Here is a 288,358-nt window from a genome sequence, read left to right as displayed (position 1 = left end):
TTGGGGAGGCATCCAACCACTTTGGAGTTGCTATGAAATTATGAATAGCCTTTGGGTGTGACAATCTATACGTGTATATATCTACTCCAAAGTAATTACTTCTGGAAATATTCGATCATCTGATCAGACAAAGCACATTGAATTATTTGTTCTATTGTGCATTCTTTCATTTCGAGTTTTTTATGCAACCGTTGTTTGATTGGTTGAAGTTTTGGCTGGTGTTCTAGAAAAGAAGCTTGGCATTTCTTGGTTGGATGATGTTAGGACCATATTGCATTTTTATTTTGGTTGGCAATTCCATTGACAAAACACATTTTTTTTTGTATCCCATTCTTTATCAAGTTGTTATTTTTTTAATCTTTTCTAAGCATAGCAAGTCTGTATAGGATTTTAGAGTGGAAAGAATCTTTTTATGTAATTGAGAGTGAGGGTTTCGTATGGGTAGATCAAAAAGGAAAGAATTGTTCTAGGGAGAAAAGAAATTGGTGCTCATGGAAAGATTTGCATGGAAATTGATGCACTTCAAATTAAGCCACGGTGGGAAAACAGATTGGTTAGATTAAATTACCGATTGATCGGTAAGTGATCTATTGGACGGTTCAATTAAGCCACGGCATAGCTCCATGACCTAGAAGATTTTATCTATATAAGGACATGTGGACTAAGGCTATAGAAAGTGAGAGATGCTTCCATCCCTGGGTGTAACGGAAAAAATATAGAAAAGGAGGCAGCCATATTGTGTTACATGGAAGAGGTTTTTTTTGTTCATTTTGAACCTTGGAGTACAATGAAATTGATGGATCATTGAGTGTACAAGATATCTCCAAGAGATTTCAGTATCTTCTTCAACTTATTTGAGAAAAGCCCTAAGGAGGATTCCTAGGCAAGTTGAAGTCTTTTGGTGGATTTCCGGGAGGCAAACGGAAGGCTTGTGGATTCAAGGTAGCAACAGTTAAGCACTGGGTGTGGTGAACGTGGATTCGGCAAATAGGTCTTAGGCTCGATTGTGAGGATTCAAATCGTAGGGTAAGATTACTTGTAACCGCATAATGGTTTATAGTGTTTGATTCCTTCCCGTGGTTTTTTTCCGTTTAGAATTTTCCACGTATATCGTTGCGTTTGTCTTTTTATTGCTTCTCATTCATTTGATTAGCTTATTTATCGATTGGTGGATTGATTAATTAAAAAGATAATAAAATAGCAAATATTTATAAACCTAGGCGAGCTAGGATTTTTCAGAGGAGGTGAAGTGTGTTGTATTGTATTGATGACCTTCTTCAAAGAGGCCCAAGTGGACGTGTGCCACTCAGTTGTCCATGCAGTTTCAAATACTTTTTTTCCCTTTTTCCAATATCATTAGTGAATTTTTTTTCTACTTTTATGTCCTTTTAGAATTAGTTTTTCTTTTATTAGGGAGAAGTCTTTGATGTTGGACATACGGGGGACTTAGGTAGAAGTTCTATTATGTGTAGAAGATCCTAAACTATTATGTGTAGAAGATCCTTTAAATAATTTGGGCATTTTTTCTGTGCAACTGGTCGGCTGTGGGAAGACACAGTTGTTGGGAAATGCATGAGATATTTACCTAAACCAGTCTCCCCTAACATTATTTTGTGGATTCCGGCAACAGTTCCTGGGAGCAATTGTTGTATTACAAAAGGTGACAATGAATAGCACAGAGCTGACAACCTGAACATGGTGTCATCGCAGAATCTTTTGATGTTGTTGGTTAATGATATATATACGTGATGCATCTGCAAATCATGCCCTAAAAGGAATCATTTGTAGTTTTTTAGTTTTCATTTATTTCATTACATAATTTTTTCCTGTGCTATTTCGACTGATTTGGTTTCTTTAAATTTCCATGTCCCTCTCCTATTGGTATCTCACATTTTTTAATTCTCTTGCTCTGATTTCTAGAATCCAACCTGGAGGCTTTCCCCCTTCCTCCTGAACCTGCAGGTTTCAACTATGACCGGGATGCCCCAAATGATTTTCCACTTGACACAACTACGGTATGTGCAACTTCCGAAGTTGATAAAGACAAAAGGAGTATGCTACGAGTTTGTATTTCCCCACCTGCATTCTATCAATTTTTCTAATTTAATTGCTTTTGATTCGCCGGATTTGAAAAAGAGAGAGAGAGAGGGAGCTTCAAGCTAAGGAGGCTGAACTAAACAACAAGGAATACGTACTCCTGATGGAAATCTTGGCTTTATGAATACACAATCACTTAAAGGAATACAGACCTACATTGTTCCGTTGCCAATTTTCCCATCTTCCACACTTTTACTCCAAATGGATTGTTTTTCTCCTTTCACAAAGTTAAGGTGCTGTATCTAATAACTACAATAAAATATTATGGTCTCATGAGTGTTCGATTCAGAAGTACATATCAAATCTACAGAAATGAAGTTTTCTTCAATCTTGTTTTAAAAGTTAGTTTTGTATATTAGTTGTGTGCCTTCTTTATCATACAACAACCCTTACCATAGATTTATTGAGCTATGCAGGACGTAAAACGGAGAGAAGATGCAGCAGCATGAGGTTCTTTTTAATTTTTCCCACTCTTTCTTTCCACATTTTGGCATACTCCAGGTCAACGAGAAATAGCACTACGATTTGCTAATAACTGTTCAGGCATTCCAGTTGAATGCATTTGTTGATGTGTTGCTCAAGTTTCTGACCATATGCATCTAAATATCCTGTTATTCTGCCGAGAAGTTTGTGTAACATGGGTTATTTTCTCTTGCTTTGCAGCTGGTATTGTTCTTGAGGACAAAAAATGGCCACCATTTTTTTCCCAAATCATCCAAAATGATATACTAGTTCATCTACCAAGATTGGCTTATGTTGCATTTTCAACGTTGTTGGGTATGTCAACTTCCGATCGTTGTGTGACAGTTTTATCTTTTTATATTATTTTGTATCCCTGTGAACCTTTTTCGCTGATATAGTTTAGGTTGCAATATCTTGTTATTTGGATTGACGATCATTTGTGATGTTTCAATTTTATGCCCTGTAATCCCACGATTGCTATAGCCAGGGTCAGCCGTGCTATCTTGATGCATGGTTCTCAAAACATGGAGCACTCTACAAGCTTTTCCCTCTTCTTTTTCTTTGGGATAGAAAGAGTAGTTAGAGTCTTGAGAGAGCACCCATACACTTGAATCCTTCCAGTTTCAAAGGGAAAGCAAGATATCCGGAAGCTTGAGAGGGTACGTAACATCACATCCCCAGGACAGGACAGTAACCATGGCTATTTCCTGGACCCGAAGCTACAAATGAAGCGCAGTTGTGCATGCCACTTCGTCATGGCTCACGCCACAAAGGACAAGGCGTACGCTACATTGCTGATGCGGTTTGCTTATTTTCTGTATCTTTTGTTTAAAGTAGGCACGATGACCTGCCTCGTTTAGTATTTTGTATATCTCCAGAAAGTTGGAGCCATACGACACAATGGACTTGGCAATTCCTCTTGTCGAGACGAATCAATAATCCACAAAAGTTTGTCGCAAAATAAACAAACATGAAAAAAAAATTGAATAAAAACAAAATAAAAAAATCCCAAAAAACCTTAGCGGAACTTAGCTTCGATCACCAAAGTGAGCCTGAGGCCGACAAATGGGGTTAAACCAAAGTGTCTGGTGAGGATCAATCTTCTTGGCTAGAATCAGAAGATAATGACGGTGAGAAAAACTTAATTTTCGCTTTTAAATTATAGGACGGAAAAAATTCAACTTAATTGATGAGGATGCTACCATAATAAGGATAACTATTAAGGCACTAGTGGAATTTTCATTTTTTGGAGTGGGTACATGTGCCCCCAATTGCCTCGACGTAAGTCCACCACTACAGCCAACCCCAATCAATTGGGACACAAGGCTCTGGTTTGATTTACATCTTAAAAATAAGTGTGAACTTGATATCTATTTTCAAAATTACTAATATTTTAAAGAAATCCAAAGTCTGAAAATTTAGAAATGTGGAATTAAATATCATCAAAAGAAGGGATTACTAATTAAGAAAGTACATTGTTTTCACTTTAACATTGAACCACTGTTTTCACTTTAACATTGTACCACTGACTATTTTGTTTTCCATCTTGTAATGTGAATCATGCGTCCAAGTGATAGACACGCGTGTACTCTGGTGGGAAGCAATTAGAAGCAGAAGACCAAACATCCCATGGGCATCAAGTGGTATGGTCAAAACATATGGTCCTAAGTTGGGCCTTTGTGTTATGGTTAGCAGTTCAAACTAAGTTGAACACGAAAACAGATTGGTTAAATGGGGGATGCAGGTTGACGACATGTGTGTCCTATGCAATAATATTGATAAAGAGACTCACCACCATCTCTTTTTCTAGTGCTCTTACTCATCCACAATTTGGCAACATGTTATGGAGAGCTAAGTAGCACGGATACGGACACAGACACGGACACGGGAATTCTAAAAAAATCGAAATACGGACACGGCGGGGGACACGCCACGTGTATATATAATATTATATATATATATATATATATATATATATGATTTATTTATTTATATATTTTTTCTTTTCTCCAAGCTTACATTGCAATATGTAAATAATGAACAACTTAACAGTTAACATTCATATTTCGCCATAAATACTAACCATTAGTAGTTTTAACATAATAGATTAGATGCATACATCGTAACATCGGTCCATTAAAGCAAAACAAAACATCCATAGTCATAGATTTAATACAACCCAATCGAAAGAGAAAACATCCATAGTTCCATAAACTAAACAGCCACGTGTCCACAATAATTGCACTTCCATTTGAAATTTCCTCCTTTTCCACCAAATTTATCCAATTTAGTTACAAATTGCCAAAGTACTGATCCCTCCACAGTTTTGGGTGCACTACTAGCACCCGTTGAGGAAGACATGTCCTATATGATTAATGTATAAGATTATCATGGTTCAAATAAAAAAAAAAACAGTATGCAGGTCAGTTATACATATATATACACACACATAAATATACAGAGAGTCAGAGACACACATAGAGAGAGAGGAGAGAGGAAAGAGAGAGAGATAGAGACAGAGAGGAACGAGAGACAGAGAGGAACGAGAGAGAGAGAGACAGAGGGAGAGGGAGAGAGAGAGAGACATACCCGCGAGAGGAGAGGAGAGGAGTCGAGTCTGAGAGCTCCTCGTCAGTCTAGGGCTTGAAATTTGAAACAGATGAGAAAGTGAACCAGTCGATGTACGTAATATATAAGTTTTAAAGGTATAATTACAGTTTAACCCAAAAGTTTTGAATAATTTCATATTAACCTCTAATTTTTTTTAAAAATTCATTTTGACCCCAGCCGTGTCTCCGCCGTGTCCCCTGTCAAAAAATAATATAAAACATTGGACACGCCACGTGATAAGCACCTGATTATGCGAGAGAGGGTGCGCTAGTTATTTAGTTTTAGTTTATTTTATCGTTTAAACTTAGTTGTTTTGATTGCTTTCTGCTCACAAGGTGTATTGGTTTTATTTTGTAGGAAATCACCTAATAACAAAGTTTTAAGACCCGATGGCTAAGGCAAGGTGACCCGTTGGCTAAAGAATGGCCAAGGCAGAGAGCAAGAGGCAAATTCTAGAGCATAATCATCTCGACATGGTAGATATAGTTTTCTTCCATCGGTACCAGAGGGATTTAAACGGGAATCAGTCAAAGCAAGCTCGATATCGGTACTATTAAATAATTCCTATCGGTACCGAAGCTCCCAGCAACAGCCCCTCATCTACCTTGATATCGGTACCCTTAAAAAATCTCTATCGCTACCGAGTAAGCTCCATCAGCAGCATAAGGCCTTCGCGATCGATACCGAGGGACTTAGAGCAGATTTTCAGAGCATCTCTTGAGAATATTCCGTGCACGAACCTTGGAGTATAAAAGCCCGTGATGTCATTGTACAAACAAGTAGAATAGATTTGATTGCATCATTTTTAGGTCTAGATCTAGATTTTGAGTTGTTCTTCATTTTTCAGCTTTGAATCTTTATTTTTCAGTTTTAATTAGTTAGTTTTTGTTACTCTCGTCTTCATTAAAGTTGTAGCAAATCCCTCGATCTATCGTTTAATCTAATTTTCTTCTAGCGTTGTTATTTTAATTATGCTAAGTAGATTTTTGCTTGCTCTTATCTTAATAGATATGTGTGAGTAGTTTTCCAAGGTTAGGTCATGGGGTGATTAGCACCTCATGACTCGAGCAAAAATTACATCTTCTTTTCACCAATAAAGTTTGAACTTTTTGTTCGATTATCGATGTGGGGTTCGGGTTTATTTGTCAAATCGCTAAGGTGTTAATCTCATTGATCATGTGTAGGTAAGAGCATCGCCTACTTACCACACATGATGCTTGGAGCTCTGTCGCACGAGGCATTTGCTAAATAAGTTCTAAAACTAACTTGATAATCGAACCATCTTATTTTCCGGTTTGAGAACCTTAATTGTGTATCCTCAACCGCGTAATTGGGTGAGAAATGTAGTTTAACTCGAGTCGTGGGTGTTAGTAATTCCTAGACCTAACCTGCTTTTATCCTAGTTTATTCGCTTTTTAATTTAGCCCTTTTTACTTTCCACAGCAAACGTAAAACCAAGTTGGCTGCCTAAAAGCCGAAAACCCGTGCTTACATCTACAAATCCAGCAAAGCCGTATTAATTATTCCCGTGGGTACGATCCCGGTCTTCCGGATTATTATGCTTCAATTGGACGCTTATATCCTACGCTTGGGGTGATCTTATTTGATATATCGACGAACAAAGTACCACGTGGCGTGTCCCATACGTATTTAGGCGTGTCCCTGTGTCCCCGTGTCCAATACGTGGGTACGGCGTCCTTTTAGAGTGTCGGTGCTTCATAGATGGAGAGAACTTTGGTACCAGGTATTCCTAACGCTCTTATGGATATTGTAGACTGGTATGTCCAGCATGGGAAGTCTCAGGCTTTTCGGAATTTGATGTTACATAGTATTCTAACTGCTACTGTCTATGGCATTTGGATTGAAAGGAATGTTAGGGTGTTCCAAGGCCTGTATAAGCAGGTTGACCTTGTCTCCCTTACCATTGTTAACTTGATTAGAGATTTTTTGTGCTCACGCCGAGGTGTCAAGAACAAAACTGTGAATCGGGCTTTGGGTGCTAGGTGGAGGCTGCCAGATAGTATTTTTCATTGTAAATGGGAGTTTTTCTTTGTATAGTTGTTCGGTTAACCCAGCAACTGGGTTTGTTTTTTTGTAGTGGAGGAAGTTTTGTTTCATACTGGGGATGCCCCTTTTAGTCTAGTAATGGTTTGAGCTTTTTAATGAAATGTGCTTATCAATAATAAAAAAAAAAGTTTACAACAAGTGACTGGTTTCCTAATTTGAAATCAAAAGATCTAAAAACCACATCATTCCATATAAAATTCGCGTTTGCAGGATGTTAAGCCTGCCCCCAACCCCAGGTTTATCTTAATGAGCAGTGCTAGTGACACAGAAATCCGCCCATAGATGTAGTAGAATCAAAGTGTCCGGAGCCGTCTATTCATGTGGATACAAAGCGTTCATAGGACGCACGTCCATTGAACGGCTCCAGACACATTTACCTTCGAATCATGTCTGGATTTCTGTGTTCCAAGTATTATTGTACTTCAAGTTGTGGAGCGTACAGGTACAGACAATATGCAGACCCAATTGCTGGAGTCCAATGAGTTTAGTATACGTGATGGAGGAAGATAACAAGGGATTGTCTGAGGTGCAGTGTCCATGTCAAATTGCGGCCTGAAACTTCCCATTCCCCGTTCCCTTCTATTAGTTTGAAAAAAGATATATCTAAAAATAACCATGGATGATATTTATACTTTGAAACTTGAAAGTGCATGCATAGGAAGTGTACCAGGGCAGTTCCTTTGACGATGTTCCTACAGTTGTAACCATATTCCACACTACCTTTTGGAAATAAGGACAACACCACATCCATGAAGTCGCGTTCCTCTTTCACGAGGGCATTTTTCCTGCTCTGGACATATTCTTCCAGCCATCTGCTCATGAAATAGTCCGTCATTTTGGCAATTTGTTTCATCAACTTCACATGTCCTTGCAAATCCATCCACTCAATGAAAGGTATGACATCAGAATACTCGAAAGCTCCAATTAGAAACATAAACTGGCGCATGGCTCTGGTGAAAAGCCTAACCTCCCCATCTTTCTCATCCTCACCGAAGGCAAATCGGCTCCTCCCTACAATTAAGGACAGAGCTAGGAATTGGGTTAAGGGGGCAAAGATAATAATTACATAGCAATGAAATCAAGTTAGCCAAAAAGACTGTTCGACGACTTTAATGTCATGTTGACTTTTCCCATTGAGAGTGAGACCCAGAGACCCAACCCTCAGCTACTTTGGTTAGGGAGCCTCTACTTCTCAAACTGGGTTCATAACTAGAGCACTGTCGTCCTAAACGACCTTCAGTTTTTGTCACAGTGCAAGACTACATAAACTGATTTAGACCGCGCGCCGAACATACACGTCATGTGATCAAAATAATTTCAACTAATTCCCTTTCAAGTTGCAGGATGAGATGTAATCGAAAACCTTCACATATAATAATATATATGTGGTACTTTTTTTTTGATCCTATATGTGGTACTTTAAACCCTGAATTTAAGCAGAATTTTTTTTTTGTTAGATTCTTCTTTTTTTGGTTAGCCCAACAGAACCAATAAATTTTTGGGTAAACGCCTAATAAATTTCTTATCATCTTGTTTTGTTAATTGGAATAGATAACTTAAACGGTATGGTGTCATTCAACACCGCTAAAATGCCTGAACTAGTCGTCTTTGATCGTCGTCATATCGTAATCGTGTATGTATGGATCATCTAAGTTATCCAACTAGACAATAAAAGCAAGTGATAGTTCAAATAAGGTGACATTAAACAATTCTATATACAAAATACGGAGTAAGACTTTTTCGTAAAAGTTGTTTCCGCATTAGGATTTGGCATTGTGCTGAATATCAGTATCACCATCTCTTATGAAGAAGAGCTAGCGTATCTGATACTAGAAATTTATGAACTTTTTGGGACATAAAAGGTCCCCCATTATTTTTCGTATCATTCTCGTCCTTAACCTACGTATGACCGATGAAAGGTCTCTTGTCTGAACTAGTCGTCTTTGATCGTTGGACAAATCCTTATCATACATATAATTTTCACTTCATATTGTACTAATTCTATTCCTCCATAAATGTGCAAAACACTTTTCGGGAAAAGTTTTGCCTTTTCCTTGCTGAGGTGAAAACTTGACATGTGGTTACAAGTAACAAACTAGTAATCAGAACCAAATATTCACAAACAATTCCAATGGGTTGACTTATGACAAGATATAAGACTTTTGGTAGCTTAATTTGTAGTTTTTTTTTTTTTTTGGCAAAAGTACATAAACACCCCATAAATTATCACTTTTTTCCACAGAGATCCTCTCATATTTAAAATTGCTCATACAGACCCCCTCAACTACTGAAAATGAAAAAAATGGTAACTCCGTTAACAGAATGGAGGAAATGACTAAGATACCCTTTTTTTTATAAGGCAAAAGTATATAAACACTCCCTCAACTATCACTTTGTTCCACGGAGACCCCGTAATATTTATGTTATACCCTTATACTATCAGTCGTTGTTTTAATCTTTTTTTATTTTATATAATTTCTTTTTTTCTTACATCAATTATTTTAAAGAAAACCTTCTGTATATAATCCTAAAATTGCATCTTCACTTATTTCATCCACAAAAGATCAAATTTAAAAAAAAAAAAAAAAGGGCAAAAACCATGGTGCGACGGCGGCAGGTGCCGCGGTGGTTCTTTTGCTGAGAAGAAATGAGAAGGGAAGAAGATGAGGGAAATGAGAGAGGTGTGGAAAAAGAGAAGTGGAGGAGAATGGTGGTGGTAGTCGGCGGTGGCCATGGCGGCTGCTGCATTGCTTTTTTCATCTTCTTTTTTTGTAATTTGTTTGGGTTCTTTAGAGAGAGAGAGAGAGAGAGAGAGAGAGAGAGAGAGAGATACGGAGGAGAGAGAAAAGGTTATCGGAGGGGGATGAAACCAGTGGTTAGTCGGTGATGGTATAGAGAGAAAAATAGCTTAGATGGAGAGGGATAAATTACCTGTGATTGAGAGGGGGGAGGAGAGTACAATCCTTTAAAGTTTTAATTCAACCATTGATTTTAATGGTTGAGATTGTGTGGGTTTCGATTGGAGGCTATTTGTAGAGGGGAGAAAGAGAAGGGTTAGATGAGGTATATGTATGTAATGCAACAAGAGTATTTTTGTCCGATTTATGGATGAGGGGGTTCATCACAAATGGTTTTGAAACGGAAGGGTGTCACTTGGGTAGCGGAGATTAGTTGAGGGGTCTATATAGGCGATTTTAAATGTGAACGGAAGGGTGTCACTTGGGTAACGGAGATTAGTTGAGGGGTCTGTATAGGCGATTTTAAATGTGAGGGGTCTTCATAAGAAAAAATGATAGTTGAGGAGGTGTTTATGTACTTTCACCTTTTTTTTTTTTATCAACAAAAGTAATAATTTATTAAAAAAAACTTGATAAGGGTACATTAATTTGCAGCTTAAGAATAGGTAAAAATCTGATAGTAACGTGCCCTCTTCGCCGGAGTGATGAGCAGAAACTCATGTACAAATTGCCAATTGGTAGCTTTGGGAATACCCACATTATTGATCTCATAAAAGTACTCTATTCACAAGCCATCACATGCCATCCTACTCTACGTATGCTTTCCTTATTATACGTATTTCTTTTGATAATCCGGCAAGTCACACGCACATTGATTAATCCCTGAGGACCCAATCCAAGTGTCCATTGGTGGAGAGTGAAATTTAACGAAAAGTCCCCTACGGATTAGTTCCATAAGAATTGATAGCAAAACCAATAAACTTTCTTCCTCCAGACTTAACCATGTTCGTTTTGGGACTTTAAATCCAAACTTTTCTCTTTGCGCACAATTTCCAATATTTTTTTCCAATTATTATTCACATTTCCCTATCTTTCTCTACTCATTACCTCAAAAAACTCTCACAAAATCCAAAACGTTCATGGTTGATCCAGAATGCAAAACAATGGTAATACTGAAATGATCCAAATTACGGACCAGAAATAGAGACTAGGCCAAACAGGGTGCAACATTAATGGGAAGAAGAAAGGTTGAAGCGGAGAAATGGAATTGTGAATCCCCATGTAAGATTTTTTTGGAAGGTTTCAATCTAAAATTAATTGGCAATAAGTGGAGTAGCCTCTAAATTTTATTAACCAAGCTTGAATAGCTTAAATGAGCACTGTGGGACAAGTTAACACTCCCCCTCACGTGTAGCACGGATGCACGTGGAGGTAACAGACAAGGAGACCAGGAGCTGAGCAATTGACTCGAGTGACAGAGATGACATGGACTTTCCCACGAGAGGTGAGGCCACCCAATACCTAAATTTGATACCATGTTAAATTTCTTAGAAAGTTCCAACCTAAAACCAATTTGCTATAGGTAGAGTAACCTCTAGAATTTATTAACTAAATTTGGATAGCTTAGATGAGCGATATGAGATTAAGTCTAATACTCTCTTTCACATGCAGTCTGAATGCACGTGGAAGTACCAATTAAGGAAACTAGAAAATTTGACTCAAGAAACCAATTGGCTTACAGTTGAAGTCGTTGCACTGGTCGAGTTCCTGGGAAAGTGAAGCGAAAGGAGAGGGAATTGGCCTCTAGCCAATTGACGTGGAGAGACTACACACCAACGTCTAATTATTCAATTTTCTAAGGAAGTTTTCGGGTTCAGCTCACGCACAGCTCAGTTAATATTGGGGAATCATAAATTCACCGTCCACTAAAGGATGTCCCACTTAAAGTTGGAGCAAATGAGTTGATAGCACCTAAGAAGTTTTGAACCTAAGATCTTAAGAGGGAGAAAACAACCAAATCACAGGCCTTAACCCCTACGTCAACCCCTCTAGGTTCTCTAATTATTCAAATTCGTAAGAGTGAAATAACATAAGTCCAGTTTTGGAAGGATTTTTGATTGTTAGGTTAGTAGCTAGGTTAATTCTATTTTAGAGCATCCCCAGTTCTTACCTTAAGTCCAGTTTTGAAAGGTTTTTTGATTGCTAAGTTAGTAGGTTAATTTCCGTTTTAGAGCATCTTCAGTTCTTATCTTTTTTTTATACTCAAAATCAAACCTTGTTGGGGGAAAACTCCTGTCGCGAGGACTGATTCTCCCACTTCTACTGCGGGGCCGGTGCGAAGCGACGGATGTTAAGAGAGAAAAGATACTAATGTGCATGCATGCGTGCATAAGAAAAAAGAACGGCACAGAGATCATTACCCACGACTACGAGCCGGGGACCTCACCAGAGACGCAAAAAACCACTGCCCAACGGATAATCCTAACATCTTACACCTGGATGCCGGAGAGAGAACCAAAAGCCACCACGGCCGCAACCAAAAAACACAGTGGGTCTGAAACACAACGGTCACCTACCCAACAGAGGGAACACAAAACGTAGGAGGACCCAATCAGGCAATCACACATATCAGTCACAACTTATACAATGCATCTAAAACAAACACAGCAAGTCACTACACCGGCAAAGGCAGAAATAGGAATTGATTCTGTTCTAGGATAACCTAATTTTTTTTTTCGGTGGACCAAATTGTGATGGTGGACGTCAAGAATTAGTTAAGTTTTTTGAACAATGCTATTTATACAATAATCAAATACAATATTTTACACAAATTTTCATATACATGTAGAACCCATATATAATAGTGTGTATGGAGCACACATGTATGTAATAAGTTATGCTTGAATTATTGTATAAATAATAAAGTTTTTTTTGATGTGGCTTTCCAAATCATCAATTGATTTGATTAAAGGCTCTGTTTGGAACCTAGGGAAAGGAAAGGAAAAGAAAGGAAAATAAAAGAGAAGGAAAATGAGAGAAAAATAAAAGGAAAAATTTACTATTCACTATACTTAAATTCTTATTTTCTTCCTTTTTTCTCTTCAAACCAAACAATTCAAACCAAACAATAAAAAGATATTTTTTTTAATTTTTCTATCTTTTCCATAAATTCCAAACAGAGCCTAAAGTCAACTTGCAAACCGCGTGAAGGTGGAGGGGGCCGGTCACAGCCACTTCTAGTTGACCTCCTCACGTTGAACCTCATCAATTTCTTGACCATTCCCTTGTCAATTTCGTAAGTATTCTCTCCCTCCCCCTCTCTTTCCCTCTCTCCACTTATCACCCTCAACTTCGGTGAGAGGGCTCCTAAATACCATCGCCACAGCTCGTTTGGATTGAACGATTTCGGAAGAAAAGAAAGGGGAAGGAGGGAGAACTCAATCTCTCCTCCGATTGGATGATCCACAAGGCAGAGAGCTCAGAGAGGGTGAGGAAGGGCGGGAGACGAGAGGCCCTCAAAGCCCGTTTTTGTTTCTCGCCACTTGGCGCGATTCAGTGAGAAAGGAGAAGAGAGAGGCAACTTCTGGCAGCGCGTGCGGGCTACGACGGCGTCTTTTCGTCGTCAGACCAGTTGCTGTGCGGTCGCCGGAGAAGATAGAGGGGAGTTGCAGGTCGCCGGAGAAGAGACGCTCCGGAGAAGAGACCAGTCGCCGCCGGAGATGGGAGTTAGAGTTTGATTTCTCACGTGTATTTGGATGGGTTGGTGAGAAACCACACCCCTTTCTTTTCTTCTCTCACTAATAAGGGAGACCACTCCCCTTTCTTTCCCTTTCTCACCTGGGCAGCCAAAGGGGCTGTTATGTACTATCATGGCAGCTCAAGCGGAAGTCTCGTACAACGCAACCCGTAGTGGTGCAGTTCAATCAGATAGATTTTGTCGTCTCTTTTCGCTTGATGAGGTACTAACAGCCACTAACAACTTTGATGATGCATTAGTCATTGGGAACGGGGGGTTCGGTAAAGTATATAGAGGCTTGATTAATAATGACAATAATTGTACTGAAATTGTTGCTTTAAAACGGTTGAATGCTGAATCCAAGCAAGGCGCGGGAGAGTTTTGGACAGAGATCAAGATGCTTTCAAAGCTCCGGCATAATAATCTTGTTTCATTGATCGGCTACTGCAATGAACTTTTGGAGATGATCCTTGTTTACGAATATATAGATGGAGGGACCCTTGCCAATAATCTTTATAAGCTAAGTAGTATGAGTGTTTCCCCTCTCACGTGGGAGCAAAGGCTCAAAATTTGTATTGGTGCTGCCCGCGGACTAAACTACCTTCATGCTGGTACCAATCAAAGTTTCATACACCGTGATGTGAAGACCACAAATATTCTATTGAACGGTAATTGGGTAGCTAAGATTTGTGATTTCGGGTTGTCAAAAGGGACTATAAGTCATTCAATAACCCATGTTAGCACAGATGTGAAAGGGACGTTCGGGTATTTTGATCCAGAATATTTCCTAACCCAGAGACTAACCACGAAATCTGATGTGTATGCCTTTGGTGTGGTATTATTGGAAGTGCTATGTGGGAGGCCACCCGTGGATACTAGACTGGTTGAGGAGCAAATTGGTTTAGTTGAATGGGCTGAACATTGCATCAAAAAGGGAAAACTTGATGTAGTAATTGATCCCTCCCTCAGTGGACAAATAGCACCGCGTTCTCTGAAGTCTTTTGTTCAACTTGCTAGCAAATGTTTGCATAAAGGTCGAAAATCTCGGCCAACGATGGCTGAAGTGTTGGGCAGCCTCGAGCTCACATTAGTATCACAACAGAAAGGAGGAACAGAGGGTATAATCAGCAAGGCATTTCTACTAATGGATGGGTGGTTGAGGTTCAGGAAGGACGATGGTTCCTTAAAGGGACAATCAAAGGACATGACTCGAGAACCAGATGAAAACAATGATTCATACAGTCATTCTTCACTCATTGTGGAAGGATATCGGTTGGAGTCTACCTTTTCTCTATGCATTTGTTTTGCTGTTATTTTTATCCAACGCACAGGTTCCCAGCTTCATTTCACTTCATTTTTGTGTTTGGATGTTTGTTATCTAATACAGGATTGCATGTGAGGTAAAGGGTTGGAGAGTTTGACCTGCATTTTTTGAGCTTATAATGGGACCATTTAGTAATCCCTAAAATATTGAAAATACTGACAGGAATGGAGAAAAATGTTAGTAACAACGCCATTATCCACTATGCCTTGTCTCCGTTGGTTCATCTTTGAGATCAAGGAAACATTTGCTTCATATGTGGATGAGGGTCAAGCCCTTGTCGTGCTCCCTCCTTGGCTTCCGTTGGTCTTTTGCAACACCAACGATCAAGTCATTCTTCCGTTTGGGAACGAGCATACTTTGAGGAGGTAGAGCTACGATCTAATGGAGATATCCTTGGGGATAATTTAAAACGATTTTTCTTTGTGCATCTAAAGAGCTAACGGCTTCACTATTGAGGAATACGACATGATCTAGATAGAGTGTGAATTTAGAGAAAGTAGAGACTGGCGACATTAGTGAGGGTTGTGGAAGTAAGGAAAAAGACAAGGTAACTTGTGGTTAGATCGAAGGTCATAGCCGGCCATACAGTTGGGGGGGTAAGGCTATGTTGAGTCGATTTCTGATCTTGATGTTTCCATTATGATCAAGTTTCTATTACAGTAAACAAAGCCTGTGCTTATGCTTCTTGTAGATAAGAACAAAATAGTGGATATGCCTGAAAATATGGAGACCTTTTTTTTTGCTCGGCAAAAAATATGGAGACCTTCAAAAGAAGAAATTCTCAAAGAAGATGTTGCCATTGAATTATGGAAAGGATAAATAGTAGTATACTAGTGGTATTATTGGAGTGTTTAATATGCATTATTTGTCCCCTTTCCCAACAACGTAGGATTCTGGCGCTTCTAGGACAATTGGTAAGTGATAGCCAACCATAGTGTCTTCTTCAGGTTATTCCCCTCCGTGATTTGAACTTGGTGGTTGGCACTAACTCGACCTTGAGTCAAACTTTGTAAAGTATCTCAACTTTCCTGACTGGCCTAATAAGTTAGTGGTGTGGGGAATTGGATACTCATTCTCAATGGTAATTTTGTTGAGAGTCCTAAGACTCCTGATTTGCGTTCTTGAAAGGGCAGATCTGCCCCATATGATGCTTCATAAGGCCTGATAAACCGTGCATATCAACTTTGTAAGCTCTTCAACTCTTGCACCTTTGGAAGGATCTTGAATTGAGGACCCATTGGTGGCTTAGTGCCCTGCACTTAGCTAAATCACATGGTCCCTGACTATTGTGGATGGGTGATGCTTAGGGAGCTCCTTAAGCATCATACCATTGAACTCCTTAAAGACCTTCTTGATAGGCTTTGTGGTTAGCCTGACTTAGTCACTCTCTTCTATGAGTGCCATTGCTTCACCTCCTCCACGTTGCTGGTTACCCTATACCAGATTCGCACTTACATTCCTAGAGGGCTTGGTGACTACCTCACTGGCCAATCATTTGCCTACTACATTGACTTTTATGATGTGTGGCATAGAATCTTGCAGAAAAAATGGGTTATTAAACAAGAATGTTAACAATGATGAATAACGTTTGAATAAAAGATTGGTGAGACTTGGGTGCTGTTAAAGTATCCAACTTAAAACCATTTGTCAATGAGCGGAGAGGCTACCTTGGCTCATATTCTAGTTTTGGAGGTTTTAATTAACCAATGTGGGACAAGCTCTAACACTCCCCCGCACACGCAACCCTTGATCCGCATGTGGAGTGGCAAATAAGGATGCATAACATTGAGATCATAACGAAAAAGCCAAAAGGTGCATTTATGGCACAAACAACGGGGCTTTCAATCAAGAGAGTCTTGTCCAAAAGCCTCCTAAAGCTAGCTTTGATACCATGTTAAAGCATCCAACTCAAAACCAATTGGCAATGAGTGGGGAGGCCGCCCAGGCTCATGCACTTGTTTTGGAGGTTATAATTGACCGACAAGCTTTAACAGGTGCAATAGGTAAAAGTTAGATATGGCTGTGCTTTAAAATAAAGTAAATAACATCTATTGGGTTGCTATATATCAACTTGAATTTTGAGAATGATGTGTGATGCTTGCAGAGAAGTAGGATAAGAAATGTACTAATGCAAAAGTTAAGAAATGGTGATGCACGTGTACTTGAAGTTGAAGTGTTGAACGATTAACATTGGTTTGAGATGTGATAAACCAACTTAAATGCTTACAAGGAAAATGAATATGCTCCAAGTTGAGGATCTTTGTCTATGGTGATAAGGAAATGGGGAGCTGGGCAAAGGTGTGATGCTTTGTGGAGTAAGATAGGACATGGTTAAATTAGCCTCGATTTAGGGTTTTAATATAGTGAGCTAGGGGAACCTAGGGAAATACACTTGTACCTGATTTCTTTATAATTGGGACAAAGCGGAGTTATGGTTGTGAAGTTCTTGTTCTATCAAATAAAAGTAGTGAGGCAACAATCAACATTGACATTATGATATATTTTAGAGCTTTCTTGTCTAGATACAACCTTTCTTTCTGTAACAAAGAAATCTTTGGAAAGGAATCGGCTTATTTTTGTCAGTGAAGAAATAGATATAACAGCCTATCAAATCCTGCCGTGTCTAGCTGCAGCTAGCTGATATGTTTGCAATTAGGTAGAATTTGGAGTCTACACCAAAACGGTCAACGTGAGTGAAGTTTCCTGGTACGACAATATGCATGGTTTGCATTGATATGGTGGTAAATGAACAGCAATCTTATATAGATATGTGGTACTTGTAGTGAAAGTATGCTTTGGTCCTTTTCTCCCCCTTCCTTCGTTTATGTGTTTGTGTATTAAACGACTTGCAAATTTTTCTTATCTGTCGCAGAACCTCTCTCCTTCCATCCATTTGTTGGAATGTAAATTTCATTTTTGTGTTGATGATTTAAAGATTTTGATTTTCAGTAGTACATATGACTCGTACACTTACTGGTCCTGTGCTTTAGGAATACTGCATCCCAAGATGTACATGCACCGCTTTCTGTTAGCCAGCGTGATTTGCGTTCTACGTGTTACACTGAAGAAACAACCACTAAACAGGTGACATTTAGCGACCCATTCAGTAGTACTGAAGTGGATGATCTTCAAGTGGAGGGGCAGCAAAATGAGAGCGAGCCTAATGCTAATCGGGTTTCCAAAAACTCTACTTATTCAATATCAGTTGATGATCCCACCTCTTCGTATTCTCCTTATTTACCACCAGTACTCGAAGAACCTTCTTCGTCTGACTCTGAAGGTGATAATATCTTCTTATTTAATGTTTTTGTTCATTAGTTTAGGCATTCATATTGTTTGTCACACAGTAAACTCACTGCCATATCCAGCTGGAGAAGATGATCCACTACCTGGTATAGAGGACCTCCAAATTACAGGTGATGCTTTTCCTGGAAAGGAACTCCAAGCATGCGGAATCTCTATTAATGGAACCACCAGTTGCAACTTTAAGGTGCTTTTAGAATTCAGGCTTGCGCTTCTTTCTTGTGACTAAAGCTCCGTTTGTTTTGAATACATCAAATATTATTTATGAGGGAACAAGAAAATTTAACTTGATTTCCCCCAAAGTTTTTGGCATCAGCTCTTACACCAAAATGCTGATAAAAGAAAATCTGAATTTTGATGCTACCAAACCAAATGAGGATGAGTTGGTCCTTCATTGCACCCAACGACTCAGTTTTGATAATTCTTAGAGGAGATTGAGTAGTTTTCACTTTCACAACTAACGAGACTCGAGTCAGGCTTACTTCACTCATGTCTAGAAAGTTGTGTAGTTCCCAGTCATGACAGGTAGCCAGCACGGGACTGGAGTCATGTGGGTTGTAAATTAACTTACAGGAAGTCAATCTGTTAGATTGTTTCTGCTCCCTCGCGTAAAACATTTTACTCCAATTTCATTCTTGTATTTTTGGGTACATATTTTACGTAGAAACTAACGGAGCCTAAAAATCTTGGTTATGGTTTTTAATCTTGCTTTGATGCGCCTCAGATTGCCTATTTACATGCAATGACTTCGAATGCTAATTTTTGCTTTCTCTTCTGCTCTCTGCAGTGGGTACGCCATCAGGAAGATGGATCCATGGACTATATAGAGGGTATTTTCCCTATCTTCGATATTTTGTTTAAGTGGTTCCTGCCTTACTTTGAATAGTTTGATGATGTCGGAGGGGAAAAAAGAGAATAGATAGATTATGAGAAGGTGCTTTTGACAGGGGCAACGCATCCTAAGTATCTTGTTACTGCTGATGATATTGACACAGTTCTCGGTCTTGAAATCCAGCCTCTGGATGACAGGAAACGCAAGGTATTCTCCTTTATGTATACTTCTAGAATAACCAATCATATATATATGGCTATGCCACCACTTATGGCTGTGTTGCATGTTTTGTTCTTCGCACCTTTTGTCTTTGTTTTTGGGTTCGCATATACTAGCATAAGGTGTCCTAAGGCATTAAATGCTTAAGTGGCTCTATTATAGGTCAGCAAGTATCCACCGTGTGAATGAAAACACACATTCAGATGAGAACGCGGTTCAAAACTACAAGAAGTTTAAATAGCACGTCCGTTTGATTGGTAATGTCATGCGTTGGATTGAACAAGGGAAGAGGCGAAACTCAATTTTTTCTCCTTGAAACATTCCCATTCGCCAGGGATGCGTTTCAATGAGCATGGGTTTCCAAAACTCATTCCAAAAGTATTTGCATGTGAGGTTTTTGGAAGCTTTAAAAATAATGTTGTATGATTTTAAAATGTTTGAATAAAACCAAGTTACCAAAAGTTAATAAGCGTAGAAACAAGGGAAAATGACAGCCCAGGATGTGTTTTGATAATTAATACCCGCCAACGACATTTTCAGCATTAACAAATGTTCTTAGCATGTCCTTGGCGGGTATTAATTATCAAAACACGTCCTGGGCCGTCATTTTCCCTAGAAACAATACCTAAGGATGGCTAGCTTATTGTCCAAACAACTAAATCACCTTAGGCCAAAACAACAATTAAAAAGCCAACCATCTAACCTAGATAAAATGTTCTCTACGATATGCAAATGCTATAATGCACATTTTTACCTTTGTCAAGAAGTGAAATAACCGTTGTTGAAGCTATAAAACATTCTTCATGTTGAAACCCTACGTGGAACTCTCATTATCACCTAAACTACAAGCAAATTAAACACTCTTTAGGAATGAATTTTTACAAATGTACGATGACTACTCAAGGCAATGTTCTAAAAGTCTCTAGACGCTAGTTGGGCGGCTTACCACCTTCGAGCGATTAATCGGTGCATATTAATTAGTAATCAGTGATTAATGATTAATTCCTTGTTTTAGAACATTGACCCAAGGTACTAAAGGCAGGAGATCTAATAAAGTTTACTACTCCCTCCGTTTCCAATTTTTGGTCCCTTTTAGCACTTTTTGTTGTCCCAAAAAATTGTCCTTGTTCAAAAGTAGTGGGGAAAAGTTGTTTGAGTTTACTCTTTTACCCCTTACTTTTCAACTTAATTGCTACTAGTAATAAAAAAAGGCAATGATTATGTTTTTAAAAAATTTAGAGGGTAAAAAGTGAGTAAAAATATGACAAGTGCAATAATTGTGTCCCCTAAATAAGTTGGAATCCCCAAAAGCAACCAATAAATTGGGACGGAGGGAGTTACAGAGTACCTGGTGGATACCAAAGAGCATATGGTTGGAATGATCAGGAGTTGCTCTATTAGGGGAGTCCTTTGTGGTGGAAACAATCAGAGGAAAGAATGATTTCATGCTTGCACGAGGCTCTCACACCGCGGAGTCTGGAAATGGCTGCTGTTTGCAGCTTCCCCCGCATGTTGAGAAGCTGTTTTTCGTGTTCCAAACCTATGACGCCCAGGTCACAATGGGACAACCTTATCGTTGAGCCATGGCCCACCCTAAAGAATATAATTATGCTGTTGGTCTGAATAGGTGATAAGCTATGAAGCACGGGTACTTCGAAAATGTCGCCGTACTCGTACCCGTACCGGGTACTGGTACGGCAAGGGTACGGCAAGGGTACGTTTTAGCCCAAAATGAAATTTTTTCAAAATTTCTGGGATTTTTTTGTAAATAATTTTAAAATGTGGGCTTATTGTGTAATTTATTTGTCATTTATAAACACCCCTCTCTCTCTTTGTCCATCTCTCTCTTCGTCTCTCTGTATATTTTTTTATCGATCGGAATAGTCTCTCTCTTTGTATATATGTACAAATGTATGCATGTGTAATGTATATGTATATATGTATCTGAAATTCTGAATACTAATAGATATGCAGTAGATATGCATATTTGTACTGATTTTGCTTTTTGTTGGTAAAATGGGTTTATATTTCATTTTATGCAATAAAAAATAGAAAAACATTATATATATATATGCCGTACCCCCGCCGTACCCGTACCCTACTTTTTTGGGGTTTTGCCGTTTCCTGTACCCGTACCCGTATCGTACCCGTACCGCGTACCGGTACCCGTGCTCCATAGGTGATAAGGTTCTATATGTCTACTTTTTTTTTTTTGATCTGCATTCTATATGTCTACTTAGACTCTTTTTTTTACACCTGGATAATGAAACACATATCGCTTGAATACTTAATGTTAGTTATGGTCGAATATCGTTTCGAGTGCTTCTAAAACTAGTCAAATGCAGTTATGATATTGATTTGTTTACTTTTCTCCAGGGTGAAATTGTAAGAGTCTTCGCCAATGGGCATAGAAAGATCACCTGTGGTAAGTGTAGTTGGGACATGTACAAGTTTTTTTGATAAGTATCAAACTACACACGTAATTATGTTGCGCATCTGGTTGTAACAAAACGTTGTGAGTCGGAAATGACTTACCCATTCGTTACTGGCCTTTTTGCAATATTGTTGTTGTCAGTTATAGCTTTTCATCCACATAAAAAATACCTGTTCATTAATGTGTGCTTTGTGGATAGAAAAAGGGGAACAAAATCCTCTTCATGTATTGCGAGCTCTTCCCGCTCCCTCGGACTCTATACTTCATTGCATCCGTCGTCGTTCCGATTCCCTGATCGAATTTAACTGTTAGTTACCATCTGCCCCTTATGAAGAGGGGTTTTCCATGTCCCCTTACGTCCATCACTCCATGTAATATGTCGTTGATGGGTGATCTGTCCATGATCAATTGTTACTTCTTGCTTTTGCCCTACTAACTCTTCCCTGCATTTGTTTTTGTTCACTAAAGGCTGATTTTTTTTTTTTTTTTGGCAAGAAGACTCTGGTTGTGAATTTGTGCCCTTGCACATAAAGTGACCTATTGTTCATAAAGGTTGAACGAGTTGCTCGATTGAATTCATTAGAAATTCGTGCCATAGATGCAGATCTGCAGCATGTAAAACAACTGAACATAATAAAAAAATTCCCAAATAGTCAATGTAACTATACCATAGCGTTACAATATGCATAATTCTGAGAAAATGTATGTTGGAGAAAACATAGAGAAGAGCTCACTGGAAGTCAAGAGGAGGGAGAGACTCACTAGAATCAAACAAGAGCCTTCTTTGTATGATGACTGGCCTAACATAACTCAGAAGCATAAGAAGAGGGGGGGTGGGGTTGGAGAAGAGTCAGAATGTCACATGGAAGTGGGAGTCTAGTTGGAGAAGCAAATGATATATTTCTATTGTAATTGGCCCAGGGAACCTTACTGTCTCCCCCTGTCAGAATGACCAGTAAGAAGAAAAGTTTGCTGTCACCATCTTAAAGTGGAAAGAGATGGTGGGAAATCAACCCTACAAGCTTGGGTTGGAAGGGTCACTTTTGGGTTGGGGCCAGATTGCCTTCCCTATTTCTGGTTGATGTGCATCCTATTTTATGTGATGACTTGAGCTTAGTTGCACGAAGCGGGAGCGGGGGTGGGGGAGCGGATGATCATAAAAGTTGAGGAGCGCCGTCGGAAGCATTAAAGAAAAATTATAAATATTTTAGTGTTCTTTATATAGTTAAATGTCAAAAAGAAAATATTATTCTTGAAGTTGGTTACAAGGTACAAATAAAAAACTGCATAGAGAAACATAACTCTCCTTATTCAATGTCAGTTGATGATCCCACCTCTTCGTATTCTCCTTATTTACCACCAGTACTCGAAGAACCTTCTTCGTCTGACTCTGAAGGTGATAATATCTTCTTATTTAACGTTTTTGTTCATTAGTTTAGGCATTCATATTGTTTGTCACACAGTAAACTCACTGCCATATCCAGCTGGAGAAGATGATCCACTACCTGGTATAGAGGACCTCCAAATTACAGGTGATGCTTTTCCAGGAAAGGAACTCCAAGCATGCGGAATCTCTATTAATGGAACCACCAGTTGTAACTTTGAGGTGCTTGTAGAATTCAGGCTTGCGCTTCTTTCTTGTGACTAAAGCTCCGTTTGTTTCGAATACGTCAAATATTATTTATGAGGGAACATGAAAATTTAACTTGATTTCCCCCAAAGTTTTTGGCATCAGCTCTTACACCAAAATGCTGATAAAAGAAAATCTGAATTTTGATGCTACCAAACCAAATGAGGATGAGTTGGTCCTTCATTGCACCCAACGACTCAGTTTTGATAATTCTTAGAGGAGATTGAGTAGTTTTCACTTTCACAACTAACGAGACTCGAGTCAGGCTTACTTCACTCATGTCTAGAAAGTTGTGTAGTTCCCAGTCATGACAGGTAGCCAGCACGGGACTGGAGTCATGTGGGTTGTAAATTAACTTACAGGAAGTCAATCTGTTAGATTATTTCTGCTCCCTCGCGTAAAACATTTTACTCCAATTTCATTCTTGTATTTTTGGGTACATATTTTACGTAGAAACTAACGGAGCCTAAAAATCTTGGTTATGGTTTTTAATCTTGCTTTGATGCGCCTCAGATTGCCTATTTACATGCAATGACTTCGAATGCTAATTTTTGCTTTCTCTTCTGCTCTCTGCAGTGGGTACGCCATCAGGAAGATGGATCCATGAACTATATAGGGGGTATTTTCCCTATCTTCGATATTTTGTTTAAGTGGTTCCTGCCTTACTTTGAATAGTTTGATGATGTCGGAGGGGAAAAAAGAGAATAGATAGATTATGAGAAGGTGTTTTTGACAGGGGCAACGCAACCTAAGTATCTTGTTACTGCTGATGATATTGACACAGTCCTCGGTCTTGAAACCCAGCCTCTGGATGACAGGAAACGCAAGGTATTCTCCTTTATGTATACTTCTAGAATAACCAATCATATATATATGGCTATGCCACCACTTATGGCTGTGTTGCATGTTTTGTTCTTCGCGCTTTTTGTCTTTGTTTTTGGGTTCGCATATACTAGCATAAGGTGTGCTAAGGCATTAAATGCTTAAGTGGCTCTATTATAGGTCAGCAAGTATCCACTGTGTGAATGAAAACACACATTCAGATGAGAACGCGGTTCAAAACTACAAGAAGTTTAAATAGCACGTCCGTTTGATTGGTAATGTCATGCGTTGGATTGAACACGGGAAGAGGCGAAACTCAATTTTTTCTCCTTGAAACATTCCCATTCGCCAGGGATGCGTTTCAATGAGCATGGGTTTCCAAAACTCATTCCAAAAGTATTTGCATGTGAGGTTTTTGGAAGCTTTAAAAATAATGTTGTATGATTTTAAAATGTTTGAATAAAACCAAGTTACCAAAAGTTAATAGGCGTAGAAACAAGGGAAAATGACAGCCCAGGATGTGTTTTGATAATTAATACCCGCCAACGACATTTTCAGCATTAACAAATGTTCTTAGCATGTCCTTGGCGGGTATTAATTATCAAAACACGTCCGGGCCGTCATTTTCCCTAGAAACAATACCTAAGGATGGCTAGCTTATTGTCCAAACAACTAAATCACCTTAGGCCAAAACAACAATTAAAAAGCCAACCATCTAACCTAGATAAAATGTTCTCTACGATATGCAAATGCTATAATGCACATTTTTACCTTTGTCAAGAAGTGAAATAACCATTGTTGATGCTATAAAACATTCTTCATGTTGAAACCCTACGTGGAACTCTCATTATCACCTAAACTACAAGCAAATTAAACACTCTTTAGTAATGAATTTTTACAAATGTACGATGACTACTCAAGGCAATGTTCTAAAAGTCGCAACGCACTAGTTGGGCGGTTGACCACCTTCGAGCGATTAATCCAATTAATCGGTTTATATTAATTAGTAATTGGTGATTAATGATTAATTCCTTGTTTGAGAACACTTACCCAAGGTACTAAAGGCAGGAGATCTAATAAAGTTTACTACTCCCTCCGTCTCCAATTTTTGGTCCCTTTTAGCACTTTTTGTTGTCCCAAAAAATTGCCCTTGTTCAAAAGTAGTGGGGAAAAGTTGTTTGAGTTTACTCTCTTACTCCTTACTTTTCAACTTAATTGCTACTGGTAATAAGAAAAGGCAGTGATTATATTTTTAAAAAAATTATAGGGTAAAAAGTGAGTAAAAATATGACAAGTGCAATAATTGTGTCCCCTAAATAAGTTGGAATCCCCAAAAGGAACCATTAAATGGGGACGGAGGGAGTTACAGAGTACCTGGTGGATACCAGAGAGCATATGGTTGGAATGATCAAGAGTTGCTCTATTAGGGGAGTCCTTTGTGGTGGAAACAATCAGAGGAAAGAATGATTTCATGCTTACATGAGGCTCTCACACCGCAGAGTCTGGAAATGGCTGCTGTTTGCAGCTTCCCCCGCATGTTGAGAAGCTGTTTTTCGTGTTCCAAACCTATGACGCCCAGGTCACAATGGGACAACCTTATCGTTGAGCCATGGCCCACCCTAAAGAATATAATTATGCTGTTGGTCTGAATAGGTGATAAGGTTCTATATGTCTACTTTTTTTTTTTGGTATGCATTCTATGTGTCTACTTAGAGACTCTTTTTTTTACACCTGGATAACGAAACACATATCGCTTGCATACTTAATGTTAGTTATGGTCGAATATCGTTTCGAGTGCTTCTATAACTAGTCAAATACAGTTATGATGTTGATTTGTTTCCTTTTCTCCAGGGTGAAATTGTAAGAGTCTTCGCCAATGGGCATAGAAAGATCACCTGTGGTAAGTGTAGTTGGGACATGTACAAGTTTTTTTGATAAGTATCAAACTACACACGTAATTATGTTGCGCATCTGGTTGTAACAAAACGTTGTGAGTCGGAAATGACTTACCCATTCGTTACTGGCCTTTTTACAATATTGTTGTTGTCAGTTATAGCTTTTCATCCACATAAAAAATACCTGTTCATTAATGTGTGCTTTGTGGATAGGAAAAGGCGAAAAAAATCCTCTTCATGTATTGCGAGCTCTTCCCGCTCCCTCGGACTCTATACTTCATTGCATCCGTCTTTATTCCGATTCCCTGATCGAATTTAACTGTTAGTTACCATCTGCCCCTTATGAAGAGGGGTTTTCCATGTCCCCTTACGTCCATCGCTCCATATAATATGTTGTTGATGGGTGATCTGTCCATGATCAATGGTTACTTCTTGCTTTTGCTCTACTAACTCTTCCCTGCATTTGTTTTTGTTCACTAAAGGCTAATTTTTTTTTTTGGCAAGAAGACTCTGGTTGTGAATTTGTGCCCTTGCACATAAAGTGACCTATTGTTCATAAAGGTTGAACGAGTTGCTCGATTGAATTCATTAGAAATTCGTGCCATAGATGCAGATCTACAGCATGTGAAACAGCTGAACATAATAAAAAAATTTCCCAAATAGTCAATGTAACTATACCATAGCTTTACAATATGCATAATTCTGAGAAAATGTATGTTGGAGAAAACATAGAGAAGAGCTCACTGGAAGTCAAGACGAGGGAGAGGCTTACTAGAATCAAACAAGAGCCTTCTATGTATGATGACTGGCCTAACATAACTCAGAAGCAGAAGGGGGGGTGGCTGGGATGGTGTGAAATGGTCAGAATGTCGCATGGGAGTGGGAGTCCAGTAGAGGAAGCAAATGATATATTTCTATTGTAATTGGCCCCCGGGAACCTTACACTGTCAGAATGACCAGTAAGAAGAAAAGGGTCACGTTTGGGTTGGGGCCAGATTGCCTTCCCTATTTCTGGTTGATGTGCATCCTATTTTATGTGATGACTTGAGCTTAGTTGCATGAAGCGGGAGCGGGGGCGGGGGAGTGGATGATCATAAAATTTGAGGAGCGCTGTCGGAAGTGTTAAAGAAAAATTATAAATATTTTAATATTTTTTATATAGTTAAATGTCAAAAAGAAAATATTATTATTGAAGATGGTTAGAAGGTACAAATAAAAAATTGCATAGAGAATCAGAAACATAAATTTAACACATAAGGGGCAAACCCAGTGCACGAGGCTCCCGCCATTGCGGGGTCTTGGGAAGGGTTAATGTACGCAACCTTATGCTTGCAAGCAGAGAGACTGTTTCCGCGACTCGAACCTGTGACTTCCAGGTCACAATGGAGCAACTTTACAGTTGCGTCAGGCCCGCCCTTCAACACATAAGATGAAATGAAGTTTATTAATACCATGGAAGCAATTGGCTTTTACACTTCCCTATGAATCTACTGTATTAAATTACCCTCCCCTTCCAAGAAAGTGTTTTGTACTTTTGCATAGCACCTCTTCAACGAAATCCAGTAGAGGGCATCTACCAATCGCAGCTCGAATCGTAAGTCTGAATTGCTTTTTGGGTGTAAGTTCCCGTATAGGTTAGGAACGAGTTCCCGTCTCCGAAACGTTGGCTAGGGTCAAGTTTCCTGCAACTAAGGACTTGAGTACGATGAGTTGTTATTGTTGGATTGGTATATAGTTTAAAACTCGAAGTATAATTAACTAGTTCCACCCTGTTGGTCTATAAAAAAAACCCTATTATATCTAAAATCCCCTATTGAAGCAATCTGGCGGCACGAGGAAATGTCACAGCCTTCAAAGAACGTTAGCGAAATTCGGTGCGCTTTTTCTTGTCCACACCACATTAGTTTGTGGATAATGTGCAGAAAAGGTTTGATGTTTGTAATATTTTTAAAGGGTAAACTAGTATTACAAATATCATACTGCTTATTTTTTGTTTAGCATGTACTCCCTCCATCCCAAAAAGATTTATTTTGTTAGTGAGATCTATCAATCTTTGGATGTAGGCTGTATTTTGCATGTCAAAGATTGTCCCATATTGATTAATTGTTACCTCTCAAACTAGTATACAAGTCTGGGTGGCCTCTCCACTCATTTTCAATTGGTTTTGAGTATGATGATTTAACATGGTATCAAAGTTAGGCTTTTGGAGACTTCTGGACAATATTCAAGATTGCCTTGTTGTTTGTGTCTTATGTGTACCTTGGTTCCTTGTGATCCATATATTGTGGATCCTTTGTCTACCTCTCCACGTGCGAGTCTACGTGCGGCACGTGCATAGGAATGTTAGAGTTTGTCCCGACTCCCCACATTGATTTATTATCGAGTGAACTAGTATATGAACCTGGGTAGCCTTTCTACTCATTGTCAATTGGATTGAGTTGGATGCTTTCACAGTTCTCGGCGGCGAAAGTAGCGGCACCTAGCATAGTAAGTATACTAAAAATACCTTCATTACCTTGTCAGGTTGCAAAGAACAATTATTTTTTTGTATGAAAACAAAAAGGACCACTTTTAGAGGACTGGTTGAATGACGTTAATGGAGTCATGACTCGTGATTTTGTGCAGCCGGTGAAATGCACATCCAGGGCCTATCAAGGGTTTACTGTTGTTTGGTAATATAAGTGGGACATTATAGTTTTAATGTGGGCACCAAAAAACTTACAGTGCTTGGGACATAGTCGTTATGTGTGCACTATATTGCTTGATGAGTCCACCATTTTCTGGTGCTAGGATGCATAAAATTGGTTGCCAGACATACAGTGCACAAATAGTCTGCAGAACAATTGAAACTTCTTTCTGATGAAAGGAAAAGAGATAAAAAGGAACAAATTGAGCTTCCATTCTGTTGCTATTCTTATCCATACTAAAGAACCACCATCTTTTATTGTTTTTCCATTTAAAAATTCTTGGATTGTAATAATTTGTTGGTCCCAGCACATTGGAAAGTACTCTTATGACATTAAAACATGATTAGTTTCGTCTTTCTTTCTTATTTCAACATTTACTTCCCACATGGATCTTGCATATAGATAATGCTTTACAAGCTCAATTTTACTTCTTAATTTGCCTACAGATCCAAAAATGCAGAACTCCATAGTGAAGACACTTCACAATGGCCACGCTTCTTTCAGGGTATCCTTGTGGGTATGACTCATTCACTGTTTTGTGCCCTTCCTATTCATCTATCCTTCCATAGGACACATTGTAGAACTTGATTGCTTGTAGTGGGTAGAATCAGTGATTCAGTTTTCTCTTCGTGTTAATTATACAGACTAGGTATCTTGATATATGGGAGCTTGCTACCTTGACAATCAAGAGTGAAGGTTACAGTATCAAGGGTTCTGAACCTAATGGTGTTCTAGTCACTGAGAAGTTTTTGCCAACCACAAGGGTATGGTTCCTTAAATGCTTACTCCTTTAATGTGTTAATGCTTTAAGTGGTATAAGAAGTTAATTTCTAATTTGGATTCCTAGTCCTAGTGATATGAAGATATATTAGCATGTTACAATCAAGGGTCAATGCTCCCGAAATTTTTAGGACACATTGTTGGTGCATGCATAACCAGCATAGCCTCTTTGTATGGGGTCTCTCAGTGGGATTCCTAGTTGGTTCATTTTTCTTATTTTCTACCACTGGGGAATAAAAGTTGCTGTGGATTTTCAATTTGAAGTGGATGTTCAACTGTGCTTGTGTGTAACCTCTATTGTGGTATCTAACCCGATGCTATAAATCGATAATTAACCTCTCTTTTAATCTTCCTTACAATTGAACCATTGATACATCTTAGATGCCATAAATATGAGAATGCATCAGCCTCGCGCCTTGAAAACCTAGCCAATTCTAATCTCTTTTCATCTATGAACTCTCTACATTGTTCTCTACCTTAGAAATCATAAACCTTAAACTTTTAGGTAAACCTACCATGGAACTAATGTATGCAACATTATGCTTAGTACATAGTGTTCTTTGCTTTACTATTAGCAATTTCTAGTTTCGTCTACCTTGATCTTTGACACTGACAAAATTCCATGGGGAGATGGTCAGATGAGTTGTGAGTCTACCAAAGACTATTCATGTGATTTTAGGCCACTTCTTGGTACTATACAAATGCATATTCAAGGATAGAGATGCTATATAGATATGTCAATTGGTTGAATAGAAGTTGTTGGACCATGTACTCCCTCTGTCCCAATTCTATTGTCCTTCGTCCTATCCTAACTGGCTACAAAACTAATTATAACTTTTAATTGGTAATACCGATTATATGCAATATGGATCTTGTTTGATAGATCTCAATGAGCTCTTTTAAATTGTGTTTTTAAAATCACCTAAAACATTATAGATTGCAAGATATAATCAATTGAAATGTGGCACGGACTCCCAAAAGGGACAAAAGAATTGGGACACAGAGAGTATATGGAAGAAAAAGAAGGCAATTTGTAGGAACGAAATGGAAAAGAGAGGAGAGGTTTATGGGGGACCACTATTGGTTTAGTGGTAAAAGCCTCGGCTTACCAACCTCTAGGTTGGTGGTCGGGTATGAGGACAGCCACTTTGTGCATTTAGCGCCACGGGGAGAATAAAGAGGGTGAACATTACCCTCCCTGTGATTGGTGAAAATTGTGTAAGGTCCGCGAAAACACTACACTTTTTGCTAATAATGAGTTAGTTTGTGGTAGGACCCACACAATTTTCACCAATCACAAGGAAGGTAATGTTCACCCTTTTAAAAGGAGGGTGGACAAAATTATTCTTGGCCACGGGTTAGATTCGTAGCAATAGACCTCTCCCACTCCCACATTAATGGGCACCGACTAGCGGCACTATTTGACCATGAAGAGTATGATGACCTATGTACTAGAGAGAAAATGTACTGTTTTTCTATTTCTACTCAAGTGAAATGAATACAAGATATGGTCATATATGTATAAAACAAAGTTTTAGATAGAGACATAAAGTTGAAGATCTCTTATTCGAAGACGCAAGATGACGCACTTTTTAATATTGTAACTTATCACTGGCCCAATCAACATCCACATAAGCCCGAAGGGGTAGAGACAAATAAACACTGGAACATGGTCCGACGAACATACCAGTAAGGTACGAAGCAATGCATTTACCCAATGCGTAGACCAATGAACAAAAACAAACTGACTAACAACATGCACATCGTAGGCAATATCCGGTCGAGTGATAGTGAGATAAACGAGACAACCAAAAAGCTCACTATAAGCAAGAGGATCATCAAGAGGAACCCCATCTGAAATAGAGAACTTCGCATGTAGCTCAATAGGAGTATCAACAGTTTTCTCATCAGTGAGTTATGAAGAATGTCTGTCATATACTAAGTTTGGGACAGGAGATAACCTTAAAGGAGGAGGCAACTTCAATTCCAATTAAATACTAAAGGGCCCCCCAAATGCATTAGAATGATGGCGCTTCACCTCATTATTTGCAGAAGAGTTGGAACCAGTAATGATCATGTCGTCGAAATATAGTAAGAGAAGAACCAAACAATGAGAAGTCCGACGAACAAAGAAAGCAGAATCATGGGTGCTAGGTTGAAAACTAATCTGTAGAACCACATCGTGAAAGCGTGCATACCAAGCACAGAGAGATTGTTTAAGACCATAATAGGCGAGACATAGACGTCAAATAAGGCCAAAAGCATGAGAGAAACCCGGAGGAGGGCGTATATAAACTTCCTTAGACAGATAATTGTAAGGAAAACATTTTTAACATCCAACTGTAAGAGAGACCATTGATGCATAACAGCAATAGATATCAAAGTGCGGACCATGGTCATCTTTGCAACAAGAGCAAACGTCTCCTCAATCAATGCTAATATTCTAGCGCTCACTACTGAGACGAAAGAAAGGAGCAAGAGAGAGACCTTAGACAACTAAGTAGGCTTTATACCGCTCCAAAGAACCATCAAAATGAGTCTTAACTTTGAAAACCCATTCGCAGCGAATAAGATTCTTACCATCCAAAAGAGGAGTCAACTCCCAAGTTTGGGTTTTAGTAAGAGCAGTGAGCTCGTTATTCATGGCTTTCACCTAGTTAGGATCATTACAAGCTTCTTTATATGACTTGAGTTCAACATAAGTATGGATTCGAGAGAGAGAAGAGCGATAGGTAGAAGAGAAACAAGTATTAGTGTTTACACCCATTTTTGGCCAAATTTTAAAAAGAGGTTTATTCACGAGTTAATGTTTAAAAAAGCCATTATTTCTAGGCCTTAAGAAGAGTGTGTACAATGGGCCACTCATCATTGGGCCGGGTTAAATTAACTAGGCCATCAAGGGTGGAAAACCAGTAGGCCTCACCAAATATTTTGGAGCTCGGGCTGGGTTAATGTTCAAAATTTCATTAATAAGAACCTAGGTCGAATCTATTTTAGGCCTGATCTTACCCAGTTTTTGCGAAGGCCTACTATGGAATCCCTTAAAGTTTGGACCATTGGGCCAAGGGCCAAAAGCTTACTTTTCAGGCTTGGGCTTCCCTTTTGGGCTTTGTAGTAGGTACAAATCAGTTAAAAACTTTTGTGAAGGCCTGAACTCATGAAGGCCCGACTCTTGAAAGGCCTGACTCATGAAATAACCCATATTCCTTCCATGTTCTACCATATTCTAGAATGTACCCAACCTATAGGAGTGAGGTCTATGGGAATACGGTGGAATAGCGCATGGGAAGATTGTTTAAGGCCTGGGAGGGGCCCGCCACCTAGGGCCAAGAGTCACCGATTTCGGCCGTCAACTGATTGCCTTCTTAAGGAAGCATTAAAGCTGCTCACAAGCAACTCAATCAGGTCTGTGGAAGCTTCTCAGTCATGCTTATAAGCAGCTCAAGGCCTGCCCAACCATTATCCTTCAAGGTGAAGCAAAGCTTGGGACAGATGGCAGCCATGCATGAAGACAGCCCAAGCAGCTCAGGCCTGCACAAGCAGCTGCAAGCAGCTCAAAGGCCTAGAAGTTTCTCTCTAACAACACACAAGCAACTCAAACAGGCCTGATCGCTGAAGATACGTGAAGAGCAAGAAGTAGGACATAAGTTCCAACAAATTCCTTTTGCTTCATATCTCTATATATGGACACTTAAAATTGCAATTGGGCCCTCAAAAGGGGCTCAAGAGCCAATGAAATGGCTGAAAGGCCTGGTAAAATTTTGGCCTTTAACCTTGGTGGGCCCAAGATCTTCTATCCAGGCATTTAAGCAGCTTACAAGCAGCTCAAAAGGCCTAGAGTGCACAGCCAAAATTCCTTTTGCCCTTTTACAAGTTTTTATGCAGGAAATGAGAGTTTTTTCAGGCCTTTCAGGCCTCAGCTGATTTCTTGGAGTGAGGAGCAAGGCTTGGACATGTGGCAATCACTCATTGGAGGAAGTAGAAGCAGCTCAAGCCTATGCCTTTACCAGGAGGACACTTGGCAGCCATGCATGAAGGCCTGTGGAAGCAGCTCAAGGCCTGGAACTTTTGCCTATAAATACCAGAGTTGAAGGCCTTGGCAAAGGTCCACGACCATCAAAGCCCACGGTTTATCTTTCAATTACCTTTACTTTCCAGCAAAGTTTGTACTCAATCTAGCCAAGCCTAGATTTTATTTCATTTCCTTGTACCTATTTACTTTGTTAAACCATTAACAAAGTTCATTTACCTTATCGTTCAGTCCTATTTTCTTTTCTTTCTATTTTTTACATGGTTGGGAAATACAAAGTCCTTATTCCACAAAGGCAAACCACGAACCACATACGGCCTCACCCCTTAAGTCGTACGCAATCACTCTATACGAAGTCAGTTTGAGGCACGAAGGCCTTAGCACGATTTGGACTGCAATCCAGTCTTGGCATGCTCGCGGAAGGCCTAGAATTGTATGCATTACAATTCCTAGGCCTATTATTAATTTGGGACCAAACAATTAGTAAAACCAAGTCTTACAGTTACAGGTTGGCGATGTTCACGAGTAAAATACTGGGGATAAGACGGGGTCCAAAGTGGCAACTAGAGGGGCGGTAAAGTTTGGAGTCAGAGACGAAGAAGTAGCAGTGCAACAACAACAAAAAAAGGGCAGAAGGAGAGTAGACTGAGGGGGAGCAGAAGAAACCACAGGAAATTAAAAAACTTAGAGAGTAGTAATGTAACATCCCATGTAGACCACTGGCCCAGTACCTTGATTTTTATAGCTTACATGGTTCCTTATATACCCAAGATCACCCATGTAGGCTTCCGATGTGGGATGAGGTATCAAAATCTCCCCACCTTTATGGCCTCACGTCCTCGCGAGAGGTTTAGCACTCGAATTGCAGGGTATTTCACTGGTCGTTTCCCTAGTGACCAGACTCACCGCGATATTTCATAGGTCTTTTCCTTGGTGGCCACATGCACCCTGAGCCCAGAGTCACCACGTAATTTCACAAGTCTTTTCCCTGGCCCAAGCCCACACGGTTGTGTACAGAAGATGCTCTGACACCGTTTGTAACGCCCAATGCAAATCACTGACTCAGTACCTTGATTTTGATCCATAAGCCACACCACATGGCTCAAAATGCTTAAGCCCAAAGTACTAGTAGTAGCCCACATGGTTTGGTATATACCCAAGATTATCCATGTACACTACCGGTCCTGCGAAAAAATAGCTCAACTGGTCGTTATGATCATTAAAAAACTTGTTGAAGAGATGAAATGTAACAAAGGTTATATCTTTTTGATTAGAGGTTGAATCAACAACAACAACAACAACACCCATTGTAGTCTCTAATCGTTGGGGGAATGGGCGGGGGAAGATTCAACAAAGAGGTTGAATCAATCAAGCATGATAAATATTCTGAAATAGGCTATATTGATGAAGTCTACATGGATGATCTTGGGTACATAACAAACTATGTGGGCTATAGTGATGGCCATTTCGTCTGACCCATCTGTATTCGATTCGTTCCCGAACGGATGGGACATTCGGGGATCGGGTTAGGTATGGAGTTTATTTTTGGAAAAATTCGGGGATTGGGTAGAATTCGGGGGTAAGTCTATCACCGCCCCTATCCGCCATGAATTCATTCCCTGTCCGTTCCCCGCTCTAATCCGCCCTAAATCCCCTAGTATATATATACTTTTTAAGCTAATTATTAGGGTTTTAATCATTCAGTCGACTCATTGTCTCATTCCCATTCCCACCCCACATCAACAGGCACACCTCTCCTTATTGCTAATCTCTCTCCTGTGGATAATCTCTTCGGTAACACAACCAAAGCATAAGGAACTTTTTCTATCACTTCCTTGCTTTCTTGCCTAGTCATAAGGAAGCTTTCCTCGATCATATTAACAAGCGTTCCCTCTTCATTGACAACACAATACTCTTCTTCAAACTCGTCATCGATGGGAACATCTTCCGGTTCACCACTCTTAAAGACGAGATCATCTTCAAAATAACTTCTAATCTCGTAGGCATTATCAACCTTAAGATCTTCTCCAATCTCCAATATGGAGTCACCTTCAAGATCATTTCCAAGTTCCTCATTTGGGAACTCATCAAAGACAGGGAGGACTTCGAAACCACCATCTTTAAAATCAGCTCCAAGCTGTTCAAGTGAGAGTTTATCAAAGATAGGAATATCATGTGAGAACTCATCACAACAACATTGCTCCTCGTCCTTCTCAAATGCATCCGGGTTGAGGCTCATCTCTTCCTCTAGCACATCCGGTTTGAGATTTTCATAGGACTTGGAATCATAGTAACCATCAATATTCTTGAATGAAATAGACAAACGTTGCAACTTTTTCTCTAAATTAGCCACTTCTCTTTTCAATAACATTAGTTGCACCTTATCATACAAGGTAGCAACTTCTTCACTCAACTCTTTAATCTCATTCCTATGTTCATTTGAATTGCAATCAATTTCCCTTCCACATTGTGGAATAACGTTCAATCCTTCACCATTGTTCACCAAAAATCCTCTACCTCCACCTTCCCTTCTTCCTTTAACTCTATCCCTAAGTGTATGAGTCATTCCAATGGTAAAATCAGCCAACTCAATCACAAACCCAGTCAACTCAGTCCCAAAACCAGTCAACTCAGCATACAACTCAGCCAAAATTCTTAAAACCCAGTTTACTCAGTAACCAAATAGCCTCAAATTCACATCAAAACAACGGAAATTGACACTAATCGCAGCAAATCGTGACAAACTCAGGTGAAATCAAGCCTAAATTTTAGATTCGAGTGCCAAAGAGTAGTTCGGAGACCCTTACCATTGTTTTTGAGTGCCAAAAGAGAAGAACAGGGGTCCTTAACACGATTTCAAGCTCCAAAAAGAGTGCCAATCGACTGTTTCAACCCCAACTAAGGCTGTACGAGCTTATAAGAGTGATTCGAGTACTGTATGAGCACTTTGCAGGTAAGGGTCACAGTTTTGAGCTCCGAAATGGCTGAATTGCGTGTGAAATCACCTATTTGAGGTCCGAAGATCTGGCGTCGAATCACTGTTCCGAACACTGTAGAGGCATTTTGCAGCTATGGGTCACTGCTCCAAGCTCCCAAAGTGGCAGATCGAGTGCGAATAGAGTTGGGTCAGGTGCGAAACAGGGTTTTGATGTCTGAAACAGCAAGAATCGGCTGCGAAATGGTCTATTCTGTAAGATTAGGGGTCAAAATTGAGATGTAAGAGCTGGGTTTGAGCAGATCTGTTTGTTTTGAGTGGACTAGGGGCTTCGGCGAGGTTTTTCGGCGCCGTTTCAGGGTTCCGGCGAGATGAACGGTGGGGATCGAGCTTCTACTCTGGTGCCATTTTAGGGTTCCGACGAAGTTCAGGTTCCCGACGAGATGAACGGTGGGGATCGAGCCTAGAAGCTCTGATACTAAATGATGCAAACCAAATCAATGGATAGATTCATAAGAGAGATAAATTCCAAAATGGGATATAAGGAGCAAAAGCTCTCTATATTCTTTTATCAATACATCAAAAAAAACTAACTAATGAGGGCACAAGACACCTATTTATAGACTCAAAACCCTACACACACTAAACACACTAAAATGACAACAATACCCTTAAATCCTACTGCATCAGGCTACCAGGGGTTAGAGCTTACCACAGAGAACAGAGAGTAAACAAAGGTTATCGGAAGTAAAATAGAGGTTCAACCAAGTTGCCAAAGTCAGAAGAGTCTTCGAGAAAGTTGAAATCTGCTCTAGTTTGGATATCAGGGATCAATATTTTCAAACAAAGATGATCTGAATTCAAACGAAGGTCACTTGAGGTTGAGGAAGCTTGTCAGAGGTTGTCAGTGTGAAGCGAAGTCCCACATCGCTTGGATACCAAAGTAATAAGAAGAATATAAGCATGAGGGCAACCTCACTTCAAAAGCTAGCTCTTGGGGTTGAGTTCTACCCAAGACCGTGTAACAGTAAGATCAAACTACAGCCTGCTACGATGCAAAAAGGGGGCTGTTCAGTACTGTCGTGACAGGTTTGAGTGCTATCGGAGGTCGGCAATGGCCGGAAAACGCCCGACAGTGTGGGCAAGGACAATGGTTGTATTCGTTGGAGGTCACCAGTAGATCGGGAGTGAAATTCCTCAGCCTTGCAAAACCAATGAAGTTTGAGTGCTATTGAAGGTTGCCGGAAAACGTGCGACGGTGGTCGGCGACATTCACAATATCTTCGATTGGAGTCTTCCTCTCGTCTTTTTGTTTTTTTGTACGATTGTCTTATCTCTCAGAAGAGTAAGAAACACTATTATTGCTCACTCCACTATTGAAGCTGAATATCTTGCCAATTCATCTGTTACTTTTGCAATATTTTAGCTCCATTGGCTTCTGTTCAATATGGGTGTTTCTCCAACATTTCCCGAGCCTCTTTATTGTGATAACAGGAGTGGCATCCAAATTGCACACTCAAGCATGCAAAGCAAATCGAAATTGATTGTCATCAGTCATGTGGTTGCCACATAAGCTGGTACTCAAATACGTGCACAGATGTGATCACCATGACATTATTTCTACTCTATTGTAGACTTACAAAGACAAGATATCTGAATAACCATCATAATTGGCCAGAATTAGGACTCACAAGCAACTTGTACTGCCCAGTCCAGAAAAATGCAAAATTACAAACAACCCTTGTCGTCTAAATCCAAATAAAAACGTGAAGACTACAGTACTCGTAGGGGGTGTGTGAATCTAGTATTTTTGGTTTATAAGAATTTACCTGTATTAGGGTTTGTTTATGATTAGTAGGGTTATGATATAAAGCTTCATCATTCTTTTAATCTTATGTTTCAAATAATACAATCATTCTTTCTTCATTATAACAACATTATCTTCAACATCCCATCCAGATTTGAATAGTGGGAGACTCTCCGATGTATAGCAATGTGAAACACAAACAATGACAGGTTTGTGCGATACACATGGAGAAGAGTTGCAGGACAACAATCCAGCACTGCATCATCCTTTTCCCATGGGTGACCTGTCTGCCTAAGTCTTCACCATAGAATGGTGGGATAATCCACTTCACAGATAATTGTTTTAGTTTATCTTACCTATCCATACACAGAAGGCAACTTCAAAGTCTCAAAAGTAATTGGCTTCTAGTGCCAACTCTTGAGTGACGACTATGGCCTACTCCATCAAATTACGTAATAATCATTATTCCCTTTGATGATTAAAACCTAGTTAGACACATATACATACAAGTAGCCTGGTACATTGTAAAAACATAGAGTATGAGTTCAATTAACCCAAGTACGATTACATTAAATCATAAGTTTACTCCATGTGAAATAACGGGTATTCCTATTTATTCTTTCCATGCTCTCATCCTTTTCTTTTGGGTTTCTTTTCTATAGATCTACAATCATTAGGCTCTTTTATGATTTCGTTAGTAACTCCATGTGAGTGATTTAGGTATTCCTTAATCAAAGGCCAATAAGGAGGAACGGGGCTATGGTTGATTTTGGCACCATTTGATAGCACTTTTTTGGCTGAAAAAAAGTGCATCATCCTCGAAAGGGCTTAGAAGTTTGTGTCTCATAACTCAACTCCCTATCTGTGTGCTACCAGGGTTCACCTGTTCCTACAAGGACTCTGGCCCTAGAGAACCTGAAACTAGTAAACTTCTTACTAGTTACTACATCAATCCTATGATGCCCAAATTGGGTATCCCTGATTCCTTACATGGCTCATTGCACTTGCTATATGGGGACCATCAGTCATGTGGTTGCCGCATAAGCTGGTACTCAAATACGTGCGCAGATGTGGCCACCATTATTTTTACTCTATTGTAGACTTACAAAGACAAGATATCCGAATAACCATCATAATTGACCAAAATTAGGACTCAGGAGCAACTCGTACTGCCCATTCCAGAAAATCGCAAAATTACAAACAACCCTTGACGTCTAAATCCAAATAAAAACGTGAAGACTATAGTACTCGTAGCCTGTTTAAAAATATAGAGTGAATCCAAATTAAGGGTGAATACAACTACATAAAGCCCTGAGTTTACTTACTCGTTGTGAAGCTTCAGATTTCCTTTTTTTCTAAATCATGTTCGCTATCAACCTTTACTACAAAATGCCCATGGTCAACGAAATATGACCAATCCGCATTGAGCTGATAAAAAAATGTGAAATTCTTTGGAACCTTTGTCGAGTCTCCTTCATCTCCTACATTCTTTACCAGGTTTTGGGGTCTGCATTTGGAAACCCTTTTAGTTCTCCCAAAAGTTTAGTTTTACATTTTCATATACATGGTTTTAATTGAATATATCTCCACAATATATTTCACCAAATGGTTTCTTATATTTATAACTTGTTCTTTCTTGTTGTGTGATAATTTTCTAATTAGCTTTCTTTTTGTAGGTGACTATTGCATTCGGAAATGCAACAGGATTTTCTATAATACGTTCAGGTGGTGTTGAGCTTAGGTTACAAGAAGAAAATAATGCTGAAGATGAAGATGTTAGCTGGTAAGTTAAACGCTTACCAATGCATCTCTCATAGCCTGTTCGGGAGAACTCTAATTATAATTGAACATAATAGGACACTGATGTGTGAGAGTCGTTCTAGGGAGAATTTTAGAAAGAGCCAAACCAAACAAAATCGAACCGAGCATTAAGTCCTAATCAATTGGGGCTGGCTACATGAATCTATTATCTCCATTATGTCGAGGGCATCGTGTTCCATGATATTAAAAATTGAAGTCTTTTCGAACTACTACCTCCAAAGTCAATTTTGGTCTACCCGTCCCCTTTGTGCTACCATCTACTGCAACCAAGGTTTTCAAATTGTGGATCGAATCGTATATCAAAATGGCCTATTCCTGTATCATGAATCATAAAAGATTTGGTCATAAGATGATACCAAGGATTCATTATGAAAATCAAATTTTAGCCTTAATACTATAGAAGTTTGTTTTTGACAATGATTATGTAGCCTAGCAGGTACAAAACTTGCTTATATGGAAACATATGTAGGCTGATCTGAGGCTCTGAGCTGTGCCGCAATCTATGATTTAGAGGATACAAGAATTAAAGAGATCAATTTGTCCCCTTTTGCATTGATGTAGAATATTATAATCTTTAATATCCGCACTTACTAGTACAATAATTGTCTAAAAATTTAAATCATAACCTTTTAAAGACATGGAGCCCATCTATCGACTCATATGATAATAAACTATTTAAATTTCACCAAAAACTTTTTTCACAACTTGAAAGAACAATGATTTGTGAAAAAAATTTAAAATTTTTAACAAAAAATGCATATTTTTAGAGGCCTAGGTTTACGGTCCAGACATTTATAAAGGGACAGAGGGAGTAATAGATAATTTATGAGAAAAGGTATCTTAGACTTAAGAATATCTAGAATGTTTACTTTTTGCAAAAAAACAAGAAAAGGTTAATAGCATGCTTCTATTACGAAAACAAAATTCCAATCAACAAATTTCTTACGGGAATAATTTTTTTTCGAACTTCACACTCTGAAGTTGTATAATTGCTTTTTTTTTTTTTTAAAATGAAGGTGAAAGTGGTTACATATTGGCAAATTCAATAATTGCTATATTTGCATGAATCGAATTATGAATCAAATCGTAAATCGTACCTTCCCAATTTTATTTATATATTGATTCACTATAGATTTGTGTTTTCATATAAATCATGAATTGAATTGTGAATCGAGTGATTTTGACAACTATGACCGTAACCATGTTACTCCTAACTACTGCATCGGCCGAGCTACGATAGACATGTCCAGACCACCTTAATCTATTCTTTCTCGTCTTATCTTCTATCGTTGCTACCCCTACCGTTCCACGAAGTTTTTGATTTCTAATTCTGTCTTGCAAAGTTTTACCACACATCACTTAACATTCTCATTTCATCTACACTCATGTTACTCGCATATTGTGTCTTAGTAGCCTAACACTCCGTGCCATATAAAAAGGTAGGTCTTATAGCGCTAAGTTAGAATTACGCCTTCAACTTCGTGGGTATCCTACGGCCCATTCAACTTGACATGGTAGGTCTTAACACTCCTGAAACACCCTACCACTTGACCCATTCAACTTGTACTCTATGCGTCACATCCTCTGTTATCTCTCCGTGCTTGCAAACAATTGAGCCAAGATACTTAAACCTCACTTTTTGGTAATTCTTGATTTTCAAAATGGAAAGATGAACTTTGATTATCAGAGACATGTAATATCTTTGTATAGAGAGAAGACATGGACAATTTTACTCCCACTCAGGCCCACCTCTACCATTTCACAGCCACACTGGTACCACTGCCCACCACCACTACCGCCTTCAGCCATGATGTCAATCTTCATTACAAACAAATTAAACTCGCAAGTATACAAGTCATGTGTAGCGATAGTACATGCTACGAGATTGATCCCATGAAGATTGACTTAAAGTAACCAAATTTCATCATTTTAATTTCCTAATCCAACAAAGATAAACTGATCTTAAAGCGGTTAAAATTTTAAGATTTTAGCAGTTGAGAATTGAGATTATTAGATTAATATCAAGGTGTAGAGTCAACCTCTAATCATCACATTTTGAAATTTGAGTGCTAGTTCACAACTATTATATCCTATGGGTTTTCAAAACATCTATGTCCAGCGTTAAAATTTAAAAAAGTCATCTATGTCCTTGATAAGAAACAAGATGCTTTCACAAATTCAATTCAGGGACAATCTACCTTTGTTCATAAGAAGTAGAAAATAAACATCTTGATTCGCATTCTCAAAAACTTGATTTTGAAGTACCTGATTTTGATCAAACCGAAACACTTCATTCATCCAAACGATTAAAGTCAGATCTATGTTCAAGCGTTTAGATTCAAAGACATCGAAACATTCATTAATTTTGGAGAAAAAGGAATCCTAAATGAGTTCTGAATGTTAATGATTTGAAACAACTGGAAGCATCTTAGAAGTACTTGGATTAGGGCTTCTTGAAAGCCCTAGCAAAGAGATTAGATCCGCATTTCTTAATTGATTCACAAAGCCTGCCATCTTCTGTATGCTTGGGTCTTCTCTAGGTTTTGTGATCGCCAAAAACCGCTGTATCTGTGTTCGTTTTTTCTTTTTCTGAAAAAATGCTGATATAAACCTTGAAGAGTTCTGAGTATTGGGGCAACATGGAAGCAGAATTTCCAGATTTTAGGGCTCTTGTGAAACCTTAATGTTGGAATTGGATTTTTTTTTGTGAACTACACATACTTAGCCTGCAAATCAGCTTTAAAACCCAATTTCAATCATCTAAATTTGGAATTTCAAGCTGAGAGCTATGGCCAAAATACTAGGACTGGTGCAGACCTGATTCCATGCCAAATTGGAGATACAAACACGACATTATCTTTGAGCTCTTTTGGACTTTAAGATGGCATAGGATCCTTGATCAGGGTTCTGACATATCAAGTGTGGCTTCTCTTTTTGGTGGCTAAAATGGATCCAATTATCGTCTTGTAGACAATCACCATTTTCCTGCAAGAAGTTAAAAATGCTACAGCAGCAGCGAATAAAGCACAATTACCAATTAGGAAATATAATTTGGGGGATTAAGGCATATCAATTTTCCGTGACCATCTGGCCACCACCACTTCACATTCCTCTGTCTTCATTCTTTGTTGCAGTCCTTTTTCTGTTTGTTCGTCGTTGCCATCACCCCCAACCAAACATAACATCCTAGAAACTTCCATGGAAAATAACCACCACCCACCTCCATGGCCACCACCGCTGTTTACTTCCTCGCGTTTCCTGGCAATCCCATCCCCTCACTCTCTACCCCTGATGTAGGATGGTTTTACGAAACTTTCAGTCTCACCGATTACAATAGGAATCGTGGTGGGTTTTATGTAGGAAACAAGAATTGTACTTGAGTTATGTTCACAGATAAGATCAGGAAGAAGGAGAAGAAGAGAAGTGAGAAAGAGTGCTTCACCGTCGTAAGGGTTCCGTGCAAGGACTACATCCTCAATCACCATACCATGACCGCAACCTCGTTAGCTCAAATTTAATACTTCAACCTGTTAACTAAAATTTAGTAATCAACTCTATTGCATTGAAGATTTTCATATTTATAGACCATGCACAGGCTATTCTAATTCTTGGACGTCTGTATTGACTATAGTATGAACCTAAATGTGTTCCAATGAACCTAATACTACCTCCATCCCATTTTGGTTGTCCATTGAATTTTGAATGTCGCAAATTGTGTCCGTTTTAGAAAATGGAAGTACAATTTATATGATTTTACTCTTTACCGTTTTTGACTTTTTAATGTCCCAAGTTGTGTCCATTGTAGGATATGAAAGTACCATTTTACATGATTTTACTCTTTTACCCTTCTATAAAGAGTTGAAATGACAAGTCTAATTTGAAAGGAAGGGCATTTCTTGGAAAGTTCAAAATTTTAGTGCAATGATTGTGCTCCCTTATTAAGTTGGATTCCGCAAAATGGGAAAAAAAATTGAGATAGAGGGAGTAGTAAATTAGTACATGGAATACAACTTATTCATGAACCTAGTTATAAATGCATACACTGAATCTAACAATACTTGCTTGCATCAAACTAACATGTGTTTAATCTATCTAAATGCATATTTAGATTCATGATGACCCTTTAACGAACACTGTTGCTGAGGATCAAATCTTTTGAAATTACTAAAATACCCTCGTCTATATTTTATGCCACGACTAAGGCTTTGAAAAATTTCAATTCCCTGAGCATGATTACTGTTGGTGAAATTGAGTGAGTAGAATTTGAAACATATTGATTATGATGAAACCTAAGGGACTGTTGCTTGTGATTCTTTTAATAAGTTTGGACTGCCAAACATGGGAAGGAAAGTTCAGATATCAGGGCAACTAGTCTGTGCAAGTCATTGAAAGTATAGAGTCTACAACCCTAGCATCGTCAATTACTTTTAACTGGCTTGGGGAATGGACTTTTCCAGTCAAAAGTAAAAACTGAGTATATTTGCAGGAGGAATCCTCTGCCTCATTTATGAATAATTGCATGCATTGTAACAACCATCTAGCATTTTATTTTGTTTTGGTTTTGCATACATGTGTTGTATCGTACCTTTTCTTTAATTTTGCAGTTCAAGAGATGCAATTGTTCTCACCTTGAGATTATTCATTATGAAGGTATGGCCTCTTAATCTCTAGTTATTATTTTCTCAATCTTAATGTGTGAAACTCTCTGAGTTGTTTTTCAAATATTTAATCTACACCTTACAGTAAATCCTATTTAGCTTTCAAAAAATCCTTTTTTAAACATTTGCGATTATTGAAGGTTTGGGATTCTTATTTAAATGTTTAAATTAGACAAACATAGGCGTCTCCCTGCAGATTGTTATCACTGCTGTGTTTCTGTTCACTTAAAATAGTTCCAATAACAATAACTATTGCCCAGCTCCCACTTTGGTATAGAAAAGTAATTTCCCAGAGTTCCTCTCTCCACCTTAACATCCATTTGATGAATCTCAAGATTTTGTATTGCTGCAATTGCAATTATCATCCTAATGGATGTTATCTTGGAAAAGGAGAATACGTATCAAAGTAGTCTAGACCTTCCTTTTGTCTATAACCAATCACAAGTCTAGCCTCGCACTTATCACTTGATCTATCTGCCTTGCTCTTTCTATTGAAAACCAATTGTAGCCCAAAGGTCTCCATTCCAGAAACTCAAAAAAGTACTCTTTTTTTTTTTTTTGTTGCAATTTTCAAGCTTAAAAATAATAGGCTTACGAAAATTTAAAAATATGCAATATAGATCTTGTTTGAAAGATCTCATCGAGATCGTTAGAAAGATGCAAAAAAAATTGAAAAATTATTTCGTAAGCACATTATTTTTAAGTTTAAAAATTGAAAATAAGTACTTATTTTTTAAGAATGTTCAGTGGAATGGGGCCTTAGACCCCGGAGGTGTGACTTGACATATGGGAGAGTGAACTGAATTGTATTACTGAAGATTGAAAGTGTATGGTTACAATACTAACTCAAGCTTAAATAGAGAGAAGCCTAGAAATCCTTAGAAATCTATACCTAAAATAGAAGATTACAAAGAGATATGATTACGATATTATCACGATACGATTCTATGCCTAAAATACAAGATACGACGAGATCACGATGCATAATACTTTCATACCCTCCTTCAAACTCATGATGCGAGCCCGGAGAGTATCGTGAGTTTGCCAAGGAAGCAACAAAACCGAGCAGTGGTGTGCGTCTTGGTGCAATAGGGGCTGAAACATTGCTAAAATAGTCCTGTAGAGGTCCAAAACCGAGTGCCAAAACCTGCAAAACTGAGATTGTGTAGCTCCAAAGGAAGCAGACAGAATAGAACAAAGAAATCCATATTTCTAAAGTCACGAGCAAATTTCAGTACCAAATTCAGATAGGTTACGACAACTCAGAGGTCCCGACAATAGATTCAGATACAAAGTCAGACGCTTGACACACATCAAGCTAGATGCTCAACCTCAATTGAACAAGGAGCCTTAGAGGTGCATGCAGAAGATAGACAGAATACAGGTCCTCAGACAAAAGGCAGAAAAACAAGTCGTTGGACGGACAGATAATTCAGACAGAAGAACAGATGTAGACACACAGAAGAGCCGGATACAGAGGAGAGAGCTAGAATAGATACCGAAAGGGTAACCAGATAAACCAGAACAGAGTAGAGAGCTAGAAGATAACCATACCAAAACGAGAAAATCAGAGGTAGAGAAACAAAGTAAGAGTTAGAGGAAGGGAGACAGAAATGCAGGCAAAGTGAGTTACGAACACCCCCATGGTTAACCGATGGCCAAAAAGAGCAGAGAAACAAAGCACAAGAAGCTGACGGAGCTCCGGCGAGGGTTGGCGGAGGCTGAAAGAGCTTGGCGAGTGTTGATAGAGGTTGGAGAAGACTGTTTTCAGAGGTTTCGAGCACCTACGTAGCAGATTTGAGGATTTCGAGCTCCGACGAGGGTCGCCGGAGGCAAACGGAGGTCTAGCAAGGGTCGCCCAAGACAGAGGAAGCTCCGGCGAGGGTTGCCAGAGCTGTTACAGAGGTCGGAAAGCTGTCGGAGCAGAAATGAAGGTTGTCGAAGGTCTATGGAGGGCTGGCGGAGGTGCGTTAGAGGTCGGGAGGACTCGCCGGAAGTGCTACAGTGGTGGCGGGCAATGTTAGAAATAGAGGCAAAACAAATTGATGCAGAGTATGAAATGCTGCCAACAGTTGTAGAAGAAGATGGCAGACAAAGACTGATGCAGAGGATGGTGACAAAACATATACGTTCCCGGCGGACGGCGGCGAGGCACAAGCCACCCGCTGGAAAGCGAATATCCCACGGGCCTAGATCTTAGGCTCTAGTACCATGTGACATAACATATGGGAGAGAGAACTGTATTCTATTACTGAAGATTGAAAGTGTATGGTTACAATGCTAACACAAGCTTAAATAGAGAAATGCCTAGAAAATCCTAGAACATCTAGGCTCCGTTCAGTTGTCAGGAAAGTACAAGAAAGGATGGGAAAATCAACTTTCCCATGATTTTTGTAGTGTTCAGTTGGCAGGAAAGTAATGGGAAACATGTTTTTAAGTTTTCCTGCAGGAATTACTTTCCTGCAAAAGTGATCCTGCAAAAAACACAGGATTTTGCGTTGCGGGAAAAGGAAAATGAGTGAACACTCACAAAATTTTCCCGAACGTTTCTTTTTCCTGACAAATGAACAACTAAACCTTAATTATTCTTGCAAAATTCTTTTGTCAAATGAACACTCACAAGAAAATAATTTTCTTTTTCCTTTACTTCACTTTACTTGACTTTTCCTGAGAATAACTTTCCCGTACAATATTCCTGGCAACTGAACGGAGCCCTAGAGGCCATGAATCACATAAGGAGAAAAAAGAAGGGGGCCAAGGGGAAGGGAAACATGGAGCCACCACCCACCAACAAAACCTTTGGGTTTCTCAAGTCTTGACCATACTAAGGAAACTGCAGCTATCATATTTCATCAAAACAGTCTCAAAATAGACAGATGATTGAAGGATAAAAGGGGTTTAGAGAGGGAAGAAATGCTAGTTACTCTAGAGGCCATGAATTTAAGGAGAAAGAAAGGGAGGGAACATCCTAGGATATCCAGGGGCCTTGAATCGCACAAGGAGAAGAAGAGAAGGGTGAGACGGGAAAGGAAAACATGGAGCCGCAGCCCCAAACAAATGCTAGGATTTCTCGCATCTTGTCCCTCACTGACACGCTTGAGTCATACTTGTACCTTTTAAAACCTAGTCCAAATTAATAAAAACAGCCGTACTACTAACTACAATAAAGAAGTAACCACATTCTTTTGTCAATGAGGGGGTGCCTTGCAAAAGTGGCATTGCCTATTCTAAACGAGTAATAGGTCCGAAGACCGTGAGCTGCATAGTCATCGGCTATGCCAACAACAGTAGTGCATATCGTTTTCTTGTGCACAAATCTAAGACATCAAATTTTCACAAGAACATGATCATGGAATCTAGAAAAGCGATGTTTTTATCACGTATTTCCATATAGATTGGAAAAGGAGTCAAGTTCGGTTAAGCTAAGTTTGGATACTATTAGTGAAAACGGTCAAGACCAAAGAGAGTGTAGCGGAAATGAGAATGTTGAGGTGGATGTGTGGTAAGACTAGATGAGACAGGATTAGAAATGAAATGGTTCGTGAGATGATAGGTGTAGCACCCATAGAAGAGAAGTTGAGGGAAAATAGGCTAAGGTGGTTTAGGCATGTCTACCGTAGACCGGAAGATGTAGTAGTTAAGAGAGCGGATAGGATAGCTTTAGGTAGCAATGCTACGGGGAGGGGTAGACCTAAATTGACATTAGATGCTGTGGTGCGCAACGATATGAGTATAGTAGGTTTGAGTGAACAAGTGGCCCTTGACAGAGCTCAATTGAGAAAAAAGATTCATGTAGCCGATTCCAAGTGATTGAGACATAAGATTCGGTTTGGTTTGGTTTAGTCAAGACCAAAGAGAGGAAATTGATTATAAGCCTAGACGTAACAAAAGGGCTAAAACATCAACTTCCTTTGGTTCGCACTTTCTGTCAGAAAGTGAACCTCAAAGCTTCAAGGAAGCTATAAGCTCCCCTGAGGGTCTGGAAAGAAGCCATTAATAGTGAAATTGATTTCATGTTGCAAAATCACATTTGGGAACTGGGATCTTCCGTGAAAGTATTATGCATCGTGATCTCGTCGTATTTTGTATTTTAGGTGTAGAATCGTATCGTGATAATATCGTAATCATATATCTCTTTGTAATCTTCTATTTTAGGTATAGATTTCTAGGGATATGGTTTGAGTTTCTTTTGTATGGTTTGACTTTCTGGGTTTCGTCAATTAGCAACTCCCTCTTCTAACATTAAAGTTACAATTTGGAAGGTCATTTATGAATTCACTTATTGGCAGGCTGCTGAGAGAAAAAAAGGGAAGAGAAGGAATTTGAATTTGTTCTTTTAAGCTCGAAACCAATCAGTGATCGACTCGAAGAAGGCAGCCACTTCACGAAGGCGACCGTTTACTGCATCTTGCCTAGTGGTTTGTTGTGGAGGGTGATGTAAATTGAATGAGGAGTCGGTGAATTACTTAGATTTTTTCTGTTGTTTGCGTACGATGTATGTACCTTTCACAGCGGGCTCAAATTGGCTCGAGGGATGGTTAGTTACATGGGTTAGTTTTTGTTTGCAATTTTCTCTAAAAAAGAAAAAACAAAGCAGAACTTCCATATTTTTTGTGGGTTCTAAACAAAACTCTCTCATGAAGATGGAATTTTGGTGGTTTGGAAACATTTGCCTGACAATCACGGGGACATTTCATATGTATTTTTGTCAAAAGTTAGAACAATCTAAACTACCTTAATTTCAATCCAATCCACCTCCAGAGGAATCGAATCTACAATTTCAGTGCACCTAAGTGCTGCTCTACAACCGTCGGCTCTTTACCAAAAAATCTCATATTCCTATGGGTGGAGATTTAATACCTGATTTCCCAAATTTTTACCATTGGAAGGCCTAGTAAATGATTGAGAGAGAGCAAAATGCGAGAGATTATGAGAGCTGCTATTGGTACCGACCGGGCCATAGGGAAAATGCACCGACGGCCACCGGACGGCCGATCCAAGCCATCCAAAAATTTTAAAAAATAAAACCGAGTGGGCCTACGTGAGAATCAATGGCATCCGAGGTGTGTAGGGTACTTGATCCGAGCACCCTTTTTTCTTGTATATACACGTATATACAAATATACACGAAAAAGGGGTGCTCGGATCAAGTACCCTACACACCTCGGATGCCATTGATTCTCGCGTGGGCCCACTCGGTTTTATTTTTTAAAATTTTTGGACGGCTTGGATCGGCCGTTCGGTAGCCGGAGACGGCCGTCCCGTGGCCGTCGGTGCATTTTCCCTATGGGTCCAGTCGGTACCAATAGGATTTCTGGGAGATTATTACTGGTGCACAAGAGTACCTCTTACTCGATGGTAGCAACGTACGAATTGGCTTCTGGCAATAATACCCTGCCATCTACATGGACAACCATATATATACAGGAGGGAGTTTAATAAGTTTTTGGGCATTCACTGGGCTCACATCAATAGCTATTCAATTTTAAGAACTCGTCGGGAACATCAATTACACAAAAAATGACGTTGATCAAACATCGTTTGCCACGATTTTGAAGCACATTTATCATGAGCAATAAAGAACTACAACACTGAATCAAACGCCATTTATCTAATTCATCTCAAGATAAATGTGCTCTAAAATTATATCAACCTATATCAGATTAAGGTGATACATGGCAAAACTAATGCTTTTTACGAGTGCTAAAAACAAAAAGAGTTTAATCACTAAACCGGCCCCAGAAAAAAGCCCAAAAAATTGATTGAACTGGACCCTACATTCCATTTGCTAGACCGGAGAGAATTCAGATCCTATGCATACGTAAAATCCCATATTCTCATATACTGCTTCCTCCATCCCTTTTTAAGTGTACTGCTTTGTAACTCTAACTTATTAAAAGAGACATCATCATTACACATTTCACATAAACTTTTATCTTCACGTTTCCTACTTATCTTCTATGGAGACATCATCATTACACTTTTACTCATTAATTTTTTAAAATATAATTTACTTTTAGGGGTAAAATGGAAAATGCACCAACTTTTACCCACTAACTTTTCAAAATGGACACTTATTAAGGGACAGTCCAAAATGGAATACTGGACTCTAAAAAAGGGATGGAGGGAGTACCAGTTATCCCCTCATCCATACGATGTTGGCAGCATCTCAAGCACACGAATTTTGAGTCGCAATCGTGAGATTAGGAAGAGCATCCAGAGAAGGATAATGAAGGTTGGCCCAGCCACCATATCTGTTTTGTAGTTCAAAATGATTCAACAGCGGTCTCTTCTTGTTATCACTCTAAGACATGGAGGTCGAGAACCGAAAGGTTGAGATTGTTTGACCGGATTAACAGCGAAGGAAAATATATAATCTTACTAGACGTGTAAATATGTAGTTTCATGAAATAAACAGTGATGGGGATTAGTAAAACCACACCAACCATAGGTAGATGTTTAATCTGGTCTGTAAAAATGTTACCAAACAATCCAATGGTTATATCCAGACGTAGAAGCTACTCCATTAATAGTCGGCATAGCCCTTCTCTTCAGATATCAAGTAACTACAAGGGATGAAAAGTATGCGCATCAGCTAAAAGAACAAGCAGCACATGTAAAGGCAACGAAAATCGCACCTTTAATCGTTCATATTATCCCTGAAAAAGAAATGCCCGATCTGGAGACATATACTGAAAAGCATGCCTTTTGAATTCGAATGCAACGGGCCAAAAATTTTCAATAGAAAAATACACCGAATGCTCTATTTCATCACAAATGCAACGTTGCATTCGGTGCATTTTTCTGAAAGAAATTATGCATCCATAGACTAACATCTGTTACAAAAATTCATAAGCAGTGCAACATATTAAAATGCATGGACCACCATCGCAGTGCGTGTGAGAAGTAGTCAGGTCCTTTTTCTAGATGCTTTTCAACTCTTTCGGATGCTTTTTGCCATCGCAATTTAATGCGAATCATGGCTTGCCCTTCGAAGTTGAAGCCTGTGAATCAGGTTCACATGCTGCTGGATTTGGGTTTTTGATGGGCATGCCGTGGTTCTGTTTTCCCTCTTATGTCGTGACACAGGCCACTGGATCATCTGAAGTTCTTTCGACATGCTTGCGCACGTTGCACTTGAGATTGGTGCATCTGTAGTAACTTCTGCACGACCGTTAAGCCTTTGGTGAGACAGAGCTGATTGTCTATTGACATGTTAGCTACGGTTGCAATAGAAACAGGCAAACAATAATTGTTCCTAATTAGCAGCATTTTATGGAGGTGTACTATTCCTACAAGGCAAAATCACAATAATGCGAGACTTCCTTCTTTTTTTCTCGGCAAAAGTCAATCATAGTTAGTTGTAGTTAGTGAGATTTGAACCCCTGTCAAATGCATGTGAGTACATGATGTCTACTACTAGCAAGAGTAATGCTACAGTAAACAAACCCAAAAGGGCAAAATTAGCTAAACTTGGTTTTTATTTTCAAAAAATAACACTCCCTCGTTTTCTATTATTTGAGAACTATTTTGCACCAACTTACCTAGTAATAGTTGTGATGATAATGAAAATAGGTAGGGGTTCCATAGGCTTCAACTACTCTAAAACCTATGACAGATTCGTGTGATTTTCAGGAACAAAAATAATTCCAGTGGGAAGAATAATAAACGACAAAGAAAACCCATACTACTGAGGCACATCATGTACAAAGGGGCCCATCGGCCCAAGGCCAAAACATATCTACTGAGGCACATCCTCCCAATGGTCAAAAGGGGGCACGCAGGCCCAATGCTATTACTACTGCTCATGTCAAACGGGGCTTGGTGGCCTGCTCAAAAGTCTATCTACGTAGGCATGCAGGCCTAAATAAAAAAGGACAGTAAAGTAAATGAGGCTCAGTGGTAGCCCTCAGTCGTCAAACTCCTCATCGTTGTCGCCGTTGTCATCCTCTCTCTCTCGGGTTGCGCAAGTACCCGGGGTTGTCAGCGGAGTCATCGGAGTTGCTGCTGGTAGACGAGCACTCCTCGTCCTCGTTTCCCTCGTCCTCCTCCTCTTTGCTCTCGGCCTCAAGTACCAAAGGCGTCTCTCCTCTCCTCTTCTTCAGAGGAGGCTCTACCGGAGGTGACCGCCGACGCAGCTTCCACCGAAGTTACTCCTTTGTCTCCACGACACAAGCCGCACTCTTCGTAACTCTCTGCACACCTCCAGCCGCTGGTCGTGTGGTGCTCATATGTCTCTGAACTGTGGCTCGAGTGGCAGAGGTACTCTGTGAAGCTCTAGCAGGTGTGATTGTCTGAGGCAATGCTCATGTCATCTTCCTCCTAGGGGCCGCCCTACGTTACACCTGCATTTACAATTTGCACATTCATTTTAGTACATTATTGTTGCATATTGTATATATTGAATGTTGAAAGTAGGGGAAGCCTATCAAATATTGAAAGCAGGTCTATCTAGTATCTAAAGCAGGAAATGCACAAGTTTTGGGGTTATACCTGAGGTCTCGCCACATCTGGTGTTGGAATTGAAGCCGTTCTTTCAGGGTAGTGCAACAGAATCGGAGTATCGCTTGCCGCCTTTCGTATTTCTTTCTCCATGGCAAGTATCAAGCGCACGCCCACTCCACTGGTATCTGAAATATATTGTGGGATCATAATACAGTTCAAGAACAATGCAAAGGAATTCAAAGCTACAATTCACGCTAAATCTTACTGGGCCGTTGAACAGCTCAGGCTCTGCCCTGGCCGGGGTAAACTGAACTATGGCAGACTCGCCCTGCACGTCATGCACAGTCAGTGTCCAAGAAAGCTGAGGTGGGTCGCCTCTCATTACACCTCCAAGTCCCAGCCTAGGGCGGATGTTCTCTCATCTTTGTCTTCCTGTGACCACTCGTCACTCCTCACTTGCCATACGTACCTGGCTCTATACCTCTCTGAAGGTCAACACTCCAAGTGGCCTCGCCAAGTGTTTTCTTTGGTAGGTGGCGTAGTCACGCTCAGGCCTCAAGAAGTGCGTAAGTTCAACAGCCGATCTTGTGTACTCTCTCAGCTCAGCCAGCGTGTACTCACCTGTGTGTGAAGCTCGGGGCAGAAGTGGCCCCGCAACTTGGAAACTGGGCAAGCCAAGTGACTCTTGTGTCACATAGTTGCCTAAGTACCACTGCCAACCGAAGGTCGACTCCAACAGCACTCGGCTTGCTGTCACTGCTCTGTTCTTGGCCAAGTACTCTAGCTCTGGTGTCGCGCCACCCTACAGGTCCCACACCACCTGCAATCAAGTCAAACAAGAAGCAAGGACAAAATTGATCAGTGACAACATTAAAGCAATTCAAGAGTAAGTAACTAGCGGAGTTATGATTTACCTTCGTGCTCCTTAGATCATCCATGTACACTCGAAATGCATCAATGATCCCTCTTGCCTTTTTCTCCCGCCGGTACTATGGACTCCAAACAAGTGCGCATGGAAGAGTCCTCAAATCAGGGCACGTGTTCTCCGGAGGGTACATTTTCAGTTCCTCGTAGGCCCAAAGCTACAAAATTCAAACAATAAAAGCATCAGATATAGTCTATACAATCAAAGAAGTCAAGGGCGTACTGAATTTGAACTACAGGTTTAAATTCATACTTCCCACACTCTCCAATAGTCGCCGACGGCTCTCCTGGACCTCAAAGCGTCTCCAAGGAAGCCGCAAAGAGCACCTAGAGCTGCTCTGCCCCAGTCGAAATGCGAGGCCGTGATAAGGTCTCTCAAAGTCGGCAAGTAAGAAAGGTGCACCCAGCTGCGCCTGTTGAAAATAGGGACGCACCGAAAAGGTATAACAAGTAAGCCATCGCCATCTACGCCTCCTCCTCTGGTGAGCTCGAGGTTCCCACCAAGTACCCTCTGAATTGGTCGTACTCCACCATCTCCTCATCCCGGTGGGGCACCCTACCTAGAAACCACCTCAGGGCTGCCTTGTCCAATTGAATTCCCGTGTCAAATGGGATAGGCTCTCTTCCTACTCTCAGGCCAGTGATGGTCGCAAAGTCTAATGAGGTCACAGTTATTTCCACAGGCGGCAAGTGAAAGGTATTGGTAGTATCATGCCACCTCTCAGCAAGTGAAACAAGAACAGTGTGGTCATTCTTGGCCAACGTCAGTATTTGGATGAACTAACCAAACCCTGCCTCGTCCACCAACCTCTTAACCTGTCAGGAAGTCCTTGGTACAACGCGAGTGAGTTGCCTGCTCCTCCGTGTCCTCGTATTGTTCGGTTCCTTTTCTATTTCAAACAAGGAACAAACAACAATGAAATGCATCAGTACATGGAGGACAATTCAGGGTTCAGTAGTCGATGCGATCAATGGAAATTCAAGCTCAAGTTCAAGTGTTATGTCGATTCGAGTCAAGCGTCGAGTTCAATTCTAATTCTAAATTATGTGTCGAGATGGTTGGTTGAAGTTATGGGTTCGTATCGACATATGCTCAATTCAAGTCGGTATAAGTTCATGCAATGTGGTGCAAGCGCAAGTTCTGTCGATGCAGTTCTATTCAAGTTCAAACAGTTCAAATAGAAAGTAAAGCAGGCATTGAAAGTATACCTCTACCCAAGACATCAAACAGTGTGTGGTAGGGTCTCTCAGTATAAGCTCTGGGTCGTAGTCTTTCTCCCGTGGCTTGTAACTGTCAAACCTCGACGGAACAAACAGGTGTGGCGTCGGTGGGGTGTAAGCCTCTGCTACAAAAGGCACACACTGTAGTGCCCTCGCCTCATCAACGGCTGTCTACCATGGCAACTCTGCCTCTTGCTGGGCTCTCTAATTCGCCTCGGCCTCCTCCTCCTCGACCCTCGCCCTCTCAGCCTTTCCTCTTCCTGGGCCAACTCCACGACCCTCGCCTTCTCAGCCTCTCTTCCTCCTAGGCCAACTCCACGACCCTCTGCCTCTCCTCCTGGGATACTAGAATCGCCTTAACCACCGCTGATTTTTCCAGGAGCTTGATAGGTTGCTCTGCCTGTGCTACAAACTCCGCGAAGTCACCTTGTGTGATTGGCACGTGCCCTGAGGACCCCGCGGCCGGTGTAAACTCAACCGCCTTGGCTCGCACCTTTGTGGTCGTCCCCTCCACGATCTCTTGGTCCTTGCCTCGTATCGGGTCCCTCAGTGGAGGCACCTCACTCCCACCACCATTGCCACTGCCGCCAGCACCATCAAGGCCTACACTGGTGATCACGACACCCTCCATCGCCGTGCCAAAGTCCAGCTGTCGAACATGTGGGCCCCCTATCTCGAAACCCACTGGAGCTCGCCTCTCCTTAACCGGCGTGCACCGATCACCATCAACACCAACCTCTGGCACATTGTCTCGTTCGTTGTCGCCGCTCTATACCACGGTGGTCGTGGAGGCCCAAAAATGCTTGACGATTTTCTAGTACTAAATTAATGGGTTGCCCCAAGTGTAGGGCAAAGACCAACGTAGCACAATATCTGGTAAGACCGGAGTTGAATCCACAAAGACGATGATATGTGCTAACTAAAAAACCCGGGTTATTATAATTTAAATGGGCTCTTAGGAAGCCATCCCTTGTAGTTTGATATTGAGATTAACTAAAACTATGAAATTGTTTGGTTTTTTTAAATAATTAAAAAGGTGCGGTCGTAGAGTTTATAGCGCTCACTGCTTAGCTTCCGAACCTCGCCTTCGAATAAGGTTGAGAAAAACCCCAAGCGTAGGGCTAGGTCGTTGATAGCATAATAACCGAAAAGTCCGGGATCGTAGCCACAGAGAATCGAATATAGCTTAATCGGATTGTAGGTTTTATATGGTGGTTTCAGCGTTTAAGACGGCCAACTTGGTGATGCTTTGAAACGGTGAAAATTGCCAAGGCAAAAGACTAGGAAAAAGCTTAATTAACTTAAAAGAGGTAAGTCTAGGAATTTTCTAACCCTTGACAAAGGTTGTTACCGGTTCTCAATTTAACTCAGGCGAGAGTCACGACCGCATGCTCACGCCCGAAAGATTTAACTTTAACGACTACGTTTATCAAAAGATGTGATTAAACGGAATTAAACCAACCTATTTTTGCTAATGTATCTAACACGTGGGAGGCCACAAGCCCTCGGTATGCTGCTTGCCAAGACCGCTTGACTAAACTTCATATCAAGAAGTTAACACCCCTCGCTTAGACCAAAATGGCTAGGTTAATGAAATTCCGAAAACTATGATTTTATGCCCGAGGGTTCGAGAACCAAATAACACCCGAAGTCTTTAGGAAAGAGTAGCTCAAGACTTAGCCAAGAAACTACTCACACATATTGAAAAGGCTAGAAATTATACTAGGAAATGAAAACATGATTAACCGATAAAAACGAAAATAAACTTGATATTAGTAAGAATCTAATCCATACAAACAACTTTAATAAACGGAAAATTAACAAACGAGAAAGACTTACAAGTGTTCTTGAAAGATTTAACTAAGAAAGCTTGGAAGACATTAATGGAGAAAGACTAACCTAAACTTAACTACTTCTCTCCTTACAAGTGAGAGAGAGAGGAGTATTTATACAAAAAGACTCTCTCTCTCCTCCAAAATATCTAGAAACACACCAAAAGTAGAAAGTTGCCACTTATGAAAAGTTAAAAGCTGTCAAAAAGTAAGTCGGTAAGCCTCCTGTATCGATACTCCAAAGCCGTATCGATACTGAGCTGTTTTGCTCTGAAACCTAGGATTCCCCGTAGAGGAACCGTATCGATACAAAAGGAACCGTATCGATACTCCAAAATCCGTATCGATACACTGAAGCTTGACATGCTCTCTGTTTTAATGAAGTATTGATACTCTAATAACCGTATTGATACGGTTCTGTTATCCTTGCATCTTGGCCACAGCTTCAGAAGACAGCTCCCAACAGCTTCACAACTTCTCAGCATCTTATTTTCATTTTCATTCTCTAAACTTAAGTAAAGACTACATTTTAAACATTTCTTTTCCCTTTTCTTTACTTTTTCTTTACTTTAATTTATTTAATGAAAATAAGAAAGTACCCCCCATTTGGAAACAATGACATTACCAGAATTTCAAGATTCCAATTAAATCAAAATGTCAACCCCTCACTTTTAGTACAAAACTGAAAACTGCACATTTTTCACACGAAGAAATGGTTCAAAACATGACCTTGCTCTTCAAATAAAACCTTGCAACTTTGTAGTTACTCTTAGAAAAATTCAAAGATCAATTACCGCCATTTTTTATCTCGAAAATTGAAACTTTTTCAGAAAGTCATTTTTTCATACTTAGACAGATTTTAAGGGGCCGACAGGGTCTTCGGGTACTTGGAAGCACTTGGGTCATCCATGGGGTTGAAATGCACCTTATTTGCGCGTTTTATCTGAAAACACTAAAAACATACCTTACGTGCAATATTGCTATAAAGACTAAATAAAAGCAAGATAAAACAACATCAAACAGGACTAGTCGCATCAGATATCTATAATATTGGGTGCTCATCACTCACAACCAGTCTGGACTTATTTGCTCCATTCGTTGTTCTTGAAAACGTTCGACTATATAGAGAAAAAGATACCTCGAAAGATGCAAACCTTTATGGTCGCCTTTTACCCATGCGTAGCGAAGAATGAGTTTTGGTCCCCCATTTCCCGTTCACATGGGCTCCGACGATGCCCAGATTCGTCTAACGGATGTTCTTTATTAACCTAAAATTGCCCCTTTTTATTGTTTGAAAATAGGAGTAGTGCCCAAACTGGTCATGATGTGCTAATCACCTCGCGACCCTACTTAAAAAATTACTCACTCAGTGTCAAGCAAGAAACGGAAGAAACCCTAGTTTGAATTATGCTTCTATTACGTGAGATGAAAAATAAATAAGAGATAACAACTAATTGAATATCAACGAACAACTTAAATTAAGAATAGAAATTAAATCGAGTTACTGAAGTGCGAGTAATTGAACAAAATTTCGAAAACTTTAAGGGAAAAACAACTCTGAAAGTCTAAAACTACAAGAAAATAATCGGAACAATCCTCCAATCGGCAGCCCCGGTCTTCGTTCTGCCTCGGCAGCCCCGTTCTCTGTTCGTCAGCAGCCCCATTCTTCTTCTTTTTTCCTGTTTAAAAAAAGTGCCACTCAAAACCAAAAAACCTCCTTTTTTTTATCCTCCCCCGTGTAAAACCTTTTTTTTTTTTTTCCTTTTTTCCTAAGGCCAATTTCCCATCACCACTAATTATTCTTGGGCTTCAATTTCCAATCAATAAATGATTGGGCCCAATGGGTTTTGACCCAATTAAGATCAGTCAACGCCATATTCTCATCCATTGCCGCTTCAAACTTAAATTGATTTGACGACCAGTTTTATTTTGGCACAAAATAAACTTTGAGTTTGCGCTTTTAACTCCGAATGTTATTCATGTGCTCTTAGAGTCCTGAAATGCAATTAATAACTATCAAACCCTAAGTAGCACACCAAAGGACATAACAAGCTTAAGTTAGGGGGCGTAAATAGGCATATTTATGCACCTATCACCTCCGCCGTAGCCTGATCATCTATTGGTGGCCCCATGGCCGCTTCGCCCTCATCTCTCCGTCGATCACCATTGCTACCTTCATTCCCGTCGCCACCGCCGTTGCTAACCTCTGTCATTGTATGTGTGTATTGGGTTTTGTGGTTTCGTGGAAAGGATCGAAGGAGAAGAAGGGGATATTGGAGGAGAAGATGTCGCGGGAGAGAGAGAGAAAGAGAGAGGGGTTTGAAATTGTGGTTGTGTTGTTTCTCTCTCTTCCCCAGGAAGAAAAGGGGGAAAAAAGGGATTCGGCTGGGTCTGGGCCTGTGTTGAACTGAAGCCCACGATCTGGACTAGCGCACTAATGCCAAACTCACGCACGCATCAATTTAGGCCTAGGGCCCAGTCAACATGTTGACTGGCGCACGCAGATCATAAACGAGCGCGCATTTGTACGCTCCCCAGCTGTAGTCCATTTTACTACTATCTATGCTCTTTTCAAAAGTGTGTGCACTGCCACGGGTTAGCAGAACCTAATCTATTCAGTCCACAACGATAGTCCGTCCGTCTCAATATATTCAATCCACAATGACAGTTTGACCGTCCAACTCTATTTCAATCAATCAACGATGGCCTGTCCCATCCAAATCAACGATGGCCTATCCCATCCAAATCAACGATGGCCCGTCCCATCCAATTGCCACGATGGTGCACCTGTCCAAGCAACTTCAATGATGGTCTGCCCATCCAATCAATCCACAACGACGGTCCGTCCGTCCCGTTCTATTCAATCCTCAACGACGGGTTGTTTGTCCCATTCTATTCAATCCGCAATGACGGTCCGCCTGTCCCAGTCTAATCAATCTCCAATGATAGTCCGCCCATCCCGAACGGCTCTCTCTACTACAGTCTAGCCTTAAGCGCATCTTCCAGCAGCCTTATTGCTCTGTCTCAGATGGTATATTATAAGGAGATTGGCTTTGATTTCCAATGGATGGAATTTAACCTACCTAACACGACCCACCCGTGGTTGGTTGGAACTATCTGTGCCATGTCTAGTTGTATTCCTAGCAGCGACGGTTCACCCATCCTCATGTATTCAATCCGCAACGACAGTCGTCCGTCCTCGTCAATTCTTTGAACGGTATTCTATTTTGCTTTTGAATTTTGGGTAGCCTTTGCGGGGTGTCTAGAATCTTTGACGTTACTTGTACCAAATCAATGGTGCTCCAAGTTCTGTCAAAGAAAGGCTACTATAGACACTCCAATCTGGATTTCCAGATTAATTTACTTTTCTTTATAGTTTTTGATTCCCCAATGATGAAATAGATCGAGAACACCCCAGGAATGTCGAGTGGTTGAGCTCTGAGCGTTCCTTACCCTATCAAACCCATCTAGAAATCTTCTTGCACGCATTGGTTCAGACCTAGCTCGCACAGGTCAAAGAGCCAAGTGTTGGTCAACATTCAAAGTTTGATCATTGACCAACGCGGGGTTGCTTGGACCCGCGCGTGCCAATCCATAACTTGAGCGCGATGGTCAAATCTGTTCCATCAGCTTTCTATAGCCTGCAGAAGCCACGATCAGAGCTCTATTACACAATAGAAGCTTCTATTCTCCTGTACAACAGAGCTCCGGGCAGGGGATGTCTCACACCCCTCCCATCACCCTTTCCCCTCTCCTTTATGAGAGGGAAGACTTTGCAACCAAGCTAACCAGCCCTTACTTGGTTGGTTGAGCTTCCATCTCACCCACACAACCTCTATATATATCCCCATGCTCCTCCTTCAAAAAGGTTCCAAAACTTTGGTTACAAAAAAAAGAAAGAAAGATAGCTTTCTAGAAAATAGAGTAGACAGTTTTAATTTGATTATTCTATTGTTTTGATCCCGTGATTCTCTTTCATTTTTGTTTCAAAACTGCAGCTTTGCTAGAAAATAGAGTAGATAGTTTTCTAGAAAGATCTTTACATGGAAGTAGTGGCACTGGCACCAAAGGTATGCAATGTGCAACATGTGCTTGATATCTTCAAATCATTTCCTTCTCTTGAACAGTAATTTTAGACATGAAAGGAGATAGCAACGACTCAGAATATATTGTTTTTTTCCCCCAAGTTACATCGTGGTATGTAAAACGTTTTCCTTTTGCTTCATGCTTTATGCACGCATGTCCACCTCTTTATGGCATGTAAAACGTTTTCCTTTTGCTTTCGTGTCCTTTTTTCTTTTCAAAGATACTTTATTTTTTATTTTCCTTTGAAGAGTTAAAATCATACTGGTCCATTGGCCAGAATCACCTTATCTTTGGACTTGGGAGCAAATCTATCCACATGTGTGATTCAAGTGGTTATTTTGATCACACGTTGTGTATGTTCGGCTGTCTAAATCTGGTTTTGTAGTAACAAAAACTGAAGGTGATTTAGGACGAAAGTGCTCTAGTTATGGACTCAGTTTGAGAAGTAGAGGCTCCCGAACCAAAGTAGCTGAGGGTTGGGTCTCTCTCAGTCTCACTCTCAATGGGAAAAGTCAACATGACATTTATCGCGAACTGCTTTTCTGGTTAATTCTAGTGTTGCATTTTTTGCGTTCACGGCATGGACATGGCAGTCTGAATGCGGGTTCCTATTAGAATTTGAAATTAAAGGGCTTTAAAGGGTTCAGAAACCCCAGCCAGCCTTCTTGTCCTCTTCCCCAGCGCAATCATGTTAAAAGAAGTACATATATAGATGCATATGTTGTTCAGTTTAGAAGTGAACTACAGACTATAATCATTATTAACTCACCGACTCTCTCTCTCTCTTAAAATGGATTTTCTCCCTCTGCTTGAAGCGACTGGAATACTTCTAGCCTTACTTCTATTCTACAACCTGTGGTGGTCGAAAACATATACGAATAAGTATGCACCGGAGCCAAAAGGTGCCTGGCCGATCATAGGCCACCTCCATCTTCTAGGGGGAAAAACTCCGGTTTTCCGGACTCTTGCGGCCATGGCCGACAAACACGGGCCGATTTTCACAATCCGGCTCGGTTTGCGGTGTGCCCTAGTGGTGAGCAGCAAGGAAACCATCATGGAGTGCTTCACCACCAAAGATCGCGCCTTTCTGACACGCCCAAAATCTGCTGCATTGAAATACTTGGGGTACGATGGTGCCATGTCAGCGCTCGGTCCTCACGGGCCTTATTGGCGCGAGTTCCGTAAGGTGACGACTCTCGAGCTCCTATCCAACCGTCGCCTGGAGATTCTGAAGCAAGTGCGAGCCTTGGAAGTGGGCTCGTGCATCAAACACTTGTACTCGTTGTGGGTCAGACAACAAAGTAGTGTTTCCGAAAGAAGCGAGAATTTTTTTCGACCTGGTGCCATCAAGGTTGACATTTCTCAATGGTTTCGGCATGTGACTATGAACATGATACTCCGGCAAATTGTAGGCAAGGGCTTATCCATTTTATGAGCCGTCCTATGTTCCTTTTTGACGTCTACTTGTAGCCTTCTGTTCATGTGTAGTTTCTACAATATATACACTGCTATGTTTTTAGAAAATATTTGTTAGCCCTTTAACTCACCATTATTCTTTTGACATAGGCGGATGGTCCCCAGCTTTTTATTCCATCAATGTATCATAATCGATATTCTTGAACCTGCGAATGTTGTCTGGCTAATTCGACTCAAAGATCCTGGTTATAAAGCTCGAAAATTATGCAAAATAATTGAAGTCAGTATTGTCTGTTTTTTGGTTTAGGAAGATTATTTTCTTAATGCTAAGGTAAGAAATTATCTTTTTGCCCAACTTATTTGGCCTTTTCCATACATTTGGTTTTTATAGTTGATTGACTCTAAACCTAAATCATGGCTCTGTCCGTTATTGTAGGGGTGCGGTATGGCCTTGACGATGATGAGAAAGACGAGGAGGCTAGGCTTTTCACAAGAGCCATGGACCAGTTTATGTATCTAACTGGAGCTTTCGAGTTTTCTGATGTGATACCGGGCATTGAGTGGATGGATTTGCAAGGACATGTGAGGTTGATGAAGCAAAATGCTGAAGTGATGGACTCTTTCATGAGCAGATGGCTGGAAGAACATGTCCAGAGCAGGAAAAATGGCCTGATGAAAGAGGAACACGACTTCATGGACGTGTTGTTGTCTTTATTTCCAGAAGACGGCGTGGAATATGGGCACAAGTGTAGGAACATTGTCAAGGGAGTTTCCCAGGTACACGTCCTCCATTCATTTTCCTGCAGAAGTTCCTCTTCTTTGCTACTAAGTTTTTTTCATTTCACTTTTATGTTTTTGTAATAGTTCTTCCGAAACAATCAATGGAAGGCAAACGAGAATGGAAAACTGTAGATCGCTCTGGTGGATAAACAGGACATCGCGCCTGTTAACAAAGTGGCTCATCAATTAGGCAATATGTTGATTTAGTTGTAACCCAGTTGGATTCGAGCAATGGTTCCATCCAGATTCTATACTATAGTTCACGACAGATTCTATATACGTTCTTTCATTTGAAATAGCCCCTAGGATGGGAGAGCCAGGGATGGGCCCAATCCGATCTCTATGGGTTGGGTTGGGTCGGGTCAGTTCTTGAAGAAGTGCCATTTGATTCTTGGTCTAACATGGCTAACCTGATCGGGTTGGTTCGGTTCAGCTATCCTGCAGTAACAAACGATTGCCCTTCTACATCTACAAATTTTCTTCAGAATATTTTGGACCTTTTGCGTCAAATTGAAATATCCATCCCTCATTATGGCTTATTTTATTGTTTTGGTGACGTGAGTTTGAAGGTTTTTAACCGATTTGTCCTGGCCCTCCTGGGTACGTGTAATCCACCTGTCGCACATTGCCTAGTAGTTGTCAGGCATTGCCCTTGATTGATCCCAAGGAGATTAAGCTAGCAGCTCATGGGATTCAAACTCGTGACCTACTCACGAGGCAATTGTCGTAGCTAAACTTATCATGTGACTAACTTTTTTCGACGTAACGTGGTTCGTAATACTCCATCTGTCCCAAAATAAATGTTCATTTTAGAAATTCTAGAAAAATTAGAAGACACAACACCTGTTTCAAGTTATAGATTTCCAGGGATGCCCTTCAATCATTACTTCTTTTGTCATATTTTAATATATCTTAATTAGTTAGAGAAGGACAAAGGTGGAATGGAAAATAAGTGATTTTGTCCCTTCGACTTTTCAAAATGGACAACAAATTTGGGACAGCAGAAAGCGTTCATCCATCTTGGGATAGAGGGAGTATCAGTTATAGGGGGTGTTTGGGAATCTATTTTTTGGCTTTTCATTTTTAATTTTTTGGCTTCTTGGCTTTTTAGATTATGGTCAAAATATATTTTAGAGATTGAAGGAGTGTTTGGGAGATATGTACAGAATGTATTTTGGAACAGTAGTAGTTTTGGTAGATGAATGATGAAAATGAATTATGGATTATTTTTTACGAAATTGCCCTTGACCTTTATTATTGTCTTAAAAAGTGTACAAATTTTGTTTTCTTTTTGCCTTTGGCTGTTTCTACTGTGTTAAAATAAAACAAACCACAGTTAAATACACCCATTTTTTTTTTCGTTTTAAGAAAACAGAGACCAGTTCGGAAACAAAGCATCACAAATCTCAGTGAACACCTCAATGATAACCCTATGATGGTGATGAGAATTCACAGACAGAAAAGTCTCCAGCAAATCCTCCAGATCCCTCTGTTCAAAAAAAAAAAAAAATCCTCCAGATCCCTAGCACCGAAAATCTGCTTCTCCACAATCATCTCCACCATGGAAGTCGTGAAATCAGCGTACGAGTCACTCGATTGCTTCTCCACCACAAAGCAACCATCCTTCACTTTTCCGTCGACGACCACGTCACTTTTCCGTCGACGACCACGTCACTTTTCCGTCGACGACCACGACCCTTCTCCGAGTTTCTTCTCTTCTTTCGTTTCTCCTCTCTCTCTCTCTGGTGTGAAGTGTGAACAGATGAGGAAGAAATAAGTGGATAAGAGGAGGGGGCAAAACTGGTAAATGAAAGGGAGGTAAGTGGATTTGGTAATTGACCACAAAATGGAAAAATGTAAAAATGTGAATCCATTCTCCAAGACTGAAAAACAAAGAATCCATTCTCCAAGAATCCATTCTCATAATGCAATGCCAAACACCCAAAATAGAAAAATGAAAATGCAAAAATGGGAAAATGGGGTTCCCAAACACCCTCATAATGCTGTGAATTTCTATCATGAATAGTAGTGTTCTTACAATTTCCAAAATTTAGGCTATATATGGTTGCATTCATTATTTATTTGTAATATCACTGGATGATTTTGAAATCACATCCATCTTGCAGAGTCTTATCACGGGAGGCTCTGATACCACGACAGCTGCCATGACATGGGCACTTTCCCTACTCCTAAATCAAAAAAAATCTCTCGAACTTGTCCAACAAGAACTAGACACCCGCGTCGGAAGAGAAAGGTGGGTGGAGGAATCTGATATAAAAAACCTAGACTATCTCCGGGCCTCGGTCAAGGAAACATTGCGACTCTACCCTCCAGGCCCCCTATCAATTCCCCGTGAAGCAATGGAGGATTGCCACGTGGCTGGCTACTTCGTTCCTAAAGGGACTCGCCTGATCGTGAATCTGTGGAAATTACACCACGACTCTCGTGTTTGGACCGATCCTCATGAGTTCCGGCCAGAGAGGTTTCTTGATACCAACGGGGAAGAGGATCGAACGGGAAGGGAATTCGCGTTCTTGCCGTTTAGTGGGGGGAGAAGATCATGCCCCGGGATGACCGCGGCATATCAGCTGATGCACTTGACGCTTGGTCGTTTGCTTCAGGGATTCAATGTCGTGATGCGGATGGACGAGGCAGTGGACATGAGTGAGGGGTTGGGGCTCAGCCTGCCTAAAGCAACCCCGCTCGAAGTCCTGCTCTCCCCGCGCCTCAAATGCGAGCTTTATATGCAGTAGACATCAACGTTTGGGATATGTAACAATAACTTTTTATAATCCTGTTAGTCTCTTTCGTTGCTTTTCGAAATGGAACTCTATGTTTTAATTGTCCGGCTATATATTGTGCAAGAATAATAAAATTTCCATAAGGTTTTGCAATTCTTGTAGTAGTAATGTTGAGTTTTCAATTTACACGATAAAATTCTTTTTGTCTTAGTAAAGATGGTCTGAAGTTCACTGTTACAAAATTCAGTAAAATCAACATACAAACCTTACCAGATGAATGACACGCATCAATAATATGAGTCCTATGATATTTTTTGGCAACCCTGCCATGGACACCGACCCTGGCACACGGGGCTCACTCTTGGTGATTCGAACCCTTCAATGATTATGAAATAATTTTTCGAGTGGGATCCACAAAAAATTAATTCAATCCGATATGTGTAGGCATTTATCATCACACATTCATATGAGGTTTGTACACTTAGAACTAAGTCTCACGTAAATGTATCGTGATAGAGGCACCTGAAGCACTAGCTGCACTACGTGGCAATACTTCAAGAACAAGTAATTATTTTTTTGACCCGGTTAGATTGTGTTTAGATGCCCTTAATCTTCGATAGGAATAAGAATATGGTTACTCAGTCATTCGATTCGATGCCAGGAGGCAGGAGTAACTCTATTCTTCTATTCCTAATCTTATTTAGGAATGAGTTAATTCGGAAAAATTACTAGAGTCAACATCTTATTTTTTATGGATTGAGCTTGAAAGTAGGATTTTTATAGGGATGATGTCATTGTGAATCACATCCTTATTCCGGATAGTTTCAAACGTATAAATCATGAAAATATTGCGCATTTACATGATTAAGGTTACGGTCATTCAAACTGAACCTTAGGCTATGTTTAGAATTTAAGAAAAAGAAAGAAAATTTAAAAAAAATTCTCTTCTATTGTTTGGTTGGAAGAGAAAAAGAGAAGAAAATAAAAATTGAATAGTAAATTTTTCCTCTTATTTTCCTTCTCTTCTCTTATTTTACCTTTCTTTTCTAAGAGCTGATAATGCCAAAATCATTTTTGTTCCTATCAAAACTCAAAATGTACCTTTAATTACATGATTTGATTGCCTTTTACTACACCATTTGCTTTAAAAAATGCCCCACGAAATCCCTTTTCCTTCAGATGACTGTTCTCAAAACCCCAAAACCCGCTGGAGGTTCGCCGGAGGCACGGAGAAATCACGAAATCCCTTTTCTATTGGGTACTAATATTTCACTCCATTATGCGTATTCTCTCTCTCTCTCTCTCTCTCTCTCTCTCTCTCATCACTTCTCTTGCAATTCCCTCTCTCTCTCCACCTCTCTCATCCAAATGGCGGTTTCAAACACTAGTGCCTCTCTGGTTGCTCTGATGGCGGTGGCCTCAACCATCGTCACTCACATACGCATGTGCAATAAAGCTACAAAATGGGGAAAAAACAATAAACATTACGATTACAGACAAGAAATAAGTGTTCATTTGCTGAAACGTGTGAAATCAAATCCAGAGCAAAGAACGAAAGCACGCAATTATAATAACTAAAAAGAATATAGGTTTGCTGATATTGAACAGTTTAGGCAAAAATTGCTTGATTATATTCTGAACCTAGATCAGAAATCACACGCACGATATAAAAAATCAGTCAAAAGTAACAGCGAAAAGGAAATCAAAATAATAAGTCGCCGAAATACTTCACATTTGATAATACGCATGGCATATTAATTAAGATCAAAAAGGGAAAAAAGGAAGAAAATAAACCAAAAATACCTTGATGAAGTGCCTGATATCGGCGGCCATTTCTTTCCCCGATTTCTTTTTACAGCTTTATCGATCAAGTTTCTTTCCCCTAACCTACGTGTTATCAAAGGGCATTTCCGTAAAGTAATTGATATAGTGGAGGGCAATTAAGTTATGCAATAAAAGGTACACCTCGAGTTATGGCATAAAGGAGTTTTGGCAAGAATGAAAAGGATTTTGGCATTATCAATTCCCTCTTTTCTTTTCCTTTACTTATAATAAGTTCCAAACGGAGCCTTGCTGTATTTGGATGAGTTTTTGAGAAATTTTGTAAGGTTATGAGTGGAGAGAGTAATAATTGGAAGTAAAGGTAATGATTGGAGAGATATAAAAAAAATGAAAATAATGATTAAAGATATGAGTGAATAATAATTAAAAATAAGGGTAATAAGTGTTTTTTGAGTTGAGATTTTTTTTTCAAAAGGCAATCCAAACAAAACATAATAGATTTCTTTAAGGCGGGAACCCGAAAGTGAGTCCAAGTGGAGAATGCACTCAGGAGGGCATACAAAAGGTTGTTGCATAGTATAAACAGGGAGAGAGAGAGAGAGAGAGAGAGAGAGAGAGAGAGAGATATGGGTGTGGGCAAGTGAATCGCCAAACGTTTTTGTCCTCTTTATGGGTGAGGTTCATTAGGAAGGTGCTGTGCTGCTAAGTATGCTGTGAACGGCAAAGCGTCGCCACCCCAGTCTTGCTCTGAACTTTGGAAACATTCACTTCGTAGAGCTCGTCGAGTAAAATAAGTGTACCAAAAATTAGCTCGATCAGATATCATTAAGTGCCTCATCCGAACTTTATTATCTTGAAATTATTAAATATTCCCAAAAAAATAGTGAATTTTATCTAGTGTTTCGGATCTATTTGTTTCAACACTTTAGCCAACTGAATAAACGTGTTGGTTTGCAAAAGCCAAAACGTGATTTAGGTGGTGCACAATAATCATTCTACGACCACACTCATTCACATATCCATACTCACAATAAGGATGAATGTGTGAATGAGTATGTAAATGAGTGTGGTATTAGAATTTTCCGGAGCACAATTGCTGTCACTAGCTTGGACCATTTGGCTGGGCTAGTGGATAGAGTGAAGACAAAGGGTAGCCATAGCGACTTGGACTTTGCTCAAGTTATAGGCCCGTTTGTAGGGCCGGTAAACCTTTTCACCAGGAACATCTGATCGTTCCAGGTAGGGCTGCAAACGAGACGAGCCGAGCCGAGTTTTAGAGTGTTTGAGTTCGGCTCGAGCTCGTGACGAGCTGCAGAACTCCAGCTCGAGCTCGGCTCGAGAAGTATTTACAGAGCTCGAGCTCGGCTCGTTCAGCTCGTTTATGAAACAAATATATATAAATATATATATAAATAAATATAAATATGTAAAATATATATATATATAATATAATTGAGCTCGCGAGCCAATTCGAGCCGAGTTTCGACTAGCTCGAGCTCGGCTCGTTTACGAAACGAGCCCAGGACTCGAGCTCGAGCTCGTTCGTTTGTGTCTCGAATCGAGCCGAGTCAAGCCGTTGTCGAGCCGAGCTCCGAGCCGCTCGCGAGCGGCTCGGATCGTTTGCAGCCCTAGTTCCAGGGGTTCTTCCAGGCCGCCCCAATTTTATCTTCTTTATCTGTGTAAGTTCATCTTGTGTCAAACCTTACCCATTTAAGTCCCGTTTTAAGTGAAGTATCCAAAATACCCCACCTTTATTACTCCAAAAAGAGACGCACAGAAATATCCCTGCCTCCGACGATGTTCCCATCTCAACCCTCCCCGACAAGATGAAACTCAAACAAAAAAATAGGACCGACCAGAAATTTCCCCGTATGTTCAACAGAAAGTCTACACACACAGCAGATCTGTGCACAGATTGTGCACAGATTTTGTTGTGGGGCCCACCACGGGTCCCACACAAATCATCCGAGCCGTTCATTAAATGTAAAACATTTTTTCAAATGTCTCCGTAAAAAATAAGCTCAATCCAATACCTATAGGTGCTCGATCCAACCATATAACTTTTCATTATCCGAAAATCTGAATGAAAAGTTAAATGGTTGGATGAAGCATCTATTGGTATCGGATTGAGCTTATTTTTTACGAGGACCCTTGAAAAAATATTTTACATTTAATGAACGACTCGGATGATTTGTGTGAGACCCGTGGTGGGCCACACAATGAAATCTGTGCACAATCTGTGCACACATCTGCTGTGTATGTAGCAGGACTCTATGTTCGAAGTGAGTGTCCTAACACTTTAGCCAACTATAAACGTGTTGGTTTGCAAAAGCCAAAACGTGATTTAGGTGGTGCACAAATGGTCACTTGGACCATTTGGCAGGGCTAGTGGCCAGAGTGAAGACAAGGGTAGCCATAGCGAGTTTTGAGTTTTGTGATTTTATTTTTAATACCCAGTACTTGGGTTGTCACTAAGGTTTTAAATACCGTTTCGATCAAGGTATCGATTTTTTTACTTGTACGATACATACATCGGTACCGGTCAAATTTCGAGGACCGTTTTGGATTTACCGCATCTACAATTATATATGATTATAACTCAAAAAAATTTCCTATACTATGCAATTCATTCCATAATTAATATTCATAAATATTCATTTTCTTTGTTTTTTTTTTCTTTTTTTTACCAAACACATTATGAGTTGATTACAGGACATAAATATAGAACGAAGTCAAATAAATTGATAATAGGATAGTCTTAAAATATTTTCGATAATACTAAAATGAATCTAATTGAAAACAAATTGATTCCTGGAAAATAAAACAAAAAAGTAGTTCATAGATGAGTCTTGAATTTGAAGTCCTGTTTGCCAAAAAAAAAAAAAGAAAGTAATTTTGAAGTAATAGAAAAAGACTTTCTTTTTTACTAGTACTCCGTACGTTTTATCATACAAGACTTTTCCTTTTTTTTACTGTGTTCACGGGTTCTAGCTGTATTGCATATCAAGAGGTAAGAGTAAACGGTAGAATCAGGTGTGGCACACATAAAAAGAAAAGACAAATTTAAAGGTCAAAGAAGTATACTAAGGACAGGTGTCATATTATTGCTGAAACAAAAATTAAGTTGTGCCCACAGATAAAGACTTTTCCTTCAATAGGGTTTTTACTTTTTACGGTTCTGCTAATGGGTGCTATATAGCACCCCTCTCGTAAGAAGAGTAAGGACATTCATGCCCCACATGATGTACTCTCAGGCTTTCATTTTCTTTTCCTGTTGCCCAGACTGGCTCCGTAACTTTTCACTATGTTTTTTTTTTTTTTTTTTTTTTGCAATTTTTTTCAACATTGTAGGAATTTAGGAATAAAGGTGAGTTTTCAAAGAGTGGTAAAAGTACGAGTATTAAAATGACTTTAGAAAAAGCTTATGCTTTGTTTGGTTTGTGATTTGAGTAGTGTTTTTGGGTAATAAGTGGAGAGAAAAATGAAAGTAATGATTGAAGAGAGGTAAAAAGTGGAGAGAGATAAAGTGAGAAATGAAAGTAATTATTGAAAAGCTATAGAGAGAAATAAGAGTAATAATTGACTAGAAAAATATTTTTTGAGTTGAGTTGTGAAGTGAACAATGAATTAGTATTTTCCAAAATAAGTTTTTTTTTGTACGTGTGAGCTTCTTTTGGGAAACAAAATGGCTTTATTGGGTTGACTTATTTTGCGTAACAAAGTGACCTTTTGCACCCAAAATAACTCAGGCTCCGTTCCGATTTCTTTAAAAAGAAATTTTTAGAAAAAAAAGAAGAATGTAATTTCAAGTTTAATAATTATGTGTTTATGCAAATAATTTTCTATTAATATAGATCTTATTTGATAGATCTCATTGAGATCTTTTAAACGGTGCAAACAAATTAAAAATTATTTTTTATTTTCATTATTTAAGCTTGAAATTACATTCTTTTAGAAAAAGAATGTCAAAAAAAAAAAAAGCGGAATGACACATCTTAGTAAGGGGAGGGGGTAGAGGGTGGGACTTGAACCCCATACCTCATGAATGGGGCATAGGTGCTCTAACCAAATGATACATCGCCCATTGATTTGTTTCGATAATAGGATTCAAAAAAAGTAAAAATCTATGATCAAAATAAAAAAAAAAAATTGAATAAAGACAAAATAAAAAGAGAAATTTGTCTTTTTGGCTTATTTTTTTTTATTAAAAAAAATTACATTTTGATCATAATTTTTTACTTTCCCGTTTTCTTTCACCAAGAAAAACAAAAAAATTCACAAAAAATTAATGCAAACCTAATTTGAATAAAGACAAATAAATATACCGAAGGGAGAAATAAGTCCAGATAAATTGATTAGGAGAGAGAGAGGAGAGAGGGATTAAAACAGAAAGTCTAGCCACACTGCACACATGTGGAGCCGATTTCTGGTCCAACAAAAATAAAAAAAAAATGTCTCTATTCATATGGACGATAAAAATCTGCCTCATAAAAAATACAATTTTAAAATTTATGAACATGTTTCTATATTTTTTAAGATTTAGAGTGGAGCCCACACGCATACGGCTTGGGTTAAAAAGTGGAAGAACAGTCATTATAAATGGAAGCTGCAGACGGCAATCAGTACGGAAGAAAGGAAGTCACAGTCAGTAATTATTGTCAAATTGGGCCCAATTAATGGGTGCAATATGGCACCGGTTAGCTTTTGCGTACTTTATAATTTTATACAGTATTGTCGTCGTCTCTCCAAGTCGAGAACGACCACCATAAAAATAGAAACAAAAAACGTAGAGATGATTCACCGACGACGATGATCCACTTTTTTTTTCGATCACTCCCAGCCACGGTCGATCCTAGGATAAGCTGGAGAAGACCACGAGGAGCCACTTTTTTTTTTCCGATCTCCCCTTTTTTTTTTTGCCCTTCTATTTCTCCATTTTCTCCACTGCCTGGTGCGAAATGGTCCTATTTTGCAAAATACCAGCCGAAATCGCTGGTAACATCATCTGGCTGAATTCCCCATTTTCCAATTGGAATGACCATCTTAATTATGGCCTTACTGTAACTAATTAGACTTTTTTGGTCCAGTTTAGTTTCATAAGTGTGGCTAAATTCCACAGAACCTGTTTCAGAGAGCATTGCCTCATATTGGTATCTGAATTTCCCATTGGGAACCGGATAACTTATTGTATCCAAATAGCGGAACTTAATTTCCCACGGATTACTGCAATATTGTTCATCCTGTGATTCCAGGATTAATATTATTTCTCTGGTTTCCAGCAATTTGAAAACCTCTTCTGTTTGTACCACCTCCGCCATTGAAAGTGATGATGATGCTGAAGCAGCATCCTGTAAAGATGGATGTTGTAATTTGTGAGCCTTTAAGTAGGCTTCAACTTCTGCTTGCGTGACCCTTGATTTGCCACGCCCTCTAGTATTATGGCCGCGACCTCGTCCTCGATCAGGAGGTCTATTCATCTGCAAAATTAAGTAGTAGACAAAATTGTTAACTTCATTTGAAGTCTTTGTATTGACAACTGGAGACATTCAACATCCCAGTCTTGATCTTCATCAGTTCTATATTGTTGATAATGCCGAAGCAGTGCTTCTCTTGCATGTATCCAACGTATTAAATTGTGACGAGTTTGAGGCCACTTAAATATTATCATTTCAATATGAGTATTGAAAACAGCTCTCTTTAATTGCAACCATTGTTGAAATATTGTTCTTTGTTGAACAAAATTATTATGATTCATCCCTGCAAAAATTCACGAGTGAGGAAATCAGGTAGAGAATTATTTTCTCCCTTAATATATTCAATATTAAAATCGAAAGCAGATAATTCGGACTGCCATCTAGCAAAAATTTGCTTTGAAACAAAGTTTTTAATATCCTGCTTTAAAACCTGCTTGGCAGCACTACAATCAACTCTTAATAAAAATTATTGATTTAGTAGGTCATCTTGAAATTTATTTATACATTTGATGATAGAAAGAATTTCTTTCTTGATAGTACTATAATTAGCTTGAGCATTTTTGAAGAGTCCAGAAGTAAATCTTACTAACTTTTCTTTTCTCGAATTTGGGTTATATTGTTTTAAGATGCCACCATAACCAATATCAGAGGCATCAGTTTCCACAAATTTCTTCCATTCCGGATTAGTAATGGCAAGACATGGAAGTTGCTTAGCTTTCAATTTAATTTTTTGGACAGCTTTAGTATGTATTTATGTCCAAGGAGGAGGATTCTTCTTAAGTCTTTCATATAATGGAGCCGAATCCTGAGCTAACTCTTTATAATAATCTCCTATATAATTAAGACTCCCAAGAAATCTTTGCAATTGAGTCTTATCCCTTAATTCATCAGGGAATTTAGAAGCAAACTCTATGCTTCTATCAATTGGAATAATTTTCCCTTGATAAATATTATGTCCCAAAAATCGAACATTAGTTTGGAATAGTTTCATCTTTGGGGCAGAAACCACCAAACCATTTTTCTTAATAACATCTTTAAAAATCCTAAGATGCTTAATATGTTGATCGATGTTTTGTGAAAATATTAAAACATCATCAATATAACAAATTGCGAAATCTGCATAAGGATAAAAAATATCATTCATAATATTTTGAAATTCTGAAGGTGCATTCTTCAGACCAAACGGCATAACATTCCATTCAAAATGTCCAAATGGAACTGTGAATGTTGTTTTATATCGATCAGATTCATTAATTTGAATCTGCCAATAACCAAATTTTAAATCAAATTTAGAAAAGATGACTGCCTTATTAAGTCGATCCAATAAATTCTTTTTATTTGGAATGAGATATCTTATCCACATTAAAACCTCATTGAGGGGTTTATAATTGATAACTAATCTAGGAACACCTCTCTCCTTTTCAGCATTTTTGTTAACATAAAAAGCTGTACAACTCCAAGGAGAATAGCTTTTCCTGATTAATTGCTTTTTCAAAAGATTGGCAATTTCATCTTGGCACATAATCAAATATTCTTGTTTCATTTGAGAAGGTCTGGCTTTAGTAGGAATCTTTCTTTCATCAAAACCTTTCTCATAAGGAAGTGAAACAATGTATTTTTTCCTATCCCAAAAAGCATTAGGGATATCACTGCAAATTTTTTTTTGAAAATCTTTTTCTATATTTGAGAAATTTTCTCTTTCAAAATAGGTTTTTGTAAAGTTTCTTCAATTCCCATTGATCTTATTTCTTTTTGAAGAAAATTTATTTGTTTATTTTTATTGGAGATTTTTCTCATAATATCATTTATTTCCTTGTATACAGGAGGAGAAACAAATTCAAAGAAGATATCATGTCCATCAACATGTGCAGTTATACCAGCGGTACTAGTCTGCATTGGCATTAACATAGTCAAGAAAGGAGTTCCCAGTATTAACTCCTGTTGGAGATTTCTTATACATAGAAACGATGTTTCCAAGCAAATTCCTTTATTGCAAATGTAAACATTATTGAGTTTATATTTAATGATCATCTTAGATCCACTTGCATTAGTGAGACTTTGAGAAGTTTTCTCAAAATATTGGGTTGGAACTATACCCTCTTGGATACAATTCATATCTGCACCACTATCAACAAGAGCAATAATATTATTAATAGTGTATTCCTTATGTATTACCAGATTTACTCGAACATGCCATTTTTGATAAATCATATTATTAATATTATGAAGATAAGTAGAGTCATCAGTTTGACTCTTTTCTCCTTCATCTAAAGGATTCAATTTTTTGTTAACATCACAAAGCTCTTGAGTGGCTTTGGCTTGAAAAGATTTTAACAGTTTGATTTCTGTTTTCAGAATATTAATTTCGCCCTGAAGATCAAGAATAGTAACTAGTTTGGTTCTATCAATCTGTTCTATCCTATCTAGAACATTTTTAAGACTATAAGTCTTATTGGGCATGAGAGGTTGTTCTCTCTCTTCTTCGATATTAGAAGAAATGCAAGTCTCAATAATTTTTATTTTTAACTAAGGATCCTCAATCTGATCAATAATATCTAATAAGCCTTGTTGCTTATTGGTAAGAACATTGATACTAAGGCTGTTCATTTCAACAATAGCCTTCCAATAATTATCAGAGGTTGAGCATTCAATTCCTAGAAACCATGGAAGTAATATTAATCCTGGAATCACAGGATGAACAATATTGCAGTAATCCGTGGGAAATTAAGTCCCGCTATTTGGATACAATGAGTTATCCGGTTCCCAATGGGAAATTCAGATACCAATATGAGGCAATGCTCTCTGAAACAGGTTCTGTGGAATTTAGCCACACTTATGAAACTAAACTGGACCAAAAAAGTCCAATTAGTTACAGTAAGGCCATAATTAAGATGGTCATTCAAATTGGAAAATGGGGAATTCACCCACTTCAAACTAAAACCTTGTTAATAAAAGGTGAAAATGGAATTCCAATACATTTCAATTATTGGAGTGGGAAACCATCATGGAATGCTTCACCACCAACGACCGAGCCTTTGTTTCGCGCCCGAAGTCTGCCGCCGTGAAGTACATGGGGTACGATGGTGCCATTTCGGCGCTCGGTCCCCACGGACCCTACTGGCGCGAGCTTCGTAAGGTGATGACTCTCGAGCTCCTGTCGAACGGTCGCCTAGAGCTTATGAAGAACATGCGGGCCTCGGAGGTGGGCTTGTGCATCAATGACTTGTACTCACTGTATGACAAGCGATTGAACGGTGTTTCTGAAAGACTAGATAATTGTCATGAACCTGGTGCTACAAAGGTAGACATGACTCAATGGTTTGGGCTAGTAACTATGAACCTAATGCTCCGCGCAATTGCAGGCAAGTACATAACTATGTTATAAGGCCCCCATTTTTTTCCTTTCTATTTTTTAACTTCTGCTAATAATACTCTGTTTATGACAATATTATTACTATTTACTATGTCAATACTTCACAATATTATTAGCCTTCCAACGTCGTCAGTCTTAATACAGTGTATTTGAGGTGGCGGATGGACCCCAGCCTTTTTTTTAATATCACCAATATCTTCTATATATTTTCAATAATTGAAATTTTAATATGTTTTTTGTAAATATAAAAATTAGAAACATGGGTTTTTTTATTATCTACGTCTATCAGTCAATAAAGCGCATTAGAAATCACGGTCTTATAGATTATACATTAAGATCCTAATTACATATCCCAAAATTGTAGGGAGGCGATTTGCCTTGGGTGAGGATGAGAAAGATGGGGAGGTTAGGCTTTTCACCAGAGCCATGCACCAGTTTATGTTTCTAATTGGAGCTTTCGAGTATTCTGATGTCATACCTTTCATTGAGTGGATGGATTTGCAAGGACATGTGAAGTTGATGAAGCAAATTGCCAAACTGATGGACTATTTCATGAGCAGATGGCTTGAAGAACATGTCCAGAGCAGGAAAAATGCCCCCGTAAAAGAGGAACGCGACTTCATGGATGTGTTGTTGTCCTTATTTCCAGAAGGTGGTGTGGAATATGGTCACAACTGTAGGAACATCGTCAAGGGAACTGCCCTGGTACACTTCCTCTGCTTGCATTTTCAAGTTTCAAAGTATATATATATCATCCAGTTCTCATTATTTTCAGATGTATCTTTTTTCAAAACTAACAGAAGCGAACGGGGAATGGGAAGTTTCAAGCCGCAATTTGAGAAATAAACATGGACACCGCACCTCAGACAATCCCTTGCTATCTTCCTCCATCTCATATACTAAAATCATTGGACTTCAGCAACAGTAAGTCTGTTCACAGAGACTTTTAGCACATAGATCGTGCAGAGATTGTTATGTGGGGCCCACTACAGGTCTCACACAAATGATCCAAGCCGTTCATTAAATGTAAAATATTTTTTCAAGGGCCTTCGAAAAAAATCAGCTCAATCCGATACTTATAGGTGCTTGATTCAATCATCTAACTTTTCATTATCCTTAAATCCGAATGAAAAGTTAGATGATTAAATCGAGCACCTATAAGTATCGGATTGAGTTGATTTTTCGCAAAGACCCTTGAAAAAATGCTTTACATTTAATGAAAGGCTCGGATCGTTTGTGTGGGATCTGTAGTGGGCCCTATACGACAATCTGTGCGCGATCTGTGTGGAATTCTTTGTGTGGGTAGCACGGCAATTGGGTCTGCATATTGTCTGTACGCTCCACAACTTGAAGTACAATAGTACTTGGGACACAGACATCTAGACACGATGCGAACGTAGATGTGTCCGGAGCTGTTCAGTGGACATGCGTCCTATGAACGCATCGTATATTCGTATCCACATGAATAGATGCCTCCGGACACTTTGATTCTGCATCTGTGGGCGGATTTCTGCGTCACTAGCACTGCTCATTAAGATAAACCTGGGGTTGGGGGTAGGCTTAACGTCCTACGAACGCGAATCTTATATGGAATGATGTGGTTTTTAGACCTTTTGATTTCAAGACAGGAAACAGTCACTTGTTGTAAATTTGTAACTCATAATTTAAAAGGTGTATGTAATCTTGGTATTGTTGATATAAACCATAATTTCTCGAGAAAAACTTCTTTATGGAGGGTACCGTAAAGAAGTTTTATAGAGGTGCATTGCAACCATTAATGAAAATTTTCTCGATCGGGAAGAGTTTATATCTAGACCATCCCAAATATTTTGAACGGTCGCGATTCATTTACTCTGTAGAGAACTTATTCACGGCCATGGAACCTTTTCAATAGACATGGAGAGCTTTTCTAATTGTGTTTATATTTGCAGAGTATGATTCTGGCGGGCTCTGATACCACAACAGCTGCCATGATATGGGCACTCTCCCTCCTCCTAAACCACAACAAATGCCTCAAACTTGTCCAACAAGAACTAGACATGCACGTTGGCAGGGAAAGGTGGGTGGAAGAATCTGATATCAAAGACCTAATCTATCTCCAAGCCGTCTGTGGGGCTCCTATTTGGGTGGTTCGTCCCTTTTGAATGGTGGTTCGGGGTTAGCTCTTATCTCCTTCGCCCAGTCCTGCAAAACGAAGCACGACTAAGAGACCACACCGGAGGTTCTCCGGGATGGCCCTCCGGTGCAAGAGTCAGTTTGCTTGCAAGGAAGAGTTAGAGATTGGGAGCTAGGGTTTTCTTTATGCGTACCTTTTCAAGAAGGCATAATGGGATATTTATAGGAAACCCTTCGCTTGGTCTCCAAGATTGCACCAACGCTCGACACGCGTCGGTTGATGTCACTGTTGCATCACGTTTAGGGTTTTGCAACCGTTTTCATGATGAGCTGGCATCTTCACGTGCCACCATCATTGTTCCCATAACCGTTCGGATGACGTCACGACCATCATCATAACCATGGTTGCTGTTCTGATGCGGATTAGTTGGACCGTCGGCCAAGCCATGCTCGGCACCGAGCATGTTGTGGGACCTTCGGCGGCTATCGAAACGATCGTATCCTCCTTCCCGAGCAGGTGTAGGGAATGGAGCATTAAAGGAGGTGTAATTAGAGAAAACCGTCAGCAACAGGGACCCTCGGCCACGGTTGCTGATCCTCGGCCACGGTTACTAGATCACGCTCGGAATGGAACGAGCCATTCTGCTCGGCCTGCTACAATAGCCCCTCAACCCATGCCGAAGCTTTTCACTCGGTATGGGTTGATTCAAAACTTGGCCGAGCTTGAACCTTCGGCAGAAAATCCGAGCCCCATATTGGGTAACAGCTGTCGAGTATTCGAACGGGTGTGTCAGTTGAAAGGACATCAAGGCAGACGAGGAGACGGCTGGCATGGGCAAGGGCTTCAGTCGCCATGTGTCACGTAGAGGTTGGCGAGGGGTTCGGCTGTGAAATGATGGGCGGGAAATTCGAAAAGGCCTGCTCTGTTTATAAATACCGGTGAAGGAGGAGAGAGAAAGTTCTTCTGCACTTTCTCTCTCTAGCGCTTGGACCTTCTCTCTCTTCATTTCCGTTCCAGAGCTCAGCTTGAATCCAGATCCTCAACTTCAAGCCCCAAATCAACTGAAATCTTCAGGTATGTCATCGATCCTTGTCGTTTTAGTCTTTCCCTCGCTTTTTATGCTTATTTTCTGGGTTTTTGGGATGATTTTTTGGGTTTTTTGTACTGTATGAATAGCGGATTTCTGGGGTGAACGATGATGTTCATCCCTGAACTCAACCTGTTCTTCCGAGCCCCCAAAGGATGTCTGGGGCTCAGCCGAACGATTTATTTGTAGGGGGAAATTTCCGAACGTTCCCCACCCCCTCTTATTTTGCCGAACGTGGGTTGTCTTTATAGAAGTACCGAGCCCAATATAGGTTAGCATGTGACTCGTGAGCCGATAAGAAAAACCGAACTTCCAAACGATCTTCTTTGCCGACGCATATTTTAATAGCTTAATACCCCTTTGTTCTTTTCCTAGGTCTGGCTCACGAGGTCATCGACGTGTCTTCAGACTCGGATTGCTCGGAAACCGAATCCGATCGTCAATTCATCAGCGAGCTTCTCGAGTGGCGTAGGTTGAGGAATAGCCGAGCGATTAATTCTGCTTCAACGAGAATGTCGGCGACCTCCCCTGTGTCCGACGATTCTAACGCCGAGCGAGACTATGAGTATGCTGCCGACGACTTCCTTACGGAGCCCGAGATAAGCTTTTCCCCAGAAACCCAATCCGAAAACGAGCCCCAAGTGGGTCAAGAAGCCAAGTCAAGGCTTATGTCAGGAGCCGAAGCTTCGACATCGGTTGTAAGCGATGCCGACCTTTTTGACAAGGGCTTGCTATGTCCCTACGCTCATTATTTCAGCGGCAGCCCTGGAGAGTACGCAGCCTTCCGAACGAAATACAACATTCCAGAGGATGTTCTGATTCATAGAGTCAGAAGCACAGACATAAAAGACCATAGGGATCACCGTCCCGAACACATAACCGTGCCTTTAATGGCCATTTGTGAGGCCGGGCTTCGGTTCCCAATTCACCCCTTCCTTAGGGAAATTCTTTGGAAATTTAGTTTAGCACCCCACCAACTTGCGATCAACAGTTACCGAATCATTATGTCGGTAATTGCCTTGATCGAGAGTCAAAATTTAGACTTTACCCCGACGGACCTCTTTTTCACATATACCATGTCCAGACACGGGAAATCTGGCCGTCGGTATTTGTCGACGCGTCCCAAAAAGCAGCCTCTGATAGACGGTCTCTCGGACACCGACAAATGGGCTGACTTTTACCTTGAGGTGCATGGAAACTTTGAGTTCGGCGACGGTCTTCGTCGGTTCGCCGTTCCAAAAGTGGCTGATACAAGAGGTAATTAGACCGAACGTGCTTAAGTTATCTATTACGCTTTACTTTCTCTTCTCTTCTGCTTTGGGTATTTCTTGAATTGCTACGTTTTTTGCAGAGCTCGGCCCTATTTCCAAGGTACTCAACACCAACTCTCGGGAGAAGGAAAACGAGACGCTGCTTGCCCAGGTTTGCCGACACGCTCCAACCCTTCTCGACTACAAACCTTCATACAAAGGTGTGCTGAGAAGGAAAGAGAAAGAGAAAGAGGTAGCTCAAGGCAAGCAAAAGACGTCCAGTGCTCCGGCTGACGAGGTTGTACAAAAGAAGAAAGGAAACAGCCTTTCCGTCGGACTCCGAAAGAAGAGGCAACAGGGGGGAGTCAAGTTGCCGAGGATTGGATTCACAGCAGAGGAGTGGCTTACTCCGTTTGATTCTGCCGAGCTTCTCCAGTCCTCTTTTGAAGATATGTCGAGAAGGAATATTCCAAGGCCCGTGATCCCAACGAAGACAGCAAACCCTGCTCGCGGCCGAGGCTCTACTGAACAGCAGACACAGCAAAAGGAGAAAAGACAGAAGACATCCGAGGATGTTTTGCCACAGAATATTGCTCAGTCTGCCCCATCGAGTGTTGCTCGGGCCTCCCTGCCTAAGGAGCAAAGGAACATTTCCGAACCTCATATCGACCTTACTGATCCAGCCACCGAGGCCGCTGTCCTTCGCCAATTTAGCCCTTCATACACTATGCCTGATGGCAGGGTTCTGCTTCACAATGACTCGGTTAAGGAGGAGCCGAACCTTGCTATCACTCTTCTGAGAGGGCTGGCTTTGCCGAGGGATTACGATCAAGTTCCAACCGACCTTCTTCCAGGTCTTGGTGAGATGTGTTCTCATCTGGTGCAGGTATCATTTGCATTCTGTTTTGTTTATTGTCAACTAACAGTGGAACCTCTTAGTGAAAGTCTTTTCTTCTGTATTTTTCCCAGGCTGGGCAAGCTGCCTTGAAAGCATACGACAAGGCCACCAAAGTTACTGCCGAGCGAGAACGATACAGGTCTGATCGAGATTCCTACCGAACCAAGTGGAGGATCTCTGATCAGCAATCAAAGGATGCTGAAGCAGAGGTGGAAAAGCTGAAGAAGGAGCTTGCCGACGTTAAGGCAGCTGCCGAGGCCAATGTTGCTAGGATGAGGACAGAAGAAAAAGAGAAGCTCAAAGCTGCTGACGCCAAGGGCTATGAGGCCGGAATAAACCGAGCCGCACTTGAGTACACCCAGATAGCACATAAGATGGTGAATGACGAGCTTGAGGCTCGGCTTCCCGACTTCTTCAAGCTGGGTTATGTTGCAGGAGCCGAGGCGATGGCTGCTGTAATGGCCATTCAGGCCGACTCTGGCTTTCTAAAGCAACTTCCGGAGCCGACCGTGCCTGATTTGGAGCTTCCGTATACCGAAGATGAGTGCCTACCGTTACCTCCTGAAGATGACGATGAAGAGATGGCTGAAGCGGCTGTGGCAAATCCTCAGGAGAAGGCTGGAGGAGATGAGAGCCATGCCGAGGCTCAAGACAAGGCTGCTCAAGATACCCCAGTTTAGGATTTCCCTTAGGCTTTTATTTTGTTTCAAAGTATTTTGAACTTTGCTTTTGGACTGGATGGCACCGAACATTTTGGGATTTTGCCATGCCAGATGTAATAGTTTAAAGGGGGTCGGCATCGAACGTTTTACCAAACCGAGCCCTCTTGGTAGGAGATTCTGAATTTCAAGTTTGTGTTTGAATGACTTAGAAAAAAATTTCAACTTTTGTTATTGCACTGAATATTTCTTCATGCCTTAGAAATATTTTCTGATTTTGGCTGCCGAGGGTTAAGCAACCTTGGCTTGCTTTGAAAGTTTTGATAGTTGCTCATGATAGCCCCTACTTTGGTTTAAGGCTCGGCTCAAAATGCCAGTCTTATGCCAAGGTAATAAGTAGAGTAATTGTTTGATGTGGCCATTTAGTTCAAGTCAAATTATGAACATAGCCGTACTGAGGATAAACTTTCAAGTTCATATATTGCTTTCTGTTTGGACTTTAAGTTGTCCGAGTTGTCTATGATTTACTCGAAACAGCCCCAATGCTGGTATAAGGCTCGGCTCAAAATGCCAGCCTTGTACCAAGGCAATATGTTAAGTAAATGTTCTAAGGGTGGACATTGCCGAACCAATTTGTTTAATCGAGTTGTGGCTGGAAATCAAATTGTCCGAGCCATAATCGTGTTTGCAGTAAAGAAATCCGAACGTAGCTGTAACTGTTTAGAATACCGAGCTTATACTGATTGATACTTTGAATCAATGTAATCAAATACAAAGAACACTGATGCTTCAGAAGTAGGAGATACTTTTCATTAAAAAGATTGCCAAGACAAGTACAACACTTTGGTAAGAGAAAAGTAATAGACTTGATAGGTGGTGTGATAGAGTGCGACCGACGAGAGAGTTCAAAGGTAGGCCTTCCTGAGGTTCAGAGCATTCCAAGGATTTTCAATTTCCCTTCCTTCTTTGTCTTCTAACTTGTACGAGCCATTGCCGACCTCTTTAATCACCCTGTAGGGTCCTTCCCAATTTGGTTTGAATTTTGTCTTTTGATTGGCTCGGACAACCTTCCTCCAGACCCAGTCATCGGTTCTGAACTTCTTAAGCCTTACGCTTCGATTGTAGCCCCGAGCGACTTCTTGCTGATAGTTGGCTAACTTGAGCTGAGCATCGTCTCGCTTTTCTTCGGCTAAGATTAGCTCGGTTGCCACTGCATCATTGTTAGATTCTAGATCAAAAGTTTCGGTGCGCAGGGTCGGGAACTTTGATTCCAGTGGTATGACAGCCTCCATGCCGAAGGCCATTGCAAAGGGAGTTTGGCCGGTAGAGCGTCTGGGAGTGGAGCGGTAGGCCCAAAGGACCCTGGGAAGTTCTTCGGCCCATTTTCCTCGTTTAGAGTCCAGCCGACGTTTGATGCCAGCGCAAACAGTCTTGTTAGTGGCTTCGGCCTGGCCGTTGCCCTGGGGGTAGGATGGGGTTGAATTGAAGAATCTAATTCCGAACTCAGCACAGAGTCCAGTTAATTCCTTACGGACGAATTGTGAGCCGTTATCCGATACAATAGCATAAGGCACGCCGAACCTTGTGACGATGTTCCTCCAAACGAATCGCCGAACGTCAGTTTCAGTTGTTGTGACTAACGGTTCGGCTTCCACCCATTTTGAGAAGTAATCCGTTGCAGTGATCAAGAACTTGAAGCCCCCAGGGGCAGTTGGAAGTTTGCCTACTATATCCAAGCCCCACTGAGCAAAGGGCCATGGACTAGTGATAGGTTTGAGAGACTGAGCGGGCTGCCTTGGTATGGGGGAGAAAAGTTGGCAAGGCTTGCACTTTCTGACCACTTCTTCACAATCCTTCTTCATTCCTTTCCAAAAGTATCCCTGACTGAGAGCTCTTTGACATAGGGAACGGCCGCCAGAGTGACAACCGCAGCTGCCAGAGTGGAGCTTGGTTAAAATAATCGGGACCTCGGTTGGGTGAACAACCCGAAGATATGGCCCAGTGAAGCTTTTTCTGTAGAGTTGGCCGAGCTCAGAGATCCAGTAGTAGGCTGCTTTGCTGCGTACACGGTGGGCCTCCTTTTTGTCAGAGGGAAGAGTATCATCTTTGAGAAATGAGAAGATTTCATCCATCCAACTTGGGCCGAGGGAAATGTTGTATACTTCTTCCGATACTTCAAAGCTCGGCTCGTGGATCTCGCCGAGGCTGATATGTCGGTATTCAGATGCTTTGCTTGCCGAGGCCAAACTTGCAAGAGCATCGGCATGAGCGTTGTTCTCTCTGTTGATCTGTTCGATTTGGAATCCTTTGAACCCTCGGATTAGCTCTAGAGCTGTAGCTTGATACTTAATCATTCTTGGGTCCCGAGCTTCATAATCACCTGTTACTTGGTTGACGATCAGCTGAGAGTCGCAGAACACTTGTAGATCTTCAACTTGTAAACTTGCCGCGGCTCGAAGACCAGCAAGCAGAGCTTCATATTCGGCTTCGTTGTTTGTGGCTTGGAAGTTGATTGTGATAGCACTTTCATGAAGGACGCCACAAGGGTTTACAAGAACGACCCCTGCGCCCGAGCCGTTGCTGTTTGATGCCCCGTCGACGTGCCACTTCCAAACGTCTCCGCTAAATAAGTTCCAAACTTTCCGAGCCTCTTGTTGTTCCAGCATCCCGTAATTAGGCTTTACCAGTGTTTCCTCGTCCGGGCTTCCAGGGGTGAATTCAGCAATAAAGTCTGCCAATACTTGTGCCTTGATTGCAGTTCGAGGCTCAAAGTGGATATCAAAATTTGCTAATTCGACCGCCCATTGAGATACTCTGCTAGATAGATCAGCCTTCCTCAAGAGGTTCTTAAGTGGAAACTCCGTGAGAACTATGATGGGGTGCTCTTGAAAATAAGGGAGCAATTTCCGAGCTGCTGTAACCAATGCTAGAAGAAGCTTCTCCAATGGCAGATATCTAGTCTGTGCTGGGAGCAAGGTTCGGCTAGAAAAGTAGATTGGTTGGTCTTCAAGACCTTCCCGTCGGACAAGAGCCGAGCTCACGGCGTGTGGAGAGACAGCTAGATAGAGATGAAGAGTTTCGAAAGCTACTGGTTTGACAAGGAGTGGGGCCGAACTGAGATAAGATTTTAGCTCCGCCAGGGCTGCATCACAATCTTCCGTCCATTTGAAACTTCGTCGGCTTTGTTTCTTGAGAGTTTGGAAGAAGACATGGCATTTATCCGACGAGCGGCTAATAAACCTGTTGAGAGCCGCAGCCATCCCCGTTAGCTTCTGAATTTCCCGAGGAGTGGATGGTGGTTTTAATTGCTGAATAGCTGAGATCTGGTTCGGATCTGCCTCGATACCGCGCCGGGTAACCAAGTAGCCGAGGAACTTCCCTGAGCTAACTCCGAAGGCGCACTTGTCGGCGTTAAGCCGTAGCTTGTGCTTTTTCAAGATTGCAAAGACTTCGGCAAGATGAGAGAGGTGATTCTCAGCCTTGAGACTTTTCACCACCATATCGTCGATATAAGCCTCCATGATTTCTCCGATGAGAATTCCGAACAACAGGTATACCATTCTTTGGAATGTGGCACCAGCATTCTTAAGGCCGAACGGCATAACCAGGTAGCTGAAGAGGCCTCTGGGTGTGATGAAAGCCGTCTTTTCCATATCATCGGGATCCATGGCTATCTGGTGATAGCCTCGGTAGGCATCCAAGAAACTCAGCCGAGCATGACCCGCCGTTGCATCTACCAATTGATCGATCTTTGGAAGGGGAAGACAGTCTTTCGGACAAGCATCATTCAAGTTGGTGTAGTCCACGCAAACTCTCCATTTTCCATTCTTCTTTTTCACCACCACAGGGTTCGCGAGCCAAGTGGGGTATTGTACTTCTTTGATGGCGCCAGCCTCGAGGAGTTTGCCGACTTCCTCATTAACTGCGTCGGCGTGAATGCTGGCTGACCGCCGAGGCTTCTGAATTACAGGCTTTGCTGATTTTGAAACTTTGAGGGAGTGCTGGATAAGCTTTGGGTCAATGCCTGGCATTTCGTACGGTGTCCATGCAAAAACTCCGGTGTTACTTTTTAGGAACTGCAAGGTTTCTTCACTTTCGGCTTGGGATAGGCCAGCGCCGAGCATGAAATAACGTGATGCATCTTCGTTAAGAGGGAATTTGATAAGATCCTCAACTGATTTCTCTTCAGGAAGAGATCCGACGTCTTCAAGAACTGGTTTGTCAGGGACTTCAACCCAATGTACTCTCCTGGTGCATGATGACTTTCCAATGGCCGAGACGTAACACTGTCTGGCTTGTAACTGATCTCCAAGTAGGTCTTCTTGTCTGCCGTTGGCGCCGATGTACCTGACCACCTGGTGGTAGGTTGAGGCGACGGCTTTTATTGAATGAAGCCAATTTCGGCCGAGGATCGCGTTGTATGGGCTCGGGGCGTCCACAACGACAAACTCCAAATTAGAAGCAACCGAGCCTGTAACAACAGGGAGGGTAATCCGTCCAAGAGGCCAAATGGGAGTGCCACTGAATCCGATCAGAGGGACTTCAGCGGGGAGAAGGCACGATTCAGGAATTTTGAGTTCCTTAAAGAGAGACAGGTACATTACTTCTGCCGAGCTTCCTTGATCAATCAACACCCTTTTGACAGAGTGAGTTGAGATTTGGATTGTGACCACCAGAGCGTCGCTATGGGGTGTTTGGACACGTTGTAAATCTTGCTCGGTGAAGGTTATTGACCAAGGACGCTCAAGCATTTTGACTCTTTTTGGAGCACGATTGATGGAAAAAATTTGGGTAACTTTCTCAGCTTTGACAAGCTCTTGACGAAGCTGTCTTGCTGCCTCCTTTGTTGTTGACCCATGAATAACATTGATTACTCCGACTGGACGCGGAATAAGGTTTTGTCCGACAGCGTTCGGCTGTCTCCTCGGCGTTTTTGTCCAATCGATATGATCATCAAGAAGTCCTTGTGCCGCTAGATTTTCCAAAAGTGCCTTATAGGGAGCGCAAGCAGTGGTGTAATGCCCGAGCTCATTATGGTACGAGCATCTCTTCCGATTGTTGTTTTTACCTTCTTCGGTGTTCAATTTGGGAGGGTTCGGCCAGACAAAGAACGGTTCCCTCTCTATCGTACGGAGGAGGAAATAAATTGGCTCTTTGAATACTGTGGTTTCAGCTACATAGTCATGAGCTTTCGGCCCCTTTTTGTCTGCCACCTTGACTGTGTTGACCTGCTTCTTCGGCTGGACAGCGACCACAGGCTTCGGTGGTGCGATTTGGGGCGTGGGGACATGAAGGCTTTGAGGTATAATTGAGTTTTGTCCTCCTTGAAGTTCTCGCTCGGCAAGGAACTCTTCATAGGAACAGAATTGTTCTACCGTCCTCATTAGCTCATTCATTCCATGAGGCGCCCTTATTGCCAGCTCATCCAAGATCTTGCTTCCAGTTTCCAAACCATTCTTAAAATTCCTTGCCGCCCAGTATTGATCAACACCGGGTATCTCGTTAAATAGTTGCCAGTAACGTTCGGCATACTTCCGAAGCGTCTCGCCGGGCCTCTTTCTCATCTGAGCTAAGGCATCTTCTTCCTTGGCTTGCTTGTTGCTAGTGATGAACCGATAGTTAAAAGCTCTTTCAAGCTCTTTGAAACTATGGATCGATCCAGCCTCTAATTGGTTGAACCAAAGCAAGCCGAGGCGCCCAAGACTTGAGGGGAATGCTTTGCACATGATGGCATCGTCGTCGGTGACGCATGAGATGGTGCTTCTGTAGCTGATGAGATGGGTGTATGCCTCGGTTGTGCTGGGATCGAACTTCTGGAATTTTGGAAGATGTAGACCTAGCTTTGGCAAAGTGGCTTGGATCTTGGCCGAAAAGGGTGATTCTGTTAGCTTTTTCAATTGGTACTCGTGGGTTGGCCGAGGGGGAAGACCTTCCCGAGGGTTTCGAGACTTCTTTGAAGCTCGGCATTCCTGTTCCCTTTGTTTTCCTTCGTTATCTTCCTGCCGACGTTGGAATCCCCTCTCCCTCTTCTCTATGGGGACCTTTCCGTAGTCTTCTTCTGGAAGATTTTCGGTATGGTAAACCCTTCGTTGGCTAGGGCGATCGTCTTGCCGAACGACGACACTTACACTTCTTTCACGGTTTAGCCTCCGAGCGCTAACTGAATTCGTTGCTCGTCCTTCACGGGCCTTTTGGACTTCATCATGTTCGATCCGATGGCTCTGGGGACCTTTCCCGTTTCTTCTCGGCGTTCGGCTTCTTTGCCGTTCGGATTTGTATGGGATGAGAGCCTGATCGTTGTCTTGGAACTCCACGGTATCGTAGCTTTGGGAGCCCTGGGAGTATTCGTCTCCAGCCGATGAACTGGAGAAAACAGTATGCGGGCTCCCCTCTCGTCGTACTTCTCTGCCTCTATGTCCCGTACAATTGCCGAGACGTTTATGAACTGGTGAGAGCTGCTGCCTAAGGCGAGCGCTATCCCCAGTTCGATGGTCTGTCAATGGTGGGTCCAGGCGGTCGTGAACTGAGATTCTTTTTGGCTGTGCATCAATACCCAAAGGCGGAGGGGGCGGCAAATTTCCTCTCCGGCGCTGACCCTGAGATCCAGAGTGGGAAACCGTTGGAAATTCTTTGGCCTTAATTTTTTCGATCTCCATTCGTAGGACGGCTACATCAGCGTTGGTCTGTTCTTGTTGCTGCTCTAGCAGTTGAACGTATGCTAGAGCATCTTCGCTCAGACCCACTGGACGTTGGATGGAAGAGCTTACGCCTGGAGGAGTAAATCCAGGAGGGTGAGATGGGGAGGCAGCGTTGATACCGGTCTCAGAGGTGATGTGCAAAGAGGAGCTGAGGGGTTGAAAGAGAGGAGGTGGTGGTGGTGCTCCGCCCATTTTTCTTTGGAGGAGACTGGTGGAGATCTCGAGGGGTGAGGTTTTTAGGTACGAACGAGGCGGTCGAGGTGGAGGAGCCGCCGTGGATCTGAAAATCAAGTTTCACGTCGGGTTCACCAAATTGTGGGGCTCCTATTTGGGTGGTTCGTCCCTTTTGAATGGTGGTTCGGGGTTAGCTCTTATCTCCTTCGCCCAGTCCTGCAAAACGAAGCACGACTAAGAGACCACACCGGAGGTTCTCCGGGATGGCCCTCCGGTGCAAGAGTCAGTTTGCTTGCAAGGAAGAGTTAGAGATTGGGAGCTAGGGTTTTCTTTATGCGTACCTTTTCAAGAAGGCATAATGGGATATTTATAGGAAACCCTTCGCTTGGTCTCCAAGATTGCACCAACGCTCGACACGCGTCGGCTGATGTCACTGTTGCATCACGTTTAGGGTTTTGCAACCGTTTTCATGATGAGCTGGCATCTTCACGTGCCACCATCATTGTTCCCATAACCGTTCGGATGACGTCACGACCATCATCATAACCATGGTTGCTGTTCTGATGCGGATTAGTTGGACCGTCGGCCAAGCCATGCTCGGCACTGAGCATGTTGTGGGACCTTCGGCGGCTATCGAAACGATCGTATCCTCCTTCCCGAGCAGGTGTAGGGAATGGAGCATTAAAGGAGGTGTAATTAGAGAAAACCGTCGGCAACAGGGACCCTCGGCCACGGTTGCTGATCCTCGGCCACGGTTACTAGATCACGCTCGGAATGGAACGAGCCATTTTGCTCGGCCTGCTACACCGTCGTCAAGGAAACATTGCGACTCTACCCTTCGGGCCCTTTGTCGATCCCCCGCGAATCAATAGAAGATTGTCACGTGGCTGGGTACTTTGTTCCTAAAGGGACTCGCTTGATAGTGAACGTATGGAAGTTGCATCGCGATCCTCGTGTTTGGACCCATCCTTGTGAGTTTCAGCCTGAGAGGTTTCTTGACAGGAATGCAAAAGCTGGTGAAAGAGGGCGCGAATTCGAGTTCGAGTATTTACCGTTCGGTTCGGGGAGGAGATCGTGCCCAGGAGTTAGGGCAGCACATCTGATGATGCACTTGACGCTTGCTCGTTTGCTTCAGGGATTCGACGTCGCGGCTCCGATGGATGGAATGGTGGACATGAGTGAGGGGTCGGGGCTAGTCCTGCCCAAAGCAACTACGCTTGAGGTCGTGGTTTCCCCACGCCTTAAACGAGAGCTTTATCTGCAGCAGAGCAGACACTAGTATGTGAAGTGATAAAAGATGATAACAAAAGGGGTGTCAATAACGTGGAAAATAATGTGATTATGGGAGAGGTCTTGTTTGAAAGTGAAGTGTTGAGGTGAGATTTATATAGGTAAGAGGTGGATGTAGCATGTGTGTCTTGATTGTGCTATTATGAAGCTATAAATGGGTGTTTTGTGAATGGAATAATTTAAATAGACGTTACTTCTCACCATGATGCTGCTATGGTGTTTCCCCCTTGTTAGAGGGACACAGTATCCTCCTATAATATAACCACTTGAAAACATAATATTAACCAGTCGAAGGCATAATACTTTTCAACATGGCATAATATGTACTCCCTTCATCCGGATTAATAGTCCTTTTTGAGAGTTCGTATCACTTTTCAATCAATTATATTTTGTAATTTATAATATTTTATGTAATTTTGAAAACATTTTCTTATAGAACTAATGAATATCTATCAAACAAAATTCATATTGGATATAAAATTCATTACTAATTTAAAAATATAGCTCATTTTTTATCCGATTAGAATTGAACTAAGGACTATTAAATTCGGATGGAGATCTAGAGTATTATTATTAGTATTATTAATAAGCCATAACACTTTTTAAAAATAATATAATATAACCACTCGAAGGCATAACTTTGCTCTCATAGTGCAGTGGTAGAATAGTAGTTGTCATGTCTTCCACACATGATGTACTCATTTTTGTCAAAATGAAAGGTCCATGAAGGAGTGCACCTCAGTCTTCATTTCTTTGGAGCAATTATTCCATAAATTGGGGTGTCAAACAAAATCCGGTTGGCCTCTTGTAGCCACGGTTATCACATTGTAAACTGTGCTTAATGTCTTATTTGTGCTTTTAGGCCTCTTAAGTACTGGGCTTTCTTTCTTGGGGTATCCCCTTGGTTGGCATCTTGTCAATCAATGATTTGGGTCTCGGATTGTTACTTGTTGTCTTTCTCCTTACTTTTTTTAGTCTTTGTTTTCATTTCAAAGATTAATAAAATTTCATTTTTAGCCGTTTAACAAAAAAAGACGAGGTGAATTGCAATGTAAGGGCTAAGGATGTGTTCCACAAACTAAAATAAATACTCCATCCATCTCGATTTATTTGTCCATTTTCACTATTTGAGACCTCTTACAAAATTGTCTATATATTTCAATTTATAATATTTTTTATATGCAATATGGATCTTGTTTGATAATCTCAATTAGATCTAAAATATGATGTTTTTGAAATTATGTAAAATATTATAGATTGTGAGATATAGACAATTTTTTAAAAGCACGTATGTCGAAATTGGACAAACAAACTGGGACGGAAGGAGTACTTATTTTTTGAATTAAATGTAATGTATTGCGAGATAATGAAAAAAGAGCAAGGGCATCACACCACACGTAGCAGTATCTGAAGTGCATTGATCCCATGTTGGTCTACAGTAATAATTTCAGGTGCCAGCGTCAATACCCGAACGATTAGGGTTTCTTAAGGCGGGAACCCGAAAGTAAGTTCATGAAGTTGTTGCATATAAACACACACAGAGAGAGAGAGAGAGAGAGAGAGAGAGAGGAACAAGCTCCACAGCGAGAAGGGTCTGCGCAAGTCAATTGCCAACTTATTGAAGCTCATAACAGTATAACATGCATCCATCTAGAGGTAACGAACTAATCCACGACTAAACACCTACCGGAACTCCATATTCTTTGTGTTTTCAGCCCAATTTAATGTTGGGCAGATAAAACGGGCATACTTGAGTTATGATAACATACTCTGTTCTCTTACCAATTTGGCAGGAGCTGACTATTCAATTTAGTTTTGCGCAGTATGTGTTGTGAATTTGCGATTACTAGAATTTCGAGTGTCCACCTTATCAAACTAGTATAAGTATTTATCTTGGTATTAGAGAGTAGTTTGTGTATGTATTGTTTTCCATATAAAGCATAGGCATTGTTGACTGCATTTATAATCCTATCTATGACAATTTCCTCGACTTTTTTTGGACAGCATTGAAATTTAATCGTGATTTATGCGGCTGGGTTATGGCATAGTGATGCCGCGGCCCCATTCTTGATTAGCGATTTTACATCACTTACATCACATGTTGTGTACAATTCAACGCATGGAGCCATACAATTCATCACTTACATCACATGTTTGTCTTCAACGATTCTGGGCATTGGAGTTTAATTTACCCTTCTCCTTGGAGTGTAGATTTTGCCAGTCTATAGGAAGGGGCGCGAGTTTCTAGTTTATGGGTGAGGTTGTGTCCTAGTTATCTTAGAAAAGGAAGTAAGAAATAGAGAGGGAAAAAAACAGACACGTAAATTATTCTTTGATACCAAAAAGGAAGAAAAGAAAAAGGGCATGAAAATTTCTGATACATTTGGGTAACTTGGAAAGAAGGGAATTGGAATTTCATAGGTGCCAAGTAGTTCTTTTTAGGAGCGTTCAAGATAACCGTTTCGAACCGTAAAACCGATCCGATCAGGACCGAACTGTTTTATTTGGTCCGGTTTTGCGATTCTGCATGCCAGGTTATGATTCCAAAAAAATAAGAATCATTAATTTTGGTTCAGTTACTGATTCTCAATTAAAGAACCATGGTTAGAACCGGACCGGACCGCTTAGAACTAATATATATAATTATATAAAAATAAATATATGTGTGTAATTTGGTAGGTTAATCTCTTTCTTGCTAAACTTACTTTATTTAGAGATGAATTTCATTTGTTAGGAAAGTTTTTATTTTCTTCCTTCCTTTTCTATTAGAGTAGTAGATTACCTTCCTATTCTTTCAATTATTTGCAACCTTATTTTACAGATTAGTCTTTATAATTTCAGTCTCACGTCTCTCTTTCTCACACATCGGTGATAGGTTTCTGTTTCATCAAATTTCATCCCGTAAGTAAAGAGATAGTGATTTAATAAACTTTCAATAACTATTATACGTTATATTCTATAACCTCTTATATGTGCTATTTTTTGTGAACATGGAAGAAATTAGTGTTGTTTATTTAAGTGATGTTTTGGGCATTGGAGTTGATGTTCTTTACTTCAGGACGTGCTGCTATATTTTATAGTTTATGATATAGGTTTAATTTTAGTCCTAAATATAATGGGTCATTAATATTTTTCTGTTGCTGAATTTAATTATTCCATAAGTGGTTTTGGCTAATTTATTGGTGATTTTTGTCAATGTTTTTCGGTTGTGTGTCAAGTATTTCGTGAACCATATTAGATTTTGATTCTTAATAAAATGTCTATTATTATTTTATGAGTTATTTGATGCTTTAAATTTTTAATTTTATGAGTTTATATTTTGTGAATAAGTGTTTGGATGCTAATTGGATAGAATCGGAACCGAACGAAAACCGAACCGAATTTGGGATTTGGTTTTGGTTAGGTTCCACGCATATATTGGTTAGGTTCTGGTTCTGGTTTCCAATTTCCTAGAGCCATTTGAAATGGTCCTATTATTGATTTTCTAGAGAACCGGACCAATCCGGACCATGTACACCCCTAATTCGATATCTGGAGATATGCATATGAGTTGGTGAAGGTATAGATAAATGGGTATATAGTGCTATCCGTACCGACAGATAGCATATCAAAACTATACCGACGGCCGCGCCGGGCCAGCTCCGGCCACCGTACGGCCAATCCGAGCCGTCTAAAAATTTTAAAAAAAAAAATGAGGGGGCCCATTCGCGAGAATCAACGGTATCCAATGTGTGTAGGGTACTTGATCCAAATACACGAAAAATATGGTGTTTGGATCAAGCACCCTACATACATCGGATGCCGTTGATTCCCGCATAGCGCCCCCTCATTTTTTTTAATAGAATTTTTGGACGGCTTGGATCGGCCGTCCGGTGGCTGGAACTGACCCGGCGCAGCTATCGGTACAGTTTCGATTTGGGGACCGTCGGTCTCTATAGCTTTATTGTAGATAAATATAGTTTCCCCACCCTCTAAGAGCATCTCCAACAGCATAAGTTTATTTTTTTTATTCCATTTTGGTTAGGAATTAGAGTTTAGCTAACCACCAAACAGGTGGAACACCCAACAGTCTAGCCATTTGGCTCTACATCCTTAACTCCCTAAACTGAAAAAACCCACAAATCAGAAACCTTAAACTAAAAAAACCCACAAATCGAAAACCCACCAATTCCCACCATCACTGAAATCATCGTTGTCGTCGTTGTTCAAACCCACCAGAAAATGATTTTGGCAAAAATCACAAAACACACATCTGGAAAATCTAATTACGAAAATCAAAAAAATCACAAACCCAACTCCGTCGAGTATGGACGGTGGCGATGCAAGGTAGCGAGATGGAAGACGCCGGTGGCGCCGTGGACGGCGGCAAGTATGGAGTTGTAGTCGAGGAGATCGATTTGGAAGAGACGGGGTAGAGAGAGAGAGAGAGAGAGTCGAGGCGCAAGCAAGCTCAAAAAGATCGCCACACCCAATGAAGGGCTGGAGCTCAGGCTAAAATGGCAGGTGGATGTCGTGAGTCCGTGACTGCTGGGCGTGGTTTTGGACAGAAATCCTCGCCAGTTTGCCGGAATTCTCCTTTTGCCATGGCTGATGGAGATGCTCTAACAACTTAAACTTTTAGATGAGTTGGTGGTTAAAAATCTGCTATGTTATTAAAGCAGGTAACAGATCATGCATTCGAACCTCACCGCCTACCTAATGTTACACATGTTTAGTCCGCTAATAGAGGAGAGCCTGGCTACATGTGAGGGGGCTTGTTGAAGGTATAAATAATAAAGTTATCCCTCTCTCTAACAGCTTAAGCTTTTAGATGAGTTGGTTAAAAATTTCTAATATAAGTACTCCATTTGGTGCAAACTGTGCTGAAGGACAAGTCGCATTTAAGGAAATTCGTGGTTTTTTTTTTTTTGATCCGCAGGAAATTCGTGGTTTGATCGTTGGAAACTCCATTCAGTTTTCTTGCACTGGCTTTGAATCTGCCTTTCTCAGGTTGACAGAAATCAGAATAATAGTTTCCCAGAAACAGTTCACATGGACGGAAGGGCACAAGAGGTATGCGATACCTTATCCATCACTGAGCTCAAAATTAAATTTAGTTTGCCCCCTTAACCTAAATAGGCTCGGTTACGTTACTGAATGACTTTTTTGCCCCACAAATATCATGTCCACAAGTTAAAACTGCACTCACTCCCCCCCCTCTCTCTTTCTTTCTCTAAATAACTCCAAGCAACACCACCCCTCTCTCTCTCTTTCTCTCTCTAAATAACTCCAAGCAACACCACCGACATCTCTCTCTGTTTCTCTCCCTCCCTCCACCGATGGAGCAACTCCGACCACTGCCACCACTGCCGTCTCCTCTCCTACAATGTCGTTGTCACGCCATTACCGCTGCGCCCAGTCCTTCGCCCCATCATCGGCGGAGGTCGACGAGACCATGATCGGCAACTAAAGCTCTCCGAGTCAAGATATGAATTCGCTGTCGCTACAGAGACGACGATCTGAATCTGCCACCAATCACAACGGCCAGAGTGTTGAAAGCTTCGCCGGCATTTGGAAAACTCGATTTTGATAAATATTTATCAAATCTCCTTGCTCCTCGACACTACAAGAAAGTTGGGATACGCCTTTCAAAAGTGTTGGTAAAGGTTTACGAAAGTGATGCTATAGACCTGCTTGGTCTATACCAGCACTTGGGCAATGCGCTGGAGTAGACGCGCTACTATAGGTCTATACCAACGCTTTTTATGGGCGTTGGTATAGATTGATGTTTACCAGCGTTTTTTTTCCCAGCGTTTACAGGCACTGGTATAGCATAGTTTTTACCAGTGGTTTGGTTGCAAGCGCTGAAGTTGGTGTAGACTCTCTCTTTACAAAAAAATATCAACGCATATGAGTGCCCATTTTCTTCAATTACCGTGTTCCGAACTCTTCACCAACTACACCAGGTATTGTTTTCGTTAAATATGTGAGAATGTTTAATATATAACATATGTTTAAGATTTATTTTTTGTTAAATATTAGGTAGATTATCATAAAAGGTGAATCACTGCTCCCATGAGAATTATTTTTATATTTTATGCTCTATTCTTGTTCCAGTAACATGTCAAAAGCTTTATTTTCATAGTTTTATATTTATATTTTACAAGATCTTCTTCAAACACTATCACCATAACCCTGAAGAATGCATCTAATGAGAATATTTACTTATTTCGACTGAGGCAAAATTTAGATGCATCCCGACCCCCACTAGAATCTTTATTTTTTGATCTGAACTGTCTATATCTTTTACATATTACAGAGTTCATCATTTCTACCAAGAATGAAGTTAATCGGGTATCACTATACACTTGATCGAATAGAAAAAACCCATTTTTTTAAATGAAATTGTCTCTTGATAAAGTGCTTTCTAAACCCGTTCAAGACATTGTTTTACGAGAATGATATAATTAACAAAAAAACAAAATCAATGGTCTGGATCGTCGTAGTTGTGTCACAGTTGAATGACTATAGTATGTTCAAGTATAGCACAAGACTTAGTTTGTTAATAATTACATTGAACATATAAAATTAAAAGGTCATTACCAACTCAATTTTTACAGTGGTCAATCTAAACCATTAGGATTTCACGTCTCATTGATACCATCGTTGTCACTGAAATCAGAGATCATCGAATATCGGTGATCGCATGATCGGACAACATTTGATGCATCTCGAGGTGTTAAAGTATGAGATCGCAAGATTCAACCCCCACCAGAGTCTTTATTTTTTGAACTGAACTGTCTATCTTTTACATATTACGGAGTTCATCAATTGAAACAAGAATAAAGTTGATTGGGTATCGCTACACATTTGATTAGACGATAACTATCATCTAAAAAATAAATTGTTTCCCAATCAAGGAGCTTTCTAAACCTCATCAGATTAATTTTTTACAATAATAATTTAACCAATATGCACAACAAAATCAACGACCTCGACTATAAAAATAGTTGTTTTATTGACATGCGCTAAATAATCATACCGAAGATTATTAGCACATGTATAACATATAATATAATTAGAAATTATTCCATCGGTGGTTTTTTTTTTTGGATCTGTTTCGGCGCTTTTCCTAGGTTGGGAAATGGGGGCCTATTCCAGCGCTTTTTATGGGCACTGGTAAATGGGGGGCCTATTCTAACGCTTTTGCTTGGGCGCTGGGAAATAGTTGACCTATTCCAGCGCTTTTGCTTTGGGCGCTGGAAAATCCCCATTCTAGCAGTAGTTAGAAAAAACGCTGCTATAGACCTCTTATTGTAGCACTTTTTTCAAACACTGGTAAAAAAAGCGCTGGTATTGTTCAAATTTCTTGTAGTGCGATCAAATTTTTGCAAAAATCATAATCGAACATGTGATTCCTTTCAAAGAAGTCGGCCAACTGATAATGTAAAATTTGGACCACATTTGGCTGGCAAAAAAACCAAGGAGAATAATGTAAAATTTGGACCACTTTGTGATTGGGTAATCTGTCCATATCGTGGTTGTCCTGGATTTAGCGCTGTCTTGATTTTCTGCAGATTTGTCAACCAATTAGCTACAAAGTAACTACGTACCAGATGGGTAACTTTTTACTTCCAACATCAATATTTACCCATATATTGGCCGATACTCTCAAATATGATCCGATATGTAACCCAAAACTTATATGGGAAATAATATTGACATTCCAAAATTAATGCAGGTACTCCAAAATAAGTATAACTTCAAAGTCAATTTCTTTTGTTTTTTGGAGTATCTGCATCAATTTTTAGAGTGTCAATATCATTTCCCAATTTATATTTGTAACATTAGTTGTATAACCTCTTCAATGGATTTGGTGCTGAATTGTTCATGCCAGACTTCCACAGGCATGAATTATTATAGCGGTCTTGTTATTGTCAGCCACTGGGTTGACAATAAGCACATTAGAAGACAAGAAAAAAATATATTTCTGTGTATTTTTTGCACCCTTTAATAGACATTTATATACTTACTATTGTTAGCCTGTGACAGCCTACTCGCCGGTTGAGGGGGGGCAGGTCACAATTTATAAGGAATGATTCATCCTACTTGTACAAGGTTTTTTAAAGCCGTGAGGGCGGGCCAAAGAACGTAAGAACTTCACAGTTAAGCGTACTCATCCTGGGGTAGCCAGGGATGGGTGATCCTACTGGGAAGTCTACGGTCTTTGGGCGTCTAAAGCGGACAATATTGTACAAAGATGGATGGGATCGTCGTGGACACGTGGCCGCACCAGCTCGGACCCGCATAAGGCACCGTGCGCGGGGCGAGGCGTGACACAGCCCATTGAGCTGATTTTAGAATTTTCCTTATTATAGGGCTAGATCCTACTTTGGTGAACTGGCCCCATGGGCATTCTTCATGTGGCTTAACTTCTCTCTTGCCTAGTACTCTGTGAGTATATGGTCGCATTTTCACCATTTTCACGCAGTTTGGGAAAATTACCCACAGGTGGCGTGAGCAAGATAAATCACCACTTTCATGGTGTCAAGTCTCCAAATTACCAAGACATGATACCTGCAAATAATATCACCAATACATGGCATGAGGTAATAAGCATGATGAGACTGGACAAATTTGTCCTTTGTCCAAAACAACACTCTCTTTGCGCCCCCCCCCCCCCGGCCGACCCCACCCCTAGACCAAACTACCCCCGGCAATAATACCCACTCAATCCACGGCAATTTCTTATTTTTTATTTATTTACTTAATAACTTTTATATCTTTTTTCATTTTTATTTATTTAATATTATTTAAGTGTTCCAATTTTCAATCCGGTCGAATCGATGCAAAGATCTTGTTTTTTTTTATCATTTTGTCTTCAATGATCATAATGAATTTTTGGCTCGAAGGCCTTTCAACAAGTACCCTAAGACTTATTATTTAGTTTCAGGTCTCTCTTAGGGTGCTCATTGAAAGGCCTTAGAGCCAAAAATTCATTACGACCATTTAGGATGAAATGATAAGAAAAATAAGATCTTCGCACCGGTTCAAACGAATTAAAAATCGGAACACTTATTTTTTTAATCTTTATATGTATTTTTAAATTATTTAATATTATACCCTGGCAATAATTAAACCCACGACAATTTCTTATTTCTTATTTATTTACTTAATAACTTTTATATCTTTTTTCATTTTTATTTATTTAATATTATTTAAGTGTTCCAATTTTCAATCCGGTCGAATCGATACAAAGATCTTGTTTTTTTTTATCATTTTGTCTTCAATGATCATAATGAATTTTTGGCTCGAAGGCCTTTCAACAAGTATCCTAAGACTTATTATTTAGTTTCAGGTCTCTCTTAGGGTGCTCATTGAAAGGCCTTAGAGCCAAAAATTCATTACGACCATTTAGAATGAAATGATAAGAAAAATAAGATCTTCGTACCGGTTCAAACGAATTAAAAATCGAAACACTTATTTTTTTAATCTTTATATGTATTTTTAAATTATTTAATATTATACCCTGACAATAATTAAACCCACGGCAATTTCTTATTTCTTATTTATTTACTTAATAACTTTTATATCTTTTTTCATTTTTATTTATTTAATATTATTTAAGTGTTCCAATTTTCAATCCGGTCGAATCGATACAAAGATCTTGTTTTTTTTTATCATTTTGTCTTCAATGATCATAATGAATTTTTGGCTCGAATGCCTTTCAACAAGTATCCTAAGACTTATTATTTAGTTTCAGGTCTCTCTTAGGGTGCTCATTGAAAGGCCTTAGAGCCAAAAATTCATTACGACCATTTAGAATGAAATGATAAGAAAAATAAGATCTTCGTACCGGTTCAAACGAATTAAAAATCGAAACACTTATTTTTTTAATCTTTATATGTATTTTTAAATTATTTAATATTATACCCTGACAATAATTAAACCCACGGCAATTTCTTATTTCTTATTTATTTACTTAATAACTTTTATATCTTTTTTCATTTTTATTTATTTAATATTATTTAAGTGTTCCAATTTTCAATCCGGTCGAATCGATACAAAGATCTTGTTTTTTTTTATCATTTTGTCTTCAATGATCATAATGAATTTTTGGCTCGAAGGCCTTTCAACAAGTATCCTAAGACTTATTATTTAGTTTCAGGTCTCTCTTAGGGTGCTCATTGAAAGGCCTTAGAGCCAAAAATTCATTACGACCATTTAGAATGAAATGATAAGAAAAATAAGATTTTCGCACCGGTTCAAACGAATTAAAAATCGGAACACTTATTTTTTTACTCTTTATATGTATTTTTAAATTATTTAATATTATATACGTGAGTAAATTTCTTTATGTTATTGAAATTTTACTCTTATTTTTTTACTCACTTTGTGCAACTTTTACTCACTTCCCATTGAGATCCCCTCCAGTTCCAGCCCAAGAGCGCATTGAAATAGCTATTGCCCGTGTTGGAAACAATCACTTTGTGCAACTTTTCTTGCAGCCTCATTACCCTGTACCACCCTTCCCAACACGGGTCTACAAACTTCCTAAAATAATTAGGCAATAAAAACAGGATTAGAGTGTAGTCTTTTTGCAATATGGACTTGGTCTTGGTCTTGAAAGAACCACCACCTAACTTTTTACTTATCACTTGCCAAAAAATATGATTTGCTCTTTATACAATAAACATGTGGTCCGGCAGACATAGAGTATAGTCTTTGAACAATATGGACTTGGTCTTGAAAGAATCACCACCTGTCTTGAAAGAATCACCACTTAACTTTTTACTTATCACTTGCCAAAAAATATGATTTGCTCTTTATACAATAAACATGTGGTTCACAGAGACATAAAGTGTAGTCTTTGGGCAATATGGACTTGGTCTTAATATTGAAAGAACTACCACCTAACTTTTTACTTATCACTTGCTAAAAAATATGACTTGCTCTTTATACAATAAATATGCGGTCCACACAGACATAAAGTGTAGTCTTTAGGCAATATAGACTTGGTCTTGATCTTGAAAGAACTACTACCTACCTTTTCACTTATCCCTTGCAAAAAAACTTGACTTACTCTTTATACAATAAACATGTGGTCCACACAGACATAGAGTTTAGCCTTTTGGCAATATGGACTTGGTCTCGAGTAAGTTAAAAATTTGATAGGATACCGTGCGACGTCAGGGTTGATTTCTCCTACTTCGAAACGTTAAACAACAATGCATAAACACTTATTATACTTAGGAGAAGGTAGGATATAGATTATAATACCTTTAATCCGGACAAGGCGATTCGGTGGAGTCCGGTGGGTTTTCGTTTGGTGGCGAAAGATTGATATTCTAGCAGCAACTTAGAGCTGGAATAACTTGACCAAACATCTGCCGTTTTGGATGATTCTTATGCCTCTCGCGAAGATCTTGAAACGCTCTACGACTTTCATGAAAAAGTCTAAGCCCGAAAACCACTCTAAGTAGTAGAAAAATGGAAGTTTAGAAGGATCGCTAAATCTGCCTGGAAATCAGAATCCAAGAATTTTACCTAATTTTGAATGGCGATAACTCTATCAAATTCTTGATCGTTTTGGGCAATTCTTGGGTCGAAATCAAAGTTCTCGACGCCCTCTACAACTTTCGTGAAGAAACTTAAGCCTAAAAACGACAGCAACTAGGAGGAAACAAGCCGTGAATAGAGGGACGTGATATGGACAAAAATTGAAAGGGTGTGATCCCTCTTTTCTTGTTTTTTTTTGTTTTTGTAGAGGACTAGGAGTGTTGTATTGTGAGAGAGGAGAGAGGCATTTATAGAGGAGAAGTATAGAGGTGGTGGAATTCGGGAGGAGAGAGAGATATAGTTTCAATAGAATTCTAATTAGCATTTAGATACGAAGGATAAGAGATGAATGTATATCTCTAAAGTATAATATGTTTCGAATACGATTTTTTTTTAGTAATATCAAATATACACATAATAATATAATTTAATTAATAAATCTAACTAATTATTGAATTAGTTTTAACATTTCAAATTTGTATTAAAAAAAAAAAGGGCAAAAATCCGGGTCATTACAATTACAGACGGATGATTGAGTGGTTCCCCAATCTTGATCAGTTTCGTTAACGAGTGACAAAGAGAAAGGCCCAAGAACACCGTTTATTCTGGCGTGGCTTTAAACTTGCATTTGTGTGGGTTCGAATACGTGTTTAGGTTGGTAACTTGAGTCCCCTTCATGCCTCTTTGTACGCTCAATTTTCGTCCACATCTTTGGCTCAAACATATTTTTGATAGAAATTATAAGACCCACGATTCTGTTCACATAAATCAAACCCACAATTAATACACACGATTTTTGAAGAGTTTTTGATGTACATATTGGAAGACAATGCTACAGTTCCACCGCATATGCCCACCTCATGCATGTGGTGCCCACTCCGAGACCTAAAAAAATAGAGTACTCATAAATTTAAAAATAATTTTTTATGAGGTCTTATAAAAAATCAACTTTAACGGATATCAGTAAGTATTTTTTTTGAATTTACGAAGGCGAAACTAAGCAGTTAAACAATTTTACTCTACGAATTCAGAAAAAATACTTACCGATATCCGTTGGAATTTCTTTTTTTTACAAGGCCCCATAACAAATTATTTTTAAATTTATGAATATTTTTTTGTATTTTTATGAGACTCGGAATGGATCCCACATGCGTATGGTGGACATATATGGTGAACCTAGACTTTCTGTTAAAAGAGGAGAGAGACGTACAAGGTAGTAAAGGAAGAGAGAGAATAATAAAGTTGTTGGCTGTTAAAGAAAAGGGTAAAATCGTAAGCGTGCAAAGCCTTACCATGCTTTGGTCAATATTCTTGGGCATACCATGGCTCTTGTAATTTCAGAACTCGGTACCATCAAGCGGTCATTATTTCCACTGCACACCACTGACCCGTGATTTTCCCCAAGATAATCCTCATCGATAGAGTACTGGATGGGTCGCATCGGGGTTTGGAGTTTAGGTCTCTACCAAATGGTGGGTTATGGTACAGTTCCATTTGGGAATGGGCCAAGTCCTCTGCCAGCCTTATTGAAGTGAGCAAATATAGAGGGTGTTTGGCAGGTGGATTTTCCCATTCTCATTTCTGCATTATGGGTGTTTGGCACCTCATTCCAGAATGGATTTTGTCAAAATAGAATTATTGATTTTAACTAAAGAAAACAGAATGCAAAATGAGGCCCGAAGGAGCTTTTCTCATTTTTGCATTTTCTCATTTTCGGTTCGGAGGAGCTTTTCCCAGTTTTGCCCTCCAATTTTTGGTTATAGGGCTCTTTTAGGGTGGTCGTTGAAAGTCATAGAGCCAAAAATTTATTATGACCACTTAGGATAAAATGATCAGAAAAATAAGATTTTCGCACTGGTTCAAACGGATTGAAAATTGGAACACTTAATTTTTGAATCATGTTTTTTAATATATAAACAGTGTAAAAAATTAAGTGCTCTAATTTTCAATCCGTTTGAACCAGTGCGAAGATTTTATTTTTCTAATCATTTTATTCTAAATGGTAATAATAAATTTTTAGCTCTAGAGTTTTCAACGAGCGCCCTAGGAGAACTCTATAACCAAATAAAGAGGAGAGATATAAACAATATATACTTATATGCTAGTGATCGATAAGAATATGAACCACCTGAAAATCTTAATAAAAGTGAGAAATAACTTTTTACACATTTTTAACACAATAATAAAGGCCAAGGGCAACTTGGTAAAAAATCAACCCATAATTCATTTTCAACATTCACTCACCAAACACAACTACAGTTTCAAAATACATTCTGCGCATATCTCCCAAACATTTTCACCATACTCAAAATACTTTTTAGCCATAATTCAAAATGTCGAAAAACTGAAAATGAAAAGCCAAAAAATAAGTTCCTAAAACACCCCATAGTCTAGCCCTTAGTCTTTATATCTCCCTCTCCCTCTCCCTCTCCCTCTCCCTCTCTCCCTTGTTTCCAAAATGGATCGTCAACTTCTTCTTGAAGCAACAGGAACGCTTTTAGCCTTCCTTGTACTCTATTGCCTGTGGAAGTCGAAAGCCAGTACGGGTATTAATGCGCCGGAGCCAAAAGGTGCGTGGCCGATTATAGGCCACCTCCATCTTCTAGGTGGAAAAACTCCGGTTTTCCGGACTCTCGCAGCCATGGCCGACAAACATGGGCCCATTTTCACTATCCAAATTGGTATGCGGCGGGCCCTAGTGGTGAGCGGCAAGGAAACCATCATGGAATGCTTCACCACCAATGACTGCGCTTTTGTTTCACGCCCGAAGTCTGCCGCCGTGAAATACATGGGGTATGATGGTGCCATTTCAGCGCTCGGTCCTCATGGTCCCTACTGGCGTGAGCTTCGTAAGGTGATGACTCTTGAGCTCTTATCGAACCGTCGCCTGGAGCTTTTGAAGCACATGCGGGCCTCGGAGGTGGGCTTGTGTATCAATGACTTGTACTCACTGTGCGTCAAACAATTGAATGGTGTTTCTGAAGGAGGAGATAACTGTCATAAACCTGGTGCTACAAAGGTAGACATGACTCATTGGTTTCGGCTAGTAACTATGAACCTAATGCTCCGGGCAATTGCAGGCAAGGACATAACTATGTTACAAGACCCACAGTTTTTTTTCAATTTATTTTGGAACTTCTGTTGATAGCATGATATTTTTGATAGACCAAAATTATACTAGGAAACAATTGAAATGTATCAATGATTATCTAATATAGATTCTTTTGGCTCTAAATAGGTTTTTCTTAATGCTTCTGGAAGAAATTGTGTTTTAACTTAATTTTTTTTGCTATCCTCTTATCTTGATCCCCTTGAACCTTAGTCCTGGCTCTGACCCTTATTGCAGGGAGACGATATGGCCTCAGTGAGGATGAGAAAGACGGGGAGGCTAGGCTTTTCACCAGAGCCATGGACCAGTTTATGTTTCTTACTGGATCTTTCGAGTGCTCTGATGTGATACCATTCATCGGGTGGATGGATTTGCAAGGACATTTGACATTGATGAAGCAAAATGCCAAAGTGATGGACTGTTTCATGAGCAGATGGCTGGAAGAACATGTCCAGAGCCGGAAAAACGGCCAGGTGAAACAGGAACAGGACTTTATGGACGTGTTGTTGTCTATATTTCCGGAAGATGGCATGGAACATGGTCACACTAACAAGAGCATCATCAAGGGAACTGCCCTGGTACACTTCCTATAGTTGCATTGTTTTTTTTTTTTTTCAAGTATAACTTTCATGGAGTTCTTTTGTTTTAACATGTATTTTCCTTCACTACCAACAGCAGGGAACGAGGGCCAGTTCCCCTACAAAAAGAAATAGTAGGGAGGATTGCACCTCCAAATAGCAGTTGAGCTTTTCCAGACATCTGCAATTCGTGTCTAATTATACAACAAAACGGGGAATGGGATGTTGTAGGCTGCAATTGTGAAATAAACACCGACATCATCGCGCCTAACAATGAAGTGATTCGTTAGTGAGACACTCAGACGCTCCCATGTTATCTTCCTCTGTCTAAATAATACTACCGTCATTGGACTTCGGCAATTATGTTTACAGATTATAGGCTTAAACGTCTACAAACACATATCCTGTATAGAATGAGGAGGCTTTTTAAGTCATTTGAATTCAAGTTGGAAAAACACTATCACTTATTGTGACTCATAGTTTAAAAGGTCTGTAAACGACTATACTATACTTTGCTGATTGTAAATGGTAGTTACTGGAACCTTTTCAATTAATTGAGATTGAGAACTTTTCTATCTCTGGTTAAATTTGCAGAGTCTTATCCTAGGAGGCTCTGATACCACAACAGCTGCCATGATATGGGCACTCTCCCTCCTCCTAAACCACAACAAATACCTCAAACTTGTCCGACAAGAACTAGACATGCACGTTGGCAGAGAAAGGTGGGTGGAGGAATCTGATATCAAAGACCTAATCTACCTCCAGGCCGTCGTCAAGGAAACATTGCGACTCTACCCTCCGGGCCCCTTGTCGATCCCCCGCGAATCAATAGAAGATTGTCATGTGGCCGGGTACTTTGTTCCTAAAGGGACTCGCCTGATAGTGAACGTATGGAAGTTGCATCGCGATCCTCGTGTTTGGACTGATCCTTGTGAGTTTCGGCCTGAGAGGTTTCTTGATAGTAATGCAAAAGCTGGTGAAAGAGGGCGCGAATATGAGTTCGAGTATTTACCGTTCGGTTCAGGGAGAAGATCGTGCCCAGGAGCTAGGGCAGCGCATCTGATGATGCACTTGACGCTTGCTTGTTTGCTTCAGGGATTCGACATCGCAACGCCGACAAATGAGGCTGTGGACATGAGTGAGGGATTGGGGCTAACCTTGCCTAAAGCAACTCCGCTTGAGGTCGTGGTCTCCCCACGCCTTAAACGTGAGCTTTACCTGCAGTAGAGCAGACATAGTACGTGGAGTAAGGGGTGTCTGTAACATGGAAAATAAAGTGGAAAATTACTTTGTGATATGAGGGAGAGGTCTTGTTGTTTGAAAGGGAAATGATTGGGTGAGATTTATGAAGGGTAAGGGGTGGGGTAGGTGTACATTAGCATGTATGTGAATCAAATTAGGCCTGTCAATAGATCGGATTTGATCCTAAAAATTCGATCCGAATCCGATAATGTCGACCTAATAATCTGAATCCGGTAATTCAAATACGGATCGGATTAAATCCGTTATCAATTCGATCCGAAATTTTATTTTTAATTTTTAAAAAGAAAACTGTAAATTTTTTATTTTGAAAAAATATATGTTTTAAGAAGGTGTATTTTTTTTAATTTCTTTTTTTGGAAAATATTTTTTTTTGAAAAAAAAAATTTTGCTAAAATTTTTGAACTAAAAAAGTTTTCAGATCGGATCCGGATTACTACTATCAGATTCGAGTCTTATCGGATTCAGATTTGTCAAATTTGGCCCATTGACAGGCCTAAATCAACTAAACAATCTACTATATAACATGGTCTTGATTTTTGTTTTATTTTATTTATTATGACTCAGGAAGGTTACAACCCCCCGATCATATGGGGGCAAATTCTTACGTCTCATGCGAGTCATGCCCAAGCCAACCCCTAGGTCGGCAAAAGTGAATAATTTTTCTTTTGAAATATTTGCTAAAGTGTTGGAGAGTTCCGAGCCAAATTTGTGAATAGCCACGAACATATTGGGGAATAGGCATCCAATACCTTAACCAAAATGCTAAAAGCCATTAATATAGGGAATTGATTTAAGCACATCCATTTTGTCTAAGTCACTAAGTGCACTTCCTTTTTTTTGTCTTTATTTATACGAACTTATAAAAATGTCCTCCATGCTTTCTTTTCTTCAAACATGAAATGATGAAAAGTGCAATTGTGTAATTTCACCTGAATGCAAACAAAAAGATGAGTGCATTTGGATAAAATTGGAGTCTAAAAATTAACTCCCATATAATTAACTTCCTTTTCCAATGTACGACAATGACATAAACAAACCATCAAGAATATGATACGAACACTTAATTTAGGCTAAGTTTGGCTTACCGTTTTTTATTTCATCTTATCTTAAGTATTTTTCTATGAACTTTTTGTCAATTATATGTGGATAATTTATATGTCTTGATGATAAGAGTTCACAAGTAAAAGTTTTGTGTGAAGAACTTAAAAACATTTACTAATGCTAAAAAATAATCTAAAGTGGGCATAATTTTCGAAGTCCTTTTTATCCTTTTCTGTTTTTATCTAAATTTAACTAACATTTTTTTCCTTTCTAACTCCTCCCATTCAGCCTAATAAATAATCTAAAAAACTTTTATACAAAATTAGCATAAATATTGTACAGAAGACAAAAGTAACCCAACGCCAAACCCCTTAACTTTTAGGCCCCATTTGATTTGATAAACGGATTGGAAGTTGGGATTGGATTAGTAAGGTGATGGTATTAGTAATTCTTTGTTTGGTATCCAAAATTGGTCCGGATTGGTAGTCCCATGGGATGAACAATCCGGTCCCTAGGGGGTATTAGCAATACCCCGTGGGACTTGGTATTCGTAGTCCAATTCCAACCTCTTCTCATTACCAATCCCTTCTCATGACCAATTTCTTCTATCAATCCAATCTCATCTCAAACAAACATGATATTAATAATCTCATCATCTAATCTCATCCCAAACAAACTATTATCAAACCCTTCTCATTAATAATCCCTTCTCATTACCAATCACAATCCTAATCCCATCTCCTTTCGAATCTCATCCATCTATCACTATTATCAAACGGGGCCTTAAACCTCATCGTATCCTCCTTTTAAAAAGCTAAACAAACCATGTAACTATTAGGCCCCGTTCCAGATTTTCAAATATTCCGTAGCATGTACTTAAAAAATAAGGACCTATTTTAAAACTTAAAAATAATAGGCTTACGAAAATAATTTTTCAATTTTTTTGCAAGGTTTGATGGATATCATCGAAATCTATCAAACAATATCCATATTACATATATTTTTTATTTTTATAAACTTATTATTTTTAAATTTGAAAATTACAAATAAGTATTTATTTTTCAATGAAAGAAAGCGGAACACAAACCACTTCTAAAATAATTCTTCCACTTAGGGCAACAGCACCAGATTCTGTATATTAGGTAAAGTGGAGAATCAAGTGTTGAAAACACCCCTATAGCAGCCTAGGGATCAGCTTAGGTATTATACATTTGCCAAAAAACCTTGGTGCTTTCAGCGAGCTACTGTTCCAAAGGTAAAGAATAAAGAATTCCTGGAGTACTTTATTCCCTCTCTAAACATGCACCCCTCCTCTCTCTCCTCCACACAAGTGGCAACTTTTTGGAGTAGTAATATTTTTATCAAATAGAGGTAAAATACCTACGTTTGCTGTAGAGATGAGGAAAAAAGTGATTGGCTAAAATACAAAAGATGACATTTTGATAGCCATTTTACATTTTATTGGTGTACATGCTCTTATATCAATGTACTCCTCTTTATCCTCCTCTTGAAATAACTGTTAAAAGTATAAATAATAAAATTGTATTTCCCTCTAACAGCTCAAGTTTTAAGATAAGTTGGTGATCTAATATGGTATTAGATTCTGTTATTTACACATGTTTAGTCCATTTACGAAGAAAAGTCTTACTACACGTGAGAGGGCGCGTTAAATATATAAATAGTAATAAAATTGCCCCTCTCTCTCTGAGGCCTAATGAGTTGGTGGTAACAATCTACTAATAACCACGTTCTTCTCCCTAATAATAGATGAGCGCAAAAGGGGTGTATTTTCTAGGGTTTGCTTCTTTCTCCCATTTGAAACAGAACCGTTAGTTGATACCCTGTAAAAAAAAAAAACCGTTAGGGTTTCCATACGGCGGGAACACGAAAGTGGAACGAGTATCAGGGTATGGTAGAGTATACAACGTTTGTACATAGGCATACAGAGAGAGAGAGATATGGCGAACAAGCTCCTCAGTGAGATGGGTCTGCCCAAATCAATTGCCAACGTTTTCGCAGCTCGTTACTTATTGACAGCTAAGGTAACTTATCCACGCCTAAGAGCACCAATTGAACTCCGTTCTCTTCGTACTTTTGTCTCAATTCGATCAGCATTATCAGCAATTTTTTCCTATGGTTCAGCCTTGCTTATTGTTTTCCGACATTGACGATGCAGTTTGAGTACACGGGCTTAATCTTGTGTAGACTAGTGACTTTTTGCATTTCAATTCGTAATTGACAATAGAAATCCAGTAAGTACAGCGATCGTTGACAATTGATTTGGACCACTTTTGGCTGGCAGAAAAACCAAGGGAGAATAATTTAAAATTTGGACCACTTTGTGACTGGGTAATCTGTCCATATCAACATGAATTATTATAGCGGTCTTGCTATTGTCAGTTCACTGGGCTGACGATAAACACACTAGAAGGCAAGAAAAACACATATTTTTGTGCACTTTTTACATCATTTAATACACATTCATATACTTACTATTGTCAGCCCATTGGGCTGATTTTAAAATTTCCCGTATTATAGGGCTAGATCCTACGTTGGTGAACTGGCCCCATGGGCATTCTTCATGTGGCTTAACTTCTCTCTTGCCTAGTACTCCGTGAGTATATGGTCACATTTTCACGCAGTTAGATAATCCTCATCGATAGAGTACTAGATGGGTCGCATCGGGGTTTGGAGTTTAGGTCTCTACCAAATGGTGCGTTACAGTACAGTTCCATTTGGGATTGGGCCAAGTCCTCTGCCAGCCTTCTTGTCCCCCTGCCGACCACAATCCTGCCAGCCTTATTGAAGTGAGCAAATATAGTCTAGTTCTTAGTCTTTATATCTCCCTCTCCCTCTCTCCCTTGTTTCCAAAATGGATCGTCAACTTCTTCTTGAAGCAACAGGAACGCTTCTAGCCTTCCTTGTACTCTATTGCCTGTGGAAGTCGAAAGCCAGTAAGGGTATTAATGCGCCGGAGCCAAAAGGTGCGTGGCCAATTATTGGCCACCTCCATCTTCTAGGTGGAAAAACTCCGGTTTTCCGGACTCTCGCAGCCATGGCCGTCAAACATGGGCCCATTTTCACAATCCAAATTGGTATGCGGCGGGCCCTAGTGGTGAGCGGCAAGGAAACTATCATGGAATGCTTCACCACCAATGACTGTGCTTTTGTTTCTCGCCCAAAGTCTGCCGCCGTGAAATACATGGGGTATGATGGTGCCATGTCAGCGCTCGGTCCTCATGGTCCCTACTGGCGCGAGCTTCGTAAGGTGATGACTCTTGAGTTCTTATCGAACCGTCACCTGGAGCTTATGAAGCACATGCGGGCCTCGGAGGTGGGCTTGTGTATCAATGACTTGTACTCACTGTGCGTCAAACAATTGAATGGTATTTCTGAAGGAGGAGATAACTGTCATAAACCTGGTGCTACAGAGGTAGACATGACTCATTGGTTTCAGATAGTAACTATGAACCTAATGCTCCGGGCAATTGCAGGCAAGGACATAACTATGTTACAAGACCCGCAGTTTTTTTTCAATTTATTTTGGAACTTCTGTTGATAGCATGCTATTTTTGACAGCCCAAAATTATAGATTCTTTTGGAAACAATTGAAATGTATCAATGATTATCTAATATAGATTCTTTTGGCTCTAAATAGGTTTTTCTTAATGCTTCTGGAAGAAATTGTGTTTTCTTGGTTAACTTTATTTTTTTTGCTATCCTCTTATCTTGATCCCCTTGAACCTTAGTCCTGGCTCTTACCCTTACCGCAGGGATACGATACGGCCTCAGTGAGGATGAGAAAGACGGGGAGGCTAGGCTTTTCACCAGAGCCATGGACCAGTTTATGTTTCTTACTGGAGCTTTCGAGTGGATGGATTTGCAAGGACATGTGAGATTGATGAAGCAAAATGCCAAAGTGATGGACTGTTTCATGAGCAGATGGCTGGAAGAACATGTCCAGAACCGGAAAAACGGCCAGGTGAAACAGGAACAGGACCTTATGGACGTGTTGTTGTCTATATTTCCGGAAGATGGCATGGAACATGGTCACACGAATAGGAGCATCATCAAGGGAACTGCCCTGGTACACTTCCTATAGTTGCATTTTTTTTTTTCAAGTATAATGTTCTTGTAGTTCTTTTGTTTTAAGATATATTTTCCTTCACTACCAATAGCAGGGAACGAGGGCCACTTCTCCCCTACAAAAAGAAATAGTAGGGAGGATTGCACCTCCAAATAGCAGTTGAGCTTTTCCAGACATCTACAATTTGTGTCTAATTATACAACAAAACGGGGAATGGGATGTTGTAGGCTGCAATTGTGAAATAAACACTGACATCATCGCACCTAATAACGAAGTGGTTCATTAGTGAGACACTCAGACGCTCCCGTGTCATCTTCCTCTGTCTAAATAATGCTACCGTCATTGGACTCCAGCAATTATGTTCACAGATGATAGGCTTAAACTTCTACAAACACATATACTGTATAGAATGAGGAGGCTTTTTAAGTCATTTGAATTCAAGTTGGAAAAACACTTATCACTTATTGTGACTCGTAGTTTAAAAAGTCTGTAAACGACTATACTTTGCTGATTGTAAATGGTAGTTACTGGAACCTTTTAAATTGAGATTGAGAACTTTTCTATCTCTGATTAAATTTGCAGAGTCTTATCCTGGGAGGCTCTGATACCACAACAGCTGCCATGATATGGGCACTCTCCCTCCTCCTAAACCACAAAAAATCTCTCAAACTTGTCCAACAAGAACTAGACACCCACGTCGGAAGAGAAAGGTGGGTCGTGGAATCTGATGTCGAAGACCTAATCTACCTCCAAGCCTCCGTCAAGGAAACATTGCGACTCTACCCTTCAGGCCCCTTGTTGATCCCCCGCGAAGCAATCCAAGATTGCCATGTGGCCGGGTACTTTGTCCCTAAAGGGACTCGCTTGATAGTAAATGCATGGAAGTTGCACCACGATCCTCGTGTTTGGACTGATCCTCATGAGTTTCAGCCAGAGAGGTTTCTTCATGGGGATGTAAAAGCTGGTGAAAGACGGCACGAATTTGAGTATTTACCGTTCAGTTCAGGGAGAAGATCGTGCCCCGGAGCTAGGGCGGCATATCTGATGATGCACTTGACGCTTGCTCGTTTGCTTCAGGGATTCAATGTCGCGACGCCGATGAATGAGGCTGTGGACATGAGTGAGGGATTGGGGCTAGCCCTGCCTAAAGCAACTCCGCTTGAGGTCGTGGTCTCCCCACGCCTTAAACGTGAGCTTTATCTGCAGTACTGTAAACACCAGTATGTGGAATTACATAAGATGACAAGAAATGGGGTGACAAATAAAGTGGAAAATTACTATGTGATATGAGGGAGAGGCCTTGTTGTTTGAAAGTGAAATGATTGGGTGAGATTTATGAAGGGTAAGGGGTGGGGTAGGCAGGGCCGGCCCAACCCCAAGGCCCAAGAGGCCTGGGCCTTGGGCATCCCAAAAAGGCCAAATTTTAGGGGCACTTCTCTAATTTTTTGATTTGGGCTTGAGTAGAAGTCTTTTTTGGACCTATAGAAGGAAAAAAAAAGGCCCATTCCAATAAAAACCTGCTGCAGCCCACATGATCCAGTAAGAGCCCAAAAAACTCGGTGGCCTTTTTGTAATTAAGAGATCTAAATGGTCTTTTTTTCAAACCCTTTCTCAGTTTCTAACAGTCTCACTGTCAAACGAAAAAAAAAATATAAACGAAGGAAAAAGGGAAAAAACGAAGAACGAACGGACGAAGACGATCGTCGATTCTTTCACGTTTTGCTGAAGACGATCGTCGATCAATTCTCTCACGATCGATTGATGATATCACTTTTTCACCAAAGTCCAAACGAAGGGGGAACTACTGATTGCCGAACTGGGATTTTGGGAAGGGGCCGACTGTGCCACTGTGTTCGAGTCTTCGAGGTATATTTAATCAGCCACTGTGGCACTGCCTTTCAAGAAATAAGAAACCAACTATCCTTTCAAGTTTCAATTAGACAATGTCAATGGCTGTGCTTTTTGGAGAGAGAGAGAGGGTTTCTCTTTTGTTTTCTGGGTCCATTTGAAAGAAAGGAAAAAGTAAATAAGGACAAAACTTAGAAGGAAGCTAGGCAGCCAAACGAGCCAACGAGGCTAAGCACTAATGAAAGAAATATTTTTCAAATGGCTATGTTTAAACAAATTAAACTCACTTTAATGGATTTTTTTTTTTATCCGCAACTTTAATGGATGTTCAAATCATGTAAATATCTAGTCGAGCTAGGTGGGAAAAATTAGGGATTTTTTTATTCTCCACTTGATTTGAGCTTATTGAAAATTAAAATGCAGGACCAGTATATGCTAGTATAATATACACTGTGGAGTCTTAGAGTATATCTCCCATTCGCTTGCGACTTGCGAGGCTTCAAATCGGTAAGTATTCTCTTATTATGCAAAGCCCTGGCTGGTGGTGCTTAGATTTGTAAGTATGTTGTTAAATGCAGAGCCCTGGCTGGTGGTGCTTAGATTAGTAGAACTTTGCTTCTAGAAATGCAAGACGAGTAATATTCAAGTGACACTCATGCGTTCTTGAGAAAATATGTATTTGTCTATTTGGAGACTTTCTATTTTGTGTTCGTATGTAATAATTAGTAGAACTTTATATTGGTTTGGCTTTTGTGTATTGTGATTGTTGCTATAAAAATTGTTAAGTATTATTTTTTTAAGGGCACACTTTTTTTTATTGGCCTTGGGCATCTAAAACCCTTGGGCCGGCCCTGGGGGTAGGTGTACGTTAGCATGTTTGTTTATGTCATTGTCGTCACTAAGGCTCCGTTCCGAAAATCTTCTTAAAAAATAAGTACTTATTTTGTCACTTCTTATTCAAAAAAATAAGAAAGGTCATTCCACAAAATTCAAATAAAAAGTTCCTTTCACATTTTCAAACTCAAAAATAATGTAAATGAAAAAAAAAATTCAATTTTTTTTGCACCGTATTAAAGATCTCAATGAGATCTATCAAACAAGATCCATAGTGATAGAAAAATTATTTGCGTAAACACATGATTTTTGAGATTGAAGTTGCCTTATATAAAAAATAAGACTGTTGCTATGATAATGGGCGCCGGGGGAGGGAAATCGTACCGGTGGCCGTTCCGGGCCGTCTCCGGCCACCGGATGACCGATCCGAGCCGTCCAAAAATTCTATAAAAAAAAATCGATGGGGCTACCGCGGGAATCAACGGCATCCGAGGTGTGTAGGGTGCTTGATCGGAGCACCCCTTTTCTGTGTGGATCAAGCACCCTACACACCTCAGATGCCGTTGATTCCCGCGAAGGCCCCCTCGATTTTTTTTTTTAGAATTTTTGGACGGCTCGGATCGGCCATCCGGTGGCCGGAGACGGCCCGGCACGGCCACCGGTATGATTTCCCTCCCGGCGCCCATTGGTACCTATATAAATTCTTCCAAAATAAATAGAACCCTTCTTATTTTCCGGAACAACCCTTCTTATTCAACAAAAAATAAGTTCTTGACTTGTTTCTGGAACCCAGCCTAAGTGCACTTCCTTTTTTTGTCTTTATTTATACGAACTTATAAAAATATCCTCCATGCATTCTTGGAAAAGTCTTCAATACATACCATTTTAAGATGTGTACCTATTGTGTGGTTCATATTGTGCCACCTCATAAAAAAATTACTTGTAGGACCGGTCATTCATAACATTTTATTTCGTATCGTAACTTTTACACTAAAAATTCGTAACTTTTCATCAATATGATTCGCAACTTTTTAGCAATAGATTCATAACATTTTGGGAATCATAACATTTTGGTGTGTTGCAATGAGGGTGCATATGATACACACCCAAATAAAAGGTGTGTATTACAGCCCTTCCCTGCATTCTTTTCCTCAAACATGAAATGATGAAAAGTACAATTGTGTAATTTCACCTGAATGCAAACAAAAAGATGAGTGCATTTGGATAAAATTGGAGTCTAAAAATTAACTCCCATATAACTTCCTTTTGCAATGTACGACAATGACATAAACAAACCATCAAGAATATGATACGAACACTTAATTTAGGCTAAGTTTGGCTTACCGTTTTTTATTTCATCTTATCTTAAGTATTTTCAATTTCTATGAACTTTTTATCAATTATATGTGGATAATTTATATGTCTTGATGATAAGAGTTCACAAGTAAAAGTTTATGTGAAGAACAGTTAAAAAAAAAAGTTAGCAATGTTGATTATCCATTTAGAGGTTGATAAAGTTAGCAATGTTAAGTCCCACATTGGTTATTTTTTGCCCATAATCAAAATCAATGTGCCCTCCAAACTTTTTCCATTCATTTCACGCATATTTTTTGAAAAAAACGGTTTTTGAAGGGGAAAAAAAAATAGTTTGTTAGAAACAGTTAAAAAAAAAACACTTTGTTCACTTAAAAACTGTAAATACAATTTTGAGAAATTTTGAAAGAATTATATTTACACAAATAGCTTTTGAAATTTTAAAAACTATAAATACAGTTTTTTAAAAACAGATTTTGTGTAAAAAACAGTTTTCTATAAAAGAGTTTTGAAAAACACACTTTATTTACTTATAGTTATTTACAATTTTTGAAAAAATTATTTTTTGTAAAAAAAAAGTTTCTGAAAAAAACTGAAAAAAAAATCTAAAAGTTACAATTTTTTAAAATTATTTTTTGAAAATATTGTTGAGAGAGAGAGAGATTGGAAGATATAATGTTTTTGTGTAATGTTGGTGTACTTAATTGAGAGATAAAATTTGATTATTGACAAAATATTGCTAACTTTGATTATTGAAGAGCCAAAATTTGATGAGTTATTAAGATGTTGCTAGGTTTGGTTATTCTAATATGAGCACTTTTTTGTTCCAACATTGCTAACTTTAACAATTTTTTATTTTGTTTATTCCACTGTGGATGCTCTTAGAGCATCCGCAATGGGAATAATCAAAATCAATAACCAAAATGTGCCACGTCAGCATTTGATTATCCATTTAGTTCATAATCAAACTTAACAATCTTTACCTCCACATTCGTTATTTTTGCATCTCTATAAAAAAAAAAACCCCATAATACGCAAATGCACCTATGTCCAATAGCAAACGAGTTCCAATTACGCATCTGATCACACCAAATTATTCGTCTCGATGAGACGATTCTAATGTAAGGTATTTTTTAGTTATTGAGTTTTGAGTTTAGTAATTGGGTTTGGTTATTGAGTTTTGATTATTGGTAAAAGTTGTTATAAGTTTGGTTATGAAATGAGTGGAATTTGATTATTTGCTAAAAGACTTGTAATTTAGTTTATTACAATGTGAGGTGTTTTTTTAGTATTATTGTTAAGTTTACTTATTCATATCAATTTAATTATTACAATGGAGATGCTCTTATATTATATCAATGTACTCCTCATTATCCTCCTCTTGAAATAACTGTTAAAAGTATAAATAATAAAATTGTATTTTCCTTTAACAGCTTAAGCGTTTAGATGAATTGGTGATCTAATATGATATTAGATCCTGTTATTTATACATGTTTATTCCATTTACGGAGGAAAGTCTTGCTACACGTGAGAGAACGTGTTAAATATATAAATAGTAATAAAATTGCCCTTCTCTTTGACATCTAAACTTTTAGAAGAGCTGGTGGTAACAGTCTACTAATAACCACGTTCTTCTCCCTAATAATAAATGAGCGTAAAAGGGGTGTATTTTCTAGGGTTTGCTTCTTTCTCCCATTTGAAACAGAACCGTTAGCTGTTACCCTGTTAAAAAAAAAAACAGAACCGGTTAGGGTTTCCATACGGCGGGAACGCGAAAGTGGAATGAGTATCAGGGTATGGTAGAGTATACAACGCTTGTACATAGGCATACAGAGAGAGAGAGAGAGATGGCGAACAAGCTCCTCAGTGAGATGGGTCTGCCCAAATCAATTGCCAACGTTTTCGCAGCTCGTAACTTATTGACAGCTAAGGTAACTTATCCACGCCTAAGAGCACCAATTGAACTCCGTTCTCTTCGTACTTTTGTCTCAATTCGATCAGCATTATCAGCAACTTTTTCCTATGGTTCAGCCTTGCTTATTGTTTTCCGACATTGACGATGCAGTTTGAGTACACGGGCTTAATCTTGTGTAGACTAGTGACTTTTTGCATTTCAATTCGTAATTGACAATAGAAATCCAGTAAGTACAGCGATCGGTGACGTTGATCACAATAGTGGTTGTAGAAAGGCGGGCTAGTTTGATTATTAACTCTAGCTGATGTTGATAAGCTGTAAGAATTCGTTCTATTTGTGTTGTGTGATCGTAGAAATTGTAGAAAGGATCAAAGGATGATTGATTTAATTACTAGTTAGGCCGATGTTACTTTTTGAGGGTTTCCATGGGTAAACTTTTGTTATTATTATTATTATTATTATTATTATTATCTCTTGGGACCACATCGATTCATCCTCCGTGGAAGTTCTTGCACAGTCATCTGTCATCGCAAGTGCTGGATACAAAGCGAAGGACAAGAGTCCGAGGTTGAATGCCTTAATGGCTTTCGTATACGTACCTGTGGGATGCTTGGGGAATGTTGCAATTAATTACGTCTATTTCGCTTACCTTGCAGGGCACGTCTTACCCTGTTGGTAATTAACCTCAGATTTTGAAGCATCAAGTCCTTTTGTTGCATTGTGTAGACAAGATTTCATAGTACCATCACATCCATGTGGTAAATTTTGAGTCTCAATTGTAACCCATCTAAATTTTGATGTCTGGAAATATGCCTTTCCTTCAATTTGTGCACATCAACCATTTGAAATTTTGATTTGGTTTCGCAAATACACTGAACAGTTTCAATACTTAGTTTATCAGTGGGAAATAGTCTTTTCAACCTGTTATGTAAATATTCTCTGAATAGATTGGGAGGAGTTTGACTCCTCAAGTTAGTTTTCTTCCAGGATGTGTTATCATTAACTGAATTCGAGTTGATGGAGGTGTTAGATGTGGGGCTTGCAGAAGTTACATCTGCAGTAGCGCAAGTCAGTGAAATTGCATGTCCACCTTATCAAACTGTAAGGGTACCAGATTGGTATTAGAGATAAGTTTGTAGTTGCCAGGACTAAAGTGGAGGAGATAATTAAGTCATTATTTTCATTTCACTTTTGCGTCTAGGTATTATTCTTACTGGAGCAGCGGATCAAAAATGAATTCTATTCTGGCCATCTCCCCACACGTCTAAAAGGATTGGACGAGGTCTTATGTGGTGGCATACCTTTTGGCGTTTTGACAGAGTTGGTCGGTCCTGCCGGAATTGGCAAAACACAGGTATGAAATTAGTCGATGTTTCCGTGAATTTTTGGATTCCTTTCATTAAATGCTCCAATGGTTACTTGAAATGAGAAGGCCACCATTTCTAAAGTATATGACGGCGGGATTGGTTTGGAAATTCTGCCTAAACCGCTGGAGTTGTAAAATTGTATACTAAGTCCAGCAATTACATTGATTAGTGTTTGCCACTTCGCATGATTGTATTTTCATTCGAGTGAGATAATTATATGTGGTTCTATAGCCTAGCCATCCTTAAAGGCTATGGATGATGCGATGTTAGAGATCTTCCTATTTGGGGATGTTGATATATCAAATTATCTAGTCATAGGACTCATATTTGTTTTAAAATGCAGTTCTGCATGAAGCTTTCATTACTGGCTTCCTTGCCTGCTAAGTTTGGCGGTTTGGATGGCCGTGTAATTTATGTCGATGTGGAATCCAAATTTAGTTCAAGAAGGTATCCAAGGCATGCCTTTTTGGTATATCTTCTTTCAGGTTTGTGATTTTTGTTGTACTTCATCAATTTAGTTAGACATGCAATTACCCAACCTATAAAATCTGCCTGTCTCAGGTTGATAGAAATCGGAGTCAATAGTTTCCCAGAACTATTTCACATGGAAGGAATGGCACAGGAGGTATGCAGCATGCTTATCCAGTTCTTCATTTTTTAAATCATATCTTACCGTCGAATGTTTTTCATCTAATGAGTAACTTCCATTTATTCTGCAGATGGCTGGTAGGATCCTAGTTTTGAAGCCGGCATCACTGGCTGAATTTACTGAGAGGTTTGAATAGAGTTACACTTCTTAGCAGTATTAGGCTTGTAGGCTTTACTCATAGCATCATAAAAATGTTGGCACTAGAATTTTCTATGGTTTTGGTAACAATTCTTGAGCATCTTTCTGACAGTAAAAACTAATGAAGAAATTGGACGAACAGGATAAAAAGTACTGGCTATGAGTTATGACAATGAAACTGATTTTGGACTAGTATATTTGAAATGGCACTGAAAGTGGACCTCTGTTCTGCTAGGAATTGATACATTGCCTTTCTCTCTTAAACCTAAGCATCTATTTTGCACCTAATGCAGCTTGTTTTCTTTTTTCCTTTACTAATTGAAAAGTTATTGCTGTCTGTAATTGAATTCTGCAAATTGGAAGGTAGGTAATGTTGGTTATGGTGTAAGTTCTCTCTTAGTTCTGCCTAAATTATCTGAAATATCTAGAAGCCCATTGTCTTTCTGCCTTACTTCCTATACTTGGACTTACCAGGTGAGGATAAGAACTACCTAGTACAATTTTCTAGTTTATATGTTTTGTTCTTTTTACCAGCTTGCAGCAGATCAAGGTTTCACTTCTCCAGCATGAAGTGAAGTTGCTTGTCATTGATAGCATGACAGCTCTTGTCTCAGGGTAAGTTCAAGTTGTGTTTGTTTATCATATTAAGCTGAAGTTTTATTTGTTCTCCCCCGACGTTAAGGTTGTGTAGAATACCTTCCATCGCCTGTCTGCGGGACTCGAACCAATAAGCAGTATTTAATACAATAGTAAGAAGGCTTGGACTCTTTCTTTTAGACCACCGGGAATGAATAAAGCACGCAAAGACTTAAGGGGCTGCGGATAGAAACTACTATAATAATGAAATACAGTAAATGGTAAATTCCAAGAACGATGGGCTTGATTGCAAGTCAATGACATCAGGTGTAGTTGTAATATTAAGTAGCTACTCTGCCCATGTGACCATGTTTCTCGAAATATTACTAAAAACTGGTTATTTGATATTCAGTTATAGTATATTGCTAAATGTCTTGAAACTCTTGCATCTTTTGGCAGAGTTATCCCGTTGTATTCCACTGCTAAGTACTTTAGGAAGATAATATTCCATGTACTTAAACCCTAAGCTTAAAAGTTTAGTTAAATGCTAGAGGATTCATGTACCTTGGTATTGAAGCCTAATTTCATTTTTGAACTATTGTTCAACTTTGTCGTTGCTCTCCCATTTCATGCGACAAAGATGCATTTTACTCGAATCTTTTACCTGAAGTTGTTACACGTGATAGGAGTAGAGACCGAGCAGTATTAAGAAGGTGACAATGTTTTCTTTCAGCTTTACCATTTTGGGTAGGAGTGTCAGTGCAAGACGATTAGTGGATAGTCCCAAGCGAATCTAGGAATTTATGAAACTCTGAGAGTGAATATTCCCCACCCAAGTCAGACCGAAGAATTTTAACCGATGTAGAAAACTGATTTTGAACCATGGTATGGAAATTCTTATAAATCGTAAAGAACTCAGATTTGTGTGTCATTAAGTAAACCCAAGTATACCGACTAAAATCATCCACAAAAGAGACATAATAGACAAAACCACCTTTAGTAGCAACCGGAGAAGGGCCCCATAAATCAGTGTGAACAAGCTGAAAAGGTGAAGTAGAAACAGAGGTACTTTTATTAAAAGGTAAAGCTGACATTTTTGCAAACTTACAACCACTGCATTCTGAAATATTACTGACTGAAATATGACCCAAATGACCTGATTTAACTAAAAGTTTTAGACGTTCACTAGACAGATGTCCTAATCTAGAATGCCAAAGATAAAATGGAGATGACTTATGATCTAAACAAAAAGATGACGCAGCAGTGGAAGAAGGTTTTTATTGGGAGATGCAAGTGCTCCAAAAGATAGAGATCACCAACTCTACGGCCTGCCCTAATCTACTTCTTGGAATCCCGATCCTGCACAACACAACCAGAGGAAGAGAAAACAACATCAAAACTAGAGTCGGATAATTGGCTGATTGAAAGTAGGCTCAAAGATAACTAAGGAACATAAAAGACATTAGGAATAGATAGTGAAGGTGCAGTAGAAGATAGAATGGAACCAATAGAAGTAACATGCATGGGAGAACCATTGGCTGTGGCAATACTAATAGGAAAAACAGGTGGCACACAATTACTAAGAAGAGACATATCAGGAGTCATATGATGAGAAGAGCCAGAATCAAAGATCCAAGTGGTGGGTTGGATACCTGAGGTGGGAGAACCACGCAAACCTGAGTGAGTGGTAGTCATGGCAGAAGCTTGGGGGGAACCCCCTCGAATGGCTTCCATGTAAGCCTGAAACTGCTGAAATTGCTCATAATCAAACTCTGGAGGTGCACTACTGGAGGCCGGTGCTGCCAAGGCTGCAGGAGGGCGAGAATGCTGTTGTGGTGCCCGAGACTGATGCGGGGCATGAAGACCAGTCGACTAAGTAACATTTCGTCCCTTTGGCTTGGGACAGTTAGGGCATTGATGCTTCCAATGACCCTTCTGATGGCAATAGTTACACTCATCTTCAGGAATTTGAGGTCTTGGCTTGGCCGCAATTTGGACAGGATGAGATGCTGGAGTGGGCGAGTGATGTGTCGGATATTGGCCAGATGGAGCAAATGGAGCAGCAAAGACAGACTGTGAGGGAGGTGCAAGATTAGCCACTTTGAACCGCGTTTCCTCAGCAATAAACTCAGAATAGCACCATCTACTGAGGGCAATGGAGACCGATGCAAGATAGCCTTACGAAAAGGCTCAAACTGAGGCCGAAGGGCCATGAGAAACTGAACAAGTCGTAGCTCCTCACGAAATCTGACATAACTATCAAGTAGCTGCAAATCTGAAGGTTCCCTGACCAATAAGTAGTCATTTCGTTATAAAATTCTTGAATCGATTTATTGTTTTGGGTGGTATTTCGGATGGACATTTCAAGCTCATATCGTTTAGCAAAATTTGATTCAAGATACAGAGCTTGTAGATAATCCCAAACTTTCTTTGCTGTGTTATATTTCGAAAAAATCATGCCAATACTTGGTTCTACGGAGTTGTGAAACCAAGTCAAAATCTGTGCATTCCCTGTGTTCCATTTTCCCAAGGCAGTGGCATACCCTGGGTTTTTTGGATCAGAAGGAGGTAGCGTAGAACCGTCTACATATCCCCACATTTCTTTACCAACAACAAAAATTTTCATCACATGAGCCCAGTAGGAGTAGTTGTTACCGGTCAAACGAACACTAATAGCCTGATTTTTATCGCCAGACATGATGCTAACAGAGAAACGCAGTCAAAAAAGAAAACAGAATACCAGAGTACCAATCTGCCTTAGACTGGTTAGTCGGAGCTGTAACAGAGGTTGCCGGAGCTACTGCCGTGCCGGCAAGTGCTGCTGGAGGTTGTCGGAGTGTGGGTAGGTCACCGGCGGTTGGAGAGGGATGGGTGTCGATTGCTGTGTGTATTTCTTGTGATTTGGGTTGTTGAAAAACAAAGAGAGAGGGAACGATAGTAGCTGACAGAGGGAGAGAGATCTGAGGATAGAAGACTGATTGGAAAGCAGGTTAGAGTTTCGGAACCCGCTTTGATACCATGATAGAAAACAGAGAAACAGAGACGGAAAATACTGATGTTATTTCTGAATGAATTACAATGAGGGGAGTACACCTTTAAATAGAGTAAAGCTATGCTTAAGAAAGGAAGATTACAAGATTTTATTACGATATGATTATCCTATGATTACGCTATGATATGATTACGATATGATTATGCTATGATTTGATTACGATACATGTCCTAAAATAGCATATTACAAGAAGATACAGAATATATATTCACAACACGATCTTGGGTAGAACTCAACCACAAAAGCTAGCTCTTGAAGTGAGGGTGCCCTCACTTTTATATTCTTCATATTACTTTGGTACCCAAGCGACGTGGGACTTTACTTCACACCTTCCCTCACGCGCAGCGTGCTCACTCTGTAGCACGCGTGTAGGCTAGAGACACACACCCTACCCATCTTTGGTACCTAACTTTGATACCATGTTACACAATCTTAGGTAGAACTCAACCCCAAAAACTTGCTCTTGAAGTGAGAGTGCCCTCACTCTTATATTCTTCATATTACTTAGGTATCCAGGCAATGTGGGACTTCGCTTCACAGTTGTCATGGAACATGTCATTTCCTCTGGCTTGTGTTGCTGTTTAAGAATTTTTTTCATGATTCTTTGGTTAGGGAATTCGAGCAAGGACCTCCTAAACAACATCTATTGGGTTGGCATATTTCGTTCATCAAGTGAGAACTGTATTTGAACCCTCATCTGCTTATTTGTCGAACTTCTTCGCTATGGATGATTGTCTTTGTTTCTCAAATGATCATCTTTTTCTGCTGTGTTCAGGTCACTTGCAGAATTTTCTCAAATTCCTGTAGTGGTTACAAACCAAGTTAGATCTCAAAGCCGTAATGAAGTCTCCCAGTATTGTTTCCAAGGTAGAATGGCATAGTTGGCTTATGAGAGATTTTGCTCCTCTCCTTAAACACCATTGATTCATCTGTGCAGCTCAAAGCAGGGATGACATTCTAGAGGGTCCTGCGACATTCGATTCTCATCTTGTTCCTGCTTTAGGGATTCATTGGGCTCATGCTGTCACTATACGTCTTGTGCTTGAAGCTAAATCAGGTTTGTATATGCTTTTATGTGGTTTGATGGATGTCTTATTTTAGAGTGTGCACTCTATGAGTTTGTTTCTATTCAAGTGAGGTTGTAAAAGAGATGTTCCGGTTGAATTTGACCAAGTATTTGATACGGCAGACCCAGTGATAGTTTGGGGCCTTGAAGCGGTGAATAGGCCAAAATTGGAATCAGTTTTTGCAGTATATTATTTGGAATTTGTATTATCACCCACCTTTGTGTTTCTTGCTAATTCAGGATATTTTTTCTCTAATTTTGGCACCCATACACTTCTGGAGATCCTTGTATTTATCCTTACGGCCCTTTAGTAAGGATCATTTAAGGACCAAATAACACACCTCTCACAACAAATAGCATACGTGGCTAGTGATTTGTGCAAAAAATAAGTGGAGATAATGAATTCATATTTTGATTACTTCTAAGGACTGCGTTTCCCACATATTAGGAAAGTTATGTAACAAAATCATCTCATCCTGTTGTAGGTTACAGCATATGATACTATTTTATTAGTTTCAGTCATCTAGCTACCTTATCTTTTAATCAAAATCTTTTTATTTTCAGGTGAGAGGTTTATGAAGGTGGCAAAATCTCCAATTTCTCCCCCTCTGGTATTCCCTTTCAACATAACTTCATCCGGTATTTCATTGCTGACTGATGCTGGAGTAGAAATGACAGGGCCACAAATAAACACAATACGAAATCAAGGTCTGTTCCTGACTTTTCTGACCGCATCAATACTTTCATGGGTTGTTTTCATGCATTAGCTGTTAATTATATATCAGCACATGGTGGCTCTAAGCTTACCATGTGCATAAATTTGTCCATATCTATAATACCTGGAACGCTGATTGGCTGCATTATCCAAAATGTGCTGCAATATGGTCTACGTCAATGTATAGTTATAAGGATGTACTTCTTTCAGGCTAGACACATGAATGAAACAGAGTACTATTTTTCAGATTATTCAGTCATAACACATTTCTGGGAGTATTGTTACCACATTTTTATGTTGATAAGACTCTGAATTTTAGTTCAGTACATTTTGTTTTGTTTTCTCCAAAAGAAATTATCAAGGAAATAAATAGGACAACTTGGAGGGATCGCTCATGTGAAAGTCGTCATTTGAAACGAAGGTGTACAGTGTTTCTGGAAGTGTGTTCCAGAACATAAATCCTTGGGATATTTGCAATTTCTGGTAATGCAGTCTTTTATTTATTGGGTGCTCTTTTCTTTCCTGGTGTATAATTTATCAATTGTTTTAACGTCTATTGTTACTTTGTTTACTCTTTACTCTTCTTCCTGTTTGATATAAGAATATAATTTCGTATTTTAGAGTACAGATGTGTAAAAGCCTTAAGAGCAAGAATATGTTTTTCGTATTTTAGAGTAGAGTACAGAGGTGTGAAAGCCTTGAGAGGAAGATTATATTTTGTGTTTATACTTCATATTTTGCTCTCATATGATTGAAGGCAGGCAACAATGACATCATTAATCTCCACGGTGAAAGGTCATGATTATCGATCAGCTTGGCAAGATGTAGGTATGTGAAAGACTCTTCTAAAGTTCTATACATATGGTTCCACTGTGAATTTCTACTTGAATTTGTGAGGAAACAATTGTTGTTAATTGACTTATACTGGGGAGTTCCATCTGGAGCCACGCTCGAGTATTTTGTGCTTTGTTTGATTTGTGATTTAAGTAGTGTTTTTGGATAATGAGTAGAGAGAGAAATGAGAGTAATGATTGAAGAGAGAGGTAAAAAGTGGAGAGAGATAGAGTGAGAAATGAGAGTAATGATTGAAAGGTTAAAGAGAGTAATGATTGAATTGAGAAATACTTTTTGAGTAGAGTAGTGAAGTGAACAAGACAGGTTTCTTATCGGTTGACCCCAAAACATTATTAACAAGCTTGAAAATATGTTGTAGTTTGGGTTGTTTGTGAGACGGGACGATCTCAAACGAGTTTTGAACGAGTCAAACACAAATCGAGTTCGAATAGTCCAGTTCCTTTTACAGACCTAAGCTATCGGTAAATGGGCAGCTTGCGTCTGTCAATGCAACACAAATGATACTGAGCATATGATGATGCCCTTGAACTTTTGGAAGCTACAGATTTTTAGATATAAGGTGGAGTCTAGCTCACGTGGTAAAAAGAGTGTTAATGAGGTTGAGTTTCCAAAAACAGCCAACTTGGCTCCTTATATTTTTGTCTTTATTCAATTTGTTCTCGAAATTTTGTGGATTATTGTTTTGTCTCGACGAGAGGGGTTGTAGAAGTAAAAAATTATGACTGAGACCCAATATTAAGCAAGATTTTGCAAAACTTACAAACATGAAAAGAAATTGAATAAAGACCAAAAAGAAAAGAAAAAAAAGAGCTAAGTTAGATTTTTTAGGGAAACTCAGCTTCATGTTAGGAGTTTGACTCTTCCTAATCCCATCTAATTTCGTACAGATACCGTATGATTTTCTTACTTAGAAAAAAAAGGTTTTAAATAATCTTTGTTGCGTATCATGTTTCTTTGAGACAGGAATACCTTAACATGCACTTCTTCAAGATTCAGGTCAACTTCTTCTCATTTTATTGATTCTTTTTCAGAACCAATCTAGAACCAGATTGTGACCTACTATTATAAATATGAGGAGATCAAGTTATCTGCAACCTTCTAGTGTGTGTGTATACATTAATGAGGATAAAAAAAAAGGCCTCTTGGCTCTTTAGGGTTGTTCCTCCCTCTCATTGGCTTTCAAGTTTCATTTCTTATCTCAACACGCGCGCGCGCACAAACACACTATAGTGTGCATGTAGGTGGGGGGGTGTGCCTGTGCACGCACGCATATTTTATTTTTTGAACTGATCTCATACACCCACACGGGGAAGTGATTTTATGAATCATCCACTGAGCCAGCAGCCTTAATTTGACATACAGACCATATAAAATTGGATTTTTAGACACTGTTTTACAAGTATCTATGAACCTGGTCCTTTTAGGCACAAAATGCATTCGGATCTGATCTGATTGTGAATTTGGCTCTTTGCTCTTGTTTATTTTATATTGTACTCGTATTTAACATCTTGAATTCTTAACCATACATATTCTAGTACATAGTATTTGTTAGTGACATGGTAACATGTGGCCATGATAAGCGATTTGACATTATCCAAAATCTATCTGTGCTATTGCCAATTTATTTACTTTATTTCCTGTTTTTCCAAAGTGTACCTTGCTTTTGGAGCTAGTGTCGTACACGGAGGGAGGGGGGCTGCTGCATCCCATTTTGGGGCTCACCCCGGTCTCACTCCGATGATCTGAATCGTTCACTTTGTAGAGCTCGTCGAGTAAAACAACTATGCAAAAAATCAGCTTAATTGGATATCATTAAGTACCTCATCGGAACCTTTTTATCTTAAAAAGAATGGATCCGAAACACTGTATCAAATCCATTGTAACCCATGGACTGAGAGTTATATGGGCTCCGATCAGGTATTTAATGATATCCAATTAAGCTGATTTTTTGCATAGTTGTTCTACTCGACGAGCTCTACAAAGTGAACGATTCAGATCATCGGAGCGAGACCGGGGTGAGCCCCAAAATTGGGACAGCAGCCCCCGCGTCCATCGTACACTAGTACTCTGTACGTAGATTTCTTCAAACTTTACATGATTAGGTATTGACATGCTTTTGTATGATATGTTTTGAATATGGCAGTGTCTATAACAAATCTTGCTCAAGAAAATATCAGAATCTTCAATTTTACTTGTCCAGACTACATGATTACCTCTTCAAAAAAAAAAAATTATCCTGCTGTACGTTTGTGTGTCAGCTGTCTTTTATTTATTTACTAGGGTACAACGCGTTTTGAACACAACTTAAATGAATTACAAAACTATTGATCACCCTCACAAATGATATTGATTTATGCGGGAAGATTTTTTTCTAGGAAACATGTAAAGGTATGAAAATTAGGTTTAAATATTAGGCAGAAAGTATTTAAAACTCTTTCGAAAACTTGTTGATTGGTATTAAGCAGTAAAAAGAAACCTGATGCTTGGGTAGTAAAGTTTCAGCCCTAAAATTTATGTGTATAGATTTTAATGGTTAAGATTTATAGATGGACTAGTGCATGTACGTGCCTTCATACGCTTTCTAAACACAATCTAAATGAAATATCAAACACCGGTTGTTTTTTGGATAAAAAAAAACACTTTTTCAATTTTTTTTGAATACAACGGTTGTTTTTAACTCCATCTCATATGGGGTGAATTCTGTGTATATGTATGTCTCATCTCATATGAGAGGACGTTACAAATAACAGTTAAATGAAAACCTTTGATCTGGTTTCTCTCTTTGTAACATTCAAAATTTAAAAATAGCACAGAGAATGTGGAAGGTTGGTCTTCTTCTTTTCTTTTTTTTCTTTTTTTTTTTTTGGGGGGGGGGGGGGGGGGGGGGGGGGGAGAGAGAGAGAGAGAGAGAGGAAATCACAGACAACTACAATGTAAATAAATTTGAAATTAAAACAAAATTGCAAAATCAAACATTGACCCAAAGTTAAACAATCCCGTGATAGATTGGACAATGGTGGGAGCTTTGCAATCGAAATAGCCATTTAAATTGAGAAAAAAAATGGAGTCAAGCTGGTTTCAAATCAGCTGCGATTGCAGTGTGTATAGAGAGAGAGGAGGAGTCATTGATCTACCCTTGAATTTGTGACCAAAACTGATTTAGAATGAGTATTCATTCTCGAAGAAAATCAAAGGGAGTGGAGAGCAAAAAGGGAAAGTAGAAGAGGAGAGAGAGAGAGAGAGAGAGAGAGAGAGAGAGAGAGATCGATCTCAATTTTGAACGTTAGATCTGATTAGTGGCAATTGTGCAATTATCACTCTTTGAGAGAAAGAGAGTGAGAGCCGTAGGATTCATGTGGCAAATTAATGATTAGGATTTATGTAGGACATAAGATTCAAAAATCGTTCTCTCTTATTATGTAGATATATGTAGGATTCAAATAATAAGAGTGTAAATTCCATCCACCTTAGGTGGTTTTCCACCACCATCAATTATGGGCCTCACCGTGCGTATATTATAGTAATCTGAATCGTTCATCTTATAGGGCTTGCAATGTAATACATCTTCTCAAAAAAATCAGATTTATCGGACATGGATAGGTATATAAAAAATTGAAGTTTGGTTTAAAAAAATTGACGCTAAATAAGTTTAAGTTAAACTTTCTATAGCCGTCTATTTTATAAACTAAGATTTACGAAGTAATTTTTAATATACCTATCGATAACTGATAAATATGTTTTTTGTGTGAATGTACTGCTATGCGGGTCTTACAAGATGAATGATTCAGATTACTGAAAAAAATACACGACGGGGCCCACAATGTGTGGTGGAAAGAATTTTTTCTCTTCAAATAATGATACAAGTAAATTTATCTGGGAAACAATTTGCATGGATAGATATAAGTACATAGATTTGGACACAATTCTCTCACAAGTCATTGGCGTTGGTTGGCTCTTTCTCTAGGCCTCCTAATGATATGTTTGAACAGTTTTGCTTATCTCAGCTCATTGAGCATCCGCAATGGTAATAATCAAAATCAATAATCAAAATGTGTCACGTCAGCATTTGATTATCCATTTAGTTCATAATCAAACTTAATAACCTCTACCTCCACATTGGTTATTTTTGCATCTCTAACCAAAAAACCCCCCACAATACAAAATGCACATTTGTCCAATCACAAACGAATTTCAATTACGCACCCGACCACACCAAATTATTCGTCTCGATGAAACGATTTCAATGTGGGGTGTTTTTGAGTTTTTGAGTTTTGAGTTTGGTTATTAAGTTTGGTTATTGATAAAAGTTGTTAAGTTTGATTATAGAATGAGTGAAATTTGATTATTTACTAAAAAACTTGTAACTTTGCTTATTACAATGTGGGGGTGTTTTTTGAAACATTGTTGTTAAGTTTGATTATCCAAACTCATTTACTTATTACAATGTGGATGCTCTTAGGCAGTAAATAATCCTCCTTAATACCAAATAAATTATTAGAGTTTTTTTGGCTTTCTACATATATCAATGCATTTTCTTAGATATTTATACATATTTCACAGATATCAATTTACTTTTTGCACATTAGCAACTGGTCGCTAGGCCGAGGTTAGCATTTTTCATGTTAAATTACATGAAAAGTGAGCCTTTCAAAAAAAAAAAAAAAAACTTACACGAAAAGTGGTTTACCAAACAAAAAAATTTACATGAAAAGTAGGATGTGAAGGTTGAATGGATATTATTTGGGCCAAAACGATGCACCTTGTTAGCCTTGCATTGCATGCCCCCAAAGTCGAAAATGGCTTCTTTTTTTTCCCAAGGGGTGCCTTTGAAGTTTGGGCAAGGTTTTGTTCTCTTTTAGAAATGAAAATGATAGTACTTTGGAGTACTTGTTCTCTCTCTCTCTCTCTCTCTCTCTCTCTCTCTCTCTCTCCATGGACATGGTCATGGCCGGTTGCAGTAGCTTCTGATTGTATGGCGTGAATCTTGTGATTTCGACTCTTTTTAGTAGTAGTATTGTAGTAACAAGGAAATTAAATCTTAAACAACGTGACTTGGTCTTTTCTTTTTCTTTTTTAGTAATAATGAAAAATAAATCTTAAACAACTCATGACTCTTCCCTCTGCTTGTATATGGTTATTGGTGTTGGCCTAATGGCCTCATATATTACTAATTGGACCAAGTGTTCCCGTAGCGAAAAAGTATTAAGAGAATTTTATTGTAAATGATTCGAGTCGAGCCGAATACTTAATTTTAACAAGGTCTATAATGGTTTATTGCTTGAATCCCAATCTAGTTGTTTATAGGCGCAGCTCGAGTAACTTCATTTTTTAGATAATCTCAGAGCACATAGAAATCTAGAGCACTTAGTTTACAAGGAGTAGTAACATATTGCTTCAATATAGACTTACATTTGGAACACGTGGCCCGTTTTTTAATTTCTTTTCCCCAAAACTTAAATCCCACTTCTTTTCAGCAGGATTGAAATGTTAATTTTTTTTGATTCGGCAAAAGAATTGAAATGTAAATTGAAATTTTTTTCGATCGGCAAGAAAAATCCCTCTCCCCTCTCTCTCATCTCGATGTACCCTTTGTCAGTATTGAAATGTAAATTGTATAGTTTACAACTCACATGATCTAATCGTATTGGTCTTGTAGAAAAAGAAACGGTACATTTTTTAACGAGAAAATGATATTGGGTACCGACGGTTTGCATAGGAAAACCGTACCGATCGCCGTGCCGGACCTTCTCCTGCCTTCGGACAGCTGATATACACGAAAAATAGGGTATTTAGATCAATCACCTTACACATATCGGATACCGTTGATTTTAGCGCAGGCCCTCTCGGTTTTTTTTTTTAATAGAATTTTTGAACAGCTCGGATCGACCGTCCGGTGGCCAGAGATGACCCGGCACAGCTGTCGGTATGGTTTCTCTACGGAAACCGTCGGTAGCAATACTCATTTTTTAATCACCCTTACCTTTTATGTTATTATATAATATAAAAAAAGGAAGTACAACTTGGTTATTTGTTTTTTGGCATATTTTAACCTGCAGAGGCATGAAAAATGCTTCATGAACCATGTCATCGAGGTGGGGCTCACAACATCTCGCTTTCATAAATTTTTTTTATTTTTCTATTGCAAAGTGACGAATAAAAATAAAACAAAAAGGTTAGTGTCGGATTAAATGGGATTCTGATCCCCTCGGTCCTTAATTTAGACTAGGATCGCGACATCGCGTATTGCTACAGTCAATGGTTGGTAAGCGTTCCTAAGCAAATTCAAATCATCAATTATATCCATGCATGGACTAAGTTGAAATTGTTTCATTCGGTCCCAAACTTAGATCGAAAAGAATTCGGACCCATTTAAAATATGTATAGTATGAAAATGGAGTGCGCGCATGAAGAAAGGTAGGGGATATGACTTTCCTACGAGTGGAGGTGAAACCATCCACGTCGCCTAACTTAGTTTCGTCACAAACCTCGTACAGAGCCTTGCCGACAATGAATTAATCCTGTAAAATGCTCGTGACAAAATTATTTCCAATGTCTTTTAATTAATTTTTTACAGTACTTATTTATTTTGACAGGTAAAATTTAAAAACAAAGCGATTACGATTAAACATAAAAAAAAAAATAAGGAAGATGGTATAAGTTTGAAAAAGTTGTGTGCTTTTTTTTTTTTAATGATTTTTTCAACTTTGATCAATGTTAGTAATATATTTATTTCGATTATTCTTGTATAGACGAATGATTAATCTCTCATTTTAATGGAAAGCTAAAAAAAAATCACTAAATACCAATCACACTAGGTGTCTTAGAATAATTTATTTAGCCTATTAATTCAAGTTGATTATACCGAAAAATTGCTTGACATGATAACTTTTTTTTTTTTGGTCATATTTTATAGTTAGTGGAGGTTAGTAGGAAGTTAGTCAACAAGGGGCTCAAAGGCTATCTATATCCCTAAATTCCAAACCCCAGTCCTTGTGGGACTCGAACTTCGTCTCCATGGAGGGAGAGACATGAGCAAACCATCTCACCAAGCATGGTTTCTTGACATGATAATGGTTGAAAGCACCTTTTTATTGGGTTTTGAGGGAAGTTTTTGAGAGTAGTGCTTGGAGAGACAGAAAAAAATTAATTAAAAATTATGCACAAGAATTTTGAAACCCAAAACGAACAAGCCTACATGCGCTAATCAAATCTATTCGGTGTATGGGCCGCTCATATCATATGAAATACAATCGCTGTCGTTACACATTTGAGTATTTGACTTCAACAAATTAACGATTTTTAAGAAAATCATACTTGTCGGCATGGATACGATATACTCCCACCGTTTCAAAATCTTTGGACTTTTTCGATATTAGTGACGTTCTTTAAACTTTTATATCTTCCGGAATCTCAAAAAATATGCAATACGGATTTTGTTTGAGAGTTTTCGATTAAATTTATAATATATAGTTTTCAAAATTATGAAAAATATCATAAATTGGGAGATATAAAAATTTAAAGAACAAGACCAAAGATTTTGGGACGGAGGGAGTATTTCGGAGTAGATCTACACATAGTGGTGACTCCAGAATTTTGAAAACGTGGGATAATTAATAAGTATAAATTCTTTTATCAATTACAAACAAAAAAATTAATAATATTGACAATTAATAACCTAGTTCAACAAAAAAACACATCAAAAGCTCAATCAACATTTCAACCAAAAAATAAAAGATAACAAAAAGTATGTACTATTAATCTTTTTTTCAGTTTCAAAAAAAAATTAATTCAAAAACTTCTACAATTGCATTTGACGGAGTTTTGCCAAGTGATGTTCCAACACCTTTCAATACCACACATTTTTATTGGATTCATACACTTAGCGGTAGACTCCACAAAAATATATGTTAGTATTTAGTTTAATAAATTTTAGGTTAACCCATGGCTGATTAGATTTCTAGTTTCGCTATCGGCCGGGTCCACTTATTTATTTTTCATGTGGCAGCCTTACACGGATGTACGTTGAAAAAGGGTGTAGACACATGTGGCGGTGCCCAAATATCAGTAATTTTCCATGAAAAAAGATATGCAAGCCGTCGGAAGGGTTTTGGGTTTGATGGAGGAGTGGTACGGTTCACGATACTCGGCGCATGAACGGAAATCTTAATCGCGATAAAAATTTGCAGGAAATCATGAAAGAAAAATTTTGTTTGGATTCATTTTGAATTTCAGGAAAATCTAGAAAAAATTTCATAAATTTTTTAATATTATTTTATAAAGCTCTATAGAAAATCAATTCCAATAGACATCAATAAATGATATTACTTTTAAATTCGTAGAAACGAATTTCAAAATGGACCTAAACGAAATTTTCCTTCCTCGGTTGTCTTCAAAACTTCCTTTGCGTATGCTAGCTTCCTTGGCCGTGTGTGAAAAAGAGAGCGCTTTCGGTAGCCAAGCCTAGATTTGGAAAGAAGATAGTAGTAGTACGTGGCAAGTCGGGATTGGTGGGACGACAGTGGCGAAGATAGTGTCGGTGATACGGTTGTGACGACCGGCTACAGCCGGTTGCGGAGAGATCGGTAGCTTCTTAAAGTTGCGCAACCCAAATTTGATGAAAGCCTATTTCAAGAGCGCTACGCATATAACACTTGTGTAAAACATAATATACAATCAATTTCTATTTTCGTTCGCAAAGTAGTAGAAAAATTTGATGAAAGCCTATTTTGGTGTGCAAAAATGCTACGTACACAACCGTTGTGTTGTTTGCGCGCCTAATTCTGACCGTCCAGATGTATTTGGATGATCTAGATTTTAAAAAAAACTCTTCCAGGAAAAAGTTTAATTTTTCCAGAAAAGAGTTTGAGCGAATCCTGGCTATTATTTCAGCAATGGACTAATAGAGATTGATTACGAATTGTGTTTTATACAACCATTGTGTATGCAGCACTCTTGTTTGAGCAAAAAAAAATTGATGAAAGCAGATTAATTTGATTTGATGTAAGGTTAGGAGTTAGGACCATACCGTAAAAGGAGTGTCTAACGAAAAGCGCGTCCTCTCTCTCTCTCTCTCTCTCTCTCTAAACGAAAATTTTTTACAAGAAGACCTGCATTGGATCATATCATGAAAGATAGAGAAATTTCTGTTTCTTTTGAAATGGAATCAAGTTGTTCGAGTTCATATTTGGCTCATTAAAATTTTGCCGAGATCAGTTTTATTAAGTAATTAAAACAAGTTTGATCATTTTTTTTTTTTAAATTTTCTTAAGCTTAAATAAGTACTACTCGACTATGTCCAACTTGTAATATTTGAAAGATGCCTTGTTGGGATGGTGATTTGAAAATTTTTTGGTCTGATTTTTGGAGTAATGAGTGGAAAGAGAAATTAGAGTAATAATTGAAAATATGGTAATGAGTTGAGAGAGATAGAGAGAAATGAGAATAACGATGAAAATAGGGATAATGAATAGGGATAACGAGTGAAGCAAAAAATGAGAGTAATGATTGAAAGAAGAGGTAATGAGTGTTTTTGGGGTTAATTTTTTTTTCCCCAAAACTCCATCCAAACAAGGAATTAAGGTACTCCTGATTGACTCAATTTAAAACTCGTTTAAAATCAACTCGCATGATAAACAAGTCAATCTTAAATTTATTGTTAAAGCTCGTTAAGTTTTCAAATCCAACTTGAACAATTCCGTGATTTGATTTGCGCTCGGATTATTTACAATCCATTGCTAATTTACGCGCAATATTAAAGGATCTATTACTTTTTTTTATGGAGTTATGCATGATTTCAATTAGTTGAAGACGCTATTGGAATCATCATTTTCTTTTTAATATTGAAAAGAACTTCCTCTACCCTACTCCAAAACTATTTCCTACGTTATTCCATTCTAATCCATCAAAATAGAAGTTTGAATGAATTTTCGAGCTCTCCTTAAATGTCAAAGAGGGGCGCAGCGTGGACGCGTGAATTCAAGTCATTTGAAAATGGCTAGGCTAGACTGTTATCAATTGCGAACAGAAAAAAAAAAATTTCATGGAACATCATATGGTAAACATGAATTATTTCAAATTGGTTTTCATTTGAAATGAGTAGGAAGGATTAGATGGACACACTCCTTTTAATAGCTCACCTTGATTTGAATTGAGAACCATCAAAGAAGGAGTGCAGTCCTCAAATCATACCTAAAGTTCTAAGAAAGAAAAATAGATGCAAGCAAATTGAGTACTTCTATATATATGATTGCTGAAAATTTTCATATCTGAAAAGGTCTTGAAGCAAGGCTTGAATTATTATTCCAAATATTGCAAGAAACATATAGGCAAAGTAAAGAATTATAATTAGGTTCCGTTCTCGAACGCCAAATAAGTACTTATTTTTTAATAAGAAAATTTCAAGCTCAAAAATGATAGGTTTATTTAAATCTAAAAATATGCAATACGGATCTTGTTTGAAAGATCCTTAATACGGTGTAAAAAAAATTGAAAATTTATTTTTCATTTGAGTTTGAAAATGTAAAATAAGTACTTATTTTTTAAGAAGGTGTTCTGGAACGGCTCGGCCCCGTTCCGCTTTCTCCCAAAACCTTATTTTTCAAAAAGAAGGTAATTTCAAACTCAAATATAACAAAAATGAAAAATGATTTTTCAATTTTTTTTTGCACCGTATTAAAAATTTCAATGAGATCTATCAAACAAGATCTATATTGATAGAAAAATTATCTACGTAAACACATGATTTTTTATCTTGAAATTACCTTCTTTTTCTTAAACTTCCTTTTTTGATCTTGAAATTACCAAACACTAACTTAAACAGTCGTCTTTTTTTTTAAATCAAGAGTCACGAAAAAACGATTAGCACATAATTTATCTCAGTATGAAAGATTCTTAATCAGCTGTACTTGTTATTCAATGGACTTTTGTGTCTGCAAATTAATATCATTGAAAGAGACGCGCGCCAACCCGAGACCTCCAGACACGCTTCTACCACACGCGGATTTACAAAATCACATGGTAAAAACATAGGACGAATCGACACTCGACAAACGACTTTTTTATACTAGATAATCTACGGAAACAGAATCAGCGCGATATATAAACTTTTGTGGAAAGTCGGTACGTTTAAACTATGCTTAATGGGTCTTAATCGCCCTCTCTTTTTATTTTTTCTTAATCTTATCCAAGGTCGGCTTTCTTACCGCAATTTTTGGGAAAACACTTGGAATCTACCAATAGCCAAAAAAAGGTGAAAGCAACATTGTCCAAGGAATTCTGATCAAAAAAAAAAACATTGTCCAAGGAATTGGTCTGGCCACTTTTAAAGGTAGATTGTTGAAATGGTCTAGAATTTGATGATTTCTAGGAAAAGGAGTGGGGGGAAACCTTATTAATCACATCAGATTTTTTTATGGTCAAGAAAACGAACAAAGTCAAAAGTTGGGACGGGATTATGATTACGTTAGGAATGGGACAATCCCGTCACTCCCACCGTTCTCATTCTTTTGTCTCTCGTTTTATTGTAACCGGATAAATAATTGATTATAATTTTTAATTGATAGTACTGTTTATATGTAATAATTGATTTTGAGCTCTTTTAAACGATGTTTTCAAAATCACGTAAAAGGTTATAAATTGCAAAATATAATCAATTAAAAAGTGACACGAACTTCCAAAATGAACTAAAGAATTGGGAAGGAAGGAGTATTAGAGTAACCTGGGGGTTTCTCGTCCTAGGAACAAAGTAGCTTTTAAAATTTGATTAAGGGAATGGGCGGCACACTTTAAAATTTTGATCTGAACCGTTTTTGTGTGACTAGAATTTATTATGTTAATGTGAAGAGAATAAATTCTTTACACTATCGGTATAAGTAAAAGTCTATTTTTTTTAACACCATCATTGTGGTGTGCTAGCTATTGATTTCAAGCGTTCATCTTGTAGGATCCACGGTGTAGTACATCTATGCGAAAAATTAGTTTCTTCGGATATTAATAGATATATTAATTTTTAATTTTTGTTCTATAAAATGGACGGTCATGCATGGATAGTTTTTTTTTTTTTAATCCGCTGCATGGATTCTTTAACTTTAAAATTATTAATAACGGGGAAACTTAAGCGGAAATAAAAGAGTAGGGCGAGGGAAAAAGGGGAAGCCACTAAATGGAATTAAACTATCCATGTTATGAACCAATATTCAAATTTTGAAATAACTATCGATGCTCAAATAAATTGATTTTTGCCTAAAATAAGTAATTCTGCGAACCCTACAAGATGAATGGTTCATATTACAACAATACAAGCACGGTGAGATCCACAATGCGCAGCGATGAAATAGTGGGCTTTTACGCCGGCGGTATAAAGAATTTTTTCTCCAACGCGAGACTATGTTTTATACCTAAAAAGAAGCTAGCGGTGGGACAACTTATCTACTAATATCCAGTCTAAATTTTTTTTTCTTCAAATGCCGGGTTATCTCAGGATTATTTTTATTCCAAAAATAAAATTGTTTTTGCTTGGCATTATCAAATATCCGAAATTAATTACTGTTCTTATACAATCAATATTGATGACGTTGGATTGGATTCATAGGGCTCGTGCGTATGACATTTTGAAATCTATTGGAACTTTATACTATATATCTAGATATATACAAATTAGACGACGTATGCATTTGGAACGGTCCGTATGTGTTACGTCTCGCATGCATGCATCTTGTAAGGGACACCTTCGTTTTCTTTTTCTTTTTTTAAAGGGTGCTGGTTCATCAAACAATTTTAAATACATCTAAGACTGAATATGTATCAGAATGATCTGTATGTTCGTCATTGATAGATCGACAATGGCGATCGAGAGATACGACGCTATAAGTATAAAATTAGATTTGTTCCTATTATATGTGTATCACATTTTATATTTGTTTAAAATCTATAGGTACGACTATATACTATACTAGGTATATATATAGCCAAAAGCAAACGTAGCCAATGATATATACTATACTAGGTATACATCTAGGACTTGTGCTTAAGCTATTTAAGGATTGGTTTGACTACGTGGAAATAAAGAATTACTAGAAAAAGATAGAAAGGAAAAAAAAAAAAATTGGTGTATGCGTTAACAATTGGCGTATGCATATGACACTGGTGAGATTTGTTAGGAACGTGTATGAAAGATTGTGTCGCACATCAACTAAATATAAAAGAAAAGTGATTTTGACACTTCACATTTAACCATTGGCATTCTTGTTTTTTTTTTTTTTTTTGTCTTTATTCGTGTTCATCCACTTTTAAAGGGTATCGGTGTCTTTATCCTCCTCTTATTATATCCCCTTCTCCCCTCAAAACATATCCTGTTGTCAAACGAGCCGTTAGTTTATGTTTATAAATGGATGTTTAACAAATACTCCTAGAATATATTCTACATCCTAACCTGATCATTGGCAGATCGAATGCGTCCAATTTAAAGAAAGTTCACTGAATTATAAATACATTTGTTTTGGCTTAATTATTTAGGTATTCAGTGCACCTCTCAAATGTGATGTATACATTGTCAATTTTACATTTCTCTCGTGGAGACACATTCGATGTATTAATAAAGCTAGAACGTAAAATAATTTATTCTTTTACCATTTATTTATCTTTCGACTCCGTTCAGTTGTCGAGAATGTTCTGTGAGAAATTGGTTCTTAGAAAAAGTGAAGTGAGGTTAAGTAAATAAAAATGAAATTTATATTCCCGTGCGTGTTCTGTTGACAAAATTTTTTACAGGAAAACAAGAATTCTTTCATTTTGGCAATACCTATTTTGCAGGAAAGTGTTTCTCTGTGGGAAAGTAGTTGAAGTTGTAGGTCCTACAACTTTCCTGATAACTGAACACACAGAAAATTACAAGAAAGTTGATTTTTCCGTCTTTTCTCGTCATTTCCGTACAACTGAACGGAGCCTGAAGAATTTCGTCTCTTAAACATGACATTGGCTCTTTTATTAAGAAGAAATTATGAAGGTTGATGTTCATTTTGAGCTCGTGTCATGTACAAACTCAGCACGCTTGAGTACATCTTAAGCAATGTCGTGTCAGTCACACATGTAACTGTATCGTGTCTCAATTTTGCTCCCTCTCTCTCTCTCCCTCAAAAACCCTAACCGACTTCTCCCTTCTTTCCCTCTCACGCCCTAGGGTTTCCATCACCCTAATGCGGTCGCAGGAGGGAAGGGCTTTACCCTTGATAAGTGTTTTTCTTCCTCCACTGTGATGATTTTTTTGTTGTCAATAATCTCTTCTTGCCAGTGATGGTTTTTCTCTCTCGATCTCAGATCTGAGAGTTTCTCCTTCTTTTTTTTCTTCTTTTTTTTCTTTTTCCCCTTTCTCTTGGCTTCTCATTTATCATCGAGATGCCGTATCAAGTTATGTAGTGATGGTCCTTTGATGAAGCAAGGCAGAGGCAGTGGTGGTTCGATCAGATCGGTTGGATTTACTTACCATCAGTGAGTGGTCTTGTCCTACAGAAATGAGAGTTATCATCGAAGATATTCGCTATGAGGTTGATCGGTTAGGAGTCATGATTTTCTTTTTATTCATAGATTGGCGAATTCAGTTGCATACACTTTGATAACTTCGCATTTGTAAGGTTCTGGTATTCGTACTTGGTAAGTAAGACTCCATTATTGGTTATCGGATTATCTGTAGAACAGTAATTGCCTTGTTTGATGTACTGCTATGCGTTATTTGTTGTCAATGAAAGTTTCTTACCATGTTTAGAAAAACAAAAATGTATCATGTCTTGTTAGCCAAACCCACATTATATCACGTGAGGAATAGCGTCTAGGCAATATTCTGTAGTCTACGCATTGGGCCAAACTTGTCATTCCACTTGCCTAACAAATACGGAGTATGGTTAATAATATGGTTTGCAAGAGAAGCTAGAGATGTGCCAGAAAGGGAAACCATCAATGGAGTATTAATGAACTCAAACCCACCAAATAAAAGTGGAACATTATTTTGCTGTGAAACAACTTCCATTCCTACGCTTCGTTTAGGTTAGGTTTTATCTGGGGTTAGGGTATCCACAATGCTATAATTAAAAATTGATAACCAAAAGTTGTCACATCAGCTTCTGATTATTCATTTAAGAGATTGCTAAGGTTAGCAATATAAATACCTACAATGATATGATCAAAATTGGATAATCAAAACTTGTTACATTATCTTTTCAAACTACAAAGAACTAAAAACCGTGAACAGGAGGAAATAGTTTTTCTAAAAATAGTTTTGAAACTATTAAAAACTACTGTAGTATTTACTAGAAATAGAAAATAGTTTTTGAAACTTTTTTGGAAAAAAAACTATTTTTAAAAAACTGTTTTCCAAAATTCGAAAATATTGTTCGAAAAGAAAGAGAGAGGGAAAGGGAAGAGAGATAGAACATTTTTGTATAATGATTAGTGTATTTGATTGAGAATATATAAGGTCGATTATACTTGGATATTGTCAAAAAATTGCTAGTTTTGGTTATTCAAAGCCCAAAATTTGATTATTTTTAAGAAGGTTGGTAAATTTGATTATACCATTGTGAGCCATATTTTGCATCAACATTGTTAACTTTAAAAACTTTTTACTTTTGATTATTTTGATTATAGCATTGTGGATACTCTAAGGTTTGGTTGGTTTTAAGTATTTTAGGTCTGGTTTTTTCCTCTGGTCCTGTTATTTGGTTGCCGTCTTGACTTCCTCGCCTTTTGGGTTCTTAGGTGGCGCTTATTAATGTGCTATTGGTCCATTTAATCTTGGTTTTCCTCTTCCAAAGATCAATAAATTTCTTTTGCCGAGAAAAAAAAAGAAGTCCAATAGTTGCCCTAATTCTATGGTGTTACTCAATGTTGACCTTAAGATGGGATCATATGTGTAGGCTCCTCCTGCCCCTATTGAGAGGGAGATGAGGATGTGTATATAGTCATGATTGCATGTGACTTCAAATTTGCCCAACCCTTTAGCTCCGAGGACCACAATACTGGAGTACTAAATTCAATAGCATGACTCTGAAGTTTCAAAATTATCATAATGGTCCAGAAACAAAATGGTCCCTACACATTAAAATTTGATTAAGACAATTGCCTAGCTGAACTGATTGTTTTAGTTACCTCTTCTTTCCTTATCATCCCCAAAACAGTTTTACTTTTAAATCTGCAAGGGTTGTATCCCAAAATTGCATGGGTTGATTAAGACAATTTTCCATCCGAAAATTGAAACCCCCTACATTTTCCTTTGGACACCTCCCAAGCCCTAGATATGGAATTGAGGATAGCTAGCTCACCACAAAATTCAATTTAATTATCTGGATTGCGCAATTTATTAACCTCATGTGCATATAGATCATTCATGCAATAAACTAACCTAATAAATTTCCAGCCTACTCCATTTTTAACCTAGAAAGACACAAAATATATTTCGTCTATAACTTAGGGGAGTTATTTTGGGACTCCCCTTTTCTCTAACGGCACTCTCATTTGTGTCTCTATTAGGTGATTTGTTTTGTAAGAGAAAGAGAGTACTATTAGAGAAAAGGGGAGTGCCAAAATCACCTCCCATAACTTATTGCAAAAAATATAATTGTCTCTCTCCTACGGTAAACCTTTTTTCACATCTATTCTACTTTTGACCTCTCCCCTCCATTTCTTCTATAGCATCTTTTAGTTATAATTTAGTGAAAACAACTTACAAAGTACTCCAAGAAATAGTAACTTTCAGCTTAGTGAAAACGCGTGTGAGGTAATTATAACTTTTTATGTCTCCTTAAGAACATGGAAGTCCATAAAACAAACATTTCACAAAGTTTGGGACAAAAGAGTTAAATGGAAGTATGCTTTTTATACGACTTTGTAGGTGAATTCCAAGTTGAATAGCTGAATTTTAAGAACATACAGAAATGGAATTAGCGTGAACTGCTTTTCCATCATATCTTCTAAAACCAATTATAGCTTAATAAATCTCGATTTGAGAGTGATCGAAGGGAGCAACATTGTTAGTTGGGCAACCATGCACTATTGCTAAAGATAGGCCAAAAAGGAAGATTCGGCCTCCTAAAAGATATTCGGCTTATTCTGAGATGGTGGTCTATACTTTATCAATTACTGAGACAATTGAGTATGAGGAGCCTTCCAGCTATACGGAAGTTGTTTCGAGCGTTGAGTTTGCACAGTGATCTGTTGCTATGAATGAGGAAATTGAGTCTCTTTAGAAGAATCAGACATGGGAGGGTAGAATTGCTGAAAGAGAAGAGGATTGTTGAGTGTAAGTGGGTCTTTAAGCGCAAACTAGATATTCCAGGGGTAGAAGGCGCTCGGTTCAAAACTCGGCTAGTGGCGAAATGATACAGTCAAAAGGAGGGTGTTGACTACAATGAGATATTTTTATCAGTTGTAAAACGCAGTTCTATTAGTACTTTACTTGCTATTGTTGCATGTTATGATCTTAAGTTGAAGCAACTTGATGTCAAAACTGCATTTTTGCATAGAGAGCTTGAAGAATAGATTTATATGCGTTAACCTGAGGGATTTGTTATTTTTGGTAAGGAGGATCATGTTTGTTTACTTCGTAAATCTTTGTATGGCCTCAAACAATCTCCTAGGCAATGGTATAAACGGTTTGAAACTTTTATAATAAGTCAGTCATATTCTAGGAGTGAGTATGACAGTTATGTGTATTTTTGAAAACTTCTAGATGGTTTATTTGTTTATCTACTGTTGTATGTTAATGATATGTTTTTCGCTGCCAAGAGTATATCAGAAATCAAAAGGTTGAAACAACAGTTAGGCGGTAAATTTGAGATGAAAGATTTGAGTGCAGCAAAACGTATTTTGAGTATGGAGATTTGCAGAGATCGAGTTACTTGTAAATTATTTTTGAATCAGAAGTCTTATATTCTCAAAATACTTGAGCACTTTGCTATTCAAAACTCGAAGCCGATCAGTACCCCTTTGACAGCACACTTTCGGCTTTCAACTGAGTTGTCACCACAGTCGGAGGATGAGGAGAAGTATATGTCTCAGGTTCCATATTCGTGTGCAGCTAGGAGCTTGGATGCAGAGAGGGATTAAGGCCCAATGTACGGTTCACACATGAGAGGAAGATTTGTTAGAACATGTGTGAACGTTGAGTCACACATCGGATAAACAGAAAAAGAGTTAGACTTTAATATACAATTGGATATCTCACCACTTACAAGACTTAGCCTTTAAGTGGATATGAATCATTCAATGTATATTGGGCCCAAGTAATGTGGTGGATTTTTTACCGTTACTCCCACACAAATTGGGCCTTGAGCACCCAGTGGCGGGTCGATGCATCAAACAAACTCCAACATAACCAAATTCGCGTGCAATGGACACTCTGAGCCCACCAAAAAGCATTACATCTTAATACTCCCTCCGTCCGGACTTAGTAGTCCCTAGTTCAATTCTAACCGAATAAAAATGAGTTATATATTTAAATTAGTAATGAATTTTATATCTAATATGGATCTTGTTTGATAGATCTCAATTAATTTTATAAGACAATGTTTTCAAAATTACATAAAACATTTGTAACGATCCGGATTTTTGACCCAATTTTTTTTCTAAATATAATATTATTAGAATTATTTTTCTTAATACAATTTTTTTTAAATACAATTATGCATACAATATATACATGCATTCTTTGAAAATTTTCCTACACATACATGCGTACATGCACACTCCTTCTCCTCCCTCACCTCAAACTCTTTCCGTTTCTCCGTCTCCTACTCAGTCTTTACTTCCTCCCTAACCCTAAAACCAAGCCAAATTCGTCCATTCCAAATCCCATGAACCCAACCCTATTAAATTCACTCTTATTCTCTTCCACCAAAATTTTTTTATAAATACCCCACCCCATTGACCCACGAAATTTACACCACAATATTCCCCACGCCCCACCAGTCCAAAAGAGAGAGAGAAAAATCAGAGAAAACCAAGTTTCAATCCATGGAGTTTTAGAAAGAGAAAGAAAGAGAGAGAAAAGTGGGTTTCATAGCCACGACCAACCGAGACCCGAATTGATCATTCCAATCACTTCCCTCAACCCCAAGCATCATTCAATTCGAGCCCAAGATCCCCCGATCGCCAAAACCGAAGTTGTCTTCTTCCTCAAAATTCAAGATTCGTTTTTAAATCAATTCGATCCGATTAAAGATACTATAATCCTATCCAACCTCTTCTCTAAGTATATTAAGTGTTTATATGCTTAACCCTATGTCCCGAACGAAAAAAATATAGTTTACCGCGCGTTTTCTGCCGTATTCACCAATTTGATATTATTTTTGAGTCCGACACTTTATTTGTAATTATTTGCAAAGAAGATGACCTCTCTGATATTTATTTTACAATCCGTCTGATATTAATATTATAAAAAATTATTGATATGATATTATTTTCTTACAATGTAAGATCAACTTATAAAAACGTATTAATTATATCAGTTTAATTTATCTGGTAGATTTAGTTGTTTTTAAATGTTTCGAAATGACTTTTCGACCTTTGGAACATTGTTTTTGACCCCCGAACTATTTTTTTTAGACTTTTCACACCTGAAAGATCATAACTTGTTAAGATCATATTTTTTTATTTAATTATCTATTTATTGAATTATTTATTAGTTATCTAACAAGTTTACTAACGAAAAATCTTTGCGACCTTCCAAACAACGTTTTAACACCCAAACTAATTTTTCTTAGACTCCTTGCATTTCAAAGATGATATCTTGTTAAATTAATATATTTTTATATTTAATTTACCATTTATTGTTATTTCTATAGCGTTTCCAATCAAAAATTCCTTACGACCTTATAAACCTTATTATTAATGCCCGAGTAATTTTATTTAGACTCCCTACATTCAGAAGATGAGACTTTGTTAATCTCAACATATTTTAATTAGTAAATTATTTATTATCTATTTACTTCACTTTCGGCCACTTTATTTAACGTCTTTATTTAAAATAATCTCGCGACCCTCCGAACCCAACTTTTGATACTCAACTGGTTGCATAGGACCTCTCGGACTCTTAATCAGGTCACGTTAATTATTTTAATATTTTTATCTAATTAATGTATTTAATTATTTTTTAATTAATCTAATTACTTAGAAATAATTAATGAAAGCCTAGAAATTTTTTTTTTTTAAATTCTTTTAAAAAGATCTTACTCTTATTATCGTCTTGGCCATACGAGATTAAAGGCAATGGTCCATCCATAAAAAGTTGTATGATTTCATTATTTATTAATTGTTTAATTATTATTGATTAATTGCATATTGTGCCGATACTTGATTTAAATGCTAGATTGGACCCTAGAGACATGGGTGGTATTGCGAAATAGAATTCATCTAGACGATGCTAGATAATGGATAAACTGAAAAGTTTTTATTTTTAGATTGCCTGCAGGCGTGATTTTGAGATGTTATGAAAATGAAACTGGCGGGTGTCCAGTGATAAATACACCCGTGATAAATTGTGTGATGAAAATAAAACTGGCGGGTGTCCAGTGATGATTGTGAAGAGAATTATGAGGGCAGCCTGATGGACCCAGAATTGTGAGAGTGGCCAAGCATGACCTCAAGGGTAGCCTGGCAGGACCTCAGGTATTGAGGGTAGCCTAGCAGGACCTTGAGGGCAGCCTGATGGACCTAGAATTGTGAGAGTGGCCAAGCAGGACCTCAGGGGTAGCCTGGCAGGACCTCAGGTATTGAGGGTAGCCTGGCAGGACCTTGAGGGCAACCTGATGGATCTAGAATTGTGAGGGTGGCCAAGCAGGACCTCAGGTATTGAGGGTAGCCTAGCAGGACTTTGAGGGCAGTCTGATGGACCAAGAATTGTGTGGATAGTCTAATAATACCCCGTGATATTGAAGGTAGCAGAACGTTTGAAATATGTTCAACGGAATTTTGAGTTTGAAAAAGTGATGGATACTATGGTGCACGTATGATTATGAAATGTGAGATTCAAAAGAAATTAAATTAAAGGCTTGCTAATGGATTTTTTTTATTTAATGCTTGTCGTTCTATTATGAAATTTTCATATGAATTGTGATAGGACTGCTTAGCTGTAAAGTAAGAGGGGTAGTTGGGTTGGATTATTCTACTGGGTGATTTATCACTCACGGATACGTCTGTATCCTGGCAAATCGTTTGCTTCGGCGATCAATTTGTCAGTGGACGCAGGATTCAATGGAGAGGATTTAAAGATGTTGCAGTTCAACACGAAAAGAATATCAGGAACGAAAATCGAGTATGTTTCGGATTTGTAACAAGCCTAGAGTCAGCTCTGAAATTATTGTATTTTGAATCAACAAATTTATCTTGTGACTGTAATAGCTAAATTTTATTTTGAAAAATTATATTTATTTAGCAAATTTTCTTAGAATTTTATTTTATTTTGCTTCCGAAAAGTCGGGGTGTTACAACATTATAAAATATAATCGATTGAAAAGTGACACGAACTCTCAAAAAATGACTATTAAATCCGGACGGAGGGAGTATTGTAAATCTCGATTTATATAGCTTTTGAAACAAGATTTTGGATGGCTTGTCGACGATACACTATCCATTTGTTATTTTAAAAATTACTCCAAATAATTGAAAGCTACTTGCATTAGTTTGCTAATGTGTCTCTCCAGTGGTGGCCAGTGTCCGAGTCCCACGAAGAGCAAATTTGGGATTCATGGCTATGGATAGCCTCTAAACCCCACTGACTAACATACTAACACCTCGTTAATCCCTCGCTGATGTATAAACTATGGCAAAAAATAAAAATAAAAATTGAAAGCTACTCCTGCAAGATACTCCAACCAATACTACTGACTTTTGCATAACCAAAGAAAGAAAGTTTACCGGATACTCCCGCGAAAATGGAAGATAAAAATAACCTAACAACGTCGAATATCAGTATAATCTATCAAAATCTTGGTAAATTCTAGGAATTTTCGCTTCGTTTTCGACCCAACTTCAGTATTAAAGTTTCGTTGTTTTAGTCGTATAAAACTAGTGTATTTTTCTACTCTCTCCGTCCCATAATATTTGTCTGGTCCGCAAAATGGAGACGTAAAAATAATACTATTTTTGTAAGAAAAGTTAAAAAAAAATCAACAATTTACTAGATCTCGATGAGTTCTTTTAACTTATGAAAAAAATTTAAATTTTTTTTCAAAAGAAATGCATTATTTTGTAGTCTTCGTTTCGCGAACCGAACAAATATTATAGGACGGAGGGAGTATCTAAATACTGTAAATGGAAAAGGAAAATGAAGGAGACTGGCATCGACCCTGGATACATACATTCATACACATACGGATACAAGGGAAAAAATTTCAGTGCCGCGTGGGTACCATATGGTGTCCGTTCGGCACATGGTGCACGGACAGCTTGAATTTGGAGAGAGAAACGGGAGAAAGAAAGTGTTGGGATGAATGGAGAAAAAATATTGTAATACATACTGTCTAAAAATGTATTAAACGGTCCGCATGTGCCGAGCGGGTGGGTACCCACTCGGTAACACGGTTGTAGACGGCTGTTGTCGTCCGGGTCCTAGGAGACCAGACCAAACCAATTGTTCGTTGTGTGGAGAGAGAGAGAGAGAGAGAGAGAATATCAAGATATCAAGAACCGGATACCGAAAAAAGCCGGTTTCCACCAGGCACGGACCAAAATGTTTCCTCTTAAAACGGGCCTGAATTGTTCCTTCAGACGTCCCATCTCCCTCCTCTCTCTCTCTCTCTCTCTCTCTCCAATGGCACCGGACAGTCTCAGATAATGCAACTTCACTTTCATCCCCTCACTCTCTAAAGCCTCAATTCATCTTCTCCGGATATATCCCCGGTGACTTCTCGTTCATTTCTTTCTCTCTCTCTCTCTCTCTCTCTCTCTCTCTCAACAATTCTGTGCCGATCGTCTCTACTTACCGGAATTCCTGATCCGACCGGTTGTACTCGGAGTTCGATTCTGTTGAGTTTTTTTTTTTTTCTGATCAGTTACTTTAGTGAGAACTGTTAATCGGTGATTCACGTGCTCAATAAGAACTACTCCGAAGCTCAACCGTGTAAACCAATTTACGCACACAAAAACGGAGAAGAATTAAACATGTTGGATCTCAATCTGAGCGCTGTATACGATGGAGTCTCAATGGAGAGGCTTCCGGAAGGTTGTGGAAGGCAAATGGACGTGGAGTCGGGGACTTCGAACTCCTCGCTGCTGAACGCGGACGCATCCAGCAGCGCCGGCGACGACGACTCGTGCTCGACGACGCGTGACGCCTTCGCCTTCAATTTCGGCATCCTGAAGGTCGGAGGAGGCGAGTTCAACGAGAATCGGGGGACTCGGTCCGAGTTCGTGACTCGGCAGCTGTTCCCCGTGACCGGGGATGGCGGCGAGTTAACTCAGGGGCAGAGCTCGGTGAGGCCTAACTGGGTAGATCTCTCGGTCGATCGAGCGAGACATGGTGGAGTACCGGAGGTGAGTAGATTGATGGAGAAGCAGCAGGTGAAGAAGAGTAGAAGGGGGCCGAGGTCGAGGAGCTCGCAGTACAGAGGAGTCACGTTCTACAGACGGACTGGAAGATGGGAATCTCATATATGGTATGGTTAACATCATAAGTACACTCGGAGCTCTTAATTATCGCTCTCGCTAATTCTAGTAGTATGATATACAAGAATGGGATCAGGGTCTAGTGGCGGCGACCGTCACAACAAGAATTTTAGAAAATGTAATTATTATATGAAAAAAAAATTTATACCCAACTTATACAGTCTCACAACCATTAAATTTTTTTAGTATACATATTGAAACACGCGCTTGCGCTGACTTAGCGCAGGCGTGTTGTGACTTAAGCATTTAGAGCATCTCCGGCCCGTACTCATATTTTTACGTAACTCCGGGGATGGCGGCAAGTTAACTCGGGGGCCGAGGTCGACCATCCGCTCCCGCTTTCAATCATCCTCGCTCCACACTCGGCATTCTTATTAGTCTCGCTGTCGCGAATTTTAGTAGTGTGAAATGTTTTTGAACATGCGCAGCGTGCGCTCGTTTTGTGAATTAGGCTAGCATATTAGAGCATCTCCAGCCCGTACTCATACTACTTAGTTTTGAGGAAAAACTTGAATAAGAATTGTACTCTTGGTACGAGCTACAAAGCACTCCAACGGTACGACTGTAAATTCGAGATATAGCCTTCAATGTGAGATGGGGTTGAGTAGAAATTTGGGGTACTCGGGTTAAAATTTGAGTAAAACTCAATGTGAGATGGGTTTGAGTCAAGGACCAGTATGAATTAATTTAGATTTTGGTTCTGAAGAAAAAAAAGGGTTTGGGCTGGAGATGCTCTTATTGCATATCAACTTGTGGATTTGAAATGATCGTATGTGATAGTAATCATCCTCGGAGAATAGCTCTAACATGGAAATGATAGTTAACCTTGTGAATTTGAAGAGATTAGTCACGAAGAATTTGAAATAATTAAGTAGCTATTCCCTATCATTGTTAAGGGTTCTTCTTCTATGGTTTCTCTAGCCACCCATAATAGCTTACTCTCCAATTGCCGTGTAAATTTTTTCTCAAATCCCTTGATATGAAATCCATCCATTCAAACGGCGCCTTAATGTTGTTTTAGTAATTTCAGTAATCCTCTCATTGTATTCCTAGTTTGAGCTTTTGTTCATGACAATTTATGTTTCTCTAACTTCTTTGCAGGGACTGCGGGAAACAAGTATATTTGGGTAGGAATATGATAACACGGTTACCTTCTGTCATTGGTTTTCATTTGTTAAGTTATAAGATGCAAATAGTTGTGTTTTTCTTCTTTTTATTTTTTGCTTTTTTTATTTTGATGATTTTTGGTGTTGGTGGATGTGGTAGGTGGTTTTGACACTGCTCATGCTGCGGCTAGGTAATAACTGGCTAGAAAGAACATTAGTTCTCTCCAGTTTGTCTTTTTCCCACTAAGTTGTATTGATTAATCTCTTGGTGTCCTTGTATCAGAGCGTATGATCGAGCTGCAATCAAGTTCCGTGGCGTTGATGCTGACATCAACTTTAATCTCAGCGATTATGAAGATGATCTGAAACAGGTTGGGAAATGCACTTGTTGACAGTGATACTAGACATGTTTTTACTTTTGTTGATTTGTGGTTGGTTAGTTTTGCTTCTTTTGAATATATGCAGATGAAGAATCTCACCAAAGAAGAGTTTGTGCACATACTCCGTCGCCAGAGCACTGGTTTCTCGAGGGGGAGCTCAAAATACAGAGGGGTAACTCTGCACAAATGCGGCCGATGGGAGGCTCGAATGGGGCAGTTCCTAGGCAAAAAGTGAGGAACTACATAGTTAAATTGCATTTCCAGATGGTTGTTACATTAGAGGAGTAGCCTTGTAGCTATTAGATTTTGGTACGTACAGTGGAAGTGCCTATACTGTGATGGGGCAATTGGTTTCCGATAATTCTCGACAGGATTAAAAGCCTTCTCATCAAAACAAAAAAATCATGTATTGGTAAAACATACACCGATGTATGTATGTATGTACATCTAACATGCCTATTCGAAATAAGAAAATTTAGGAACCCAGTTTTGACCATGGGAATGATTGTGGCTGTGTTGCAGGTATGTATATCTTGGGCTATTTGACTCTGAAGAAGAAGCTGCAAGGTACTTATGACCGTAAATCTTAACCTCCTTTGATATTGAATTTGTTAGAATTCAGAGGCTGTCATCTAACATTTTATCTCCCTTGTCGCTTTTGGGAAATTAGAGCATATGACAAAGCGGCTATCAAGTGTAATGGAAGGGAAGCAGTCACCAACTTTGAGCCAAATACATATGAAGGAGAGATGATCGATGAGGTCAATGATGGAGGTATTGATTGTTTGCTTTTAGACTATAAACTTTGGTAACTTATTTCAATGGCTTTTTAGTTTTGTTTACCTTATTCTTGTGTAAGTGCACATGAGGTTTTCAATGCAGGTAGCGACCACAATCTTGATCTAAACTTGGGGGTTTCAACCCCTTTTGTAGATGGTTCAAAGACTAACGGAAGTTTGGGGCATTTGCAGTTTCACCCCTACGATGTCCATGATGGAAGGAGACCAAATGTAATACTTCAAATTCTACTTCACAGTTTCCCTTTTCTGGCCATTCTAATTGTGCCAGAAATCCCCATGTTTAATGGCTTTCTGCTCTGTTTGACTATGGAAACTGCTAAACCTATTGCATATAGAAAGCCTAGCTGATGTTCAATCTGTTTGCCCAACAATAAATATATTCTAGTCCTTTCTATGCCACGAAATTGCAACTTAGTTATCATATGCTGCCCTCTAACTTGAGCATTCTGCTATTACAGATGGAGAACCCTGCGACAACTACAGCTGGCAATCGAACTCTTGAGGGACTACCAATGACCTCAGAGCGTCCTCTCTCGCGGGCTGGCGTATATCTCAACTTCTTTCCCGATTATGAGGTAAACTATATTACCTTAGTTTCACATTGTGATATCATGTTACGTGCACCAAAAAACCAAAAGTGAGCATTAAATATTGTTGGCTTCACACATCGATCTAGCTGAACAACATTTTCTTCTAAGTAAAACCAGGATCATAATTTCAGTAATCTGTAATTTATTTACCCAAATTGCCTTAATAGCTAAAACTACCTGGAAATAAAACAACTTATTTGCCTATAAAACAATTCATGCAGAAGATCAGTATTTCTTCTCCTCTGAGGTGTGGAAATTTTGAGAACAACAAACATGAAAAACTTTGTAGTAGGGAGACTCATTTCTGATGGTTTATCTACGTGTTCAAATACAATCGTTGTGTGTAGAGTACCTGCCAAAAAGAAAAATCTGTGTGGGGAGCCCATCCTGAACGATGTAGTAGTTTCCTTTTTCAAATTATCAGCCACAATGGTGGTTGTTTCGGTTTGAAATGGAGGGTAAAAGTACCTTGTCATTCCTTCTAAGGATTTCGTACAATCGCTTGTGTTTGTATCGTGCTGCCCATTGCAAAACTTGCAATATGTTGGCTTCCAAAAGCTTTGTGGTGGAACATCACACCGTTAAGTTATGTTTGTTTGGCAGGAAAGAGCAGCAACTAAAGGAATTGAGGGGGTTTCCTCTTCACAACGATCACCAAACTGGGTGTGGCAAATGCATACTGCAGCATCATCAGGATTCTCATCTGCGGCTACTTCTGCTTTCTCGGCTTCTCTTCATCAACCAAAACTCCCCAATCTAGGTTATTCTTCATCTACTGCGGCAAGCACAAACTCGCAATACTACTGCCAAACAAGGCCGCTGCAAGCACCACCATACTAGTCTTTTCTTCTACATTTAATGTGGATCGCAGGCGTAACAGGGTCTTTCATTCATTTGTGTTGCAAACGTTGATTGATATATAGTAATATACAAGACCAGGCTTATCACCTTTGTAAAACCATCGCCATACTATTATTGCTCTTTTAGTACTATACAAGACCAGGTTGACACATAAAGCAACTACAAACTACTATCTCGTTCGATTCTTGTTAACAACGCATCAATGCAATGTCTCAGCCCATACGCAAATCTTGCAGGTGGTTTTGCAAGTTTACCATGTTTGGAGCAGGTTCCATGCGTCCCTAGCAAGGGCGCTGGTAATCGTTTCTGTGAAAAGGGAAATGCTAATTCCTTTTGTCTGTAGGACATTACATGTTGGTATGTTCAATTTTGAGCTTTTGCTTATTGTCTAGCCTTTGTTCCATGCTTGACTTTATCTGAAGAATTTCCATCTATGATCCGTCAATCTAGATGATTTAACAAAGTGGTGGGACCATACCCACTATGTTGTTCTTTATTTGAAAGGTACAAAGAAAAAGAGATGCCATTGAGGAAAATCTTTTGTTTGTTGTGCCAAATTTGCAGTTTTCTGTGGATGGTGTTCTTTACAAACAAGTACTCCTATGTTTATAGGGCAAAAGGTCTTGTGTTATTGGGGGTAGGTGTCATGCTCAAGAAGAGTTTGGGACAAAATACTTGTTATTGGTCCACCCATTGAGAGTTTGAGATTCGAACACTTGTGACCTTGAGGGAATCATATGACCTCACCAACGGCATGATTTTTACATAATTCTCTAATTGTGTAATTGAGTAGATTCACGATTCAAACCAGTTTTTACTATGTAATGAATTACAATTCAAGTTACATCAGCTGCGTGTAACAAGTAGTATTCACGACTTCATGATCAATTACTGCCATATTATCCATGGACTCATGGACACAGTTCTAGAACTCGTGGGACTAACCAGAAAGACGAAATTCCGAAGAGTCAATGAAGCGCGAACTTAATCGAATCAAACTTCACAGAACACAAAGTAGATTGGAACTCCCCGTCCACTCTCGAACCTACTAAGTAATGATAAACTCTTAGTAAAACACAATATTAGTATCCTTGTTCGTTTTGGAGTCTAAAAAATTTCTGTGCACTATCTCTAAAAAATTTCTGTATTTATCTATTTCCATTCATTATTCTGAAAAACCTTCCTGAAAACCTAAACCGAACAAGGTTTTTAAGCCCTTCCTACTGTATTAGTACTGTACTGCACAAGTGAAAATACTCTTTTATCAAGTAGAGTGGTAGGACGACAAGAAAAGGTTACTGTGTTGGGATGGTGATGGGATAGTAAACCTGTGCAGGTTTTTGATTGGATCGCACACAAAAACCCCAGTAGCAGTAGTATATAGGAGTAGCACAGGGCCTGTTGAGGAATACTTCATTTTCGAGGGGGCCAGGCTGGAATTTATTACTCCACCAATCCCTAAATTAAGAGGGTATTGACACGTCACTCGATATGTCATTTTCCTCTCCAAAAATGCAACACTACTTTTTCGATTTCTCTACACTTTGGGTGGAGGAGGAACAGAAGAAAAATCTGATGTTACTGTTCATGGGCACAAATGTTGTCATCGTACCATCAAATCAATTCCAAAACACTCTCTCTCTCTTTCTCTCTCTCTCTCTCTCAACGCTCGTTTGTTCATAGCCGCTGCTTTCTTTAACTGGGTGGGTTTTGGGGTAGCTGGCAATGAGCCGGATTCATTACGTTTATGTTCGGTTTGAGTTTTGAATGAGAAGTTTTTAGAGTAATAAGTGAAAAAAGAGAAATAAAGAAAATTTATTAGAAATTGTGTCCAGTGATACTTTTGAGGCCCGAAAACAATGAATTCCTCCCATTTCGGCGTGATAATTTGCCTTTGCTTAGATTGGGAAGGAATATAGTCGGAATGCATATAAATTGGTCCGGACACTCTTACCGCCGAACCAAAAAGAAGGAAAGGCAGATGACTTCAAATTCTTTTATTACTCTATTGGAATTGGATCATAAATTTGGTGAGAGATTTTTAATAAGAAGAAAAAGACATATCAATCTCTGTCATCTATCATTACACATTCAAGGTGAATTGCCTTAAAAGTCTGCCAAAAAAATGCCTGTGTTTTCCTCCCCTGATGACAGTTAAGTAGGAGTAATTTTTTTACCATCCTACATGGGCAGTCCATTTAGAACATTGCACGGACCGAATATTTGTACATAGTGACATAGGTAAATGTAGATCCGTTAGAGCATCTCCACTCCATTTCGCTTGATTCCTGAGTAAAGCCCTAAAATTCCAGTCCCAACAACCCCGCTTCCCACCTCGCTAAGGCCAGCGAGCCACAGAAACCTCGCCCAAGCCAGCAAGGTACGAACCCCTCGCCCCAGAGTATTTTACCCTTTTCTAATTTGCCGGACTGCCGGGGCTTTCGTCGGGAGGGAATTCATCTCGTCAGACAATTAATTACGAAATCGGCGGAAGCAATTTCAGAGCTTTTCATTGGTTTCAGTTGGAGAGAAGATTTCACAAAAAAGGAATTTGTGGGTTTTCAGTTTGGGAGAAGAGGATTTGTGGGTTTTGGTTCCAGATCCGGTTGTGTGTGTGTGTGTGTGTGTGTGTGTGTGAGAGAGAGAGAGAGAGAGAGAGAGAGAGAGAGAGAGAGGTGGGTTTCACTTCCATGTAGAACACAGAATTCGGTGCCGGAGAAGGCGGAATTGTGGTGGCGGTGAGAGTGGATCTGTTTGGGAATTGTACGATTATATACATATATATGATGCGTATATATGTTTATGCTTATGTTTATATATATAAAATAATGTTAATGGGGTTTGAATAGCTTAAAAAAGCTAGGTTGTTGGGTAGTGCAAAAAAGTAGGGGCTAGCTAAAGGAGATAAATGTACTTTTTCTAGCTAATTTGCTTAAAATTTTATTGAGGCTATTGGAGATGCTCTTATATTCAAACATAATAGTAAGCACTAAACTTGGACTCATAAGTTTACCATCCTATTCAGGACTTCAACTGTGAGAGGGAACAATACTCCTCAATTTTGTCTAGCATTTCTTGATGCACCAATGTTCAACAGCAGAGAAGGTTGTGCTGTTCAATTTGAATTATTCATTTTGAAAATCATTATATCCAAACATAATAGTAAGCACTAAACTTGGACTCATAAGTTTACCATCCTACTCAGAACTTCAACTGTGAGAGGGAACAATACTCCTCAATTTTGTCTAGCATTTCTTGATGCACCAATGTTCAACTGCAGAGAAGGTTGTGCGGTTCAATCTGAATCATTCATTTTGAAATCATTATATCCAAACATAATAGTAAACACTAAACTTGAACTCATAAGTTTACCATCCTACAGGACTTCAACTGTGAGAGGGAACAATACTCCTTAATTTTGTCTAGCATTTCTTGATGCACCAATGTTCAACTGCAGAGAAGGTTGTGCGGTTCAATCTGAATCATTCATTTTGAAAATCAATGGTTCAAATTTGTTGAATCTATTACCGATAAAAGTCTTTTATTAATGGTAGAAGATTGAAAACAAATATGGACTATTAAAAACACTATCAGACGGTTGCGATAGCCGCATGGTCCGCACCTCTGCAATCCAAAACAGGACTACAGACAAGCCAAATTCTTTTCTTTGCTCCATTTTTGTTTCCATATGTTCTTTTGTTCCTCCTAAAATGAATAATTCCTAAAATAAATTTTCCATATAATTGAAATCTTCTAAATTCTTGTCCTACATCAGTCTCATTTTATTCAAAAGAACTCGACCTCGAGTTCTCGATGGGAATCTGTCATCTTCCATGCCAAAGAAATAGATACTCCCTTCGTCTCTTTTTTAGAGTCCGGTATTCCATTTTGGATTATCTCTTTGTAAGTGTCCTTGTAAAGTTGGTGCATTTTTTATTTTGCCCCTAAAAGTATATTCCATTTTAAAAAGTTAGTAAGTAAAAGTGTAATGATGATGTTTCCAAAGAGGGTAAGTAGGAAAAGTAGAGATAAAAGTTGATATGAAATGTGTAATAATGATGTCTCATTAATAAGTTAGAGTTCCGAAGCAGAACACTTAAAAATGGGGACGGATGGAGTACTTAGAATACTTCAACCGCTTGATTTTCTTCCAAAAAAAGTTCAAAGAAAAGTGTTCACGCAATGATCTTTTCTCTTCATGCTTCAACTTGTTGACAAGATTCAAGACGAATGTTGGGAACCCAATCAAATTGTTGCATTCGAAGAAATTTGACAACTAGAATCTTATGCTGAAGTTGCTGGTTCTCAAGACTTTGATGATTTATTATAGAATTGTTTGTGCAACAATATGCAGAAAGTCTCCTTTATTCGTTTTTGAACTTTCCTCGTTATTGATTCCTTCCTCAAGTAGCCACAAGAAATTTTCTACTTGATTGCAAATCCTCTCATCAACTTCTATCGCACTTCCATCAAGATTTGATCTTCTATCGCACTTCCATCAAGATTTGATTGTCTTTCAAGTATTGGGGCACTCAAAATTTCTTCTTTAATAGAAATTTGATTTTCGGCAACAAATATACTTTCTTGTAGTGTTGCAGTCAATTTCATTGTGGGTGACTCACCAAGTCCAAACGCACAAACCTCCAATGCAATATTCTTTTGGTCCTTCGCAACCGCATCCGAAACAATTTCAATATTTTCTTGCACACAGCATCAATGTCAATTTCGTCTTGATCTTCAACTTCAATTTTGACCTCTCCCACGGCTTCTACAATGATTTGTTCTGCATGATACTCTTTTGGCCTATATTTTTCCTCCAACAATTGCTCATAATTCCTTGATAAAAATCTTCCCATCATACGTTTTTTAATTCTCCACTATGCATGAATTTGACGCTTGCCCAATCGATCTATTAGAAATTGCATATCTATCCACCATTGTAACGCTGGACTCATAAGCTTCACTAACAAATACCTCCAAATTTGTACAGTCAGAATTTCCGCATACTCGAAGGAATCTTCAATGTCTAGAATCCAATCCAAAAGATCTTCAAAAAATTCAAGACCACTAGATTTTGGCAAATTACCATAATACCTGAAATTTGGTGGTTTATCGACTGATAATCATCATGGTTTTGAATAGCTCGCCTTTAAATTTATTCATAGTATCGTAGTGATAATAAGAATATATTCTAGAGACATTTTGATTAATAGGTTGGTTGCGGGTAAATCCCTCAACACGGTTCCTATCAATTTTGCGTTTCACAGATTGACCATGGGCAAATCCCTTGGTGCGAGTCTTGTTAAATCCTTCCCCATGACCAACGTCAATGGGTGTGTGTCTTCAACTTTGTTTGGTGCCATCGAACCAGGAAAAGTGTGGCTCCGATACCACTTGACGCAGTAGAACTCACGAGAGACTAGTTAACGTACTAATCCAAATGAGATAAACAACTCGTAGTTACGAGCAAATCTTGCACACAAGAAAAAGAGAGAGAAACTCTAATATAATATTGATAAAAGCTAATAATTGAATAACTTACACCCCTATTTATACTAGTAGAAGTCCTAATAATAAGGTAACTACTTAGAGTGGAGACCAAGTAAAACAATACTTGGAAACCAAGACTAACAAAATTGAAAGACTGATAGGAATATGCTTAAACAAGCGGCATTAAAAGAGGAATTTCTAAAATGAATAATTGCTAAAATAAAGTTTCCATATAATTAAAATCTCCTAAATTCTCCTTGCACATGGTAGGTCCAAACACCGACTCTCTTTATGCTTTCAAGAGAAAATTACACTTTGCATTCTTAAAAAGCTTCTGATTTTGTCACTCCCTTTTTTGTTAACGCCACTCTCCTGCACCCTTTTTTGTTAATGTCACTCCCCTGCTGGTGTATTTTTGGTGCAAAATACATTTGCAGAGGAGTGGCGTTAACAAAAAAGGGAGTGGCAAAATCATTTCCCTCTTAAAATTTATATTGGGTTTTCACTTCAGTGCCTCTATTTGAATATTGTGTCAGCCTACTATTAAGTCATTTGTCAATGCGAGCTTTCTGTTAGGTTGCTATTCAATTAAGTAGTAGTAAGAGCATCCGCAATGGTAATAATCAAAATTAATAACCAAAATGTGTCGCGTCAGCATTTGATTATCCATTTAGTCCATAATCAAACTTAACAACCTCTACCTTAACATTGGTTATTTTTGCATCCCTAACCAAAAAAAACCTCCACAATACACAATGCACAATGCACATTTGTCCAATAGCAAACGAGTTCCAATCACACACCTGGCTATGCCAAATTACTCGATGAGACGATTCCAATATGAGGTGTTTTTGAGTTATTGAGTTATGAGTTTGATTATTGAATTTTGGTTATTGGTAAAAGTTATTAAGTTTGGTTATGGAATTGGTGGAATTTGATTATATGCTAAAAGACTTGTAACTTTGCTTATTATAATACGGGGTAGTTTTTGAGCATTGTTGTTAAATTTGTTTATCCACACCTATTTGCTTATTACAATGGGATGCTCTAAGAGCCAGCATGATCATCATGAAAAGAGGTCATTTTTGTCATGCAATCGGACAGAAAGTTGACGGAAACACAATATATTGTCACTTGAATTAAATTGGGGAATGTAAAAGTTTGAAATGGAGGCACCCAAGTGCAGTTCAATACAAAGAATAGGAGTATAAAAGTATAATGTACAAGTTTGAAATGGAGGCACCCAAGTGCAGTTCAATACAAAGAATAGGAGTATAAAGTATAATTTATCGGAATTGGGAATTCTGTGGTGCACTTCCCTGTTGTGTACCCTGCATGACAAATCTGGACCGTCTATCTCGGCAATTAATGGATCAGATATGTTTGTTAATCTATATCTAAACTATTAATTGTTGAAATAGATGGTCCAGATTTATCCTACAGGATCCTCGGATCCTAATTTATCCTTGTGTGTTCGACTAAGGGCTTTGTTAGGTTTGGGTTGTGGAGTCATTGATCATCTAGATCTTTTTGTAACAAAATATAAATATGTGGGGTGGGGTTCATCTAGATTAAATTAACATTAAATGTGTGGTACTAAAATAATACACCCAGTTGGTGGGGAAGTTTGAGGTTGAGGGATTTGGAGTGTTCCCCCATTTGTTCCGATCTAGTAGCTGGTAATGGTGGGAGATCAGGTCTCTTTTCAAGGCCCCACACCAACAAATGATTCAACTGTTGGGGCAAAGAAAGAGTGGAAGTGATCTTTTTAAGGAGACAAAAAGCCAGACATGATAGAGTTAAATAATTCAAAATCACTTCTTTGAGTATTGAGTATTAAAAACACCTCCGGAATAGATTGGCGCATTAGATCCCCTTGTCTGGGGAATCATTCCTTGTCTGGAGAATTATATGAACAGAAATCCTATTGGTACCGACGGGTACCATAGGGAAAATGTACCGACGGCCGCCGGACGGCCGTCTCCGGCCACCGGACGGCCGATCCGAGCCGTCCAAAAATTTTAAAAAATAAAATCGAGTGGGCCTACTCGAGAATCAATGGCATCCGAGGTGTGTAGGGTACTTGATCCGAGCACCCATTTTTCGTGTATATTTGTATATACGTGTATATACACGAAAAAGGGGTGCTCGGATCAAGTACTCTACACACCTCGGATGCCATTGATTCCCGCGCAGGCCCACTCGGTTTTATTTTTTAAAATTTTTGGACGGCTCGGATCGGCCGTCCGGTGGCCGGAGACGGCCGTCCGGTGGCCGTCGGTACATTTTCCCTATGGTACCGTCGGTACCAATAGCACTACTCTTATATGAAAGGATCCCAATGACCAAAATTGATGTTCAAGGCTTTATGCTGCACAATCTATTGAGGGGACAAGGGGACTTGCAATAAACTATACGAGTTTAAGGCACCTTGATATAGTATTATCGTGATTTGAACCATTCAACTTATAGAGTGCGTTGAGCATATCTTCGAGAAAAAAAAATAAATTAATCAAATATCATTAATATCTTGGTCAAAAGACCTTTGTTATACAATAATGAATGGTCGTTGCAATTCAAAAAATGTATTCTAAAGAGAAATCTTTTATTGTTGTTCATTTGATGATCCGAGGAGTTAACATTCAAAATGGTGAAGAATCTTCATAATTCTAATTATCCGTTTCTTTGAAGACAAACGTGATTTGTTGAGATGGTTATTTGATTCCTCTCTATCCTGAATTTTGCACTAATGATTTGCGTAACAATACCTATAATGTTTATTTGATTTCTCACTATCCTGATTTTTGCACAAAAAATGATTTGCTTAACAAACTATAACACAGAAGCCCACAAAGCTTGTCCTTCTTTTCGTCCATCCCCAACTAGATTCTTACAAAATTAGTTGCTCAGATCATCAAAATAGGATCGTTACAGCTCTCATTCTCTTTCAACTATCACATAAGATGAGACATGAGAAAAGTCAAACGAAAGAACCCCATTTCATGCTTTTCTTTGGCCACATTCTTTACTTGCAAATCCAAAATCCAAGCATCGCATGTCCCGAAACAAATAGCCATAAGCCACAGTGTAACAAAAGCCATATTGTACACAGATGCTAGTTTTTGAACGGGTATTTATCAGATAGTCCACATCAAGATCATGGGCTTGTCATGTGGCATATCTTGATGACCAGCCACGCATCTAGCCCGCATAACATTCATGAAATAAACAAACAAACAAATAAATACCCCCCAAAAAAATACCAAATTGCGTTTATATACATTCCAAATGCTCATCTATGCAATTGTTTCTTATTTTTTTTCGTGTGTATAGTAGTGTTAAAATTGAACAAACCTTAAACCTGTTTTAGTTTAGATTGTATTGTTCTTTGTCCAGGAGCGGAATAGATATGGTACCGCATGTCTCACAATTAAGACAATCTTTTTTCTAAATAGTATATTGAACTCTTTGGACTCTCGTCCTTACTTGGGCCCGAATCGAGCATATGGGCTCGACCCATATGCTTTGCCCAAGCCCCCTGTGCTGTTTCTACATCGTGGACCAACCCATGGGTGAGACGGGTTCGGCCCACCACAATCTAGGTAGTTAATCACCTCTCAATCCCACGGAATGTGAACCAAATTTAAAAAGGTGTGAGAGGAAACGGGAAGAGAGAAGCAAACAGAACAACAAACACAAAGGTGAGAGAAAATTACGGCCCATGACGTGTTTTAATAATTAATACCCGTCAAGAATCTTGGCAGGTATTAATTATCAAAACGCGTCATGAGCCTGTCATTTTCTCTAACACAAAAAAATAAAAAACGTATACAGAAAAACAATGGAAAACTTGGGGTTAATGATAACTAGGTGCAGGATCATAGGAGTTATAAAATACTGACCCTAACACCCAACAAAAACCTTTTCCTCAACAGGAATGCTACGTACACACCTACGTGGTTGGTAAGCGTGTACTTATCATTTGTGTTTCCCCGCCTACATAATTTCTTTTACATTAATTCACATGTTTTTGCTAGAAAGACAGCCACAAGTAAATATAAATATCTAAAGAAGAATAACATCACTCAATACTCTATAATTAATTACTAATTTATACTCTATACAAATGTGTCCGTTCCTACCAAGCCTCCAAATCCCCAATTCAAAATTCCTAAAATTATTTTATTTTATAAAATTGTGAAATTAGGAAAGAGAGTGGAAAGTTATGTGGAGAGAATTGGTAAGCTGGTTATCTGGGGGAGTGGAGAAGTTGGTTGGGAGTGTGTGACAAGTAAAATGCAAAAGAAAAATAATAAAAAATAAAAAACCGAACAACTAAAAAAAATTCAATTTGAAATAAAAGTGCCACACGGGGAGCTACCTCCTTTTTAATTTCTATCCCTTTCTTTTTCTCTATCTTTTATGTTATCCGTGTATTGAACGCGCACAAAGCTAGTTCTACAGAACAATAGAGGTACTATATGTAATTAGAATCTCTAGTTGGATTTCCCGCCATTAAATAAAACAAACTAAATTGTCATGTACAAATGCTGCCCAAGCGTCTCTTGACCTCCTCAACAAATCCATCTCTAGGAATAATTTCATCTTCTTTTGCAGCCTCAACATATTTCAATTTCACGACCCCTTTTTTCAGTTCATCCTCACCCACTCTCACCATCAGAGGGATCCTTGACTTTTTTGCATGCTCGAAGTGCTTCGACCGTCTTGTAATTGCAGAGAATTCTGCGTTCAGTTTAGCAGCCCACAATTCACTTGCCAATTCGACAGCAAGAGGCAAGTCATCCATCGAAACAGCCACTAGGACTTGAGTTTCGGTATCTCGGGTAGCCTATAAAGAAGGAAAAAAAGAGCAAGAATATCAATGCCTCAACCATGAACCAACATGAAAGGGTGACGGCATCTTAAGTTTCCTGTGAAGTCCAATATAATTAATCAATCAGAAATAACCTTGCTCCACTACATACGGTTTTGGATCACAGTTTTCAAATCATGACCGGTTTGCTTTTTTTAACACAGGCATCGGAGCAGAAGAGATCACGTGCAGGGTGCCCAATGATGGGTAAAATCAACTTAATGGTCTTCGATGCCAAGTGGAAGACTACAAAAGATCAATAAAAAAAAACGCACCAGCACCATCTCATCATTTATCCAGATATTAGGACACAGAAAGGGGAGTGTCTTAACGCATGTGCATGCCCAACACGTGTCAGACATACATGTTTCCCAAGACGAGACGACATGTCAATGCCCCATAGTACACTATGATTTCATTTCTTGTTATTCTTCTCTCCTGTCTAGTTGTTGTGGATAATGAAATTACTAGTGACGGCCAACTTTCTTAGTGAAAGATTGCATGAACTGCATTGACCACCGAAAGGATGTCACTGTTTGGAATTTACTTCATAAGCCTATTCAGATTCAATATGATGTGCTCAAGTTATTTATGCACGGAAAATGGATTTCATTGATCAAGGGTCTAAAACAATGCGAGTAACTAGCACCTGATTCTTGTCTTTATTCTTCTCCATTATAGCAAATACCCATTCAATTCCAAGACCGCAACCGACTGCAGGAACCTTGTATTTAGTGAACATCCCTATAAGGTCGTCGTAACGTCCACCAGAAGCAACAGAACCAACCTGAAGAAACAAATAAGTTGGATTAGCTAATACACATTACAATTCATACATAACCATGTGCAGGGGACGAAGGAGGGGGGAACATATGGATTGTCTTTATTGCTTCTCATAGAATTCCATTTGCTTTCTAAAAATCCAATAGGAAAATTGGGCAACAACCTGAACATTTGACATATGACATGTTGAACATAATCAATTAATGACAAACTAGGCTTAACACGTTATATGGCTGGAGAGGGTGGGGGAGGAAAGTACAGGGGAAAAAAAACAGCTCTAAATTCACAGTAAAAAGGAGAAACCATGATTACCACTTCATCATGATGATTCACCATACATAAATGATTAAACACACCAAATGCAGCCCACAATCAACCATAAAATTTAGGAGCTAAAGAAACTAGCAAGAAGAGGTTCTCAAGTTCCCAGATGTAACATCATCGAATCCAAATGATGGACATAACATTGAAAGTTGTTGAACTTGTTCTGAAGTCAACAAGGTGAAGAACACAAAGAAGATCTACAAGCTAAAAATCAAAAGTATACCTGTTCTTCTTCCCCTTTAAAAACAGCTTCAAATATGACTCCAGTATAGTAATCAAGACCTCTAGCAAGACTCAAATCGAAAACCACTTTGTCAATACACTTCGACCTCTCCAGCAATTTCAACAAAATTTCCAACTCATTCAGAGCTTTAAGAGATTCCTCATTTTCTAGGAACTTGCTTCCTTCTTGTTTAAGCTTAGATAAAAGTTCCAAAGGGGCCCCTCCTTAAGTTGACAAAAGTGCCAATTACATCTCAAACATCACAAAATGAAACAACAAAACTACAACTAAATACTTTGATACTAACAACTCAATATGATCAAGAAAGTAGACTAAGGGGTGGTTCCAGTGCATGGAAGGGACCCTCCCTAACTGGGTCAAATGCCCAAGTTCAATACTCATGCATGCAGCTTTCTCTAACAGTACTTACCTATTAACGGTGAAGAGGACATCAACTAGAAATAAAAAGTGAACAAACGAACTTATGCATCAAACAACATTTCATATTAAGAAATTTTCAGAACGGCATCTTACAATGCAAAATCTTATATCCTCCAAACAAAGTTCACCCATTGACTCCTTACATGCATACTTGTCAAACATGCTTGTAAATTTGGAAAAGAACACATTAATATTTATTACCGGTCTGTCCCACTTTTGTTTATCCAATTTGGGGATTCCAACATATTAAAGGGATACTATTTTTACAATTTATAAACTTCACCTTCCAAAAATGCCCTTCATTCCTTTCTACTTGGATAATTTATCAAGGTGAACTTGTTAGCGCGTCAATTCAAGAGAGAAGGGAAAAGGGGAAAACCCATAAAATTTCAGTCTTCAACTTTTCAAATGGACAGACATTTGGCGACATTAAAAAGAACAGGTCGTTTAGGGTGGTGGTGGTGAATGGTGATGTGAGCACCACTTGGGTGGGAGAGCACCCAAGTGGATAGAGGCCTCCAAGTTAGTGTTGCAAGGTGTATACAAAAAGTGTGTGTGAGATACACCGTGTGAGTGAGGTGTGTTTGAGCTCCAAAGTTGTGTGCGCGCAAAGTGAGTGCACAAGTGTGATATCAAGTGTGAGCGGGTGTCCTAGTGTAAGGAGTTCTAAATTGTGGCTTTGTGTACTTTTGTTGTGCGTACAAGTGAGCATCTAATAAAAATGTACTTTGTTTTGGGTCCACCAAACTCAACAGTTTCTTCTTTGTTTTCGTCAAATGGAATAGTTTCAATACTGGAGGAGGATGCCAAAATCCAAGTACGCAATCCATAGTTGTTAATCCCGTTCCGTACCGGCCGGTACGTACCGGTTTTGAAGAAAACCGGTACCCTAACACCCCAATACCGTTCCGGACCAAATACCGGTCGATACCGGTCGGTACCGGCCGTTTCGGGAAATACCGGCCGGAAAACGCTTGCCGGCAATTCCGTCCGGAATTTTGCAGAGTTTTTTTTTTTTTTTTTTTTTTTTTTTTTTTTTTTTGGAACGCTTAAAAAAATATTTTTGTTCTTTTTTTTTGTTCTCTGGACTTGAGAAAAAAAAAATAAAAATAAAAAGTTGCCGGTTTCAGAATTTTAGCAAAACGTGGGCTAACCATAGTACGTGCGCGAGGCTTAAATTCCGGATTTGCACCCCCCCTGCGCACGAATAACCCGTGACGCGCACCCGGTTAATTGGTTTCCGAATCAGTTTTTCCAAATTGCCTTCGGCCACGGCACATTTTCCCGAGCGCGCGAGACCTCTTATTGGGTTCTCATTCACAAGATCACCAGTGTGCAAAGTCATTTAAAGTGGAAAAGAGTTTTGTAACTAAGCAATGTGGGACTAGAGAATCTCTAGTAGAGATATTTTATGATGAATTGTATGATATGGAGGATTTTTTTGAATTATAATTATATATAATTATTATATATATTGTAGTTGCGGTAAATCCGAAACGGTACCCGGTACCTGACCGGTACCGGTACGTACCGTACCAGTAGAAAAACCGGTACCCTGTCCGAAACGGTATTCAGAACTATGACGCAATCAATTTCACTTTAAAATGTCCTAGCCAATATCATTCAGGATTTAGGAAAAGAGGGGAGATTCTTTATACTTAAAACTGAAAACTCAACTAAGATGGGCCGCTGGACCTCATTTCAGGTAACAGTAACACACAGTCTATAGCCTTCCGAATGAAGTGCCTTAAGCAGAGAGCATAAGTGTATAACTGAAGATAAAAATTAGGATGAATGTTCACCATTTCTTCTCTAATCTGCTTGAATGTTTGCTTGTCCAACTTGTCAATAAGTGAACATATTGTTCTGAAGTTTCAGCTGGCACTCCACATTCCCAACATGCCATCCAGCAGCTTCCGATGATTCAGTTTAACCTGTGAAAATATATACTTCAATCAATAACCGGGAGAGCACTTTACAGAAATTCAACCGAACAAAAAGGAGACAAAAGCGGAGCTGTCTTTACGAGAAACAGCATGGCACTGATCCAAGTGCCCAACTAGCTTGACGCCAAGAGCGGTACCAAGCACAAACTTAACGACATATATTGATTCTGCACCATACTTAATAAGCTAATTTCATACAATCATATTCACGATTTTATTATACTTATACTTCCATTTCAATAGCAAAAATGCCACATGCTAAAACCATGACCGTAAACATCAGATATCGATATCAAAAGGGTACTTGTTGATCTCAGAGCAAATATAAGTTACATAAAGGCCATGAAACTCTTAAGTAAAGTAGTAAAATAAATCTTATTCAAACATTATGCGCACAAACATAATTAAAGGCAATACAGTCCATAAGATGATCGGGTAAATTAAGTACCTCATAATCACCAATATTAAGCTCATCCAGCAGTTCCGTCATAACCTTTATGACCTCAAAGTCTCCCTTCATTGTCTCATATTGACTAGCAATATCAAAGTCACATTGATAGAATTCACGGAATCGTCCCATAGATGGGTTATCCCTTTTATAAACCTTCCCTATTTGATACCTTTTACATGATCTCAGGCTATTCGTAGCATATATCTAGCAAACGGAACAGTTAAGTCAAACCGTAGTGAGCAACGCTCTCCACCCTGTCCAAAAGTCCAACAAAAAGGAGGGGTAAAGTTAGCTTATTCAATACCAACTCCATTTTTCCACTTAAAATTGTGACTATGCTAATAACAGTCCAGGCCAGCACGAGTTTTCAAACTCTTTTTTGGATAGGTAAGCATATAAATGATGTTTCCATCAACGTGACATTTGATGAAGCTCTGTTTTTTCTTGCTTTTTTTTATAAGCAACCCTTAATGGTCAAAACCAATTAGCCATGGGTAGAGAGATTTTGGAGGTGAAAAATAAGCAATGTGGGACGAGCTCTAACCCAAATCCCTTTAACCTTTAGAAATTCCAAACAAATCGACCAATTGAACTAACTTAGTTTACCTGGTCAGCAAGATCATAAATCAACTTTGAATCTTCCCCGAGTTTCCCCAACAGAGTTTCTCTCAATTCAAAGGCGGGAGTATCCAAGGCCATGGCACCATGACGCTTGAAAACGTCCTTAACAATTGAGAATACCTTCTCCCTTGTGACCATATCACCTTTTCCAAAATCACGAGTACCCTGATATGTAACAAGACAACAGTCAATATAAAAATGGTTCAATCTCCTATGGTCTGAAAACAATAGAACTACTTTCTATCAGGGGGCAACAAGATAAAGAGCAACTAAAATGAATCACAACATACACATAGGAAATAGAAATTCAGACAAATTCATTCATAAGATAAACATCACTAGACAACAGAAAATAACTAGTCAACGTATACACATGCATTCATGCCATTGCCAACTCAGTTTTCAACATGACAAATCTTTTTCAATGACTAACAGGAATGTAAAAGAGGATAACATATTCTACAAGAAGAGACCATTGCAAAGGCACATGCACTAAGATATAGCTAGAAAGTGATGGGTAAAACATGCTCCATAAAGATCTAACCGCTCCCTCCTGTGAGGGGCTATGGTTCATACAAAAAAGTAGCTGTCACCATTGCACTCCAACACAACCAAGAAAAGTAGACACTATTCTCCCACTGGGCCATTGCAAGTTTGAAATCTACTTCATCCTATGCTGACACAGACCCATCCCTTAAATACTTTCACAGGCGCATCCAACCTTATTCCACAATGTTTCTTAGGCCAATACTTTTGGAATATGTATCGCAAAAGGTGTGAATTTTGTCATATAGGAAGGAAGAGTAAAGCAAAAGGCACAAAATATAAAAATGTAATAACATGTTTGTCTCCATTTATTTTCCAGGAACTCCCATAAGGCAAGCATTTGGAAAGTCAGCATTTCAGCAAACGTCTCAAACCTATATATTGATTAAGTACAACCTAAGAATTGCGTGAATCACGATTGCCAATATTCAAAGCTTTATGCCAAAAATAAAAGGTAACTTGTGTCTGAAATAAAAGTGCAAAATTTTCATCACTCTATATAAATCGTTAATCTAATTCGCACCATTCAGTTGAAAACAAACCAGAAAACATGATCCCAAGCCGTAAACATGCAAAATAACAAGAATTCTCGGCTTCGCACCATTACAACTCTACCTTCAAGAACAATATGCAACGCTAATACTCAACTTTGTTACGGTAAACAAAATTCAAACAAAGATAACTTTGAAATATATTCCATAATGTTTTTTCCCTCATTACCTTTGGAGGCTTGGGAACTCTTCTACTTTCATTGCTTTCCAGGATCTCTTTCACTTTCTCCAAAAGCGTGCCAAAGCCTGAGTTCTTCGGGTCCAAGAATGCAAGAAGATCCCACGACCATTTCTCCAGCACGGCACGCAAAGAAGGGTCACCTTGCAAACTATCCTTAATAGACTGCACCAGAACACCAGTTCCTTTTCCTAAAACCTTCTTTCCCTTTTCCACAAGTCCACTCCCCTCGAGCGAACAAGCCGTGATTGCCTCCCAAGATACAATCTTCCTCACCGTCTCGGAAAAGCCATTAAGCCGTTGATGCAAAAATATTTACCTTGAAAATATTTTCCTCATATTTCTAGCCAAAACAACGGAAAACGTGTAAAATATTTTACAAAAAAAAATTTACGTCCTAACAAACGGAGCCCATAAAAAAACAAACACGTAAAATAGTGTCCTATTGAACGGGCACAAGACCACAAATTTCCCAACACACCTCATAAATTGTGCTCATGATTCAAGTTATCCAACCCATGCAGCAAACACCAATGAGCCCTTCACTCAGATGGTACTCCTCCCTCAGTGGAGATATGGTTCGAGCCCGTGAGAGGCGGTTTAGGGTTCAGAACTATAGCTTGCCTTGGAACCCTCTGTGGACTAACATACTGTATTTATTTGGTAGTAAAAGTAATTTAACAGGAAAAACAATAAACAAAATTAGGTTGACAAAATTCAAAATGGGATCTTGGCAACTATCATTCTCTATTTACTATCAAATAAGATGATCACAAGAAAATCACACGAGAGAATCCGACTTCATGCTTGTGGCCATGTTTTTTACCGACAAATCCAAAATCCAAGCATAGCATTATCCCGATCATATCAACTTTCAACTCTTGGCAACGAAATTGAGAGGCAAAAAAAATCATCAACAGAAGGTCCAAATTTACCCAACTACAATTGATATATCAACCAAAGAGCCACCAGTACAGCTTATTTTATTTCACTCCTCCACATGATATAACAGCCAACTAATTAGAACACACGCGATCATAGGTTAAGTTAAAAGCCAAAAAAGAAAGGCCAAATATCAGCTACGACGTTCGTAAAGGTCTACCCAGTGCTAGAGCCTAGATGTAGAGGCGCAAAAATAAAATTTACTTGAACCATTAACACAATTGATCTTATTGCCACTTGCAGTACAGCCCATAGTCGTCGCCCGAAAGATAAAACAAAAACAAAATTATTTCAAGTTTTATCTGTTAATTACTTCATCCCCCTGATTATCTTTTTCCTTAAGCAGGAGCAAGACGCTCAACGTCTGGAGAGGACAACCAGCTAATCTGACTGTAGACATCACTTGTGTATCAACCATTTGCAGCAAAAACCTGGACCTCAGCTTACTCCTGCAACCAACAGAAAAAAGAATGAAGCAAAAACTGATGTAAAGAGAAGAAGCAGCTTTATCTCTGCAACACCAAAAATCCAGACTGACATAACTAATAGTGAATGGCCTTAGCATGACAAAGATGGAGAGGCAAAGATTTGCAACTCCATTCATCGAATTGACCTAATCGGCACCATGCCATTCACCACTCACATAAACACGGCGAACGAGTTCCTTATGACGTTCACGACATGCATAAAAACAGGGAAAAAAGGGGTTCAAGCATAGTAGCATACCTGCAGGTTTCTGGCAACCAGTTTTCAGACGATTTCATGCCTTTACCAATCTGCAATCCCTGAAGTCAGAACGACTAGGAGACAGTTTCTTCTCTCTCAAGCCAGGACATCGATTTCCACATGTATGTTCTGTTCCTCAGTTTAGCACCGATATAAGCCAAGGCAAATAAGTCCACAGCACATCAACTCCCATATGGTCTGTTGTATAGATCACCTGAACTGGGCATCCGGAACTTTGAATCCTCATAACCAGTGTGGATCTTGTTAAGTCCTAATACCTCAGTTCTTAGGAGTTCTGCCATACCCAGATCATTCCCATTCTGAACCTCATTCCAACGACCCCATTGACCATTCACCATCGGTGCAGTTCTAGACTGTTGAAGAGGGTGTTGTGCAAATGGGGATAAGGTGTTGGTTTGTGTTTGCTCCATAATCCGTGAAGGGCTTCTGTATGCATCACTAAGTGGAGAAAAACCATTCCCCATGTCAGAAAATCTCTGGTTCTGTAGCGGAGGAAAAGACCTTGGAATCAAGAACTGTGAACTAGCCTCATTTCCAAAGGCATTTAACTGTGAAGCATAGTTTGGTCTCGCTTCTAAGCCCGCAGCACTATTAAGCCCAGGTGGAAGTCTCCCCTTACCTACTGCCAAAATAGCAGGATCCATAAACTCTAGATCCCCGGTAATATTTTCTGTTGTCGGTACCTGATATGGGTTTCTCAATAAAGAGGATGGATCTAGAAAATGATTTCCTGCAAAATAGGGTTTTTAATAAAAGGGTCTCAATATAACAAAATATGTGGTCAAAACACGAAAGAAAGGGAATTAATACGAAATAACTAACCAGACATTGCATCAAAAGTTGGTTCCATTCTCTCAGTAAATCCTGGGGGTGGTGCTCTGCTGGGTCCAGAAAATCCAGGAGGGGCAGAAATTTGAGCTCTTGAAACTATTACAAAACATCCGGGAGGAGCAAGATCAGGGGTGTGTCAGAAAGAATAACCACGTAACAGAAAAGGAGGCACAAACAAATAATATTGGAGTAAAAAGAGAACAAAGGAGGTGAACAGCCACAGTAGAATAATCCATACATATCTGAATCATGCATTTCAGAACAGCTCTACTATAATAAACTACAGACAAATAGACAATCAAATACATGAAGTATGAACATTAGTTGCTTAGAGACCTGTGACCAACTTTTTAGGATCAGAGAATACTGTATAAGCTGAAATCAATCGTAACTCACCAAAAAGCTTGTTGGAAGATATATGAGAGTGACTGCTAGCAAAATTATCCGATTCCTCAATGTTACATGTAGAGGAACCATTATGATCACCATGCTTGGGAAAATCATGGCTTAATGGACGGTCCTTCAGCACTAGCCCAATGTTACTGGAAGATGGTTCAACATCGGACACTTGATTTCTTCCTTCCTCTAGTCTCGCAAAAGAGAACCTAGATTGATTGCTGTTTTGTACTTTCCAGCAACTTGACAATTTAAGAGATCCTAGATGTCTATCATCTTCACCCAACAACTTAGCCAAATTCTGAGGAGATGTTAACGACTCTTCCCATGAATCGAAGTCCATGGACAAAATATTGGAGATTATGCTGCTCTCTCCCATACCCGTAGCGGTGTTTTGGTCAGCATTGACTGCTTCGCCTTCAAATCTCCCAACATGCTTCTTTTTTGGTTCAAGTGGAAGCCAATAGGAATCGTCAACTGTCCTCTCCGGATCAAGAGAACTACTAATTATATCCTCAGGGAATCTATTAAGTGCTATTGGAACATCAGATGTGTGCAGCAGCGAACCTTTGTCATTTTTGTCATCTGAAATTTGAGGATCTACTTTGAAACTCGTTGAGCCATAAGAGTCCTTTTGCTGAGAAGAATAAGACCTGGAATGATTAGAGAGACAAGAGGAGGGAGATGAATTACTTAAGTATCTTGTGCGACTTAAAACCTCTGGGTCCTTGAATCTCTGATCATCAAAGTACCGTGAATCCCCTAGCACTTCAGGAGATACAAATTGTGAATGTATGTCTGCTACCTGAGCATGGGAATCTGATCTCCAATCAGACTCTTCTCTGGTAACAGGATTTAATATCCGATCTGAGTGTTCCCTCGCAACAGAAATATGAGGAGACTTCGGCAGTGCACTAACCAAAGTATTATCAGAATGTGAACAGTTAGGCCTGGTATCCCCAGAATGATGACAGCTGTGACGATTACCAACGTTTAATTGTTCGATACGTGACAATGAGTTCTGAATATTTCCATTAGAGAAAACATTATGGTCTTTATCTGCAACATGGCCATTTGACCTCCCAGAACGGTCAAACAAATTCGTAACATAGGGTGCTGTGCCAATGCATCCATCTTTGTCCTCTGATGCTGGAAGAGAATGTAACTGACCATTCAAAGTTGAAGTAACAGGCAGTCCCTCTGAAGCAGTTGTTGGAGCTATACCCAACTGTCTATCAGGTTCCAGAGCTTCCTTTTTACCACTATGCAGAATCTTTTGGCGTTCTTCGTGAGAAATAAGCTTCTTTCTAGCATCATCATTCAATAGAGGAACCTGAGTTGAGCTTGCAACTGCGGTTGAACCACTGTATGCTTCAGGCTTCTGTTTTGAAGGTCCATTTGCACAAACTAAAATTGAAGGTGGCTGGTGGCAATTAGACGCACGCGGTCCCCTGGAAGAATATAACATAATCGTAAGTTACGGACTCGTCCTAAATTACAGAAGATGCTGCAGTTCAGTTAGTCGGCATACCATGAGGCTGCGGAAGGAAGAGGAGCAGATTGGCCGGAGCTACTATTCGGTGGAGAACCTCTAACACTGCTTGCTGGATTCTGGAGCCACATGCAACCATTAGACTCAAAATGGCTCCCAAATTACTGAAACAATTACTATTCACAACACATTTGTCCAAAACCAACCACAACAAGATTGGATAGTGTGGCAAATGCATTATTCTCAACTCTAAAGAAATGCTATCACAATAAAATAAAAAGTTCCTAAAAGCTGGTCTCGTCTTGCTTCACAAGTGTAACACACAGCTTAGACAAAAGAAACTAGTCAAAGACTTCATGGCAAACTATTAATGCCTTGTTTAAAGAAACAAAAAGGTGAACATGAAAGTCTTACATTTGAAGCACTTTTAGTAATAGGTTTTTCTGAGGTAGCGGAGCCATTAATGTAGTACTCATCTGCCGGGGGTGGTAAAACATTCCCTGAACGCCGTTGCATGTTAATTGTGGCACCAGTAATTTGTTGTACTCTACTCCTTTAAAACCACTATGCAAGTTAATTAGCTATCCAAAACACTGAAAATACTTGATACAAAAGCAAAACAAAGTATTCTTGATTCGGGGCAAGGCACAAGACAGCCAACCTTTTAATTGATAAAGACCAAAACAAAGAGAATTTAAAACTGGACAGGTGGCGACAAGACTAAACATATTATTGCCATATGATTTGAATATAGAACTAGAACTTCAACCTAAAGCACAGTGGAATAAGCGGTAGTTTCAAAACCTCGACATTATGCACACTTCAGACCCCACTAACATTTCCAATAATTCAAAGCTTACAAGCGCTTTCCCAAACAACAACCAATACATAAAGCCAGAGTAGCTTCCCAAGAATCCAAATGTGCATTTGGTCAACTTTTCATACAAAAATATACCAGGATGGAGGGGAAACAAAGAAGACGGCCTGAGAGTTCTATGCATACATATATTTCATCTCAATTCAAAGCCAATTCGACAGTAGGATTTTTAATCATTGCAGCGGTAAGGTTGCCCCATGTGACCTGGGGGTCACGGGATCGAGTCACGGAAACAACCTTTCTACTTGTGGGGGCAAGCATACATCCAACTGTTCATCCTGCAGTAGCAATAGCTTCGTGCACTGGGTAACCCTTTTCAATTGAGATGCCAGGATCCCAATCTAAGTTACCTGGTGCGCAGATGATACCCTTACGATGAACTGGGAGTGGGAATGTGGTAAGCCATATGGCCTATATTGTGACAAGATAGGATAGGCTTGTGCATACTACAAAATTTAACATGTACTTTCTCCATGCTTCAATAAATATCTAGAAAAACAAGTGCTAGTTTTCAAATTGATCATGCAAAGAATTTTCGAGGAGCATAATGACCAAAATTCAACATTTTTTTCTCCCAAAAATCCACTCTCTAGAATTTTACTTTACAAACCGGGGACTGGACTTGGGTTGTTGGGTATTTGCCAATACTGATAAGGTATATTTTTATTAGAAGTTAAAAAGAGGTTGAACTCGAGATCAGGATGTTCGTAGCCTTCTTAGGAAAAATATCAAAGAAAACAATCTTAAATTTTCAACATTCCCTGACAAACCGATCTCAGACAAGTCCATAAAAGGCCGAATTTTATTTAAATGAAAGCAAATCAAGAAGGGAACATTGGACATATCACTATATGAAGATACCTTGTGTACGCCGATATTATTTCATCCTTGGTGAAACTATCCTCTTGTGTGCCAATCTCGTGCAAATATAAACAATCAGGATTGCTGCAAGGCTACACCAACAAAACTCCAAAACTCAATTAAACCAATTTAAGGAAGCATGATAACTAAAACACCAATTTCCAATAGAAATTTACCATCATACCATATTTCTCAGCCAAGCATGACAATACTTAGTGGTTCCAAAACATGCCCTGCCAAGTGATATTCAAACATATATGTAAAAGAAACACAAAATACAAGATAAGTCTTGGAAGTGAATGTGTGCCTACCTCAAACAACTACCATCCAAGACAAACCCATGTACTGATTGAATACAACAAACCGCTTCCTCCTCCTTTGAGTAAGTAATATAACTGGGATAGAAATGACAAAAGAATTATGTCACTTCTAAAGGGAGTTAAACACTAACAATAACTCCACTTGAACTTACACACTACAAGTATTGTTTGCAAATTGTTGGATAGATCCAGCTGCTGTCCGAGATATAGACACCTTCAGCACCTTTCCATACTGACCAAAATACTCTCTCCCCTGGAGGAGCTGCATGCAAAATGATAAAGCTATTAATACAAAGGTGTGTACCCCTGCTGTGTTGGGTGGTGTGGGAATGGGGGGACTGAGAGAGAGAGAGAGAGAGTACACACATCTTCATCTACCAGATCAAGAGGTAATCCCACAATGTAGACGAGATTCCGTTGAATCACTCGCACATTGCTAAGATGCTTTCTTCCGTCCAATGTTTTACTTTTAGTCTTTTGCGACTTCACTTTCTTCTCCATATTCATTTCAGCAACCAACCTGCTAGGTGTTTCAGGATGAATACGATGGTAATAATAAATACACTCACAATAATGCCTTCACAAATGAGGGGGGCATATTTTCCTTGTTGCCAACAAATTCCAGATCATAACCTTTCACAATTTGATGTCATCCCCACAATCTTTTCCTTGTTATAGGGAATGCGGCACGCTGGGCACCGCCCTTCTGTCTCATCCTTTTCAGCCATGTCCATCAGGTGATGCCAGCACCAAACACAGATCTGCCAAAAAGTTACAGTTACGACACTCTAAATAGAACAACGCGCTAGCGGAGAATTGAACAAAGAACCAAGAAAAGAAAAAACATTGATCTCAATTCCATGCTGTTAACAATACTGATAAATAATGGATTTTTGTCGGTTGTTATTGTTTCTGAATTGTTGTCTTTATCTTTTCCAATACGTATCGCATTCTTAATCTTTTAGTTAGAAACTTAGAGCTGGTTTGAATGACAAAGGTAGAGCAACACATCGCATTCTTATTCTTTTAGTTAGAGCTGGTATGAATGACAGGTAACATTCTTTTAGTTAGAGATGTAGAAAAGGGCATAGTTTCCTTTGACATAACTGGGGATATGCTTTTAATGAAGCCTATGAAAGGGGAAAAAATCCTTCTACAACAAGAAATTGGACCAAAGATTGGTAAATTACAAAGAACAAAGAGGATGCGAAGGTGGAAGACGAAGAATAATGCTCTATAAATCGCTCTAGGTCACTCTTTAGGATCACCCTCAGGTCAACTCTCCTCATACAAATCCGTAGCTCTAAAATTCACCGAAATGAACTCTATTGAGCTTAAGGAAGAGGAAATATACATCCTAGTAGCACTTCAGCTACCTTTAGGCATCAACCTTCAAGTTGGAGTTGCTTCACATAGAACCAAAGAAAACTAAATTACCAAGAGCTTATGAATTGATCACATTACTCATTAGCCATTATGAACATGCAGCGATTGATGTTACTAACATACCAATTTAAGAACACATGGAGTGACCTAAACTGAAGGACTCGCTCTCTGTCTTCTCCGTCTTTTCTCCAACTATATCACAAGGGCTCCTATAAATTTCTGAATCTCCGATGTTGAAAACTCGGACACCTTGTGTATGGAGTGTGTCTGGCATGTCCAGTTGAGCAAGCACCCAACAAGTTATGACTCTTATAATCCCTCGTAAGGAGGGAAATAATAAAAACTGAGAAACAAAATGCCTTACGATCCCCTACTTGCATCGATCTAAAAGTAGACAGGTAAAAACAAAAAGGAAGGGGAGTTAGTGATAATAGAAGATGCCCATCACTTTATAACAAGTGGTCCCGTCCTTGGCTCTCTCACACTCTCACTCGCATACTAGAACTTAGATTCCTTTTCCGACTCCCTTCCCAAATCAAGAAGGAAGTATAACACAATATTTTCTCTATTTCCTCGTATAGAGTATCCAAACAAGATGTTGGGATACCACTATTCTTTCTTTTCTTCAATTTCCTATTCTTTCCTAGATTCCCACTCATTGCTGTCAAGACACATTAAATCTCATGACCGAGTACGCCCGCCCCTTCTTTCAAGTAGGCCACTTTTCCAGAACGCAATCCGGGATAACCGTAACCGTGTATAACAGAAATTTATCTTTGATGCGGTCATTTCGAAATGCCCACCAGCTGACTTGCACTGATAGACCCCTAATTTATTGGCAACTTGGAATTAGGCACTCTTCTTTTGATTGTTGTCAACTAATCTCTTCAATATTCCATCATACTCTGTGTTAGAACATATCTAGCCTCTCTTGCCACAGCCTAATCATTTCTCGGAGAAATAGAACTGAGCGAAACTTCATACATTCCTAAAAGAAAGTGTTTTGACCTTAGTCTAAAACCGATAAGTGTACCGAGTCACTTCATGCTGGAGTCACTTCATGCTGGAGTCGGTCCGCTGGCACACAACTGGTTCAATTTTTTCTGGTGCTTGTATTTTGCGTATTTAGATATATTTTTTCTCTATAAATACATTAGATAAAATACCAAGAATAGAACATCAGAATTTATATATATTTTTTAAGTGTATTGATACTGTATTGAATTAGCTTATAAAAATACATAGAAGCCCATCTTACAAGCTTAACTAGGGCCTAGCATTACCCTAATTATTTCTCTTTTGCAACACTTCGTAGAGGTAGAGCATTAAAAGACAACAGAAAGATTCACACGTAACAACAGATACAATTGACAAACTTGACAAAGAAAAGGTTAATCAAACATTCGAACCTCATAACCACATTTGCACGGCTTCAATTGCTGATCGGTCAAATCCATCTCCTCCGCGCAAAGAGGACAAGTCTTCTCTCCCTCGCTAGTCATGTTTGCCTGCAATATAAATACCGTTGATACTTAGAAATATTCTAACAAAGAACTCAACATTGCAATCAATTCCACAGATGCACATATAGTACTAAGACTATTGAATACATACTCAAAAGCCAAAAGGCTAATAACCAACCAAAAAAAAAACATAAAGCCAAACTGAAAAGTGACTGAAACTGAAAACATTCAAAAATTATGTCCCGGGTTTTTTGTAATAAGTTTATTTTGGCCTAGTGGAGAGCTGTGAAATTGAAGCCCCTACCTTTATGATAAAATTACTATCTATCTATGAGTGCTCCTACTGACTGAAAGTTTTGCATGTTTTAATCCACGTACACAAAAAAGAATGGTAACTCATCCATGGTAGAGAAATTCGGTATGGTGCTCACTACACCTCCATAATATCTAACAAGTACTACGTCGATCATATAGAACACCAACACATAGAAAGCAGAACTTCCACCACATCATGCACCATGTAAACATAAGTAACCCATTTTCTTAACTGATCGACATTCACAATACAAAAGAATCGCAAAATGCCTAAAAGAACTTAAATCAAATTCAGGGCTTCCCTCTCTTAAGTAATTCTGGGGTTTCTAAATAACAAACTCCACTAGCAAAACCCCAAGAAACAACTAACAGGGAGCTGAAATCCAATTCATTTTTACTAAACCCCAAAAACTCCCTGTTTAAGTCCGGGAAATTCCTAAGGGGTTGGCCCAGTGGTCAAGACTTGGGACTTAGGGATTTGCTCCATCCTAAGGTCTCATGTTTGAAACCTCCTAGGTGCTATCAACTCTTTGGGGCCAGTCCATACTGAGCTTAAACTAGCCCGGACACTTGAGTTACCAAGAAAATAAAAGGGAAATTCACGACTGTGTTTAACGAACGGATTGGCAACATAATCACTCAAATCAAACCAATGAAAACATCAAATCAACGTAGTGAGTCAATTAAAAACTCGAGCTATCAGCCTATCAAGAGCAAGTCACGTGACATGAAATTCAAATCAACAATCGAAATCAGAACTTCATCGAGAACTAAATTAACTAATCCCGGTAAAATCTCCAAAATAAAAACAAACGATATGAATTACGGATCTTGACCTTGATGATTGAAATAAGGATCTGATAAGATGATGGAGAAATAAAATTAGGGCTTGAACCAGACTGGAAGACTTACAGTGGTAGTTGGAGGGCGGCCGGTCGAGAAGAGGAAGAATCGGAAAGGATGAGGTTGTAGAGTGAGATAAAGGAAGAGCGAGGGAGGGAGGGAGGAAGATCGTCTTTATAGCTTGATGGATTTTCCCAGCTGTTGCTTTCTCAGCGTCGTTGTCAAGTCATATCGAATGGTTCGTTCATGGTTTTAGATTTTAAATTCTAATTATTATTTTTTATTTTTTCTTTTCAATTATTATTCGTGCCTTTAATCAATACTCTATTTATCTCTATACTTATTATCTAGAATCCCAAAACAAATAGGTCTTAACGCAGTGTTTGGATGGAAAATTAGGGGACATCTCTTCTTAACGTTAAGTTATGACTACTAGTTCATAAACGTCAAATTATTTCTGATAAATTATAAATTGTAAAAAATGTGTTATATATTGGTAGAAAAAAATGTGTCAGATGTTTTTGATTTAGTGGAGACAAGCTAACTTTTGACAAAAAGTAATAGTATCGCAAAAATAACTTTGTTAAATGCAAGAAGTTGTAAATAAAAAATGTTAGTGAAAACATCCCTAAGCATTATTGTTTGGGAAACTGAGAATTTCATACTTAATAGTTAATATTTAAATTATTTACACTATTTTTTCACTTTGAGTCGTGAATATATAAAATAAGTTCCTTTATATGTGTCAAAATTAAAGAGAGAGAGAGAGAGAGAGATGATTTTTTGATTAGTGTGAGTATGTTTCATATCGTACATTTTTTTTGGATGGTTGATTTGACATATAATAAAGTTTTAATTGAACCGTTCATTTGCTGCAATCAATAATTTGGTTATATTTTTACACTTTTACCGATAAGAATATATTATTACCGGTAAAAGTATACAAATAAATTTGAGTCACTGAATCCACCAATGAACGGTTCCGACCTGAATTGTCTCGTCCAATCAAAATTGAACCAGAGAGGAGCCGGACAAGACAATAGAAATTTGTGAATATAAGGATAAAACTAAATACATCTTACTCAATGAAAACGCTTCAAAGAGGAATGGGTAGGAGGGAAGTAAAAAGAGGCGAAGAAATATCAAAATTATTGTACCTAATAAATTAACCTGTTTATTTTTTCTAAATAAAGTTGCGTATCAATCTTGAATTGAAAGGTTGACAAGGAAAATACTTAATTGCCTTACCATATAAAGAATAAACATGAGATGTTTTTCTTCTTTTGTTTGGGCCAAGTATAGAACTTTTCTTTTCGTGCTTGTTTGTTTCTTCTTTATTATACTTTTCGTATTTTTTGTGCAAATGCGTGTCAGTACTTTTAATTTTGAAGGCACGGTAATATTATTTTAGACCTATTCAATTCTATTTAGTTTCACAAGTAATTCGCCACACAACGTAATGCTTTTTAAACATATTCGAAATGAAGTATTAAATCTCATTTCTTTGAAGTTTTTTTTTATACAACGGTTGTTTTTAACGTCATTTCACCTAAGGTGAATCTCAGATATGAGTATGATCCCACCTCATGCGAGATAAGCATTACAACTAATGGTGAATTAAAAATCCCAACAAAATATACTTCTCAGAAATTTTCATTTTAAGAATAAGCTTCAAATATGGTTCATCTAACCAAGTTCATTGGCCCCGTTCCAGTTTATCTTCCTTTTGTAAAAGTTAATTTTTCCAATTTTCAAACACAAAATAATGAAAATGAAAAATAAATTATTTTGTTTGCACGGTATAAAAGATCTCAATGGGATCTATCAAACAAAATTCATATTGGTAAAATATTTATATGCGTAAACATATGATTTTTGAGCTTGAAATTACCCTATTTTTCAAAAAATACTTTTTCCACAATCCGGAACACCCCATTTAATAGTCTAACACAACAAATGTCACCAAATTTGTTTAATTTCGTTAGTTGCATTTAGGAATGACATCAGAGATATTAAGAGCAAGTACACCAGCATAAGTGAAATGCTTTTTTAGCTACTTTTGAGAGGAAAAACTCAAAAAACATAACTACACTATATTAGATAAAAGGGTAGGTAAAATGCATTTATGAACAATACTTTCTACTTTTACGGAGTACATTATAGCACTGTTCACACTATTTTTTTTCCTTTTTATTGTTTCATTCTCTCTCTCCTCCCTCCTTTTTCCTCTGTTTTGGGTAGTATATGTAATATTTGAAAAAGAGAAAACAACATTTTAATAGATGATAGATAAAATGAATAATATTGGTGCAGTGTTGAAAATGATGAATAACAAAATGTGCAATATTCATTAGCATTTTTAGCTCAAATTTTACCTTTGTTGGTGTACATGCTCTAAGAATGTATAATCATACAGGTTTCAACTTGAATTCAATTTTCTGAACGTCTATTAATTCAAAAGTGACATTTCTATCGCATTTGTTTCTTCAACCGATCGAGAAAAATAGAAAAGCAAAATAGTTCAAAAGATTACATGTAACCAAATAAGGAGAAGTGTTTGAGATCTGTCTACCCAAAATGCTTAAACAAAAAACCTACGATCTTCAATTCCATACAGATCATGAAACCCAAAATCATCTACCAACAGTTCAAGTTGTATTGAACAAAAAAAATCTAACGCGAATAATTACTATTAACCGCAAAGAATTACCTCTGGCCACAAAGAATTACTCTTGACCTCGAAAAATTGCTGTGCAGAATTACATCTGTCCGCTATGAATTAGTTGTGGCCTCGAAAAATTATCATTGACCGCCAAGAATTAGTCAGTACTTCTGGCCTTCTAGCCGCAAATAATTACGCACTTGGCTGCGAAGAATGACCTTGCTGCCACGTGTGCCAGTTAAAACAACCCTTGCACGTTGTCGAATTTGCTGTTAACGTCTTCTTCCCAGCAATTTGGGCCCGAATACTGTCGATTTGCGCTCCGAAATCTCCTCCCGAATCCTGCGCCACTGTACTCTCTCTCCCTCTCTCTCTAACTATACATGTACTATGTGCGTATTTTGTCAAGGTATGCATTATTTCAATTCTGTAAATAGGCCGTTCTTTATCTCATCCCCGGATTTTCGAAACGTTGTGATAGAGAGACGATCTATCCACTCTTTCGTCCGATGTGGCTAAAAAAGCCACTGAATTCAACGAGAGAAATTGGGTCGGAATTACCTCCCACCCAGAGCGTGGGGACCGAGCATGCAAGTCTTGCAAGATTACCCTTCGCGCGTACACGAAGTAGGATTGGCGTGGTAAGTGGGATCATCATCAGTCTCTGGTGTGCTAGCGCGGTTTAAGGAAGGGGAGGAGTAAGATGAGTGAAGCGAACGAAGGAACGGTGCTAGAAAGGAGGGTTGTGTGGGTGGGCTTGGGGCACGTCGAACAGTCAGTTTGGGCGAACCACGAGAGCTCGAAAATCGCGACAGAAGCGCGGGGAGGTAGACCACTCGTAGTGCCTCCGCCCTGTAACGCTGTTGCGTTAGCTGACATTGGTGGTTCAGCGAAAGACAATGAAGGGCGTTTCCACTAAAAATTGAACGCATTTTATTATCTCGATTTCACAAATAATTTTTTTTTAAAAATTTTACTATTTCGTTTTCACTAATAAAAAAATTATTAACAATATTTTTTGTTATAATAATTTTATTCACAAATTTATCGATAATTTATTTACTACCGTATATTGCTGAAAATATCTAACAATTTTTCGATCATAAATAAAAAATTTACAAATTTATATTTATCTACAAAATATTCATTACCGAAAATATCAAATAATTTTCCAACCATAAACAAATTTTTCACTAACGAAAACACACCACACCGTAGACGGGTCCCTTCTTCACCATGCGAAAGATACTCCCAGCGAATTTACATACGTCAAAGAAACAATGGCGCCTGAAAGAATCAAACCCAGAAGCCATCGGAGCGAAGAGCTACGCTTATTCGGGAGGCCCGGGACAAACCCACCACTATCACAAAGGTTTGGAAATCGTTCCCTTATTTCTTGTTCTTATTATGATTCATCTTACTCCGCTTTTTTGTTTTGTTTTATTTCCCAATAGAAGGCCATATGTCGTTCTTTTTCCTCAAACCGAGTACGAGTATGCATGAAAGCAATTTACTAGCCAAACTGGAATGTAAGCATAAATTTGAGCAAAAGATTATTTGTAGCATGCATAAATTTGAGTAAAAGATTCATTTGTGCCATAGTTGTGAAATTAAAAGATACAAAATAGCTTTAGTTCTTAAAATAGTTCTTTTTGAGTAAAGACTTTACCTTTCTCGATTTCAGTTGAAGTTTGAGCAAACTCAACTTGATATAACGGGTGGAGTAAGTTTTAGGATGCGAGTTTGGGTGGAAACTTAAGCAAGGGCTAAAGATGCTCTAAGATAACCTCCAATCTTGAGTAACGGCATATCTAATACTACAAATAACTCACTGGCAGCCTCAGGTTTTTTTCTTTAATATTTCTTTGGGAAAAAAGAATAAAGTTGATTTATTTCGTTGGGTGCATCATTTTGGAGAGTTGGTGTTTTTCCCCCTATTCAATTTGGTTTTAGTTGAAATGGTGTTTACTTCAGGTTTGACTATTGAAGTTTTGATTTGATTTTATTGTGTTTCGCAACTGCCATAGAAAATCATAGCAATGAATAATGATCAAGAATGGATCTTTCTAAGGAGGATTGGGAATGTCATATTAACTAAGTTTTTTTTTGTGCTTCTTTGGTTAATAGGATTCAAGAGTTCTGATGGCATTAAACAAATTATCATCATCATCGAAGATGCTTGGTCCTAAACCCATATTGCTGAGGTATGTGCTTCAACTCCTATATGCATGTGTATATGTAGGATTTTTTTTTATCCTCATAAAAAGTCAAAAGGCTACAATCCCTCAGACAGGCAGGGCATGAACAGAAAGACAAACAAGAAAATCCCCTACAGATAACAAAATCCGAGAAGGGGGCAAAAAGTTATTGTTAATGGCTGTAATAACCAAATTTGCAGCTTCATTTGCTTTACTCCGAAGGCATAGCTCTATTATCATTGATTATAGATGCACAGTCCCAAGGAGGATCGTCTTTTGAAGTGCATAACAGAATTTCCTGGTCATCCTGAACCTCATTCCTTTCAAGTTCCTAGTCTTACCAAGAACACAAGCATAACGAATAACCTTTCTTTCCGCTTGTAAAACTGAAGAAGCTTGAATATTTTTTGCAAAACCGCAAATGAGACTTCCCTTCCAGCCATGATTTATCACTGCTATAGACGCTGTGGAACTGTATCTTTTCATGGACGAATCACAGTCTATTGTCAGAGCTCCTTTTTTGGGTTTTTTCATTGGATAGTTTAAAGTTTTTGCAGAATGACTTTAAATCGACATTTGAGCAAGATTCATGTTTAGGCCTCATTTATAGTTTACTATAGATGATTTCGGTGTCAAGGGTTTTGGTTGATGCAATCACTGTCGCGTTTTGGCAACTAGTTTACAATATAAGTGTAGGTAAAGAAATGGAAGAGTTGAATGCTATATCAGAATCTCTTTCCCGAGATCTCAGTGGTTTGATGATTGGATAAGTCATGTTATCTGGTGCACCAATTGTAGCTCCTTTATTTATACCCAAGTTCAGCCGGTCTTATTTTCTACTTAGTTAATAGCTATTGATGCCTTGGGAAACGCACATCTGCACGTCTATATATTGTATCTTCAAACTATGATAAAGCAACTGAGACTGGTCAGGGAGATCTTAACTTGAAACAAGGAAGCAACTTTCTCATAGAGCATCCTTGATTTGTACTTATGAACAAGAATTTATGCAGGATTCTTAATCTTAAGTTGAGGGTTCACTGCTCAAGCAGTCCATTTTTTTAAACTGCTATTACGAATATGTGTGCAATATTAATGCTCTATGTTTTGCTATACTGCACAAGCTTAACTTGTTTGGCATCGGGCAAGCTATGGTGGAGTATAGGCAATTTTTTCTTTGTGCTGAACTGCTGATATTTGAGCATTGCTGTAGCCCAACTAGCTTATGGATCCCAATATACGTATGATCTCTACGGACCTTGTGTCAGCGAGTGTCTCCTACGCTTAGCTGCAAGGGCTGGGATGACAATTTGCTTCAATTTTCCAGGGATCCAATTAGCCTTTACGCTGTGGGTTGAGGAAAAGCCAGTAGACAGAAGGTTAGTGAGTGTTTGGGACAGGGGCGGTGAGGGTTTTCTCTCTTCGGGGTTGGGTAGGGAGGCGGTGTTACCCGAAGTAGGATAAGATGCATGCAAAAACATAATAGGGACATGCAAAATCAGGTGGTGAATATGAATCAACTGGAATTTTAGAATTCTCAGTTAATTTCTCGAGTTTGCACTTTCAGTTTAGCTTTTCTAGCACTTAACATGTGCACTTTATGTATGTCTTCCTGACCTTATCTACTAATGTACTAATTTTCAATTAGTGGGGCCTTACCCGATCCTTCATCTTTAATGTCACGTGTGAGTTTTACTTCTGTGAACCATCAGATGACTTGAACGTTGAATGGTCATGAAACGTAGAACCATTTCTAGATATCTTTGGTGGTGTCTGGTGTGTCTTTTGTGTCTTGTTTGGGTTTCATAGTGGTGTGGTTTGGTTGTGTGGTGTTTGTTTTGCTGTGTTTGTGTCTGGGTAGTGTTTGGTCATCAGGGGTTTTCTGGAGTATGGGGACTAGGTCAGCCTGGATTTTTTGTGTTCAGACATGTGATTGCTGCTGTTATCAAAGAATGCTCTATCAGTCCTAAGTATATCATTTGGGAGCTGAAATTGGTGTTACTAAAGGTGGCATGATGTTGTGAATGGTTTGGACCACAACCACCAGTACTACTTGTGATGTTGTGCTGCTGCTGCTGTCTTACTGGTGCTCTGCTAAGGTTTGATCTTTTCAGCTGTGGTGGGACAATAAGAAACTCAGGTGGCATTTTAATCATGTTTTGGGACAGTCTTATTTTGGGCAATTCCAGTTTTGTTGGTGATACCTTGTGACTCTTTGCCTAACCATATTGGGGTTATGGCTTGGATTTTGTTCTCTGTTTTTGTCTGCCTTTAGTTTTGGTTGTCTTCTCATCAACTGTGTGTCCTTCATGGGCTTGAGTGGCATATGATAGTCGCGTGGGTAGGGTGCCAACCTTGGGATGTCATCCGTATGCTGTGATGCCATCTTGTGCTCTTGTCCATTTAATCTCTGTAACTCTTACATTTGATTAATAAAATTCTCCTCCTTTCGTTTCTGTTAAAAAAAACAAAACAACAATTCTAGGCAAGTTGAGACCCACCCAGTAAAGCTTCTTGTATAAGTAAATAAATGTGACATACCTTGTTCTTTAAAATTTTGTGCTCGTTCTTACCCAAATTCTGTGTTTCCTACATGTATCAGTGTGTGAAATGCACATGGAATAACAATCGTGGATCCTGTCATTGAATGGCTTCTCATCATAACCCGGGTCAGACCTCCTGAGATTACCGGAATTTTGAAACTATTCATCAGAATAGGCTGCATTGGGAAAATTAAATCAATTTTGAACTTCTGCAGAAGCAAATATGAGGTAATTTTCATCTCTCTCCACAGAAGGTTTCCCTATGGGTATAATTACATTTGTTATACCTTGAGCAAGGGGAACAATTAGATATCCCATTTTTCTAAAATTGAATTTTCTTATTTTCTTTCTTTCTATTTTTTGTTAGCTTTGCTTTAAATGTTTTGAAAACATAAATTTACATAATAAATAATATGATTTAAAACTTAAAATTTAAACTAAATACGAAAGTTGAAAATATAATTTTAGTGTTTTTTTAAATATTTTACTTTTGTCAATTTTTCTATTTTTTTTATTCTTCTCTTCAAGACAAATGCTTAAATTTATATAATTTATTAAAATAATTATTTAACTGCGACAACTATCTTAAAGCATTGTTAGCTTCCCACTAGCTAATCCTTCTTTGCCTTTTTGAATACGCTTTGTCCGAAAACTTTAATTTGAACGACCGCTGACATTTCTCTAACTTCATTGCCGAAGTTGTTTTTGATAAGAAAGTGAACTTCCTAGCTAAAGTGTCCAAAAATGATATCCCAACTTCAAATATTTGATGGGGTACAAATGCACCATCTTTTGCTGACCATTTGATAGTCTCTTTACTGACCACCCCCATATATACTATATTAGTTCAAAACACACAGGCCATTACAACCGTATTGTACCACATAAGGAAAATTAAGTACAGAAAGATAAAAGTACAAGCTTGCAGGAAAGACAATTGCCTTTAGCACATGCAATAAGCCTTTTAAACCTATACCCAATCCATAGAGGACGAGTGAAGTCTCGTGAGGGTTTATAGATATGATACCCATTAATATAGTTATGGTTCTTCTATAACGTCAGGAATCTAGTTTCCAACTCGTACACCACCTCCGAAAATCGTATTGATACACCATCTTCGATATTCGTATTGATGCCATCATTGGATACATCACCTCCGATATTCATATTTGATGTCATCTTCGGATACACCACCTCAGGTATTCGTAGTTTTGTCATCAACGGTTGGGTACTTGGGTGGCAACGATTCCCAATCGATGGCAATTAGGCCCGCTTTTTTGGTGGTGGTGTGTGGTGATTTTCCTGCAGTTAAACAGTTTAGGTATAAGCTTGTGTTTTCCCCAAGCTGGGAGTGTTGTAATTCGATGCCATTATCATCCTTCTTGGCATCATAACAGGGCCAGAACAACGTACACGACCATTTCGATAAGTCTTCCTCTGCCTTGTCAGCGTTTGCAACAATCCAATGGTCATCCTCCGAAAGCCTTCTCCAGTATTTGCCAGTGCAACAACACCTTATGTGGACCAGTCCATCTCCACGCTTTGCTATCATGACTTCATGCTTTGAGTATGGGCTCATAGCATCCTTTCCGTTGAATCTGAGAAGGTTTGGCTCATCCTCATCACAACACAAGTATTTGTTGTTATGTGCTGATTTGAACACTACAAACCTTGGCAAGGTCCTCATTTTCCTTTCCCCAACAGATACAATTACTTGGATATCAGCGTCTTTGAGCAATTTGATCATCAAAGATACCCAATCAACTGCTATGAAGTGGAGGCCCACCCCGCTAACCTGTAGATGTTCTCCCACTCTAAAGTAACCATCGCTATTACGGTATAAGAATGACCATTCCCCACAGTGGAAGTATTGTAATAGGACAACATTAACACCATCCTTGGTATAGGGGGAGGGCTTGAACAACGTACAATACCATTTGGATTGGTCTTCCTCTGGGTCGTCAGCCACCACAACAAGAGAAGTGCTTCCTTCACTGTACCTTCTCAAGTATTTGTCGGTCCTACAACGCCTTATGTGGACAAGTCCACCTCCACACTTTGCCATCACAACTTCGTGCTTTACATCGAAGCTCAAATCCTCCGCCTCAATGAAACGGAGGTCACCTTGCCTTTCGTTAGTGCAACGTAAGTATGTGTTATTCTCGAGTGATTTGAACAGCACAAACTTGGGCAACTCCATTTCCTCCCCCTCCCCCTCCCCCTCCCCTCCCCCTCCCCTCTCCGTATGCATATATATATACTATGACTTTAATTTGATGAGTGCTGTCTCAGTATAGATCAAGCTCCAACCCCGCTACGCTATATTTATTTTATAAGCAAGATGGTTTTAAGAGCACCAATTCCTATTCTTATTCTTTTATTATATCATAGTTAATATAACGGGTGCCCCTCCACCTAAATAATGTAAGCTTCTAGGTTGTATGTAAAGTTATTTTATGAGATAAATAAAAAAACCCAACTCAAATATCTTACCAATCTTTTTTTAAAAAAAAAAAACTGTCTGTTGATGCGAGTTTCTAAATCCAACCAAGGCATGTGACCATTACTTCACATGTTTTTAGAGAAAACAATGACTCCATAAATTACTCAAATCATTATTTTTTTGATCGGCAATAACTTAAATTATTATTACAATTGTTCAACTTGCATTCCAATTTGAAATAGAAACCAAAAAAGTTCGAGTATTGGTCAGATCACAAAATTAATAGCAATCAAAGACTTTAGTATGCAAGTGGCAGTTATATTCAATTGTCCAATAAAAAAAAACAAGTGCCCCACTTGCTTTCATTGCTGTAAAGGCCGGCTGCAATAATAATAACAAGTGACTTACTTGGTCAACTTGTTTTATGTAAGTCCAGATTGTAGCTTATAGTATCTTATGCTAGCAACCGGTGCAAGCGCGATGCGTGTGCAAATTTATTGCGAATGTTTTAATTATACTTTAGCACTCTCTAAGCGTAATCACAATGAAAGAAGATGATGTAGCATGATTATTTGTGTCTTGTTTGTGGTACAATCGTATGCCAGTATAATCACATCCTGTCTATAGAGTTTACAATATAAGTTAAGGTTATAAACTGATCACAGTTTTACCGTACTAATTTTACAAGTGTGACCCCCCGTGTCTTCATTTTCACTTACATTTTTTTTTTTTTGGGCATTGGTGGGATTAGCGAAAATTGTGGTAAATCTTGATAAAGACCCGTCAGTAGTGGTCTTGTTGGGATGCATGGTTCATTTATTTAGTTTGTTGGAGAAAAAACAAAATTGAAAATATGGCGAGGGTAAGAAAAAAAAAAACCTTAGCATGGCTCTCATGTTCCTTTTATTTTTTGAGTTAGTTGGCCGGGAGCCTGCTATTTCTTCTCCAAATTGCCCGAGGTACGAATGATGCATAATTATTTTCGTATTGAAGGAATAGCTGCGGATCTACCTCATGGCTGGATAGATAAATGTTTGGATTTTTGCAATTATTTTTTAAGAGGGGTTGCTGAATATCAAAAGCTTATCACACGGAATCTTATTTTTTTAGAACAAGTTGAAGTCATTATCTATTTGTTTTTTAAATAGCATTCTCTTTATAAAAAGAAGTAGGAAAAAAAAAAAAAAACTAAGCTCGTTTTTCGTTCAGCTCTTCTAAACCAATCTAAAAACTTTGCGCAACACGGAGTTTTTGCATCCTGAAGATGCTATCATTAAAAGAAGGCGCGTGCTCTGCCTTTAATTGGATACTAATCGAAGATGTTGGAATAGACTAATTTATTCCTATTCTTTTTTTTTTTGTCGACCTTTATAATAATTTATATAAAGAAAAAGCATAAAAAGATAGATCACTATCTATTCCATACCTCTATTTCCCATTTGATCGATCAGTGTAGATAATTCAATACGTGACAGTTATTGACCCTACGTTACTTCATTGAGAAATTTGTTCAGTGTCGGAGTCTTGGAGTTGATATGACTAAACTCAGCTTGTCAATTAATTTTGAGGGGAGTGTCATTTCCCCCCCTCATTGGATGGATATATAATTCTTTCCTTCGTTTTTTGTTTGGTAAATTCTTTCAACTGCCTTTGGCTGCTTTGAAAATTCGTATTGATTTCATTGTCTATAGAAAACCCGTATTGTTTAGATTGTCATGTAGGTATTGGCGATATTGATCAAACAATGGGAAATGTCGTGAGCAATCTGAATGAATGCCGTCCATATTGGATGATAGTAGTTCTTACCTCCTTACATCGAAATATAAATTTGTCCTCCTATTGAACAATTTTTTTGAGCAAGGGAAATAATTAAATATCCCATTTGTCTTAAATTAAAATTGCTTCTTTTTTCCCCTAACTTTTGTTAGTTTTGCTTTAAATGTTTTGAAAATATAAATTTACATAATGAAAATATGATCAAAAGTGTAAAAATTTACTAAACCCGAAAGCAAAAAAAGACGAGTGTTTGTAGTTTTTAAGAAAATTTTACCTTCGTCTTTTGTTGTACTGTTTTATTCTTCTCATCGAGTTTAACCTTAAATGATTTTCTAAAAAAGTTTACTAACCACAACAACTGTCTCAAAGAATTGTGAGCTTTCATACTAGTTTATCACTCTTTGCCTTTTATAATACACTTAATCCAAAAACTTTAATTTTAACTGCCCTCGACATTTCTCTAACTTCATTTCCAAAGTGTACTTGTAAGAAAGTGAACGTCATAGTTAAAGTCCAAAAATGATATCCCAGCTTCAAATATTTGATGGAGTACAAATACACCATCGTTTGCTAACCATTTGGTTGTAAATTTGCGGACCAAGCACCATATATACTATATTAGTTCAAAACACTCAAGCTATTACAATGTTATTGCACCGCATTGCCAGTGAAAAAAAAAAAACTTGGTTGTACAACATAAGCAAAAGTAAGCACAAAAAGATAGAAGTAAAAATTTACAGGAATTACGACTGCATTTAGCACATGCAATAAGTCTTTTAAACCTTATGTGCAATCCATTACGGACGAGTGAAGTCTTGTGAGGGTCCATAGATGCGATACTCTCTAACATCGTTATGGTTCTTCTATCACAGCTTTACTTTGCCGGCTTTGTATTGAACATCCAGAACCTAGTTTCCAAATCATATGCCACCTCCGAAAATCGTAGTGATACACCACCACCAACATTCGTATTGATGCCATCATCGGATACACCACCTCTGATATTCGTACTGATGTCATCATCGGATATACCACCTCTAATATATGTATTTTCTTCATAAACAGATGGGTACTGTATAGATTTGGGCGCCAACGATTCCCAGTCGAAGGCAATTAGGCCCACTTTTTCGGTGGTGGTGTGTGGTGATTTTCCTGCCGTTAAGCAATTTTGGTATAAGCTTGTGTTTTCCCCAAGCTGGGAGTGTTGTAATTGGACGCTATTACCATACTCTTTGCCATCGTAGCAGGGCCAAAACAACGTACACGACCATTTCGATAAGTCTTCCTCTGCTTCGTCAGCTTCGGCAACAATCCAATGGTCATCCTCTGAAAGCCTTCTCCAGAATTTTCCGGTGCAACAACACCTTATGTGGACCAGTCCATCTCCACGCTTTGCCATCACAACTTCGTGCTTTGAGTATGGGCTCATAGAATCCTTTCCGTTGAATCTGAGAAGGTTTGGCTCATCCTCATCGCAGCACAAGTATTTGTTGTTATGTGTTGATCTGAACACTACAAACCTTGGTAACGTCCTCATTTTCCTGTTCTCAACAGATACAATAACTTCGATATCAGCATCTTTGAGAAATTTGATCATCAACAATACCCAATCAACTGCTATGAAGTGGAGGCCCACCTTGCTAACCTGTAGATGTTCTCCCACTCTAAAGTAGCCACCATTATTACGGTATAAGAATGACCATTCCCCACGGTGGAAGTATTGTAATAGGACGACATTAACTCCATCCTTGGTATAGGGGGAGGGCTTGAACAACGTACAATACCATTTGGATTGGTCTTCCTCTAGGTCGTCAGCCACCACAACAAGAGAAGCGCTTCCTTCACTATGCCTTCTCAAGTATTTGCCGGTCTTACAACATCTTATGTGGACAAGTCCACCTTCACACTTTGCGATCACAACTTCATGCTTTACGTCCAGGCTCAAATCCTCTGCCTCGACGAAACGGAGGTCACCTTGCCTTTCGTTGGTGCATCGTAAGTATGTGTTAATCTCGAGTGATTTGAACAACACAAACCTTGGCAACTCCATTTCTTCTCCCTTTCCCTCCTTGTCCCCCTTCCCGCTTTCTATCTATATAAGTTTACTATGACTTTTTGATGAAGTGTTCCAGCACAACCCTGCCCCGCTATGCTATGTTTATTTTATAAGCAAGATGGTTTAACGAACGCCAATTCCTATTCTTATTCTTATTCACAACACCTATTATAATGGGTGCCCCTCCACCTAAATAATGTAAGCTTCTAGTTTGTATGTAGTTATTTTACGAGATAAACAAACCTAGCTTTAATAACTTACAAGTCTTATAAAAATCTTTCTCGATCAATGCGAGAATCTAAAGAGAAAAGATATAGGCACAAACACTTGTACCAACTCTCTCACTTGGGCTATGTGAGATCCACATATAGGTGGTGGGACCCACAAACTCCATGTGAGAGAGTTTGTATAATTGTTGGTACAAGTGTTTGTGGTTGTAGCAAACCCGAGTGTACCGGTCACATCATAAAAATAATAGGAATAAAAAGACTTCGGTATGCAAGTGGTAGTTATATTCAATTGTTCAATAAAATGAAAACAAGGGCCCCACTTGTTCACATCATTGTGCTTGAAAGGCCGGCTGTAATAAAGAATTTACATTTAAAGACAGAGAATCACAAAATGCCAGTCATATTCAACTATTTAAGAAAATGATAAGAAGTGGTTGATTTTGTCAAATTGCTTTACGTAAATGTTGATTGTAGCTTAAAATATCTTATACTAAGGAGTAAGGACCGGTGCAAGCGCGATGTGTTGTAAAATTTTAACGTACTCGCAAGTACTTAAATTGTACCGAAGTGCAAGAGTGAGGTCGAACCCACAGGGACTTGTAGTGAGGTTGAAGAACTCAACTAATCTAAGATAAATTGCTAATCTAGTTCATGAATTTCCGGTAATGTGATAAAACAACATGGAAATTTAAAGATGTATTGAATGAGTAAACAAATACTATGGCACTAGAATCCATTACACAAGAGAAGGCTTTTTACCACTAGGTACAGAAAATAAAAAGTAATTCCCACCAGGTCACCTCCAATTAATGAGACACTAAAACCTTATAAAAGTGCCTAAAACCCTAAACCCTAAAAGTTCCTAAACCCTAGGGTACCCTATGAAAGTGCCTAAACCCTAGGATACCCTATAAAAGTGCCTAAACCCTAGGATACTGATCCAGATCAGGTCGCTACGGCCTATCTTGAGTCGTTGGACCGTCGTAAGGGGTAGGTGGAACATGGTCCGCCTAATGGAAGGCTCTATCAAATAAGAAAATCTCTAGAAGAATATGATTTAGGTGCCATCTGTTTTGGCATGTTTCTTTATTTTCTAGTAGTCAAATCTGAGCCTATCTCAGATCTTTTAAGTTTGGTAATTATTCAGTCAATTAAGGATTCACTAGGATTCAGCTTCTTGTTTTGCTGATTCCTTCCTATCTTAGCTTTCTAGTATAAAAGAAGTCCTTGGGTGACATTAGAAGACAGTTGTTATTGATTATTGTCAGAAATAAAGAGTCTTAGAGAGGTTTCTCTAGATTTCTATTGTTTGGGTTTTTCCCTGCTGTGAGACTTCTTATTCCGATAGCTTCCCTGCATTAGCTGGTATCAGAGCTAACAACTCTATCCTAACTATGGCCCGAGGAGGTCGAGGAGGACGAGGAGGAAGGACTGCCGCTGCTGAGGAAATCTATGAGAGAGATGACACAGCACGAGAAGCACGAACAGAGACGCAGCGACTGGAGGGTATGCTTGGGGCGATATTGCAACGCCTTGACGCCCTGGAGATCGCCAACCTGTCTCGCCATCAGCCGATCAACCCACGACGCCCTTGTGAAGAAGGGGAGGTTTCGGATGATGAGTCTATCATCAATCCATTTGCTGGTTCTTACCGTCAAAATGGGAGGGAAAGGGGAATCATAGTCCCCCGGGCCCATGATTCTCACCGATGGGAAGCCGGTTTGAAGATTGATTTGCCTGAATTTCATGGGGGTCTGACGCCGGAGGATTTCCTTGATTGGGTGAACAACATTGAGGAGATTTTGGAGTTTAAAGAAATTTCCGAGGACAAACGGGTCCCTCTCGTGGCTATCCGGTTTCGAGGAAGAGCAGCTGCGTGGTGGCAGCAACTCAAGTTATCCAGAATGAGGCAAGGGAAGGCAAAGATTAGTTCGTGGGAGAAACTAAAGAAGCATATGCGTGCAGCCTTTTTACCCCACAACTATTCTCGACTTATGTATCAGAGGTTGCAGAACTTGCGATAGAACTCATGCTCTATTGATGACTATACCGGAGAGTTTTATGAGTTGGTGGCTAGAAACGACCTCGCAGAAACAGAAGAGCAGAAGATGGCCCGATACGTAGGTGGACTGCGGCCGCCGATCCAGGATGCACTTAATATGATTGATTTGTATTCAGTTTCGGAGGCATATCAAAGGGCGTTGCAGTTGGAGAAGCAGTTGGGTCGCCGAACTACAGCGACGAATTGGAGCAGCACCAATAGGATCCCAGGAGTGACCGGAGCACCGGCTGTTCGTGCAGTAAACCCACTCCCAACAGTGCCACAGTCAAACAAGGCAACAGCAGGTTCGGGTTTTCGTTGTTTTAAATGTGGCGAGCAAGGCCACCGAGCGACTGATTGCAGAAAAGGGGACCGTCCTGGTAAAGCTTTATTTCTGGACACGGACGAGCCTATTTATGAGCAAGATTGTGGTTTTGACCGAGAACCACAGTATGACGGTTCAGAGGATGCAGATGTGCATGAGGAGGATGTTGAGGGTGACCGCGGTCCTTTATTGGTTATTCGACGGGCTTGTCTTGCCCCTCGATCATCCGATGAAGGGTCCTGGTTGCGCAATAACATATTCCAGTCCACCTGTACCATTGGCGGGAAGGTCTGTTGCTTTGTCATCGATTCAGGAAGTTGCGAGAATGTCATTTCAGACGAGGTCGTGCACAAGCTGGGGCTGAAAACAGAGTCGCATCCTAATCCGTACAAACTATCGTGGCTGAAGAAGGGCAACGAGGTTAAAGTTTCAAGGCGTTGCTTAGTTTCCTTTTCGGTTGGTTCGAGAGATCGAGATCAAGCATGATGTGATGTTGTGGCAATGGATGCTTGTCATCTTTTGTTGGGACGTCCATGGCAATATGATCGAAAAGTTGAGCATGATGGGGGTACCAATGTGTACAGCTTTCTGTTTGGAGGAACGAAGATTAGATTATTGCCATCTAAGGAGAGTGTACCCAAAGCACAAGTTGGAGAAGGTCCTGTCCTTTTGACGAGGGCAAAGTTTGAGGAAGAACTCCAAGCCAATTCAACAGTGTATATTTTGGTGGCGAAAGGACCATCAATGGAAGTACCTAATCAACCAATACCGGAGATTCTCAAGCCCTTGTTGCAGGAATTCTCAGATTTGTTTCCAGATGCACTGCCCAATGGATTGCCACCCTTGCAGGATATTCAGCATCAAATCGACTGAATTCCGAGCTCGAGTTTGCCCAATCGAGCCCATTACCGGATGAGTCCTAAAGAGCATGAGGAGTTGCGGCGACAAGTGGAGGAGTTATTGTCCAAAGGATTCATCAAAGAGAGTTTGAGTCCTTGTGCAGTACCGGCATTGTTGACCCCAAAGAAGGATGGGTCATGGCGGATGTGTGTGGATAGCCGAGCCATTAACAAAATAACAGTGAAGTACCGTTTTCCGATTCCAAGGCTAGATGATTTGTTGGATCAGTTGGCTGGTGCTAAGGTATTTTCCAAGCTCGATTTGAAGAGCGGCTACAATCAGATTCGGATCCGTCCAGGAGATGAATGGAAGACAGCTTTCAAGACTCGTGAGGGATTATACGAGTGGCTGGTCATGCCATTCGGATTGTCCAATGCACCGAGTACTTTCATGCGAGTAATGAATCAAGCGCTGCGACCATTTATTGGTAAGTCTGTAGTGGTTTATTTCGACGATATATTGATTTATAGCACCACTCCAAAGTTACATGTGCAGCACCTGCGAGAAGTTCTTAATGTGCTTCGGCAAGAATAGTTATTCGGGGCAAGCAAAAAGTGCATATTCATGGCTGACTCTGTACTATTCCTCGGATATGTGGTGTCCAAAGATGGCGTATCAGTGGACGAGTCTAAAGTCGAGGCTGTCAAACAATGGCCGCAACCAAAGACCTTGTTTGATGTTCGCAGCTTTCACGGTTTAGCAGCATTCTACCGACGATTCATACCACACTTCAGCACTATCATGGCCCCTATCACCGAATGCATGAAAGGAGGGAAGTTCGTGTGGACAGAAGAGGCAACCCAAGCTTTCGAAGTAATCAAGCAGAAGTTGACTTCTGCCCCAGTATTGATCTTACCGGATTTCTCACAGCCTTTTGAATTGCATTGTGACGCATCTAAGGTGGGGATTGGAGCTGTTCTTAGCCAAAATTCCAAGCCCGTGGCGTATTTTAGCGAGAAACTGAATGGTGCAAAGATGAGGTATAGTACCTATGATGTGGAATTTTACGCTCTTGTCCAATCCCTCAAACACTGGTACCATTACCTTATTCACAACGACTTTATCCTATACTCAGATCATGAGGCTTTGAAACATCTCAGCACCCAAGATAAGTTGTCTGATCGGCATGCCAAGTGGGTAGCCTACATTCAACAATTTTCTTTTGTCATCAAACATAAGTCCGGGGTTTTGAACCGTGTTGCTGACGCTCTAAGTCGCCGATCCAGTCTCCTCACAAAGATGCGAACCCAGCTTCTTGGTTTTGAGGGAGTTCGTGACTTATTAGCAGATGACCCGTATTTTGGTAATATCCTCACCAAGATATCTGAAGGAGGTCCCACTGAATTTTATTTGCAGGATGGATTTCTATTTAAAGGCAACCAGCTTTGTATTCCCGATTCAAGCTTACGTTTAAAGATTCTCAAGGAGTTGCACAACGAGGGGCATATGGGGCGTGATAAGACATTTGAGCTGATAGCAGCTTCTTACTTCTGGCCGACACTACACCGCGATGTGTATAAGTTTGTTGAATGTTGCCACATCTGTCAAGTGTCAAAGGGAGTTGCCACAAATGCTGGCCTATACATGCCTCTGCCCATTCCTAGTCAGCCGTGGACCAATGTGAGTATGGATTTTGTATTGGGGTTGCCACGCACCCAACGTGGCAACGACTCTATTTACGTAGTTGTGGATCGATTTTCCAAGATGGCGCACTTTATTCCTTGCAAGAAATCAACCGATGCAGTCAAGGTTGCGCAGCTTTACTTCACAAAGGTCTATCGGCTACATGGTTTGCCCATCTCGATTGTCTCTGATCGAGATACGCGCTTCTTGAGTCATTTTTGGCGCTGCCTCTGGCGATTGGCCAACACGAAGCTCGATTTTAGTACTGCCTATCACCCACAAACCGATGGACAGACCGAGGTCGTTAACCGTTCTTTGGGCAACTTACTTCGTTGCTTAGTGGAGGGCAGTCTCAAGTCATGGGATCAGAAATTAAGCCAAGCTGAATTCGCCTTTAACCATTCCGTCAACCGCAGCACCGGGTTCTCTCCTTTTCAGATTGTTTATGGGTTCAATCCGAGGGCCCTAATAGATTTGGCTCCAGTGCCGGATTTAAAGCGCATTCATGGTAAGGCAGAAGATTTTATGCACCAGTTGCAGCAAATTCATGAAACCACGAGACAACACTTGGAAGCCTCTACAGCCAAGTATAAGCACAGTGCCGATAAGAAGCGTCGTTTGGTGGAGTTTGACGTGGGAGATTACGTGTATGCTATTCTTACCAAAGATCGATTTCCTGCTGGCGAATATAACAAGTTAGCTGCCAGGAAGATTGGCCCTGTGGAAGTCCTCGAGAGAATCAACCCAAATGCTTATCGTCTCAAATTGCCAAGCCATGTGCGCACGGCGGATGTGTTCAATGTGAAGCATTTGATCCCATTTCATGGTGACAGTTCGTCCGATGAAGATTGCAATTCGAGGTCGAATTCTTTTCACGTAGGGGAGGATGATCCAGATTAGGTCGCTACGGCCTATCTTGAGTCGTTGGACCGTCGTAAGGGGTAGGTGGAACATGGTCCGCCTAATGGAAGGCTCTATCAAATAAGGAAATCTCTAGAAGAATATGATTTAGGTGCCATCTGTTTTGGCATGTTTCTTTATTTTCTAGTAGTCAAATCTGAGCATATCTCAGATCTTTTAAGTTTGGTAATTATTCAGTCAATTAAGGATTCACTAGGATTCAGCTTCTTGTTTTGCTGATTCCTTCCTATCTTAGCTTTCTAGTATAAAAGAAGTCCTTGGGTGACATTAGAAGACAGTTGTTATTGATTATTGTCAGAAATAAAGAGTCTTAGAGAGGTTTCTCTAGATTTCTATTGTTTGGGTTTTTCCCTGCTGTGAGACTTCTTATTCCGATAGCTTCCCTGCATTAGATACCCTATGAAAGTATCGCTACAACCTTATGATAGAAAAGTGCACCCTAAAACTTCTATGAAAGTGCCTAAACCTAAACCCTAGGGCTCTATGAAAGTGCCTATTCTTAAACCCTAGGGTACCCTAAACCCTAAAACCCTAGGGTACTGTAAAATTCTAAGGTATCCTAAAACCCTAAGGTTTTAGGGTACCCTAAAATCCTAGGGTGGCACTTATATTAATGGTAAATGTATTTTGTAAAAAGTGGACCTAATGGGAATTAAGTATTCCATCTTACCTTAATGGGAATTAAGATGCGATTTTACCTCTAGGTCCAGAAAATAGAAAGTTACATTGAAACCCTATGAAAATGCCTACCAAGATACCCTAAATCCCTAGGATGACACTTCCATTAATGCTAAATATATTTTTGTAAAAGTGGACCTAGTGGTAATTAAGTATTCAATCTCTCCTTAATGAGAATTAGGTTTCACTTTTCTGTACTTAGAGGTACAAAAAATAAAAAGTAATTCCCACCGGTCACCTCCAATTAATGAAACATTCTAAAACCCTATGAAAGTGCCTAAAATCCTAAACCCTGAAAGTGCCTAAACCCTAGGGTACCCTATGAAAATGCCTAAACCCTAGGGTACCTTATGAAAGTGCCTAAATCGCTAAAACTCTATGATAGGAAAGTGCACTCTAAAACCCTTATGAAAGTGCCTAAACCTAAACCCAAACCCTAGGGCTATATGAAAGCGCCTAAACTTAAACCCTAGGGTATCCTAAACCCTAAAACCCTAGGGTACCCTAAAATTCTAAGGTATCCTAAAATCCTAAGGTACCCTAAGGTTTTAGGGTACCCTAAAACCCTGGAGTGTCCTAGGGTGGCACTTATATTAATGGTAAATGTATTTTGTAAAAAGTGGACCTAGTGGTAATTAAGTATTTCATCTTACCTTAATGGGAATTAAGATGTGATTTTCTGTACTTAGTGGTAAAAATTCCAAAATTTTAACTTACTTAATCAATTGAAAACATGCTTTTTACTTGGAGAAATTAAGTCACGTAAAGAAAATAAGTAATTAAACATTTAATTTCATCCTAAGCCCTAGCAACTATGTTTAAAGATAAAATGCAAACAATAAATAAAAAGAACTTACTTGACTCCATTTAGTAGAGATCTCTAACAAACAATAATGAAAAACAGGTAAAACAAAAGGAAAGAAGACAAAATGAAATAAGGAGAAAGAGGTTTTCTTTGCCTCCTAGTTCTCTACTCCTAGCTAGTGATATTTTTTTCTTTGAAACCCATATGAGTCCAGGACAAGATCAAAATAAGATAAGTAAAACTTATACTCAACTTTAATATATATAGTATGCATGTCAAGCTTTCCTTTTTGCCCATCTTTTTCTACTAGCAGTTGTTTACCTATCATATACACTATAATTTGTACATCACGATGCGTGTGCAAGTTTATCGGAAATGTTTTGTAGACCATTAGCACTCTCTAAGCATAATCACAATACAAGATCGCATGATGATTTGTGTCTTATTTATGGTACAATTGTATCCTGGTATAATCGCATCATGGATCGAGTTCACAATAAAAACTATTAGTGTAAAATTGATCTCAGTTTTATTGTACCAATTTTAAAAGTGCAACAACCAGTGTCTTCATTTTCACTTACTTTTTATTTACGTTAGTGGGATTACTGAAAATTGCGGTAAACTTTGATAAAGATCTGTCGGTCGTGGTCTTATTGGGATGCATGGTTCATTTATTAAGTTTGTTCGAGAAAAACCAAAATTAGAATTATGGAGAGCGTCAGAAAAATAACTTAGTTTGGCTCCATGTTCCTTTTATTTTTGGGATAGTTGGCCAGGAATGTAGATCATTCAATACGTGACAGTTATTGCGCCTACCTTATTTTATTTCCTTCTTTTTCCAATTTATTCCCCCTAAATATTTGGGCTGGGATTTTCGTTCGTAATCTTTTGTTTAACTTTTTGTCATAATTTTTGGAATTAATCATTTGTCTCAACGAGAGAAATAAAAAAAGTATATATGGGGACTGAAGTTGAAAGAAAATTCATATAATACCACACTAGAGAACAAAATACTTCGTCTTTAGCGAACTTTTTTTTGCTTTCGGTCAATGTCATGGATTGATCCACAATGATAATCTCTCCACCTAATAATTTAAGCTTCTAAATTGTAGTAATTGAAACTTTTTAATGGTATTTGAGTCGGACCTATTTTACTCTACATTATTTGTTCACCACACTGGAGTGTAAGAGTTCCAACAAGCCTAGGGCGACTTCACTCATCCTATTTTACTCTACACTATAAGTTCCAACAAGCCAACACTTGTGTCATGGAATACCTAGGGCGACGATCCGATAGATTCTATTGCGACGGAGGAAGTAATTTTAATTTATTTGTGAGCTTTCCATTAGCTAATCACTACCCTTTGCAATTTCTAATACGCCTACTCTGAAAACTTTAATTTGAACAACGGTGGCATGTTTCTAACTTCATTGCCAAAGTGTTATTTTAAGAAAGTGAGCTTCATAGCTAAAGTCCAAATTGATATCCCAACTTCAAATATCTTGATGGGGTATAAATACACCATCTTTTGCTATCCCTTTGGTAGTAACTTTACTGACCAAGCACCATGGATACCATTAGTGCAAATCACAGAGGCTACCACAACCTTATTGTACCACGTAAGGAAAATTAAGCACAAAAGATAAAAGTAAAAATTGCAGGAAATACGATTGCAATTTGCACAGGCAATAAGCCTTTTAAATCTATAGGCAATCCAGAGAGGACGAGTGAAGTCTCGTTAGGGTTTATCGATACGATATCCACAGACATCGTTATGTTTCCTCTATCACAGCTTTACTCTGCCAGCCTTGTACTTAATGTCGGGAACCTAGTTTCCAACTCGTACACCATCTCTGAAAATCGTATTGATAGACCACCTCCGACGTTCATATTGATGCCATCATTGGATACTCGTACTGATGTCATCATCGGATATACCACCTCTGATACATGTATTTTCATCATAAACAGATGGGTGCTGTATAGATCTGGGTGCCAGCGATTCCCAATCGAAGGCAATTAGGCCCACTTTTTTGGTGGTGGTGTGTGGTGATTTTCCTGCAGTTAAGCAGTTTTGGTATAAAGGTTGTGTTTCCCCCAATCTGGGAGTGTTGTAATTGGACGCCATTATCATCCTCCTTGGCATTGTAGCAGGGCCAGAACAAAGTACACGACCATTTGGATAAGTCTTCCTCTGCTTTGTCAGCTTTTGCAACAATCCAATGGTCATCCTCCGAAAGCCTTCTCCAGTATTTGCCTATGCAACAACACCTTATGTGGACCAGTCCATCTCCACGCTTTGCCTCACTACTTTGTGCTTTGAGTATGGGATCATAGCATATCCTTTCTGTTGAATGTGAGAAGGTTTGGCTCATCCTCGTCACAGTCAAACATTTTTTGTTATGTGCTTATTTGAACACTACAAACCCTGACAATGTCCTCATTTTCCTTTCCCTAAAGAAACAATAATTGGGATGTCAGCGTCTTTGAGCAATTTGATCATCAACAACGCCCAATTGACTGTTATGAAGTGGATGCCCACTTTGCTATTCTGTAGATGTTCAGCCACTCTAAAGTAGCCTTCGCTATTATGGTATAAAAATGACCATTCCCCACAGTTGAAGTATTGTATTAATAGGACGACGTTAACTCTATCCTTGGTATAGGGTGAGGGCTTGAACAACGAACAAAACCTTGGATTGGTCTTGCTTGTTTCCCCCACTATACCTTCTCAAGTATTTGCCAGTCTTACAATGTCGTATGTGGACAAGTCCACCTCCACACTTTGCCATCACAGCTTTGTGCTTTACGCCCAAACTCAACTCCCCTGCCTCGACGAAACGGAGGTGACCATGCCTTTCATTGGTGCAGCGTAAGTATGTGTCATTCTCAAGTGATTTGAACAGCACAAACCTTGGCAACTCCATTTCCTTTCCCTCCCCCCTTTTAACTCTCTCTCTCTCAGTCAGGATCAAGTCAGGAGGTGGGGACCGGAGCTCCGGTCCGCACCTCCCCGTTTCTCACATTTCCCGATTGGATTTCGATGATCCGAGCCGCTCAATGTGATCAGAACGTGATTTTAAGGGTACCCGCGTGAAATCAGCAAAAAAAATGACCGGAAAGGGCTTGATCTGAACAGTTTTTTTTTGAACGATTCAGAAAAAAACTGCTCAGATCAAGCCCTTTCCGGTCATTTTTTTTGCTGATTTCTCGTGGGTACCTTTAAAATCACGTTCTGAACACATTGAGCGGCTCGGATCATCGAAATTCAATCAAGAAATGGGGGGTGCGGACCGTAAGGGTGTGGACTTGATCCGAACTGTATATATATATATGCTATGACTTCAATTTGATGTGTGCTTTCTCAGTATAGATCAAGCTCCAGCCCCTACGCAAGATGTTTAACGAACGCCAATTCCTATTCTTATTCTTGCTATACCATAGTTAATATAATGGTCATATCATAAATTTAATAGTGATCAAATCAAAGACTTTAGTATGCAAGTGGCTGTTAGATTCTATTGTTCAATAAAATAAAAATAAGTGTCTCATTTGCTCACATTGTTGTGCTGTAAAGGCCGGCTACAATAAATACTAGATTATATTATAAAGATAGAGAATCATGAGCTTTCCATTAGCTGCTTGTTGTTTGCCTTTTTAAATACGCTTTGATAAACTTTAATTCGAACGACTGTTGACATATTTCTAACTTCAATGCCAAAGTGTTTTTCTTTTCGAAGAAAGTGAACTTCATTGCTAAAGTAAAAAATGGTATCCCAACTTCAAATATTTTGAATCGTGATGGGGTATAAGTGCAGCATCTTTTCTTTTCTTTGTTGGTACTTCAGAAACAAAACAAAGCAAGACAAAAAGAGAAAACTAGCGGATGAACCTTTGGCAAAGACTAGACTAGCGATATCTGCGGGCTAGCTAACAAGTCCCGGATCTCCACTGGGGGAGTGACATGGGACACGAAGTGGTCATCTTGTTCAGCTCCCATTTTTGCTATAATTTGTCCGCGATGAAAATTCCCTACACACAAAGTGTTACCAATGGAGCTTGCCTTTGGTAGTATCAACCATTTTGGAAGTAAATTTACTGACCAAGCACCATGGATGCCATTACTTTAAATCACGAAGGCTGTTATAGCTTTATAGTTCCACAAAAGGAAACATAAACACAAAAGTTACAAGTAAAAACTTATAGGAAATACGATTGCATTTAGCACATACAATAAGCCTTTTAGACATTTACGTGATCCATAGGGGACGAGTGAAGTCTCGTGAGGGTATATAGATACAATATCCACAAAAATTGTTATGGTTATTCTATTATAGCTATACTCCGCGTGCCTTGTACTTGACGTTTGGAGCGTAGTTTCCATCCGCCTTCAATATTTGATTTTTATCATCATCGGGTGGAAGCTGCGGACATTTGGGCGCTATAACGATTCCCAATTGACTGCAATTAGGCCCACTTCTTTGGTGGTGGTGTGTGTTGATTTTCTTGCGGTTAAGCAGCTTTCGAATAATCTTGTGTTTTCCCCAAGCTGGGAGTGTTCTAATTGAACACTATTATCATCCTCCTTGGAATCATAGCATGGCCAGAACAAGGTACACGACCATTTGGATAAGTCTTCCTCTGGTTCGTCAGCTTTTGCAGCAATCCAACTATTATCCTCCGAAAGCCTTCTCCAGTATTTGCCGGTGCTACAACACCTTATGTGGACCAATCCATCTCCACGCTTCGCCATCATGACTTCGTGCTTTGAGTTTTGGCTCATAGCATCTTCTTTGATGAATCTGAGAAGGTTTGGGCCGTTTGGATCATACTCATCACAACACAAGTATTTGTTGTTATGCGCTGATTTGAACACTACAAACCTTGGCAACGTCCTCATTTTCATTTCCCCAATGGCAGCATCTTTGAGATATTTGTTCAACAACGATACCCAATCGACTACAATGAAATACTTCATATCTGAGTATTTTTTTTGTAAATTTCCTCCCGATTTAAAGTTGTCACCAACCTGGAATACGAATGAGCAATCCCCATGACACAAGTGTATTAATAGGACGACATTAACACCATCTTTGGTATAGGGGGAGGGCTTAAACAACGTACAGGACCATTTGGATTTGTCTTCCTCGGGTTCATCAGCCGCCCCACAAATATAAGTGGTGGTTACCCCATCAGAGTCAAGATACCTTCTCAAGTATTTGCCGGTTTGACAATGTCTTATGTGGACAAGTCCACCTCCACACTTTGCCATCACTACTTCGTGCTTTACATCCGGGCTCAAATCGTCCACCCTGACGAAACTGGCGTAACCATCACTTGTGCGGCCTAAGTATTTGTTGTCCTTGAGTGATTTGAACAACACAAACCTTGGCAACTCCATTTCCTCTCCCTCTATGTATATATTTAAGATGATACTAATTGCATGAGTGCTTTCTCAGTATGGATCAAGCTCCAACCCTGCTATGCTATATTTATTTTATAAGAAAGATTTTTTTAACGAATGCCAACTCCTACTCTTATTAGACCATAATTAATATATTGGGTGCCCCTCCGCCCATTTTAAATAATGTAAACTTCGAGGTTGTATGTAAAGTTATTTTATGAGATAAAAAAATCCAACTTCAAATATCTTACCGATCTTATAAAAAAAATCTCTCTCTATCGATGCTAGGTTCTAAATTCAACCAAGGCATGCATGTGACCATTACTTTGCTTGTTTGTAAAGAAAACAATTACGCAATGAAAACTTAAATCATTGCAACTTGCATTCCAATTTGAAATGGAATAGCAAAAAAGTTGGACTGGCAGTCAGATCATAAAATTAATAGCAATCAAAGAACTTATGTATGCAAGTGGAAGTTATATTCAATTGTTCAATAAAATAAAATCGTAAAATCAAGTGTCCCACTTGCTGACATTGCTGTGCTGTAAAGGCCAGCTGCAGTAAATAGTATATTTCATTTAAATATAGAGAATTATATAGCTATCATAGAATTTTTTGCTGCAAGTGGCTAGTCATATTCAACTGTTTAAGAAAATAATAACAAGTGATTTACTTGCTCAACTTGCTTTATGTAATTGCAAATTGTAGCTAATAATATCTTCTACTAGTGACCGGTGCATGCCCGATGCGTATGCAAGTTTATTGCATTTGTTTTAATTATACTTCCAGCTCTCTCTAAGTATAAGCAAAATATAAGGAGATGATGTAGCATGAAGATCTGTGTGTTGTTCATGGTAGAATCGTATATTGGTATAATATCGTATCCTGTTATAGAGTTCAATAAAAAAACCAAGGTTATGAAACGAAGTAGTGTCTGTATTTGCATCTATTCGTTTGACCTCATTTGTCATTTATTCTGCCTATGTCAATAAGATTTTGGCAAGAACCTTGAGATATGCTAGTTTAAGCAAGTGAAAGTCATGGTTGGATACAATTTGTTTAGTTTCACATTATCGCACTACGCTGTCAATAGCCGATTTGTGTGATCTTTAAAATAAAATTCAAGTTTAAGTTTATGTTTTTTGTTGAAAATGCCCTGGAAAATATGTTTTATATATCATGCAAATCGAGTACCTTATCTATTCATTTATCGTTCTATTTGATAAATTTTGTGCATGCTGTGACCCAAATTTATGTTTCCTTTAAGATTGGTACCACTGCAGCCTTATCTCTACTTTTGTAGCCCAATTCAATATGGACACGTTATGCATGCTGAGAGCCTGGGCTTGTGCTTTTCTTTTGTAGAACATCGAGCAACCTGCCTCGTTTCTACGGTGTAACGAGCCGTGCATGCCACTTAGTTTTAGATTATGTTTAGGTTTGGGCAGGTTTGTCTTTGAAGCCAATCTCAATCAAGCTTGAAGAAATCGCTAGTGTAGCTCGAAAGTTCTATTTATTTACTGGTTTTTTTTAGCCTAGCTGAAACAAGCTTTTAGCTACCGCCTACCAGACATCAATTAATCTTGATTTTGTTCATCCATTTGCCACAAAGTCCTGGTGGTTCAAGTTTCCGCAAAATCACGCCAAGTGCCCCATGTTACCCCCTCTATGGCGGTTATAGGCGGTTACTCCAAATCATGGAGTTATTAAACGGTTGCACAAGCTCCCTATTCCCTTTTTCGTGGCCCTGGAGGATAATGGACCATTTGAGGTCAAATCGGTTAACAGGGAGGCAAATCTCCCCTTTCAAGGACATAACTGCCTCCAATATACTAGGGCCAAGTTTATCTTATTAATGAGATCAAGGGAGAATATTGACGGCACACGCTAAGTTGTTAATTTTGGATCCAATTCAAGATTTTCCTTATACATTATGATCGTATCGTTAACGATCTTTTGAATTATATAATAATAAGAATCTATTTTCTTAGTTCTATCCTTGGGCCTAGAACTATACAATTTTATACTAAAAACCGGAGGTAACAAAAATTGGCAAAATGCTCCAGGCTATAGCCAGCTGGATAAAAATGAATCAAAAGGAGATATTCGGATTCCTATGGGATATAGGTGGCTGGAGTCGCGCACTAACCAGAACGACCTTTGTTATATGTATATGGTTACAATTATCTACGTTCCCAATGTGCCTATGATGTAGTACCTGGCGGCCAATTAGCTAGTGTCTATCATCTTACGAGAATAGAGTATGATGTAGATCAACCAGAAGAGGTGCGCATAAAGGTATTTGCTCCAAGGAGCAATCCTAGAATTCCGTTTGTTTTCTGGGTTTGGAAAAGTGTTGATTTTCAAGAGTGGGAATCTTATGATATGTTGGGAATATTTTATGATAATCATCTGCGTTTGAAACGTATCTTAATGCCTGAAAGTTGGATAGGGTGGTGGGCTTGATCTCAAGAACTAACCGCCCATAACATAAGAGCCACAACCCACATTTCAACAGGGCTCTACATACCTAAATTGTTCGGGCCTCCCTCTATTTAAATCAGAACCAGCATAGTCCATTAACTCTAAATCCATTGGGTTAACAGCTCCCATGATTTCAGGCCCAAATCATCCCTAATTCGCCAAACGGCCCTCTCGCAATAACCCATGGCTGGATGCCAATTTTGGGTTTGAACACAATGTGAACTAATGCTACCTTATCTGCTTCATTGTTCCCCACAAAAAGCATGCTTATGTATATCAAGACCTTGTGTTTAGACTTCTTCACTATCAGCATGAATTGATGTGGCCTTTATATTACATCAATGCTTCCTTGATATGTAACTTCAATCAATGTGGACTTTTCTTTACTGGGCACTAGTGCTTACCCATTTCCTTTGTTTCCTCTATACAGCAGGATTTTCGGAATCGACTTTAGATAACCACCATGGATCATGTCATTCAATGTCTTAAGCCGGGTCAGACCTGATATGAATGAATTTTTGATAGTAGAATAGGCAGCATTGGGAAAATTAAATCAATTTTGAACTTTTGCAGAAGCAAATATGAGGTAATTTTCATCTTTATCCGCAGATATTTTTCCATATGGGTTTATTCATGTATGGTATGCCTTTCTGTTTTTAAATAGCAGTAGGTTCATATCGTTATGGTATGCTAATTATTTGTTTTCAGCCCTTTGTTCGATAACTTGTCAGGTCATTCCCTTGTCCATTCTTTTTGGGTATTAATCGTTTAAATTTATTTGGAAGTTGGAACTCATTCAAGTCTATTTTGGTTGGTTGTCCGCTGCTTTTGGTTCTAGGTTTTCCAATTGAAACAGCTTATTTGGGCTGTAATTTTAATATCTCCTTATCATCAACAAAATGCATGTAAGAGGAAATTGTTTTTTAATTCATATTGGGTACCATCCTGTATTTAGAAAATTATTTTGTTTCTTTCTGAGCCATTATTGTGGTTTTGAACCGTCTAAGATAAGTAATAAAAGAAGTTCATTTCATACTTGAGGTGAACTTCGGAATCCCGGACCAAGTGATGGCCCACAAAACCAACTTACTGTTTCAAGAGGCAGATTTAAGTTGGCGAGTGCAAACAATGGGAGCATTATATTAGCAGGAAAGTTAATTTGCCGGGGATCAGTAGAGTAGATCTGATATCACCAGTAACTGTTTGCATTGTTTTCGAAGGTCATGAACTACGGTTTTCATGGCAGTCTTTCTTGCACTTCATTGTTGAACACTATGGAGAATAATTTCAAAGTTCAAATCACAGTTGAATTCCATGACTTAGATGGGACGAAAGTATTAAAAAAAACAGAATGATGGAAAGTGAAGTGAAAGATGGGGATAGAAAATTTACTAGAGCTTGAATTCAAAAATATGAAACTTGGAATTGTGACTAAGAACTCGTCCATGGAATCTCAAATGGAAGCAATTGTAAAATTCTCTCCTTTTCCTTGCAGGTTTCACTAGTTCTCTCCTACACCCAAAAGAATTTAAAGAAACCAAATAAAAAGCACCTAATCTATGTGGGATTAATTCTCTATGGCCATGATCTAGTTCAGTTCACTCCATGTTATCTGCCTTTTCTGTTTGTGTTCTAGCTGAAAGTGGAAAGCAAGCAACCATGCATCCAAAGTTCAAAACTCTGTTTCTGACCCTTTAGCGGTGCTCAGTTGAGAGGCTCAACGGTTCGTCCAGCTCGTGGTTTAACACCGACACGCATGTCAGATTATAAGGTTTTATCGATCAAGATAGCAGGTAATGGTCAGGACGAGTATGAACCTAGTTCTCTCTTTGCTTCTTGTTTGAAGATAGCTTCGTTTCCATTTTATGTCTTCAGTATCGTCAGAAAGAACTGTTTTGGAAGAAATGAAAAAACCGGCTGCGAAATCTTAAAGGGAGAGTCAGATATTGGAAGAGAAGGAGAATTCTGGGGGGAAAATTAGACGGACAGAGAAGCGGAAGAGGAGAACAAGAGGTTCAGGTGGGTATGACTTTGTTTTGAAATCTGGATTGGTGGTCAATTGTTTTCTCAAATATCGTCAGGACAGCCAACTTGTGAAACCTATTATAGGGGAGCATGGAATCTCAACGGTGTGTTTGAATCTTGGATTTGTAATGGGAAAGACAGAATACGTGAAAAGTGGAAAACTGTAACCCAAGTAAATTTGTTTTCTTGTTTTGGTCGAGTTGGGAGAATGAGAAGAACAGTAAGTGGTGTTTGTTTGGGAAACTAGATGTAATTTTGATGTTTGAACATTGTTAGGTACTGGGTTGAACATGGGACGTACTGTCTTGATGGCAAATGAGGCTGTTTTCATGCTCTCTCTCTCTCTCTCTCTCTCTCAATTTTGCAGAAAATGTAAGGGTTTGTTTTTTTCTTTTTTTGATCAGAATGTAAGGGTTTGTTTGAAACATAAAGAAGGGCAAATTATAGTTACCCCCCTCTAACTATGCCTCGCGTACACTTATCCCCCTCTAACTTTTTTTTTGGCACTTAACCCCCTCAAACTAACGGAAATTCAAACGGTCATAACTTCTTCGTCCAAAATCGAAAATGTGCAAATTATATATAGATTTCGAGGTCTTGAAGTCAAATTTCTAATAATACCAAAATCACATCACGATTCAAAGCACACAGAAAGTTATGATCAAAAGAGTAAGGACTAGTAGACAGAAAGACCGTTTTGATCATAACTTTCTATGTGCTTTGAATCGTGATGTGATTTTGGTGTCATTAGAAAGCTGACTTCAAGACCTCGAAATTGATATATAATTTGCATATTTTCGATCTTGAACGAAGAAGTTATGACCGTTTGAAATTATGACCATTTGAATTTCCGTTAGTTTGAGGGGGTTGAGTGCCAAAAAAAAAGTTAGAGAGGGGTAAGTGTATGCGAGGCATAGTTAGAGAGGCGTAACTATAATTTGCCCAGAAAAGAAAGGAAGGAAGGAAAAATCATTATCCCTCTTTTTCCTTTCTTTTCTTTTCTTCTAAGTTCCAAACAGGCCGTAAATCTAGTACGTCAGTGAATAAACTTTGGCAAATTTGTTTATGGGAGTTTTGAAATTGATACCAAACTCGTGTCCTTGGAATTCTGCATCATCTTTTTGTGTTTTTTTTTTTTTTTGGGTAGTGATAATGTCAAAACTGTTTTTGTTGGCGCCAAAACTTCAATGCATAAAAGTCTTGTACACTGTATATGGTATAAGCCTTTTGTGCACAAGAGTTTTGGCATTAACAAAAACAGTTTTGGCATTATCATTTCTTCTTTTTTTTAATATTTTCCATTGATGAATATAAAACGTTTTTCCTTATTTTTCGTTCAGTAAATTATTTTTGCCTGTATTTTGCATTTTTGGCAAAATTGTGTTGTGTTCATTATTTACTGGAAAATCCATATTTGGTTCGATTGTTAATGATTCTCGTTTAGGTATTGGCAAACAATATCGAGAAATGTCGCGAGCATGCTTTAATGAATTTGAAGATTGAAAAAGTCTAAGAACAAACTTTTCAAATACTTGAAACTTTCTTCTGAGTTATTTGATTTATATGGGCTCGTATGCATCAAACAGTTTCGGATGTGTTTAAAAGTAGTCATCGTACCATTGGTTATTGAAATATAGTACGTACCTCCTCACATAAAATAGAAGTATTTACTCCAACCGACAGTTTTTTTGAGAGAGAAACGGTTAAATCCAATTTTTCTTAAATTAAATTTTCTTAATTTTTTTTTAAAAAAAATGATAGTTTTTTCATCAATTTTTTTGGAAAATAAATGTAACTAAAAAATCAAAATTTTAAAAATAGTAAAGATGAATAAGAAAACAAGATTTTCAGATTATATATGAACTTTTTAAAAAAATTTACTTTCCTTTATATTTTAATACTAGTTTTCTATTATTATTCATGTTGGTCTAATGTCTAATCTCAACTAATTTGAAAAACAAGTTTACTAACCAGGAGAGTTGTCTTAAAGAAATATATACTTAAACATTTTAATTATTAATGTCGTTTATTTGATTTAAAAACTAAAACGCTCTGTCAAGAAATGTCTAATATACCTCTCTAGCTTGAGAGATGGATTCAATCGTGGAGATCCACTCTGATTAAGAAAATTTAAAAAGTCAACTAAAATATAAAAAATAATTTGTACACTCTGTTGCGATTTTTTTTAATGCGTTTCAAAAAAAAAAATTTGTTGGGCTTTAAAGGTATTTTGTGTGCAGTTATAAGCATTATAAGAAATTAGTATGTACTTTTTTTGGGAAAATGACGGCCAATGACATGTTTTGATAATTAATACCTACTAAGGATATTTTCAGCATTAACAAATGTTCTTAACTTGTCCTTGGCGGGTATTAATTATCAAAACACGTCCTGAGCCGTCATTTTTCCTTGTTTTTTCGTTGTTTCTTTCCTAGAAAGTCTGTTCACATAGACTATTAGTGCATGGATTGTACACAGATTTTATTGTGGGGCCCACCACAAGTTTCGCATAAATGGTTCGAGCCGTTCATTAAATGCAAAATACTTTTTTAAAGGTCTCCACGAAAAATTAGTTCAATTCGATATCTATAGATGCTCGATCCATTCGTCTAACTTTTCATTTAGATTTCATGAGCATCTATAGGTATTGGATTGAGCTGATTTTTTCCTAACGAACCTTGAAAAAATATTTTAAATTTAATGAACGGTTCGAATAATTTGTTTGGAATCCGTGCTGGACCCCACAATAAAATTTGTGCATAAATTATTTGTGTGTAGCAGGTTTCTTTTTTTCCTATCATGAGTAGTAGTATGTACGAGTATTTTATTACACTTTTTTTTGCCCACCAATTTCCTATACCTTTCACACATTTAAATACCAAAGATGCGATAATTACAAACACATTGGCCACAAACAAATAAAAAAAAACACTCGCAATGTATGTGGCTAAGTCGCATAAAACGCGCGCGAGTGCAGGTGTGAGTGCGCGAGCGCTAGAGTGAAAGCTTTTCTCAAAAACTTTCAAAACAACTAAAATTCATAAATGCAAGAATTGAGAGCACGAGTGCATATCAAGATTTAATAGCGCAAGCATAAGTCACTTTCAAGAATTATGTGGCTAATAGATGTGGGCCCCTCACATTACATGTGCAAGTGTGTGTGGGGTCCACACTCATTGTAAGTGTTTGTTCATTTGTTTGTAGTTTGTACAATTTGTACCTGTGATGGTAGAGTTTTCCTTTAAATACGCATTTTTCAGCTTAACAACCTTCGATTGGGGTCAATGGATCAGATCTGAACTCAATAAGATCCGGTAAATTTGATTTCAGTAATCCGAATCCAAAAAATCAAATATCCGAACTGATATTTCAAATTCTGATGAATGCCCAATGTCACAAATATAATCTACCTAATAAAACATAAGGATGTGGGGACCACACAAACACAAGTTGAAAGAAAGGCTGAGATTCATTTGATCCAAGGGCTGACGTGTGCTCTCCAACTCTCTTAAGAATACACCCACACTCTTACAAATATATTACAAAATAAGCCATTTAAGGATAGGTAGTACCGTAGGTACGGGCAAACACTAGTAATAGTAAAAAATACACCGATGACAGCGATTGATCCAAAAGGCAAGTCAGTTGAAAACTTAGATCTTGTTCCATTAAGGTTTTTATTTTTTAAATATTTATTTTTTATTTTATGAAACATGTCATTTTCTCACATTACATCACACTTAATTTAAATAATAAATAAGAAAGGACTACTAACCAGATGGAGAGTAACAAGTAAGAAAGGACTACTAACCAGATGGGGAGAGAGAGAGAGAGGGGATATATGTTATATCTTATTTTTTGTTTTAAAAAAATTAAGATTCCAATTAGTGTCGGATAAAATCCGATATATCCGAAACCGATCCGATTAGTGTCCGAATTATCCAATTTGCATTTGTTGGTTTAGGTCGAATTTTTATATATGGAATTAGAGGTGTCAACTGACACGGCACGTTCAAAATGTGTCACGACATGGGTACGGTTTTAAAGAGATACGATACTGGCACGATTTAGACGGACACAATACTGCACGGTTCGTTTGGCACCTCTAACGTTTTTTTTTTTTTTTTTTTTTGATCAGGCACCTCTAACGTTGGATTCGGCTTCTATCTGAACTGTTTTGACAGGCCTAGTTGGGGCTGTTTTCAGTAAAAAATTAATTATAAGACCAGCAGACGCGCCACGTCATTGTCACTAAATGCCGCCCCCAAACTTTGCGACGTTTGCGTCAACGGGGGCGGCCATTGGTCATCCTCGTCACTGAGAAAGTAATCCCCCAACCGCGGTGCATATAACCATTCTGTCACAGCCAATGAATAGCAAGTACCACGCTGTGCCTGAAACATGCTTGACAGGTCACGGGCGACTTTAGCATTCCCCCACGAAGGAATCTTCCATTCCCTCGACGCGTTCACACATTCCCTCGACGCGTTCACACCTAGCACACGGAATATACTACTCCTAAAATCCAGAAAAACAAAAAAGAAAAAGCCCACTGATTTTATTTTTTATGGGAATGACTTAAATGACCTCGAGAAGAAGGTTTTTAATTATCTTCCCTGAGCGTCCTCTGTTGGATGCGGAACGATTATCGTGAAATCAAGACCGGCCCAAGGTATGTAGAACACATTTTGTACGTGCCGTGCCAGTTGACACCTCTAATTCCATATGTTAAAATCCAACCTGAGCCGACAAATGCCAATTGGATAATTCGGACACTAATCGGATCGGTTTCGGATATATCGGATTTTATCCGACACTAATTGGAATCTTAATTTTTTTAGGCCGAGTGTAGAACAAACGCCATTGTCTTAGGCCGACTAGTGAAATAGTGTTCTACATGAATTTCATAATTTAAAAATAATAAACAGAAATACTTTTCTATATATAATTTGCATTCATACTATTCAACATAGTAAATATTTCTGTCTTAATAGCTTGTGCGGTTGAAATAATATTCGGTGAACTCAAGTTTGAATCACAGCTGTCCTAATTTGTGTGATTGGAGGAATTTTTTTTGGCAAAAAGACATTATAAAAAAGTACCCTACCAGGATTTGAAAGAGCACTTATATGAAAGAGCAAACACTTTACCATTGAACCACAAAAAAAGTTTGTATTATAGTTGCACAAAGAAAATATATATACTTATCTAGGAAGAAGTATCCCATTTTTTGCCGAAAATGTAAAGGCCCAAGGCGGTGGCCTCTTGGGCCTTCCCATTGGGCCGGCCCTGCGTGAAATGGTGAGTAGCACGCGGTTCGTGGTGCGCTAGCACAGTGTCGCCTACCCGTTCATATTATGCTTTTGTGTGGAAGAGATGGAAACCAGGATACATGCAGCCATTCAACGGTGCCATCAGCTCGGTTTTGGACTCGTCTTGGGCACGCACGACTGAAAATGAATGAATCGATGACACCGTGTCAGTACGCGCATGAGGTGGCATTGTTTCCATAAAATATTGTTTCTGGCTATCAAATGAAAACTAATTTGACCCAAAAAAAAAAAAAAAACCCTTCAAATTAGCCGATTATCATTAGAGGCTTTAGAGCACATCTTATTTACAACACCCATTTTGGATTTCAACCATGCAATTTTATGTGATGTGAGCTCTCACTTTGGGTTTGTGTAAACAACTAAAACTAGCCATTGACTAACCATCAAATAAGTTCCTCTCAGTGGAGGCCTGGTTCGAGTCTCGCGAGGGGCGATTCGGGGTTCTAAGACTATGGACAATCTCTGAACTCTACGTGAACTAACATTTTAATATTCCGCTAATTGATCTACTTTTGTCTTTAATGATGAAGTAATTTAGTCAATTAATTTTTTCTAACAAACTTTTATTTTCGCCCCCACACATTTGATTTTTGTCTCCATTAAACATTTTTCCACCTACCCCAAAAAAGGCTCTTTGTACCAGGATTGCCTAGACCCAATCTCAGCCGCTCATCATCAAACCCAACACCAACCGTAGATCTCCGCAATCCCACGGCCCAGAATAGTCTACTAGAAGCGTCTCCTCCTTTATAATCTCTTCTTTCACAGCCGCTTGTCTTGCTCTACTCGTGTCGTCCTCGCGCCCGGACCCTGCCTTTCGATCACTCTCTCCTCCACTCTCTCTCTCTATCTCTCTCTCTCGGCTTCCAAAGGTTCGTCATCTAACCTGATCCTCTCTCGCTCTGCATTTTAATTGCTGCCGTCTATAGCATTTTAGCCGTAGATGTATTTGTGTGCTATGTATATCTGTTGTACGCCTACTTGTTATTCGAACGAGAGTGCGTCGTCGTGCTTTTGATTCGTTCACGTTGATCGAGTTGTTACTGGTTTGGATTGAAATATCTGCTGCTTTCGTTTGAATCTGTGCATATAGTACGTCTCATGTAGTCATGTGCTTGTGATCTCATTTGTTTGACCTGATTTACTGATTATATCTTATTATATGAACGTTTATATACTTATATATGTGTGTGTGAATTTCCGTTTGACCAAAAAATATATGTGTGTGTGCGTGTGTCTTCGTTTGATATGCTTGTTTGTATACTTTTGAGCGTCGATCACCTTGTTTGGTTCTCATTTTTTAAAGTTATTTTTGATGTAATGAGTGAAGAGAGATAGAAAGAAAAAGATATTGAGAAATGTGTAGAGAGAAAAATGAGATGGGAACCAAACAAGGTGTATATAATTTGATCCGATTGTAGCGAGTGCAAATTTGTTCACTCTCGCTAAATGAAGGTAATGAAGGTGAACAAAACCCTCGCTCTGACTGGTGGGGAAAATGTGGGGTCCATGGATCAATACACTTTTTTGATAGTAATGAGGTTAGTTGTGGTGGGACCCAACCTTTTTTCACCAAAGTGAGGGTTTTGTTTGCTCTCATTCTGTGAGGGCGAACAATTTCTGACTCGATTGTAGCTCATTTGCTGGAGTATTGAATGTGTTTCATGTAAGTAGAAGCTAAACGTACGTTAGGATTGGGGGAGTCACACGCATGCAACACAGAGACAGTTGAGAGAAAAATCCCCTATTCACAACCAATAGTTAAAAAAAAAACCCTCTCGGAGGAGGAGGAGCACCTTGATCCGCCTCACTCTACTCTGTCCCTCACACTTCTTTGGTTTCTCTCGACAGCCTCACCACAGCTCACGACACTCCAGATTTCTGCGACGTTCTCGCACGCCCAGATGGCTCTCACCTGTGGCTATTTATAGGCCTCGATGCACCTTCTTCGCCCTTAAACCATTAACGAAAAGTGGGTGGTGTTTGGCATTAGACAAGGTGGTTGGAAGTTGGGACTTTGAGCCTAAAAACTACAACATAGACGTCTGATTGTTTTAAATGTGTTCTGTATGTGCGGCTATTTACTTGTTATTCACATGGACTGGATTATAAATGGGATTGTAGCTGACTTGATTCAGTTAAAGTTTTTTAGAAGAATCAAGAAATTTTTACATCGTTAGAGGTTAGGTTCAAGCTGATTGTTGCTCATTTGATGTGAAATCTGTGTTTAATTTGTGTGAAACTGTTATAGGGCGTTAGCTATGGGAAAGTGCTACCCGACTGTGAGTGAGGAGTACAAGAAGGCTGTAGAGAAAGCCAAGAGGAAGCTCAGAGGCTTCATTGCTGAGAAGAATTGTGCTCCACTTATGCTCCGTCTCGCGTATGTTACCTCACTGTCTCAAGTTATCAATCCATTATAAGTAGATCTTCTGTTGAATGATGATTCACTTATATTTGGATAGTCATACGGTCTTTTTGTATGCAGATGGCACTCTGCTGGTACTTACGATGTGAGTACTAAGACTGGAGGTCCGTTCGGGACAATGAGGCACAAGGCTGAGCAAGGTCACGGTGCCAACAACGGCCTTGAGATTGCTGTCAGGCTGCTGGAGCCCATTAAGGAACAGTTCCCGATCCTCTCGTACGCTGACTTCTATCAGGTCTTTCTCTTAATTTCAGTAACAAGAAACATATCTATACACATACGTCTCCATTTTCTGTGAATTTGTTGTTATAAACACAATTTTTATGTGGATTGTCTTGTGGCCCTTGAATGTAGTTGGCTGGAGTTGTTGCTGTTGAGGTTACTGGAGGACCTGATGTTCCATTCCATCCGGGGAGACCGGTACGTAAAAATATCACTATCTTATGTTTTCTAGAGTTATATGTTAAAGGTTAATGATTGCTGAGCAGTTATTTAGGATGAACTGAAAGATTTCATTGTTTCACTACACACAGTGCTTTTGTAGTTATGCATTGATGACAGTTTGAATGGTTAACTAGGACTTAACTGATATATATTATGCTTGTTAAGCCATGATTCTGTCAACACTGAAAATATTGTAAGTTTTATTTCATTGTTTTGGGTTCGGTAGACAATGCCTACTGTAGGTACAACTGCATGGGCACATTTACTTGCCTTTGTTCATGCTTTGTTATGCTTTTGGTCTGATTGATTCATCTGCATTGGGGTTTGTGCCTGTTGAGGAGGAGACAATGCCTTGAGTTTCTGGTCATAGCCTTGGTATCCATTTGTTCTGATGTGTAGCAGCTATCATGCTTCTTACTGCTGTAATGCTGCAATGGGTGTTTGTAGAAATCAAGGCAAGGTGTTATCTAACTACAAACATAAAAAACAAATTATATCTTGCTGAACTGAATCATGCAATTTCAAAGTGGATTGGTTTGGAATTCTCTTTAGTTTGGTGGTATTGTCTTAATCTTGAAATTGCCGGCGGTTGAATGAAAGTTGGAATGTTTGAGTTATTGGTTAGTAACAATATCCTTCATGATCTGCGTAGGAGTAGATGATCTAGATGATTTGGGGAAAATGTAATTAGTTTGAGAAGCATAATAAAGTTGCTTGAGCGCAGTGTGTCTCTGTTCTTTACTTATATGTCAATGCTTGTACAGTCGTTTGCAAAGACTTGAAAACACCAACGGCAATGACGTAAATGAGTGAAGTGGTTTTACCAAGGATATTGTTTGGTGACTTTTTTTTAATTTAGTTAATGTTATCTCTTCTATTGGTTCGATTCTTTTGTTAGCATTGGCTGCCATGGAACTTAGCTGTAGGGCCGTAGGCATGTATATGTTCATGGGTGCACACACAAATGCATTTTTGAGTTATTACTGTCATTTCTTTTGGTTGTTTTGCATTGGTCTTCTTTTTCTTGAGTTTTAGCTTTTGCTCCTTTAGTTTGTCGAGTTATTGGTATTTTTCTTTTTGTCTGGTATTTAGCCTCTTGGATGAGTCTTGATGTGAATTATTTTGTTCATTCAGGACAAGACTGAGCCACCAGTTGAAGGCCGCCTTCCTGATGCTACCAAAGGTTAGTAGTTATTTGGCAACATTGTTCTAATTACACTAGTGGGATCTGGGGCACTTTATAAATAACATATGAATTCATAATTTTTGTCCAGGAACACCAATAATAATTTCTTGAATTACTCAATAAAATTTTTTATTCACGATTAACTTGTCTGCTCAACTGCAGGAACTGACCATTTGAGGGATGTGTTCGTCAAACAAATGGGCCTTTCTGACCAGGACATTGTTGCTCTCTCTGGTGGCCATACCCTGGTCTGTACTAGATTCTGTTTCCTTTTACTCCTCTTGACACTTTCCTATGTGTTTATTGTCTGTTTTGTTATACGTTTTGGTAATAGTAGTAATTAGTGATAATGTTGTGTTCTGTTCATAATTCTTCAGGGAAGGTGCCACAAGGAACGTTCTGGATTTGAGGGACCATGGACTGCCAATCCACTCATCTTCGATAACTCCTACTTCACGTATGTCTTGGGCTGTCGTTGTTCCATTGTCGTTAACTGTTGCATTTCTAGCTGTTAGTTTGGGCAATCATTCACGTATGGTTTTCTGTTTTAGTTATTGGTAGGAGTGAGAAATGGGGAGTTAAAACACTTAAAAACCGTTGGTTTTAATTGGTGGGTTTTTTCATTTGAGCAGGGAACTCCTTACTGGAGAGAAAGAAGGACTTCTTCAGCTGCCAACTGACAAGGCTCTCCTTTCCGATCCTTCCTTCCGCCCTCTTGTTGACAAATATGCCGCGGTTCGCATATTCATCACCTGTCAACTTAGTTTTTCACCTTTGACTTTAATGCATCTAACTGTAGGCATATTGTTCTAGATTTGATTGGTGGAACTTTTTTAGTTGCATATAGTGATGACTATATTTTTTTTTCAGGATGAGGATGCTTTCTTTGTAGACTATGCCGAAGCTCACATGAAGCTTTCTGAGCTGGGGTAACTATAATTCCTTGCTGCTGTTTTTAAACCTCATGCCATTGTCACTTCAGGTTGGCCTTATGGACTGTTTGCCCTGTTTTTGACAGGTTTGCCGAAGCTTAAACTGTTGAACTGATGGATCTTGGTTGGTGGCCTGGTCTGGCCTTTGTCTCCTGCGCATCATTTTGCTTTTGATTCTCAATGAAAAAACTTGGTTCTTGGGCAGTTGATTCCTGGTAAATTTGTAATGATTTGCTTATCCGCACGACGGGTTGAAAGTTTGGTGGTCGTTGAAAATGACAATCTTCAAATAAGATTAGCTCTATGTGAACATATTTTACCCATCTCTCTCTAGTTTTTGCTGAAGCATAACCTTGCAATGAGGTATGCTGTGTGATTGATGGAGACACAACCCCAGGAGAGCGCTTTGAGGTTTTGCCCAATGTGCTTTCACTCCAGGTGAACTAAGTGCCTGTTGACCAAGACAGTTCAGCGTTGTTAACGGGCTCGGGGGGCTCTGCTGCCTGGGTGGGGACAGCAGGCCCTACACACACCTCAAAACCACACCGTTTTGAGGGACTGGCCATTTTACATAAAATTTATCTTCTATAGTTCTCTTAGGATTCTCATTGAAAGTTTTAAGAGTCAAAAATGAATTATGACTCTTTAGGATAAAATGATAAGATAAATAAGATTTTTGTACCGGTTTAAAACGGATTGAAAAATGGAATAATTAATTTTTTGGACTGTTTATACTTATATATTAAAAAATATGGTCATAAAATTAAGTGTTTCAATTTTTAATATGTTTGGACCGGTGTAAAGATTTTATTTTTTTGCTCATTTTATTCTAAAGGATCATAATTAATATTTGTTTTTAGGGTTTTCATAATTAAATATATGCTCTTCATTCCTATGATTCTCTTAAGGCTCTCATTGAAAATTTGAGAGTCAAAAATTAATTATGATCCTCTAAGATAAAGTGATCAATAAAATAGAACTTCGCACCGGTCTAAACGTATTGAAAATTGGAACATTTAATTTGTCAACTATATTTTTTAATATATAAATAGTCAAAAAAATTAAGTATTTCAATTTTCACTCCATTTCAACAAATATTTTTTTTTTATTTTTTTGATCATTTTATCATAAAAGATCATAATTAATTTTTAACTCTAAGGCTTTCAATAAGAACCCTAAGATCCTATTTGGAATACATGAAAAGTAAAAGAAAAGAAAGGAAAATAAAAAAATTTCCATAGGAGTTGTTTGGTTTTTATCTAAGGAAAAGAAAAAGAAAATAGAAAGGAAAAAGAAATGAAAGCTCTGGAGTAGTATACACCGAGGAAAATGGAAAAGGCGCCAGAGTTTTGGCTTTTGATCTTCCAGGTGTGTCCCATTTGTGTGTTTGGATAAAATTTCATTTTCTTTCCATTTTTCTCTTGAAGCCAAATAAGAGAAAACCATTTTCTTCATAGTTTCTTTTCATTTTCTTTTTACAATCAAACAAGAGGAAGGAATTCACTTTCTTCCCATTTTTCCTCTTTTTTATTTTCCTTTAATTTCTTTTCCACAAGTTTCAAACAGAGCCTAAGAGAACCATAAAAGAAAAAATTTCTATGTAAAATCCCATTCCCTCAGCACTGTTTTGAGGTGTGTAGGGGCTGTTGTCCCCAACACGCAGCAGGGCCCCCGAGTCCGTTGTTAACTCAAGGCATATATTCCTTTGCATTCCATTGGAGATGCTGTAAATTTGATTCTTGAAAATGACAAGTTGTGGAAATCTAGTTTTCTGGTTCATGACAGACTTACGGTTCAACTTTGGCTGGCCTGTGATAGCCCTAGTGCCCAATGCCACTTATACAGCAAATAAGGTACCCAGGTTCTTTTCTTTTTCGGAAGGCGAAGAAGAGATATTATTGATAGTGATAGACCAGTGGTCAAACAGCCATTCCTACAGAGTTGGGTGCAGGGGGTTGTAGGTTTGAGCCATGCGACCGACGTACCCTTGTGCCTTGTAACCCCCCGTTGTCACGGTTGTGACCCCCCTGTTATGGTTAATGGCGTTTTATGGTCACGACTAATGAACGTACTTCAGTGCCTTGTAACCTTGCTGGCACTGCTCTGACCCACAAATTCTTGGTAGCGTAATAGGAATCTTAGAATGATTGGTTTTTCGCGGTTCTCGTTTTGGCCAACCATACAAAATTGTGTTCAGGAGGTTGCAAGACTGAGGCACTGGTGGCACTCTTGTGTCCCGTTAGCTCTCAGTAGGCAGGCAGAAATCTAAGAGTGATAATTTGAGACACAACCGAAGGAGGTTGATACGGCCGGTCATTCCCTCTTCCAACCCTTTTGGCCAGCCCAAAAAAAAAAAACCAAAAAACAAGACGGTACCCGGGTTTTCTATAAGGCAGAGAGAGCCATGCTCTTCAATGAAATTTTTTGGTCGGGTGTTGATTATGAGGTTATATTTTTTCGTTTTCTTTTGCTTTTTGTTTTTTCCCTTTATGTGACTCTCTCCCCAGCGTGGGAGGGGTGTTGGTTGCCGTTTCTCCTCTCTTTTACCATTTCTTAGATCGGTCTCTATTCCTTGTCCCATTGGAGGGTTTGATGAGGTTGAGGTGGATTTTGTGAGGAGAAGTGTGGATTGTAGGACTTGAGAGATTAGTTCTCTTTGTGGTTTCTATCTCCCCTCCATGGGGATGGATGTCCGTTCTGATGTTTTTTCCTATAATTTATAAAATCTTGTCCTATCGTTTGAAAAAAAAATACTAATAAAAGGGATTGACTGGACTTGTTACTCTTCAAAATTAGATCAGTCACAATTGAAGTACTTAGCTAGGGATGAGGTTAAGGCTTCTCATGCCTTGGCCAAATCTGTTTGTAACTGATGTTTGTTATATGTGTGTGTTCACAAATCTTCTTATAAGGGCGCCCTTATAAGGACGATCCTTTTTCTTCTTTTTTTTTTATCGAATTTTGATAATTCGAGCCATTTAAATGTGTTCAAAACGTGATTTTAAGAGTACCCGCGTGAAATTGGCAAAAAAAAGAAGACCGGAAATGACTCGATCGGATCAGTTTTTGATAAAAAAAAGCTATATATGTAATGTCTTTGTGCTTCAAAAAAAATTTAGATCAGTCAGCATTTTCTTTTATTTTCTCTGAAGAAGAAAATTTCATTAAGTAAGAGAAATGAATTATTGGTTGGGGCACAAGAAAACCCACCGTCACGGAAAGAGAAAATTAAACAGAGTATCTTTTGCATCGATGGTCACGCAAGTAGAAAGTTAAGATAGGGTTGGGCAGGGGCGAGAAAGTCAAGAATTTGGGCATTTCCTCCTCTCTTCTCTTCGACGGTCAAGAGTGTCCGAGCTAGCTTATGCGGATATTGATTATTTTCTTTCTCGGTCCGATCAAAGGTAGATCATCTATGCCGAAACTAGGAGATTCACAAGAGATTTCTCTCTTGCTACTTCGCCTCAAGAAATTGCCACGTTTTGAACTCAAAATGTCTGAATTTACAGTTCATCCATGTTGCCACTTGAGCTACTCCTAACCTAAAGGTTGAGCATTACCTTCTGCTCCACGAGATCTTTTTTTTTTTTTTTTTTTTGGGAAACGATGGCTTGGTGTGTCTTATTGATAGTGAGTAGTTATGTATTTTGCTTCTTTTTTTTTTTTGTTCGACCGGACAAATAAGGCTAGCCAATATTCACTCGGACCGACACGGAGCTGTGTTCCTAAAAGTCTAAAAATTTGAACATACTTGAATTGGGCTTCGTTATTGATTGAATGAAACAAGCTCGTTTGAGATTAATTCATCATCTAATAAATAGACAAGGGTTAATCGTATTTCCAATTTTACAAGTTCAATTTAAAAGACGCTCAGACTCAATTTGGTTATAAACCCTTCACTTTTACAGTTTACTTATATATTTCTGATGATCCTAGTATTTGTTTTGGTTCTTGCGCTGACTAATTTATTAATCATCTTTCATCATACAGTAGTTATTTCCAATGCCTTTTGTGGAACAAAAATTCTAACTCCGCACCCATATACACACTCATACTTACAATAGAAGTGGGGTCCATACATACTGAATGTGTAGTGTGTGCGGGCTCCACCGCTATTATGAATTTGGGTGTGTAAATGGGTGTGAAAGTAGAACGATTGTTTGTTGAAATCCCGATCTCTGACTTGAGGAAACAGTCAATTACGGTGGCAAGACCAGGCCAGGCTGTTTCGCGACAATTTTCTTTCTTTACTTTACTTGACTTGAACACACAGAATCCGGGTTTCCCAGGAAAAATTATGACCCCGTTAGTTTCTGGATTTTGGATTTAAATTTGTTGGTAATGAGCGCAGAGAAAAATAATGTAATGATTGAAAATATGGGTAATGATTAGAGAGAGATAGAGAGATAAACGAGAATAATGATTGGAGTGATTCTACGTTTTAACCCTTACCATAATCAGCATGGTATTATTCGTATTAGGCCATCCACAGTGTATAATCAAATGTCAATTGTTTTTAAAGTTAACAATGTTTGTGAAAAAGATGACTCACAATGGTATAATCAAACTTAACAACATCCTTAAAAATAATCAAATTTTAGGTTTTGGATAATCAAAACTAGCAACATTTTTCAATAATCAAAAGCATTTTTAAGCTTTGGATAACCAATTTTAGGCTGTGAACCCCTTATTTTGGTATGGACTAGAAGCGATCATTGTGAACCTCAACATTGGTAAGCTTAACAACCTCTTAAATGAATAATTAAAAGCTGATGTGTCAACTTTTGGTTATCCATTTTTTATTATACCATTGTGGATGGCCATACTTAGATATAATTTGGAAAAAAATTCGAAATGGTCCCTGTAGTTTAGCATTTGTGTCAACTTGGTCCCTGCAATTTGAATTTGTTCGATTTATACTCTGTAGTTTCCATTTATTCCAACTTGGTCCAATTACTAGCTGTCGTTAGCCTCCATTAACCCTAGACACTAAGAGCATCCACAGTAGAATAATCAAAAGCTGCTACATCATCTTTTGGTTATCCATTTAAGGGGTTGTTAAGGTTAGCAATGTAGAGGTTCACAATGGTACAATTAAAATTGAATAACCAAAACTTGTCACATCACCTTTTTAACTTATAAAAATCTAGAAATTGTGACATAGAAAATAATTTTTTAAAAATAGTTTTCAAACTAATAAAAATAGGTTATTAGAAAAAGAGAAAATAGTTCTTTAAAAACTTTGATTAAAAAAACAGTTTTTTGAAAAAAGTTTAAAAAAACAGTTTTTGAATAGAAAAAGTTTTTTTTATTTTTCCAAAAGAACAGTTTTTGAAAAAAAAAATTTAATAAAAAAACTGTTTTGAAATAACACTGTTTAAAAAAACATGTAAAAAACAGTTTTAATAAAAAAAAACATGTAAAAAAACTATTTTTGCAAAAAAAATAAAAACTGTTTTTAAAAGTATTTTTGTTATAAACATGTTGAAAATGGAAGAAATAAGGTTTTTGTGTAATGATGGTGCACTTGATTGAGGAATGTGAAACAATTAAATTTGATTATTGGCAAAAGGTTAGTATTTTTGATTATCCAATGGCCAAAATTTGATGAGTTTCTAAGATGTTTCTAAGTTTGGTTATTCCAATGTGAGTTCTTTTTAAGCAAATGTTGTTAACTTTATAAACATTTTTGTTTTGATTATACCACTGTGAATGCTCTAATGGGTCTCTTTTCTAGTGAATTACCGAACCCATTATTCTCTAACCTTGCAGACTTAAAACCTTTTCCTAAAAAGCAAAACAGAGTCACTTTTTTTTAAAAACCGGATCCTTTGGCCTGTGTTCTTTTTTCTAAAATACTTGAATTATTCTTTCGATATTCAAGAGGTGACCAGGCACATCTAAACTCTATACTTGGTGGAGATTCTAAGTTTTTTTCTAAACCCCTTTTGTGGCCCGAACTATGGCCGGGCTTGATTCTCATTTACCCGGAGATATGTAGGTAGCTTGATGAAAGCTCGGTCCCTTTTTAAAATAAAACCCACTTCATTTTCTAAAATTCAAACATTTTTCAAAAATATCCGAACCCCTTTTATAGAACACAAAACTCCTCATTTTTCCTTTCTTTTCAAGAACCACGTTGCAATCCATAGGAATCGGATTACTTATTCAGACCCTAATCCCTTTCACTCCTTCCCCTCGAAGGCGAACGAGACATGTTTCAGTTGAAGGTAAAATCCCGGGCGTGACAATGGAGAATGGAAGTCGTGAAAAAAATGGAGAAGGGAACAATGAGGCTCTGTGTTTTGGTTTAGAGGTATATTAAGGTAAGAGGAGAATAACAAATTACAATTTTAACCCTATAAAAGGGACCCATTTGTGTCAGGGGTTAACGGAGTCTAACGGCAGTTAGTAATTGGACCAAGTTGAAACGAAATGAAAACTACAGAGTGTAAATTGAGCCAATTCAAACTGCAGGGACCAAGTTGACACAAATGCTAAACTATAAGGACCATTTCGATTTTTTCCCATATAATTTTGTGCCAAAAATTCTAACTCCACAAACAAATATGGTGAGACTCCACCGGGTGAGTACCCTGAAGTAAGTGGGAGGACCGTGATTGGTGTGGCCACACTAAGGGTTGCGCAATCGGATCCATTTAGTAGACAAATCTACTGAGGGCACTCAAACACCCAAAAATATATAATATTACAAAAAATATTGCATTAAACAAATATTTTTGTAAAATATGTTCAAATAAAGCTAATCTTATTTATTTGTATCATAAACTTCTGTAGTTAACATGACCATGATGGTCTAGTTTTAAAATGACCATGATGACAGTCTAAGTTAGATCATCGTGGTCGCTTTAAAAACTTGTCGATGTCAATGTAAAACATACTCTAAAAGTTTTGCTTAAGATTACATGCCCATATATGGATACTTTCATTAAAAAAAGAAAGAAAGAAGAAGTGTGTGTATATATATACACACACACTTTCATTAAAAAAAGTAGTGCATCGCTTATTGTAATAGGATTTTATTGTGGTTGGTTAGGCAAACAAATTATGGTCCGTTTGGAAAATGAATTTTTACGATTTTGATTAATAAAGTTTCACTAGGCTAGATTTTTGGATATAAAATTCACAAGTCTTTTTGTTAAGACAGTCAGATGGCATTTGAACTAGTAATTATTATTGTACAATGTTCTTCTTATATACGGTATAATATATTGAATGATATGGTTTGTTTTAAAATAAAAAACAACAACTATATAGTTTTGAATTTTTTACAAAAATACTACCACAAGTATACATAAAAAATAGTACTCCCTCCGTTCCATTTTCATTGTCCATTATTCATTTTCTATCTTTTGTGTCTATTGCCTATATCTTTTAATTGATAATATTTTTCATGATTTTGACGACTTTGTATTATAGAAGAAATTGAAATCTATCAAATAAGATCCATATTGTATATTTTTTTAAATTCACATTAAAAAATATAAGCGATTGAAAACTGACACGAATATAAAAAAAAAAAGCAACAAAAATGGAACGGATGGAGTATGAATTTTGGTGAAGATGACTTTCAATACCTAAAAAAATAGGGTAACATAAGATTGAAGAATTGAAAATTTGAGAGAGAATTTTTTTTCGAGAAAGACAAAAATAAAGCTACTAAGGATAATATGAATATGCGCCAACTTTATCCAAAAAATGGTGTTCTCCTGTAGCTCAATGCTGCATAAACGAAGACAAAGCCCTCTTAGGTAAGTAGTGGGCCTGATGAATATATTTGTGCGGCACCTTTGAGATCCTAAAAAAGAAAGCTTTGATATCTACTTTCTGTGGTTGCGCAACAAAAATATATTAATTATTAATGTGATGACCTTCATTCTTCCCCCCAATATGCATGACAGTATTAACACAATCATTAACCTAAGTGGGTTCCCACACACTAATGTGAGTATTTGTGCATTTGTGTTTCACACACTTATGTGAGTGTTTGTAAAGTTGTTCGTGTAAATAATTTGTGGTTCTAGAATTTTCCCTCTTCTTAATAGAAGAAGAGTGTAGAATGCACAATTGAGGGCTATAAATATCATGGAGCCCACACATATGTGAGTGTTTGTGCATTTGTGCGTGTAAATGATTTGTGGTTTTAGAATTTTCCCTCTTCTGGAAAAAGAGTGTAGAATGCACCATTAAGGGCTATAAACATCCATGGGGTCTTAGCCATTGGGGTGTGTGCAAAAATTTTCGTGTGTGTGTAAGAAATTAAGAGAAAGAAATCTAAAGTGGTGTAAGAAATCATTATTTGTCAACATCAGAGAGCTAGGAGCGATTCAAAGCACTAAATGGGAGCGCGAGTTCCACCTGGTCGACTGCCTTCTTCATCACCACAAATGAATTCAACCACCGCTGATAAATTTCGTATTGATAACAATTCCAATTTCAAAGAATCCTACTTCATAGGAGATTCAAATTAGAAGATATAAATGAATGAAAATTAACAAAAACTTCAAGAAGGAGACTCGACTCGATAAAGAGACTCGTTTAATAAATGATTAAACTCGATTCATTAATAGTCAAGTTGAACTCAAGCTAGAATTTTTGACTCATTTAAACGGAGCTCTCGGCTCGTTTACAACCACAAGCAGATAGCACAGAGAGTTGAAGGGAGCAAAATGGTCATGCTAATGACAATGATTTTGTGGAGGATTTGGAAGTGCCGTAATGTGAGAGTTTAATGAGAATTCCATTGACCCTCAACCAGCTGTTTACATGGCCGTGAGGGAAGCCACAAAGTTCATTGAAGCGACTGTTGCGGAAGACCGGGGGCGAAGATCTGTTGGGACTGATCGTGGAGGAGCAACAGCAAGCTGGTTACCTCCGGTGAATGGGCGGGTGAAAATAAATGTGGATGGGGCATGGGTAAATGGAAGAAGTGAGAATTTGGCAAGTGCAGTGGCTCGGAACTCATCTGGAAGATTCGTGGCTGCTCGGTCTATTCATTTGGGAGGAGCAGAATCACCTTTTTGCCCCGGAAGCTTTGGCGTGGAGAGCTGCATGGGAGTTTGCTCGGACATTAGAACTTGATGCGATCCTAGCTGAAGGAGACTCCTATCAGCTGGTCTAGATTCTGGGTAATAAAATGTCGTGTCCATCCAATGTAGAGGTCATCGTTGAAGATATCCAGAGAATAGCCCAACAGATGGGGAGTTGTGAATTTGTGTTTGTTTGACGTGCGGCAAATGGGGTAGGTCATAACCTTGCGGGTTTTGGTGTGCGAGGTTCTGGAGTTAAAAAACGTGAGAATGTAGACCTCTTGATTGGTTATTGTCTCCGTTAGGAAGAGATAACCGTCTTTTTTGATATAGTTGCTCTCTAATCGTATCAATAAAATCTCCTACCACTTTGACCAAAATTAACTAGATGACAAACGACAGGAAACCTGCCATAAACATGGGGAATTCTCGTACCAGCACTTCACCTGTGGTCCAATGGTGATTTCCTCCTTGTTGGTGTACTATGAGAAGAATAAGTCCCATATCCGAAGATGACCCACCAAAGAGAAGCTCCACATCGCAATTCAGAAACAGGCCCGTCCCTGAGATTTCTGAGGCCCTAGGCGGTGGTTGAAAATGGGGCCTCTCATTTTCAGTATATTAATTAGTGTTTTGATGTAGGAAACAAAACAAAGTCTGGTAGAGTGGTTGTAGCTGCCACTTTAGAGCCTAACGTTGTGAGTTTGAGCCTCACAAGTAGCTTCTCAAAACCTTTTTTTTTTTTTTTTGTAAAGGTTCTAAAATTGATGCTTAAACTTGAAAGGGGAAGGGAACAAACCCGTGCCTCATGCACACTTTCTTGCCGCTGGTGGTACTTTGGACTTGCTGTAATATGGTCTATGTACACCTATTATTTGGGGGCCCCATCATTAATGGCTCCAAAATTAGAAGCCCTAGGCGGTCGCCTTGTGAGCCTATGCTCAGGGCCAGCCCTATCCAGAAATGTATGCTAATCCAATAACCAAAATTTAGTAAGGGGACTGACGTCCGTAAGCCATGATTATCAGACAATTCCAAATCTTTATAAAATCTACGGCAACAAGAAACAAACAGAAACAAGAACCAATTTGGTCCAACAAGAAACAAACGAAACCTTGTTGAGGGCTTGATTTTACAAGTTACAAACTCTCTCCTCTCCACTTCTCTCCCTCTCTCTCTCTCTGCAAAATCTTCATTTCTGACCCTACATATTCTGCCATCATATATATATATATCTCCTCGGTCTTTGGATGCGACTTATCGTCTGATGAAAACCCGTGGAGAGACAATGAACCATTAGCCTCACCCACATCAACCCAACTAAATCCTACTTCTTTTCTCACTATCTCTCATCCCTCTCCGTATTTTTGCTACCTTTTCCCAATCCCCTCTCTCAGCATACAAATTTGAGATCAATACATATGAACCTGACTGTTCCGGCTTCAGCTCCATCAAAGCATCAGCTGCCCTCTTACCCATCTCCACATTTCCATAAATCGTACAAGCACCAAGTAAGCTCTGCAGCACAGAGAATCCCGGCCCACCTGGAATCTGGCCCACAAACTCTTCGGCCTCCTTTAGCCTCCCGGCCCGGCCCAACATGTCCACCATACACGAATAATGCAAGCCAGATGGTTCAATCAAATGGTTTTTAACCATTGAGTCAAATATTTGTCTGCCCATATCAACCATCCCCTTTCTACCACTAGCAGTTACCACAGAGAGGAACGTGATTGAATCAGGCCTTGCACCTCTCTTCTCCATCTCTAAAGGAGACTCGACTCGATAAAGAGAGAAAAAAGAAGGCATAGAAATTCCACTCAAGTTGAAAGCACCAAAAACCAAGCATGGGCAGCCAAGGCAATCAGAAAACCTATATAATGAATGCCTAATTTTCTTCTTGTGTTATTTGTCTATTTAGATACTATGAAGAAAGAACCATCTTGACGAAGAGATGTACAATCAAAATTTAATAACCAAAACTTGTCACATCACCGTTTTAACTTATAAAAATCTAAAAATTGTGACATAGAAAATAATTTTTTTAAAATAGTTTTCAAACTAATAAAAATAGGTTATTAGAAAAAGAGAAAATAGTTTTTTTAAAACTTTAATTAAAAAAAATAGTTTTTTAAAAAAAACAGTTTTTGAATTAAAAAAGTTTTTTTTTTTTACAAAAGAACAGTTTTTGAAAAAAAAAATTTAATAAAAAAACTGCTTTGAAATAACACTGTTTAAAAAAAATTTGGAAAAAACCGTTTTAATAAAAAAAAACATGTAAAAAAACTATTTTTGCTAAAAAATAAAAACTGTTTTTAAAAGTTATTTTTGTTATAAACATGTTGAAAATGGAAGAAATAAGGTTTTTGTGTAATGATGGTGCACTTGATTGTGGAAATGTGAAACAATTAAATTTGATTATTGGCAAAAGGTTAATAGTTTTGATTATCCAATGGCCAAAATTTGATGAGTTTCTAAGATGTTTTTAAGTTTGGTTATTCCAATGTGAGTTCTTTTTAGCAAATGTTGTTAACTTTATAAACATTTTTGTTTTGATTATACCACTGTGGATGCTCTAATGGGTCCCTTTTCTAGTGAATTACCGAACCCTTTATTCTCTAACCTTGCAGACTTAAAACATTTTCCTAAAAAGCAAAACAGAGTCACTTTTTTCTAAAAACCGGATTCTCTGGCCTGTGTTCTTTTTTCTAAAATACTTGAATTATTTTTTCAATATTCAAGAGGTGACCAGACACACCTAAACTCTATACTCGGTGGAGACTCTAAGTTTTTTTCTAAACCCCTTTTGTGGTCCGAACTATGGCCGGGCTTGATTCTCATTTACCCGGAGATATGTAGGCAGCTTGATGAAAGCTCAGTCCCTTTTTAAAATAAAATCCACTTCATTTTCTAAAATTCAAACATTTTTCAAAAATATCCGAACCCTTTTTATAGAACACAAAACTCCTCATTTTTCCTTTCTTTTCAAGAATCACGTTGCAATCCATAGGAATCGGATTACTTATTCAGACCCTAATCCCTTTCACTCCTTACCCTTGAAGGCGAACGAGACATGTTTCAGTTGAAGGTAAAATTCCGGGCGTGACAATGGAGAATGGAAGTCGTGAAAAAAATGGAGAAGGGAACAATGAGGCTCTGTGTTTTGGTTCAGAGGTATATTAAGGTAAGAGGAGAATAACAAATTACAATTTTAACCCTATAAAAGGGACCCATTTGTGTCAGGGGTTAACGGAGTCTAACGGCAGTTAGTAATTGGACCAAATTGAAACGAAATGAAAACTACAGAGTGTAAATTGAGCCAATTCAAACTGCAGGGACCAAGTTGACACAAATACTAAACTATAAGGACCATTTCGATTTTTTCCCATATAATTTTGTGCCAAAAATTCTAACTCCACAAACAAATATGGTGAGACTCCACCGGGTGAGTACCCTGAAGTAAGTGGGAGGACCGTGACTGGTGTGGCCACACTAAGGGTTGCGCAATCGGATCCATTTAGTAGAAAAATCTACCGAGGGCACTCAAACACCCAAAAATATATAATATTACAAAAAATATTGCATTAAACAAATATTTTTGTAAAATATGTTCAAATAAAGCTAATCTTATTTATTTGTATCATAAACTTCTGTAGTTAACATGACCATGATGGTCTAGTTTTAAAATGACCATGATGACAGTCTAAGTTAGATCATCGTGGTCGCTTTAAAAACTTGTCGATGTCAGTGTAAAACATACTCTAAAAGTTTTGCTTAAGATTACATGCCCATATCCATATATTTTCATTAAAAAAAGAAAGAAAGAAGAAGTGTGTGTGTGTGTATATATATATATATATATGCATTATAAATTTTTTGTAGTTAGTAGTGCATCTCTTATTGTAATAGGATTTTATTGTGGTTGGTTAGGCAAACAAATTATGGTCCGTTTGGAAAATGAATTTTTACGATTTTGATTAATAAAGTTTCACTAGGCTAGATTTTTGGATATAAAATTCACAAGTCTTTTTGTTAAGACAGTCAGATGACATTTGAACTAGTAATTATTTTAGGAAAATGATTTTGTTACTCTCTTTTTTGTTAATGCCACTTTCCTGAAATACACTTGCAGGGAAGTGGCGTTAACAAAAAAGAGAGTGACAAAATCAGCGGCCTTATTTTAGGGTTAAAAATCATTCAGACTGGGGTTATCGAGTGAGATTTTGGTGGGCTCAAAATTGCTTCAACCGTAACTTCAACTACTCAATAAGTACTTATTCAATTGTAGTTATATTAATTTGGTGGGTCTAGATATAGAGTTGGACTAATTCCTGTTGCACCTTAGGGCACAGCAGGCTGCTGTGTCATGCGAGGGCCAAATGGAGTTGATTCCGAAAAATTTAACCCAAACCATTCACATTGTAGAGCTCGTTAATCATCCCTGCAAAAAACTAAATCGATCGGATATCCATAAAGGAACAACACAAATATGATTTTAGAATTACACTTGAAAGTAGGAGTAAATTTCATCCAATCGGACCAACCATGTACTAGTTACAAAATCGATTTGCCACATGAGTGTTCTATTTGTCGAGCTTTACAAATGATTTCGGGTGTTCAGTACGATTTCCTTATTGAAAGTACAACAAAACCTGTTGTCATATTAATACTGTAGAAGATTTTGAAAGTATATAATAGATGATATTTGAACAACTTATGCCCAAAACTTGTTCTCTTAAAACGCTAGACCTAACAAGTACAAAAGCCCTTGCGACAATTGACCTTTCTAACTTATAACCGCACCAGATCAAATGTGATACGATACAGTTGATATTCTAATTTTGACAAATATACTCTGCCTCCTATCATGTTCCCAACCTAATTTTGACAAAAGGTTTTTCAACCATTCATATTTAACGGTTTTCCAACAATTGAAATTTCTAATATCTTCCTCGAAATTACCATAAAAGACCCCCAAGACCCAAAGACCGTTGCAATTGTAGTGGCAAGATTTTACCCAATCAGATAATTACAACTAACCATCATTTAAAAAAGAAAAAGAAAAAGAAAAAGAAAAAGAAAAAGAAAAAGCAAGAACTTCAATATATATTTTATATACGAAAAAACAGTTTACTGGATGTATTTTGATGTATGAAAGAACTTTCAAGATCAAGATTTTTAGATTCTTTTATACCGAGATAAGCTCTTGACAAAAAGGCCGAGAGCTTATGGCTGAGTTATCAAAAAAACATAAGCTCTCGGCAAAAAGGCCGTGATCTTTCTTCTCACATTTTTATTTTGATCTTTACTAGGTAAAGTACTAGCTAGAACTTTTTGTTCGTTTTTAAAGAGGAGGGGAAACACTAAAAACAAAAACAAAAAAGATCGTTGAATGAAACAACAATGCTATATACATTCTTACCGGTTGCGTCAACCACAACTATTGACGTGGCACACACCAAGTCAGCTGGTGGGCCCGAAAGGAAAGAGGGAAAAAAGAAAAGAAATCAGAAATAGAAGCCACCGGCACAGCACGAGGCGTTGAAAACTTGATCGTCAAAGGCGGCTGTGATTAAATAAAACATTTATTTAACTACTCAGATTTTATTCAGCTTTCAGAGTCCAAACGCGTCCTTGCGCGTTTTCCCATATCCTTCCTTCCTTCCGCGCGCTTACTCAGAAAAACACTCTTCTTTATTAACTCAGTCGTGTCTATATAATCCTCAACTACTTCCCACTCCGACAGAATCACAACCTCATTTCCTAGAGAGAGAGAGAGAGAGACTCTGAGATATATACTACAAACTAGTCCACAAACTAGATTTTCTAGAGAGAGAAAAACAGAGAGTAATAATGGCAGACGTCGTCAACACAGCTGCCGGTCAATTCCCGGATTTTCCGGCAGTTCCGGTGAACGGAGGGCAGTTCATTCAGTACAATATATTCGGAAACGTATTCGAGATTACGACTAAGTACCGGCCGCCGATCATGCCTATCGGCCGTGGTGCTTATGGAATTGTCTGGTAATTAATTGGTCAATTTAAAAAATGGTGACTTTGGGGTGCCGTTTGGCTAAATTAATTTGTCTTTTAAAAACATCGTTAGTATTATTTATTTTTAGTGATCTTCTGTTTAGTTTTTTTAATCGAAATTTGCTAATGATTCGCAGAAAAATATAAAGTACGAACAGAAGTTGAAAATTATTTGGATAGGAGTGGATCGATACTACAGATCATAGAAGAAGCTATTTTAAAAAATGGACGCATTTTTTTAATTTTTTTTGTCAACACAAATGTTTAATTCAAGAAACTTAAAGCAAATCTAACAGAATTTCAGGGAAGGAGGAAAAAAAATGCCAAATGCAAATTTTTTCTCAATCCATTTGTGTAGTTAGATTGTGCTTTGATCTGTTTTTTTTTTTTTTCTGAATTGGTTCTACTTTGGTATATTGATTTGTGTGGTGTTTGATTTTGATTCTGAAGCTCGGTGATGAATTCGGAGACGAATGAGATGGTTGCGGTTAAGAAGATTTCCAATGCTTTCGATAACTACATGGATGCAAAGCGTACACTCCGGGAGATTAAGCTTCTTCGCCATTTGGATCACGAAAATGTAAGTGCTTGCTTGGTTAAACCTTGTTCTTCTGGTAAATTCGCTTGTTAATTTTTTTTTTTTTATATAAAAAGAAAAACCTCGCTTGTTAATCCTTGTCTACCAGGATTTTTTGAATGGGTTGGCACCGTTCAATTGAAGCCCAACTGAGTAGAATTGTTGCACGCTAAGTCACGTGATCATTCAGTCGGATTCTCCGGCTCCTGCTTTCAATCTCCACTCTCGCAAATTTAGTAGTTTAAAATATTTTTGAAATTATCAGACAACGGGTGAGTAAAGGTTGAAGAGCCCCTCTCTCTCTAACCCTAGCCATTCGCACCTCTTTGTTTCTTCCTTCCCCTCCCCTCCCTAGGGTTTCCACCCTAAAATGGGTGGCTGGAGGGGGGTGATCTCCTCTATGGAGTTTTTCTCTCTGTTGGCCTCCGATCGAAATCTCTTTTTCCCTCCTTTCATCATCCTCCAGTCACGCCTCCCAACGCCTTGGCCTCCCTGGTTCCTCCACCGCCGAACCTCCTCCATTATATTCTCTATTCGTCGGTGACTCATCTTTGGTGGTGCGGTTTAGATGTACGACTGTGGGTGCGGAGCTATTGAGTTGGAGATCTATGTTGGTGGATGATGATGGCGAAGTTTTTTTTATTTTTTATTTTCTTGTTGGTTTGCAATCCTTTGCTGCTTTTTCTCCTTTTGTGGAGGTTTTCTCTCCCGTTTCTTGCCGTCGGATTTTCTCCCAATTGTTTTTCTCTCAGTTGGGTTGTTTCTTGTTTGTGCAGGAAAAGGTTTAAGCTCCATTTCAAAACGTAAAATAAGTACTTATTTTTTAATAAGGAAATTTCAAGCTCAAAAATAATATATTTACGCAAATAATTTTCCTACCAATATGGATCTTATTTAATAGATCTTATCAAGATCTTTAATACGGTGCAAAAAAAATTAAAAAATTATTTTTCATTTACATTATTTTTGAGTTTAAAAATGTAAAATAAGCTGCTTATTTTTTAAGAAGGTTTCTGGAACGTGGCCTTGGTTGGTTTGGGTTATAGTTCCATGGGATGAATCTCTGTTGTCTTGGTTACTTGGTCCTTGGTCTAAGGACGAATTTTCATCTTGATATAATCTTTGATTGGAGTTATAATATCATCTTTTATTAGTTGACAAAAAAAAATAAAATTGAAAGGAACTTTCACATTCGCGATCCTGCTCACCACCGCGCTTGTGCACACCCACGTGCATTAACTTAGGTTGCATGTTGTTTGTAGAAATATGAAAAGAATACCTCCGTCTCTGCTTGTCTATTAAGAGCATCTCCCCTGGTTACCCAATTGTTTGACTCAGAATCAAAATCTAGAAAATAAAAATCCTAAAATCCACTCCAGACTCAAATATATATCGAATTGAGTTTTACCCAAATCAAATGGAGAGAGCGTCAAAATTTTACTCAATTTTTATGGGGCCGTTCCTACTTCTCAAATTTACAATATGTCATTGACTAATCATCTACTAAAATTTATGCTTGGGTTTCGATTAACCCTTTGAAGTGCTTCATATGAAACAAAGCTTTTGCTCATATTTTTACTCAAATTTGAGTAAAATTTTGGGCAAGGCCCGGAAGTGCTCTGACAAACTTAGAAACCATTTCTATATTTGGCAAGTTCCATGCAAAAGGAAAATTTTGTCACATGTTAAAGAATCTACACTACCTTAATCCAACCTAACTACCTATCACTAAATGTACTATCAACTACACTTAACTTTCTCACTGTATGTTAGTGCAGTTACACAATCTTAAGGCCAATTATCATGATGTGCAAAACATATAGTCAAACGACCCACCTGCATTTGGCTCTTTACATGGTTTATTACTTCTTCTTTGGTCTCAAGAAGTTGTGCCAGAATAACTTAATGAAGCTGACAAATTCAAATTTTAGAATCTCTATTTTGGATGTTTTTGCCTTCTACTTTAAATAATCAATTTTCACAACCGCAATAGGCTTTCTTATAGTTATGTAGTTTGTGTTTACTGTAAGAAATTATCTTTTATTGCAGAGAGCAAATGATCAGTATTCTCTGCTAAAATCTACATCTACTCAAAACTTAAACACGTTATTCATTTTATCCGGTCATACTTTGTAACCTAATCTATTCACATAGCAAGAAAAGTCACACAAAAGCAAGAAAAGTGGCCTTTTCTGTCCATGTGTTAAAGTTTTTGCACCGACGGAATTGAAGTACTTTCGAAAGTTATTACCATTGATTTTTTCCTTTTCCTTTTGAATTAGGTCATAGCTATAAAAGATGTAGTTCCTCCAGCACTGAGGAGAGAATTTTCTGATGTCTACATTGTCTTTGAGCTCATGGACACTGATCTTCACCAAATAATTCGCTCTAATCAAGGGTTATCAGAGGAACACTGTCAGGTAAGTTACACTTTTTTAACTTATAAGATCAATGATTTTCCTATAAATGAATCAATTACAAATGATAAACTGGTTCTTATTTTGTTATTTGAATCTATTTGCAGTACTTCTTGTATCAGATCCTTCGTGGGCTGAAATACCTACATTCTGCAAATGTTATTCATAGAGATTTGAAACCCAGCAATCTTTTGCTGAATGCAAATTGTGATCTGAAGATCATTGATTTCGGTCTTGCTCGAACGTCTTCAGAGAACGAGTTCATGACTGAATATGTGGTCACCAGATGGTACAGGGCACCTGAGCTGTTGTTGAACTCCTCAGAGTATACTGCTGCCATTGATGTGTGGTCGGTGGGTTGCATCTTTATGGAGCTTATGAACAGAAAGCCTTTGTTTGCCGGAAAAGACCAGGTGCATCAGTTGCGCTTGGTGACTGAGGTAAAATGAAATTCAAGCCATCAAACTCGCTAATATCAGTGTTTCTATTTGGGTATCATTTTTGCATTCTATTCTTGCTTTCATTTTCGCAAAAACATTAATAGCTTTGTTTGGCGAATATGATGCAGGAGTTTTTTTCAAAACGACTCACTTTAAAAAAAAAAAAAAACACCAAATAGATGTTTCGGATTGTTAAGAGTTTTTCTTGCACAAAAGAATGAGAAATTTCGGACTTTGATCCAATGAAAAGTTCAGACCTTAGTCTAATGCATCTTATTTAATATTTTCTGTCTTTGGTTTGGATTGAGTAGGCCTAAAAAAATTTCAATCGTTAGCTCCTCATTGAGTTGAATTACCAAAGATTTTAACCTAGTAAAAGTATCACTATAGTGAGAGAGCCTTTTTATTCCAAGTGAGCATACACTTGGATTGTGATGTTTTATTTCGAGTATTGAGCTTATTAGATGAATGCTCATGGATTCTTTTACTTTTTCTTAGCTTCTTGGCTCACCCTCTGAATCGGATCTTGGGTTTGTTAAGAGTGAAGATGCAAGAAGATATATCAATCAACTTCCCCGACATCCCCGACAGCAGTTAGCTAACGTATTCCCACATGTCCATCCGTTGGCCATCGATCTCATTGATAAAATGCTGACATTTGATCCAGCGAAAAGAATTACTGGTAATTTCATATCCTTTCAGCTAGCTCAAATCTCAAATAGAAATTGTTTTGATACTAATGACATCATAGTACTTGAACGGGTCTTTGTTACCTCATTTCAACTAATGAGGTTTCAAGAATTTCAGGCAGCCATAACTTTTCCGGGGATATAGAATTATAGGTTGCATAATATGTCTGTGCAGAGTAAGTTGTTTTACAGTGTTGATTTAAATTCGTTGTGACACTGTCATAAGAACCGTAACGCTGTCTTACATGGGATTCATCGGAATCTATCACAAGTTTTCGTATCATTTTCATGTGCAAGAAAATATTATGTCCCATTAGATCATAACTTTTGAATTTTTTCCATCGGTTTTCTTGTTTCTAAAAAGCGGAATTTGTCTTTGGCTACAGTTGAAGAAGCATTAGCCCATCCATACCTTGCAAGATTACACGACATAGCTGATGAACCGGTGTGCCTAGAGCCATTCTCCTTCGATTTCGAGCAAGCCATGGGAGAAGAGCAGATCAAGGACATGATTTACCAGGAGGCCATATCACTCAATCCAGAGTATGCGTAACTCTCACTTCCTTCTTGATAGAGAAGATTACTGCAAACCCAAATGTTGCAACTACTGTACCCAATATATGTTGTATACTCATCTTCGGATTCGGAATAAGCACGAGGAAGATGCATAGGAGTAATTGGCTAGGATCTGGCTTCTATATTTATAAAGGCCAGTTAGCTTAGCAGGTTCTGCTTTGAGTTTATCGGAAGGAGTTCTTCTCTTGATTTTTTTGTTTGTTTGTTCAGATTTTATTTGTTTGATGTATCTGTAAGGAGATTATGGACATCAGAATGTACGACTATTTTGTTGTTGTACAGTAACACGAATTGATGCTAATATATTATCAAGGGGAATTTCCATTGTTATTTCCTCTGGTCCTGTTTAAATTTGTGGAATATTGAGTATTATTTCATCCAGTTTTATTTAAATGTAAATTTTTCCGTTTTCAGTTTTTCCAATATTTACGCTTAACGATGTTTGATGAGTCGATGGTTAATAATCCCATACAATAAAACAATCGAGCTTACGTTGTTTGCTGAGTTGGTGGTTAATAATCCCACACAATAAAACAGTCTCAGGGTCGATTTTGTTTGGATGCAACTAATATACCACGCCAGTGCGATGACGCAGTTAAACAAACCAATCACAATACCTGTTGAAGCTAAATGTGGGCAGCAGTTGCACTGAGAGGAGTCAATCCGTTGTAACTGTCGCACCATCCGGGGGTTCTAACAGGTAGATGGTTCGTTGCGCCACATCAGCACGTCTATGATGACATGCTGATGTGGCAAGACAGTTGCGTCCACAATTTGATGCGGTGCAACAGTTACGTCCGAATTTTCTTCCAGATTAGACCCAAATGTCTAACAAGACAAAGCTGCTACGCTGTAAAAGGCCCTGGGGATAAGAAAACCAAGATTATCCTGCACCTCACATGTTATTGGATCCAAAAAGTTCCTTTACTGCTGCTAAAACACAAATTGATACACATACTGCAAGATTAAGATCACCTAGACCTCCTTACAAATAACATCAAGAGAACCATAATGTTCCCCCGATCTAGCGATCCAGATTCATCTTACGTATCTCCGGAACAACTTGGAACCATATCAAACATAAACGGTGTACATCAAAGAAGGAATACCCAAACAAAATAAGAAAAGCATTCCACTTTTTGACACAATACAAACTAGTATAGTATTTGTGTTTTTTTTTTTGACACAAGAACTCTAGCTAATGTTGCACTCATTGGCGCTTCCCTCATCGGAAGAGGCATCCTCTGAAATTCCGGAATAATGTTCTTCATGTTCATCATCGCTATCATCATCAGCTCTATTGTACCTTCTTTCAATATAAGACAATGCCTGCCTCCTGTGCAACCGCAAAACATGCATGATCATATCTGGGGTAAGCGTAACATGTGAGTTGTCCTCTCTGCCTCGCTTATTAGACTCCATAATCTGTTCAAAATAAACAAATTGTTGAAACATGTAAGCAACAACAACTGACGTGCCCAAAGTGATCTTTCTCTATAACCACTTATGCAGTGCTGGATCTTGAATTTCTGGGAGAAATTAAAAGAGTTAAGGTATTCCGACGAAACCAAAAACAATTCCCATCTCTTCCCTTCACAAATCCAATATCCAGACATACCATAAGTTCTATTTTCCCCTTCCTTTTCGTTTTGCCCCACAAATTCAAGATCCAAACACAGCTTAAGTTGAAACAGAAGGGTAAAACATTTAGAAGATACCTCTTTTACATTGTGAGGGAGAGGAACAACATCACTTGATACAGGAGCCCAGACCTTTATATTCTTTTCTATTCCAGAGGTAGCAATAACAGGCATATTTGGATGGGGTTCCACTTGATTTACTATGTCCCGATCACCTACCATTAAACGCACAAGTTCTGCTCCTTTCTTCTTCCATATAAATATGTGGCCGCAATCAGACCCACTCATGACATATTCATCATGAGGACCAAAGAAACTCACTCCTTTAACTGTTCGCGAGTTCCTATGCCCCACATAAGCTTGTGGTTCTTCCAGTTTCTGCAAATCCTCGCGTGGTATTGACAATGGGGAGGGACCCATCCCCGTGTTCTTCTGAAATAAATAAATGAGCTCGTCGTCATAAGAGACAAGTAGTTCACTTGTGTTTGAGAATGCCAATGATGTTATGTGAACGTCATGGGTCTCAATCAGGTGATGAGGACAAAAGGTATTGACGGGTTTATCTAAGTTACTTGACGAGTCCCTTTGGTACTTTCTAATGTCGTAGACACGTGCGTATTTGTCAGAACCTCCTAAAGCAAAGTAATTAGGGTTTCTTGGGTCGATCACAAGTGCATTCAACCTTATACTGCCAGAAGACTGCTTGTTTTCCATGAACGAGGAGCAACTGAAAAGTTTTCTTGCAGAATTACTTCGTAGATCGAACTGCAAAACATAATCAAGTTCTCCGATATTAAAGGCAAATTGAGGTTTTAAAGCGAACATTAGTAAGATAACGCACATGTTGAACAAGGCCATCCTCGCCACAGCTATATAATATGTAGGGACTTCCAGGCTCCACAGCAAGATTATGAATCCGGCCTTGGTGCTTTCCTAACCTTTTTGTTTCTGCTTCACCATTCTCCTTCACCTGACCAAGTCTGATCTGAAAAAAAAAGGAGATTGTTCCCAATGGTAAGAAAGGGAGACCGGAAGAGAAACAGGGCCCTGTTGGTTTAAACCGGGTTATTTGGCAACAGAGGAAAACGTAATTTTGTAAGTTAAGGATGTAATAAAGCAGGATGAATCTGAAAGGATAGCTATCTAGTCTCAGCCCTGCAGAAACTTTGTCCCAATTACTTGCGCTCAACTACTCATACATTGTTGCCACACTTTAGTTATGTCAAATACCATCGCTTAACTTAAATGAGGAAACAGACGCAATGCAGTGTAACAATTTGTTTCCCCTATCACCAATATTCACATTGTCCACTTTATCTGATTTTGTGGTGTTTCTTATCGTTTTTAAATAAATGTACATCATAATGAAAAGTCATTGCTTTTCGTAAAGGTAAAAACACTGGCCACAAAGCCCGACCATGCAGAATCAGGTCTTAGTGCCATTTTGGCAAAATAAGGCAAAAGCTTCAGTCAGTTCCCAGTCTATACAGGAATGCAGGCGGATAAAACTCAAGGATAGTATAAAAATACTATACCTTAACTTTAAGTCAAGTAATCCAGATAACTTTCCAAACTACAACCAAACTAATAAGAACTTTCGTAAAACCCCCCAAATTGTGGTACATGTTGTTCACCAAAATAATATCGTGCAAACAAGTAAAAGCATGGGATAGAGGGTGACAAACCAATGCAATCAACATACCTGGCCATCAGCCGCAGAAGTTACTATTTTCCGATCATTGGTAAAAGGCATGATCTTGACCTGGAATATGTTGTCCAAGTGGCCAGAGGGATACGAAAGTTCTAATGTTTTAGTAGCCCAATTCCAGATCTTCACTTCTTGATCGTCAGAACCTGACACGAGAAGGTCACCAGCGGAGTTGAATTGAATTGTGTTTACACAACCCTCGTGACCGTTTAACTTGCCATACAGATCAATTTGCTTCACAAGGACCTGTACCCAAAACCAAAGCAATAATACACCCAAGCATGCGATTTTGTCTAGCACAAAAATGTAAGCATAGCACCCCCAGAAAATGTATGCCTACATTTGCAACAAAAATCTGATTTGGGATGGAATTACATCTTTTCTACCTATATTAACACTTGAGGCATGCAAAACAACATATATGGCCTACCCAAAAACAAAAAGAAGTTGTATTGGTCCAGTACAGAAACACGGCCAGAAAAGAAATTGCTTAAGGCATTTCAGAACACCAGATGGTCTTGAACTTTGTAACATGGACTCAGGTATCCTCGTCGAGTAGGGGTATGTGCCCAATTGCTGCATTCACATAATTCACGGCACCTGGATACTACAAAGTATTCATATTACAGCCGAGCAAAAAAAAAAGTTATTCATGGACAAGTTTTGAAAGTGGCATAGATCATGTCATGCATGATATGAGAGCTTTATGGACAAGGTTACAGTAAACTTGAGCACAAATTATGCTTATTACATGAATATACAAATAAAAACATTAGAGACGTATCTCATTCTTACCCAAGTAGTGAATGTCAGAAGAGTCCATCTAACCTAGGTGTCCATCATTAAGCATCGCAAAGGGGTGTAAAATCAAAGGAAATCAGTTGACTGGTACACAAAATGCACATTTTTGAAGTGAAGGACATTTCACAAAATCACCCGTGGTTTCATTTTCTAAACCTTTAGTTTCTGCAAATACTATATTGTTAATAACTCAGGTGTCTGAGCCATCTATGTTTTTTTTTTTTGAAAAACGTCAATCCATTACACAATGGAGAAGCCCGAAGGCAATACAGATTACATCACAAAATACAGGATTGAACCAAAACTAACACAAGCTAGACACGAGTACATGCCAAAAGGACACCACTACTCTTGACAACCCTGCCGGAGCCATTTATGTGCACCTTGACTAATCACCAATCCCAGCGTCCACTAGAGGGGCCCAAATATGAAAGGTAAATCATGAAACTAATTGACTGTTACATCCTACAACCATACTTGATATATAACCATTAGATTAAAATGGAGCAACCAAACACCCCCCTATGACTGCCCAATTGAGATACAGTTCTCCACCCATTAGGTAATTCTTCTTAGCAAAGACTACTCAATTCATACAAGCACAGAAAGAACTAAGAAAAGAACCATCACCAAAATAGACTAAGACCCAACAAGAATTAGGAAGCATAAAAACTTCCACATGGTTTAGCATATAAAACCAAATTAAATGCATAAACTCACAAAATTCTACCATTCAGGGAACAGTAACATTAGATGCTGAAATTTTCAAATCACTGCTCCTATTTTCTTATATAGATAAAATAAAGTGTGTGTGTGTGTGAGAGAGAGAGAGAGACCTCAGAAGCTGAAATTCGCCTAGCGAAAGTGGGGGGTCGAGATAAACCCATCTCTCTCCTGAAAATCTCTGCAAAACCGCACCCGGAACCCCTAGAACCAGTTTCCATTTAGCTGAGTTGCACCGAATCTGAAAGTGTCTGGATACTGTCTGCGTACAATTTAGAGAGAGAGAGAGAGAGAGAGTGAGTGAACATTCAAGAACGAGGTTGTGATGAAAATTCGATATTCGGAACAAGAGAAAATAGAGTGGAATACATTAGAAAAAACTACAAATATTTTACGGTCACACCCAAATATACATCTTCTCACAAAACACAAGGGTCCCACACACATAGCATGTAAAAAAAATATTCGGAACATTATTGCCGTAAAGAGAATGCGAATCCGAAAAGTTTCTCCGAAAATGTCCTAAAAAATAAGTTAGTTGTTCAAATTTATTTGGAATTTTGAGAGTCTTATACATTATGCTAAATCTCGATCATTAATTTTACTTTTCGTAATATTTTCCGCAAAACATTTTAGGGTCCAGAGAATTATTGCACGGTAAAAGGCACCACTATTCCTCCATTATCTAGCAATCTCTTTTACAATGGATTAATGATGTTCATATTTAAATAAAATAATTGAGTTTTTTTGGGTACATCAAATAATCAAGATTAGCCCACCATAACTTCATCTAGCGTTTTGGAGGTGTTTTATGTTGTAACCATTTGAAAGAAAAAAACAATTGATTAAATGTTGCAATCTATTAGTACAAATTTTACTGTCATAATTTAATGATGAAATGGTTTACACTCAAAAAAAAAATTATTGAGTTACTCGAATCATCAGATGGAATAATTTTTTATTAGTTTTTTAAAAAATAAGTATTTATTTACAATTTTCAAACTTAAAAATGATGGACTTGCTGAAATAATTTTGTACAATATAGATATTGTTTGATAAATCTCGATGAAATCTTTTGAACGGTACAAAAAAATCAAAAAAATATTTCCTTAAATACATTATTTTTAAGCTTAATAATTATAAATAAATAGTACTTATTTTTTAAGAACCCTCAGCCAAACACTAAAACTCATTTTGTGTTACTACAGTAATAAATTATATTATACGAGAGATAATAACATGAGAGCACCTTTACTGTGGAAAATATTTTTAAGACCTTTTTTTTTCCTTCCCCCTTCTACTTATACAAGAATATTATGAGGCTAACATTGCTCTCTCAGACGAAATTCTTTGTTGAAAGATCGACTTTCCAACTTCTATAGCGCCAACTTCACTTTGATATACTTATCTAATGTTCAGAATCCTAACCTCCATTATTAAGTTATATTTTCACATTTTGTCCAGCTTCTTATGGTATAGCCGTATAGGATTAATGCATTTTTAACCCAATACACTTTTACCATTTTCTAACGGATTTGGTCGAGATAGGCTTCATTTTAAAATTAGGAGGTCAAAGTCAGAACAAACTAGGTTATTCCATTCTTCCAATGGAGGAGGGTTCTGGAAGAAAAAAAAAACCCTCCTTTTTCGTTTAAAACGCGGGGAGTCAAAATCTATGTTTATAACAAATGGGATACCGCCAATGATCCATCGATTCTACACAAGTTGTAAAATCAAATACTAACAAATACTGATTCATGCGTATGTCAATCAATAAAATCTGACTGGACGGTCCGGATCCTTCTAAATATTTGCATCGACGGATGGGCAGAATTACCAGCAAAATCCATACCAGCAAGTGTGTATATTTGTGTAAATTTCTATAGATATGCTGTCCAAAACAATAGCATCCCAGGGGTTAAAAAAAAAACAGAAAATTACCAGCCCTCCCGTGCAGAATCCTTCCATACATACATACCCACACCCCATAAGAATCAAGCTAGGGTTTTACATTTCTAAACTAATCGATCCCTATGGTTCTAAAGTAAAAGTGATTTCTTACCAGCCAAAATTTTGCGTTAAAGAAGAGTGGATCCACTCTCTGCTTTTACCTTTGCCGGAAGTAACAGTTGTTTTATCTATACGCTTTCTTCTTTGTAAATAAGTCTAGAATGGGGAGTAGAATGAGCTAATCGTCGGCGTCAGTTAACGAGGCAAAGGAGAAAGGTCTGAACTTGTAGCCATCGCCGTGATAAAACTTGTTCATGAATTCCACCCAATGGAGACGCAAGGCGTGAAGGAAAGCACTAAGGGTCTCCATCATTAGTAATATGAAGGCTGTTGCAAAGGCAAAAACCGCCAGACCAACCAACCGAATGATGATGCTGTCATACCTGCAATAATCACACCATTCATCGAAATAAAATAGTTTGTTTTTTTGATCAATCGAAATAAAATAGTTAAGACCCTAGTGTCATCTGAAGTAAGCACGCGGTAGAAGAAAATACGAATGCGCAAGGTGAATAGTTCCAAAAATTGAGATCGTGCATAATATTGGATCCAACAAAAAGAAGAGCCAATTAATGAAATAGCCACTTACGGTTGATTTGTTTTCACTATACTGTAATTTTTATTAGAGAATTTGTCCACAAAAAGAACAAAAAGAGCCACTAAAGAGATGTCCAGTGTCCACTGCAATGGAAGATTAAGAGATGGCAGAAGAACATCCAATAGGATAAGCTTGGCTAATAAACTTACCCCCAGGCAAGGAGGAGGACTTTCTCATAGAAAACAGTTGACAATTCAGAATGGGCCAAGCTGTAACAGCAGCAGCAGATATTAACCATGAGATACTATCAGAATAAATGGAAGGCGATTATGAATAGTAGAAAATCAAAATATATACCTTAAAGCCCAAAGCCGAAGGTATGACGCGGTATTGGAAACAGAACCAAGAACAAACTCAATAGAATGTATCATTTGATGTACGAAGACCTCACTGAAATTGAAATCCTCGTCATGTTGCCTAGCGAAATGTGGTTCAACATCCATATCCATCTCTGAGGTTCCAAGCATCTTATATGTACGCCCCTGAAATCTCTACAAAACATAGTGCCACAGAAGAAATAATTAATACCAATTTCATGAAAACGAAGCCCTTCTAGCAACTTCCCCTCCATTTAAGGTTACCGTTAGATGAAAGACTGAAATGTCGAACAAGAAGCACTCTAATTCAAATAGTGGAAGGACAAAAATGTCTGCAAACAAGAGGTTTGCTAGATGTACAAAATTGCCGTCACAAGAAAAACTGCTCCACCATTTCAATGAGCAGAGATTTGAAGATTTCATTGACCAGAAGAGCGATCCAGTTTTACAAATGATGCCCTAGGGCAATTACAGAAGGTTCTGAAGAAACAAGGAAAACAACTGCTACAAGCATAAACACTAAGTGAGGATAAGTTCTGAAGTTATATTCAGGAAAGGGGTAGAAACCTAGAAAATTTGACGACAAAGAGTACCTCAGAGTGAAGCTTCTTCAAAATGAATGGTTTTGGAAAAAGCATCCATGGAACTGCAATAATCGCCAAAAGCAACAATATGATCTGCAAAAGATCTACATGAATCATTCGAAAACAAACAACAATGGAAAGCAAATAACTTGAGCTCAAACAAACTATGAAGGAATGAAAAAGGATCATGCCTGAAGTGCTTTCTGGCCCGGAAACAACTGATTGTCACCAAGATCCTCAAATGGACTCAGAAACATGTATATCATTACATGATAGAGGTCAGCTTGAGAACCGGTGCACCACTTGATGACAATAAGCATTGATAGATATCCAAAAAGACTGTTTAGAAAGATCATCTGTGGCAAAAACTGATACCTAACAACAAAGCAAAAGGTATGCACCATGGTCATCTAGTTAGCTTTAGATGGTGCACATCTGGGGAAATAGTGGGAAAGAGAGGGGAGCAATACACACCTAAAATCCAGTGAATTATGAAAGAAGCGAGCATTGAAGTAACTTAATATGATTCCTAGGTTCATCTGGGTGACACCCAATAAAATAGACATCTTCATTTTGAGAGAGTTCAAGAAAGGAAGCTCTGAACGACTTCCACGCCAGCTGGGATCGACTCCAAACGGGTATGCATCTTGGAATTTCACCAATCCAACAGAATGTGCATCACTATCAAAGAAAAACTTGTTGTCAAGTATCTCACAGCTTACAATTACATTAAAAAAGAAATGAGACAGAGGAAAAAGAAATAAAACCAAAAAAATGGTGGTTGTCAAGTATCTCACAGCTTACAATTACATTAAAAAAGAAATGAGACAGAGGAAAAAGAAATAAAACCAAAAAAATGGTGGTATTCAACATAACATAAAATAATTAAAAAAACACTTATCAATTTCAAGGATGGGTAATTGGCTAGGAAAAGCACGTGTGCTTGATTTTGAGTAGAAGATGCCCCACTTACAATTTGTCCGAATGAGTCTGACATGACCAGAATGACGCATGTTGTTGATATAACACCAATTGAAATGTTAAGAAGCACAACGCTTCTAAGAAACACTGATAGGTGTCAACACAGGCAGATGCAGTCAAGGCATAGGAGGGTCACATGACCCCTGAAATTTTCTTCTTCTTTTTTTTGGGTAAACGAAAATATGAGGAGAAGTTGGGTCTTGGCTGGGAACCTAACTCAATTTGCTTTGATTTATATGATCCCACTAATTGCAATAATGCAATGATACAAAACTCTCTCTCTCTGGGCCTTTGATTTCTATTTTGATTGTTCTTGTTGCGGAACCGAATGAATGACCAATGTTTAACAGAAAGAGATTTTTTTTATGACATTGACAACTATACAGTCAGGCAAAACTTTCTGAAGACTAAAATATGACAAAAACCCTTTGGGGTCAATTGTGAAAACTTTTTAAAATGAATCTACTATAATTTTTGTGCTTATGTTTGGAATCTTCTGGAATGTTCCAAGAACAAAATTTGTGCTTAATGAATGTTTAAACTTAGTACGTTCTCGTTACAAGGGATTGTGAGAATTTTTTTCAAGGTCATGTGTACTATCACTTCTTAAATAGTTTACGAAAGGGTGTGTCTTGGAGAATAGGAATGCAAGTACCCAGTCACTCCTTCAGAACTTCTTTAATCAAAACAATTGTAACCTAAAACTTTATTTAGTTCAGCAATAACGCTTTTTGATAGATATCACAACTATCGGTTCACTGATCTATAGATACAAGCTACTTGGCTACATGTGAGTGTCATCAACTACTATAGTAACCGTCGCCTATACATATTTCTGAGTTTCTATCCAGTAGGTGATCCAACAGGAGTGAAAGCATTGGGGCCCACCCACGGTCAACTTTAAGTACGAAAATTGTTCATCATGTAGGCCTTATAGAGGAAATCATATGTGTGAAAAAGAACTGTTGATTGGACAGAAGTAGCTATATGATCAGATCACATTTGTCTTCAACAATGGTAGAGAAGCATGATTTTAACAGCCAACTGGCCATTTTTTAAGACAAAATGATATGATCAGGTGGCTAACATCGCCCGACCAACTTTATTTTTCAAGGGCTAACTTGTTCCCCATGCTGTAAGCGTAAACGGTTCAGACCACTGAGGTAGGCCTGAGGTGAGCCCCACTGAGCAGAACTAAACCTCTCCACTTGGATCACCAACCGGAGAGAAAATCAACCATGATAAATGCTATCCCCAAATTTTACAACAATAATAGCATTTTATGACATGGGTTTACACAGACACTGAGAAGACATCATGTATCTACAATGCGCTCGGATCGTTTGTGTGGGACCCGTAGTGGGTCCCACATTGATATATGTGCACCCTTTGTCTGTGTGAATAGCACCTCTCATCTACAATACTTGGAAGATGAGAAAGATCTTAGTTTGCTTTAATTTGAAGACTATTGAAAGAAGAAAAAATAGTAGGACAAGATATACCTGCATGTAGCATCTCGGCATTTGTAAGCAGAACCTCCAAATATATGATAGGGAACAGAAAAGAACTCATTGTAAATGAGCCCACAGTAAATCGAAAACAGAGACATCAAAAGAAGCAAATAGCGGCCGCCAAATACCATCTCCATAATACTCCCAAGTTTCTGAAAGGAAAACCAATACTCAAGAAAGTTAATAGATACTATTGTAATGGCACAGCACAGCTGTACATTTTCAATTGGCAAACTATACACGTAGGAAATTATATGTCGCACAATTTTCAATGGGAAAACTATACACCAAGGAGATTATATGTAGCATAATTTAAACTAAAAGAGAAATATTCGACGATTACTTCTCAGCTTCCAAAAACAAGAATATGTCGGAAAAGAGAACATACCCGTGACCCAAGCTTGCTTTCGCGAGATATAAGGAATAAGGCTCCCAACAACAAACATATTCCATGACCCCAGTCCCCAAACATCACAGCGAAAAGAAATGGGAATGTAATAATAGTATACACCGCCGGATTTGCTTCCTGATATCTAGCAACACTGCCATAAAAGGTAACCGTATTAGTATTTTGTCCAGTTCTGCAAATGCTCACAAATTCAATCACGGGAACACTCAAAGGATATAGTTCCACAGAAAAACGCTGAACCCAAGGTTAAACAATTTTAGAAAAAAAATTCACATCAACTACCAGATACAAAAGTAAAACAAATCGGAGCAAAAAATTTATGCTGAAGATCATAAACATATGCTGGTAAGTTACTTCTTTTTCAATCCTTAAGGGTGCAAGTGCTCAAAAATTCAATCACGGGAACACTCAAAGGATATAGTTCCGCAGAAAAACACTGAACCCAAGGTTAAACAATTTTAGAAAAAAAATTCACATCAACCACCAGATACAAAAGTAAAACAAATCGGAGCAAACAATTTATGCTGAAGATTATAAACATATGCCGGTAAGTTACTTCTTTTTCAATTCTTTAGGGCAAAACTTGCAAAACACATGGCTACCAACAATGGGTTCCTTCTTTACTATGGAAATAAAACTATTTTAGGCAGGAGAAAGATATGGCAGCTCAGTGCAATATAGAGTTGGCTGAGCTTCCATAATCGTTATCCAACACAGCCACAGTAAGAGAGAAACATATGAACTATAGCGCTCCATACAAAACAAAATTCTTTCTTTTGTGGGCAGGCATATGGTGAAAGTTGAAACCACAGAATAACGTGTACCAAAATTTCATCCAATATGGTATTCGGAAGAAATGATGCTCTGTTGTAACATTAACTGTTGTTTTAAAGAACAAGAAAGAAATATATTACCCATACGCATCAACAATTTCCTGAAATGAATTCGTAAAGCGGTTGGTTCTAAAGTATGTTGGAGGTGATTCCACAGCATCCATCGCATGAAATACGACACCCACTTGTGAATTGCTATCAAACGTTGCCCGTTGCAACACTTCCTGAATCTGAACATAATAAAACCTAATCGTTACGGAGACTTCAGACTACAGTAAAATACAAGGGAGCCAACTCAAGATATTTTACCCAAAAAAAAGAAAAGAAAAAGATAAGAAGAAAGGGAAGTACCTGAGTTTTTGCAAAAATTGGGCACCAGCCCTCTCCAACAAGACACTTTTTGGTCACGTCAAAATTAAGCATATTCAACGTATCATACACAGCCTTTTCCCTTCTAACCTAGAGAGGAGATATGCATTGAACTTACTATTTAGGAACAAGTAAAAGAGATGCCTTCCACTTCCAGCCTTGGAAATTTAAAGGTCATACTGCCCAGTGGAAGATAACAAGAACCAGAAGATAGTCAAACTTACCATGTCAATCCATTTTGATAGCTGAGATCCGATAAATGTTAGAGCATTATTTCGGTGACGGATACCAGCGTCCAAGGTGGCTTCCAATTCAGAGAGACGAGACAAAACCTGCAACCAAGATGTTGCAAGCGCAGGGCACTTAGAATGACCATGAGTCTATGATCAAGGTAGCGTATATCTAAGCCCATTCAGATCATTGGGCTAAAGCTTAGCTAAGTTGCATTGACATTAATGCAGAATCTTGACAGCCTTCATCAAATGTCCATTGGCATGAGCTGCATATTGTGATTCTAGGAAAAGGAAAGAAAAGGAAAACCAAATCTGAACACCACTTTCCTTCATATAATGTGCAATTAGTTGCCAGTTGCCACAGAAATGTCAGGGAAGTGTGGAATGTGGATTCTTTTCCTTTCCTTCATTTGTCTGGCGGTATCCTAAAAACGGAGTCTTTTCCACAAAACTCCTTGAAATGAAATCTCCCAACCAAACAAGTTCACGAAAACCAAATGAAACTAATGATATCCGAAACCAACTGAAAATGATAGTCTCAAGAAAAATGTATCATTTGGCTTCATAATTTTCTAACTTCTTTAGCTTTAATCTTCTCAAGACTCACTTTCCTGTATCATATTCTTGGCAACCAATGGGGGAAAACAGAAGAAAAAAGTCTTGACACATATTTATCTTTTTACAAGGAGACTGTACATGATCTGCTAGTAAAATATAAAAAATGTCATAATCAGGCCATCGAACTATATTTCTCACATGCAAGAAAATGCAGTCCATCACTTTAGTAGCATACCACTCGATTTAGTTGCCTCTGTTCTGTTATATCTTCAGGTATAGAATAGCAATTTGCACCAAATGCTTCACAAATTCTCAGTATTTTTGTTTTTGCCTGCTCCCCTGAGAAGAACACCACAAATGCCATTTTCTCAACCTGCACAGCAAATATCTAAAAAGTCAAATATGCCGATAACAAAAACTAAAGCCATATTCTTCAAGGAAATAGAAACAAACATAGCACTCTCTGGGAGAAGAAAGCAATACTGCAAAGAAGCAGATTATAGGCTCTAAAAAGAAATAGGTTAAAAGAAAAAAGATGACCATATCAGTTGATACAGGATCCAGGATTTTTTCATCAGCTGGTGCCTGACTGAAAAGCATGTTGCCTCTTGTAGCACGAAACAACATCCGCTCAAACATAAGAACTTTCGATCTAATGATAATGCCACTAATGAAGCTTAAACCAGATTGATTTGAAGGTCCTGGTCTCATCTCCTGTAGAATGAATAATATTTAGCAAATGAAATTCATAGTTACCGTCAAACAATTTTGTATTGTCTATCATGCCACACGGTATATAAGGAAACAGACAATTACCTTTTCAAGTAAAGATGTTGTATCTGCATAGTCCTCATTAGAGTACACATGATCATCTAGTTCTATTTCCTCTGAAACTACATGACTCTTACTCGAAACAAGGAAACCACCTGCCTGGAATTCCAATGAGAAGGCATAAGAAAAGCATCTAAAATAGAATTTGGACGGAATGCTTCATACATGCATTGCCAAGAAAGATAACTTCAGTTATTAACATAGGTCTATCCAGACACAACCTAATGATTTTTGTAGGATAACGCATGTGATGTATGTATACTCCATAAACATTTCAATAAGAAACAAAAAGTGATCACTAGACAGTTTAGGCTCACTTGCCAAAGTTTGGGTAGTTATATAACTGATGTAATGGTAGGTTGGCGGTTGGCCCCACTATCATTTCTCCTATAATGGCAAATGAACATTGATACGAACCACCAACAGACAATATCATCGGTCCATACTGAACTAAAGGAAATGGATACCTTCTGCAGTACAATCTTTAACTCTAACAGCTCATTGTAGGATTGTCGTAGTTGCTCGCTGTTATTGTTCATTTCCAACAACTCATGTTCATACTCAGCGAGTTGAATCTGGAATCAAGAGAAGCACATTAGATCCACAATTTAAAAGAAAATACACATCAATTCCCAGAGAAAAGTTCCCTTCCCCACACATAGAAGTCAGTTCTTTGACTGTTTCTTACAGCATAAGATTTATTGCTGGCAACAGTAAAATCCCACCCGCAAAGAAAAAGAAAATAACATCAATCTTGTGATGAAAAAATAAAAAGTTCCCAACTGAGTAGAAGAGCTTTAAAAGTTAAGCACCTCTAATTGCTCCAACTCCATTTTTGGTTGCAAAATAGGACGAGGAGCAGACATTAGACCAGCTTTATGTATTTGATCTTTGAAAAATCGAAGCTTCCTTGACATCTCTGCACATCTTTTTACCTGTGAAATGACTCCCACATATGAAAACAAAACTATGAAGGGAGCTGCAGGGAAAGCCATCTCTATTATAGGTAATAGTATCATAGGTGAAGTAGTATTGCTAAGCACTAAGGCTCCGTTTGTTTCGACGTAAAATATTTTCATGCAAAATATGTTACATGTAAAACAATTTTTGAACTTCTATTTGTTGGTGTTTGGTACTTTCTTAAAAACAGTGCTCTGAACTTTTGTAAAACAATATTCCGATACGGCCAAGGTGATCGGTTTTGGAAGAATAAGATGGGAAATGTTACAAATTTGGATACGAATCCTCTATATTGACACATACATATACGTAAACATATACAATACACAGGAGGTAGAGGGAGAGAGAGAGAGAGAGAGAGAGAGTGCGCGCTTGCCTAGGATAGCTAATAGGTATCTAGAGAGAGAATGAAATTTCGAAAGTTTCAGTTCTTGGCAAGTGAGTGTTGATTTAGTGGAAGAGAGGGTCGAGATCAGTAGTTGTAAAATGACTTACGGAGATTTGAGCCGTAAATTATTTTCCGCAGATTTGGTGTAAAATGTTTTACATGTAAAAGTTTTCCCCAATTTTTGTGCTACCAAACACCAAAAATTAGGAAAATATTTTTGCAGAAAACATTTTCACCCCAAACAAACGGAGCCTAAGTTTAGAGTTCAGACCCTAGGGCAATGTACACGGATATTTCACGGCATCCAGAAACCAAAAGTCAGATGATACAGATTCCACAGAAAGAGAAGAAGAATTTATTTGTCAATAATCAACATAGAAGAAAGATTGTCGCATTTTCCGGGTTTCCGCAGTGGAGAGATAAAGAATGAGGGATAGGCGTTGGAAAGTTCTGAGTCAGATGGGTTTCAAATCTCTGGAGGTTGTGGACGAGGGCGAAGGAGAACGACTCAAATATGGGTTAGTAGAGCGAGGTTTAGGGGTTAGTCGAGAGGTTCGTTTATCGGAGATAGAACTCCAATGGCTGTGTTTAATCCTCGAAGATGTGTCTATGGGGTACGACAAGGAGCTTGTGCGCAGCTATGGGGGTTTTGTCAGAAGAGTGCAGGTGCGCCGTTCTGTGTTTGTAGGGGGTTTTTCCCTGCGGGTGGAGGTGAGGGACAGAGAAAGGATGTGGTTTGTGATTCTGCCAGAGCTGTGTGGCGCTGGGGGTTGGGTGGATATTTCCAGGAAATTCTGGGCTTTCTGTGGATGGAGGCGCTCTGATGGGGCTCTTGATGGCAGATCCTTTTTGGAGGTCGCCAGTATCGATGGTTGGCCGTCGAATACTGTGGCGGTGGAGAAAGAGGGGCAGAGACGGAAGGGGTGCGACATCGAAGTAAGAGCTGAATCAACGGAGAAGTAGATGTGCTTTCTGGGAAGGTGTTTGGTGGGCAGATTGGAGAATGGGGCTGTGACGCTGCCGGCGGCCATGGAGGTTCAACGCTAGGCTCAACGAACGTGGAAGGTGACTGCCGGAGTTCAAGTTTTTGATCTGGGTGGGTTCTCCTTCTTGTTCGCATTGCTGTCAGTGGAGGAAGCACAACGAGTTGTAAAAGGGCAATGGGGGTTCGAAGGTAGAAGGATGAATCTGGAGTGGTGGTCTCCAACTGTTTGTTGTACGAAAAAGGGGGACGATTGCTCAGAGGTGTGGGTCAAAATGTTAGGGCTTCCTCTTCAGCTGTGGGATGTCGAGGTGTTCAGTGCTATTGGGAATTTTGTGGGGGTTTTCTGTATGTGGATGAGGAGACAAGAATGCGTTCTCATCTTCGGTGGGCAAGAATTGTTGTTTGTGCCTCACCGGAGAATATTCCGCCGACAGTGAAGATTGCGATGGGAGGTTGGATGTTCAAAGTTCCTTTATGGGTTGAGAAGGGCCCGAGGGTGGTGTTTCAAGCTAGAGTGAAGGCTGTTTTGGGCAGCTATGGCGGGTCTGTAGCGCGGCCGGTCTTAGGTGTTCAAGGGGGAGTGTGGAAGAAGATGACGCGTGGTGTTTACGCGCGTGGTGCGACTGGGGCCAGGAGTGGAGGGTTGTACGGGCCTCGTCGTCATTCTTTTTTTGAATTTCAAAATTGTTCGGGTACTGGGCCTGGGGTTGTTGCATTCGGACATGGGCTGCAGAAGAGTTTTCATAATGGGCCTGTGGGTGTGACAAAATTAGCCCAGAATTCTAATGGGTTTAGGAGGTCTGATGCTTAATGGGCCCATCTTTTTAAAAGACCAGTCCAGACTAATTTGGTGGTGCTTAAAAACAAAAAATGGGTCAGGCGAGGGGATTCAAATGGGGGTCCAAGTTATAAAGGGGCTTCCGATTTGGAGAAACCTGTAACCGATGTGATCGATGAAGACAGATCTCAGTTCGCCGAAGCTTTCAGGTGTTCGTCCGTTGGGGCTGAGGGTGGCGGTGTGGGTCGGAATCCTCTTGTGCCGGTCGATGATAGTGAGGTGTGTATGATTTTTTACCCTTTTTTTCCCTCTTCATCTTCTTCCTTTTCTTTTTCGGATGAGGGGAGTTTCGGTTCAGCTTCTTTGCTACGCCGGGAGGTGGAGAGCTCTTTGTTGCAGGGGGAGTCGGAGTCGGGCAGTTTAGTAGAGGGGGGTGCCTTGTTGGGTTCTGAGGGAGAGCTCTCGGCAGGTGGTTTGGGCAAGGGTGGGGTGATTAGGGGCTTTGTTGCAGAGGGTGATCAGGTGTGTTGCAGTCCAAGGGGGTTAGAATTGGTGCCTTTTTGTGGGCGGGTGGTCGAGGAGGAGTTAGGTAGGGGTTGTCAGGAGGAGGGGGAGTTCTTTAAACAATTGGGGTGGGTGCAGAATCTTGTGGAGGACAGGCTGATTGAGAATAACGGTTCGAATATTCCGCTGGATGTTAGGGAGTCAGAGAGGTTATGGGGTGAGGAAGATATATTGGTGAATGGAATGTCACAGGCAGAAGTTTCCAAATGGGTGTTAAAGAGGATTAATGGCTTCAGCAAATTTTTGGGGGTCTCTTTTGATGGGTTTGAAGATAAAACAATGCAATTATTTACTGAAATTGAAGAAAAATGGAAGAATGGAGCCACGGTGGCAGCAAAAAAAAGAGGGAGTAAAATTAGTAAAAGGGTGAGGGAGCTAAGAAGGCTACAATGTTCCGTTAATTATGAGGGACGTAATAAGGGGAGAAAGGGGTAGTGAAATGGTGGAAGGAACCAATCTCGTCTTTCTGTGAAGATCAAAATTTTTAATTGGAATGTGAGAGGATTTAATGCGAAGGAAAAGAGGATGATAGTTAAATCATTGTTACAAGAGTGGAAGGCGGATGTGGTTTGTCTTCAAGAGACTAAATTAAAGGACGTTTCTAAGGAAAGCATCAAGGAGTTGTGGGGAGGTCGTTCGGCGGAATGGATCCACTTTGATGCTTGTGGGGCAGCAGGGGGGTTTTCTTGATGTGCGACAGTAGAGTGGTGGAGAAAGTTGATGAAGAGTTTGGCTTGTTTTCAGTATCGTGTTTGTTCAAGACTGTGGAGGATGGAAATGAATGGGTTCTCACAGGAGTTTATGGGCCAGTGACCAATTGTTATAGGGAGGATCTGTGGGATGAACTCTCGGCGGTCGCGTTCAGATGGGATGCGCCGTGGTGTGTGGGAGGAGATTTTAATGTTGTTCGTTTCCAACACGAAAGATTGGGGTGTACCTCTACCTCTCGTCACATGAGAAAATTTTCTGATTATATTAGTGATCCGGAGCTTATTGACCCGCCTCTCAATGGGGGTAGGTTTGGAAATCAGAACGTTAGATGTATGTCCCGCATTTGATCAGTTTTTGTTCTCTACTTCTTGGGAGGAGCTTTGTCCAGAGGTGATTTAGTGCGCTCTTCGAAGGCCTATTTCAAATCATTTGCCGATCCTTTTAAATAGTGGAGGAATTCATCGTGGAAGAATTCCGTTCCGATTTGAGAATATGTGGTTGTTGTCAGATGGGTTTGTGCCTTTGTGGATATGGTGGGCATTTGGTGGAACAGTTATTCGGTCTCTGGGAAGCCGAGCTTTGTTCTAGCTTAGAAGCTCAAATTGTTAAAAGAGGATTTGCGAAAGTGGAATTCCGAAGTCTTTGGGTTGCTGGGGAATCAAAAGGCTAAGGTGGTTGATGTCATTCGCAGGATGGACTTGGAGGAACAAGTGCATGCTTTAACAGATGCGGAGAAGGTCCTAAGGAACGAGGCCAAAGAAGAATTCAGTAAAATTGCAAAGTATGAAGAAATTAGTTGGCGTCAAAAGTCAAGAAATTTGTGGTTAAAAGAGGGAGATAGAAATACTCGATTCTTTCACAGAATTGCCAATTGTAATAGGAGGAAGAGGAGGTAAGAACACGTATTGCTAACTTCTACGCGAGTTCGTTCAAGGAGGAGGGAGTGTATCGGCCTCGAGTTGATAATTTGGAGTTCGACTCTATCTCGGGGGAGGAGGTTCATTGGTTAGAAAGACCGTTTCAGGAATCAAAAGTTCTTCTTGCTCTTAAATCGTTGAATGGAGATAAAGCGCTCAATCCAGATGGTATGTCTTTAGCCTTTTTTCAACATTGTTGGGGAGTGGTGAGAGGGGAAGTTATGGACATGTTCCATTATTTTTGGAGGTTTGGAGAGTTTGAAAAGAGTTCGAACGCGTCTTTTGTGGCCTTGATTCCGAAAAAATGAGGCGCGGAGGACATCAAGGACTTTAAACCTATCAGTTTACTTGGGGGAGCGTACAAGTTGTTGGCTAAAGTGATGGCAATTCGTTTGAAGAAGGCGGTAGGGAAGGTTGTGTGCGAAGCCCAAAATGCTTTTGTTGAAGGTAGGCAAATTCTTGATGCATCACTGGTTGCTAATGAGTGTGTGGATTCAAGATTAAAGAGCAAAATTCCTGATATCATATGCAAGTTGGATATTGAGAAGGCTTACGATCATGTTAACTGTGACTTTTTGATCCATATTATGCAACGGGGGTTTGGAAAGCGGTGGAGGAAATGGATAAAATTTTGCATCTCATCTGTTAGCATGTCAGTCTTGGTGAACGGTTCTCCAGCCGGTTTCTTTCAGACTTCTAGAGGATTGCGTCAAGGCGATCCCCTTCCTCCCTCCTCTTCGTTTTGGTCATGGAGGTGCTAAGTAAGATGATTCGGAAAGCAGTTCTAGGGGGATTCTTGAAGGGTGTTGATGGTCTCTCATATTCGTTATGCCGACAATACGCTCGTGTTTTGCAATGCGTAGGCAACACAAGTGGGCTATCTCAGATGTGTTCTTTTGTCCTTTGAGGCTGTCAGACCTTAAGGTGAATTTGGGGAAGTCAGAAATGATTCCGATTGGGGCGGTTGAGGATATTGGTGCTCTTGCTCAGATTTTGGGTTGTAGGGTGGTGTCTCTCCCATCGGTGTATCTTGGTTTGCCTTTGGGATCATCTTTCAAATCTAAGTCTGCATGGGATTCGGTTGTAGAAAGATTTGAGAAGAGAATGGCGGGTTGGAAATGCCAAGATATGACAAAAGGAGGTAAAGTTACTTTGATTAAAAGCTCCCTTTCAAATTTGCCCACTTATGTTATGTCATTGTTTACCATTCCGGTTTCGGTGGCGAGAAGGTTAGAAAAGATTCAAAGAGACTTTCTTTGGAACGGCGTGGGGGATGAGGTCAAATATCACCTAGTTGACTGGGATACAGTTTGTGCTCCCATTAGAAAGGGAGGTTTGGGTGTGAGGCGCTTAAAGTCTTTCAATCACGCTTTGTTGGGCAAATGGCTTTGGAGATTTGCGAGTGAAAGGGAGCGATGGTGGAGGAAAGTAGTTGATGCGAAATATGTTTCTGGATGGGGAGATTGGTCGTCCTTAGGTGTGAGATCGCCTTATGGGGTGTCGTGGAGGAAGGGGATTATGAATGGGTGGGATACTTAGTAAAGAACACCCATTTTTTGGTTGGTGATGGGAGAGGAGTAAAGTTTTGGAAGCATGTGTGGTGTGGGGAAGTGACCTTGCAGGAAGAGTTCCCAAGTATTTATAGTTTGGCTAGCGATACAGATGTGAATATTTCCAAGTATCTCCATCTTCATGAAGGAGTTGCGGTTTGGGACATCCATTTGCGAAGGGATGTGAATGAGTGGGAGGAAGAGGCTTTGATGGCATTGCTTTCTAGAGTGTATGGTCTCCAAAGACTAGGAGGAGGAGAGCATGAAATTCGGTAGAATTTATCCAAAGATGGCTCCTTTCGGGTGAAGTCCTATTATGAATCTTTTATTGGAAGGGGTACTTCTTTTCCTTGGAAAGCAATCTAGAAGACGAAGATGCCTTTAAATGTGAGTTTTTTTGTTTGGTGTGCGGCTCAAAGCAAGATTCTTACCATTGATAATTTGATCCGAAGGCGGAGAATCATTGTCAATTGGTGTTGTATGTGCAAAAGAGAAGCGGAGTCGGTTGATCATCTCCTAATTCATTGCCCAGTGGCTTGGGAGCTTTGGACTATGGTTCTTTCTTGGTTTGGTATGCGATGGGTCATGTCAAGGAGTGTGACGGAACTCTTAATCGCTTGGAGAGGTGCAAAAGTTAGAAAGAGGCGAAAGCAAGTTTGGTTTTTTATCCCTCTTTGTCTAATGTGGATCATTTGGCGGGAAAGAAATTCGAGATGCTTTGATGGGGTGGAAAAACCTTTATATAGAATCAAAAGTTTTTTGGTGAATAGTTTGTTTAGTTGGGACAAGAGAGAATGTGATCCTTCTCTTCACCAATTTTTAGATTGGTTTGAGTTTTTCTTTTCTCTTGGAAGTGTAAGGGCCTTTTTGTCTCGTGGCCTATTTATATACGGGCGTCATTCCCTTAGTGCCTTCATCTATATAATTATTTACTAATCAAAAAAAAAAGAAAAAAAGAACACATATTTGGTGAAATTTTCCTTATTGACTGCAGTCATCCCTCTCTTCGACAAATAGAAGAACCAAGACACTGAAAATGGGGGTTACATATGCAGCAATTTCTGGTTTCTAATTGGACTAATAACTTTATATAATGAAGCTAGGGTAACAAGAGGTTCCAACTAATGACAGGTGCATATATTCTGACAGCCAAAAGTGGAAACTTTATTTACCGAACAAAAAACCCCAAATTGCCATTCAGATTTAGTCTTTAAATCCTTGTAAAGTCTATGTAACATGCAACCCAGTCACCACACCAAAATTTTTTACCAAATCTGATTCAGCATCCAGCACACTAGCAGATACAAAGCCAATAAAATATACCTGATTCACAAATGTTCGTTGGAAAGGGCTTTTATCAGCATTTAACTGCCACAAACCATAACAGTGAGTCTCCACTGATAGAAAAATAAAAGGTAAGCAAAAGTTCTTTATATCTAATTTTGTGAATATACTATACCCATGTGGTTAACTACGGTAAAAGAAAACCCCAACTGTTAATTTTCATGCAGGGGTTCCTCCTAAAAGAAAGAAAGACTGGACGGGAATTCATCACCACTTAGTATGGATTAAAATTCTCTTCTAACTACTTCACAATCAGGACCCTCCTGAGCACATTCAAAGACAAGTTAATATAAACCAAAAGGCAGCAAATAACTAACAGCATGAGCACCTTTTGAGGAACTTTTAATTCTTTGTTCAGAAAACCAAGAAGAGAACGACTCGGTTTTCCAAACTCGTGTAATTGAAATTTGAAACATAAATGAAATGCTAATTTAATGCTTCAAGATGAACGTCGGCATATGGTGAAAGGAGAAAATAAAAAATCTCAAGAGGCTAGACATGAAGTCTCACTATATGCAATTCTGCATCATAGTAAACAACCACTTCCTAGCAAGTAGGTGTCAATACCACTCCATAGTCTATATGCCACTGTTCACCAAGTTAAGTGGACAACATCCTAGAGTGAGGAGAAAAATAGTGTCAACCTAATCATATACAGAATCAAGGTTGCAGCACCCTTTGGTTGCGTATTCAAATAATTTTGCTCAATTGCGATATAAGGACTACCTACAAGGCGTAAAAGTTTTGGGCTTGTTCCTCAGTGGAATATACTTTGATATAATACAAAGTGGATATTGTAAATGACATATTAGAAGCCATGAACAAAAATTACAATCCCAACAAATAAAACAAGAAAGAAAGATCCGACACAAATGATTCCCTTGATTTTACGCAATCTACAATAAAAATACCATCCATCCTCAGAGAAGGAAAGCAAACAGTCTTTATCAGCACAAAGTAGCAGAAAAGAACAAAATGGATCCTGCTTGAAATGGTTTCTAGCATTTTTTTTCCCACCTTTATTTGTTCCATGTCACGTCGTCAAACAAACATGTCCACTAGCTCTATACATAGACATTCTCTCTCAAGATAGAGTAGTATCGTCTGACAAATGCATAAGCACCCAGCACTTTCTGATATGGCTGGTTATTCTTTTTCATCACTAGCTCCCAAAGAGAAATCATGAACTAGAGGAGACAACTAAGTGTTAATTTCGTTCACACAACTAACCATTCTAAGGGCCATTTTAACCACTTTTCCCACATAAACCCTTTTTTAGCATCCCCAAAAAGAATTGAGTCGAATTCAAAAACAGAAACAACAAAAACAAAGCCTAATCCCCACCTCCTTTGACCTACCCCAAACTACCCATTTCTGTGTAAGAGCTTGTCCCACGTTAGTTGATTATAACCTCCAAAAGTAGTAGACGAGCTTGGGCGGCCAAACCACTCATTGCCAATTGGTTTTGAGTTGAGTTCGCTTTAACATTTTACACCCATAATCAACACATGAAACATCACCAAAGATCCCACTTATGCCACAATTCAACTTCTACTATAAGCATGAGCGTATTTTGTGGGGTACGGAAACTTTATATCCAACTCAAAACCAATTGACAATGAGTGAAAATGTCCCAAATATTATCAAGCGGTCTCTTGGGACATTGACAAAAAAATATAGTAACAATTCAATGTCAATTGTCAAAACCCATAATTCGACATTGACAAATAATATAGTAACTCGCACGGAGGAATAAATTGGGGGTGGAGTATAGAAAGCGTACGTCCCGGAATTGGAGAAGACCGAGTTGGCCGAGGTAGGAGACGGCACGGCGAGCGGACTCGACGGGGATAATGAGCTGAACGGGAGTCATCTTCTCCGACCGCATCAGATCCATTGCTGGCAATTTGTCTATGTACCCCATTGTCCATCAACCGAATGGAGTGATTCTTCAATGCGAATTGGGTGCAAGGGAGTGCCCTAGATCTCAAGATCTGATGAAACACAGACTCTCTCTCTCTCTCTCTCTCTCTCTCTCTCTCTCTCTCTCTGTGGATATATGTATGTATATAGTATATACGTCGGCGTCGTGATTTCTCGCTGTGAGAGGGTGTCGTGCAGAAGAGTGCGTCCCTTTTTTGAGGGAGTTTCGAGGTTTTCCCTCGGCGACTAAAAATTATTCAGCGCCGTGCCCACTGGGAGAATTCGCGGTTTAGTCGTCGGGATCGGGAAACTACCTCGTACTATTTTCATTGTCAATAATTATTAATAATTATTCTGTTTTTTTCCTTTTTTTAAATCCTTTGTTTATATCTTTTGGTACTTTTAAAAAATATACCATATGAATTTTATTCGATAAAAAAATGATTTTCTTCATTTTAGAATTTTGGATTCAATAATTTTATTATGTGTGGGACCTACCACCTTTGTGAGCATGTGTGTAAGTGTTTGTGTATTTGTGTGTGGTTATAAAATAGGTGTTTTGGATTTCCCTATCTGCACAGTTTTTAATAAAATTTCTTAGAATTATTATTCTCTTTTTTCTATTTATCTCTTTTCACTCATTATCCAAAATTTCAAAACCAAAATCCTTGAACATTGTGCTCCGTTGGTCGATAATCCATTCATGTGTGTTCCACTAATTAAAATAAGACTCTATTCTTGAAAACTTATAAGTGTGAAACTTATTTTCGGTATTTTTTACTTTTTATCGTAATTTTTGAGATTAATAATCGGAAAAGTATAAAAATATGGATCGATATTGAAAAAAATTCAAATAAGACAGCTCTTTAACAAATAAGAAAGCTGTTTGATACTTTTTCCATTTCGGTTCTAATTTTATACTTTTTAGACTCCTTCTGTCAAGACATATGATTAATCCAAAAAATATCACGCGAACCTAACAAAAATTCATAAAAGATGAACAAAACTAACAAAATGAATGAAAAAATGAAGTTTACAAAAATGAAGTAAGTACTTAGTACTTATTTTTTGAAAAAAAATGTTATGTATTATGAGAAAATGACTTGTCTCTTACAACGGAAAATAAATAATTAAAAAATAAGAACTTTAGCAGAACGGTGACTCATTCGAATCATTTTTTAATGAATGTTAAAAATGAGTAATTCTATTTACAAAGGATAAAATGATTTTTGCAATCTATTATTTTATAGATGTATTTCAATTTTTTTCATTTAGGATTAAAATTATGCACAACAACACTAAGGCCCCGTTTTCCAAAACACCTTCTTAAAAAATAAGTACTTATTTTACATTTTCAAACTTAAAAATAAGGTAAATAAAACTTTATTTTTTTATTTTTTTTGCACAGTATAAAAGATCTCGATAAGATCTATCAAACAAGATCTATATTGCTAGAAAAATTATTTGCGTAAACACATTATTTTTTAGCTTCAAATTGCCTTATTAAAAAATAAGTATTTATTTTCAGTTCCGGAACGGGGCCTAAAAAAATTTTTGGACTGCACTTATACAAAAAAAGTGAATAAAAAATATGGACCCTTACGATGACCGATCACAAATATGTCTAGAATCATTAAAGGTGTAAAGATCTTGCATGCATTTTGTGAGGCTTTTCTTCACATATATCGGGCGCAGGCAAATAATTATGTATTTGAACATCTGTGCACCAATAAATTTTCACTAAATATTAAAGATCTTGGGTTTGGAATAATTTAAGCAAAAGCTCAAAAAATCATGATCAACAATTCATCAGCGAAAATCGTGTATTTAAGTTTTTAGACCCTTTTCAAGGTTTTTTGACCTTTTTCTTTCTGGCTATTTTAAATTTCAAACAAGGGGTGCCTAGAGGGTCAAACGAACCGCCCAAATCGAATGTCTCATAAACCCACCCGAGGCATGGTATAAATGGATATGGATCCTAACATATTTGTTTTGGCGGATGGGATTTTGGCGGTTTTCTAATGTATGAATGCCCCAAATCACCCAAATGCGACCGAATCGGACGACACTCAAGGACAAATATGAATGGAAAAAACCACAGCAAGTGATTCTGTTTCGAAACCAAACCTAATCGCCTGAAATTGTCCGGTGGGCAGCCCTTTCTAACCTTCCAGTGAAGCTTACTTAAAACTTGACCACGTGTCACCGAGACCGCAAGCCAGCATCGTCATCTAGACGGGATCGGATTCTTTCTGGTCCAACCGAATCGGACAACACTCAAGGACAAATATGAATGAAGAAAACCACAGCAAGCGATTCTGTTTCGAAACCGAACCTAATCGCCTAAAAATTGTCCGGTGGGCAGCCCTTTCTAACCTTCCAGTGAAGCTTACTTAAAACTTGACCACGTGTCACCGAGACCGCAAGCCAGCATCGTCATCTAGACGGGATCGGATTCTTTCTGGTCCAAATTTTGGACCAGAGCCTGGAGGAAACAATTCAAATATGGATTATACATTGAAAAAATCAATAATTCAGATTTGCTTAGAGACTCTTCGCGTAGAGAATCAAATTGATTCTTTACGCGAGTAAATCCGAACGGTCTAAAATTGGACTTTCTCCTCCATTTCCAAACTTAGACCGAAGAGGATCAGATTGTTTTGGCCTAAATAAATACTCCGTAAATTGTTTTTTTTCTTTATTTTTAAAAATTCACATTTGTTAGTTTCGCATCAATTTTTTATGGATTATTAGTTAGTCTCAACCAGAGCAATCATAAAAATAAAATATTATGACAGGAAATTTTTTTTTTTTGAATAAAGACAAAAATAAGCCAAAATGGCTTGTCTCTGTCTTTATTTGAAATTTTTTGAACATGGATCATAATTTTTTACTTTTTTGATTTCTCATGTCAAGACCTTCCCCCAATAATAATTCACAAAAATTTGACGTGAAACTAAACAATGCAAATTTAAAAAAAAAATAAAATAGTGAAGTGTCTTATTTGGGCCAAAACAACCTTCCCATCTAGACACCCAGCCCAGATCTGAGCCCAATATCCATTACCCAGCCATACAAAACCGATACGAACTGAACGAGTCGGATGAGTCAAAACACGCGGCAGCTTTTTCTTTCCGATCTTCTCCAACACTCCAGAATCCCGTCCTTACTCCGGTCGCCTTACCGTAGACAGCTACGGTGACCGACGTTAGGCACAGTCAACTCTCTCTCTCTCTCTCTCTCCCATGTTTTCATTACTCATCGCATCTATTTGTGTTTCAGAGAGGTGTGTAACTTGTTTTATTTGGGTTCGTTCTGAGTAGAGAAACTTGTGGGTATTTTAGGCGTTCGAGCCCTAGAGTGGTTAAGCTTGGAGATGGAACGGGGTTGGTTCGGGTTGGTTCTCCTTAACTAACGTCGTAGTGGAAATTTACGCGAGTATTTGCGGCACTGCCTAAAATTCTAGATGCGATTTGCTCTTCGATTTGGAATCGTGGTTGTGCTTCGTGTTGCTTTTTTGGATCAAAGTTTAATGACATTGTCACATTGTTGATACACTATTATTGTTCTTTATTGGATAGTAATACCACTAAATTATTTTTCAAGAGGATGAAGATTGATTTCTTGGGCTGAAAATTCTGTCTACACGCCCAAAAAAAAAGGAAAGAAAAGAGCAGAATGTTAGGAAATTGGCACCAATAAATCTAGTGGCGAAAGTTTAGAAAAAGTCGAGACGTAGGAAAAAAACCTGTAGAATTTGTATTTTGTTGCAGTTGGAAACTTGGAAGGATGAAATGTATGCAAAAGACTATATCACCTCATGCTTCACTAGGTTTGCATTATGGTCGAGTGAATTGGAAAGTTTGGATGGTCAGTTCCCGGTGATGATTCTTTTCTCTGATGTGGAAGAAACTCTTACTCTTCCCAAATATTCAAATCACCTCAGGTCCCCAGGTATTGGAGTTGGAACCTTCGGTTACTTTTTTCGATGTGTCATTGGAACCTTCTTATTATCTGAAGAAAGAAACACTTGAAGAGACCTTTACTCTGAGGTGTAATGTGGAAAGTAAGTTCATCGAGCTGGTTCTTTCTATTGGGCAAACAAGAAAAATACGTATTAAAGGGTAATAACACGACTAGGAGAAAAAACTATATCCTCCCTTCTGATTAAACAACTTTTGATGTTTCGTATGCTTAAGAAAGTGCAAATGTAACTCTATTAACATAGAAAGCTAAATCACCCTTATCTTACTTACTTGGAGTCTCTGTTCACATACAATTGGAGCAGGAAATATGATGCATGAATATCACCTGATTTCGTTACTTACACTTTGTTGGTATTATTGAGTACCTGAGGGGTAGTCCAGGATACCAACGATGGACTGAAGGCCTGGGATGCCGAAGGGAGAGGAGGAGAGAGCCCAAGGCAATGCTTAGACTTATAGAGCGAGAGAGAGTGGCAGTAGATGACAAGAGATCCAAGTAAATGTGATGGAGTTGGATATGAGCAACGGCTTATGGCTTGGCTAAGTGTCCCCATATATAAGGAAGAACATCACCTGAGGGTTGCCTGGTCTGAGGAAATATGGTGGTCCCTCAATGGCTTATAGTCTGAGTGCTGATGTCTGACGTCAGAGGTATCAGACTTATGATAGTTGGATATCAGAGGTCAACGGGTTGTTGGGGGTTGGAGCCTGATGGCAAGTGCCACGTGAAGGGTTCTCAATGGATAGGCATAACGCAAGTAGCAAGCATGCGAGGTCTAGGGGTAGGTTTGAGGGGTCTTCTAATAAGAGGTCAGTGATATGTGGGGTTTCGTATCGTGCGACCTTGGGGGTCGCATGTGTGAGACGGTAGACTGCAGATGTTAGGTATGATACTTGGCCTTCAGTCAGCAAATTTGCCTCTCTCTCTCTCTAAAGCTGGTCTGAAGTCTAAACCCCTTGAGGATGGTTTAGGCCTTCAGACGATTCCTTGAACTCAAGCCTACATTCCACATTCCTCCTTCAGTCCCAAGCAACTTTGGCCTTGCCTCAGCCCAAGTGTAAACCATTGACCTCAGGGGTGGGTCTTTCCTCGTCCTGACCTCAGGGTCGTCCCTCGGCCCGAGTGACCGTCGCTCCTAGAATCACTTTGTTTCCCTCAGTCTTTGGGCCTCAGTACCATGTACCTACACGCTTTAACCCCTAGGGGTGTTGATTGTAACTTCGTGGGTGTTGATTGTAACTTCGAAAAAACAGAGGTCAATGGGGAGAGGACTTTGACCATGGGGGAAAAAGTGTTGAACCTCAAAAGGTCAAGATGCTTAAGTGGATCATGTTGTTGAAATTCTTCCTTACAATATGAACCAAGGCAGAAGTGTGAAGTCATGCATTGATGATATTTGATAGCTAGTTTTGAACCAGTCATCTGGGAGTCTACTTTGAATCACCTTGCAACACCTGATAGTATTAGAGAATGTAAATCTTCCAGAAAACACCAACGATAAGTAATGTTTTGTGTGTTTTGGGAGGGTGCAATGTGTAGACAATTGTTACCTCCCCAGATATCTTGACATCTTATTGTACGAAGAGTCATTATCGATTAAGATCTACTAATAACCTTTGAATTGGAAAGATGCCAACAGTTTTAGTCCATGATTCATATTGGAAAGATACCAAACAGTTTTAGCCTGTGATTCATATTGGAAAGATACCAAACTTGACTACTATCTCATCGGTGGAAATTTTCTTCCTTTTCCTTTTAATGCTGAGGTTACCATGTCTTTGAGAGATACAATGGATGGCTTGGCCTTCAAAACTGTTGATGTCCATGTTACCTCTCTGTTGGACAAAATGATGCAGTTCTAGTAGATTAAATTCTTGATATTGTAGATGACATATTCTGTAATCCACATAATTTGGAACTTAATTATCCTTCTGACAGTCTGTGACCTATATACTGCATCCATCTTCCTTTACGCCTCACTTCTAGTTAGCATTCTTTCCTGAAGTAATTCTACATGTTTCTGATAATATCAAATCAAATTCTATTTTATCAGGTACGCTTGTTGATTGTTACTAGATGGGAAAATCCGTCGCAGACGAGAAGATTCTCAGCTACAATGATGTGGTACTCAGACCGTCAGACCTCGACATTCTCAATGGTCCATATTTTCTCAACGATCGCATCATTGAATTTTACTTCAGTTACCTTTCTTGCTGCTATCCTTCTGAGTACATCTTACTAGCCCCACCTTCAATTGCTTTCTGGATATCAAATTGTCCAGACATTGACTGCCTCAAGGATTTCTTACAACCCCTCAATCTTTCTAGGAAAAGCCTAGTAATCTTACCCGTCAATAACAACAATGATGTGACTGTAGCTGAAGGTGGGAGTCATTGGAGCTTACTTGTGTTTGAGAGAACTGCTAATGTATTTGTACATCATGATAGTTATGGGGGAATAAATTCAAGGCATGCCAAACGGCTTTATAAAGCTATTGTCGGCTATATGGAGACTTGCGACACTTGTAGATATCTAGCATGGGATAGAACCCCGCAGCAGGTGAACAGCTATGATTGTGGTTTATATGTTACTGCTATTGCAAAAGCTATATGCAGCTGGTATGGAAGTGGTGGACAAAGAGATGGAGATCAGTTGTGGTTTTCGGTGGTGAATGACCAGGTTACTCCGTCCGTTGTTGCTGAGATGCGGAAAGACATTTTGAGGCTGATTACAAGTTTAATGGCCGACGAGTAAAAATCTTGAATTGCTTTTGTTTGTTCAAGACTTGACAGGCAAGGGTTGTTTCCTTCAGCTGCAAAAAGGATACCCCTGCACTACGGGGACCTGGTTCCTGGACCGCATTTATAAATACTGCACATGTATGTAGTCTAAGAGGGTGTCACCGTCGAACCCAGTATTTGCTCTTAGAAAGAGGTATCAGACAAGGTACTCTTCTCCCCCTTTGTTTCTGGATACAAATGACCCAGAAATATTAAGCTGTTTTAATCAATTTGGTACATTTTTACATCATACCATTCTTACCACTTATCATGAAGATACCAACTTGGACTCTCCAACTTGTCAAATCTCTTCATTCGAAAAATCTTTCCAAAACGGACCTTAATAGCCTATTTGGATTGAGGAATTTCATGAGAAAAGAAACAAAACAGAAGAAAAGGGAATCCCATCCCACGTTTGGATCATCCAAGAGGTGAGAAATGGTAGGAGAGGATAAAGAATCGGTGAGAAACAAGAACCCTTTGAAGTAGGGGTGAGCAAAAAAACTGTCAAACCGCGAATCCAGTCCAAACCAAAAGATTTTGTTCGGTTGTTTAGTAGTATGGTTTGGATATGGTTTAAAAAAATTAGAATATGTGCTATATGGTTTGGTTTGTGGATTCACGTTTACGATTATGGTTCCAAACCATCCATATAATATATATGTATATAGTTTAATTATAATTCACCAAATAAATATGGGAGCCTTAGTCAATTATTTTCCTAATTTATTGATCCTATTAAATCCACCGCAATATTTAGTTTTTTTTCTTCCATGCCAAGATAATTTAAACTAAACTTCTATATATTACAATTCACAACCCTTTTCTAATTTCCTATGATTATTAATTTATTACACAAAAAACATATGGGATCACCAGATCAGTTAACTTATACGGCCCAATTCCTAAGTTTCTATACATGAAAACCAATTTCAATTCCAATTTATATTCCTATAATTCCTTCACTACCAAGACTAATTATCCTAATACTTTTCGAAGATAATAGTTTAATTTAAAGCAAACCGTGGTTTAAAATCGAAACCAATCCGCATTTTAATGGTTTGGATTAGTTTGGTTATATGCATTTAGTGGGTTGGTTTGGTTCTTCAATTTCATAATCCATAGGAATTGGTTTGGTTCTTGGTTTACTATAAAACCGAACTAATCCGGACCATGATCACCCCTACTTTGAAGAGTCCATTTTGTTTCTCACCACTGTTGATGAGATTTGGTGAGAATAAAATAGGGCCAAATAATTTTTTTAAGTTATTAATTTCATCCCTCGTAATTTAAAAACAAGTACACAATTGTCTTGTTGCTTTAAATCACTAGGCTGTGTTCTTATGAACTTAACTTTAATTTGAGAATTTTGTTATTATTTGAATTTTTTTCGCATTTGTTAATTTTGCACTAAACTTTTGTAGGATGACTTTTTTTACTAAAAAATGGTTATTTATCAAAATATTTGGATAAAAATAAAAAAAAAATTACTTTTCCGATTCCTTTCGTCAATAACTTATAAAAATTTGGTGCAAAACTAACAAATGCAAAAAAAAAATTCAAATAAGGATAAAATCTTCAGATTTAAGTTAAGTTCATAAGAACGCATACATAACATCTCCCTCTCATTTTCCACTGTTCCTTCGCCTTCCGTTTCATCTCCCCTCCATTCTTTTTTCTTCCACGACTTTTTGATGCATTTGTTTTAGAAACAAGATATGAAAGGCGATTTTGACCAACAACGAAAAGAACACGACACCTTCTTTCCAGTCCTTGCTTAGATAGCCAAACAAGATTAGAGCATGTACATCAACAATAGCTTAAATATATACTTAGTAAAATAGCACATTTTCTACTTTATCTATCCATTATTTTCTCTCCCACCACACCAACCTCTTTACTACTCTTCTCTATTCCCATTAAACAGTATAAAAAAAATACTCCGCCTGTCCGAGTCCCTCACAACGTGGTTTTGTACAGCAATAAAGAAATTTTATCTTTATTTGGTTTTATGATTCTCTTAGGGGTCTCATTAAAAGACCTAGAGCCAAATATTAATTATAACCCTTTAGGATAAAATGATCAGAAAAATAAGGTCTTCGCACTGGTTCAAACGAATTGAAAATTTGAACACTTAATTTTATTACGCTATTTATATATTGAAAAATATAGTTTAAAACTCAGAAAGTCTACTGGTATAGACAAAAAATTTGTACCAGTGGGTACAAATCCCTTTTTGGTCTCATTTTGGGTCAAAAAAATGATCGGAGTCGCTCATTTTGTTTAAAATACTTTGCTTATGGTCCCTACAAAAAATAAGATTAATCCAGTATCAGTAAGAGTATTTACGAAACATCCAAACTTTGCTCTAGAATTCAGTAGAGCAAAGTTTGGATGTTTCGTAAATACTATTACCGATACCGGATTAAGCTTATTTTTTGTAGGGATCATAAGCAAAGTATTTTAAACAAAATGAGCGACTCCGATCATTTTTTTGAGACCCAAAATATAACGAAAAAGGAGTTTGTACCCACTGGTACAGATTTTTTGTCTGTACCAGTAGCATAGTTCTTTAAAACTTAAGTGTTCTAATTTTCAATCCATTTGAACCGGTGTGAAGATCTTATTTTCTGATCATTCTATCCTAAAGAGTTATAATTAATATTTGGCTCTAGAACTTTCAATGAGAACCCTAAGAGAACCATTGAACTAAAATAAAGATTTTGCTTGTGTTTCCCATCCAAAACGACGTCATACGGTACTCAGGACGTCATAAGGTACTCGGGTACAGTGGGGTAGAGGATCCACTCCCGGGAGTGGTAGGGAGGAGAGAGAGAGAGAAAAAGAACAATATTTTAATCTTTTGCTCGTGAATAGTTGCTCGGTAGATGTAGAGAGGATTTTTCGAAAAGGAAAAATAGCTTCTTGTTTTCCGAGACTATTGCAAGCTGTTTTTGTGCCTTTGATTCGGTAAAATAGCTACAAATGTGAATTTTGCTAGTCTCATGTACATGCTCTTAGTGGTAAAATGTGAGAACCCACTCTCGTTTAATTTGTCAATCCAAATGAGATCACACAAATATATAATCACTCTTCTTGATGTTATAAATCTTGAAAATGCATGTTCCCAAATCATTACATAAATATTGTCCAAGGAAAACCTTTTTTAAAGCCTCAAAACTAAAACATTTGAAACCTTTTAAGTGATAAAAAACCTTGAATTTTCCATCTAAGACATTGAAAACATTTTTAAAGATAAAAATCCCTTTATTTCTTCCCTTTTTTATTATTTTTTTAAACGTCCAAACATTGTTGAGTGAAAAATATTAACCGTTTTATTACACGGTCCGTTTCACATAAGGTGGTCCTCATTTTAGTTAAAATGCATGCCTCCCAATTTCTCCCATTTCTAGATTGAATTCTAATTATTCAAGCCGCTTAATATGATCAGAACGTGATTTTAAGGGTACCCACGAGCAATCAACAAAAAAATTGCCTCGGAAGGGCTTGATCCGAACAATTTTTTTTAACGATTCAATAAAAAATTGCTCAAATCAAGCCCTTCCCGGTTATTTTTTTTGCCAATTTCTCGCGAGTACCCTTAAAGTTACGTTCTGAACACATTGAGCGACTCGGATCATCGAAATTTTGATCAGAAAAAGAGAGTCCTCATTTGAAACTGTCCCTTCTTACATTTCTTGTCACTACCTTGAAAAGTGGAATATATACAGCCATAAGTTTCACCGGAGAGAGAGAGAGAGAGAGAGAGAGAGAGAGAGAATTAGCATTGGCAAGGCATAGAACTGAGGCAAGATATAGAACAAAACACAAAAGTCTGGTGGTGCAACTTTGCATTGGCGACAAAAGCCTAACCTCTATATTCATCTTTTAATGAAAGCAAACAGCAGAATTTCCGAATTACCCAAAAAAAGAAAAAGAAAAAACAAGAAAGAAAGCAAACAGTCTTCCTTGTATGAAAAGTGGAAACAAAATTCAGGTCCAATTCTTTGGCAAGAAAAGCCCCCTCCAAAAACGCTGCATTTACCATAAATAACGGAAACGTCAAAATCCAGAACAGCACATTCTGATACTATATAAGAACATCAAGTGTAATACGAAGAAATCAGAACATTACTTTCTCAGAAGATATATGCTTCAAATCGCGCATGATAGCTGAAAGGTCTAATTTGTATAATAGCAAAAGATAATGGATTCTTACGAGGCTCTGATGGACATTCATGCCATGCTAATGTCTGCCGGGTAACTTCCCAGTACTCTCAAGAACGTAGCCATCTCCTGCCAAAGGAGTGCATCATTGATTATTATCTATATGCCTACGATATAATACCAAGCTGAACGGTTTTTGAAGAAGTCAAACCATTAGATGCCCAAGGGCATTCTGTGCATTTTGGTCAGCCATTGACGCTTCAAAATCCACATAGAACAGATAAGGGAAGTACCTGTACATAAACAGTACAATAAGGATGTCATGAATGTGCACATATAAAACAGCAGAGACAGAAAGCCGGTGCAAAGATACACTCATAACAGGTTTAGGAGAAATACATAAAGCAGAAATATAACGACAGATAATTACTTTGGAAACCCATTATTACTTTCATCGAGTGCTCTCAAGGCCTGCTTCTGCAGTGGACGACTTTCAATCTGTAAAGAGATAACAACAAAGGCCGTCAGCAGAGCTATCCTGACCCGCATATCATCAGAAATCAGAAATTCCGAGCAAAAGAACATACCTTAGTTAGGTTAATCTCTCTCATTGCGAAAACGGCAAGTGCCTTGAAAAGCATTCCAGGACCTTCGTCCAGTGAGAAAACTATACTTGTCTAAAACAATAAAAATGACAATAAATGGAGAAGCGAAGATTCAAAAATACAGAACTCAACTTTTCCAAGCTAAGAGAATCATGGAAATTACCTACAATGGACAGTAAATTACAATACAAAGCGCTAACCTTGAACGGCCTATCAGTGCCAGGAATGATAGGTTCTCTTGCAAGCATCAGAAATCGAGTGACATTGTCGGAGTCATCCTATTCAAGAAAAATCACAACTGACCCAATGTCCAAAAGATGTATGGCAGTTGATGACTACAAAAGAAACTTTAGAAACCGACCTGAATATCTTGGGCAAGTATATCCAATCCATAGATCCTGGCAGCATCAGAGCTAGCAACTGCTCCAGCATCTTTCAGTTTGTGGAAAGCGACAAACTATCAACATAAAGAAAATTTCAGACAGTACAGACACAAAAACATCAGAATTAGTTCCAAACGGCTGGAACGCAGTGCCTGTAGTATCTTACTATATCAAGTATATCTTCATCTCCCGCTTAGAGGAGCTAACAGAACATGCTTGCCAACTCCCAATTTTTACCTACCTTTGCTGCACCAGCAGTATCATCCACAGCTTCCCTGACCATTCCCAACTTTGTTAGTGTGTTCTCACACTGTGCAAGAGCCTGAAATTTAATCAAGTGTCAGATCAAAGTCTTATGCACGAAACACCCCCCCCCCCCCCCCCCCCGCTGCGAAAAAAAAAAGAAAAAAGAAGTGGCTAAAGAAGTACAGACACAATACCTGCGAATGGCTTAGAACCCTCTTCAGGTCTTCTATTTTAGCACCATGGTTAGCTAGTAAACAATGCCGAATTGGAAGTTTCACTTCCCCAACTATATGCAAACTGTACCTAAGTAAAAGGTCATAATTCCTGTGGATGCTTCCCCCCAGAGAATTCTCAATCGGTAAAACTGCTCTATCAACAAGCCACCGTTCAACAGCCTGCAACCAGAACATTGGAGAAGTTTTAGAAAGTGCCCCTTAACCACGTTTCTCAACCTCGTGACAACTAGGCTTACTAGATAATAATACAAGAAACATGGACCATTTGAGCTTGAGGAAGTGTAAAAGAAGAGAACTGTGCAGTGTGCACCATTAATATGGTTTAATTTGTGTATTGTAAGTAAGACACCATGACGTTTTCAAATTATTACCAGCCCCTACAAACGGTCGGGAGATTAACATTCAACAACTAGTTTGGTCCAGTTCAATACTCTAAACAAGAGAAAAGCAACGATTGTAAAAAGTCCACGGATCTATAAGAAACAACCAACATCTTATTATCGATTTGAAAATACTGCTCATAGAAACGAGGGAGAGAAACAAAATTTGCTCTGCCACCTTCCAAACACACTGGTAATAAGTAAATTGAGTATTCTCAAGATTACCATCACAAACTAATATTTCAAGTGCCAATTGAGCCACTTTCCTTGTATGTACACATCAACACATATATGCCTCTTACACACATTAGTTTTTTCAAATGATAACTGGAAAAATGCTAAGACAGCCCTTGGACGATGGTTAAGATTAAAAAAATGTGTGGAAAAACACAAAAAGTGCAAAGAATTTTGTAAATAGTCACTGAAATGTACGAAACACGCATCAAAGTACTATCTTTTCCAGCACTTTGTCCCAAAATGGTTGACCTTACATTGAAAGCTGTCTCAAACTGGTCACAAGGAACTGCTTCACAATTGGGGTACGCCTTCTCTGCTGCAGATTCACTGTATGCACCATGAACTCCCTAATTATGCAAAAAGAACCCCATCAAAAAAATAATCCTATTACTGATAATAAGCTAAGAAGAGTCATCGTTCAACAACCCCAAAAAAAAAATAGCCGAAACATTATTTAGCACAACTTCAAAAAGATTCTCAAATTCTGATAATGGAAACAAAATAACCATGCTTAACACAGTGCAAACTACAAAGAATAGTTGACCTCGGGTATAAAGGTGGCAAGGGTACCCATAGTGCCCCAATGTGCACTGCGAGGGCGTATTGCGCCTCGGTACGCTTCGCCGAGATCTCACTATCATGATCCAAACCGTTCAGTATGAAGAATTCATCCTGACCAGATAGTCAAATCTATCTCTCAGCAATTCTTTTTCTCTACTACGCTAATCACCCCTTCCCAACCAGCCCACCCGATCGATCTTGTAAGATCGACTAATTCAAAGGGATTAATCTGGTCCGAAGTTGTCGCAATGAATTGTTTGCTTGATCGAACAAAACTTTATTAGGGGGGTCTTGGTTGGCCCCCCAGTTTCAACCATTACAGCTGGCGTCAACCAGTTTTGCACGAAGAAGAACGCTGGCAACGGAAATGCAAAAGAGAAGAGAAAAGATTCCCGATCCAGAGCATGTTATTGAATCAACCACAAATCTGTTGAATGAAGGTATTCGCTGAGTAGATAATCCAGCAAAAACAAATAAAACTGATTGGATATCATTAGCCCCTTGGCGGCCAACATTCGTTATGGGCAGTACAATCTCAAAAATGAACCGAGCCAAATCTATCTCAATCACGTGGTTACCAATGTCCAACCAATGTGGGGCAAATCTATCACAGGAATGACACCAGCACATCATTCTGGTCAAGTTTCTCTTTTTTCTTTGTCTTGCTTGACAAAAGGTGGTGATTCTATAAGAATAGGTATTTTCCTATACAGGCACCTAATTTACGAAATTACAAGAAATTAATCAAAGGCAAAACATCCCAAACCTGGTAAGCCACTCGAAGGCGAGACCCATTAGAAACCACATTCGATAGATGTGCCGAAGTCAAAGGCCCTGAATTCCAAAATCGACAAGAAAAAAATTTAAATAAAGATCGAAATTCGAACAAGAAATAAGAAATTCTAAAAAGGTATGGTTGTTGTATTGACTTGGGAGGGTATTCAAGTCTTTCGAATTGGATTCGTCGGGGAAGTCTTCTAGAAGCCTCCGCAGCTCGACGGCGTTCTGGCCTTGCGATCCGTTGCCGTTGTTGGGCTGGAGCGAAGCCAGGAGGGGGAGGACACGGCGGTGTTTGGCGGAATGAGGTGATAGGGGTTTGATGTTTGTGACTGGGTTTTGATGCCGGGGTGACGATTTGGGATGGGTTCGGTTGTGAAGAGGAGGATTAAGGGTTCGAGGCGTGGTCGCCGCCATTGTTGGGCGCCGATCGGAGATAGAGAGTACGCGCGTTAGGGCGGGAGGGTGGTAACAGAATAACAGGTGTACGTGTTCAGTCGGGAATGTACTCCAGTAAATTTTTTGGAAACGTTTTCTCTAGTCGTCATGAAATACTAAAAATAGATCCACGATTCATTTGACGGCGGAGACCGCTAGGCGTTGACGAGGGGTTGTTCACCGGAGCACCACGGCATAATATTTTGGAAAAATTTAAAAATGTCACATAAACTTTGAATTCAATGTCCCATAAATATCTGAACTTTCTTTTATTTCAATTATTATACACTTATACTTACAAAACCCCCAATTTAAGAGACAGTTATATTTCATTCAATATGTCAAGAAATATGGTGACGCGGCATGTTTTTTTTTTCCGTTAAGTGCCCCATTTGGCATATGACATCCATCCCTTACAAAGCATGGAATCAAAGCCCCTCCTATCTCACTCCCGCCCCCCGTTCACCCACTCTTCCTCCCATCCACCGACTCTTCATCGCTACCCAACTCCCCACCCACTCCTCCTCCTCCTTGGGAGACTGCCGCCCGCAGTGGTTAACTCTATTCCAATTAAAGTTTTTCCCTAATGAAAATGAGTTCCGGATCAGTTTTACAAAAGTGGTTACCTTTTCCAAGTTCTCTTCTTCTTCTTTTTTGAGAGAGAGAGATAGGCTTTTCCAAGTTCTTCTTGTCAGTACATGAACTCTCGAAGCAAAAACCCAAACAATTGTCCAGCCATTGCCCAAGTACACGCATGTTCCAAGGTTAAATTGTTAAAAGATCAAAGGCTCTCTCTCTGACTCTCTCTTTCTATGGCAAACCGTAATCCATAATCACAACCCAAAATTCTCATTTCCCATCGCAATAGTGTAAATCGAAACCCACATTTGTCAATCGATGGCAAACCCATTTCCACAATCGCAATCTAAAACCCAAAATTCCATACGTCAATCGATTGATGCGGCGGTGAAGTGGCAAAGTTTCTTTACCTCGATTGCAAATCTTGGTGGGAAGGTTTAGCAGTGTGGATGGTGGTGCATGATTGGCGGCGGACTTGCGATGGTTGGTGATGGTGGATGTAGTACGCTGTGTTACGAGAGGTGAAAAGCTCACTAACAAGGGTGGATAAAAATAGGTGTGGATGTTGACACGACTTTGCCGGAATTAATGGAGGTAACCTACACGCAGAGAGAGAGGGGGGGAGAGAAAGAAAAGGCAACAGAGTTAACTGTTGCGGCGGTGGGGAGGAAGGAGAAGACGAGGAGGGGGAGGGGCTTTGATTCCATGCTTTACAAGGACATGATGTCAAAAATGCTTCGTTCGCTCCGATATAAGAGATGACACCCCAAGCATAGGGCCTAATCAGTTGAAGCATGATAATCCGGAAATTCGGGATCGTACCCAAGGGAATAATTAATACGGCTTTGCAGGATTTGTAAATGCAAGTAAGGGCTTTCGGCTTTTAGATAGCCAACTTGATTTTACGTGTGTAGTGGAAATGAAAATTGGCTAAATTGAAAAGCTAATAAACTAAGATAAAAGACAGGTCAGGTCTAGGAATTACTAACACTCACGACTCAAGTCAAACTGCATTCCTCACCCAAATACGCGGTTCAGGATACACAACTAAGGTTCCCGAATCGAAAAATAGAATGGTTCGAATACCAAGCTAGCTCTAGAGTTTATTTAGCAAATGCCTCGTGCGTCAGAGCTTCAAGTATCATGTGTGGTAGGTAGGCGATGCTCCTACGTACACATGATCAAGGAGATTAATACCTTAGCGATTTGACAAATAAATCCGAACCTCACATCGATTTCCGAACCAAATGTTTAAACTTTATGGTGAAAAATGCAATTCTACTTGAGCCATAAGGTGCTAATCACCCCATGACCTAACCTTGGAAAACTACTCACCCATATCTATTGAGATAGGAGCAAGCAAAAATCTACTTAACATAATTGAATTAAAAATACTATAAGAAAATTGGATTAAACGATAGATCGAAAGGTTTACTACAACTTTAATGAAAGCGACAATATCAAAAACTAACTAATTAAGACAGAAAATAAAGATTCAAGACTGGAAATCTGAAGAACATTCAAGAACAAAAATAAATCTAGATCTAGATCTAAAATTATGTAAGCAAATCTAAATCTACTTGTTTGTACAATGACATCACGGGCTTTTATACTCCAAGGGTAGCATACAGAATATTTTTAAGAGATGCTCTGAAAATCTGCTTTAAGTCCCTCGGTACCGATGGAGAAGGCCTTACGCTAATCTGCTAATGAACTCGGTACCGATAGGAGGAATTAAGTGGTATCAATACCGAACGGCTTATCTGCTGTCGCTGGAAGGGGCTCAGTACCGATAGAAGAAATAGTATGGTATCGGTACCGAGCTGCTTATCTCCAGTTTTTGGTCCACGCCTTGGCCTTTCGTGCCGTCGGGTCCTCTCCGGGTCTTTCTGGCTTTAGCATTTGGGGCTCGACTACCCTCAAGGGTCATCCATAGCGTTAACGACAACTTATTTGCACGTGTTTTCCTGAAATATCTTAAAAACACCTTATGTGCAAATATAAAAGAAAATAACTAATTTAATGACATAATTAAACTAAACTAAGGACTTAGCACACCCTTTATAGCATTGTCGGGTGCTTATCACATGTGCCAATGGGACACTTAACGGTAGAAACTTTCCATGTCAACACATATTTTGACATATTAGACAGATTATAACGGCATGTGTCTTAATTTGGGGGTTTTGTAAGTATAAGTGTTTAATTGAAATAAAGTAAAGTTCAGGTATTTATGAGACATTGAGTCCAAAGTTCAGTTGTTATTTTGAAATTTTTCCTAATATTTTTTGGATTTCCTGTCTCATTTTAGACTGGATAAGAGCATCTCCAGCCTTGACCCATTTTAAGACTCAAATTTAAAAATGGGGCAAAAACCACAAAAATCTCTTTTCAATCTTTGACCCAAACCCTTCCCCATTTTGGGTTTTACCCATTTTTTTGCTCAAATTTGAGACAACTTTAGCCTTGACCCATTTCTCCAACGGCTAGTTAGAGAGAAAGAAAGAGGGAGATGTGTAAAATTTGGGTTTGATAGTTGGAGATGTGTCTACCCAAAATGGGCTTTTATCCAAAATTTGACTTAAATTTGAGGAAAAATATGGGTGAAGACTGGAGATGCTCAAGACAGTCTAAATCTGAATCGTGTGGGCATAGGCCGCTATGCATTGATAAGGAGGTGTTCATGAGAGCACTACATAATTTTTTTGAGAATTGAATACTCTCTCGTCCTCATTTTAGACTGGATGTCACAGTCTAAGTCTAAATCTATATTATCCATTAGTACAATTAATAGGCCGGTTTTTCTCATAGACTTTTACTTGTAAGAGACAACTCTTACCGTTAAGAGTTTTTCAGTAAATTCGAACCATTAATTATACCAACGTATAAATTAGATTTGGATTGTCTTGTCAAGTCCAAATTTTGGACTAAAGAGAACTCATCCAGAGTCTGGCTCCTCTCCAATCCTTTTAAAATTGAAGGATCCTTCAATTCTATTTCTAACTTGACACGTGGCCACTATTAAAATCTTGCGGCTGAAATCACTTTTGCGCATGGTCTCCTCCTTATCTGGTTGAAACACGCAATAACCTCTCTCCCTCTTCTTCCTTGCTGACAACCGACCATTCCCTATTCCCTTCCCTTTTGTGTCTCCGTCGACAAGCCGCTACCATCTTCGATCAAACCAACAATTGCCACCTTTCTTCCCCTTCTCGTTGCCCATCTTGCATCCATTTTGCTCCCATCCTTGCCATGCCCTCTTGACACCACCGCATCGCCATCAAACCCACTAAATTGACATTGAATGGAATTTTTTGTTTCAAATTTTCAATTACCGCACACAGTCTTGTTAGTTACTTCAATTTTAACTGGGTTGAATATTGCTATTAATTGTTGGGAGTGAGAAACTGGAGGGGCAAAGAGAAAGAGAGAGTTTTTTGTGTTCAATCAGTTGGGCTTTTAATGTGGTGAATATATTAGCTGTTGAATTTGAATCGGAGAATCCTCCAACTATTGAAAAATTGGAGAGGAGCCCAACTCAAGAATCCAACCCCCCTTTTTTCTTGGGGTGCATATGGGTAGTACGTATTTTTCATTCTATTACTTATTTTTTTTATCAGCAAAAAAACGTTCCCCTATCATTAAAAATAATGATACAAAAGAAACCATGTAGTAACACACTAGAGAGCGTCAAACGAAGAGGACAAGCTCAACTAGTGGCGATGCCACAGTGTGAGGAGTGGGGTCGGGCTACCCCATGGAAGAAAAAAATACTACTATTAATATATATTTTTTCAAATTAATAAATACTACCATTATAATTTGATGATAACACCACACTAGATTATTTTCACACTTGAATTCCACCTCCACTGTAAACTAGATTATTTTCCCTCTTGAATTCCACCTCCACTGTAAAAGTTAGCAAGACTTAAGACACCACCCTAATACAATTTGATGAACCCACCCCATTAATTTATTTCCCCACTTGAACTTCATTTAGATTATGTTTAGAAAGCATTGCGCTCAGTTACTAGTGAATCAATATTTCACACTGCGAAAAACTTGAAAATACTGAAATGACAATTATTATCATTCTCTCCTTCTCTCATGATTTTTTAATTTCAGCATTTTTGGTTGTGTGTACAATTTACGGTTATGGGATATGGTGGATCGTTAGGAATAGAATGAGGCGGCTGAGGAGGCGGTTAGGGCTTGCTCTGCTTTGGGGTTTGGGCCTGTACCAATTGCAAATGGGCTTGGCCCTTGTTGGTTGCAATTGGGCCGTTTAGCTTTGGAATTGGAGTTTCTTGGATGAGTTTCGAGCATTTGTCTTAGGGTTTTGTAGTCAACTCCTTTTTGTATTTTCTGTTTTTTAGAAAAATGTGAGGTGAGCTGTAGTGATAAGTTGAGCTTGTCTTCATTGTTCAACGCTCCCATTTGGTTGAGCTCAGTGGCGACTCTAGAATTTTAGAAGCATGGGGTCATTTATAAGCATAAATTCTCTTACCAAATTATAAAGAAAATTTATAGTAATGACAATTAATAATCTTATTCGACAAAAAAGACATCAAAAGCTTAACATGCATTTCAGGTATCAAAAATAAAAGATATCAAAAGTAAGATATGTACTAATAATTTTTTTTTTCAGTTCACCCACACACAAAAAAAAAAAAAAAAAAAAAAAAAACTCAAGAACTTCTACAATTGCATTGGATGGGGTTTTGTTAAGTAGTGCTGTAACGCCCCCAATTTTGGGTACGTTAAATGAGGCATTTATTATATAATAAAGAAAGTCTGGCTCATTATTACATCATAAATACATCATAAGGAAAGGGTACATTTATTCAACAAGAAAGGAAACTAGGGTTCCTAACACTACTCTGCTTGCTCTTCCATTCTAGCAAGCTCCTCTGCTCCAAAAGCTTCCACGGTGTACATCTTATCCTGTTCATCTAAGGAGTCTGACACATTATACCAGCGTCGCCACCGATATAATATGTCAGGGTCACCAAAAGGTAACACCGTGAGCTACAACGCTCAATAGAACAAACTCATACCCGCTAACCCATAACTTACAAACAACAGGTTATACAATCATCGATTTCCACATGATACATGTATATACAGCTAACAATGACACATCCACATTCGTTAATCATCTATCGTTGGTGTCCAAGATTTCCGTGTTTCTCCTACGCGACTCATCGTAGACCGTGTCAACATTTCAACCTTTCAAAATCATTTGTATTGGCTCCGCACCGCGGATAACCAAGCTACACACCCAACCTTTCAAAATCATTTGCATTGGCTCCGTACCGCGGATAACCAAGCTACACACCCAACCTCGGTTCCGCCGTTCCGGTCTCCCGAGTATCCTCACAATGGTTCCGCCGCACCGGGTTCCCATTGGCACACAATTGCATTGGCTCCGTAACGCGGATAACCAAGCCACACACCCAACCTCGGTTCCGCCGTTCCGGTCTCCCGAGTATCCTCACAATGGTTCCGCCGTCCCGGGTTCCCATTGGCACACATTCACACACACACATCTCACATAATGCCATCAAAATCGGTCATTATGTAGTTTCAAAAATATTTCCTCCTTCGAAACACATTTTTCTTGTTAACCACACCCTAGGTGTCATGTTTCTATTTTCTCGATTTTCGTGTCTCGTTCTCATGCATAGACTCCGCGGTAGGACCTTTCACATACGCAACCATAAATCATTCATTGTAATCTAACAAGATCATCCAATTCTATATTGCTAAGCATGCTCGAAAAGATCAAAATATGAATACTTCAATTCAAGCGTTAAAATCTTATCTTTCGAAAATCGTTATATCTTACTTTTTGAGAAATTCAATACAACATATGTTTATTCAAGACAAAGTCATTTATCCAACATGTTCATACCTCCATTAGTGAGATAAACTTATTGACAATCATGCATTTTAAACGATAAGCTTATTTACTTGAAACCAAACAATAGATAATCTTATCTACGATATTGATACTTTGAATCAAGAACATGCTACTTTCTAACGTAGATTCTATACTATACGTAGAGTTATTGGACTAGGGTTCTACGTATACTTAGGGAAGTGAGCAGAGAAAATCTACATGATCGTAATGTCATTTCAAGATTTTGTAAAACGAGCTTGCTATTTATTCC

The 288,358-nt window shown here is 38.7% G+C and overlaps 17 protein-coding genes and 1 pseudogene across 39 annotated transcripts in view; 11 read left to right on the top strand and 7 right to left on the bottom strand.

The window, feature by feature from the left end:
* The window catches only part of LOC131319880 (secretory carrier-associated membrane protein 4-like), an 8,950-nt gene extending 5,868 nt beyond the window's left edge, over positions 1-3,082 (top strand). The window contains exons 1-4 of one of the 8 annotated variants that reach the window (XR_009198105.1): positions 1-259; positions 1,245-2,547; positions 2,761-2,874; positions 3,047-3,082. The exon at positions 1-259 is cut by the window's left edge and continues 1,135 nt beyond it. Coding sequence is in view for 2 of the 8 variants with exons in the window: in XM_058350349.1 (XP_058206332.1) it covers positions 1,921-2,052; positions 2,761-2,957 (329 nt within the window). In the remaining 6 variants the exon portion in view is untranslated. Of the gene's footprint in view, positions 260-297; positions 1,027-1,244 lie in introns of those variants that run through there. The other 7 variants (XR_009198122.1, XR_009198102.1, XR_009198088.1 and 4 more) reach the window with 7 other exon arrangements.
* Positions 3,083-13,203: 10,121 nt separating this feature from the next.
* Positions 13,204-49,517, top strand: LOC131319709 (receptor-like kinase LIP2). Its single transcript, XM_058350134.1, has 15 exons — positions 13,204-14,982; positions 18,025-18,314; positions 18,403-18,524; positions 19,125-19,167; positions 19,285-19,376; positions 21,765-21,813; positions 23,286-23,428; positions 24,029-24,071; positions 24,189-24,280; positions 26,126-26,174; positions 29,303-29,373; positions 29,501-29,620; positions 40,085-40,191; positions 44,834-44,879; positions 49,177-49,517. The coding sequence occupies exons 1-15, from the start codon at positions 13,844-13,846 to the stop codon at positions 49,225-49,227; spliced, it is 2,457 nt and encodes an 818-aa protein (XP_058206117.1). The 5' UTR covers positions 13,204-13,843; the 3' UTR covers positions 49,228-49,517.
* A 12,615-nt stretch (positions 49,518-62,132) lies between these two features.
* On the top strand, positions 62,133-66,443 carry LOC131319798 (xanthotoxin 5-hydroxylase CYP82C4-like). The gene is made up of 3 exons (XM_058350231.1): positions 62,133-62,807; positions 63,248-63,588; positions 65,718-66,443. Exons 1-3 carry the CDS (start codon positions 62,186-62,188, stop codon positions 66,342-66,344), a joined length of 1,590 nt encoding a protein of 529 aa, XP_058206214.1. The 5' UTR covers positions 62,133-62,185; the 3' UTR covers positions 66,345-66,443.
* Positions 66,444-76,587: 10,144 nt separating this feature from the next.
* Positions 76,588-91,303, top strand: LOC131319630 (xanthotoxin 5-hydroxylase CYP82C4-like). Its single transcript, XM_058350022.1, has 5 exons — positions 76,588-76,954; positions 77,330-77,666; positions 78,893-79,070; positions 82,354-82,358; positions 90,661-91,303. Exons 1-5 carry the CDS (start codon positions 76,593-76,595, stop codon positions 91,120-91,122), a joined length of 1,344 nt encoding a protein of 447 aa, XP_058206005.1. The 5' UTR covers positions 76,588-76,592; the 3' UTR covers positions 91,123-91,303.
* A 13,789-nt stretch (positions 91,304-105,092) lies between these two features.
* Positions 105,093-116,319, top strand: LOC131319191 (xanthotoxin 5-hydroxylase CYP82C4-like). The gene is made up of 4 exons (XM_058349384.1): positions 105,093-105,751; positions 106,018-106,358; positions 106,953-107,762; positions 116,225-116,319. The coding sequence occupies exons 1-3, from the start codon at positions 105,130-105,132 to the stop codon at positions 107,583-107,585; spliced, it is 1,596 nt and encodes a 531-aa protein (XP_058205367.1). The 5' UTR covers positions 105,093-105,129; the 3' UTR covers positions 107,586-107,762; positions 116,225-116,319.
* On the top strand, positions 111,333-112,236 carry LOC131319557 (xanthotoxin 5-hydroxylase CYP82C2-like). Its single transcript, XM_058349912.1, has one exon. The coding sequence runs from the start codon at positions 111,535-111,537 to the stop codon at positions 112,219-112,221; it is 687 nt and encodes a 228-aa protein (XP_058205895.1). The 5' UTR covers positions 111,333-111,534; the 3' UTR covers positions 112,222-112,236.
* On the top strand, positions 112,532-128,202 carry LOC131319278 (DNA repair protein RAD51 homolog 2). Of its 5 annotated transcripts, XM_058349570.1 has the most exons (13): positions 112,532-112,749; positions 119,648-119,761; positions 119,862-120,014; positions 120,371-120,474; positions 120,589-120,652; positions 120,747-120,802; positions 121,349-121,429; positions 125,055-125,114; positions 125,218-125,309; positions 125,380-125,499; positions 126,073-126,216; positions 126,985-127,051; positions 128,042-128,202. In XM_058349570.1, the coding sequence occupies exons 1-12, from the start codon at positions 112,537-112,539 to the stop codon at positions 127,023-127,025; spliced, it is 1,242 nt and encodes a 413-aa protein (XP_058205553.1). In that variant the 5' UTR covers positions 112,532-112,536; the 3' UTR covers positions 127,026-127,051; positions 128,042-128,202. The 5 variants fall into 5 exon arrangements, with proteins under 5 accessions (XP_058205553.1, XP_058205482.1, XP_058205694.1 ...); XM_058349499.1 differs by lacking the exon at positions 128,042-128,202 and having other exon boundaries at positions 126,985-127,885; XM_058349711.1 differs by lacking the exons at positions 112,532-112,749; positions 128,042-128,202 and adding an exon at positions 118,426-118,676 and having other exon boundaries at positions 126,985-127,885.
* Positions 128,203-149,837: 21,635 nt separating this feature from the next.
* On the top strand, positions 149,838-154,640 carry LOC131318909 (ethylene-responsive transcription factor RAP2-7). Of its 5 annotated transcripts, XM_058348990.1 has the most exons (10): positions 149,838-150,717; positions 151,829-151,854; positions 151,994-152,024; positions 152,117-152,204; positions 152,299-152,444; positions 152,736-152,780; positions 152,884-152,987; positions 153,096-153,223; positions 153,472-153,588; positions 154,207-154,640. In XM_058348990.1, the coding sequence occupies exons 1-10, from the start codon at positions 150,224-150,226 to the stop codon at positions 154,441-154,443; spliced, it is 1,416 nt and encodes a 471-aa protein (XP_058204973.1). In that variant the 5' UTR covers positions 149,838-150,223; the 3' UTR covers positions 154,444-154,640. The 5 variants fall into 5 exon arrangements, with proteins under 5 accessions (XP_058204973.1, XP_058205046.1, XP_058205262.1 ...); XM_058349133.1 differs by lacking the exon at positions 151,829-151,854 and having other exon boundaries at positions 150,610-150,717; positions 152,274-152,444; XM_058349206.1 differs by lacking the exon at positions 151,829-151,854 and having other exon boundaries at positions 150,621-150,717.
* Positions 154,641-164,339: 9,699 nt separating this feature from the next.
* Positions 164,340-172,597, bottom strand: LOC131331613 (histidine--tRNA ligase, cytoplasmic-like; annotated as a pseudogene).
* LOC131318785 (L-ascorbate peroxidase, cytosolic) lies at positions 169,863-223,122 on the top strand. 2 transcript variants are annotated; one of them, XM_058348870.1, is made up of 10 exons: positions 169,863-169,866; positions 220,064-220,192; positions 220,298-220,472; positions 220,592-220,657; positions 221,816-221,864; positions 222,030-222,115; positions 222,245-222,324; positions 222,500-222,602; positions 222,738-222,796; positions 222,886-223,122. In XM_058348870.1, the coding sequence occupies exons 2-10, from the start codon at positions 220,074-220,076 to the stop codon at positions 222,899-222,901; spliced, it is 753 nt and encodes a 250-aa protein (XP_058204853.1). In that variant the 5' UTR covers positions 169,863-169,866; positions 220,064-220,073; the 3' UTR covers positions 222,902-223,122. The 2 variants fall into 2 exon arrangements, with proteins under 2 accessions (XP_058204853.1, XP_058204776.1); XM_058348793.1 differs by lacking the exon at positions 169,863-169,866 and adding an exon at positions 218,567-218,684.
* LOC131318665 (uncharacterized) lies at positions 171,822-181,573 on the bottom strand. 3 transcript variants are annotated; one of them, XR_009197808.1, is made up of 15 exons: positions 181,434-181,573; positions 180,153-180,251; positions 177,991-178,118; positions 177,724-177,877; positions 177,510-177,619; positions 177,349-177,432; positions 177,222-177,270; positions 177,038-177,129; positions 175,714-175,852; positions 175,339-175,418; positions 174,286-175,258; positions 173,808-174,243; positions 173,403-173,507; positions 172,560-173,310; positions 171,822-172,282 (listed from the first exon to the last, which is right to left on the bottom strand). XR_009197808.1 is itself a non-coding variant. In XM_058348647.1 (13 exons), exons 2-13 carry the CDS (start codon positions 180,243-180,245, stop codon positions 172,742-172,744), a joined length of 3,054 nt encoding a protein of 1,017 aa, XP_058204630.1. In that variant the 5' UTR covers positions 180,246-180,251; positions 181,434-181,573; the 3' UTR covers positions 171,822-172,741. The 3 variants fall into 3 exon arrangements, 1 of the variants encoding a protein (XP_058204630.1); XR_009197783.1 differs by having other exon boundaries at positions 173,808-175,258; XM_058348647.1 differs by having other exon boundaries at positions 171,822-173,310; positions 173,808-175,258.
* LOC131331596 (uncharacterized) lies at positions 193,861-195,036 on the bottom strand. The gene has a single exon (XM_058365626.1). It carries the CDS (start codon positions 195,034-195,036, stop codon positions 193,861-193,863), a length of 1,176 nt encoding a protein of 391 aa, XP_058221609.1.
* On the bottom strand, positions 207,008-207,967 carry LOC131331576 (uncharacterized). The gene has a single exon (XM_058365613.1). The coding sequence runs from the start codon at positions 207,965-207,967 to the stop codon at positions 207,008-207,010; it is 960 nt and encodes a 319-aa protein (XP_058221596.1).
* A 14,338-nt stretch (positions 223,123-237,460) lies between the features above and the next one.
* LOC131318588 (mitogen-activated protein kinase 3) lies at positions 237,461-242,910 on the top strand. The gene is made up of 6 exons (XM_058348515.1): positions 237,461-237,872; positions 238,332-238,461; positions 240,741-240,878; positions 240,983-241,315; positions 241,814-241,997; positions 242,391-242,910. Exons 1-6 carry the CDS (start codon positions 237,703-237,705, stop codon positions 242,555-242,557), a joined length of 1,122 nt encoding a protein of 373 aa, XP_058204498.1. The 5' UTR covers positions 237,461-237,702; the 3' UTR covers positions 242,558-242,910.
* Positions 242,911-243,449: 539 nt separating this feature from the next.
* LOC131318525 (uncharacterized) lies at positions 243,450-247,817 on the bottom strand. Its single transcript, XM_058348398.1, has 5 exons — positions 247,566-247,817; positions 245,923-246,174; positions 245,062-245,205; positions 244,299-244,985; positions 243,450-244,005 (listed from the first exon to the last, which is right to left on the bottom strand). Exons 1-5 carry the CDS (start codon positions 247,671-247,673, stop codon positions 243,775-243,777), a joined length of 1,422 nt encoding a protein of 473 aa, XP_058204381.1. The 5' UTR covers positions 247,674-247,817; the 3' UTR covers positions 243,450-243,774.
* A 1,484-nt stretch (positions 247,818-249,301) lies between these two features.
* On the bottom strand, positions 249,302-267,129 carry LOC131318450 (V-type proton ATPase subunit a1-like). Its single transcript, XM_058348281.1, has 18 exons — positions 266,667-267,129; positions 264,863-264,907; positions 257,499-257,621; positions 257,154-257,261; positions 256,672-256,785; positions 256,396-256,569; positions 256,091-256,228; positions 255,289-255,396; positions 255,047-255,154; positions 254,777-254,925; positions 253,842-253,995; positions 253,445-253,605; positions 251,436-251,642; positions 251,153-251,336; positions 250,971-251,054; positions 250,358-250,551; positions 250,210-250,269; positions 249,302-249,845 (listed from the first exon to the last, which is right to left on the bottom strand). Exons 1-18 carry the CDS (start codon positions 266,805-266,807, stop codon positions 249,641-249,643), a joined length of 2,457 nt encoding a protein of 818 aa, XP_058204264.1. The 5' UTR covers positions 266,808-267,129; the 3' UTR covers positions 249,302-249,640.
* A 2,764-nt stretch (positions 267,130-269,893) lies between these two features.
* On the top strand, positions 269,894-273,823 carry LOC131318172 (NEDD8-specific protease 1). Of its 4 annotated transcripts, none has more exons than XM_058348025.1 (2): positions 269,894-270,023; positions 272,847-273,823. In XM_058348025.1, exon 2 carries the CDS (start codon positions 272,870-272,872, stop codon positions 273,545-273,547), a length of 678 nt encoding a protein of 225 aa, XP_058204008.1. In that variant the 5' UTR covers positions 269,894-270,023; positions 272,847-272,869; the 3' UTR covers positions 273,548-273,823. The 4 variants fall into 4 exon arrangements, with proteins under 4 accessions (XP_058204008.1, XP_058204035.1, XP_058204058.1 ...); XM_058348052.1 differs by having other exon boundaries at positions 269,908-270,032; positions 272,851-273,823; XM_058348075.1 differs by having other exon boundaries at positions 269,917-270,092.
* Positions 273,824-277,380: 3,557 nt separating this feature from the next.
* On the bottom strand, positions 277,381-281,822 carry LOC131318067 (arogenate dehydratase 2). Of its 2 annotated transcripts, none has more exons than XR_009197521.1 (12): positions 281,318-281,822; positions 281,155-281,222; positions 280,082-280,174; positions 279,169-279,369; positions 278,970-279,050; positions 278,707-278,802; positions 278,546-278,623; positions 278,328-278,417; positions 278,171-278,238; positions 277,952-278,033; positions 277,750-277,869; positions 277,381-277,611 (listed from the first exon to the last, which is right to left on the bottom strand). XR_009197521.1 is itself a non-coding variant. In XM_058347896.1 (12 exons), the coding sequence occupies exons 1-11, from the start codon at positions 281,580-281,582 to the stop codon at positions 277,810-277,812; spliced, it is 1,182 nt and encodes a 393-aa protein (XP_058203879.1). In that variant the 5' UTR covers positions 281,583-281,822; the 3' UTR covers positions 277,381-277,608; positions 277,793-277,809. The 2 variants fall into 2 exon arrangements, 1 of the variants encoding a protein (XP_058203879.1); XM_058347896.1 differs by having other exon boundaries at positions 277,381-277,608; positions 277,793-277,869.
* Positions 281,823-288,358: the final 6,536 nt, after the last annotated feature.

Source organism: Rhododendron vialii, chromosome 1a (assembly GCF_030253575.1).
Source record: "Rhododendron vialii isolate Sample 1 chromosome 1a, ASM3025357v1".
Classification (NCBI taxonomy): Eukaryota; Viridiplantae; Streptophyta; class Magnoliopsida; order Ericales; family Ericaceae; genus Rhododendron; species Rhododendron vialii.
The sequence above is the reverse complement of the archived record's forward strand: the minus strand, read 5'-3'. Positions and strand labels throughout refer to the sequence as shown.

Bases quoted from the DNA above. Each gene is read 5' to 3' on its own strand.
- LOC131319191 (XM_058349384.1), top strand. From the start codon at position 105,130: ATGGATCGTCAACTTCTTCTTGAAGCAACAGGAACGCTTTTAGCCTTC. The intron at 105,752-106,017 runs GCAAGGACATAA...CCCTTATTGCAG, and splicing joins AATGCTCCGGGCAATTGCAG to GGAGACGATATGGCCTCAGT. The intron at 106,359-106,952 runs GTACACTTCCTA...TTAAATTTGCAG, and splicing joins TCATCAAGGGAACTGCCCTG to AGTCTTATCCTAGGAGGCTC.
- LOC131318067 (XM_058347896.1), bottom strand. From the start codon at position 281,582: ATGGCGGCGACCACGCCTCGAACCCTTAATCCTCCTCTTCACAACCGA. The intron at 281,223-281,317 runs GTCAATACAACA...TTTGGAATTCAG, and splicing joins AGACTTGAATACCCTCCCAA to GGCCTTTGACTTCGGCACAT. The intron at 278,803-278,969 runs GTAGGTAAAAAT...TTATGTTGATAG, and splicing joins ATACTGCTGGTGCAGCAAAG to TTTGTCGCTTTCCACAAACT.
- LOC131331596 (XM_058365626.1), bottom strand. From the start codon at position 195,036: ATGGAGTTGCCAAGGTTTGTGTTGTTCAAATCACTCGAGATTAACACA.
- LOC131319709 (XM_058350134.1), top strand. From the start codon at position 13,844: ATGGCAGCTCAAGCGGAAGTCTCGTACAACGCAACCCGTAGTGGTGCA. The intron at 14,983-18,024 runs GTTGGAGTCTAC...CCTGTGCTTTAG, and splicing joins CTCATTGTGGAAGGATATCG to GAATACTGCATCCCAAGATG. The intron at 29,374-29,500 runs GTATGACTCATT...TTAATTATACAG, and splicing joins CTTTCAGGGTATCCTTGTGG to ACTAGGTATCTTGATATATG.
- LOC131319557 (XM_058349912.1), top strand. From the start codon at position 111,535: ATGGATCGTCAACTTCTTCTTGAAGCAACAGGAACGCTTCTAGCCTTC.
- LOC131318525 (XM_058348398.1), bottom strand. From the start codon at position 247,673: ATGGAAACTGGTTCTAGGGGTTCCGGGTGCGGTTTTGCAGAGATTTTC. The intron at 246,175-247,565 runs GTCTCTCTCTCT...TTTTGGGTACAG, and splicing joins GGCGAATTTCAGCTTCTGAG to GTCCTTGTGAAGCAAATTGA. The intron at 245,206-245,922 runs GTATGTTGATTG...TTTTTTTTTCAG, and splicing joins CTTCTGCGGCTGATGGCCAG to ATCAGACTTGGTCAGGTGAA.
- LOC131331576 (XM_058365613.1), bottom strand. From the start codon at position 207,967: ATGGAGTTGCCAAGGTTTGTGTTGTTCAAATCACTCAAGGACAACAAA.
- LOC131318450 (XM_058348281.1), bottom strand. From the start codon at position 266,807: ATGGGGTACATAGACAAATTGCCAGCAATGGATCTGATGCGGTCGGAG. The intron at 257,262-257,498 runs GTGCTTAACTTT...TCTTGATTCCAG, and splicing joins TGGAGTTGGAGCAATTAGAG to ATTCAACTCGCTGAGTATGA. The intron at 253,606-253,841 runs GTATGTTCTCTT...TTTTCCTTTCAG, and splicing joins AAAGCAAGCTTGGGTCACGG to AAACTTGGGAGTATTATGGA.
- LOC131318172 (XM_058348025.1), top strand. From the start codon at position 272,870: ATGGGAAAATCCGTCGCAGACGAGAAGATTCTCAGCTACAATGATGTG.
- LOC131318588 (XM_058348515.1), top strand. From the start codon at position 237,703: ATGGCAGACGTCGTCAACACAGCTGCCGGTCAATTCCCGGATTTTCCG. The intron at 237,873-238,331 runs GTAATTAATTGG...TTGATTCTGAAG, and splicing joins GGTGCTTATGGAATTGTCTG to CTCGGTGATGAATTCGGAGA. The intron at 241,316-241,813 runs GTAAAATGAAAT...ACTTTTTCTTAG, and splicing joins AGTTGCGCTTGGTGACTGAG to CTTCTTGGCTCACCCTCTGA.
- LOC131319630 (XM_058350022.1), top strand. From the start codon at position 76,593: ATGGAATGCTTCACCACCAACGACCGAGCCTTTGTTTCGCGCCCGAAG. The intron at 76,955-77,329 runs GTACATAACTAT...AATTGTAGGGAG, and splicing joins CTCCGCGCAATTGCAGGCAA to GCGATTTGCCTTGGGTGAGG. The intron at 77,667-78,892 runs GTACACTTCCTC...TTATATTTGCAG, and splicing joins TCGTCAAGGGAACTGCCCTG to AGTATGATTCTGGCGGGCTC.
- LOC131318665 (XM_058348647.1), bottom strand. From the start codon at position 180,245: ATGACTAGCGAGGGAGAGAAGACTTGTCCTCTTTGCGCGGAGGAGATG. The intron at 175,853-177,037 runs GTATCTTCATAT...GTGGTTTTAAAG, and splicing joins ATAATATCGGCGTACACAAG to GAGTAGAGTACAACAAATTA. The intron at 175,259-175,338 runs GTATGCCGACTA...ATATTCTTCCAG, and splicing joins CTTCCTTCCGCAGCCTCATG to GGGACCGCGTGCGTCTAATT.
- LOC131318909 (XM_058348990.1), top strand. From the start codon at position 150,224: ATGTTGGATCTCAATCTGAGCGCTGTATACGATGGAGTCTCAATGGAG. The intron at 152,025-152,116 runs GTAATAACTGGC...TCCTTGTATCAG, and splicing joins ACTGCTCATGCTGCGGCTAG to AGCGTATGATCGAGCTGCAA. The intron at 152,205-152,298 runs GTTGGGAAATGC...GAATATATGCAG, and splicing joins ATGAAGATGATCTGAAACAG to ATGAAGAATCTCACCAAAGA.
- LOC131318785 (XM_058348870.1), top strand. From the start codon at position 220,074: ATGGGAAAGTGCTACCCGACTGTGAGTGAGGAGTACAAGAAGGCTGTA. The intron at 221,865-222,029 runs GTTAGTAGTTAT...GCTCAACTGCAG, and splicing joins CCTTCCTGATGCTACCAAAG to GAACTGACCATTTGAGGGAT. The intron at 222,325-222,499 runs GTATGTCTTGGG...TCATTTGAGCAG, and splicing joins TTCGATAACTCCTACTTCAC to GGAACTCCTTACTGGAGAGA.
- LOC131319798 (XM_058350231.1), top strand. From the start codon at position 62,186: ATGGATTTTCTCCCTCTGCTTGAAGCGACTGGAATACTTCTAGCCTTA. The intron at 62,808-63,247 runs GCAAGGGCTTAT...CCGTTATTGTAG, and splicing joins GATACTCCGGCAAATTGTAG to GGGTGCGGTATGGCCTTGAC. The intron at 63,589-65,717 runs GTACACGTCCTC...TCCATCTTGCAG, and splicing joins TTGTCAAGGGAGTTTCCCAG to AGTCTTATCACGGGAGGCTC.
- LOC131319278 (XM_058349570.1), top strand. From the start codon at position 112,537: ATGGATTTGCAAGGACATGTGAGATTGATGAAGCAAAATGCCAAAGTG. The intron at 121,430-125,054 runs GTAAGTTCAAGT...TTCTTTGGTTAG, and splicing joins ATGACAGCTCTTGTCTCAGG to GGAATTCGAGCAAGGACCTC. The intron at 126,217-126,984 runs GTCTGTTCCTGA...GATTGAAGGCAG, and splicing joins AAACACAATACGAAATCAAG to GCAACAATGACATCATTAAT.